This window comes from Myodes glareolus, chromosome 7 (genome assembly GCF_982192425.1).
Source record: "Myodes glareolus chromosome 7, mMyoGla1.1, whole genome shotgun sequence".
Lineage (NCBI taxonomy): Eukaryota > Metazoa > Chordata > Mammalia > Rodentia > Cricetidae > Myodes > Myodes glareolus.
The window spans coordinates 64,616,691-64,904,205 of record NC_142032.1 but is presented as its reverse complement, the minus strand read 5'-3'; the positions used below and the strand labels follow the sequence as shown (position 1 = coordinate 64,904,205).

General features: G+C 47.7%; 2 protein-coding genes across 2 annotated transcripts; one reads left to right on the top strand and one right to left on the bottom strand.

The window, feature by feature from the left end:
• Nucleotides 1-77,101: 77,101 nt before the first annotated feature.
• On the top strand, nucleotides 77,102-266,345 carry Inpp5a (inositol polyphosphate-5-phosphatase A). The gene is made up of 16 exons (XM_087908310.1): nucleotides 77,102-77,448; nucleotides 128,891-128,932; nucleotides 159,746-159,846; nucleotides 164,025-164,112; nucleotides 193,951-194,014; nucleotides 200,150-200,253; nucleotides 207,851-207,903; nucleotides 210,341-210,460; nucleotides 224,827-224,911; nucleotides 243,005-243,100; nucleotides 243,193-243,267; nucleotides 250,508-250,581; nucleotides 261,524-261,635; nucleotides 264,024-264,092; nucleotides 264,871-264,958; nucleotides 265,042-266,345. Exons 1-15 carry the CDS (start codon nucleotides 77,374-77,376, stop codon nucleotides 264,949-264,951), a joined length of 1,239 nt encoding a protein of 412 aa, XP_087764436.1. The 5' UTR covers nucleotides 77,102-77,373; the 3' UTR covers nucleotides 264,952-264,958; nucleotides 265,042-266,345.
• A 1,623-nt stretch (nucleotides 266,346-267,968) lies between these two features.
• On the bottom strand, nucleotides 267,969-269,516 carry Nkx6-2 (NK6 homeobox 2). The gene is made up of 3 exons (XM_048455289.3): nucleotides 268,860-269,516; nucleotides 268,607-268,779; nucleotides 267,969-268,417 (listed from the first exon to the last, which is right to left on the bottom strand). The coding sequence occupies exons 1-3, from the start codon at nucleotides 269,263-269,265 to the stop codon at nucleotides 268,163-268,165; spliced, it is 834 nt and encodes a 277-aa protein (XP_048311246.3). The 5' UTR covers nucleotides 269,266-269,516; the 3' UTR covers nucleotides 267,969-268,162.
• Between the last annotated feature and the right edge of the window lie 17,999 nt (nucleotides 269,517-287,515).

Here is a 287,515-nt window from a genome sequence, read left to right as displayed (position 1 = left end):
GTGGTGGCTCACACCTGTAATCCCAGCACTCGGGAGGCAGAAGCAGGCCGATCTCTGTGAGTTCAAGCCATTCTGGTCTATATAAAGAGTTCCTTGATAGCCAAGGGTTTTACACACACACACACACACACACACACACACACACACACACACACACACACAGAGAGAGAGAGAGAGAGAGAGAGAGAGAGAGAGAGAGAGAGAGACCCTGTCTCAAAAGTCAAAACAACAACAACAAAATCTAAATATGATAAAAAATAAAGTAAAGTTTGTCTTTTGTCAATTGACTTCTTTTTTTGTTTGTTTGTTTTTCGAGTCAGGGTCTCACTATGTAGCCTTGGTTTTCCTGGAACTCACAGAGACCCGCCTGACTCTGCCTACTAAGTGCTAAGATTAAAAGTGTGCACCACTGCTGCCTGCTGTTAATCAACTTATCAAATATCTCTGACTTTACTTATTTATAATCAGATGACCATAGAGCTCATTCAGTCTATTAATATGATAAGTTAGATTTGATACTATTAGTTCATCATTGTCTCTAAGGAACAAGCCCATTCCTCTGATGTATTGCCAATTTAACGTGGTGATTGAACTGAATTTGCTAAGGATCTGAATTCTTATATCTGTATTCATAATTGAGATTGTATTGTCATTTGGAATGAAACTTTTGTCAATTTTTACTATCGAGGCTATATTAGACTCAAATAATTCTTTGCAGAGTTTAACACCAATTGTCTTTGACATTTAGCACTGGTTGATACGGTCTGTGGAAGGAATTGCTGGGCACACTGTTGCGATCACTCCACAGCCCTTGTCTACTCCCACTTCAGGTCTCTCCTCGAGATGCTTTCAGAAAAGAGCCCTGTTCCTAGAGGATCGGCTCCTTGTCTTTTTCAGGCCGGTTCTTACTACATAGTCCATCTGGGACTCGAACTTCAGTCTTCCTGGATCAGTCTCCTGAACGCCGGGGTCACAGCCGTGTGCCACCCCTCAGGACATGCTTTCCCTTGAGATGTGCAGGTATTATAGTGTTGTACATGACTCTACTTGTATTTAAGGGCTGCTTTTTTACAGTTAATTATTTTTGGTAACCTATGGGTTAAGTCATTTCTGTGCTTTATTTATTTCAAGACCCATTATAAATATTTTAAATTTCAAGATGTGCCTGTCCTCTCTCTGGTATCTTTTCTCTGGTGTCATTTCTCAGCTGCCGACATTGGGGACAGGAATAGATTTCTCCATCCCCCATCCGTACAGATGTGCCTTCCTCTAATCCCTCCTGTCACACTCTGCGTTCTTACCTGACTTGTAGACAGCTCCCCTGCTTTAAAAAAATTCTTACTTTATGAGACATCTTATTTATCCTTTTGTGTCCCGAGCCCATTTTTCTTGCTTTTTGAGTGAAAGTACAAAGCAGGCATTTAAAAAATATTTCTCTGCTAGAAAATCTCTCTAAATGCTTTTCAGCATCTTTTTTTGTTGTTACATCCTCTATCTTGCACGACAGAGAATCTTTTCGCTGGTTCCAAGTCAGTTTGTTTTGGGCATATACATGTGTATGGGTTGCATACACTTGTATATATACACAAGTGCATATGTGTGAACAAATGTGAATATATATGTGTATAGAATGAGTGTGAGAATACATAGTGTACCTGTGTGTGCTGGTATATGCAAATGTGTCCCCCCAAATGTTCATGTGGCTTTATGGGAAGGTGTTGTGTGCATACATGTGTGTCTCCTGATTGTTTTACCCTGGAGGCCGGAGGCCTGAACTACTCAAAATGGGTAGTGCTTCTTGATCTTTTGTAGACTTTGCTTTCACACCTAACCTGAGCAGGCTCAGCCATTTCAACATCTGTCAACCTTTCTCATGGAGATACTGCTGGCCTTTGCCCCCTTTTAAAAACTGGGAAAGGGAAGTCTCCCTTCCAAGAGCAGAGGTGAACCAGGCTCTGAGAGGAGCCCCAAGCTTGCTAACATGCACCATCCTTCACAGATCAAGCACCTGGGTTCAAAGCATCCCATTTCCCATGCTACACCTCCTCCAGCTAGACTGTGTTCTGGGAATCCAGGTTTCAGAATGGGCATAGACCAGGTAGAGAGCTCAAGTCTATGAGTCCAAGCCGGGACACCACTGCCCCAATCCTGGCTGCCTGCTGTCCCTATGATCTGGCCCGTGGAGGATGCTCTTTAGATTTCAGTGAGTTCCTGCTGGTGATCAATAAGCTATTTACCACCACCGACAGAGAAGCTGTGTGTCTGACAGCCTGTGGCATTTTGCTGGGTAAGAATTAATCAGCGGCAACCTTTGCGACTGTCAACTGCTCTGTTCACGAAACGTTCCCAAATCTTGGGCTTAGCCCGGCGCTAGTCAGAGTGGCTGTTTAGGTTCTTAGCTGGAAAGGCCTTGGGCTGGGGCTGCCATCACCTCTTCTTGTCACCCCAAAATAAGGCCTGCCCCACACTACAAGCACAGAGTCACAGCATCAGAGCTCACAGGGCAAGTGGGTTGTCAGCAGCCTGGTGAGGGGCTGGCAATGCTCTGAGCCCCCCACTACCCTGTATTCACTCCCTTGGGGAATGAGTACCTCTGTTCCCATCCAGTTGCACCCGTGTCTGAGGCACTGAGGAATGAGGATGCGGGTACACTGGAAGGTGGTACAGGGCCCTCCTTGATGTCCCTCAGGTTGATGGTCAGCCCACACCGGTGCTTCTGTTCTTGTCATCTTTCTCCACTTGACCTCTTGAGTTGCGTCTAGTATCCTTCTCCTCATATCTCTAATGGTGGGTCTGCCTCTAGTCACCCCTAAAACCCTCCTCCTGAGGACAAAGCCCCAAGACTGTACTCAACCTTTTGAAGAATCAGCTCTGACATCGGGCTACCCTAGGCATCCCTTACTGTCATCTCTTACCTCTGACCTTCAGCCCACCTGGAGTCCATTCTGTCTCTGCCTAGAGAACCAGCCCTCTTGGCTTCAGAATGCCCTCCTTCAGTGGGTCTGGCCCCCACATGATTTACTTGCTCCCCCTAGTGGCTGAGGGCTCCAGGAGGTAGAACAAACGTCACACACAAGTCCTGACATACTGTGCCAGAAGCTTCAGGAAGCTTCGGGAAGCTGCAAGGTACTTATTGGGCCCCTACATTTTGGGTCCATCTTGCTCCCATTGACCTGTGCCCACAGAGGTGACCTGGAGTGAATGCACAAGAGACCTCTTCTATCCAGTTTTCAGGAGTTTCTCTTCATTCCTGCCTGGTTCTGCTTAGGTGGGACTAGCTGCCCACTGAAGTCTCTCTCTCTCTCTCTCTCTCTCTGTGTCTCTCTCTCTCTGTCTCTCTGTCTCTCTCTCTCTCTGTGTGTGTGTGTATACGAAGGAGAGCAAGCAAGAGTGACTAGTGAGAGAGACAGTGAGAGAGACAGAGAAAAAGAGACACAGAGAGAGAGACAGAGGGGAGGTGGAGGGGATGGAGGGAGGGGGAGAGAGCCTAGGTGCTTGAGCAGGTGGAGGCTGGAGGACACTGACAACTTGGTCTGTTATTACAGGCACTGTCAACTGTTTTCCCACACAGGATCTCTCGTTGGACTGTAGCTAATGGGGAAGGCTTTTTACTCACGAAGTCCACCCTCCACTGACACGCTTTCTCCAGCAATGCTATTCCCCCTACCACCCGTCCACCCCACAAACAGCACCACAAACTGGAGACCAGGCATCCACATGCCATAGACTGTGGGGGACATCCCGTTCAAAGCACACCACATGGGTTCTGCAATTGAACTTAGGCCTTCAGGCTCACCTCAGCCCCTGAAGGTCGTCTTTTATAGATTAACTTCACACTGAAGGAAGGAACAGAAACAGACAAAACTTCCCTTCCTCAGCACCTCCTACTTTTATGGCATGGTCAAGAGTCACACCTGGAAGGGTGCGGCCCAGAAGTTCAGTCACAACAAAGACCAGACACGCAAGTCCTTTTCACCAGTGCGGAAGCCGCAGTCTTCCCACAGGTTGGCTTGGTGTTACTAAAGAACATTCTTTCCCTATCTCTCCGCCTCTTTGATCCAGCGATCCTGTCAGATAGTCGTAAATTGACTATTGCACAGTTCCAGGGTGATTTCCCCTGCCCTGTCCTCACGGCGAGTCTCTTGAGGCACCGCGAGAAAGACCGTGAAGCCTTGAAGTTAGGATCACCCACTTGACAGAGGCCACCAGCCAGAGGTCACCCAAAGACAGCTGGGATTTCTGTGGGTTACAGGACAGGCCGGTCCAGCCCTCCACACCCAGAGCACTCTGGAGGAGTGGAATGGCAAGGATCTGGGCTGTGAAGGCGCCAAGGGTCCAAGGCCACATCGAGGGCACACCCTTCTCTAAGGGAAAGGCATCCTGGGAGGAGGTCACCGAAGATCAGCCTGATTATTGCTGCCCAAACCACTGGGACCTGTAGCACTGGAGCCCAGCACACACCAAAGCCCTGGGCTATATTTAGGCCTAATTTGTGCAGTTCTTGGTGTGCCGCCCTCTGCCAAAGTGGCAACTGGGGCTGGACATGCTTTGCTTCTCGCTTCCTCAGCAAGCAGCTGGTGGGCCCTTCTTGACAGCTCACTTGGTTTCCGGGCCCAACAATGAGGATAAGGCTGTGTCATATCCCCAGACCACAGCCATGGAGCTGGGGATACAAGTATTCTGCACACTGAAGCTGGGCAGCGAAGGGTAGGACAAGATAAGGGAACAGAGAGCCCTGTCTCCCACAACACCCCTCAGGACACTAGGGAGCCAAAGGCAAAGCAGGAGAGGCTTCTGTCCTCCAGGCCAGGTTGTGGGTGCACAGAGACACAGGGGTAACCACCAACTGCCCACCCACTGCCCACCCGCTGCCCACCCTGCAGGTGCAGCCTGCCTGCCCTCATGGCATAGGAGGAAGTGAGGAAACCACTTCACTAGCTATTTGTAGGTTCTTATTCTGGGCTTTCCCCTCCAGGATCTTGAGCTCTGACCAGGGCATGTCAGAGAGACAGGGGCATACCTCCAAGGTCCCAATGCTTCCCCTGCCCACATTCCTAGGCTTCTCCACTTGATACCTTGCCATGGTTATGTAGCCTTGCAGGAGCAGGGAAAGGCATGGAGAGGTGCCCCCCCCCCACATAGTACCTTCTGCCCTCCAGGCCCTTGAGCATCAAAGCTGCTCCCTAAACCTTATAGTTTGGCAAAAACTTCTCAGGGAGAAGCCAGAGGCCAGACAAAGTCTTAAAACCTCAGGAGATGAACACAGCTGTCCTCTTCTCCTGACATACCTCAACTACAGCCAGTCTTCCACTAAATTCAGTTGTTAGGGTTTGAATAGAGAATGTCCCCTTCATCCTTATGTCTTAAATACTCAGTCCAAGCCAGTGGTTCTGTTTTGGAACACAATGGGAACTCTAGGAAGTGGGGCATCACTGAAGGAGATTGTGTCTCTGAGGGCTATGTATTGGCCAGCCCATTCCCACTCCCAGTGTTTTGATGACCTTCCAAGCTAACACGGGATGAACCCTCCAATATGTGAGCCAACACCACACATTGTTTATGTCAGCTATTCTGGGCACAGCAATGAGGAAGGCTAACACACCCACTGAACCCCTGTAGAAGGACCTAGCATCACACAGGCTAATGCCAGGGCAGACTCAACTTCATAGGGAGATCTGAGGGAAGCAGTGGGGCCTGAGACGTTCAGAAGCTGACCAGACAGAGCCTACTAAGCTGGAAGTACCAGGCTATCTGCCCCCGTGAGTCCCACTGGCTCAGAGCCCTGCAGGCTTGGCCCTGAGCATTCAGACAGGGCAACCCCAAGTGGGTTGTGCTGTGCTATCTGAGCCAAACCCTGCCTTTGCTTCTTTCTCTGTCACAAAATCCCCAGAGAGGCTCCCTGAACCTCAGGTCAACATCCTGGGAAGCTGTATATCAGTGTGTATATCAGGACACAGTTGTATATCGGTGGCCCTAGTCTATGTGGTAGACACAGCCCAGGGGCATTAGGACAACGTTGACTAAGTCACAGCTCTGGAGGCCAGAAGGCTCAGCTCAAGGTGTCACAAGACCCTGGTCTTTCTGTGGTACGGGAGAATTGTCTGTATTCTGTCAATCACATTTTAAATAAATGCTGATTGGCCAGGCAGGAAGTATAGGTGGGCCAACCAGACAGGAAGTAGAGGCGAAGCAATGAGAACAGGAGAATTCTAGGAAGGAGGAAGCCCATTCCTGCAGTTCTGCCCAGATCACCAAAGAAGCAAGATGTGAACTGCCCCGCTGAGAAAGGTACCGAGCCTGTGGCTAACATAGATAAGAATAATGGGTTAATATAAGCTACAAGAGCTAATAAGTAGCTTGAGCTAATGGGCCAATCAATTTTATAATGCAATGCAGACTTTCTGTGTGATTTTTCTTTGGGGATTTGCCAGCTGTGGGGTACCAGGCAGGACAGAAACCCCAACAAGCAGGCCCTTCATGTTACATTTCTGAAGGCTCCAGGGAAGATTTCCTGGACTCTCAAAGAACACAAATGGCCAAGCCAAGGTGGCAACATGTGGTGGACTCATGAGACCCTGGTCAGGATAGCAACTCAATAGCAAGCTGAGAGGGCAATGAAGCCCCATCTGCATGACGGAGAGCTTTTGGTGTGGACACTAATGAAGATGAGAACTCAGCCCACACCCACACGAGGAAGAACAGCTTGGCCTCTTTGAGATGGAAGATAAGCTCCCAGGGACAATGTGTTGAGTAGAAACCAGCTGTGCCAAGTGGCATAGAGTTGAAACTGGCCTCACCGTGGCACCCACCTTTGCCTCCTCATCCCACAGACTGGTGGCCCCTGGCATCCAGCTGGAAAATAGCCCCCGAGCCTTCAGTCACTGGATCTCTTTCTTGGCCTACACGGGTGGTGTTGTCATTTGCCATAAGACAAAAGGACACACACACACACACACACACACACACACACACACACACCATGTTTGCTCCTGAGTGGTACCAGAGTCCCTTCATCTCCAGGCCTGTGTCCAGATGGTACACTGTCCCTAGCTATCAGTGTCCAAGGAAGGGCAGTCTGCTTGAAGAAACAAAAGGATCTGAACCAGGCACTTCCTCCCAGATCCGCAATAGCACTTCCCAGGAGTCTTGGTTCCCATCATAGTCTCTGAATTTACAGGCACACTATCCATGGGAACAAAGAAGCCCTTTTTCTTCATCTATGCCACAGACAACGTTCTACTGGGGTGAGTCTGTAACTCCGTTCACAGAAAAGGGCTTAACGTTTTCCACATCTGTTCTGGACGTTCTACTGGACGCATTTAGAATTCCATAAACAAAGGGAAAATGGCCGTGTGTCCCCAGAGCAGGGTTGTTTCGAAATGCCTCATTTCGCTCACAGTGGGGTAGTGGACACCCGTGAGCCGGCTTCTCTGGATCCCAGGTAAGGAAGGAGCCAGGCATCTACGGTAAACGGTGGAGGAGAGAGGAACCCTTCGTCCCTACAAACAGGTGTCTGCTAACTTGCACCGAAGACTGGCAGAAGCGGAAAGATGAACACCTTATAGGAAACACAAATGACGGTGGCAGAAGCATCTGTGGGCCCTAAAGTCACTCTGCGGAGCATGTAGCCCCAGACCCAAAGCTTATCTGTGGGAACACACACTTTACACAGGGGATTAACACATGGCTGTGCAGAAATCCTGTCTTACTTTAGGAAACTGGTAGTTATCAATGAGGCCCTAGTTGACACCTGCGTTTTAGGCTCTGCCCTTTGTCCACAGCCGCAGACTGCAGTCCTGGTCTGGGGCTACCTAAGAGCAATCTGTCATCCTGTCACGTTAACCAGGTCATAGCCAAGAGACCAAATGACTGACATCAATCAGGGCATTGGAGTGGTTCCTTTGCCCCCACACTGAGGAGGGGTGCTGCTGCTCCCTCAAGTGGAGTCCCAGATCCAAGGGCATACTAAGTCAATTGGAAGGTCAGTGTCCCATAGCTGATCTGCATACACTAGAAAAGTGTTGTTGTCCCAAAGTCACAATTGAGAGCTAGATTATTACAAACAGACCTCTGTGGTCCTCCATTAGTCCAAATAGGGACACATGCCTCCCCATAGACCTCCAATCAGGAGAGAGAAAGTGGCAGATGCAGACTGGAGAGCAGAGAGAATCCAGGGCCGAATGCAACCTGGAAACCATTATGGAGGATGGTACTGGGCTACTGGGCATCTTAACATGGAACACACGCCAAGCATCAGGGAGTGCCCGTGGAAAACTCTTGTCAGATATGTGGTGTTCTGTGGCTGTTTCCTCAGACTAGACGTGAACACTGTCATTGTCCTAACTACTTTCCTATTGCTGTGGTAAGCCGCCCTGACCAAGACAACTTACAGAAGAGTTTACTGGGCTTCCAGTGAGTTAGAATCCTTGGGCATCACCGTGGAGAGCATGGTGGCAGGCAAGCACTGGGGCAGTATCCGAGAGCTTACATCTTGATCTGAAAGCAGGAAGCAGAGAGAGGGCACACTGAAAATGGCCTGAGTCTTTTGAAACCTCAAAGCCCACCCAGTGATACTTATCTTCCAACAAGATCACACCTCCTAACCCTTCCCAAACAGTTTCATCAATTGAGGACCAGGCATTCAAACATATGAGCCGATGAGGCATTCTCATTCAAACCACCACAGTCATCTTGAATCATAAGAGCTGTGGTCCCTCACACTGGATCCTTACATGGTTGAACCCATTAACATTTCTTATGGAAGGAGGATCTGGTGGATTTGGGTGACTTATATTGGCATGTCAGTTAGGTTGATGGGGTACTAAGGCAGTCAAAGGGAACGAGTGAGAAAAGGAGGAAGCTGGCAAAGCAAGATTTGTGCTGAACCAGAGCTTCTAGAGAAAATGTTGACAGAGGTCCAGATGTTGTGCTTGTGGACCCTGGAAGACTTTAAAGTAGGGGTTGTCAACCTTCCTGATGCTGTGACCCATTAATACAGTTCTTCATGTTGTGGTGAGTCCCCCATCCCAACCATAAAATTATCTTCATTATTATATTAGAACTGTAATTTTGCTACAGTTGTGAATCCTCATGTAAATATCTGTGTTTCCCGAATGTGTTTGGCAACTCCTGTGCAAAGGTCACTTGACTCCCAAAGGGGCTGTGACCCACAGGTTGAGAACTGCTGCTTTAAAGCCGGATGACAATACACTGAAGAAGTAGAAGAGATGCCTGTGATACCCAAGGTACTTGCTACTATGAAGGAAAATCCCCTGGGATAAAAACTGCACTGGCCACTCCCCTAACCAGGTGGCCAAGATGACCAAGGGTGAGGATCATACAAGGCAATAGTTGTGGATTTTTGGTCCTCTACTGTATGAGTTAGTTTTCTCTTGCTGTGATAAAATATCGTGATGAAAAGCATCTTATAAAAGAAGGGGTTTATTTCGACATATGGTTCCAGAGGGAGAATTCATAATGGCAGGAAAGGCATCACATCACATTGTGGCAAGAGCAGGAATCATATATCAGCCATACACAGAATGCAGCAAGGGAGAACAGGAAGCAGGCCGAGGTTATAAAACCTTAAAGCCCAGCTTGTGACTTGTTTCCTCCAGCAAGGCTAAACTTCCTAACTCTCCAAACAGCACCACCAACTGGGGACCAAGTGTTCAAACACATAAGCCTATAGGGGCATTTATTTTTTCATTTAAACCACCACCCCTACCAATACCATACCTGAGTGTACCTTAATTCATAGCAACTCTAGAAACTCCAGCACAGTGGGCAGCAGTAGGCAGGCCTATAGAAGAGTGCAGGAAAGAAAGAGAAACCTTGTCATAGGGATAGGCAGTCACCTCCTACACCTCCTGAGGGCATTCTGTGTATCTTCCTCCCTTGCCAATATAGCAGTGAGAGTGGATGGGCTGCTGGGACTCTCCCTACAATTATGGTTAGAATTTCACTGAGAATGTGAACTGTGAAGAGGTCACGTTCGGTTGGGTGAAATGGGAGATATAGGGTTGCCCAATCTCTGTAGGGTAGTAAGTACCAAACAGTGTAGTCAGCCTGGCAGACAAGACAAAATTACAGAAATCTGCTGTGAGACAATAGTCTTATACTCTGTCACTTGTATTGTTTTAATAAAATGCTGATTAGCCAGTAGTCAGGCAGAAAGTAGAGGCGGAGTTATGAGAACAGGAGAATTCTGGGAAGAGGAAAAGAGTCAGTCTGCAGTTAACACAGAGGAAGCCAAACACAGAGGAAACCAGACACAGAGGAAGCAAGACGAGAATGCCTCACTGATAAAAGGTACCAAGCCACGTGGCTAACATAGACAAAAATAATGGGCTAATTTAAAATGTAAGAATTAGTTAATAAGAAGGCTAAGCTAATAGGTCAACCAATTTATAATTAATGTAGACCCCTGTGTGTTTCTTTGGGACTGAACGGTTGCGGGACCTGGTGGGACAGAAATCTCTGTCCACAGAAACCTCCAAGGAATTAGAAAAGATATCGGTTAATTGCCCAGGCTAAAGTCCTTTCTACAACTGGATGTGGGTCGTAAAAATAAAAAATGAAATAAAACCACCCACAAAATGAGACATGAGACAGGAAGAATGACTCAATTCTTGAGAGATAATTAAGAATATCCCTCCATCCATGACACTGTGTCCAATATTGTTCTTTTGAGGAAACAAAGCTAGTATTAAGGGGACTGTACTGGCCTGCCCTTGGGGCCCTGACAGGATATGTTTTCAGCTGCAGTCACTAAGAGCACTTCCTGTGTACATTCACTATGTTCCCTTTTAAAAGGTGGCCTTGCCTACTCCCCATCTCTCTCTCTTTTTCTCTTCTCCCTCTCTTGTTCACAGGGACCAGTCTCTGCCTCCCTCTCTGCCCTCCTCTCTGCCCTCTTCTCTGCCCCTTCTCTTTCCTCTTCTAATAAACATGCTACGTGAGCTTTATTGCATGATGTGACTTCTCTTTGTGACTTTTTTTTTTAACTCACAACCAATAACTGACATGTAGTGGGATCTTTCTCTACTGGGCTGTGCCTTCCCAGTGCTTTCATTAGTATTGCCTTAGCTGCCAAGACCCAGGATCGATCCCATTGACCTGACCCAGGCAACAGTTCACCTTAGAGTCTTGCTCCAAGTTGACCCTCACAGTCCCCCTATTTGTCATAGGATGGTGGTTTAGGACCTTGCTGTGTCATCCTGCACATCTTCTATTCAAAGCCTTCATTACACAGCTTACATAATACTAACTTCTGAGTGTCTTACAGAGTCAGAACACCCTGGAATAAGGGCAAACAAGTATGAAAGAATGAGAATGGAAATCAGGGCAGACAAATGCAAGGGTTGAGTTCTAACTGTGAAACTTGGGAGTGTTTTATGATTGGGTAAGACAAGTAAGCTACCACAGAAGGTTAGTAAATAGTAAATGTGAGTATAAAAGAGCTGAGAGAGTGTGTGTGTGGGTTTATGTGGTGCATGTGGGGGTGGTCTGTGTGTGTGTGGGGGGATCTGTGTGTGTGGGGTCTGTGTGGGTCCCTGGGGGGAGTCTGTGTATATATGTGTGTGATCTGTGGGGGGTCCCTGTGTGTGTGTGTGTGTGTGTGTGTGTGTGTCTGTGTTTCTGTGTGTGTCTGTGTGTGTATGTGTCTGTGTGTGGTCTCTCTCTCTGTGTGTGGTCTCTGTGTGTGGGTCTGTGTGTGTGTTTGGGGGGGTCTTGGAATGCTGCCTGCATTTCACACCTTACCTTGCTCAAGTTGTCTGCTATTTGTATAATTTGATCAAAAGAGAGCTCCTTGTGGGACTGGGACAGAACATCTTAAGGGGATTTTGAACAAATTAAGACCCCTGTAGGACAGCCTAACAAGCTATATGGTTCAGTGCCTCCATCATCACGAGAAACTTGGAAGGTTATGGGGGCTGTGGAAGAAGGAGCCTAAACAGTTGGTTCTAATAGGGTTTTGGTCTCCATCATGGGAAGAGGCAGGAGCTCAGCATACAGAATCAGAACAACAGTGGCTAACAATGATATGTAAAACAGTTGTATACATTATTTCACCTTAGCAACAGTAAAACAGAACTTATTTAATCAAGGTTTGGGTTAAAGTCCTCTGCCCAAGCCTTTGTCTAGGGTGGCACAGCATCAAAATCTGCAAAAGTGGTTTATCTATTACAGCTGCATGGTTTTCTGCTCGCAATCCCTGTCATTAATGCCACGTGGCTGTTCTGGGATCAAGCTCCTGAGTCTCCTCTGGTACCTATTGCCAGACTAGGCCAGACACTGAAAAGGACACTGTACATCTTTGCAGGTGTCTGGTGCAATAGAGGAAGAAATAAAGGTACCACGGAAGAATGGGTGACTTCGCTGCGGTGGCTTAAATATGAATGCCCCACATAGGCTCATACATCTGAATGCTTAGTCATCAGAGAGTGGCACTGTTTAAGAAGGATTAGGAGGTGTGGTCTTATTGGAAGAAGTATGTCATTATGGGTGAACTTTGAGGTTTCAGAAGGCCATACCAGGCCCAGACTCAGTCTCTCTCTCTCTCTCTCTCTCTCTCTCTCTCTCTTGCATACAAATCATGACTTAACTCTCAGCTACCTCTCCAGCACCTGCCCACTTACCACCATGGTCCTGCCATGATAATACTGGACTAAGCCTCTGAAGCTATAAAAAAGCCCCAGTTAAATGTTTTCTTTCATAAGAATTGCCTTGGTCATGGTGTCTCTTTACAGCAAGAGATTAGTGACTATGATGTTCAGCAACACAAGTGAATACAGACATCATGAGACCAAGAAAGCGGAGAGGGGAAGAATCCGGTGTACTGAGGTAAGAGCAATAAGGATGAAAAATGGTCTATGATAATCTTTACTGACAATTAAGCTGTCTGCAGAAGCCAGGCTTTATGGATTGCCATATGGAAAATAAGTAAAAGCTTACTGCTTTTATTTTATTAAATGGATGTAATGTTCTCTCTTACTTACTGGCAGATGATGGGTTAGCCACTGTGAGGATAACAGATGTGGAAGGGGGATATATAAAAGGGTTCACCAGGGATCAGTTTCACGTGACAGCTAATAGTTCATTGTTCCTCCCAGATGAATGGTGGGTGAATACTGTAATGGAGCAAGTGTATAAATATACCTGTTTTGTGTGTAATTAACAAATAGATGGCATAGGAATACCTATGCTTGTCAGCGAGGGATTCAAATACGCCCTCACCTGTGTGGACACTGCCACGGGCCTCTTGCAAGCATTTACATACAAGCAAACAACAGGTAAGGCTACCGTCAACGCCCTCACCCAACTCCGTGGTGTGTGTGAGCACACCAAAGAATGGACAGTCAAAAGGACTCATTTCACACACATAAATTTGCAGAACTGGGTGGAGGACTGCTGCATCAAATGTCATTTCCACCTACCTTACAACCTTATTATTTGGAAGAAAGGATGTATTGCTAAAATAGCAATTCAAGAGTTTGAATGAAAGAATCCTGTCTTCATTGCTGAAAAAAGACCTCAGAAGTTATTAAGTTTACTAGATGAAATTCCCAGTGTTGGAGATGGGCCTCCTTTCTATGAGCGCTTGGAAGAGGGGGGGCCCACACACAATACAGTTGCCACTGCTGTTGGTTGCATACCAGAACTGAGCATTTTAAGTCCCTACTGCCCAAAATATCACATATTTTGGTTGTTGGACTCGTAGAAATCGGGCTGACTTAGCTGGAATCTCTCTCCCTACTGGCTTGTATTGATAATGCCAGAGAATGCCATGTGCTGTGCTACTGGGAGACCATTGTCACAAGTGATTTTTCTTACTTATAGAGTCTGCATATTGTTATCCACACATCTGTCAAGATGTGCCCATTGGTGCAATAGTGGCCTGATTGATGGGAGTTCAACCAACTAAAATCTGGTGGTTCGAAATGCCCACTCCACAGAAGGAAATTACATGCTTGGTACTAAATCCTGGGGGAGGAGGTTGTGACTATGGAGGTCATAGGCTCTAATATGGAAGCTACTGATTTTATTTTATTAAATGGATGTGATGTACCCATCAGCTCACTCTTAAAAGGTTTCTTTAATTTATTAATTATTATTATTTAATTAATCTATTTCTATGTATATGGATGTTTTGCCTGCATGTATATCTTTGTATGCTTGGTACCTGTGGAGGGCAGAAAAAGGCACTGAATCCCCTGGATCTTGAATTACAGATGGTTGTGCACCACTGGGTGGGTACTGGGAATTGATGCCAGGTACTCCGGAAGAGCAGCCCGTGTTCTTGATTTATGAGTCATCTCTCCAGCCTCTAAATTACTTCCTTAACATCAATATTCACACCCCTAGATGATTGCTGTTGTTAATTGTAGCCAGGATATCCCCTCCTCCTTCTTTTTCTTCTTCCTCTTCTTCTTCTTGAGGATAGCGTTATGACCTAAAGGTTTTAGATAGGCACCACTTCAGGCTCTGCTGCCTGCTGCACTACACGGAAGTTTCTCTTAAGACAGCCTTCAGCTTTCCTTGGTAGATGTTTCATGGTTCTGGGATCTCCAGCATCCTGAGGGTCTATATTGTAACTTAGATTTCTCCCTTACAGCTTCAAGTAATGGCCTCTTAGGACCTGTTTTCAAGGACTTTGATCCTACCACACTCTGTCTTCCCTTGGATGCCATCTGAAACCATACAGCAGGTTTCCATGATCCCTTCAATCTTTAACCTCCATAATTGTAAAAGGATACCACGTGAAGGATGTTCTGCTGCCAACTTGAGATAGGACCCCAATGGAACCACAGTTTTATCAACTTCTCTGTGCTGACTCCGAGGAATATTTACCTAGGCATTGGCCTTCCAGACCAGGGAACCCCTTTCACAAAATAAAGATACAAGATAAAGCCTCCAATAAGTGGGGCTTTGCCCTTGGGATCTTTCCAACTGTCCCAGTGGAGCCCAGGAGTTTATCTTTAGTGGTGCTGTTCTCTTTATAATCATAGCTGCTCTCTTAGCACCAATCGGAATGCTCTCCTGTCTTGGAATTTTTCTCTGCCAACCAAATTAGTGTATTGCCTTTAAATTAAACTTTACTCAAGTTCTCACAATATAGGCAGAATGAAACCCGGTTCTTGGCCAAAATACCACATGGATGGCACTGTCACTGGTCCTTACGGAGCTCTTGTTCTCATTAAAAACTCACGAACTGAGGCTCGACAGTCTCTTTCCCTTAACATTCACGTCTTTCAAACCCTCACTAAAGTGGTTGAGCTCTACTTCACACACTAGGGCTCTACTTCACACACTAGGGCTCTACTTCACACACTAGGGCTCTACTTCACACACTAGGGCTCTACTTCACACACTAGGGCTCTACTTCACACACTAGGGCTTTTTCTAGCCCAAACTACCGAACTCTTCCTCATTCCAGCCATACAACAGTTCTAAAGGCCTAAGAGTCACATGGTCAGGTTTTTCACAGCTGTTCCACTTCTATTTTAAAAATAATTGATTTATTTTTATTTTATGTGCATTGGTGTTTTGCCTGCATACATATAAGGGTGTTGGATTCCCTGGAACTGGAGTGACAGACTGTTGTGAGCTGCCATGTGGGTGCTGAGAATTGAACCCGGGTCTCCTAGAAGAGCAGTCAGTGCTCTTAACCACTGAGCCGTCTCTCCAGCCCCAGCAGTTCCACTTCTTAATGCCAGCTTTCCATCTTAATTGCTTTTCCTGTGATAAAATTCCCTAACAAAAGCAACTTGAGGAAGAAAGAAGTTTGTAGGGTTCTTCTGCTTTGTTTTTTGTTCTCATTTTGTCTCACAGTTTGAGGGTATAGTCCACCATAATGGAAAGGTTCTAACTGTAGGAGCTCGAAGTAACTGATTGCATTGCATCCAGTCAGGAAGCAGGGAGTGGTAAACATGTGTGCTCAGCCCCCTTTCTCATACTTACTTATTTCTTTATTCATTGAAACACGCTCTCACTATGTAACTGTTGATGACCTGGGGCTCTTTCTGTAGAACAAGGTGGCCTCAAACTCATAGCAATCCACCTGCCTCTGCTTCCCAAGTGCTGGGATTAAAAGTGTGTGCCATCATGCTTGGTACTTTCTCTCTCTCTCTCTTTTATATAGTCTAAGATTTCAGCTCAGGAGACTGTCTTGAGAATGGACCTAGAAAATCCCTAGGGGCTCACGTATATCACCAGAAGGGACGACTGCCATCATCCTTGATTAGTGGGCCATTCTTTCCTTCTGGGTGGTAAGAATTTCATTAGGCAGGTGGGCTGGGATAGCAGTGACGTGCTACAGGTAAATGCACAGTGAGAGGAGCGTGTCGCTCAGTAGATGCATGTTAGGAGTGGCAGACAGTCATGTGAGTACACTCAAAGGTTTGGTCAATCCTTGACGGAGAGGGAATCCTGTGTTTGCTGGACCTTTGAGTTGTTACTGACGTTCAAAGCTTCTTATTGCTTGTTAGGGCCTGTGACAGCCTGGATGACCTTCAGAAACCCTTTCTAAGTAGAGGCTCATGGAAGAGTCTAGAAAGAACCTCCAACAGGAGTACTTTCTGACGCTCTCAGTCACCTGCTCTTCTGGACTCCAGAGTGTCCAAAGGGGACGCTGCACAGGGAGATGGGCCTCTGCACATCCTAGTCCTGCCACAGAAAAAGGCAACTGGAAGCCAGATTTCAGGACACCGCATACCTTGCTGCTGTAGCTCATCAGATGGCCTCTTTCTCAGGGTTTCCACGGGAGCCTCCCTTCCGCTGCCCTGTGTTCCAGGGGCCTCCTCCGGGATGATTTTTAATATCTTTGCCAAATTAAATGTGAGCCACCTAATTACAATGGGGACACCCTGCCCTTGGATGAGCAGACTCGAGGTATAGAACTGTTGCATCAGCATTGCATCCTCCCGGAACTTTGAAAGGCAGAGAACTAGAAGCTCTGTCTGCCTCTGCTGAGGACGGACTCATCAGCCCCAGTGACTACTGTGAGCTCTGTAAGGAGAGCTCAGTGCTGGCCCAAGTTCCTCATAGACAAGATAGTGTCAAGCCCACTAAGAAGGCAGCTGAAAGCCCTCCATGGCTGTGACCTCTCCTGTCACTTTGTGATCTCTGAAAGGTGAGCCAGGGAAGCAGGCTTGAAGCTTGAGGCTGGCATGCGGCTCATTGGTGGCTAAGGCCATGGCCAGCATGAGAAGGAGCTGAACAAACTATTTCTAGAACTGCATCTGGGCCAGACCCTCCTTAGAAGGATATACTGCAGAGTCTGTATGCCGTGAGAGGCCCAGGCAATAGTTGGAGGGGGCGGATTCCATACCCTAAGAAAACCTCTCAAAGCTGGCAAAAACACTAGGAGTCCCAGGGACCAACGGTCCTTGCCTTTGAAGACTCTGGGCACTCTGGAGTTCAAAAGAAGTGACTGAGAGTGTCAGAAAGTACTCCCATTAGAGGTTCTTTCTGGAATCTTCCATGAGTGAATATGGTACAGGCTGTTTCTGGTTGGAAACCTGGACCCCTCAGATTTGTTCCTGATGCCTCTGTCCTCCAACAGTTGAGGGTTATCAGAGGTCCTTGCTGTGGACTCGGTGTGGTTAGATATTGTGAGAGTTCCAAGGATGCCTCTGTCATTCATACCCTATGTCATGTCTGGGGACCACAAGTTTTGTGGAAAGAGGGGAGAGGAGAGATGAACACTCAGAGGCTATGGCTTCCTGGGGGCAAAATTGGGTGAGAACTCCAAAGGGGCTTTTTGGAGGTGAGGCTGACCCAGAATCTCAACAGCAAGGAAAGAGGAGGTGTGCTCCAGATCAGTAGTCGCTAGGCACCCCCATCAGAGCAGCCACCCCCAGCCTCGAAAGCATCCTGATCCTGGTGGGGTCTAAATACTTCCCTCAGCTGTTGGTATTTGTCTTGGAAAAGTCTTCCTTCGGTATTATCTTTTAAAAATAGCTCTGTTGAGATATAGTTCACATACCATGCAGCCCGCCCACCCGTGGTGTAGAGTCTGGGGGTTTGAAGAAATTCACTGACACCATCACCACCACTACAGTCATTTGTAGAACATTCATATCACCCCCAAGAACAACCCTGGGCAGCAGTGAATCTACTTTCTGTCTCATGTTCTCTGGTCTGGAAGTTTCACAGGGATGACACCATTGGCCTGTGTCAGTTCTTCCTCATGTGGAGTTTTCTTTGGACACGTAAACACTAATTATGTCTGCTTGATTTGTTTGAAGTGAGCCCTTGAGTTCTAATAACCATTAGGCATATTTGGGATAGGAATGGAACTCAATATTCAAAGCCCTGCATCCCATCTACAGTATACACACACACACACACACACACACACACACACACACACACCTTGAATGAAAGAAGTACTGCTCAGAGGTCAGTGGTATAGGGCACCCTAATACCGGGCTTCCCCAGCTTCAGGTGAGGGAGGAACCACCATGGGTAGAGATAAGCACTTCACCCATTTCTCTTGAGTTTCGTGAACTTGCCACACCCCCTGACAGTGGGGATAGCATGCTCCCTTAGAAGAGTCATTAGTATCACAGTTCTCCTCCCAAGCCACCAGCATCGCCGCTGACCCCCCTCTATCCCAAGCCCGCTTCTCTGGAGGGACAGTAAACTCTGGACGACTACCCCACAACTGGGGCATGTTGGCAGCCGCCAGTGGTGTGGGGCACACAGGCAGGAAGAAAAGATATATTTGAAGGAAGTTGAGTTGAGGGAGCGATGTGTAAACACCTGTGTGTATGTGTGTCTATGTGTGTGCTTACACATCACATATGTGTGTGGAGGCCAGAGGTGAGCGTTTGTTGCTTTCCTCAGTTCTCCACCTTAATTCTTGATGCAGGGTTCCTCACCACACATGAGCTCACAACTGAGTGGGCTAGTCGGGCCACTGGGCCCCAGGGCTCCACCTGTCTCTGGCCCACACCCAGGGCTGGGGTTACAGAAGTGTTGCTTGACCCAACTTTTTATGTAAGTGCTGGGAATCCAGATTCAGGTCCTCATCCTTGTGCAACGAGGTATTTATTGACTGAGCCATCTTCCAAGCCCAAGATGTTTAAGCATTATAAATGTCAAAGACGCAAAGCATTCTTCTGGGTTGCTATAGTAAAACACTCAACCAAAGGAACTTAAGAATGGAATTTGCTCACAGCCAAGGAAGTACACAGAAACCATGGAGAATGCAAGTGGCTAGTTGACTTACAGGTTCAAACTTAACCAGCTTTCTTATATAGCCTAGGGTCACTTGCCCAGAGAAGAATGTCATGCCTACCATGGGATGAGTTAAGCACAGGAGGATCTGACCTAGTTCACCATGAACACAAGCCAGCCCAGGGTGATTAGACTCAACATGGTCTGGATCAAGTTTCCATGTGGCAGACTGGGAGAAGAAATTGGGTCACAGTCAGCATGACTCCTTTTAGGCTCTGTGCTCTGAGAGAGTCTTCATGATAGAACCACAGGCTTTCATGTTAACGGCAGTAAGTCCCATCTGCCTTGACTCAGCTTCAAAGAACCAGTCCCTCTTTCTCTGTGAGATCAGTGAATGTGTCCCCAGGGGCCTCTGAGTCTGGAAATCAGAAGGTTGAGAACTGAAAGAACCACAAGACCAAGAGCCCAGCAGGAAGGCCAGGAGAGAACTTGACCTCAGGGTGAAGTATGTAATATTCTTGCCACCCGTCTTGCTGTGCTTCAGGAGTCAGGAAAGGTGTATGCTGCACGCTGCCTCTGCCTGCTGCCAGTGCCCACGACCCCATCACCCGGTACTCAAGTTTCCCACCATATTTGTCCGTGGGTTATCTGCCCATGAGGCATGAGGATCATAAGGCATCCCATACTCTGCACTGGGTCCAGGCAGCAGATACTAGTCTGGTCCTGCACTTTGACAGCTCTCTCAGGCAGTCCTCTCAATCAACTTCAATTAATCTCCCATCAACAGGGAGGGGATGTTCAGGGAATCTTTCAGAATGCAGATGGTGGGAGCCCAGTGGCTTCCACGTAGTTTTGGGTCCATTTAGATGATTCTGGAATCTCACGGAGCGGCAAGTTTGGGTGAGGTTATGACAGGCATGGGAGTGGGGGAATGTTGACAGGGGTTTCAGGTCCCAAAGAAATACACAGAAGTCTACATTAATCATAAACTGATTGGCCTATTAGCTCAGGCTTCTCATTAACTCTTATAGCTTATATTAGCCCGTAATTCTTGTCTGTATTAGCCACGTGGCTTGGTACCTTTTTCAATGAGTCAGTCACATCTTGCTTGCTCTGTGTCTGGCTTCCTCTGTGTCTGAGTGACGACTGCAGACTGACTGTTTCCTCGTCCCAGAATTCTCTTGTTCTTGTTGCCCCGCCTATGCCTCCTGCCTGGTCACCCCACCTATACTTCCTTTCTGGCTACTGGCTAATCAGTGTTTTATTAAACTACAATTGACAGGGTACAGATCATTGTCTCACAGCAGGGGAAGTCACCCATCCTACTAGAGCCAACCATGCCACTACAGTTGGTGCATTGAATGACGGAGGGACTCGCACATCATAGCGCACATCACAGCGTCCTCTCCCTCGCCATTCTTCTGCATCTTGAGGCTCAGGCTCAGGAATTGGCACCATTTGCCCTGTCTCAAGCATGGTGTGTGTGTGCAGTGAGGGATTCACACATCACAGTGCTCATGAATGTTTCCTTCCTCTTCATTCTTCTGTGTCCCAAGGCTCAGGCCTTGGGACCATTTGCTCTCCCTCAGTGCTGGTGTGTGTGTGTGTGTGTGTGTGTGTGTGTGTGTGTATTGCGTGCACACACACAAAGGGTCAATGCAGTCATAGAATGGGGATCAGTAAGACTTCCAGAGAGGTGGAAGATGAGAGCTCTCCTACTGTCAGGACGACCCCAGGGACTTTCTCTCCGGCATGAACCACATGTCTGTAGCTGTTCCACTGGTTATAAGAGAAACCTGTCAAGCACACTAAGAGTGGCCATGTTGAAAATGAAGCTTGACTCCTAGAAAAATTGTCATGGCCAGCACCTCCAGCCAGGGCTGCTCTTCCCCAGACTGGCTAAGGGCAGATGGCTCAGTGTCCTGCCCGGAAGGCCAGAAGACATGGGTAAGGACAGGCTACAGCCTCAGAGGAGAGCTGCGTGGCCCAGGCTACATCCAGGCACTCTGTCTTGGACACACTCAGTTTCTGGGGCCATGGACTTAAATCCTTGAAAGACCATATTAGAGACCAAACCAGCACCACAGAAGCTCCCAGTCAGGGTGTGTCCCTGGGCAGGTGTGCCCCCATCCTCAGGCAAGGTGTGTCCTGGGGGCTGGGCTGGCAAGCTTGTGACAGCCTTCTCATGGAAGGCCAAGATTTACTGGCAGTATGTCTGACCACCTGACGGGTGGCCCTGAGCTCACCCCATAGGCTCGTATATCTGTCTCAGATCCCTGCTGGTCTCGCTGAGCTGAGGGTCTGAGCACAGTCACTCACCTAAGCCCTACAGCAAGCTCTTAAGAGGTTGCACTTAAAAACAAACAAACAAACAAACAAAAACAGGCCGCACTTTGGCCAGGTCTGATGCACTGCGCCATTAATCCCAACATTTAGGAGACAGAGACAAGGGAATTTCTGGGAACTTGAGGCCAGCTTGCTCGATACAGCAAGTTCCAGGGTAGCTAGAGCTGTATAGTGAGACCCTGTCTCAGAAAAAAAATTAAAATAAAAGAGGAGGTGTACTTGGCTTAGGTCTGGCTGCCTCTCCTAAAAGCAGAACATTTCCTTTAAATGAATTGACTGCTGGCCCCAGCTGGAAGTGGTCATCTCATCTCTACAATTCATTTGGATGTGCTGGTTCTTTCCTGCAAAATGCTTCTCAGAATTTCTATAAAGAAGGATTTAAAAATAGCTGCTAGGAGCCACAGTGAGCTATGACCCAATTATTGATCAAGAGAGGGAAGCAGGTGCCCACTGGGCATGCTCGCCTCTGCCCAGGCCTTCCTTATGGCTAGCTCAGAGCCTGTGCCAGTCCGGGACCTCTCAGGAGAAGGCGTTAACATCTCAGCATGCATTCAGAAAAAAAAATGTGTTTTTCTGACTCCTGAATTTTCTGTACCTCAGGCTCTTTCAGCCTGCACTACTTCTCACCTGGCTCTTACTTCAGGGACCAGGAAGTTTATGGGTCTAAGAATGTCCATACAACCTGCTGGCCCCTCCTCACCGTACAACCACCCCCCAAGTGTTTCCAGAATTTTTGAGTTCCAGGACAATTGTTAGGGGCTTGTTCCTGGTTCCCTATTTCTAAGCAACCACATGACATCAGCATAGGTTCTAGCTACGGTCCTGGCTCTAAAAGAATCTCAGGCCTCCACAGCTCTCCTATGGTTCTACAGTTTAAGACTCTGGGCTTAGATCTGCAGGGATTAAGAAATGACTCTGAGCTTCACACCTCAATCCAGCTCCTGCAAGGGTCACTCAGCAAATAAGGAAGGCCATTGTACTGTGGAGAGATGCTGAGAACAGGATTGGTACACCTCTGCCCTCAGTGGGCTCAGGAACCAGGAGACAATTACACAAGCATGGAGATGCTTTAGAAACAGGGTTCAATACCAGTCAGGGAAAGGACATCCTAATCTGGAGACCAATCGTCAACTGGAATTTCTGGGAAGTAGCATTTGAGAAGTGGCATTTGAGTAGTGACCTTAACATGGCCTTCTTCTCCCTCTATCTTTAAACAGACAGGCCATCTTCTACCACTTCCTCCATTCTTAGGCAGGCGAGGCTTGGCCTCTAGTCCACACCCCAGGAATAGGTTTGTCCAGTGCCTCCCTCTGAGGTCAAATACTTTCATATTCAAGCCACCTTGAAGGAGGTGTGTCACTGGGGGAGGGCTTTAAGGTTTCAAAAAACCCACACCATTCATCCCCAGTTAGTTTTCTCCTGTGTCTCAAGATGTAAGCTCTCAGCTACTGCTTCAGCACCATGGCTGGCTGGCTGCTGCCATGCTTCCTACCATGATGGTCATGGACACTCACCCTCTGAAACTGTAAGCCCCCAATAAACTCTTTCTTCTGTAAGTTGCTTTGGTCATAATGTCTTATCACAGCAATAAAAAGTAGCTAAGACACACACCTGCTTCCTCAGTGTGTTGTTCTGGTGTATATTTAATTCTCATACACTCTGAATCTCTTTGAATGTAGGTCTTCTATGTTGTAGTAAGGAGGTTACTTGTTTGTCCTGGCCACCCAGAACAGAAATAATCACACAGAAACTGTACTAACTAAATCACTGCTTGGCCCATTAGCTCTGACTTCTTATTGGCTGACTCTTACATATTAGTTTCACCCATTTCTATTAATCTGTGTATCACCATGTGGCTGTTGCTTACCAGCTAAAGTTCTCTGGCTCTGGTGGGGCTACATGGCTTCTCTCTGACTCTACCTTCTTTCTCCCAGCATTCAGCATAGTTTTCCCCGCCTAGTTCTGTTCTCCTATAGCTCACTATAGGCCCAAAACAGTTCCTTTATTTATCAATGGTAATCACAGCATACAGAGGGAAGTCCCACATCAATGTGTAATACACGGGGTTGGTTTTTTTGTTTTTCTCGAGACAAGGTTTCTTTGTAGTTTTGGAGCCTGTCCTATAATTCACTCTGTAGACCAGGCTGGCCTCGAACTCACAGAGATCCGCCTGCCTCTGCCTCCTGAGTGCTGGGATTAAAGGTATGTGCCACTACCACCCAGTTTATGGGGTTGTTTTGTAATCAATTCCTAAGATCACTTTATCTTTACTTGTTTTTTAACAAGAGAAAAAAGGTGTAATCTGTAAATGCTATTTCTAGACACTGGTCTCTGGTTAGAAGGGCAGTTCAACACAGAACCCTGGAAGAGGGCTCTACCCAATGGACAGCCATCACCAGATAGTCTCTCCTTCCTTCTACTTCGTTATTTTCAGCTTTCTTTCTTTCTTTCTCTCTCTCTCTCTCTCTCTCTCCCTCCCTCCCTCCCTCTCTCTTCTCTCTCTTTCTCTCTCGCTCTTTCTTTCTTTCTTTCTTTCTCTCTTTCTTTCTATTTTGAGACAGGTTCTCACTATGTAGCCTTGGCTGGTTTGGAGCTTGTTATATAGACCAGGCTGTCCTTGAACTTACAGAGCTCTGTCTGCCTCTGCCTCCCAGTACTGAGATTAAAGGTGTGCCACCACACCTGGTTCATTTCTAGTTTTTCCACAATGAGGTGACATTACTTTTGAAGCATAAGTCAGTCTTGTTGTTCTAAAACTTGATAGTACACAGAAGGAAGTCCCTCTAAGCCAGGAAGGTGCGTGTGTCCCACCCATCTGGCTGCCTCTGGGAATGGTGTCTGGGATCTGTACGTAGAGCTGGGTTTACGCTGGGAATAAGTCCTTTACAGAGGGTAAGCCCAGAATCTCAGGGCAGGATGGCTCTGGGAGCCTACAGAGAGGTACCTGGACATGCTAGGTTGGGACCCTGAGGTCAAATGTCTAAGGGTGCCTTTCTACAGTAGGGTCTGGCTGTAGACACAACCTGATGACCCTGTATTTCTGATGGAAAAGCTCACAGTAATGCTAAAAACACTTCAAGGATTAAACAGAGATTCATAACTACAGGCATGTGCTCAGAGTGACTTAATCATTGCCTTCCAGGCCAGGCTAGAAAAGCAGGGTCACCTGGCCTGCACTAGAGGCCTTTGTTTTGTTTTGTTTTGTTTTGTTTTGTTTTGTGACAGGGTTTCTCTGTGTAGCTTTGGTGTCTGTCCTGGAACTAGCTCTTGTAGACCAGGCTGGCCTTGAACTCACAGAGATCCGCCTGCTTCTGCCTCCCGAGTGCTGGCATTAAAGGTGTGCGCCACCGCTGCCGACTTTTGTTTTGTTTGTTTTTATTTTGTTGCCAGGGACCTTTGATGAACTGGTTAGATCTACCATTGGCCAGGTAGGCAGGGACGGCCAGATAGGCAGGGACAGCTTGCATGGATCTCCCAGGAACCTCAAGTACACAAATAGCCCTTACTCTCTGGGGTTTCCTGGAACTTCCTGGAACACTAGTAGGTGCCAGCACACCCTGAGGGCAGAGGAAAGGAGGTCACTAACAGCTGCCAGGACACCTGAGAGTAAGGGAAAGGAGGTCACTAGAAGGTACCAGCACACAAGAGGGCAGAGGAAGGGGGGGCGCTCTGTAGCCTCAGTCACCCTGTGTTCCTGGTTACTTTGGGTTACCTCATTCTAGAGTCCCTGCTGTAGGGAGGGTCCTGTGTAAAATGCTGATCCTTAAGAACACCCCACGAAGCAGGGCGGTGGTGGTGCACGCCTTTAATCCCAGGATTTGGACCTGGGAGGCAGAGGCAGGCAGATCTCTGTGAGTTCGAGGCCAGCCTGGTCTACTAGAACTAGTTACAGGATGGGCTCCAAAGCTTCTCAGAAAACCGGTCTCAAAACCAAACCAAACCAAAACAAACCAAAACCAAACCAAAACAAAACAAAAAAAATAAGAATAACAACAACAACAAAAAACCCCACACACCCCAAGATGAATCTCTGAGGTGGCAGGAGGAAAGCAGGGACTCAGGATGCCAGCCGCTTGCCCTTTTCCCACACTCCTTTGAGACCCCAGTCAGAAGCAATGGTAATAGAACTCAAAGCGCCCATCAACAGTTCCATGAGTCCCCAGGGATCCTGGCAAAATGTTGACGTGGAACAGGAGCTCACTGACAGGGCCACTTCTAGAAGCCAAGATCAAGAGAACAACAGTGCAGAAGGCTGGCTGGCTGCTCTGAAAGTAGAGCATTGTCCCTATCTCACCAAGGAGGAGCCACACACGCAGCTTGGCATTCTGCACTGGAGACAGGTGCTTTCATGGCTCATTTCCATTCTCAGGGGTTCCTGGATGCAGACACCAGTGTGCTTGTCCCTCTTGGAGACTGCTATTGCTAGGCACCTTCAGCAGAGTCTAGGCTGGGCTGCCATGCCTGTAATCTTTGAGACTAGACAATGCCATTCTGCATGGAAACTCCTTCGGGTTCCACTGTGCCACCCTTGCACATCTTCTGGGGAACCTTTAAGAAGGGGCCTGGCATAACAGAGGGAAAATGGTTCATACAAACAGAAACTTACCACCTTGCTTACCACTCAGCTCCAGGTCTCTTCTGTAGTCCCAGAGGTACATCCTGGGCTTTGGTTCTTTCATGGTAAGTTGGCCCTCTGGGTGACTGGCCACAGCTTTCATTCCGCAGAGGCCTGACTGCCTATGGAACATAAACAGGACCCCAAGAAAGCCAGGGACGATAATCCCTGGAGGAGGGTGGGCGTGCAGACACCTGCTGATCAGAGGTTCCTGGCTTTCTCTCCTTGTCACCCAGGAAGGACCTCATTTCAGATCTTCACTCAAGGTTGGAAGGATATCTCAGGGACCTCCTCCATACCCAGGTGGGCCTTTCCGGGAACAAACATCTCTGTCAGCAGTGTGGGTGTCTGCGGAGGCCCGTGGCTAGGGTGAGGGATACACTGTCCAGAACAGCATGCCTTTTCCTTTAGAAGGGAGTGTGTTTTGGCTAGACCTGGGTCTGTGCTCCCTTCCAGACAGGCTGGGAGCAGCCGGCCCACCAGTTCACTCAGCTGTAACCTCAGTGGCCAGGATTCTAGGCTTCAGATCCAATTCTGTCTGCTAAAATCAGAGCTCTCCTTACACAAAATGGGCTCCTTGATCTGATTCCAGGATCATCATGAAATCAACCCTATCCAGAGCCTACTCTGAGGCCGGGGAAATTAATTTAGCTATTTCTTGAGCAAGCTCAATCTTCCCACACTGACGGCTCAGCTTTCAAATGCACTGGCTGCTTCCTGGAGCAAGGAAGGAATGCCAAGGTGTTGCCTGTGGCATGCTGGAGGACACGGGACCCAGACAGGATGGCAATGAGACCACCTACTCTCTGATTGATGGGTGCAGTGCTAGGTCCAGCAAGGACTCTGCTTCATCCAGAGGAGGGGTGCAGTGGACCCCAGAAGTAGCCTCCCTAGCCAGGGTCCCCTATTGGGGAATGTGTGTTTACAGAGGGGTCCCAGAGTTTGGACACAGGAAGGTCATAGTTTTCAGCTTTTGCCGCTTTCCTTTTCCCTTAACTCCCTCCTTTGGACATGAGCATTATCACATTAAGAAATAAGTATCCATCGTGGACCAAGTGCGTTGATGATAGACATGTGAAGTTGCTTTTCGTTTGTTTGTTTATTTGCTTGGTTGTTTTTTTTCTCTTTGACTCTTTTGATATTTTGCTCTTTTGGGGGGCCTGTCACCCAGTTCCCAAATAAATACACACGGAGACTTAATTCTTACTTATCAATGCCTGGCCTTAGTTTGGCTTGTTTCTAGCCAGCTTTTCTTAAATTATTCCACCTATCTTTTGCCTCTGGGCTTTCTCTCTATATATATCTGTATACCTTTCTTCTTACTCTATGGCTGGCTGTGTAGCCGGTGGCTGGCCCTTTGCATTCTCTCCTCCTTTTCTCATTCCTTGATCTTTCCTCCCAGATTTCTCCTATTTATTCTCTCTGCCTGACAGCCCCACCTATCCTTTCTCCTGCCTCACTATTGGCCATTCAGCTCTTTATTATACCAATCAGGTGTTTTAAACAAGCACAGTAACAGTTTCGCAGAATCAAACTAATGTGACACAAAAGATTGCCACACATCTTTGCACCATTAAACAAAATGTTCCACAACATAAAAAAATGTACCACATCTTAAAATAACATTCTACAACAGACATGGGATCAGGAGTAAGAGTGGACTGTCCTTGCTGGTCCCGCCTTCACTCAGTTTGTTTCAAATGTGGTCTCAGAGTAGTTTGGGGGAGATTTTCCACTTTTCTCTCAGGAAGCATTTGTTTAGTTTAAAAACTGGAATATTCTGTTGCTTGCAGACTGGGTATAACACATCTATGTGACCTGTGTGAGACAAATGACACTTCCTATAGGTTCTTAGCTGGAAGGGGCCCTGTTACAAAAGACAGATGAGTCAGAGACGGGTGTGTTTCACAGGCTCACAGACACACGAGGGAATGAACAGCTCTCAGAATGGGCCTTGCATTGCCGCTTGTGTAGCTCCTTCAGTAAAGAACCGGGAGCCTGGGAGAGTAGACAAGGCAAGAGACACACTCGGGGTCTCTAGAGCTGGTGTTGTGGGGCGAGACCATTGCCTAGCAGCAAATGAAAAACGGAGGCTCTCTCAGTCACGCTAGAGCTGGTTGGCATGGATTCCTCCAGGCCTCCCTGACGGCTTCAGGGAGCTCTGTATTAACCTTCACCTCCCAGGGATGGGGGTGGGGGTGGGCAATAGCGGGTCTCTTTGTTCTGTTAACCTGAGTCCTGCTTTCTGGTAAGCAGAGGGAGGCAAAGCCCTTACACCTGATGCTTCTTGACCTTTGCACTTGGTGGTGTTCGACGGTTGCCAGCTGGGTTCTCTTAGGAGGAGATAATGGCGATAGAACTCTCAGGACATCGCTCTCCTCTTGAACCAATATTTAAGGCATAATTTTCTGGGAAGTGATTTGCTTTATATACTTGAACGTCTCATTCATTTTGAAGGATTGGTTTGTGGTATTTGTAAGCTTTTAAAACTGCTGTCTAAATGTGAGTCAATCTCCCCCATTTTTGGCCTAACAGCCCTGGCTTCCCTCTCAGTGCTGTGGACAACACTTTCCAGTCAACTGTTCTGGGTCCTCTGGATTGGGCCTTATTTGATGGTTAATTTTTGCTCATGCCTTTATCCTCTTTTCTCCATTGAACATTGCCCGTAGCCGCCTCTTCCTCCTCTCACCGAGGTTGGATATTTAGTTAATTAATTTTCATTCTTTCCTTCTCTTAAGGCTACAAGTTCCAGTTACCACTACTTTAGTCTGTGCAATTATAACAGAATACCCCCAGTCTGGTAATTTATAAAGGAAAAAACAATATTCCTCAGTCTTGAGCCTGGAAAGTTCAGAAAATGGAGCTGATATCTGGCAAGGGCCTCTGGGTGTATACAGACGTGGTGGAGGGGCAAGATACACACAGAGAGAACAGACCTGGCCCCTCATTAATTATTCTTGAAAGTAGGACCCTCATTCTTGGTCACTGGGGTTTATTATTATTACTATTTTTTAAAGATTTATTTATTTTTCTTGTGTATGAGTGCTTTGCCTGCATGTATGTACTGCATGTACGCCTGTTGTCCAAGAAAGTCAGGAGATCATGTTGGGTTCCCTTGGAACTGGAGTTACAAGTCACAGATGGTTGTGAGCCACCATGTGTGTGCTGAAAATCAAAGCCAGGTTCTCTGCAAGAACAAATGCTCTTAACCACTGGACCATGGCTCCAGTTCCCTAGATCAATGTTCAGTTCACCTCTCAACACTTAAGATTGTAAAGGCAACTGAATTTCGGCTCGTTTGCTGCTTCCTTATTTGTTTGCTTATTGGTTGAGGCAAGGTCTCACAGAGCGCCCAGGATGGTGTCAAACCAATGGTAATCCCCCTGCTTTACCCTATTGAGCGCTAGGATTTCAAGCAAAAGCCCTAACAGCCACTTTACCGGTTTTAAGGATTTCAAATGTTTATTTTGCATCATTCCTTATTTTGTGTGCCATTTAGAGCTGTCTGTTTCATTTTTCCAAATAAATGATCATTTGTAAAGGTTATTTTCATTACAATTATCTGTAAAATCTTATTTTTACTTCAAACTAATTGCATTATGGCTGAAAACAGTTTGTAAGCTACTGAGTCACTGAAATAGACTGACTGTGTTGAAATAAACAGTCACTTTAGAATTACACTTATTTATTTACTGTGTGTGTTTGTGGGCACACACACGCTTGCCAACAATACACATGTGGTCAGAGGACAGCATGAGGGAGTTGGTTCTCTCCTTCTACCACGTAGATACCGGGGATCAAATTGGAGTTGCCAGGCTGCGTGCCTTCACCAGCTGAGCTATCTCACCAGCCCCTGTTTTTGTGTTTGAGAACAGGAAGGTGCTTCACAGAGCCACAGACACCAAAACTTAGAAGGAACATCCATTCTCCCTTGTTGGAACCACACATTCCTACCTAAAACCTTCCCGACTCACAGCAACTTGGATACATACCAACTCTGTGCCCCTTACAAGCCCAGTAGGGAGGCCCGGGTGCATCTGCGAGTCTTACCCAAGCTCTCAGTTTTTCCCACTTGTCAAATGGGTCACATCCTGCTGTGCATGGGGTCTCTGTTCTTTAGAGGTGGTGCTTGGCCTCACACCTGCACTTGATAAGCATAGTTGCTTAAGAGGCAACTTTGCAAGTGGCCCTTTCTGAGAGCCTCCCAGACGTACTAGGTGGGCATGGCTTCCCTTTCTCAGGCTAATGGTGGTTGGGTACATATGCTGATCCTTATTTGCTAGTGGGGTGAGGTGTTGTAGGCTGCAGGACTGCTTCATGTTTAGCTACAGGGTAACTTCCTTCTGAGCACGAGGAGGGCATCCACCCTTTCTTTCTGGCCTTTGGCCTCCACTAGACTAGTAATAAGGGTTGGGTTCTGATTATCTGACTTGGTGTCTGATCTATGGTTTTGTCTTCAGTCATGGTCAGCAGATGATCAGAGGAGGAAGGGACAGGGTATATTAAGTTCTAGGGTCAGACAGGTCTGGACTTCAAGGAAGGGGCAAATATTATCATCCTCAACTTCTGGGAGAGGGACGGGGCCACCGGTAGGCCCATTCCAGAGCTGTGTTGGGAGACTGTAAAGCTAGAGACATGTTCAGGATGGCTCTAAGGGGTTTGGGAGCATTCAATGCTATTCTCTGAAGATGGGCTGATGGGAGTGGTATGGCAAAGAGCCCTGGCCCTGAGTGGGGCAAAGCAGCAGATCTCTTAGTGCCTACCTTCCCATCTCAATCTGAACTACCCGCATTGTCTCAGCCCAGAGGCACCTACCCCATAGGCCAAAGTTCTAGTTTCACCACCCAGTGAGTCACCCACTTCCCTCTGTATGTCCATGAGCAAATGCGCCCACACACATCTGTCTACACATTGGTGACACTTCAGAATGAACCTCCAGAGAGCAAAGCACCTCCCACGTGGTATGTCACTTTTTCTTGGGAATCTATTTCTCTTCACTCCAGATAAAGGAGCAACAGAAGCCCAATCATAAGACACTACCACGGTCCATTTGGTGAAACAAGAACAACTTGCTTACAGATGTATGATCAAAAAGTCTCCTTTCCCCAGAATTTATTAACTGTTTATGTATCCTTGGGGATGGCCTGGGGAGTCGTCCCCTCTTTTCACAAGGGCCTATTACTGAATTCACTCTTGTGAGTGTCTTGTATGAGCAGACACAGTTGTTCTGATTGAAGATGAAAGTGATCATAGTCAACCTAGAGAAAACATCTATGCAATACTCTCTTCCTTCTACCGGCTCTTAAATTCTTCCTGTCTCCTCTTTCAGAGTGTTCCCTGAGCCTTGAAGCGGATGATACAAGTCTATGACTATTTCCTTCTATGTAGAACTGAGCATTGGGCTGTCATGACATGGTAATAATCATTTATCTTCAGTAGTTTCAATGACCGGGAGTCTTCTTAGAAACCACTGCTCACTGCAAAACTTCCCTGACCAAGGTTACAGCAACAATAATCTATGGGTATAAACCCCAATGTGTAGAAGACAAGTAGATAGGTATATCATATCATTTAACAAAACAACAGTAGTAGTTTCTTCATTAAGCCATATGATATCCCCAGCTATAGGTTCTGGTCCTCATTTTGCTGTGGGACAATGGTTTTACCCTGTAAAGATTTGTTTCTTATACTTGTTTAATAAACGTTGATTGGCCAGTAACCAGGCAGGAAGTATAGGTGGGGTGACCAGGCAGGAAGTAGAGGCAGGGCAACGAAAATTATGGGAAGAAGAAAGTTTCAGTCTGGAGTCGTGACCCAGTAGCCGAGGAAGCGAGATGTGACTGCCTCGCTGAAAATGATACTGAGCCACGTGGATAACACAAGCAAGAATTATGGGCTAATATAAGCTTTTAAGAGTTAATAAGAAACCTGAGCTACTAGGTCAACCAGTTTATAATTAATGTAGACCTCTGTGTGTTTCTTTGGGACTGAATGACTGCAGGACGAGGTGGGACAGAGACCTCTGTCAACAGAATGGCACTCGGTCAACATCATTTATAGGACCAAATATGAGTTTTCGCCTGTGGAGTTAGTCTCACACCCAGTCGGAAGGCATTTGGTTACATCCATAGTAGTCATGCCACTATTGCACCAGCAGACACATCTTGTCTAGTATCCTGAGAGCATAACTGAAGGTTAAGGGGAAGGTAGGGTGTCCATAACCAAGGACCACCACAGCAGCCTGCATTAGCACCCTCCAGCACTGTGCACAGCTGCAAGAAGAGAGGCTACTTCAAGATCAGCTACAACCTAATTTCTACACATCCTACAACCAAAGCATGTCGTGTCCTCACGTATACGGATTTACCATCCAGTTCTGACATATAACCAACATCAGTGGCAATAGCCTATATTATATTAAGAGTCTCAGGAACCTCCATGGCCAACAAGTCATACGAGGCAGGCCACCTCCATTGCTGGGATTCTCCACTCAGTAACCTTGTGGCTTCTGAAAGGATCTTTCCCCACTAATACTAAGTGCCTTCACTAAAACTCTGGAATAGCTATTTCAGCAACTCATGCTTCCTTTCAACTAACCCAGATCTTATGAAGCTGTAAGACAGATTAAGAGTCACTGGAATTGGTTGTACCACGCCCAGTTCTGCATATCAGTGTTTGTGAAGTTTGTGCCCCCATCCCTGTCAATTCCCCAAGAACACCCACATATAACACTGACTTGGCTGAGGCCCTTAATGGTAGCCTTCCATGTTGCTTGCTTACATGGGAACGTTTACAAGAAGCATGTGCCAGGGTCCACACAGACAAGGACTTATTTGCATCCATATTGACAGGCGGAAGTGTCATGTAGTCTACCGGCAAACCCAGCAGGACAGGTAGATTTATGTACTTGCCCTGTCATAGCATCCATCTGCCATGACAGATCTCACGTGTTTGGATAGCACTCAAAATATCACACTATTTCACAGGAATGCGACAGCCATAGCTGTTTCCAGCCATCATGGGTCCCTATGGCTGACCCAGCACTTGCCAGCTCTTCTTTCTCATGGAACAGTCCATAAAATCGAGTCTCTAATTAGAGTTCAGCTGTCAGGACAGCTTATCACAGGTCAACCCTTGCGACTTGCTGCCACCATACTGTTCTAATCCATCCCGCCGGCTACTCCTCTCCTTGGTCCAGCTGCAGAGGAGCTGCTCATTTGTTTTGCTGCAGCCACTTCTTTCTTCCTGGTCACCAGGACCAGGAAGTGCAGGGGAGAGCCCTTTCTAGTATTTGCTCTGCTTTAGTCTGTTGTAGAATTGTATTGATTACCTTGTCAGGTGTTCACAGTTCTTACTCAACCATGAAGCTTGCCCAAGTTACATAGCTGTGCCTGGGTCTTGCACCGTGTATGGACTCACTGTCTTCATTCCTTCAAGAGTGTTTGGACATCTTCCAGATGGCTTTCCCAATCTGTAAGATACCCAGACATCAGCATTATATCATCTAGTCAATGAAGAGGGTTGGTTTGTTTGCTGTGTTTAAGTAGAAGGTGGGCAAGGTAACAAAACAAAGTCTTGGGCTACCGTCCCATGACAAATAATGGGACTGTGACAGGAACCTTGGAGGACTCTGAAATGAACTGCCAAGTAAACAGGAATCGGTTCCGGAACTCAGCGGCTAACAGAATCAGTTCCGGAACTCAGCAGCTAACAGAACACTAAAGAAAGCATTACTAAGGTCCAGTGCAGAAGGGAAAGATCCCACTACATATCAATTGTTTCATTTTTTTTAAAAGAAGCAATATTGTGGAGGGAGACACTACTTTATTTAGCTTCCAAGAATCCAGCCATTCTCTATGACTCATTTGTGTTTCCGTTACCACCACACCCATCTGGAGAAAGGGCTTTAGCCTGGGAAAAATAATCTCCACCTTTTCTAATTCCTAGAAGGTTTCTCTCATTTTGTCGTATCTGCCAGACTGACCAAACTATTTGGTATTTACTACCCCACAGGGACTGGGCAACTCTTAAACCCCCATTTCACCCAAGTGAGCATGGCTTCTTCACAGTTCGCACCCCAGGTGGGACTCTAGCCATGGTTTGCAGGGTGAGTCCCAGCAGGCACCCATCCCAGTGTAATTTCTGGCAGAGGGAGAATGTGCACAGTATACTCTTGGGTTGCCCAAGGGTTGCCCTCCTCGCCAGGCGGTGGTGGCACACACCTTTAATCCCAGTGCTTGGGAGACAGAGGCAGGCGGCTCTCTGTGAGTTTAAGGCCAGCCTGGTCTACAGAGCTAGTTCCAGGGCAGCTAGGGTAGTTACACAGAGAAACCTTGTCTTGGAGGGGGGAAAAAAAAAGAGTTGCCCACCTCTGTGACACATGAAACAGACAAAGCTTGTCCCAGGTTGGCAATTATCTCCCCATGCTATCCAAACATGGTTCTGTTGTGTTCCTGTTTTGGTAGCAAAGGCTGTGTGACTCTTCCTGGGTGACGTATTTCTGTTCTACCCAGAAAGAAAGAGAAATCATGGACAGAAGAACCGATCCCGCCCAAATCGAGTTTGTGAACTAACGAGAGCTTATTGAAGTCACTTAGGAATGTGGTGACAAATGAACTGTCCCCTTCTCCCCAAAATTAACTGCCTGAATGTTTTTGAGAATGCTGGCCTTACGGGCCTAGTGAGCCCTCCCATTCTCCCCAAGGGAAAACCAATGTGCTCAGTCGTGTGAAGGTCTTATGCAAGTGACCACAGCTCCTTTCTATCCAAAATGGCAAGGATCATTTCCATGCAGGAGGAAAGAGCCACAGTGGAGCTGTAGGAAGGTGAGGTTAGAGCTGCTATGATGTGGGTCCAGTGATGCCTGGACCCAGGGCTGGGGCCTAAAGTTCCTGCTGGGCCTTCACTGCTTTGTGCTTTCAGCTAGTCAACGGAGCTTCAGTTTCCCCTGTGGAATGGAAACGCAGTGAGGTACCAACATTCAACCCTTGTGAAACTCTGCTGTGAGTTCTGGGGTGCCATCAAATAGTCAGTCTTGGCCACATAGGGGGTTCGCTTGAGGAGGTCAGTGGGTTTTGTTGTTGTTGTATTTGTTTGTTTTGTTTTGTTTTGTTTTGAGACAGGATTTCTCTGTGTAACATTTCTGGCTGTCCTGGAACTCACTTTGTAGATCAGGTTGGCCTCGAACTCATGGAGATCCACCAGTCTCTGCCTCCCAAGTGCTAGGATTAAAAGCATAGGCCACCACTGCCCGGTTGAGTCAGTGTTCTAATATCCAATCTGTCTCTCCATAGCAGGACCAGGAGTCAATATTACTTCAGAGTTATCCAAGGGAAGAACAGTCAAGACCCAAACAACACTGGCACACCTACCCAGGCCAGACATAACACCCTGGGACCCAGCTCCATCTCTGAGCAGAGGCAGTGTTGCACATAAGACAGCTGAGCTGGCCTCAGTAGGACACAGATACATTTCTGGGGCTTCATGCAGTCATGTGACAGTGCCCATGGCTTAGACCACATTATCATTGGGTTCTCAGCTGTCTACCACCCAGCCCAAAGACTGGGAACTAGTCAAGAGTAGGTACAGGAACTCACACCCACAACATAGCCAGCTCTACCCACATCTAGCCCAGATGCTGGCCAAGAGGAGGTTGACTCTGGAGTCCAGTCCTCAGCCCTGGCCAAAGCTTTGGTCTTCATCAGCTCAGTTCTGGGTCTGCTTCAGTCTATGGAAGCTAGGGGACTTCTTCCTAACAAGTGGGAAGACTGGTAATATCCCAGGTCAACAAGCATGTACGGCCAGGTCCTGTGACTGTCCCCCAAGGAGAAAGTAGACATCTCAACAGACAGTGTCACAGTCTGAATGGAGTGACAGGAAAAGTCATTCTCTTAGATGTGCATCCCGTAAGACACATTCTCAAAGTAGGAAAAGAATGCTTGTTTCTCTGAGCCATAAGATGAAGCACGCACAGACAGCTTGTAAGGAGCAGACCCTTTGCCAACTAGAATGCTCCTAGTGAAATGTAGGTGCATTGGTCAGACAAAAGGAAGTTTGGTGACTACTTCCTATAGGGGCCAAGGAACTAGGTTAACTAGTTGTGGCTCCTCCCAGAAGGAACATAGCTGGACCTTCGGGTGAGTGAGCCCCTGGGTGGGCACACACAGCTGTTTCTGGATATTTAGGGCAAGTGGAATCGTCTACCAGTAAATGACTCCATCTACATGGAGCTAATTCTTCTTGGACCCACTAAGAGTCTCATATCTCTACCTGTTCCACCTTTAAGCACAGCCAAGCCAAACATGCGCAGTGCAGGACAGAGTCTCTCACCCCTTCTCTGCAATCCCTGCCCTCAAACCAGCCACTCTCCTGCTCCAAATTCCAACTCTCAGAGACCCACACTCTTTTTTATTTTTTAAAATTTATTTTATTTATTATGTATACAGTATTCTGTCTGCATGTGTGCCTGTATGCCAGAAGAGGACATCAGCTCTCATTATAGATGGTTGCGAGCCACTGTATGGTTGCTGGGAGTTGAACTCAGGGCCTCTGGAGGAGCAACCTATGCTCTCAAATTCTGAGCCACCTCTCCAGATCCACATTCTAAAGAAGCCAAAGCAAACAAGTGAGCTCAAGAGTGAAGAAGTTCATGTTGTCGAGTGAGCTGCTTCAGAGGCAATACAACTGGGTTACTCCAGGAAGTACCAAAGAGATGGGTCAATCAAAGAAGGCCTCACTAAGGGACACTGGATGGCAAGAAGGCAGTCACACAGTCTAGGGTATGATCGTGGTGAAGGTCCTGAGGCCGGATCAAGCATCAGATTCTGGGTACAAAAAAAGTGGCCCGGGTGTCATTGAAGGAGGAGAGAGGGAGGCAAGAGGCCTGGCTGGATGGTAGGATCTGAAAGATAGCTTAGTCTGTACCAGAGACTTCAGCATAAGAGCGAGACCCCACGACCTCCAGAGCTGCCAGTGACAAGCCTCAGCCCTGCTGTGTCCATAGGTCCTGGCAACTGGAACTTGCTGCCTTTTGATTGTTCATCACTCACTCCCTGAAAAAGCTGGGAAAGGTTGGGGTGGAGCTTCCATTCAGGATAAAGCCACAGTCAGCAATGAAGAGCATTGTTTTAGGAAGGGGTCCCAGCTGTTGTTTTCTTCTTCTTCTTCCTTAAAAAAATTTTAATTTTATGTGGTGAGTGTTTTGCTCACATATATGCCTGTATTAGAATCCTTTAGAGTAACAGAACTTATAAAGTGAATCTCCATAAATATAGAAGGGGGTTTATTAGAACGACTCACAGGTTGCGGTCCAATTAGTCCAATAACGACTAGCTATGAATGGGCAGTCCAGGAATCTAGTAATTGCTCAGTCCATGACGTTAGATGGCTGTCTGAACTATCTTCAGTACACACTGGAGTCTCAAAGGAGTAGGATCTAATGCTAGTGAAGGAATGGACTTGCTAGTGAGAGTGGAAGCAAGCAGGCAAAGATGTACAAGAGCTTAATTCTTCCCTGTCTTTATATAGGCATCCAGCAGAAGGTATGGTCCAGATTAGAGGTGAGTTTTCCCAGTCCAAATGATCTGGATTAAAGATGTGTCTTCCCAACTCAAGATTCCACTAAAGGTGTATCTCTTCCTAGCTCAAATGATGTGTAGTAAAGGCATGCCTTCTCCCAGCTCAGAAGGTCTGGATTAAAGGCATGCCTTCCTACCTCAAAGATCCAGACCAGAAGTGGATCTTCCTACTTCACGTTAAACAAATATCCCTCACAAGTGTGCCCTCTCATGCTTGGGTTTTACTTAATTCCGGATGTAGTCAGGTTGACAACCAAGAATAGCCATCACAGTGTCTGTGCACCAACTGCACACCTTGTGCCTGAGAAGGCATCAGATCCCCTGGAACTGGGGTTATGGACAGTTGTGAGCCACCATCTGGGTGCTGGGAATTGAACCTGGGTCCTCCGAAAGAAGAACAAGTGCTCCTCACTGCTGAGTCACAGCTCCAGCCCCCCCAGCTGGTTTCTTGCTAAGCCTGGGAGCAGAGGTGGCCAAGAAGAGAACTTCTGACCCAGAAGAGGGTTCTAGATGTGCTAAGAACCCAGTGCTAGAGACTCCTTAGCAGGCGATTGGGGCATGGAAAATGTCTCTGATGCTCCTAGGATGAATGAGACTAAGGCTGGGCTTTCCCACTCAGGGACTGTCCGTTCTCAGGGAGGCCTCCTCCTTGGCAAGGCACTACCACACCCTACCCTCTGCTCTCATCAGGCCAGGTGCCCTAACACCTGCTCCTGGACCTTGCACCCGGCCATTCAGGCACACCCTCTCCTGCGGACTGTGACTGTAGCAATTCTGTCTCTCTGTCCCTGCCCCCATCCCTGCTTCCTGCCCAGCTCTTCTTTCACCCAGAGCTCCACCTTAGGTCTTCCGTATCCTTGACAGTGCCCTTCCCTCTGACTTGAACAGTTCAGTGCCAGCTCTTTGGTTTCTCCCTGCCACCAATGCCAGGGTCCCCAACCCTAGTGCCAGCTCAGAGCCAGGACACCATTGTTCTACTGCTGGTCTCCAGCCTGGCTTGGAGGAACGGTTTGCAGCTGCAGTGGTAACAGACTGGTGACATCTTCACTTCTGCACCTGAAGCTAGGCCATCCCCATGATGTCCAGCACAGGACCCCGCCCCCAAGCCCAACAGCGGCTCAGTATCTGTTGTCCTGAGAAAACTTCAGGTCTGGCCACAAAAACCAGAAAGCTATCATACTGTAGGACCCTGTACTTGCTGGTTTTATATCAACTGGACACAAACCAGAGTCAACGGAAAGGAAGGAACCTCAACTGAGAAGATCCCTCCATAAGATTAGGCTGTAGGGTATTTTCTTAATTAGTGATGGATGGGGGAGGGCCCAGCCCATTGTGGGTAGTTCTGTCCCTGGATTAGTGGTCTGGGGTTCTATAAGAGAGCATACTGAGCAAGCCATGGGGAGAAAGCCAGTAAGTAGCACCCCTCCATGGCCTCTGTATCAGCTTTTGCCTCCAGGTTCTAGTCCTGTTTGAGTTCCTGCCTTAACTTTCTTCAGTGATGGACTACAATGTAGAAATGTAAGCCAAATAAACCCTTTCCTCTCCAACTTGCTTTTGGGCACTGTGGTGGTTTGAAAGAAAAGTGTCCCTAAAGGGAGTAGCATTATTAGGAGTAGATGTGGTCTTGTCGGAGGAAGTATGTCACTGTGGAGGTGGACTTTGGCATCTCATATATGGTCCAGCCACGCTCAGTGTCTCAGTCCATTTCTTATTGTCTGCAAGATGTAGAACTCTCAGCTCCTTCTCCACCATCAGGTCTGTCTGCATGCCTCCATGAGCTGCCATGATAATAATGGACCAAACCTCTGAAACTGTAAGCCACCTCAATTAATGTTTTCCTGTACAAGAGTTGCCATGGTAATGGTGTCTCTTCACAGCAATAGAAAGCATAGCTAAGACAGTCATGGTGTTTCATCACAGCGATCGAAACCCTAACGAAGACAGATCCCTTCATGACCCTTCTCCCAAGGAGGAAGCTGCTGGCTCCATTTGCCCTGTTTGCTCTATACTCTGTAAGAGAAATCACTTGTGAGTCTAAGAAATTCTCGAGAGCAACCAGGGGCTTCCAGCTTAGAGAAGTCAAAGGAACCTGCCTGTAGCTGATCAGTTGCCTTCAAGAGTTCACGCAGGTCTTGCAGGAAGCAGGAACTTAGTCAGCTAGACTTAGTCCTCAAAAGAAAGAGATGATCATGCTCACGGTGCCCCATCCAGGCCCAGTGCCAGTAGACCCTCACGAGCCTTCCCACATCCCAAGTCATCAGATTGGCCCCTGTTTCAGCCCTTTCCACTTTCAGACTCAACTGGTCCCACCTCCAAAACTATTGGTGATAGTCCCAGCAAGCTTTCACTATAGTCCTTGACATACTGTGAGCAAAGACAAAGATACTGCAAACCAGCAAAACTAAAACAGAACGAAACACCTTTCACCCAAACCTAAAAAGCAAACCAATAAACTATAGGCCATGGCATCTCATATACACAGAAAATGTTTAGCTAAGTATCGGTAAATTGGCCTCAGGCTTACAGAAGAATGATGCCGCCTCACAAGCAAGTCCAATTTATCTTAGGAACACAAGGTTGGGTCCTTGTTTAAAAATCAATATGGGGGCTGGAGAGATGGCTCAGCCAGTAAAGAGCTTGCATTGCAAGGATGAGACCCGAGTTTGATTTCCTAGAATCCATGTTTAAAAGGATGTGTGTGGTGGCATATGCTTGTAATCTTTGGACCGGGGCAGCGCAGATGGGCAGATTCTTGGGTCTCACTGGCCAGCCAGCCTAATCACTAGCCAAATCAGTGAATTCCAGGCCAATGAGGGATTCTACCTTAAAAAAAGAGAAGATGTTAACACCTGAGGAACTATGGATGAAATTGCCTTTTGGCTTTTACACATGCTCACATGCACTCCCCCCACATCCCCCCACCACATGTACCTGCAGACACATTTGTACCTGCACACACATGAAACATGTGCACACACACCTACATGTGCACCCGTATATCACACCTCACCAATGTAATCTACGATATCAACAAACTAGAAATAGTTTGGTCATCTTGACAAAATGTAACATCCATGCATAAAATCCTCTGCAAAAGAAACCTTCTTCACAGGATAGAAGGCCTGGGCAGAGCTTCCTAGCTCACACCCCTCTCAGCCACCAGTCCAGATGCTTCCTCTAACTTTGGGAAGGAGGCAGGAAAAGCCACTCTTCCCACTCCCACTCACTACAGCAGCTTCACTACAGGAGTCCTAGTGCTACAAGGTAAGGAAGATGAGCTGCCATAAGAGAGGAAGCTGAGGCCAGGCGGTAGTAGCCCTCGCCTTTCATCCCAGCACTTGGGAGGCAGAGGCAGGTGAGTCTCTGAGTTTGAGGTCAGCCTGGTCTACAGAGTGAGTTCCAGGACAGCCAGGACCACACAGAGAAACCCTGTATCGAAAAACAAAGCAAAACAAACAAAAAGCAAGCAAGAGAGAGAGATGAAGTGCAAAATAAGAGAGGAAGACCTGGCCAGGCGGTAGTGGCACAGCCTTTCGTCCTAGCACTAGGGAGGCAGAAGCAGTGAGATCTCTGAGTTTGAGGCCAACCTGATCTACAGAGTGAATTCCAGGACAGGACATCCCAGGCTACACAGAAAAACTATGTCTCAAAAACAAAAAACACACACAAAATAAGAGAAAGACTAGACCAAACAGACTTGCTGGTGAGGGAGATAATCATCTGGAAAGTCACAGTCTGAAGGAGATCCCAAGGTAGGCTGGGGTGAGGCTCAGCAGGACAGGATATACCTAGCGAGCTTGAGGGATACAGTTCTAGCCCTAGCAGTGCAAATCCAGAGATCAAATGAGTGATTTCTCAAAAACTTCACGCATTTGTACTGTGTATTCCGATCCTATTCATCCATCATTATCTCCCTCCAACTCCCCCTGGTACCTCCCATCCTGTCTCTGTTCCAACTTCATTTCCCAGTCAAAATTCTAACATGAATGAGGGGGGGGGATTCCCCTGCCCAAGGTCCCACCTCTGGCAGAACAGTGGGTGGTTGCTGAGGGAGACAGAGTCAACTCTCCTTTAGAGATGAGGCTGCTAATTTGCCCACACTTCAGTGGATGGCCCCACACCCACGAACATATGGGCAGCACTAGCTGGACTCAGGGTTATCAATAACACCAAAAAAGTGTGTTTTATAAGGCTACAGCATACATGAAAGTTAATTGCATCTATGCACTCGTCCCTCTCGGCCTTCAAGCTTTGCATAGTAGACTCAACCAACTGCAGATGGAATTTAGTTTCAAATTTGTGTCTGCACCAAACATATACAGACCTCACTACAAACTCCACAGGTAGGACCTGTGGGATGCCTCAGGGAATAAAAGAACCTTGCTGTGTAAGCTAGATGTCCTGAGTTTGACCTGTGGAACTCACAGTGGAAGGAGAGAACAGGCTTGCCTGGTCTCCAAATGCATGCTGTGGTACACATGCCTGCTCTTCACTCACACACACACACACACACACACGCACACCGTGACATAAGTCCCCTCCCCTTTTTGTTTGTTTTTGTTTTGAGACAAGGTCTCACTATGTAGCCATGGCGGTTGACACTCTCTATATAGACCAGGCTGGCCTCAAAAGTCACAGAGAACCACTGCCTCTGTTTTTTGATGCTGTGATCAAAGCTGTGTGCTACTACACCTACCCTACCTAGTAAAATTTTCTAAAAAGAATGCTGTGTGTAAATAAGAATTTCATCAACTCCTCCTGGGCGTTTATTGAGATGGGCTCTTCTCTTCTTTGTAAACTGCTTGGGGTTCAACTGTCTCACTCTGGAGCTTCTGACATCCCAGGCCATGGTTTTCTCTTCTGGAATTCGATTGACTAATAGTCCATCTTTGCACTCCAAGAGTTCCTAGTGTCCTCATTTGGATCAGCTTTTGATCTTCTGACCAAGGTTATTCTACCTCATAAAACACATTAGGCAATATCTAGTCTTTTTCTTATCAGGAAAGTTTAAATTGCTCGATAATTGCTATGACTCTTTGAAAGGTCTTCCCAAAAGGCCCCAATTCAGAGATAATTTCTGGACATCTCCAAACATCTACAGCTATTCCTCTGTTTAGTTTTTCCACATGGTCCTTGAAGCTTTTTTCAAAAAAAATTAAATGTGTGTGTGTGTGTGTGTGTGTGTGAGAGAGAGAGAGAGAGAGAGAGAGACAGACAGACAGACAGACAGACAGACAGACAGAGGGACAGAGAAAAACAGGCAGAAACAGAGACAGCGAGAGGCAGAGAAAGACAGCGAGAGACAGAGAGAAACAATGAGAGATAAAGAGTCTTAGAACAGAACCCAGGGCCTAGTGAACTTGCACACCTAGGGGAAGGGCTCTACCAATGAGCTAGAGCTACCTGCCCCGCCCTCTCTTCTCTGTCTTTTATATGTGGCAGTTCTCACTAACTTACCCAAGCTGGCTTTAACTCACTTTGTAGCCTAAGCAAACCTTGAACTTCTTATTTTTTGGCCATGTAACCGTTTTGATGATTTCTACTTTTACAAAATGATTTGTGATTTCACATTTTAGCTGCCTATGTGTTGTGATTATAATTTTCTTTCATAAAGACCAGTGGTTGAGAGCTGGAGAGATGGCTCAGTGGTCAATGCTAAATCCTCTTCTAGAGGGCTTGGGTTCTACTCCCAGTGCCCACACGGAGGCTCACAAACTGTCACTCCAGTTCCAGGGGCTCTAACTCTCTTTTCTAACCTCTTCAGGAGCACACACATACATGATGCACACACATGCATGAGGGCAAAACACTTAATACACATAAAAAATTATAAAACAAAAACAAAAGAACTGTAGGTGGGTGATGGTGGCACATGTCTTCGATCCCAGGATTTGGGAAGCAGAGGCAGGTAGATCTCTGAGTTCAAGTGGTCTACAAAGTGAGTTCTAGGACAGCCAGGGCTACACACAGAAAGACTCTGTCTCAAACAAAGCAAAACAAAATCTTTAAAATAAAGACCAGCAGTTAGATGTATGCCCAATTTTGGCTATCTTACCACTTTCACTTTTAAAGTGATCAGTTCTTTCCTTGTGATGTTTGGTACTGTGTTTTTTAGCTACTGCATTTGAATCCTTCACAAATTCCAGTTGCTTCTAGCAACTGTTCTTCATACATCCCAGAATACTAGCCAGTATCATTATAATTTTCATTATGTCCCAAACACCTATGGTTCTTAATTTTTTTATTTCTTTATATGTATTCATTCAGTCTCTCTCTCTCTCTCTCTCTCTCTCTCTCTCTCTCTCTCTCTCTCTCTATCTCTGTATGTGGGGAGGGCGGGGGCAGTTACAGGCAATGTGCGATGTAGGCGCTGGGAATCAAACTCCTTCGGAAGAGCAGAAAGTTCTCTGAACCACTAAGCCATCTCTCCAGCTGCCCACTGTGGCTTCTGAGGATTTATTTTCAATTTTTGGTGGTTGGGAAATATCTGTGTGAGCCATGGGATCAGCCCAGAATAGCACTGAGGAGAGGATTCAGCTGCCACTGGCCTCCCTGTCCCTGATGTGAGTGGCACTATCCCAGGTTGTCCCTGGAAAGGGTTGCATGTGTTGGTAGCCCTGGGACCAGCCAAGTATTTAAAGATGATTGGCATACTGCCATTCACTCCTAGCAAATTTCACTGCAGACAAAAAGGGTCTCCACAAATCACATATTTTTGGAGAGCGTTGTAGAGGTCTCATAAAGCCTAGAATCTGGACATTTTACAATAAACTTTTACTACATGTTTACAAAATAAAGTCTTACTTATTTTCTTTATTCTTGATATGACATGTAGCATTTGGTTAAACAATTTGGTCAACTTTGTTACTTGAAAATTTTATCTCTTCATCTATCAAAAGCTGCCAGAACTAATTTATTTTCCACAGTGAGTTGTTGATTTTTGTCTCAATTGCAGAACTGCTGTATTTATTTCTCTCACAATCTACTCCCTAAGTTTCTTCCCGTGTCACCTTGCCTGACCCCCATCTGTGTTCCCTGTACAGAATTTAGCATAGATTTGTAGATTGTCTTCAGGGACACCTGTGAAGAATTGTTCTTCTAATAGCCTGCAGAGAGGAGGCATTTTCTGTCTCTTATGAAGGATGCTTTATGAGCCGTGTGGTGATGAGGGTTGTGGGACACGTGACCTGTGTGATGTGTGTGCACATGTATACCTCAGTGTAGTATATTTGTATATGTAAATGACCTGTGTCTGTACTTACGTGTGCTATATGTGCATGTATATGGAAAGTTTGAATACATGTGTGCTGTGTGTGTGCTTTGTGTACATATGCGTGTACCCATGTGCAACTGCACACCCATGTGTGGTGTGCATATATGCAATATATGTATGTGTGTGTATACCTGTGAGAAGTGGGGAATTGCTCTCAGCCCCAACTGTTCAGATCTGAGTATGACACGTCAGATGGCTTCTGCCTCTGGAGTCAATTTGGAACCCACTTTGGGGTGGGTGTGTGTCTCAGAACCGGGGCTCGACGCTGCCCTCAGGAAGCCTCTTCCTGGGCACCTGGCTATGTCCAGCACAGCTCCTCTGTCCTCTGAATGTCTTTGTTGTAGCCATCACTCAAGTGAGACCAGGTCAGCTTGTGTGCCCATCTCCTGGTGGCCGCTTGCTCCTGGACTCCAATGCCCTCCTGGGAGTGCCTAGATCCAGTGGCACATTGTACTGCTTCTCACCTGCTGCATCTGATGAAATGTGAATGTTGAGGGGCTCATCCCAGGTACCCCCAAAACAGCCTCCAGCCCCCAGACTGCCAGGAGCAGAGGGGACTCCAGTCACATTTGCCATAGATACCTGTCAATCTCCTTGTTGGCCCAAATTCCTGTCAGTTTTCAACAAAAGACGGCAAACCCTAGTTTTGACAGGTGTGGCCTGATTTGTATTATTTTGTCTTCGGGGGGCACCTGAGTGGGAAGTTTCATGGGGAAGCAAGCCTGCAGCAGGGACGGCTAGCCAGGTGTTTCAAATGGAAATCGTTCACTAAGTGATTTTGAAGTTAATGAAAAACATCATAACGTCTTCATTCTCTGAAGTGGCTTTTTATAAATCTTCCTATTTTCCTTGCTTCATTAAAGCCAGACTTAGGAGACAGCAAACAAGTGCAGGATTAACAGGGTGGGACTGGCTTGGGGAACGATTTTCTCCCCTAAATCTAAAAGCACCCTGACACCGAGGCACAGAACCAAAGGGCTGACTGATGCCGAGTGACTCCAGTGTGGACCCCAGCAAGCTGGTGGTTTGTAATCAACGTCCTCTTCCAAGGACTTAAGCACAGTGAAGACCTAGTCAGAAACACTTCATAGGAAAGGCAGGAAGGCAGGAAGTGGCTGGGGGTGCCAGTGTCCCCTGCAGAGCTGGGCAGGTCAACTGTCTCCACCTTCGCCCGTGTCAGTCTCCAGCTCTGCCAGGGAGGCAGAGAGCCAGGGCTTCTAAGAACGTGTAAGGACTGGGACTTGGAAGGCTTCAGGGAGGCCTGCCTGTCACCATTCCAACTCCCGGACAGTTGCATCTCTACTCATTGCAAAGCCTTCCCATTATGTAGAAGGGTCCCCAGTTCCCACTCCCGTTGGGGTGGCATTCCTACTCAACCCTGAGTCTGACCCTAAGGGGTTGAGTATAAACACAGAAACTGTGTTTGTGGACACACATGTAAACATGTGTAGTAGATAGCGCATTTACAGATATATGTCAAATATAAATACACGCATGAACCCCCAGCTTTCTTCTGATTCTTCTGCCTACCCTTCCCCATCCCAGAGACCCTTTCCAGGATTGGACGACTTGAGGTTTTTGTGCAGCCAAGGTTCAGGGATCTTGGCTGGGGCAGGAACAAGCACCGCTCCACACTCACCCTGTGACCCGCTTCGGAAGCTGTTTTTCTGGGCAGCTGTAACTAACTGAGCTGTTGGGGTGAGGCCAACTCAGTGACATGCTGCCTGGTACCTTTGGGTGCTCAGCAATAGGGCAAGATGCAGAAACCAGAAGGCCAGGGTTGCAGCGGCAGAGGGGGTGGGGCAGGAAGTGGGGGAAGGATGTGTGCTATTCTCTAAGTGGAGTGGGCTTCAGGGTGCCCCAGATGCCTAGTGGGGACGTGCCCACCCCCTTTGAGCCTCAGGCAAGATGGCTCCCTGGGAGGTGAAGGTCAGGCCACATTCCTTGCTGAAGCTGGAATTCTGACATCAGATTTTCCATGCTCGCCTGTGGGGGAGGAGCAGGCTTGGAGCCAGAAGTGCAGGAGTGGCAGATGGGGGGAGGGCAGGGCAGCTGAGGCTGTCTCAGGCATCGTAGGCCCAATGTCCAAGGAAGGGAAGGCTTTATGGCCCACCCGCCACCTCCAGGGTCCTCGCTGCCCAGTTCTTTTCTCTGAAGCATCCCTGGCAACAGCAACTTTCCCATCCCAGCCGGACCTTGCTGAGTCACAAGGGGGCTGGATTAGAGAACGCTAAAAATAGCTGGCGGCTAGCTGGGCCAGCGCTAGAAGTTATAATTAGGAGTGGATAGAGCCATCCTCCCGGGCAGCTCTCACTATTCAGAGCTGCTGGAGAACCAGGGGTTCGGCCAGGGGCCGTGGGGCTCCCATATCCTGCCTTGGTTGCTCAGGATGGTAGCTCAAGTCCAATTTATACCCTGGTTCCTTGGCCTGACCTCCATCCAGAAGCCCCGTGGTAACCATGGCGATGGGGCTGCTCTTGACTCTAATCTCTGGTCAGGAAAAACCTTCAGACCTTTGGCTCTAATCCCAGGAATTCACCAATGTCTGTGGGGTCTTTTTCTGGACACAAGGGACCACTCAGTTCTAGGGTTCATTCATTTGGCAGGAGGTAGCAGCGCAAAGCAGAATACGGGATCCTTGATTAAAAATGATTAAGAAGCTGAAGGCGAGCTCGGAACCTGAGGGCAGTGTTCATGCCCAGGTCACAGGCCAGGAAGCCAACCTATATCCTTCTCCTGAGGTCATTTGGCCTTCAGGGTTCAAGGGTCATCTGATACAGTCAGGGAATACCTGGATCTATAACTCATTTCCATGGGACAACAGCCACAAGCAAAACCGCTACACCTCAATTATTGCACACATTAACTTCAGAGAAAGGACTCTCCCACAACCCTACCCCAGGCTCTTACCCTAGTGTAAGGCCCCCAGAAGCCTTACACTGGACAGGGTCTTGAACCGTCAACCAATCCTTAAGTTAGTTATTTAGGACCTGTCCCCAGACCGACCCACTCGGGGCCACTTCCCTATCTCAAACAGTGGCATTTTTGTAACCAAGAACTAGGGAACCAGACAAGGCCAGCCTCAGCTGAACCTCCACAGCCCCCAGCACCCTACAATTCAGACCCCTGCAGGCAAACCTTGCACCCAGCACAGGCACAGCGTAGGGAGAGCCACTCAGCCTGAAAACAGCTTTTGGGCTATTAAAAAAGATTTTGTTCTCTGTAGACAATAAAAAGCGCTATAAAAAAAAGTAAGAAATACGCTGTACCAGAGCCCCCTAAAGCCTGTGGAGGCCCTGTCTGCATGTATAGGAGGGATATGGCAGGAAATGTCGGCGTCTCCAATTCAGCAGGAACGTTTCCTGTGCCATTCTGTTTGAATAAACCTATAGTTGGGTCAATGTGCTTGGCTCATATCTGTCAGTAGACATTTTTGTAGGTCTGCATCTTTGTTGCTGTTTTTTTTTTTTTTTCTCAGTGTTGGGGCTTAAATCCAGGGCCTTGCCCTTGGTAGGCAAACACTCGTCCACTGAGTTCCAACGGCAGCTTGTCTCCATCTCTAGCCACTTTCTAATTTTTCTCAGATAAATTTCCTAAGAAGACACGGGTCAGAGAACAATCTCTGTTAATTTGATTTGATTTTTTTCCCCTCTCGACAGGGTTTCTATGTGTAGCCTTGGCTGTCCTGGAACTCGATCTGTAGAATAGGCTGTTCTAGAACTCAGGAATCCACTCCTCTGTCTCTGGGCACTGGGATCAGAGCTGTATGGCCACTTTCCAGGGCCATCTGTTAAGACTCTGAAATTGTTGGGGACCTGAAGTCTGCTGGTATTTTACTTATCCTCACTGGTAGGTGATAGACAGAGGAACTACTGATGTTGACCAATGACCAACTCCCTTCTGCCTGCCTCCACCTCTATTTAAACCTCCGCTGTAAAACGAAAAGTGTTTTATTGTCGTCTTGTTTGTCCTTTCCCCAGGGTTGTGGGATACACCTGGGAGATCAGTGCAGGCCATGGACACAGTGCAATGGCCAGCTGCCTGGAGGGCAGGAGGTCCTTCTCAGTCTGGATAACCATCTCACCTCTGGCCTCTGCACTCTGTGGTTCAGACATAGCCTCCAGAACTATCCACTAGAGAAGATCTTTATGAAGGGCGTTATCACCAAGCATCCTCCGCCTGCTTAGGGTAGAGGTCAGGCAGGCAGGACCTGGGAAATGGTCCTCCCCTGCGGGCTAGTTTCAGATCTTCTGGTAAAGATCTGTCACAAGACAGTGAGAAAAAAATCCTGGAGCACAGAGCTGGGCCCATGAGGACATCCTGGGAGATGTCTGCAGATCGAAGAACTCCAAGACCATGAAATCACAGGTGATCCCTATCACAGCAGAACATATATTCTGAGCCCTGATCACTCAGACTCTTATTCCCTTTGGCACAAGCGCTGTAGTTTACATCAACACTGCTCGGCTTGGCCTCAGCACCCTGGTTCCTCAGGAAGTCCCAAGGGAAGCAGGAACTCCTCCCCAGCTTGAGATATGTCCCCAGAATTCCACTGGGTGGGTAAGTGAACCGGGGGATTGCAGCGACTTAGCAAATACTAACAAGGATATCCCCTAAGAAGGCCGTCCAGGAAATTTCTGCTGACGATAAACACCATCCAGAGAGACTCCAGCTTGAGGGGTACAGAAGATAAGGTTATCTGTGATCACCTCTGGGAAGTGCAGCCCTATACACACGGCCACTAAGACAATGCTGAGAGTCTGGTAGCTGAAGTTGGGAGTCTCCGGATATCTCTGTGTTTAAGGGGGCACCTGAAAAGTTTCTGCACCCTGATAAGCCCCTCCACCGACACAATAATCCAAATCAGATCAAATCAAACTGAATTAGAAAAAGCCCAGGTTTAATAGATACCAATGCTCCTGGAGGGCTTTCCAGCCCCCCAGAGAGGAGATGGGAAAGAAAGACCTGAACCAGGCATTTGTTCTCGGGGGTGGGGGGCAGTTTAAATACCTATGGAAGTGGTCTTGTGTATCTCTGGGTAGGGATCATCATTTGGTGAGCTTTCTCGGGAGTGGAGTCTGGAGTGAGGCAACTCCCAGGGGAGGGGGTTTGGGGTGGAACTTCCACTGAATGATCCAGACTCTTTGGATATGGATGCCAGGGGCTGGAGTGAAGCCTTCACCCAAACATCCCAGACTCCTTGGGTATAGAGGCACGGGTTTAAGTCTGGCTACTTCCTGTGGGCATGGGACGATGTGGGGAAGGAGAGTTGGGAGTTGGTGGGCTCATGCTCAGTGGGAATTGTGGCTGGAGAGGCATCTGGTTAACTGCCATCTTGGAAACCCCAGGCATCTGTTCCTTGAGGGAGATAAGAAGGCAGGTTACTAGGAGAAAAAATTTATTATTATCGGCCCTATGAATGGGGCTAGACATGGGAAGGGTGGTTAACTGCCAGAGAGAATGGGACAGAGAAGTGCCCTGGTACAGGAGAGGCAAAGGTGAATGGGTGAGATAAGAGCAGATATGCTCTTTAAAACCAGATTTCAGTTGTTGGGTAGGTGTCCATTAGAGCCAGGAGAGGTGATACCAATGGTGAAGTCCCAGGAGCTGGTACAGGTGCTGGCGTTATCTGGAGAGCCCTCTATGAGTTGGTCTTGGCCCAAACAGCAGGAGTGACCTGTAAAATATGCTTGAAAATAAGTGGGGTCAAAATAGGCTCTGGAGACTGTTAGTCTTCATCAGACCAGATTTCTGGATACAACAGCAGAACTTCTCCCAGGAACCTGCAGGTATCTGTAAAACAGCTGGAACAGATTTACATCTTGGTGTTATAGCAAAAGGTTATGGCTTTAGGTTATATGGCATGGACATTTTAGAAGACAAAGGAAATTGAAAACTCTGAACCACTGAAGCTGCATCTGAAACCTGTTAGTCCTGGACTACGAAGCCTGTGAAAAAGGCACACCTGGCTATAATTTTTTTTTTTTTAAGCAGGAAGCTTAACAAATGAAGTAATGGGTTAGCAGTACCTTAAGTCATCAAATGCCATCAGACAGATCTGAGAGGGATAAGGAAATGAGCAGAAGTGAGAGAACTTTTTCCAGTTCCCAGGCAACCCCAAGGCTCTCCATGGTCTTTGGCGAACACCATTCTTAGAAGCAGTACTTACTTTTAGCTAAGGCCTGGAGACCTGACAGATTTTCCTGTGGGGGTAGGGCTCAGTCTACTTGTCTTGGCAGGCTGGGACGATTGATCCCCCCAGTGTAGTGCTGTCCATTTCAGGCAGGGTCCAGGGAGCTGCTGAGGTGAAAGACAGCATTTTGTTGTGTGGGTGGCTTTGCCATACCCAAAGGCAAGCCTCCAGGAGTAAGGTCTTCTGCAACTATGCATCTTCTTGGAGGAGATACAGGATGCTGAGGAGCTGGCATGTCTCTCTGTGATAAGAAGCTCTTTTGTTAAATGCCATACTCTCAGATCTGTAAAGGCACTAGAGAATCAGGGTACCATTATCTGTCTGTATATCTAAATAAGTTAAATTTGGACATACAGTTTACCCAATCAGTTACAGCTTACCAATGTCAGTAGAAGCAAGAAGATTAGAAGGAATATTTTAGTAAGTCAAAGTATATATGGAGGCAGAATGTATCCTTAGTAGGGCCAGAGCATGTGGGTACCCTTACTGAAGATGGTGCTGAGGTTTTTGTTTTGACCTCAACCAAAAATGGCAGCTATTCACTTGTTTGTATTTTTTCCAGAGCTGTTGTAATCTGGAGTTACAAGTTTTACAGATTTTAAAACAAGCACACACACACACACACACACACACACACACACACACACACAAACAAGCATACCGTAGCTATATTATTTACACACACACACATATACAGACAAACAAAATTTTTTTTTTTTTTGGAAACTATGTCAGCTGACCAACTTAAAAATCCTGGAGTAGGCTGCAGAGGCCAGGTTAGCACACAGGTGGTCCCACTGAGGGCCAGATCAGTAGATGCTGTAAAGGAGAACAGAAACTAAGGACAAAACACCTATGCAGCTCAGAGTGGGAGGGCAGAAGGAACAAATCAGTTGCAGTGAGAATCTCAGAGTGACCAGATCACTTGCCAGGAGTACAGACAAACAGCAAACAGTGAGAGAAGTGGGGGTAGAGGGTGGGGGTGAGGTGGGGGGTGTGTGTGGAACCCAGTATCCAGAAACCATGGGCATATGGGGATTTTGTTTATTTATTTCCATGCCAGCAAAAAGTTTTTAGGAGTCAAGGGTGTATGGTATCGGATAGCCTCAATGTAAAAGATTTTGTGAAAGGCAGCCCAAGGGTGTTTGGGGATGTGGCTTTGAATTGTACGTACCCATTTCATAAGCCTATGTTGGGACCCGAGGCCTAGTGCAATATGCCCACTGTGGTAGACTTGGGGTCAAAAAACCAGAGGGGTGTGAGAAATTCCCTTGAACAGAATGTCTCCTGAAAAGGGGATCCACAGGACAAGGCAGGCCCTTGTCCCAGTAACAGGTCGGCTGCATCTTTCACAGGGCAGCCTGAAAACTGCAGGAGGCCCCAGGCTTCTAAGGCAATGACTTGAAAAGACAACTTACCCTGATGAAGCCGATCTTAGCCTGGTAGAGAGTGGGTGCAAGTGAGGGTGTTCTCTCACCACGTGGCCCTGGGCCTGTGAGAAAAACAGCCCCTTGGTGGAACCTCCAGGTGAAAAGTCTCTGCACCCCAATAAGCCCCTCCATTGATGCAATAATCCAAATCAGACCAAATCAAACCAAATTATAGATACCAATGCTTCTAGATGGCTTTCCAGGCCCCCCCCCCCAAGAGAGGAGACGGGAAAGGAAGACCAGAAAACTAACTTTGTTCTCTGGGGGGCAGTTTAAATACCCCGTGGGAGTGGTCTTGAGCATCCCTGGGGAGAGGTCATCCTTTGGCGGGCTTTCTCGGGGGGGGGCAGAATCTGGAGTGAGGCAACTCCCAGGGGAGGGGGTTTGGGGTGGAATTTCCACCGAACCTTCCAGACTCTTTGGATAGATGGACGCTAGGGGCTGGGGTGTGGCTTCCATCCAAGCAGCACCTTTTCTTTGCTATCTTCCGAATACCCCCAGCCAGGGCCTGGCTCCCAGCCTGGCTTTCAGAGGAATGAGTCAGACACAGGGTCATATGGTTTCTCAGCTGATACCCATTAGAACGTTCTAGATGTCCTTCTTGAATTCTGTCACATATGAAAAAGAAAAAGCCAAATCTACTCTTGTCCGTGGCCTCATGAACAGTGATTGTGGGCCAAAGGGATCAGCAAGCTGTCCCCCCTGCTCTCTCTACAATGTCTTTGTGTTACTGTCCCCCTGCTATCTGCCTTGGGGATGTTGGGTTCTATAGCATCTTCATGTTATTGTCACACCATGCAGCTGTACACACGGGCACTGACTGTGACCCTTTCCTGTTAAGTGGAGTCACCTGGTAGAGAAGAAGCCCTGCTGGGTGCCAACCTAGAGGGAGGACCTCTGCCATCTACATGGTGGTGACTGACAGTCTAACCCCCCCCCCCATGACAGGGTGAGCTTGCAAGCACACCTTTTGCCAGAATCTCAGCTGCTCACAAATCCTTCATCCCTGAGATCAAGTCCACCGAGGGCCCAGCTGCCACTCTGGACTTCATCGCTGAAAGCGGTGAGTTTGTTTACTGAGGGGAACCTGAGGCAGTCATGGGACACAAAGCCACTGAGCAGTGACTGTTAAGTGTCTCTCACCGGGGCAAGTTGGATTTAACTGGGACCGAGGACACCTGTAACAGAACCTGACACATTCAGGTCTCTAGGGTACTATGCATGGAGGCAGAGAGCTGGCTGAGGGAGCTCTGGAGAAGCAAGAGGCATGTTGATTACACAGGTCAAACTTTGGAAATGAGCGACTACAGGGAAAGGAAGAAATGCTGTGCACCCAACCTAGAGTATGTTGCCCCTCCATTTTCCTACCCCCACAGCAGGTGCTGGCAGAAGACATCTGGTGGATTCACATCTGCATGGATCCCTGGAAACCACGAGGTGGGACACCTCAGAAACAAACTCCTTCTCTGGCCACATCATAGTTCTATGATGTAATGTCCACTGGGTTCCCACCAAGTTTTACTGTGAACTCTGTTAATCTGTGCCTAGTCTATGTGTCCAGCAGCATTGGAGCCAAGTTAGGAACCATGCGAATAAAGAGGTAGGGGCGCAGAGAATGATGAAGTTTGACTCCTGTAGTAAGAGGCCACTCGTTGGTTCCTGGCTGCTCTGCAGCTCAGCCCTGAAATAATCACACAGAAACTATATTATTTAAATCACTGCTTGGCCAATTAGCTCTAGCTTCTTATTGGCTAACTCTTATATCTTAATTTAACCCATCTCCATTAATCTGTGCATCACCATGAGGTGGTGGACTACCAGGAAAGTTTCAGTGCGTCTGTGTCTGGTGGTGGCTCCGTGGCTTCTTTTTCACTCCATCTCCTTTCTCCCAGCATTCAGTTTAGTTTTCCCTGCCTAGCTAAGTTTTGCCCTGCTGTAGGTCCAAAGAAGTTTCTTTACTCACCAATCGTATTCACAGTATACAGAGGGGAAATCCCACATCAGACTCCCAGACCATTTAAGTGGACATTTGGGGCAGCTGCAGGCTTGAAGGGTGGGTTGGGTAGGTCCCCTGTGTGCCTGAGTACTGTAAAGCCAACCTGGCCAGAGCCTAGATGAGCTTGCAACATAGTCCTACTCCCAACTGTGGTGCGAGATCTCTAGAAACAGGCAGCCAGGCAACAGCTCCACCCAGGCCTGGGATCCAGCCAGTGCTAACCGAAAGGGGCACGCATACACAGCATGGGGTCTCTTGGCCTAGGGCTTATAGCAGTCTCTGATTTCCAGCTCACCCTTCAGGGCAGTGTCCAGTGTGTGTGTGTGTGTGTGTGTGTGTGTGTGTGTGTGTGTCAAGGGGAGACCTGGTGGCTGGTGGCTTGAGCAGGGGGCCCTGTGGTGGGAGACAGTCTGCCGGAAAGAGGGCAATTTCATAGTCTTAAAGTCTGCCTCTTCGATCTAAGTTACTGGGCTCCAAGTAGGCCCCAGATAGAAGGCAAAGAAATGCTGGGAAGGCACCCATGAGTCTCCTGGCGAGACTCTGTCCTAGGCTAGAGGTAGTGAAGGAAAGCCGGCAGGAAGGAGTCACGCAGGAGCAGCTGGGCCAGCTCTGAGCCCCAGCATGCAGCAGAGCCAGGGAGAGCAAGCCCCTGCCAGACACGCTCACCATGGCCTTTGCTGCCTCCCTGCCCGATGAATTACGGAAACTTGGCACTGGTGTTGGCCAGGATCCTTGTTCTAAAGCTGGGCCTTGCCCTGTGCCAGGTGGAGTTGGTTGAGGACTGGAGACCCAGCTCTGGCCAAGCGCTGATCCAGCTGTGGGGCCTGCTGGCAAAGCTCTTTGTCCCATCGCTCCAGGAAATGGAAATGTGCCTGCAGCTTTTCATTTTACAGCTGCTTTTACTTTATAAGTCTCTGCTTAAAATAGCTCTGAGTGGGGCCTCTGGTTTACCTTTCCCGAGGTTAAAAGCAGTCAGCTCTGTGGCTCTGCACTGTCAGGAGCCTGAGGGAGAAGGCGGGGAGGGGGAAAGGTTGGCCGGAAAGTGTTTCTTCTTTTTATATAACTCTTGCCTGTGACGCTTATATTTTGAAAGTTAAGTAAATACTGTATTCATTCTTGAAACTTATTTTCTTCTGTGCAGACTAGAAGGGTTGTACATGAGTTGACTGTGACAAAAAGATGCGCTGACACCCCCTCACAAAATGCTACAGGGGCTGGATCTAGAAATTGGATGAGGGCCTTCCATTCAAGCCTCTGTCCTATATTAATCTCAAGGGAGAGTGTGACTGGGGTACATCATCTTACAGATGGGGAAACTGAGGGTGGCAGATTCGGTGCTTGAGCCGAAGTCACATGACTATCGAGGGTAAATGCTGAGGAACAATTTCTGAAGGTCCTATCCATGCCAGCCTGGCCGAGATAGTCCGTTGTGAAGATGGTAGAGGCCCTTGCTTACTTAGAGGCTATTGTCAACCTTTCAGGTAGCCCCGGAGGAGAATGACCGGAGAACAGACTGGCAGAGTCTCACACATACCAGTTGGACTTACATGTCCTAAAGTCATAGGACATCATAAAGCCCTGAAGTCTCATCCTTGGGATGAGTCTCCTAAGCTGGTCACATCCTGGGAGCTCTGGCTTCCTGTTCACAGAATTCAGTGGACAAGACAGAACCTAGGGGTAGGATGAGCTCATTAGTTCCATGATGCTCCCCTGATCCTCCCCTTTCCCTCCTGCCCCTGTCCCCCTGCCCTGCCCTGAGCTGCACCCTAAAATACGCAGTCCTAGGAGAGGAAGCCTCAGCCCCACAGGTGCAAGGCAGGGGTAGGCTGATTTCTACCGTTGGGTACTACCCCATAACAAGTGGCTGGTGGGTGCCAAGGCACTTCAGCAGACATCTGGAAAGTTGGCACTCAGAGCCTGAATCAGATCATGCTCTGTCCGGGACTCCGTGACCATGAGAGCTGCAGAACTTCATCTATACAAATTTGCCCTCCACACAGGGCTCAGAAGACTTGTACCTTCTAGTCCTTGGATGGCTTGCTGCAGTGCCCAGGCACATAGAGGGGGCTCTTAAGTTCTTAGCCAAGATTTCCCTTGACAGCTGAAAGGAGGAAGTGAGGCAGGCCCTTAGCTATCTGGTCAGTTGTACAACACTGCTTAGGGATGGGATGACAGAGTTTGTGACGGGAGTCAGGCCTAGACAGGCGGCCTGGAGACAGCTCCAGACTGGAGACAGGACATAGAGGAGCTTGGTGTAGTTGGGGTGGGGATCGGATGACAGGAACAGCCGGCCATAAGGGAGAGTTCTAGATCGAGAAGCTGTGGAGAAATGCGTGCGTGCCCCTTTTAGTTAGCACTGGCTGGATCCCAGACCTGGGTGGAGTTGCTGCTTGGCTGCCTGATCTCAGAGATCTAGCCACTGAAGCTGGGGGAGGGACTGTGTCATTGTCCCCTGACAAGGGAAGGTCGCTAGGACCCAGTCACATATGCTATCTGCATAGTCCACCACTCAGGCCTGCAGCTGCCCCAAGTTCATCCTGCTCCTGAGTTCTCTTTCCCTGTCCTGCAGCTCCCAGGTCATAGTCCTGACCACACCAAGGATCTTCCAAATCATGCCCAGAGCCATGTCTCCCTGAGCTCGCTTGCGTGGCCAGCTGTGCTAGGTGCTACGGATGCTATGGAACCTACAGTGCCTGCTTGCTGTATTTGTACTATCTTGTTGTCTCATTCTGTTTCTCCCCCTCTCCACCACGATCTCTCCACCCATCATCACCCCTCCTTTGACCCCAGTACTGTAACTATACCTTTGCTAGTTCAGATGACTGCAGCAACTGGGCAGCCTGGGCCCCACGGAGCCTGGATCTACTAGAAAGGAGACCACATGCAGTCTTAGGCACCATTTTCCCAAACCCAGCCTGTGTAGCTTGCTGCTGGCCACACAGAGCAGGTTTATAGTTCCTGGTGGTACGATCTCGCGGTCACACAGCCAGTAGGGTTGTTATCAAGGTCCCCTGAGGAACAGGATAGGAGCATAGTCGGTGAATTCCAGAGAACAGTAGAGTAGTGCAAACCTGTGTCACAGTGCTGAGAACCCAGGACCTGGGAGGAGAAGTCTGCTCTTGGTCAGGGATACTCATGAGCTGAAGCCCAACCAGGGTTAGGCAGGGGCTGTCTGGGGGTGGGTCTTCCGGAGAAGTTCTGTGTCCCAAGCGTGAACCACTGCCCTCAGCACAAGGCCTGAACCTCACACCCCTATGCTAATATATTGGCCACACCTGGCTCTGTTTGTCTTCCTCATAGAAGGGTCTATAGAGAAATGTGTGGGAGCCAGTTCTCGGAGCTTCTGTTAGCTGTCATATGAAGGGCTAACATGGTTCTTTCTTGAGAGAAAGGCTTTCAAGGCTGGGCACAGGCTTACCAAGAGAATTCCTCCCTTCAGATGACCGCCCCGAACGGAGGGGAGTGCCCACTCGATCACCACCCCAAAACAGACAAAGGGGCCCAGGTGACTCAGGCCTGATTCACTGCTTATCTTGTGTAGGTATGAGACAGTGAGCTGCAGGTGGGAGGGTGTCTCCTCCCTGCCCTCTCTTGGCAGGCCACTCCTCAAGTTAGGGAGGGGAGGGGCTGTTCCCACAATGCTGGACTCCCATCTCTGTTCCATCTGCCCTGCCCTGCATCCTCTACTGACAGCCCTGGTGGCTGAACAAAGGTTCACTTTTACTAACTTCTAGAAGGATTCAACACAGAGGAGAGCCATGGAGAAAGGAGCTGTGTACTTCTTCCCTGTCCTAACTGGGCTGGGCTGCCCTGATCACAAACCCTTGGGTAGGTATCTGCCCTAGACATGCAGTTATTTAAGGCTCTAGTGGGGGTGGCCTCCCTTTTGATTCCTGCAGAAATTGACTCATACACCCAGTCTTCACTTGCGCCCAGGTTGAGCAACTGCCTCCACTCGGGTGACAGTCCCTTTAGTAAATACCCTGTCCTTTCAGCTGGCTAACAATACTCACTGTTACCCATGGCTTGTCTGTGACTCATATTCTGTTCTTATGAAGGTTCTTTTCTGGTCTTACGAGTATTTCACTTCAGACTTAATCAGCAGCAATATCTTTTGCTTCTGTCTTCAGTTGACAACTGCTAAAGTCAGACTCACTGTCTGTCTTTCACAGAAGAAGCTTCAAGGTCCTATCATCATCCTGATGTAGGGTCTGTCCCTAGACTTCAGCTTGCATGAATGCAAGCCCCTTCTACTGAGAGTGCTGCCCTGTGGGCTGACGCTACATGGATTTGGAGAAGATGCATGCCAGTGCCTGGACCGACAACAAATCTCAGTCGATGCCAATTTTCAGGTGATACTATCCACTCTGAGGTTTCTGGGCTGGGCCCAACCGGAAAGATCCAGGAGGCCATGTGGGGCAAGCCAGCTATGGAGAGGAGGCCCACAGCTTTCCACCACTCTATACCTAAGACTGTGTGCATTAGTTACTTTTTTCCCCTGCTTTATTTTATCTTGTTTTATTTTTATTTTTCATGACAGGGTTTCTCTGTGTAGTCCTGGCTGTCCTGGAACTCACTCTGTATACCAGGTTGGCCTGGAACTCCCAGAGATCCATCTGCCTCTGCCTCCCGAGTGCTGGGATTAGTTCTTTTTCGTGTTGCTGTGGCAAAATCCCTGCCAAAATAAATTTAAAGAAGGAAGGGTTTGTTTTGGCTTGCAGTCCGAGGGCATAGTCCACCATGGTGGGAATGGCGTGGCTTCAGGAGCTTGAGGGGATGGGTCACACTGCTCCTGCAGTCAGGAAGCAGAGGGCCATGCACACTAGTGCTCAGCTTACTCTCTCCAGACCCCAGACCAGAAGGTTGTGCCGCCTATAGTCAGGGCTGGATTTCCCACCTTGATTAGCTAAACCCAGAAACTCCTTCAAAGACACTCCCAGACGTTTGTTTCCATGGTGATGCTACATCCTGTCAAGGTGAAATCAGTTTGAAGCATTACACTCCAGTCTTCTCTCTGATGGTTGTGTTTTCTGGGCCACTCCAGATCTTGCTGTTCTCTCCCACCCCCACCCCCAGTGTAGGCTCTTCACCTTTTTTCAGACAGTGTCCCCCTAGTTGTGGGAAGAAGATTGCAGGCTATCCTTTCCATAGCGAGGTGGTTTCCTGAACCATGTGCAGCCTGGAGTACACCTAGCTTACCTAGGGTGAAGCCAACAAAGGGAGGGAGAAGCTGCCCAGGAGAGCCCATCAGATAAACACCTTGAGTCTGGAAGGGCTTAAGGAGCTTGAGTGTGCTGAGAAAGGAGGGACTAGACCTCCCAGAGGCAATCCCCCCTCCCCCGCCATGTGTGTATTTGTAATGTCCAAGGAAACCCTTCTTCCTGCCCAGGAGGATTTGGGCTCCAAAGCTTTGGAGACCTGGAAACTTGAACCATTTTTTTGTGCTCCATAGCTCAGGTAAGGAACTGGCCCTGGAGAGGTCTGCTGGAGGAACCTAGCTAGCACCATGGTTTTTTTTTTTTATTTTTTTATTTTTTTATTTTATTTTATTTTTTTTGAAGCCCTGTGTGTATTTAGAAGCACAGCAAGCTGTGCATTCCTGCAGGTTCAGGATCTGAGCTCCGATCAGGCTCTGGGCTGCCCGCATTCAGTGATGCCTCTTCTGATCGGCCCACCTTTGCCCTGAACCATTTGCATGTGGCTCTTTTCAGCCTTCCTTGCCAAGGTGCTGCCAGCCCAAGGTATTCAAAAGGAAAGGGGTTTGAGATCCCTGTTATAAGGGGCTTGTTATAAGGTCAGGTGCGGAGGCTTGAATGTCTCGGGCAGATGGAGAATCTCACGGCCTGGGAGACCTCAGAGCAGCTCCCCTTTTGTGAAGGGGAAATGTCCAGTAAGAGGTCAGCAGAATGGCTCTTTATTTTCTCCTGAAATTTCATGGTCTCGGGTCTATGTTGTTTTCTGGGCTTTGGTTAGAAAAGGTGTCATTTTGAAGGGGCCTTGGATTCCCCACGACTCTTCTAGTTTGGACAGCTACTCTGGCTCCCGCTACTTGATTCTATTACTCATTTGAGTGTTGAAAGGTGAAGGCGGCAGCTGCCTGTGGGCAGCTGTGCCACCTGTAGTTCTGCTCTGGGGCAGGAGGAAACGGGATGATGGAGGGGAGGCACAGGAAGAGAGAGAGCACAGCCAGGACGTAGAGACAGGAAGTCTGTTGCGCTTTTCTCTGCAAGACCAGTACCACTGGGCCAACCAGGTGCGGCATTTATTTATTTATTTATTTATTTATTTATTTATTTATTTATTTATTGTTGTCATTTGGTTTTCTGACACAGGGTTTTTCTTTTCTTTTTTAAAGTATTTTTAAAAAATATTTATTTATTTATTTATTATGTATACAGTATTCTGTCTGTGTGCATGTCTACAGGCTAGAAGAGGGCACCAGACCTCATTACAGATGGTTGTGAGCCACCATGTGATTGCCAGGAATTGAACTCAGGATCTTTGGAAGAGCAGGCAATGCTCCTAATCACTGAGCCATCTCTCCAGCCCCCTGAGACAGGGTTTTTCTGTGTAGAACTAGCTGTCCTGGAACTTGCTTTGTAGAACGGGCTGGCCTTGAACTCAGATATTTGCCTGCCTCTGCCTCCCAAACTCTGCAATTAAAGGTATGTGCCATCATGTCCCTTAAGATTTTTATTTTTTTAAGAAATATTTCATCTTAAAAATTATGATCATGTGTGTTCCAAAGCAAATAGTTTTCTTGACTCATATTTCAAAAAATAAACAATTTTAATTAAATTTATTTGTGGTTTGAAAAAAAATCTCTCATGTATTTTCCATTCTCAGGCCTACTGTAATTTAGATTTAAATAGCATTACAGTTTGCATTTCAAACTTGTGATAGATTGTCTACCTGAACCATTCAAGAGGATGTCTAATAGATCATAAAGGAGGGAAAATCAGAAGTGACAGTTTTCAAACGTTAAATATTCTTCTGCTTATAAACTTCAGCCAGTTTGAACACATGGTAGAAGATAATATCAGGGTCAGCGAAAAACACAAAATGCCCAGGACTAAATAAGAGATATATGATATTAAAAAGAATAGTTATGGACAAAGATGACACCAGTAGACTTGCTAACACGGACAGAGGAAAGCTCATGGGGCCCCACCCCACACTGTGACCAATAGGCAGTTAAGGAAAGCTGACCATAGGAGAAATAGTTTTCCCTAGGGAGGAGCATACCAGTTGGTTATTCAATACCAGATGGTCAGCTCTGAAAACACTTACATGTAAGTAACATTATACAGACAGAGCAGGTTGTATTTATGTATTTAGAAATAGTCTATCTATCTATTTACACATGCATGTGTATGTAAGAATGTAAAAAGAGAGGTCATAAATTTAAAAGAGAGCAAAGAAAGGTGTAGTGAGGGTCTGGAGGGAAGAAAGGAAAGGAGAAATAGTGTAATTGTATTATAATCTCAAAAATAAAAGAGAGAGAGGGGAAAAAAGAATAGATATGGTGGCTCACGCCTTTAATCCCAGGTAGAGGCAGGCTGATCTCGGTGAGTTCGAGGTCAACCTGGTCTACGTGAGAGTTCCAGGACAGCCAGCGCTACACAGAGAGAGACCGTATGTCAAATAAAATAAGATAAACAGGCCATGTGGTGCTCCATTAATGTGCATAACTTTTCTGTTTTATATATCAATTGGAAGAAAATACAGGCTCAAAAGCTGTCCTGAAAGAGCTATAGAACTCTTACATAGCAGAGAGCATGTTCTATATCAGATTTCATTTTATAATTTAAAGATGAAAGAAAAGTTTTATACAAAGGAAAGAAATATTTTTGTATCATAGACTACTTCTGGGGTTTTGTTGTTGTTCTTTTTCAGATTTAATTATTTTATTTTATGTGTATGAATGTCTTGCCTGCATGTATGTCTGCTAATCATATGTGCACGTGGTGCCCTCAGAAGAAGAAGAGGGCTTTGGTTTCCCTGGGACTGAAGTTACACACGGTTCTGAGTCATCATGTGGGTACTGAGAACTGAACCCATGTCCTTGGCAAAAGCAGCAAGAGCTCTTTACTGAGCCGTTTCTCCAGCCCCCGTTGTTTCTGAGCACTTCTCTGTGTAGACCATGCTGGCCTCAACCTTTCCAAACTCCTTCTACCTTTGCTTTCTGAGGGCTGTGAGGACAGGTACCCACTAGAATACTCTTGATTTCTGCTTAACTAACAAGATTGAAAAAACACAAACACAAATAATAATTAAATATGTCATTTTTAAAGACTGTAGCTATTAGACTTGAATTAATGGTGACTTAAAATAGTCACTGTAAGTCAGGGAGGGAGTGTCTATCTTAATTGTATCTTTTACAAGATGTTCTCATTTTTAGGAACAAACCTGTTCTCATAAGTTAAGGTAGCACTGTCTGGAAGTCAATAAGTGTAGTGGTTGAAACGGAGATTTGGAAATGTTCCCATTGTGAATTCCTAGGACCACACCACACTGGGGTTGTGCTCAACCGTGAGCAGGCAGGCACAAATTCAAAGGATTCAGAAATAGAAGTGATCAACTACTTTTTCTTTTGGGTTTTCTTTTTTTCTCTTTTCTTTCCTTTTGTTTGTTTATTTGCTTGTTTGTTTTTCCAAGACAGGGTTTCTCTGTGTAGCCCTAGTTGTCCTGGAACTTGCTTTGTTGACCAAGCTGTCTTTAGACTCAGAGATCCACCTGCAAGTGCTGGGATTATATGGTATGCTGATAGCACAGAACAAGTATTTCTGGTCACATCTGTTACACGTGGGTGTTGTGGAGTTCTCCCTACCACCCCGAGTCCTGACATAGCCCTTCTGCGTTGACACAGAACTCTGGGTGTGTATGACTGAGGAGGCCGCACTTCCCCTTTCTCCCGCTTACGGCTCAGATTCCTAGAAGAGGGCCCAGGGAGGCAGCAGAGCGACCAGTCTTTCTTTCATGCCACTTTGTTACCAGAACTATTTTCCAAGAAAGAGTGACCCATCCCAAAGCCAGGTGGAAACTTCGAGCCTGCACTCCTGGCTCCTCTCTGGACCGTCACTGGATACAGACAGCCAAGAGCACTTATTTATTCTCCTGAAGGATAGAAGACATACGATGGCAGACAGTATTACCAAATTCCACTGACGCAAAGAAAATCATCTGACAGGAAAATGTCATGGTAGAGGTTTATTCATTTATTCATTTTTTTCTTTTCTCTTTTTTTCTTTTCTCCTCTCTCTCTCTCTCTCTCTCTCTCTCTCTCTCTCTCTCTCTCTTTCTCTCTCTCTCTTTTTCTGAGACAGGTTTTCTCTGTGTAACAGCCCTGGCCTGGCTGTCCTGGAACTATCTTTGAAGACCAGACTGGCCTCAAATTCACAGATATTTGCCAGCTTCTGTCTCCTGAGTGCTGGGACTAAAAGTATGTGCCACCACTGACTGGCCTAAATCTAAGTTGGTTTGTTTTTTGTTTGTTATTTTAAATGTGTAGCCCAGAATGGCCTTGAACTCATGGTCCTCTAGCCTCTGCCTCCTTCAGGAAATTCTACCCAGCATGGGCCACCATCAGGACACCACAAGAAAGTTACTTTTAATACAGAAAGGTGTATAATGTGTATATATGGTGAGACTTATGTTTGAATGGACCATGACTCAAATAATAAAACAATGTTAAGTGAATATCACCTTCTCTCTAGAACATTTCAGCTCAGTGGGTTCTCTGTCTATTGGTTCAAGTCTAGGGCTCAAGCCAGGGACCACACTTAGCACTCCCGATACACTAGCAAACGAAACTGGCACCACCCAGGCATACTATTTAGAGGATATGAGAAACAAAGTTTCCACTACACTATAGCAAAGGCCTGCTCTTGCTCAGTTTGTTTGTTTGGTTTTGCAATAAAGTCTCACTACGTAGCCTTGGACTACACAGTGTGACCTGGAACTCACTCCGAAGGCCTTGAATTCGCAGAGATCCATCTGCTCCTGCCTCCTATGTGCTGGAATTAAAGTCATGTGTTACCACACCCATATTTTCAGCTTTTTAAAACTTGTTATTTTTAGTTCTTTCCTTTTATAACGACTTGAGTATATTTTTGAAGTCTTCTGTAGACTCAACAATGGACAATGGAAACAGATCTTTACAGAAATGGTTTATTGAAACACAAAGTGCAGAGTGGAAATTATGGTTGGTCAGAGAATCTTTGTGGATGGATTGTTAATGCTGGCCTTGTCAATTACTATATTAAAATGTGGGTATCTTCAAAACCATTCTTACTTTAACACTAGAAGCAGAAGGATAAGGAGAGAGAGAGGGCAAGGGAGAGGAAGAAGGAGAGGGAAAGGGAGAAGGAGGAGAAGGAGAAGAGGAAAAAGAAGGAGGAGGAGGAGCGGGAGGAGGAGGAGGAGGAGAAGCTGCAGCAGCAGCAGCAGCAGCAGCAGCAGCAGCAGCAGCAGCAGCAGCAGCAGCAGCTTTGGCATCTTTATAGAGCGTTTCCAGCACAAAGGCAAATACTCTCTATATTTTTTCTGACTTCCATTTAGTTACCTTTTGGGTGGGGAATGTTAGTTGTTTAGGGACCTATGTGTTCTTTTGGCCACAAAGACTTAACCCCTCACTGAAGATCCATCCTTCCACAGAGGTCCTGTTTCTGCCAGGTCTGCTACAATGAGCCTTGATGATCCTGAGAGTGTCTGTCTGTCTGTCTGTCTGTCTGTCTGACTCACAGTGCAGAATGATGCTTTCTGCCTGCTGATTTATGTAGATAATTTGGCCCTACCCATAAAGACAAAGCAGAGGAACTGATTTTCTTACCCAGAAGAGCAGTGACTGAACTCACGCCATCCTACTGAGAGTACCCTGAGATGGTCAGGAAGGATCAAAATTGCTGTGTATCTCCTCAGCCACTATCTTGAAGCACGGAGAGAAAGTTCTAGATCTGGGCGGCTGGGGAGGCCCAATTTTCAAGGTGTGCCTGAACAGGTTGCCTTCCTCCTTTTGGGAGCGCTAAATCAGCATCAGTGATTTTTATGGAGCTGGTTAAATGCAAAGAAGAAGGGCTGGGAATGGAGCTAGCTGGTAGAACACTTGGGTTAGGGTAGGGACAGACAGACATCAATCCAGCAGAAGGGGGCCCCTGAGGGCAGAAGGGAAACTTTGCAGAACTGAGTGTCTGGTTATTGCTGAAGGCTCTGCCTGTGCTGCAAGCTCTCGGGTGACTAATGATTTGTGAAAATCCTGTAAGTGTATAGTGAGCTTACTACCCTCCTCCGCCAAGGGCTTCCTTCCAGGGAAGAGTCTGTCTCCTGTGTCAATGCTGGAGGCCAGGTTTTTTGTTTGTTTGTTTGTTTTTTGAGACAGGGTTTCTCTGTGTAGTCCTGGCTGTCCTGGAACTCACTCTGTAGACCAGGCTGGCCTTGAACTCAGAGATCTACCTGTCTCTGCCTCCTGAGTGTTGGAATTAAAGGCATGTGCCACTACCACCTGTACCAGACTTTTCCTTTTGGGCCACCAACCATCTCCCAAATCACGACACAGAGACTTATTATTAGTTATGATAATAATAACTAGCTTAGGCTCATTTCTTGATAGCTCTTTCTTATAATGTAACCTGTTTCTCTTCATCTATGTTTTGCCTCAGGGCCTTTTCTCTTTTCTTTCTGTATGTCTTATGTTCCTGTTGTCTCCCTAGCTGACTGCAGCTGCCTGGATTCTGGCCCTTGGTGTGTCCCTTTCTTTTTCTCTAGTTCTCTTCTTATTCTCTTTGGTTCCTAGATTTCTCCTCCTACTTATTCTTTCTGCCCCCCCATCCCTGCCTGTCCTTTCTCTGCCTAGCTATTAGTCATTCAGCTCTTTATTAGATCAATCAGGTGCCTTAGGCAAGTAAGGTGAAACAAATGTAATGGATCTTTACATCATTAACAAAGGCAACGGAAACAAATGATAACACACCTTTACATGTTAAAATAATAGTCTGTAGCATAAACAAATGAAATACATTTTTTACCCAGTTAAAATAATATTTCACAACAATCACCTATGCAAGGGCCAGGTCTTTTTAAGAGCCCCTTCTGGTCGTGTACACTTCATTGCCTGCCTGCATCCTCCTCCCAGTTGACACCAGATGGGAGCTGCTGAGGACCAGGTATTCTTCAAGCCCCTCTTACCCAGACACCCCAGATTTGGGGTAAAAATGAGCATCTGTTGCTTGCCATTCTGTTTCCCAAGGCCTCACTCTTTGAGTGTTTTTCTAAAGAATGAAATGAGATCAGGGTCTGCTGCAATGAAAGGGTCACAGCACCTTTTCTGAAGTTCTCAGGACCAGATACCATTGAGAATTCAGGTTTACACCCCCAAGGGCAGTAGTCCACACAGCTCATACATTGGCCATTATAGTGTACAAAGGGCATCTGCATACCTGGGTGTTTCCTTGCCTCAGAAAGGACAGTCTGTCTCTACCTTAGTACACACAGACTCTGTTTTTCTTTACTTCCACTTAGACCAGCAAATGAATTTACAACTTCCTATGTATAAAGGATGATGGTTTATATTAATGCTTATAAAGATTGTCAGTATACGTACACATCATCATGAATTCACGTCCTAAAAGTTTCATAGTGTCAGCTTGGTGTGCCCCTGTGGCACAGTATGCAGGACAGTCCAGCTTTAGTCTGCTCCACACAGGGAGCCAACTGATCCCAGTGGCATTTGCTGAAGAGATTTTTCTTCCCCATGGCATGGCTACCTTTGGCTTCCCATCCTTATTCCCTCAAAAGCATTTTGATTGCATTTTTATGACAAATCTTGAAACCAGGCAGTGTGGGTATCCAAACCAGGCAGTGTGAGCACCCAAACCAGGCAGTGTGAGCACCCAAACAAGGCACTGTGAGCACCCAAACCAGGCAGTGTGGGTATCCAAACCAGGCAGTGTGGGTATCCAAACCAGGTAGTGTGGGTATCCAAACTTTGTTCTTTTTTCAGACTCTCCTGGCTGCTCTATGCCTGTGCCTGTGTGTTTCAGTGTCCACTTCTATAATGGAGAGAAAAGGGGGAAGGGAGAGGAAGAAAGGGATAAGGAATATGTGAAGGAGGAGGAAGAGGAAACGAAGGAAACAGAAATTGGGATAACATTAAATCTGTATGTAGATCAATAGGGAAGAATTCATGTTTTGTCACCATCGATTCTTCCATCTATAAGCATGATCCATTTCTTTGCTCAATGTTAGATCAAAGAGGCTGCTTTGTAGAGGGAAATTAGTCACCTCTTACATCCTATTTATTACCTTCTTTAAGCTGGTAAATTCCTAGTGTATGCACTACATGCGTATGGCCACTGAGGCCAGATTTCTGATACCTTGGAATTGGAGTTACAGAAAATTGTGAAATACCATGTGGATGCTGAGAACCCAGCTTAGATTCTCTCTGTAAGAGCAGTAAGCATCCTTTATTAGTGAGCCACTTCTCCAGGTCCTAAAAGGATCCTAAAAGCCAAAAGTGCTTCACACTTATTACAACTTTTATTTTCTGTTTTTCTTTTCTTTTTTTTTCCTTTTTTTTAAATTCCTTCCCACCCACATTTGATTCAGAGATATATAGTTCAGTATGACCTGGGATTCTTGACCCCCAAGTACTGGCATTATAGACCTGAGCCACCACACCTAGCTTATCACACCATTTTTTCTAACTCTGTGGTAGTGGAGACAAGCTTACAACAAAAGGGGGTAACCAGTTAAGTGAATTACCATGTGAGTATTAGGTGGCCTTTATTTATACAGCCATCAGAAACATTTAGAAAGAGTTTTTTAGCTTATCAGAAAGCACTTATGGTACAATATTGGGCTTAAGTAAGGAACCAAAAACTGTGTGCAAGACGTGATCGGAGTGCATCCTGTAGGACTAAGCAAGACCAAAAAATACTGTCAAAATAATGTTACAAGCGGGTGCTCAATTTGTCACACTCTGTGCAGTGTTGTAGTTTTCTAATGTTCTTTGATCAATGTTTGACTATTTCGTGTATGTCCAGATGTGTGTGTGTCCATGTTCATATGTGTATACGTGTGTGTATGCACATATATGTGTAAGCACAGGTGTGTGGCAAAGATTAGCCTCAGGTGCCAATCTTCAGGAGTTGTTCACCTTTTAAAAATGTTTTTATTTTATATGTATATATGTAGAATGGTGTTTTGTATGCACCTATGTCTTTGCATCACACGTGTTCCTGGTGCCCACAAAGTCTAGAAGATGGTGTTGGATGTCTAGAGACCAGAGTGGCAGAGGGTTGTGAGTCACCATGTGAATGCTGAGAATCAAACCAGGGTCCTTTGGAAGAGAAGCACTGGCTTAGCCATACCTTAGTTTTTGTTTTGTTTTTTGTTCTTTTGAGACAGGGTTTCTTATTAGAAATTGGGACTGGCCAATTAGGCTGGGCTACATGGTCATTGAGCCCCAGGAATCCATCTGTTTCAATCTCCCCAGCAATAGAATTGTAAACATGCACCCCCATGCCTGGCTTTTATGTGGGAGCTGGGGATCAAACATGATCAAACTCATGCTTTCAGGGCATGTGTATTCCCAATTGAGTCATCTCCCCAGCCCCCACCATATGATTCTTAGATGGAAAAGTTCAGACAGCCACAATACACTCACCATCTGACATACGGTACACATGTTCCTTGCCTACACCCATTGGGAATCTCAGCTCTTTGAAGATCAGAACTGTAGTCTTCACCATTTCAAAAATGCATAGCAACGCCGGGCGGTGGTGGCGCACGCCTTTAATCCCAGCACTCGGGAGGCGGAGGCGGGCGGATCTTTGTGAGTTCGAGGCCAGCCTGGTCTACAAAGCTGGCACCAAAGCTACAGAGAAACCCTGTCTCGAAAAAAAAAACCAAAAAAAAAAAAAAATGCATAGCAACATGTGACTTTTTCCAGGGAAACTGTTTATATTCACATGATGCAGAGAAAGTCAGAGAGACCTAAGAAACAAATAATTCCATCCAAGTCCAGCTTGGTGAATCAGTGAGTTTATTGGAGTAACCTATAGAAACATTAATTGACTTGGGGAGTTGCATTGTTGCAAAGACCACCCCATCATGTGTGATGATCCACAAAAGCGATATGATTGTGTGAACAATTTGCTACAATTGTGTTGACTGCTAACACAATCTCAGGGGGAGGCCTCAAAAAATTGTAATGTTATGAACCCATGAGTCTTTTAAACTTCTTGTGAGTTTCAAAGGCTTCATGAGCCTGGTAAATCCTCACCCAGTCCTGAGAGAATGTTACCATCAGGAGGAAACAGCTATACAACAATACCTAATAAATATTTGCCAAATGAGTAGTGTGGAGATAGCATTCAGGTTAAGGCTACACGGTGCTGCTCAGAGCCACTGATCTGGAGTCCTGCCTGAGCCCTGCCCTATCCCTGTGCTCCTTAATCTGGAAGTCTCATTTTATTATTTTAATTATGTGTATTGGTATGTGGATGTATGCACATGAATGTAAGTGCCACAGAAATTATATTCCCCTGGAACTGGGCTTATAGACAGACAGTTGAAAACCACCTGGCATGGGTACTGGGAATCAAACTCAGGTCCTCAGGAAGACCGTGTGGTCTCTTAACCACTGAGCCATCTCTCCAGCCCTCATTTGCTCATGTGCAGAACAGAAACAGCTCTTGGAGACTGTGCTGAGGAGCAGCAGCATGCATGGTGACCCACTCTCATACAACTGGAGTCCTTGTTACCAGGCACATCAGCGAGGAGAGGACCCATGAGACCTAGGGACAACCTCCTTTCCTGCAGGACTTTCAGGTGACAACACGTGTTCCATCAGAAAATTCCAGACTCAAACTGGGCATGGTGGGTCCACACCTGTAATTTTAGAACTTTGAAGCAGGTGGATCACCTTGTGTTCAAGGCCAGCTTTGGCCACAAAATGAGTCCTTGTCTCAAAGCAAGCAAGCAAACAAACAACATGTCGAACTAGAAAATTAAAAGTGGGTGAAGGGTCCATGTTGTCAAGTCTGACAATCTGAGTTTGATGCTCAGGATCCACAGACTGGAAGGAAAGCACTGACTCTCACAGGTCACACAGGTTGTATACACACACTCACTAGATACATCTTTACATATATAAATAAAAAACATATACTAGCTTAAGGGACTCTGAAGCACCCTTCCCCTACTAAAAGAGACCAAGACCTTGAATCCTTTTCACTGTGGATCCAGTTAGGCTCTCTGTCTACAAAAAATTATCCAGTAAGTCACTTAGCCTCAGTGTTTTGATATACAGTGGTATTGGAGGGTATTCAATTTGTATTTGTTTTAATTAAAAAAATTAACCTTGGCTCAGGGGGCTGAGTTAGCAACTAGTTGTCAGAGAGTAATCATAGAACGCCAGAGGGCATCTGGGAGAGATAGAGAGACACAGAAAGTAGCAGGGAGAGATTTGGAGCAGTGTGGATTTGTTTTTGTTTTGGCCAAGTGGAAGGATGCACTCTCTTTGGGAGACACCAGCTAGGAGAGAAGGTTAGCTAGTTGCAACCCAGCCTCTCTGAGCTAGCAGGTTTTCACTCCAGCCTTTGAATCTCGAGTCTTATTTGTAAATAAAGCGATAGAGGTTTAGGTAACGCTACCTTTAGCAACAGTGACAGAGCCAGTGCCTATAGAAACAGAATCTTGCCACACTGCCACCTGAGTAGCCAGGTTAGAGTCAGAGTAGCAGGCTGGTAACTGTGGAATTGCAGTTGCTGCTGAAATAGCAGTAGATTAAGGTGCAGTCACTGTGCTGAAGTTACAACCACACGGTGGTGGGAATATTGAAGTCTTGCTATTGAAAGAGTGAAATGTACTTAATCATGAGAGGTGCCGTAAATACATATACTAAGGGTGCCTTCTGAATGGGACTGAGAATACTCACAAGGAATGTGGGTTGTAAACCTTCAACTTTTGGCTAGTTCTGAATCTGTAAATAGACTTGTATTTTCTTAGTCTCAGCAACAATGTGGCTAGTGTGCTGCTCTTTCTAGGAAGGTCACAACATACAGTGTAGCAAATGGCTTGGGCCTAATTTCCTTCCTGGGGGCCCTAAATCCTCTGGCCAAAGAGGGGTGGATGTCACCACAGCAGGTGGGGATTCACCCAATCTCTGCCACCACTTCCATCTTCTGCCCTTCACTGTCCAGGTGGGCTCAGTCTCTCCTGAATGGCAGAGCAGGGTTTTGCAGCCTTTCTCATTTTGCCTTAGTCCTGGTTACATGGAGACTCTGGACTGCATCCAAGAGACAAGGAAAGCCCAGGGAAAGGAGCCTCTTTCCTGCTTTAGAGATGTGACTTTGAACCTGCGTGATGTGAGCACCGTGTCTTTCTGAAGATTGGATGATTCTGGGTGCAGCTTTGTGGTGGGTCTGCCATCTCACTGATTCATACAATAAATATTTGTTGAGAACTTTTTATATAGCCAGCTCCATAACACTGTGACAGTGTAAAGGGAGGTCACCTGGAGGAAGGGGCGGGCAGTTTGGGGCCTGAGGGAAGCGGAGACCAGCCAGGCTAAGGAGCTATGTGGTTGCCATGGTTCTGAGGGCAGAGGTCAGGTGTCACTGAGGGGATGTTTGAGATATGAACTGGAGAAGGAAAGGGGCATATGGGTTTGTGACAACCCTCCCCGAGTCACATTTGGTTGTGAAGACTAAAGGCAGGGTCTGACCCAAGAGGTCAGCCAGGAGGAAGAATGCCCCCCAGAAAGTACACAGCCAGGACCCCAGGACCTGGGTGGGGCCCAGAGAGGACCTAGTGAAGTGGATGAGGGGAGAGGATGGGAGGGTATGATTCCTAGTGTAGATGCTGGCAGGTGTGTCATGGATGTTAGAACAAGCATTCAGGAGTGAATAGAGGCTTCAGCCATGTTGGAAACTGGCCACTGCATCGGGAGGCCAGTAGGATCCTTGATAGCATGTGGACACGAGGAACAGACCTGAGCTCTGGAAGATATGGTTCCTTGGCATGCTAAGCAGAGACTCCAGGACACTTTTAAGGCAATGCTGCAATAAGGGCAGAAAGACGCAGGAACAAAGCAAGGTACAGGATAAAGGAGGCTTTTGTACAAGCAGAGTCACAGGCCTGCTGTGAGCTGATGACACAACCCAGGAGGGGTGTCCTGGGTGTGAGATTGGTGCCTCATCTCCCGGAAGGGCAGAGCAGTCCGAGTAGTTACCAGATATGAACAGTTTGCTGCTGTAGCAGCATGATTGGACTGCAAATTATTTCCACAGAGAAGAGTAAGAACTGCTAGGTGGCTGGTGGTCCAGAGGAAGGGGATAGGGTGGCTGGTGGTCCAGAGGAAGGGGACAGGGTGGCTGGTGGTCCAGAGGGAGAGGACAGGGTGGCTGGTGGTGCAGAAGGAGAGGACAGGGTGGCTGATGCTGCAGAGGGAGGGGACAGGGTGGCTGGTGGTGCAGAGGGAGGGGACAGGGTGACTGGTGGTGCAGAGGGAGGGGACAGGGTGGCTGGTGGTCCAGAGGGAGGGGACAGGGTGACTGGTGGTGCAGAGGGAGGGGACAGGGTGGCTGGTGGTCCAGAGGGAGGGGATAGGGTGGCTGGTGGTCCAGAGGGAGGGGAAAGAGTGGCTGGTGGTGCAGAGGGAGGGAACAGGGTGGTTGGTGGTCCAGAGAGAGGGGACAGGGTGGTTGGTGGTCCAGAGGGAGGGGACAGGATTTTTGTTGACAGTCTTTACTAATGAGAACTAAGTGTGGGACGCCAGGGGTCTGACGCTCGATGGATGTGCCCCCGAGAATGAGGAGGGTGCCTTGGATGGAGGAGTACATGTTTGACAGTTGTTTATCTAGCTGACTTTTCTCTACTTTGAGGGTAGACTCAGAGCAAGTGTGTAGGACACATAATCAGTCTTGGGGATCAGCCCAAAAGTGTAAGGAGCAGGGAGAGCAGGGAGAGGCGAGGGAGGGGGTGCATGAGAATGATGGCACCCTGGAGAAGCAGAGGAAGCTGGGGGCTGAGGCATGTGCATGTGTGTCTGTGTGGGTAGCTTGTGGGCATGCTAAAGGATGTGCTTTGAAGGTGTATGTGTGTGTGTGTGTGTGTGTGTGTGTGTGTGTGAGAGAGAGAGAGAGAGAGAGAGAGACAGAGAGAGACAGAGAGAGAGAGACAGAGTGTGGAGGGGCAGGAGCTTGGACTTGGAGGCAGTGTGGTTACTGACGCTATGAGAGCTGAGGCTATGGTAGGGTAGGGGTGTTGAAGTGGGATTGGGATTACTCACTAGCGTACTGGAGGAGTCCAGAACGGTCTCAGGATAAGAAAACACAAGAGAGGGCTAAGACTGTGGGTGAGCCATGCTTGGAAGGATAAAGAAAGGACAGACTCTGATGTTAGGAAAGGAGGTTAGCACACTATCCACCTTGGCCAGGGAGTGATGGTCTATGAGGGAGAAGATGGCCTGAGGGGAGGCAAGAAAGCGATGCCACCATGTCCAGAACAGGTTATAGGGAACAGCGTGCCCTATATTTGGGTTCTATTAAGAGTCTGTTTGCCAGGTGTAGTGGTACATTCTTCTTCAGCTCTTGGGAGGTGGAGACAAGATGATTAGGAGTTCAGGGTCAGCCCAGCTGTGTGAGACCTTGTGCCCCCCTATAAAGACAACCAAACCATACCAAACCAAACAAACAAAAAACATGCTTGCCACATGTTTGCTTTGTTAAAAAAAAATAAAAATAAAGACTGTATTATCCAGCTTGCCTGGGATGGCAAAGTGACACAGACTGAGCGAATCTGACGGCAGAAGTTTGTGTCCTACAGCTCCAGAGGCTGGAATTTCAAGTTCCAGCTCAGGGTGCTCCTGGTGTTAGGCAATGGTCCTATTGCTGCGTTCACACGACTTTTGTGTGCAGCTGGAGGGGCTATAGAGGACTGGGGCTCTCTGATCCTACTTCTTATAAGGACACTGATCCCGTTAGATCAGAATGCCGCCCTTCAGGCCCCAAGTAACTTTAGAGGTTTCAGGATAGGCCTTATTTCTCAATAACACATGCGAAATTAGGGCGTAAGTCTATTGATCCCAGGTGGGGCGCATAATTAAGTTCACAGCAGACATCTCCTACTGAATGGTGTGGACAGCGGCTGACAGGTGGATGTTGGTGGAATGAAAAGGGTGGTGAGGCAGACTATGTAGGGAGGGGGGAAAGGGGCAAACCGCACTGCAGCTTGAGTCTGACACTCCTGCAGACTGTACTGCAGGCGTAGCAGTCCATTAAGTGACTGCGCCAAGTGTAGACAAAACAACCCGGAACACAAGGGCGAGGATGGCCACTGACTAGTCTTTGAATCTATAATGGCACTTCTATGTCATTGGCCATGCAGATTTGTCTGGCCCCATCATACGCCTGCCATCATGACATCCCCAAACCCATGAGGACAGAGGAGAGAATAAACCTTATTTAGGGAAAATGTCAATTCATTCTTGGAATTTCTCTCCCCACTTTAACTCTTCAATAATCTCTTCTAAAGTTTGCCCATAAGACACGATATTCAAGTCATGGTCATAGGTTTTTCTTGAGAAGCCTGTCCAGTTCACTCCTTGAGCGTATACCTTCCCTCTTTGATAGTTGGTCTTAATTCTCTCCTTTGCCTCATCTCTGAAGTCTTTCTTGGATGCTGCCAAGAGTTGGAAAACACTAGGCTGAGATCATGCGGATACTGGGCACTGTGCTGCAAGTACCAGATACTCATTTCAAAGCCTTGCTGTGGGAAGCTCATTAACACTGCTAAATGCTAGTTATGCACTAGATGGTGTTTATATCTATTGGGTTAAGTAAATGTACTGCAAAATTAATTTTGTTTGTTACCTGTTACTTTGAAAAGTACATCTATAGCCAGCAAGATGGCTCAGTGGATAAGAGCACTTGCCACCAAACCCGATGATCCGAGTTCAAATCCCAGAACCAATGATGTAAAGAGAGAACCGATAACTGGACCGTGTCCTCTGATCTCGGTAGCACATGTGCCTGAACTAGTATACACCATACATACAAATTAAATAAAAATTTAAAGAATGAACCCACCAAGAGAACTCTCATTGCAAAAGGGTTCTGGTGTATCTGTAGTACTGTTTCCTTTAAGGAGGATGCCTTCCCTAAGGCTAAGATGCAGCAGCCCCACAGGACAGGGCTTTGTGGTGGTCTAGACTAGCTAGGACAACCCAGCTAACTATTTCGCTAGCAGCTCTGTCCCACTTCCAGGATCAACTAACTGACTCTGCCTCAGAGAAATTTCTTGATTCCATCTACATCTAGGATTAACTCTGCTCTTCCAACCAGCACTCCTTCCATTCATCCCAGCTTTCTATGGTGGTTAAAATTCCCAACTGACTACATTCCCAACTGGGTATGGCATGTGGATCGCAGTTGGCAAGCACCTACTTTGAACAAACATTTTCTCTTTCTTTCTTTCTTTCTTTCTTTCTTTCTTTCTTTCTTTCTTTCTTTCTTTCTTTTCTTCTTCCTTCCTTCTTTCCTCTCTTCCTCACTCTCGTTTTTCTTTCTTCCTCCCTCTCTCCCTCCCTTCTTCCTTCGCTTTTGTTCTTCTTTTTTGGCATAGTCTCAAGCTATAGCCCAGGCTGGCCTCAAACTCAACAAACCTGCCACAGCCTCTGAGCGCTGCGATTGCAGGAGCACACCAATACACTTGTTTGTTAAAAGGATTTTTAATTTTTCTATTTTTGGATGCCAACAACTTTCTGTCTTGTAAGCAAAGTCCCTCCTACATAAAGAATTGGGCGGACGTGTTAGGAAATTGCAAAATCCCATATACTTGGTCTGCGGTCCCACTCTTTGCAGACCCAGAGCCCGGGCTGGAGGAGGCTCCTCCCCAATTCTCCGTGATCTCGGTCTCTTCCACGATTCGCCAACGTCCGATTCCCCGTACTCGCAAGGGCCAGGACCTCGGCTGAAGTCGTGTTCCCCTTCTGGGCCAGGACCGAGGGTCCCGGAGCTCCAGGTTCCCAACAAGAGTGAGCGGGCTGCAGGAACCTGAGCTCGCGGCTCCTTTAAGAGGTGCCTTGGTAGCGGGGTCGTGACGTCATGGGAGAGGAGGGTGGAATGTGCGCGTAACCGCGGCAGGGCGGGGCAAAGCCAAGGGAGGGCCCAGGGTTCTGACTGACAGAAATACCCCCTAGGCCTCGCCTCGCCTCTTTCTGGTGTTGGTTCCGCCCCTCCCTAGACCCAGCTCCTGTAAGCAGACCCCGCCCCTGCTCAGGCCCCGCCCCTCAGTATAGTTCAGGCCCGAGGCTCCGCCCTTACAGCGAACCCTGAGCGGGGGAGCGGAGGCCCCGAGGCAGTAGGCTGCCCGCAGGCCCCTCCCCACCCCTAGGCCCCGCCCCCGGCGCGACCAGCAGCCCCGCCTCCTAGGGTCCCACCCTCCGTGGGGCGGGACTTGCCCCAGCCGGAGTCGGCGGCGGAGGCTGCGGGAACTTTCCCGGCGGGTCTAATGGCTGCGCGCGGGCCGCTGTGAGGCGCGGCGGCGAGCGGGCGCGGGGCCGCGGAGCAGCGAAGAGCCAGCGACCGCGAGGCTGGAGCCCCGGCCAGGCCCGGTCCGACCCGCGGAGCCCGCGATGCGCCCCGGTGCTGTCCCCCGGCGCAGCTGACGCCCCGCGGCCCCGCGAGACCCCAGCCCGCCCGGTCCCGCAGGAAGCGGCCGCCGCCACCCAGTCCAGCGCCCGCTCCGCCGGGGCACCATGGCGGGGAAGGCGGCCGCCCCCGGCACCGCGGTCCTGCTGGTCACGGCCAACGTGGGCTCGCTCTTCGACGACGTAAGTGCCGCGCCGTCGGCTAGGGAGGGGCGGCTGCGGGCCAGGAGTCTCCCAGCCCTGGACCCTGACATCCCCATTTCCAGCTGGAGACCCTAAATTCCTGCCTCTACAGCGCCTTCTACAGCCGCGGACCCCGGGCCAGTTGTCTTTTGGACGTGTGACTCTGATGCTCCTTACCCACAGCAGTGGACACGGACCAGAAATCCCCCCAGGCCCCAGACCCTGACCCCATAGTAGGACCCTAGGCCAGGAAACTTGCAGCAACCCATCCTGGACCTTGACACCGCTTTTTTGGTCCCCGAGGCCAAACTTGAAGACCCGACTTTTGAACCCCTGTCTTAACCCAGACTAAAGGAACCCAGCTTAAGTCTGGATCTTTGAGTCCTGATGCTGGTACCTTGCTGTGATCCGGACAGAGCAAATCCCTATCCCGCTTCTGCTCCTGAACTCCAGAGCCACAGTTCAGATCTGGAATTTTGACCCAGAATCCTGGTACTTGGATGCCCTGGCCTCTAAACCTCACCACATTCTGACCGCAGGTCTCTTGATTCAATCCCGATCCCCCAGTCTCTGACTCAGATTTTTCAAAGTCTGAATTCTGACTCCAAAAACCCAGCTTTCAAATTTTGGTCCCTTGTCCTCCCAACCCACACCACACTGACCCTGAATTCTGAGTCCCTACCCTAAAACCTCAGATCCTACATCTACCCTTGGCCTCTGAGCATGAATCCTGGCCTCTAATTCTGCTCCCTGGCCCTATCCCTGAGCTTTCTTCATGAAGTCACAATAGACCTCACCCCCAAATCCTTAGCTCCATTGTCTGAGTCCTGCCTGGTCCCTATATTCCATTCCTTGGCCCTGTTTTCTGGTGGTGGTGGGGTCCTGAGGTGTGAAACACCCTTATTTTAGCATGTAACATGTAATCACACTAGTTCTCAAATGAAGCAGCTCTATTCAAGCCCTGGAGGATTTTATAATCCTTGTTTACTAAATGAAAAGGTGTTGAAAAGCTCTTCAAGGCCAAAAATGATGCCAAAGCCCTTTATCTTCCAGGGCTGCCCCTCCAGTCCTCAGTCCCACCCTGAAACCCTGGGTTCTCTCCTCTGGGAGGCAGAGGGGAGCTGAGGCCTGGGACACCAGGAGCTCCCGGGAGCAGGCTGGGGCTGACCTAGTTCAGCATTGCAGCCACGGTGCCACCCCGCTGTTGGTACTTAAACTGCCAACCCAAATAAAGCAGAATGTGGCTCCAAGTGACATGCTTGTTTAAGAAGAAAGGGTAATGTCACAGATGGAACTATGAAGCCACGTACTCCCCTTTCTCCCTCTCCTCTCCTTGCCTAGGTGAACAGTTGGGCCAATGCCAGGGCTTAGATACAGGCCTGATGTAGATTTCAGGGGAGGGTCCTGTTTCCTTCCTGGCAGCAAGCATGGGAGAAGAGTTTCATTGAGCTGAGTTCTCAGACAGCGGAGGCTTGATTTTTTATTAGTAAAAAGCAAGCGTTATTGCTGTATTTTGTGATTTAACTTATAAACATGCGAGTGTTCTAGTCCCCTGCTGGAGAGACACTGTCTACCCTCTCAAGGTGTGGACAGCTTGCTGTAGTTTCATGTGTGATCGTTTTCTACAAGGGCCTGTATGGGTGTGTGCCCGTATATTTAGCATTCTATTCTAGGCCTTCCAGTAACATGTCACTGTAGCGTGGTTTTGTTCAGATGATTCAGATCCGTTAGCTGTGGCTTCAAAGCCTCAGAAATGTCAGGAAAATTAGGCATGGCGGGGCACTTTCATCTCCAAGGGAAAAGAATTTTGCTGTGAAAACATTCTTTCTAGTAATTTTTGATTCTGAGTTCTAGAGTTTTTGTTGTGTTCCAATCATACACATACTCACTTCTTTCTGATGACATTAAAGAGGGTGACTTACTTCAGCTTCCTTTTGGAACAGGAACTCATCAGGTAGCCCTGGCTGGCCTGGAACTCATTGTGTACACCAGGTAGATAGAGATCCACTCGCGTCTCCTGGGATTAAAGATGATACACCACCATGCCCAGCTTACCTCACTTTTGTTTAGCAACACGTTCTCTGAAGTTTTATATTTTTCTTATGGCTCTCTGGAGTTTAGCACTGCATCTGTATCTAGAAGAAGTATTTGTCTTGGTGAATTGTACTTAAGTTAATTCCAAACCAGTCCCCAGGGGCAGTCATACCCTCAGTAGAATGACCACGAAGGGCATACTCGTATTCTGGGGCCTGCTTCCTTGGAGGGGGTTTGGGTGCTATGGGGAAGAAGCCTGGGAGAGAAAGTGGCAAATTCTCAAGTGAGGTATATTTTAATTTGTTGGTTATACTAGACTCAGAAAACGTGCTTGTGTTTGACTGTGCTCCTTGGTGAGCATGTGCCCCTGATGACAGACGGACCACTCCATCTGTGTTCGGGACTGTAAAGGAGTTTTTCACTGTGGGAAACAAGCTCAGTTCTGCCCAGCACAGCACAGTGCCTTAGCCGCTGCCTAAGGGAGTCGGTTCCCAGGAGGAAAGTGTCCGATTTGAAACAGTCACGCGGGCTATGAAGGCATTTTTTCCTTTTATGCACAAGCAGTAGGTAGTTTGTTTGTGCATTTGTAGTTTTGACAGTCTTCTCTCTGATGCCCCCCACCTCTTCCTAATCCAGAGGAGACCCCTCTTAAAATAACATGTAATTTTTTTTTTGACATTGGGCTTGAACCCCAGACTTTCCTTCTTAGCTATAGGCCCCAGCCCATGTATGTAAATTTTAATCACAGCTTTGTCGTCAGCACCCTGGGATCTCCAGAACATCTTGTTCAGCCTGCTCTTGTCTCACCAGCAATCCTGGCTGGCATCCTTGCCTGGCAGGGTGGCCCACTGCAGTTACTGAGCTGTGCTGCTGAGAGCCTTCAGGTTACTTCTAGCCCTTTGACCTTATAGTGTTGTCCAAATGCATCACTGTAGGCAGACTTTTGTGTCGTGTTTTAAAAAAAAACTGTGGAAGCCAATGTGTGTGTGTGTATGTGTGTGTTGTACTATCAGTAGTCATTATGTTAGATGTCAAAACTGAAAATGTTAAGCACAGAACACTCAGCAGACACTCCGTTTGCTGGCAGAGGAATTGGTCACTTTAACCCAGTGCCAGGGCAGGAAAGCTCCATGGTCTCTTTAGTGGGAGTGAGAGAGTTAAAGTCATTGCACGGTGTTAGGAGAAAAAGCAACCTTGGCTCAGTCACTCTTTGGGAGAGAGTCTTTGGCCCATTTCCTGAGGACCCCTGTCCCAGCTGGTGACCCTTCAGAAGTAGTTTTCCAGGTAGCCGGGGGGGGGTGGGGCACCTGCGACCTGCGACTTTCTGTCTTACCAGTAGTGACTGCCACATTGCCTTTGACTGACTCCTAGTTTGACTTGGTGTCCCTGGGAGAGGAGTGGGTGATGTGGGCCATGCCTGTTACTGCTCTGCTGATCTGGTCGGTGTTTTGACCAGTGTGCTTTTAGCTCTAGGCTCCTCACTCATTGACTGGCAGTGGACGGAGAAGGTAAATGCTGGAGAACTTGCTCCAGAGTTCTTCTCACCTTACATGGTTAGGCTGTGCTGGTCCTTGGTCCTGCTATGTGTTCAGAGTCAGATGTCATCTGGAGCTGGCTTCCTGCTTTGCTTAGTATACTCCCAAGTGGCCCTTTCTAGGCAGTCATGGTCTTGGAGAACTGGCAGTGAGTTCGTGGGGACCGAGGGTCCCTAGTCAGCAGGTGTTCTTGAGCCATGGGATAGGGAGAGGCCGGTCAGAACTGCTGTGGGTGGATAGACTCAGGCAGATAGCCTGGCCCACTTGCCTTTCCCCCCTGCCTCTTCGGATTTATCTCCACTGCCAGGTTTTCCCCACCAGTGTGGAAGGGGCTGTAGTTCAGATTTCCTGAGGTCGGTTCTGTCCTAGCAGCCTTCACGAGGACAGTCTCCACCTTACTCTTTCCAGATTCTGTCCCACACTTCACTCTGGGACTCTTGGCGCCAGGACTAGCATTATTTCTTTGCACTCAGGAAAATTCAAGTCACCTCAAAGGGAAGCTCCATGCATTGGCTGTCACCGTCCATTGCTTCTGCCCACCAATTGTGTGTTTGCCTCCTCTGTGGATTTGTCTATTCTGGAGGTTCCTGGTTCCTGGAAGTGGACCTGTGGAGCATGTGGCTTTTGTGTCTGGCTTTTTTTCTTTTTTTAACGTAGCAAGGAGTCATCAGAATCTCTCCTGTCATAGCATACATCAGTGTGCTTCATTCCTATCTGTGGATGGACAGTTGTCCCTGTGTGCTTGTGTTTGTCCAGTGATCAGTTAGTGAGCATTGGACTGTTTTTGCATCTTGTTTGTGAAAACTGTTGCGAACTCTGGTGTATGTGTTCTTGTGCATGGGTGTTTTCCGCTCTCAGGGCCTTGCAGAGGACTTGCTGAGTCCTGAAGAAACTATCACACATATACACACACTCACATATATTACATTACTGTTCTAGATGTGTGTTTTGCCTGAATGTATGTCTGTGTAGCAAGTGTGTGCTTTTTGCCCACAGAGGTCAGAAGAGGGCTTTGGATTACCTGGGAGTGGAGTTACAAACGGTTCTGAGCTATGTGGGTGCTAGGAATAAAACTAGGGTCCTATTTAAAAGCAACATGTGCTCTTAACTGCTGATCCAACTCTCCAGCCCCCGACCGCAATCATTTCACATCCTCCACCTTGTGGTTCTTGGTTTCTCCACATTCTTCACAGTACCTAACCTACCGCTCTTTGTCTTTATGTGCATTGGTGTTTTGCCATGGGTGTCAGGTCCCCTGGAACTGGAGTTATAGACAGTTGTAAGCTGCCATGTGGGTGCTGGGAATTGAACCCGAGTCCTCTGAAAGAGCAGTCAGTGCTCTTAACCGCTGAACCATTTCTCCAGCCTCTGCTTTTTTCTCCCCTAAGACTTGACTTCTTGGAAATTCTGTAGTTGCTTCTCCTTTCCCACTTCTCAAGATGGTATACCCAGATCAAGCCACACCTTCTCTGACCATGCTCACTTCCTGGTCCTCACCTAGATTCCATTTCTCTTTGTGATGCCCAAAGCTGCAGGAGAGAGGCTGAAGCTGAGACTGAGGCTAAGATGGGCTGTGCAGCACAGAGGGCCCAGCCACTGCAGTCAGCCTCCACAGAAGACCAGCACTCTCTTTTTAAGAAGTTATTTTTAGCTGGGTGATGGTAGTCCAAGCCTTTAATCTCAGCACTGGGGAAGCAGAGGCAGGTGGATCTCTGTGAATTTGAAGACAGCCTGGTCTTCTACAGAGCTGTCAGATTTACACAGAGAAGCCCTGTCCAAAACAACAACAACAACAACAACAAAAACAAAAACCTAAACCAAAATAACAACAAAAACCCACCCCACACAACAACATCAAAACACATTATTCTTAAGTGTGTGTGTGTGTGTGTGTGTGTGTGTATGTATGTATACATATGAGTACATGAATATGGTGCCTATGGAGGTCATAAGAGGGCATTTATCCCCTGTGTGCTAGGAATCGAACTTGGGTCCTTTGTAAGAGCAGGATATACTCTTAACCAGTGAACCATTCCTTCTAGCACTTTCTTGAAGTGGGACTGGCTCACTTGTCTCTTTATTCATTGTCAGAGCATGTGGCTGGCCTTACCTGCTGGAAAAGGCTATTTTCAATATTTAGAATTTTGAGATATTCCTGGTGGTTATCTGTTTCTATGCTGTGACTGCCTCTCCCCCCAACTCTCCCAATGTGAAGGGACTGGGACTATGTGTCTCTCCATTTAGTCTCAGGATAAGTAGGTAGTAGCTAAGAAGTCCCAGTATTCCTCCATTTGACACTGCTGTTTGTGCCCAGAGATTTCAGCAGGCAGACTGAATTATTGTCAGTTTCCTGAATATGTAAGACAGGAGGATCACTGGGCAGTGGTGGTGCACATCTGCAATCCCAAAATTCAGGAGGCAGAGGCAGGTGGATCTCTGAGTTCAAGGACAGCCTGGACTACAGAATGAGTTCCAAGATAGCAAGTGCTACACAGAAGATCCTTGTCTCCACCCTGACTTCTCCCCCCAAAAGTAAGACAGGCGGCTTGCCTCTCCCAGAGTGATAGGATCAAGGGAGACCATATTGCAACATTTATGTTACTGTTGCTGGTGCTTCTGACCACTGTATGAAACCATTTCTGATTTGTAAACACAGGTGACTTTCCGCAGACATCATTTCCTGGCTGCTTTCAATGTTTAGGGTTTTGAGATACAATGTTTAGAATTTAGAGATCCACCTGGTGGTCGTCTGCTTCCATGCTATGCTTGTCACCAACCCCAGATCTGTCCCAGTGTAAAGGAGCTGGAACCATGTGTCTCTCTGTTATTGACTAGCCTTTGAGGGTGCAGTGTCCCTTTGTTGGACTGCCATCCTCCCTGTGGCCTACTTTAATTGCTCCAGAGGTGTTGAGGGGCCTGGGTGCATGTGGACGGTTTGAAATAGTAAATATTTTCCATATTTGAAGTAAGCACTTTGAGTAGAGCTGTTGGATGGCCCAGTGACATTTGTGGTTCACATGGTCCACATAGACACTTGAGCAATCTTATCATGCTTTCCCAGTAGCAGGGAGGGGCTCTCTGCTTGGTTTTGGAATCTGATGGGCGTTTTCATGGTCTGATTGGGAAGTCGCAGAAACTCAGCCCAGATCTGCCTCTGTGAAGGGTCTTGGGAGTTCCTGTCTCCGGCAGAGAGACTACAGCTGAGAGTTTTTGACTCATGACGAGGAGCCAGTTTCCCTAAGTTACAGCTGGGAGAGTGTGGGCTCTCTCTGGAAATGGCCTGAGCTCTGAGGTGTTCACCTTCTATCCTGTGCTATTCAGTGACAGCTCACACTGGGTGTCTTGCCCTGATGTGAACTCACTGAATGATGAGTGTGACTGAGACAGAGAAGGCAGACTTGTGCCCCTCCCAGTCCAGTGACTGAGCCCTTTTCATTTGTGAGGATACTTGGGAATCTCCCACACTGACAGACTCTCCAAAGGCCTGGGGAGGTGCCTACGCTGGCTAGGCTCTTGGTGCTATTAGGTAGTCAGGTAAGGCCTTGGCCAGCTAGGTCTGCCTTGCAAGCATTACCTTTGGAGTTGCAGGGAGGAGGGAATTTGGAAGGTTTGGCCTCTCCTCTTTCCTGGACAGTAGATTAGGTTTTGGCCTTCAGGCATAGTGAAACCTAGAAAGATCCAGAACTAATTCTCTGGGAAGGCAGTTCTGAACTGTTTCACCCAGCCTGGGTAGTGAGCCCTTCAGTTGACTAAGGACCCTGGTGCATTCCTCCTGACAAGATACAGTGTGAGAAAACTTTCTGGGCTTTCCTTAATGATGAATGATAGTGGAGCGTCCACAATGTAAGACTGATGAGAGGCCATTGTCTATGTTGATGCTAGGATAATTTTGATCCAAACATGGAAACCCTACTCTGATTTAATAATACTCTAGTATTGGCAGATTGGGAGTGGCATGCACCAGCTTAATGCAGCATCCCTGTGGGCTCTGTGGGAGGCTGGCTCCTCACTGTTGGTCCTTAGCCATAGTTTCTCACAACTGCTCTGTTTTGTGAGCATGTCTTTGGACTTTCTCTCCGAGACACTTGAGTCACTGTTGTACTTCTGCTTGGCATTAGTGATGACAATACCCTGGTACCTGTGTGGCTCCTCCAACATTTAAACTGTGAAGGGGTGTTTTGAGAGGTGTATGCCACTAGAGGAGTGATTGCTGGATGCCCTATGCCATAGAGAGGAGCTGTATTAGCAGATCCTTTGTAGGATGTTTGGATAGTTATCTTGTATAGGTCAACCCTTATGATGCAAAGGGTCTTAGGCCCTGGCAGGGGCTCTGGGTGGGCAGGGCTTAATGTTTGATATAAGAGGATTCCTGACTGGAGATATGCCCTGGGTGTGATATCAGGACACCAGTGCTTTGCAAGTCTAGAACACACTGCATCTGAATTTGTTTTCCCTTTTGTAAATGGAATGCCTTCAAATCATTTCCAGGAGTATCTCCATGGACTAGTTACTGCAGAGTTCTGACATACTGATTGATCATTGTGACCATGAGCCATTTGTCTTCTTGATTAGATCTCTGATGAGGGTATGGTGCTTTTCCTTGGAGTTTGCTGAGGCTCTGGGTTATTCTCCCTGCCCTTTGTCCTGGGATATGCGTGTAGAACAGAGCTAGCTGCCTTTTCACATTGGAACTGTTGGACCAGCTCCTGCCTTCTGATCTGGCCCTACTCTACCTCTAAACTGGCTACACTTCAGAACACACTCTTCATGATGACTCTGACCCTTACCATCCTCATTCAGCCTCACATGGCTGGGCATTTCAGCTGGTGTGCTTGCCCATTCAGATTGGTCCCAGGCCTTTCTCTCCTCTTGGAGGCTCAGATAGACCACATTCCGAGTCAGCATGGGCCTGCTATCTTTCTTTAAAATTATATTTATTTCCATGTGTGTGTGTTTGTGTATGTGTGTGTAGGTGCTCACGGAGGAGAGAAGAGGGCACTGAATCCCTGGAGCTAGAGCTGCAGGTGGTTGTGAGTGCTGGGAACCCAATGGGTTTTCTAGGAGAGCAGTGCATTCTGAACTGCTGAGCCATCTCTTCAGTGCCCCATGCCCTCTCTTGTCAGACATGTGAGCTTGGATCATCTGCTCCTGCCTGTTGATGCTTCAGCAAGCCAGAATCACCTGGAAATCTGGTTAAGTATGCTAAAGCAGAGAGGAGGGTACCTGTCTTTGCCAGTGCTGCTGGGCAAGCACAAGGCTCTTGAGGCCTTGCCACTGCCCTCCTAGCTTGATGTGTGGAACTTGCTATGAGTCCCTAGGGACAGCAGCCTCATCTTCACTCTATCTCTGTGTGCTGAGCTGCTGCCACATGGCTGGCCAACCATTCACTGAGCCTGAACGCATGTGGCTAACGGTTATAGCCTCTTGTATGACCTGACACTGGTCCCTGAGGAACTTCATCCCCTGCAGCTTTGCTCTCTGACTGGCTTGACCTGCTGGAACACTTGGGACTCCCCAGAAGTCTTGCTTCTGCACTGGTGTGGTCTCCCTGCTCTTGTTCCCTCTTCTCCCTCACAGTGCTTGTTGCTCAAGTAGAACACATTTCTACATCTGTGGCCTCTGAACCACTGTTTTTTCCTAGGGACGCCTCCAGATCCCTGCAGGGGCTGGTGGCTCTCACTGATCCTTCCAGGACCAGCTTATGTCCTGGCCTTGGGTAATATGTTTAGAGCTCTTCTTGCCTGCCCCTCTCTTCTCCAGCCTGAAGTGATTCCAGGCTTTGCTTTGTCATGTTATTTTTTTCCCTGTTGATAGCTTTCAACATATGATTTACATCCAGCTGCCTGGCCTCTGACAGTAACACTGTGCATGGTTTGGGGTTCTCCATGAGTGGATAGAGGACAGGAATGGAGCCTGGTGGGTTTCCTTGAAGTTGCTGATACCCATGTCAGGATGAAGGTGGAGACTGGGTGGGAAGTGTCTAAGTCAGCTGAACCAAAGGCAATGTGTTGTCCTGCCACAGTGACGTTAGCATTGGCTCTGCTTGCACCTCATGTGCCATAGGGATAAGTATGGTCAGACACACTTTTGTGGTTAGTGGAAAAGTCTAAAAGTTCTTGAACTGTAACTCCTCCCCCTTTTCCTTTAAACACTTTTATTGAGGAATAATAAATGTGCATATCATTTGATTTACCTAGAAGGCTGTACAGGTCAATGACTTTTGGAAAATGCCTGCATTTATGCAGCTGTTGCCATGAAGCGGTTTTGCAACACTTCCCGCCTGGCCCTCCACAGTGCTCGGCCCCAGCTCCTGGCCCCAGCTCCTGGCCCTAGCTCCTGGCCCCACCCACTTCAGCTCTGCTGTTCTGTTAGATTCTGTCTTTCATGAAATTTTCACATCATGGAATCATACGATGTTCAGTCTGATGTCTGGTTTCTCTCACTGAGCACAGTGTGATGATTTTGAGGTTCCTCAGTTTTGTGTGTCAACAGTTGACCTGGCTTATGGCTGAGTTGTATTGCACTGTATGGTCACATGGTTCATTCATTCCCAGTAGGGAGGTCTTTGGGGTACAGTGAGTTACTAAACGTTGGTTCTATGAACGTAAGTCCTTGCCTTCCTGGGGTTTCCAGTTCTGTGTGAGTGTGGGTGCTCGCTTTCCTGGGACTGATTGAACAGTCAGTGTGTGTGTATTTCTGGGTGTGCACCATTTCATACCCTTCCATTAGTGTATAAGGTTCAGTCTTTTGCCGTCAAGCATCTGGTGGTGCCTTCCTGATGATGAGTGTGCACAAGGTGCCCTATGTCTTTCTCACCTCTTCTTTTCGATAGTAGGCATCCTACAAGTCCGTTCCTTTGGTATATTGATAATGGCTTTTGGCAGTGACTGTGGTGGGCAGCTCCATGGCTGCTGTCCTTCTGCTCACCTCTCTAGGAGGGGTTCAGGGTTCTGGGACCCCCCCAACTGGAGGCCCCATGTACTTGGACAGACAGGCAGGTGTGATAATGCTCCTCCCTTGAGTACAGTTCATTCAGGTGAAGCAAGAGTAGGTGTTCTCCCATGAAAACTCAGTGGGAGATCCTCTCCTGTTGCCTACAGGTGCAGGGAACATGCCGCTGTCGAGGGGGAAAGGAGTCCTGCAGTTCAACCCATGCCTGTCAGTTTCTGGGGGTGAGGTGGGCTTTCCAGGACCCTCACTGGCTACTGACCTAGTTAGTACTCTTGCCCTTTCCCAGTTACCTTCTCCCTGGGGTCTGGATTTGTGTTTGTACATCTGTGTGTAAGTCTGAGAGGCACTTTGTGACTATAGCTCTGTGGTCCTGTCACCCAGACTTTTTGTAGGATGGTGGTCCTGTGGTAGATAGGTTATGGCTTGCTGGGAGGGGGCATTGCCACCAGGTGGGTGCTTCTTTGGGCTTGGCAGTGGCATTCCTTGAGGTTACGTGGGAAACGTCTGTCTGTGATGGGATGGTCTGGCATTCTTGGTAGTAGGTAGCTATCTTGGCTTAGGCCTGTCAACATGGGCAGCCACTGTAGGATAGTAGGGGGTGTTAACTGCAGCTGGGAGGCATCTGGCTGCCTTGGGGTAGGAGAATAAGAGGAAGGTTAAATTTGGTCTCATTTCTCTATTTAGGAGGATCCATGACCTTGTTTAAGGCTGTGGGTTGATGGGCTGTCAGGTTTGCTGGCCCATTGTACCTTTTCTTGTTTCTGAGGGTGGGCCCCTTGGTATTGCAGGGCCATTTTGCTGAGCCTGGTTGTTGCCTCTGTGGGAGTTTGCTATTGGGATGGTTTGGGTGTGTGGTCCTGGGTCCATTTGGACTTGTGACTTCATTATACGAGGCTCTATCTGGGGTCCTGAGTACTCTTCAGCCCTGAGCAGCTTCCCTCGTCTACCTTTTGGTGATTGCTGACTGCATGATGAGTAGGGACATCTTTGGGCTGCTGGCTCTGATCACCAGGGTGACACACATGTAGGTGTTGAGAGCCAGCAGCTCCTCCTGTGGATTCTGAGAGCCTTCTCTTGGAAGAAAATGTTGCTACACTCATTGGTCGGCGAGCCCCTGGGGTGTTTGGGAGTTGTATACTGGTTGCGGGCTACAGAGCTTTGTTGGGGGTGGGGCTACAATGGACACTTGTTTTGTCCAGCTCAATGTCAGGTGTTCCTAGCATCTTGGAGCTGAGACCCAGCCTTGCTGGTCATGATCTAGGGTTGTTTGGAGTCACTCTCCTAGGGCTTGTTCTGTTGGGATGGCATCTGTCCGAGGAGCAGGCAGATTTCTGAGGACATGTTTTGCTGCTTTTCTCCTTCATCACAGTTGGGGTTTTTCAGATCTGTCATAACTTCCTGTTTTGTTATAACGACCTGGGGGCCCTCACTGTTGCAGTCAGATGGTGTACTCTGCACTGTCCAGGTGGGAGGAAAGGGCCAGGTCATGTGTGGGAGACAGGAGTGAGCCTTGGCAACTGACCAGGAAAGTAAACAAAACAGTGCCCTGTGACAGACATGAAGCTGTCTGGGACCCTTCACTGGGTCAGATGGGGTCTCACTTCTGCCAACCTGCCTTACTTGGTGCAGAAGCTTTGGGGTTTCCCCCACCCCAGACCAGTTTGCTGTTACCTTTACAGAGCTCCAATTTCCCTTGACTCTGCTGTATCTTAAAGGAAAGGCAGGACCTGTGGAGGGCATATTGGGAAGTGAGGAGAGGCCCCTGGCAGGATGGCCTTGGTCCACTGAATGCTTTCCAAGGTACTTTACATGTCAGGCCTGTCAACCTCATGACTCTGGGGGTTCTGCCTCCCCCTGCAAGGACACCAGTGACCCATCTTCCCCACAGCCTGGGACCCTACTCCTCCAGCCTTAGAGCATAATTCGGACTAAGAATCTCTTCCCGGAGTCAGTCTCGAATGACTTAGAGCCCAGAGATGCTCTGGTGTGGAGAGCACATGGCCCCTGGTGCAGGTGGCAGGAGCTGAGTCCTGAAGGCTTTGCTTTGGAGGTTCAGAGCCAGCTGGAGAGGCAAGGAAGGGGTGGCTGTTGGGGCACTGTGACACAGGAGCAAAGTCAGGAAATGGGGAGCTCTGTGTCTGATACGGCAGACAGTAGTAGGAACAAGCACCATGGGCTAAGAGGAGCTGCCTGCTCCTGGATCTCAGGCCTTTGCTTTTCAGTGAACATGGTCCTTGGTCTGGGTTTGTGTTAGTGGGAAAGTGTGGTGAGTTGTGGGGTGCCGTGTCTGCTCCATTGCTGCTGTTGTTCCTGAGAGTAGGCATTTGAATCTGGTTGAGCCCCTGAGCTGATTGTAAATTGTGTCATTATATACAGATAAGCAGAGGCTCCCATGGAAGAGGTTGCACTGGAGGTGGAGTTAGGGAAGTATAGGAGCTCCAAGTGACCTGGGAGTTCTGTGCTATGGGGGTGTCTCTGTGATCGAATGACAGGATGCTGGACAATAGGGATATGGTGGTATACCTAGGGGCTGTGAATAACAGTCTCAAAGACACTAATGTATGATTTTTCTTCCATTTTATTTTATTTTTTTGAATAAAATTCTACTTGGGGAGAGGTCCCATATACCCTAGTGTTAAAAGGAATCTAACAGCTATGTTTTGATGACCGCAATGACCGTATTCTCCTGCAGTGGTGTGTAGGATAGATGCAGCACTGCCCTCCCTGTTCACATTTTGGAGGGCAAAATGGCATGAGCTGTGTGGCGTACATAGGTATGCAGTGGAAGAACTTCATAGTCTTTCAGTGGTGTTTGCATTAGGGTCTGTCTTAACTGATGAGAAGGTGTAGTCGCTTCTTCATCTGTGCCCATTGTGCCCAGCCTTGACTGAGTTGAGTTGATTCAATGTCCTTCCCAGATTTGCGTAGTGTTGCCTCCTCCAGGATGTTCTTCTGAACCCTGGTCCTTGTCATTCACCTTGGCCGGCCAAGTGCTGTGGGTCTTTAGCTCCCTCAGCTTTCAACTTGCATCTTGTGGCCCTTGCCTTGGAGCTGCATTACCAGACTGGAGAAGTCTTGGAAAGGTTTCGTCATTCCACGGCTGCTTGCAGTTTGTGAAGCAATGGGTTCTGCTTTTGTGCACATGGTGTGGGTGTGGCCTAAACCAGCTGCTTCCTTAGTACCAAGGTTTTCCTTATCTCAGCCCCACTGACTGAGCACATGGGTAATTGAGGTCCTGCCTCTTGAGTATTTGGTGTGTGTGTGTGTGTGTATGTGTAATATGTGCATATCTGTAGAACATTTCTTCTTTTCATTCGGAAGAGTCTGTACTGGTGTCTTTTATTATTATCTATAATTTATAAAGTTCAGATAACATAAAAATACTGTTCTAAAATATACAGCTCAGTGTTTCCATGTGTTCACCAGCTTGTGTGACCACTAACACTCTAATTTCAGGGTACTTTAGCACCCTGAAAAGAAACCTAAAGCTGATTTGTAGTCACCCCCATTTCTATTCCCCCTGAAACCCTGGCAATCATGAATTTACTTTTTTCTCAGGGTCACTGGTTCTAGATGTTTCCTTTGAATGGGATTCAGCGGTCTGTGTCCTGTCCAATGCTTTGACTCAGCACAATATTTTCTGGGATGACCCATGGTGTGTCATTGGCAATACTTTATTTGCTTTTATGATCCAGTGCTATTTCTTTGTGTAGATACATATTGCATTTTGTGTGGTATTGATGGACAGTTGTCTGTTATAGGTAGGTCTGCTGTGAACGTCCATGTTCAAGCTTTTGTTTGAACATAGGTTTCTGTTTTCTTGGGTGTAAACCCAGCTGTGGAGGTGCTAGCCAAGTGAGCTTAGCTTTTGAGGAACTGCTGGGTGCTTTCCACAACCAGGCTGTTTCATGTTCCACTAGCAGTGAGTGACGGTTCCAGTGTTTCCACATCCCCAAACAGCATTTGTTATTGCTCGTCTTTGATGATAACTGTCCTGGTAGGGATAAAGTGACATCTCTGTGGTTTGATGTGCATTTCCCTACGTTGAGTTTCTTCATGAGCTTGTTGGGTATTTATATGTCTACTTTGAAGATTCAAATCCACAGCACATTTAACTTTTTGAAAAAAAATTGTTGAGTTATTAGAATTATATATATATATATTTTGGGTGCTAGACCCTTTCCAACTGTGTGATTCACGATTTGTTTTCCCATTTGGTTTATTGTATTCATTTCTTGAGTGTTATTTGAGGCATTAGTGGTATTAATTTTGATGGACTATGCCTTGCTTTTTGTTTGGTTGCTTGAATCTAGTTTGAGGTTACAAGGACATCTGTTTTAAGACCTGTAGTCAAGCAAGGTAGGGGGTCTTGTTTCTTTTGTATTTGACTATCTAGTCATTCAGTAGCATTTATTGGAAAGATTCTTATTCCCTACTGAACCATCTTACTACATGTGTTGAAAATTTAATTGACTGTGAATGTACAAACTTTTTCTGGACTCATTTATATTTGATTGGTTGACATGTGCATCCTTTTGCTGGCATCAGACTCTTGATTACTGTAGCTTTGTAGTAAGCTTTGGAGTCAGAAGCGTGAGTTCCTTAATTTTTTTGTTTTGTTGTCCTAAGTCTTGTCTTGGCCATTTCCTTCCATTTCTATATGAATTTCAGGCTTAGCTTGTCAGTTTCCACAAAAAGCCAACCTGAACTTGGACAGAAGTTATCACGAGTCTGTCGATTCTTCAGGGGAGTGTTACCATTGCAGTGGTGTGCTTCCAGTCAGTCTGAGTTCATCTTAATTTCTCATTTTATTGCTTTTTAAAGTTAACATAACAAAATAATCTCTCTCTCTCTCTTCCTTTCTCCATTGCCTCTTCCTTATCCACTCTCCCACCATCTTTCCCATCTCTTTAATTAATTTCACTGATGTTTTAAGAATACAGGTCTTGAAGTTAGGTTAAATTTATCTTAATCATTGTGTTTGTGTATGATCTATTGAGAGTTTTCCTTCTGAGTTCTGAGTCAGCTATACTGTTTGTATATTGCTAGGAATTATTACTGCACCTGGCTGGTTGACTCACCGCTCCCTGATTGTCACTGGTAACTCTTTTCCTTTCATTTCTGTGAGGCTGGATCTTCTTGTCCTTCATTCCTGACTTTAGTAATCGAGTCTTTTCCTCACTAGTCTAATTCAGTTTTGCCAGTTTTGCTGATCTTTTGGCTTCCTAGGTCTTCTGGTTGGTGTTGTATGCATTCAGAGTTAAACCACATGGAAGCCTTTCTTGAGTCTTCCTATTTCACCTCTCTGCCTTCCTTTCTCGTAGTTGGTAGATACTAGGTTGATGCCTTGGAAACAGCTGAGCTAACTGTCTGCTGTGCAGGCCGGTGGGGTCCATTCTCTTCTGAGTATCCTGGGTCATGACTCTAAGTTTGAGGCTTTTCTCCTGTTTGCATAAGCCTTGGGGGAATCTCATCGATGGCACTTTTGTTGACTTAATGTGTTGATGGAATAAGTGTGTACCAGATGAGGGTCAGCTTCAACAGAAAGATGAATGCCCTGGGTGTCTTCCGAGGCAGCTGTCTGCAGCACTGTACCAGCAGCTCCAGGTATGTGAGAGAACATTGCACTCCTGCTCCCGCGGCCCATGTACCTGCAGAGTTGCCATGTTTTAGTGAGTTCTCCTCTGGCCTAACAAGGTTTCTATTGTGTAGACGTCATGACCAAAAGCAACTCAGGGAAGAAAGGATTCTTTCATTTAACAGCTCATGGTTCATCATGAAAGAAAAGCCAAATCAAGAACTCAAGGAGGAGGAGCTGAAGCAGAGACCATGGAAGGATGCGGCTTACTGGTGTGCTCCCATGGCTTGCTCAGCTTTCTTTCCAGTCTCATCTGCCCACAGTAGGCTGAGTCCTTCCACATTGATCATTAATCAAGAAAATGGTTCACAAATTGATGGAGGCATTTTATTTTTCATTTGAGGTTCTCTCTTCCCAGATGACCTTAGCTTGTGTTCAATTGACAAACTAACCTGCACCCTCTCACCATTGACCACCGCAGCTCACTAGGAAGAAAGCAACATGTCAGGATGACTTTTGCAGAAATGCCCTCTGAACACTTTCCACTCAGTAGCCCTTGGCTGTGAGCACCCAGGGGTTATGATTTGTGTGTACTTCCTGTGGGCTTGGAGAAGTCAATGGTCAGGTCAACCTGCCTTACTTGGGTTGTGACTCATCTGCTTGTCTTATTCCTGAAGATAACCTTGCTGGAGGTCCTGGGCCTTAGGTAACATTGACACTTACTGGCCTGGGACTGCTTATCAAAAGACTTTGGAACCAGAGGCAGCTGTTGACCTGGCTTCCTTCTCCACTTATGTATGTTTGCTCCTTTCTTCACTGACATCTGCCCTTTGCAGGATCAGGAATTGCTTCTTGCAGTGAGATTCATCTTCTCGTGCACGATTAATTGCTTTCTTTGAGAGTTAAAGTGCAATATCCTGCAGGAAACTGATCCAGTGTTCTTTCCTGTTACTGCTTCGTATTGATGTAGGCCGGCTAGTGTCTCCTCTGAGACTGCAATTACTAAGTTGCTAAGAGGCCCTGAAGGTCAAGACCTAAGCTCCTGAGGTATGGAGTACCTTTTGAGGTGATGTGAGATAGCCTTCTCACTGAGCCTTAAGATGTGACACCTGTCACAGGGGCCTTGCTTTTTGTTGGCTGCAACCTTGGTCAGTGTGGCTTGAGCCCCTCTAAGATTATAGGCTGATCTCACATCTGTCACCCAGAAGAATGTGTAGAAAATGCATCTGGCTCTGGTGTGTATTGTGTCTTCTTTCAGGTTGTGGGCATGGTTATTGATGTCATGTGGTCTTCTTGCTCTCTGCAGATGTGAGTCTTCTTGTCCAGGTTGACCCCCATTTGCTGGCTCTATCTTATGTGTGAACTGCAGGTGCTGTTCCATTTCCTAGTGACAACAACTGGGCTTCTTCAGGCCCTGGGGTATATTTGAAAGGATTACATAGTACAGAATCCCTGAGCTACCTGTCAGCCCAAGGGTGGCTTAAACAGAAGAGGAGGTTTAGAAGCAAGTCATTGGATAGTTTCTAGGATGAGCTGGAGACCTAGTTTGTTGCACCAAACCCCAGGCCTCTCGTGAGGGAGTGTCAGTGCTTGTCTTTTACTGTTCGTTAGGGCTGAAAGCTCCTGTTCTTTCCTGTGTCCACTGCTCTTTCTGAGATGTGCTAGGTACTTGTGCATGCCACTGTGTCCAGAGATTGGCTGTGGGTAGGTTGGAGTCTAGAACCTCTGGTCTATGGTGAACTCGCTCATGTTGTGGACAGTACCCTGGCAACTCTTCCAAGGAAGATGGCGCATGCCCTGCAGCCAGGAGCACAGTGCTGGTAGCAGGAGGCAATGGCTTCCCCTTCCAGGGCCCACTCCTAGTTTCTGTTTCTCTGCTTGTCCCAGGTGGTGCTACCATGTATGTGTGACCCCTGCCAACACTCTGGCTCCAACCCTGTCTCTGTGTTCAGACAGCCGCTGGGCCTCTTTTTGAGTTCATCACCAGCAGGGATTGACCTGTACCCCAAGGAAGCTTCTGCTGTTGTGTGGGAATCCTGAGCTCATTCTAGAACTGGCCAGGGAGAATGGCTGACCTGGTGGGTGCAGTGCCCATACCCACTTTTACAGGGAGGACGAGGGGCCAAGAGAAAAGTTGCTACCTTCATGGCTTACCATGGTATCTCAACCTTTTTTCTTTTATACTGTGTCTGAAGGCATCCCTGGGCAGGCATCCTGATGTGATATGCTATGAGGATAGACACCTCTTAAAGATTTTACAGTTTAGGTGAGCTCCACAGTGATTCTAAAAGAAGCTCTTCCTAGTGTTTTGAAGTTGAGAGCTTTGTTGGACCAGATGTGAAATGCGATGTCAGGAAGGTGAGCATGCAAAAGTCATATGCTTGTGGATATGGTCAGCTTTCACATCCGTGCTAAACTTTTCTCACATCAATGGTAAGCTCTTAAACCCATGGTCAGTTCTCACATCCATGTTCCACTCTCCACTTTATGATCAGCTCTCAGATTTGTGGTCAGCCCTTAGATCTATGGCTACCTTTTATGTCTGTGGTCTGGTCTCAGGTCCATGGTCAGCCCTTAAATTTATAGTCAGTTCTCAGGTTTGTGGTCAGCTCTTAGATCTGTCAACTCTCAGGTCTGTGACCAACTTGTAGGTCTATGGTTAGCTCTCAGGTTCATGATCAGCTTGCATGTCCACGATCAGCTCTTTGGTTCATGGCAGCTTGCAAATCTGGGATTAGCTTTCAGGTGTATGGTCTGATTGTCAGGTATGTGGCAGCCAGGTATGCAGAACTCCAGGATGTGGTGCACCTGGGAATGCAAAGCTCAGGGCCATCTGTTCCTCAGAACACAAAGCTACCAGGCCAGATGACTGACAAAATGAAATGTTGCTCCTGCTCCTCACATCTGTTCTGAAGTTGGGGCAGAAACACACTGCAGGCAGAGCAGGATGTGGGGTGCTCCTTTGATGTGTGGCTTCCACCAGGATACTGTATCTGGGCAGTTAGTGGGGTTCCTGGTGAGATGTTGGGCCTGGCTCTCTGCATGTCCAGCGTGTATGCATCTATGAGTGCAGAGACTACTTTGGGGTATTGTGGTGACTGGTTCAGCTCCCTGCCGAGAGGTCCTATGGATGTGCCATGGTACCAGCTGAGGACTAGATAGAACTGATTCTCAGGTTTGCCCTGATCAGTGGCCACGTGCTTCTGCAGCTCCAAGTCCCTGACTAAAGTGCCTGCAGGGTTGGGTGTCCATAGAGGAAGAACTGAGACCATCTGAGATGGCAGGATGGAGCCCAGGGAAGGCTCAGGGTAACATTTCCTCCTCTCTCTGTGCTAGTGTCTCTATAACCCTTACCCCATCTTTTAGCCTGTCTATTACCCTATTTGAGTATACTCGAGTCCTGAGGGTAAGGCGGTGTCCAGGCTTGCTCTGCTCTGGGTAGACCATGGCACGGGAGCAAGACTTTTCTCTCCAAATTCTTCCCCTACTTCTCTGATTGCGCCTTCCTTTGTTGATCCTGCTGTCTGCTGCCCTTGCGCATTTTCTGGTCCTCAGCAGCTACACTCATTCTAAAGGCTTGACAGTGTGTATATGTGTTTTTTTTTTTTCTCCTTTCTCACCTTTCCAAAAATTTGCTATGAGCCTCCCTGAGAAGCAGCATGCATCTGGGTGGCAGGGACCCCAGCACTGAGCCCTCAACCCTGCAGCCCCAGGCTCTGCTTCCCTTTCCTCCTAACCAGTCACATAGCGGTCTCAGGTCATTGCCTGCCTCAGCCACCTTCCACTTGTTCTTTACTTTCCAGCCTGCACTGTGTTCCTTTGTGACTTTAGATTCTGCTCATGACCCTTTCAAGACCCTTTCTCACATCCCTCAGGATGTCCTACCCTTCTTCCTTCCTGAGAGTCTCAATGGTTCACATTGGACTTTGGTTCAGCCACTGCTCTCGTGTAGCTGGGGACACCATGTGGTCTGTGTGAATTTATCCCTGTCATGTAGTTCCAGGTCCCCGGTACAGGTCCCAGCCTGTACAGACCCAGACTTTCTTCCAGCTTCCATCTGGGTATGGTGGGACCCAGCACTCACCATTGCAGCCTGGGTGTGAGAGAGATCTTAGGTGCATCAGCCATGGACCATCTGAGGGCCAGAGCCTTTGAGGTCCCTTGGGTGGGAACATGTGCCTTTGCCTGTCATTTTCTTGGCCAGTTCATACCATTCCTAACTTTAGCTTCATCTCTTCTTTCATTTTTTACATCACTGAGCTTTAGTCCCATGCACCCAGCCTCTTCTACTCTCCTTGTAGCCCTTACCACTGTGGCTGGGTCATGGCATCTGTCTTTCTGCTGATCTGTCTGCTCGTAACATCTGCTTACTGTGGTCACACCTGGCTGTGCTCTGTCCATCTGCATGCTAATACTGACAACTCTTAGCCCAGGGGGAGGACCTGAGGGCACTAGTCTTACATGCAGTAGAGAAAGTTTGGATGTTGACCTGTGATTTGCTGCATCTTGCTCTTTGTCCTAGAAGAAACCTGAGTAAATCACAGAGGGAGGCTGTGGCTTTTCCTCAAGCCTAGGCATGACAGACAGGGTGTCACCCAGTTCCATGGGTCTAACTTGGTTTTCCCTGTGTGTGACAAAAGGAGGAGGGTGAAGAGGTCGGGAGTTGGGATAGATGATTGACTTCTCTCTACCTGGTCCTTCCCCTTTTCCTCCTCCTCCTTTTCCTTATTCTTATCTTACTGTCTTCTTCCTGTTCCTTCTCATCCTGCCCTTCAGCATCCTTGTCTTCCTTCTTACTCTTGCCCTCCCCTTCTTCCTCTTTCCTCTCCTTCCTTTTCTCCTCTTCAAATTACTCCCGCCCCCAGCTCCTTTTGCTCTGCTGCCTTTTCCTTCTAGGCCTATGACCTTGATACTTGACTGTAGGCTGTGATTCCTCTAGGTTCCTTTCAGGAGGCGTGGGTGCATGTGAACTCTGACCTTTTCCTTTTGATAGGCTGTGTTGATCTGTTTCTTCTATTCAAATCCTTTCTTAGACCTGGGCTCTGTGGTGAAAGTGGATTGGCAGTGATGGTAATAGTGTGATCTGGGATCTGGCCAGACTGGACTGCTGCCTTGTTTAGAATGAGAACAGTGAGACTGGCCTAACCAGCAGCTCCATGGGTGCCTCCTGAGTACTCGCACTCTCTGTCTTCCCCAGAGCTTGGGTTTTGGTGTTGTTGCTGGTCTGGGGCAGTCTGTGAGGGGAGCCTTGTGGGGCAAGGGATTCTACCTTCTTCCCTAATGATTGGGTGTTTCATCTGCGCCTGCTTAACCCGAAAGTAGACCCCAGCACATTCCCTTTGGGGAATTTTGTTTGGCGTGGAGGTGAGTGGATAGGAACATGTGCAGGGTAGAAAAAGTAACAAAGTATCCTTGTATTTGCAAAGGTCATAATTGCTGCTGCTAAACGGCTAAGTGATTTTAAAGTCAAAAGGAGCTCTTTTCTCAGGAGAGCTGTGGCGGGTGAGGTGTGAACTGGTGTTCTCTAGGAAAACTGAAGCCAGAGAGGAAAGGAAAGAGGGGAAGCGGCCTTGTGGTCGGACCCCTTGCTTTCACTGTGTCTGCTGGCCAGATGTTCCTTGAGGGACTCCTTAGTAACAATACTCATCTCTTTTATCTCTTTTTCCCGGGTTTGCTGGCCACACCTTACCCACTTGTCAGCCATGTGTTTTCTCTCTCCTGAACATTTCTGTGTCCACTCTACACTGATGGTTTCCCATTGGTAGTTAAGGTCGGCCTTGGTTTGTCACTGGGTCAGGAGGCTGGGTGGAAACTAGGTTTGTGAACTCTCAAAGATACTTCTGCTTTGTCAGAACAGGGCTGGACCAGGCGACCCCTTGCCAGTAAGGAGGCCAGTGCAGCTGTCTGGGTGCTGACAAGCTGCTTCCTGGCAATACTACCCTTGTCCCCTCCTCACTGCTCTAGGACTTCCATTTGTTGCCCTCCGATCTGCATGTTTGGGGAATGAGGTGAGAGGCTCCTATGCTGGGCTGGTGGCTGTCATTAGTGAGAGTCCACGGCTGGTTGTCCGGCAGCCGCTGGGAAAGATGGTGATTTGTATAGGCTCATTTACTGATCTAGTGTCCTGAAGAGGTGATGCTTACGTCTCCTCTGGGTAAAGTATTATGCATCTTGATAGTTTTGAGTTTCCTCTGCCGTGTGCTGTGGTCTGCACATGTGGACATGTGGCTTGAGGCTTGCATGATGGCCAGTGTCATTCTCAGAGCTTTCTTGACATATCTCCCACCCTGCTGCATGTGGCCTGGTTCTGAGCTCACCACTGTCAGTCATGAGTCTCAGCTGAGAAACAGCTCATGGAATCCAATACTGGTTCCAAGTTTCCTTGTGGTTTGGAAGTGTACATCCAGAGTAATGTTAAGTGGCCAAACACTTGACTAAACCCAAACGGAGAGCCAAGGATAGGAGAGAAAGGAGACCTCAGTGTGACTCTTGTGTACACCAGGCTCTGTCAGAGGCTGCTGCTCCCAGGCCGGTCTGGAGCTCTAGAAGTGGTGTGTTACACCACTTTGTATGTCAAGGTCGCTGTTAGTGTTCAGGGAGTGTGTGCTGTGGTTCAAAGCCCAGCCTGACTGTGGAAGGCACCCTTGGCTCTGCGTGGTGCTTAGGACACACAGGACCTCTTGCTGGCCACCTAGCTATGTCTTATAGGAGAACACTCATACTGGGAAGACACAGTTCTAGCATCCTTCACGACTGTGCCAGACCCAGGGTGTGAAAAGCCACTGCACATTACATCGGTTGGAGTTGGACATATCTGACTTTAAGATCTGAAAACAAAAATGCTCAAGATAGAGATCATAGACAAGGTGAAGTCCCTCTCCTGCCTCTGACCAAGCCTTGGCATGGCTCTCAGAGATACATTCTCTGATGCAGATAGCGTAGAGGTGATCTAGAGTTTGTAAGTTACCCTGAACACAATCTACCCAGAAAACTCAGGACTCATGTGTTTAGTCTGGGGTACAATCTAGCCAACATGGCAGGTGATTGGACAACAGCCTCCTAAGGGGTACTCTGATGCCCACTGTGTGTCCTGTTGGCTCTGGCTGGGAGTTGGGGTATTCAGGGTAATGGGGCTATAAGTAGCTTGTCAATGGGTTTGAGAGACTTACAAGCTTGAAGGGTTTCAAGTTCCCAGCCCAGGGTGGGGGGATTGTTTTCTGTTTGTGTTTCATCATGTATCTGGCCTATGCAAAATGGTGTTAATATTGTTTGTTACTGGTCTTGTATGCTTGTTTCAGCTTCTCTTTGTAGCTTTTTCTAAGACCTAAGAGAAAATGCAAAGAAGCTTTGACTGAGCAGAATGCTGCAACTTTTGGTCTCTGGGTTGCATGTGTTGCCCTTCTGTTTGCAGGCAGCCTCAGAGTGTTTCTTCCACTCTGCTTCTGGTTGAACCTTGGGTCTTGGTTCACTCTAGAATGGAGACTAAGGTGTGGGGATGGAACTCATTGTATGCCCAGGATGGCCTTGACCTCTCTTTCTTTTTGCCTCAGCGTCCTCAGTGCTGGGATTACAGGTATTTGCCCCACACTTGGCTGAAAGTGCCTTTCGGAAGACATTCTCAGCAGAGTTTATTTCTTTTGTGCTTCTTGTCACATGCTGAAATTTTATTGAAATGTGTATGTGTCCTGTGAGCTTCCAGTGGGCAATTTTCCTTGTATTCATATATGCCTCTCACTGGGGGTGAGGTGGAATGAATGAGGGTCTTAGGGACAATATTTCCAGTCCTTCCTGAAGGGCATCAGGTGGTAAGGAGACTGGCCGGTCATAACTGGTTACCTGGCAGCCTTGCATCTCGATGGTGGCCGAGGCTGTGAAGCACCTCTGCACATGCTGTCTAGGGTGGCTTCATAGTGGCTCAGGTGTCAAGTACCTTGGCAAACAGGTGGTGCTGACTCTGCAGTGTGCAAAGCATTCCTGGCACATGCACCTGCTAAGATTCTGTTTCCTGGAATATCAATAGCACATTAGGCAGTTTTAATGTTAATTTTCAGACCCAAACAGTAGTGACTAAAGTCATAGCAGAGTTAACGCTCCCAGGCTTATTGTCCCATGTTGGGGGTTTTGTGCACCATATGAAGGCACGTGCTATTTCTCAGTGGCCTGGAACCTGTACGTTCCTGAAGAATGGTCCCCAAAACAGGCCTGTGCATGTTGGTGACATGTGCTTAGTGTTTCAGTGGGTTGGTCCTTTCTCCTGATATAAATCGTATCTGGAAAGAGCTGGCTGGCTTTTGCCATCATTTGGTGCCATGGACATTAGCCAGTTCCCATGAGCCAAGTGGGTTGGAGGGGAAGACAGGCTTGGTGCTGGTAGAGCCCACCTAGCAGCATTCTCAGTCTGGTTAGAAACCATCAGATTAGTAATCAAACCCATCTAGCCACGTTCACAGTCACTTGGAAACCAGCGAAGAGGAGAAAACCCAGTGGTACCCACCTCCCCCAGCTGCTGAGGCTGTGGAGAATGTTTACTCCCAGGCTCTTCCTGCAGAAATCTGTTTATTTGAAGTTCTGTGTGTGATGTTTATGTTAGTGAGGGCGAGTCAAGCATGGACTTGGACAGAGGGCTCAGGGATGCTTTGGGTGAGCTCCCTGACAGGCCTTTCTGCTAGTGTCACCCTTCCTGTGCTGGCTGTGATTCCAGTGGCCACAGGGCCCATGGAGTGTCCAGAAGGGCTGCCCATGCTGGCCTTTTCTTTCTAGTGTAATTGTCTGCCTCTTATTTTCTGCCAAAGTATCTGATGTCATTGACAATGTGGATCGTGTGCACTTTAGAGCCTGTGACTCCTGTCCATGCCTGGGCCACAAGTAGTGTTTGAGGAAGTGGTTTCACTACACATTTCTCTGCCCACAGATGCCACCAGCCCGCAACAACTTTTTGCACTACTGCTGTGGTAGCCTGGTAGGCCAGATTTGTCCTTCTCTGCTTAGTGTATGTGCTTGAACTTTGAAGGCCAAGTCCCAGGCTCCAGAATTGAACTGACATAGATGTGGCTCCCAGAAGCCATGGTTGGGTGGGCGTTTCCAGGCTCCCATAGAAGTCAAGAGAACACCTTGGGATTGGAACCCCTTGTCTGCTTCTCCCCAGATCACAGCATGTCTGTCTGGTGGGATATGGTTTTGTTTGTAGGGAGAAGGGATTTAGAAGAAGCCCCATGAAGTTCTGGGTAGCACCATATGCTACTTTTCCTTCTAGGTGGGCAGATGCAAATTCTAGAGGATTCTTCATTTGGTCCTGGGATGGGGGTGAAGTATCCCTGGTCCTAGATGTTGAAAGAGGGAGGAAAGGTCACAATGACCCCAAGGCTGTATCATTGTGGAGGTTTCATGGCTGGAGGTCATCTATCAACTACATCCCTCGCTCCTTGAATCTATAGGGCACAAGATACACCATCACTTTTCCCTCGGCTAATTAGAGGAAGTTGGGAATCTCCTGAGTGCTCATAAACATGGGTGGTGTTCACCAGCACACACAGTTGGACATTTGTGTTCCCAAATTGGCACCTTGTCCTCTCTCACTGAAACCAAAAGATGCCTCTGGGTACCCTGCCTAGGCGTGGGAGGCCCTAGGCTTTGTCCTGAGACTTGATATGGGACAAGAAGTTGATTGTGGATTGGCTGCCAGTTCTACCACACCCTTACCTTGGAACTCTGGTTTCAGAATGACTTAATAGACCTCTGCTTTGCTCCATAGGTGTTACTTGGTTCCTCCTGCTTCCTCTAAACTGATCTTTTGACTTGCACCCACACCTAGAGGAATCTCTGTCCAGAGCATGTTAGAATCTTAGAGGGAAGATGTCGTGTTTGCTTCTCAGAAACTTTAGCTGGAGTGGACCTTAGAGACATAGCTGACTTTGGAAGGACTTTTGGCAGGGATCCAATGGAAAAGAGAACAGGGGAGGTAGAAAGTACAGGGACACTCCCTGGCAGGGCCACGACACTCAGAGCAAAGCTCAGAAGGAAAGCCAGAGGCACAGGGCCTTACTTTGACATGTCTGTTGTCTTCTGTGTTTCCTGTCAAGCGTTCTTGCAGGGTTCTGGTTGACTCTAGAGGCTGTGTTGCTGAGGTGGGATGGGCCTGAGTGTCATGAATTCCTTTGTTTGTGATTTTTGCTTATCACATAGCTATGACTTGTCTGTCACTGAGCTGAACAAGATGTGGCCACGATAGACACATGGCTCCTGTTCTGTGAGATTTAGTTGTAGCAGGGTTAGAGTGAGCCAGAAGACGGGTCTGATCCTTCCAGGGAAGATGGGAATTGGAATCTTTGGGAAGTGTCTTTTGCTCTGAGAAAAACAGGGCAGGAGATGCCTGGAGGAAAGGGCCTGCCATGGGTAAGAATGGGTAGTTAGAATCATGATATGATACAGGCATCCCTCAGCTGGGCCGACAGATGCACAGCCTTCTCTCTATCTTCTGTGGGGACAACTGGTCATGGCTATCGGTACTCCTTAAGTGTGACATTTACCAGTAAGTGAGCTTGGTAAATTTTTAATTAAATATTTATCTATCTATCTATTTATTTATTCATTTATTACAGTACTGGGCCTCCAACCCAAGGCTTTTGCATGATGGGCAAGTGCTTTCCTACTGAGCCATACTTTGGTTCTTGCTCTTACTCGTTGGCTCTCAGAATATTATGGCTGGCTTGGAGGAGAATGGGGAGTCAGAAGGAACCAGATTCAAGGAGCAGGTGGAAGTGTGAACACTGTCTTTAGTTTCTCAGATTGCAGCATGTTTGAGGAGAGTGGTCATTTACATTCAATGATAGCCCTGTTTAGGAGGCATCCTCTTGCAGTCAGCCATTCAAGCTGACTTGAGTAGGAGTCAGAGCCTACGAGTGAGCTCAGCAGACTCAGGATGCCTGGGTTAACTTGCTTCATTTTTGTGATATTTTTCTGTGGGGCACAAGGGAGTAGCAGTGGTTAATATTGGTGGCTTTCTTAGGTTTGTTTTGTTTTTGAAACAGGGTTTTTCTGTGTAGCCTTGACTGTCCTAGAATTACCTCTATAGACCAGGTTGGCCTCGAACTCACAGAGATCCACCTTCCTCTGCCTCCCGAGTGCTGGGATTAAAGGCATCTACCACCACTGCCTGACCTTTCTTAATATTTTCAAACCATCTGCCCTAAATGTTTTTCTTGTAGAGCCATATTGAAAAGGATTTCAATGGTGTGTACACACTGTTGGACTGAAGCTTGACATAGTATATCTGTCTGCATTCTCTGCGGACTGTGAAATACCTTTCCAGGGCAGTCACTGTCACCTCCCTGGCTTCTTTCTGGAGACTGCCAGCTTTTATCTAAAGGTCAGAGGGTCCCCTTTTGGGTTACTGAGAAAGTCATACTGTTTTTTAGGGAGAAGTTGGGGCCGTATTGTGCGAGACAGGTTGGCGTTGAGTGGTTCCAGACAGCTTTTGGGAACAGATTGTGACTCAGGCTTGAGAGGACAGATATGACTGTGAGGGTGGACAGTTGTCCCTGGAGGGGCCATCGTAGAAATGGGGAGGGAAGCAGGAGGGTGACAGTGACTCATCTGGGCCCATGGTTGTGGAGTGTGTGAGATGGCAAGTTTTAGGAGAGCTGAGGAGAGGGCAGGAGTGGTGGCTTAGCTGTGAAGTCAAGTCCCACAGCAGGGGCTCCTAATAGCTCTGGATCATACAAGACAGATGAGGGACCCAGCATTGCAGACCTCTGCTTGGGTTGTTGCTGGCTGCTTCCCCATTGTGTCCCCACCTGGACTCCCTGCATATGTAAGAGAGTGCTCTGCTGGCACCTCTTCCTTTTAGAAGGACAGCTGGCCCTGTGCTCTAAGGACCTCTTTGACCTTAATTAGCTTCCTCTTGGCCCTGTCCCCTCATGTAGTCACACCTGGGGCTAAAGCCTCAGCATAAATTTTAGAGGGTGTGATTCAGTCCGTAGCAAGGGACTTGTATAAAGAGGTGTGGTTTTAGGTAGAAGCTGCTAAAAGGGGAGAATTGCCACTGTCTGAGTCTAAGATGGTAGGGACATATGGAGCAGACTGGCCTGGATTTCCCAGTCTCTTAAACACCCAGCGGTGCTCCTGGGCAGGAGGTAGGGCTCCTGGGTGGTACAGGGATGGCACAGTCTTGCAGTGGAGTATTGGTTGCAGGTGGATATCTGGGCACAGAGGAGGATAGATGGTTCCTTTTCCTGGTATCTATCTGGCTTTGGTTCATAGTTTTTCTATGGGCTCCCATAGTGTGGCTTTATTTTGTGGATGGCAGAGGCCTGGTTTTTTTCTGGAGAAGGCCTAACTTCTCCCAGTAGCAGGCACCTGCCCCTGGGCTGTACTGAGCTATACATACAGGAGGGTAGGTATCTTTCAGGGGCTCCAGAAGACATGGGTGAGTGCTGGTTTCCTTAAGGAGGAGGTGGGGCTTGCATCCATACTGGGTTATACAGGCTGCAGTCCTGGTACTGAGTGCCCAGCGGCCTTGGAAATGTGGATGTCTGTGCAGCATTCCTCAGGACAGGGCGGGAAACTGTCTTCACTTCAAAACAGGATGTTTGTGAATAGTACAAATTGGTGAGTAAAGGATGTTGGAAGTGTTTCTGGACTTCCAGAGGAGCCCAACTGGAGAGGCTTTATTCCTTTCTTAGTGAGTTCTGAGTTCTCCTGATGCCTGGCAGGTTCCAGGGTAGTTTCTAGATTGCATATGTGTCATCAAAGAATGTTTTCATTCTGGACTCATGTGGGATGATTGATGGTAAGACCTTACAGGTACCTTCTTGGGGATGTGTGTAGGCATGTGTGCATGCCCACCTACACATGTGCTCACACGTATAGAAGCAAGATAGGCAATGGTGGGAGGTCAGTGGGCTGGAGGCCTTTGCTGGCCAGACAGCAGGAGCACTCGTTCCTGTGCCCTGTGCACAGATGGTGTGGCACTGTCAGATTGTATAGGTTTTGGTCTGGCAGCTCTGCTTGGCCCTGGGACTGGGATAGCTTCAGTTCTGTGAAGGAGGGTTCTGCTATGGGCTGTTCAGAGACCTGTGACGTTGAGTGTGTCTCTTGGCGATCCTGAGAGACACTGCCGGTGGCTCTTCCAGCAGTCTGGTAACATTCATTGCTCAATGGTGCAGCAGGCTTGATGTTGAACTCTTTAAATGGGCTATATCTCTAGGGGGAAAAATCAAATAATTAAATTTTGTCACTATCCATCGTGTAGAAGCCCCTTGGCAGAACTGCATTGGCAGCGTTGGCAGCCATGTTGTCTGGTTCAGGTGTCTTTCGTATTGCCTTGCAGAACATGCTGGGCTCTTCTCTCCTCTTGACTTGGAAAGAGCTGTATGAGACTGACGGTATTTCTTCCTTCCATGTTTATGGTATTCAGCAGTGAAGCCATCTGTGCCATTTTTTGTGGCAAAGTTTTTTTCTTCGACACTATTCGAGATTTTTTTAAGATGAGTTTTCTGTTTTATTGCATGTTAAGTTTTATGTGTTAAAAATTAAATTGTGTGCACGTGCATGTGTGTGTGTGTGAGAGAGAGAGTGTGTGCAGGTATGTGCACCTGAATGTAGTACTTGTGAGGCCAGAAGAATGTGTCAAATCCCCTGCAGCAGTTATGAGTGTGTGCTGGGATCTGAACTCATGTCCTCTAGAAGAGAGGTGTATGCTCAAAAATGCTGAGCCATCCTATCTCCCCATCCCCTAAATTTTATATTTTAAGGAAAAAAAACCCCAAATGATTAGCAAACTTTATTAGAAAAATAAACTTTAATTAAAAATTCACATTTTAAAGGAATAATTTGTCCATTTGTTAAGAATTTGTAAGTTGTCTTTCTGTCATGTCTGTTGTGCTGGCCCCTGAGCTGGTCATTGTGTCCTTCTCTATGTTGTCTTCTCTAGGGAACCGGCTTCTCTGCCCAGGAACCAGCCTTTGGCATTGTTTACTGCTTTCTTGTCTTTTTCTTTTATGGTTATGGAATGAGGGCCTCTGTCTGTCTGGGTTCTCGGCCTGAGGCTGCTTGCCACATGAAGGATCTGAAGGAAGCCCATGTTGCCTTTTGTGTTTGGCTGATAGAGGTACCATTTGAATTGTTTCTAGTATGAAGACTTTGATTATTTTCAATTAAAAAATACATTTATTTGCTGGGCATAGTGGGACTGGGTTACATTCATTTGAATTGTTAGCCAAGAGGGTCCCATGGAAATCCTTAAACAACCCAAGCTTATGCTAAGACAAAGGGTTCTCTCCAAAAACTGACAGTGGGGCTCCATTGCTGAGGACAATGTCTACACAGCTCATTGAACATGGAGAAGTCGAGTTGATGCCTACATGGAGCTTTCATCCCTATATTCTATTCAAGTCTCTTTGATGTGGGAAGGTATTTTACAGGCTACTGAAAGAGAAACATGGACAACAACCTAGCTACAAAACCTTTGACCTACAGTCTATCCTGCGTACAAAATATGCTAGGGCAACAGTGGGAGTAGCAAACCAATGTGTGATTTAACTTAAACCCACTCCATGAGAAGGAACCCATATTGACACTGCTTGGGTGACCAAGAACCATAGACTAGAAAGCACAGAGGCCTAGGATAAAACCAAACATGACTGGTCTTAAAAAAAAATTTGCAAAATGATTTGTAATGATATTCTGCTATACTCATATATCAGTGCTTCCTCCAGTCTTCTCAGAGAGGCTTCCTCTGGCAGTAGATGGGAATAGATGCAGAGACCAATGATCAGACATTATGCAGAGTGAGAGTCTACATTGGAGCTCTCCATTAAGCGATCCCTTCCCTCAGAGATTAGGGAATCTTTCAGAAGAAGCAGAAAGATTGTAAGAGTGGGGATGGATGACACAGGAGAACAAGGCCTCTGAATCAACTAAGTAAGACATATATGAGTTCACAGAGACTGAAGGAGCAAGCACAGGGCCTCTGAGTCTGCTGCTTACATATGATAGCTATTAGCTTAGAGTTTTTACAGAACTCCTGACTGTGAGAACGAGTGGGTCTCTGACTCTAGTGCTTGCCCTTGGGACTCTTTTCCTCCTGTTGGGTTGCTGTGCCCAACTCCAATATGAAAGTTTTGTTTCATCTTATATTTAACTTTGTCTCATTTGGTTGTTATCTCTTAGAAGCCTGTTTTTTTTTCTAATGAGAGACAGAAAGATGGTGAATTTGGAGGAGAGGAGAGGTGGAGAGAAACTGGGAGGAGTAGAGGGAAGGTAAACTATAATCAGGATGCGTGAGAAAAGAGTCTATTTTCAATAGGAAAAAAGTTACTCTACTATACAAAAGCGAAACAAAACAAAATGAAACGAACTCATATTTATTTGCTAGGCATAGTGGCACATTCCTTTAATCCCAGTACCCGGGAGGCAAAGATAGGCAGATCTCTGAGAGTTTGCAGCCAGCTTGGTCTACATGAGTTCCAGGCCTGCCAGGGACTATATGTTTTTACATAATGTAGCATGCTTTCTGATAATGTGTATGAAATGAACTAGAAACAGGTAAATTCTGTGCTTAGATTTGGATCCCATCTCAAGATAGCTCATAATGTGTATGCAACTACCCTTCATTACAATTCAGAATCAGAAACACCCTGGGCCAAGCATTTTGGATAAGAAGTATTTAGTCCCACAGCTGGGTTTTAGCCCTAGGAACAAGCTTCAGCTCTTGCTGATTCTCCACAGACATTGTTTCCCAGCTCATGAGGTGGAAACACCGTTAGCTGAGGTGCCTAGTGGTCAGTGTGACTGTGGGCTGAGGCAGTCACACTGCTATGCCAGGTCTTTTCTTTGGGTCACAGAGGAGCAGGCCCATCTGCAGAGCTTAGAATGATGACTGGAATTTTCCAGACACTTTTTAGGGTAGAGGCCAACCCCATGTGGGCAGGCATATGCAGAGGCCAGTATTCTTTTAGAAGAGTCAGGGTCCTTGTCCTTTCCTAGTCTCTATTTCTGACTACAGCAGGCCTACCTATCCCCAGCAGAACAAAACAGTTGCCCTCCATAAAGGTCAGACTCTCACCTAGCTTCCCATCTGGCAAATAGGGCTGCAAGAGTTCCTGGCAGGGCTGTCTCTGCAGGCACATGGTATGGGAATGGCCCCATTGGGTTGGAGGCTGCCATGGATGTGGGAGGGTGAAGGAAGGCCTGTGCATTTCTGCTAGGTAGTTTTCTGATGTGTAGACAGAGGTTTGTCACAGAGCTTCAATGAGAACCCAGGACATTGATATCACCATTACCACAGTTGAGACTTTTCTTCTTGTCCTCTTGGTGACTTTCCAAAATTTTTGAAATCAGTGTAGTTCATGTTAGAAAACAGTCTATTTGATGTTGGACCTAGAAGTGTCTCCTCATGGTGTGGCAGAGAATGTGGAGAATTTGCTGGACACTCCTCCCCTAGTTCGCCCTGTACATTTTCCAAGTTCTGGTTTTCAAATGTAAATGACAAGCTGGCAACTTGATTTTCTGGCTAATTTCTTACCATCTTTTGACTGTGGACTGTCATGACTTAACTGGCCCTGCCTCTTGTAGGTTCCCTTTCCCATCCTCACTCCATGCTTGTTTACAGGAAGAGGACCATGAGCATATTGTTCACCACAAGGCCACATAGTGTGCTATGGCTGGTTTGCTATGATTTGTTTTCAATATTTTTAAAGAGATGAACATATTTAGAAAATAAAGAGGACACAAATGCCGCCCCCTCTGCGCCTGCTGCACTGTGTGGAGCTGGCAGGAGCTGGAGACAGAGGTGGCATGTGTGACGGAAGTCTGAAGGGCCTTGGGCCTGTGACTGGGGGTATGTTACTGTCAGAGGAGCAGCTGAAATTTCAGTGTTGCTATGTCAACCTGCTGTACTACTTTCTTTTCTTTTCCCTTTTTTCCTTTTCTTCCTTTCTTTCTTTCTCTTCTTTTTCCTCCTCTTTCCCCTCCCCCACTCCTCCTTTTTCTGTCATCTTGGCACAGCTAGGGTCAACTGGGAAAAGAGAACCTCGATTGTGGAAATGCCTCCATTGGATTGACCTGTAAGCAAAGTTTGTGGGAACTTTTTTTGATTAATGATTGATGTCAGAGGGCCCAGTCCACGATGGGCAGTACCACACCTGGGCAGGTGTGCCTGGGTGTATAAGAAAGCAGGCTGATCAAGCCATGGAGAGCAAACCAGTAAGTGGTAGGTATTCTTCCATGGCCTCTGCATCAGTCTCTGCCTCCAGGTTCCTGCCTTGAGTTTCTGCCCTGACTTCCCTTCTTGATGGACTGTAAGCTATAAGAGGAAATAAACTCTTTCCTCCATAGTTTTTAGTCCTGGTGTCTGTGACCCCAGTAGAAAGCAAACTAGGATGTCTGCCTGTGTTCCAGTCTTTTACCCTGTCTTCTGTGTGTCTGCTGCCTGGACTCTAGCTAGACAGGGATGGTAAGAAGTGGGACCAAGCCTTTGGTCTCAGCCCAGCCAGTGGCCTGTACTATGCCTAAAAGATGGATGGCTTCATTCATTTTTTTAAATTTTATTTGTGTGTGTGTGTGTGTGTGTGTGTGTGTGTATGTATGTATGTGTGTGTATATGTATGTGTGTGTTTGTGTGTGTGTTGCCTTCAGAGGCCAGAAAAGGGTGCCAGATACCCTAGAGCTAGAGTTGCAGGCAGTTGTGAACTGCCTACTATGGGCACTGGGGATGGAACTTGGATTCTTTCAGAGAGCAGGAAACACCTTTTACTGATGAGCCATCTTGCAGCTCTGGTTTATTCAGTTTTTGTATGCTATTATTTCATAGTTTGACTTTATTTCATAGGATTTGACCTTCTCTAATGAAAAATAATCATTTAAAATTCTGGTCCAGGGCACTTTTTTTTTTTTTCCCCTGGGATGAAGTCTTTATTTGGTTTAAAATTTACCCACCGTTTCTTCCCGGTGGATTAAGGTTCTCAGCCTGTGTGTCCTCTGGGGAAGCTCAGCACACTTCGCAGACAGTCAGGTTGCTTTAGTCTCTAATTTAGTGAAGGAGGAGAGATTTCCTAATTGTCTTTCAGAGGAAGGCATCTGCTCCTTGCTGTCTTTCCAGCTCTGCTGTCAGGCCTCCATGCAAAGAAACGTTGTCATAGAGGAAGCTGGATCCAGGAGGGCTCCGGGGCCTAGCACTCTCTGGTGGCTCCTTTTCTTGGCTTCTCCCCAATCAGCAGAAGCTTCTCCCCCATCCATGGGGACACAGCTTGCACTTGTCATTGGTGTGGGGAGGCCCAATCAGCACTTCCTTTTATAAACTATTTTTAGCTTCAGTGTTTTCGTGACTGCGTAGACCAAGATTGCGTTCCTCACGAGAGGAAATGGTTTTCCGCAGGGATAAGGGTGTCATGGGGCAGGATTTCCTGAAGAATCCAACAGCTCCACCCTGGGTCCCTGTGCTGCTGTGGAGTGCACTCTGGTTCTTGGGAAGCCTCTGTGTGTGACTTCCACAGCGTTTGGGAGCCCATGACAGTAGTTTATGGCTTGTGTGCAGAAGATCTGAAGAAGTTTTGCGGAGAAATGAATTCATGTTGAAGATGACTGTTCTCATTTGTTGACTGGGCTGTGGGATGTGGTCTTACCACAGCTGGCCATATGACTGCCCAGTGTGCTGGGTGGAAGAGTTTCTGTAGTTTGTATCCAGGTCTGTCGTAAGCATGGGTTCCAGCCCTTGGAAACTGCCCCTTTTCTGTGTGAGAGGTAGTGTTCTTCTGTAGAGGCAGAGGGGAGTATCTGAAAGATGCCACTGCATGTATTGAGCAGCCACAAGGGTGGCTGTCTGTTCCTTCCTGGGTGCGGTGATCCTTGAGGTGAAGGTATCCTGAAGTGTGGAATGTACCAGATGGTGGGATCTGAGTGTGAGACTATGGCCCCAGGCCTGAGAGGCCTAGGAGAAAGTGAGACCCCTGCAGGTGTGTTGATATCATCTGTTTTGAATGCCGTGTCCAGCCACCCTCTCTGAGAGTCCTCCTTCCCTTAAAGGTTTTTTTGCCAGCCCTGACCCTTGCTGGGGCTCCACAGTGAAACTGGGGCCCTCTTCTCAGGCCTCTTAGAGTCCCACTACCTCATATTCCTCAAAGCTGGGTAAAGTCACACTGCTCTGGGCTGTGTCTGCTTCCTTAAAAGTTATTGCATTGGTGGAACTATGCACTTGGTCAGTCAGGTGTGAGCTGTATCGCTGCCCCCTGGGTCTTGGCAGGAAGGGTGAGTGTGAGTGGCCTGTTCTCTCCACACTCACTGTGCTGACCCACAGCCTTGGGAGTAGCTAGTGCAGCCTGGCTCAGGGGACTTAGAGGGGACCTCTGAAGGTTGGATACCTGGAGCTCTTACACCAGGGAGTCACAGAGCAGGACTCAGGTGCTGCTATGAATGAGCTCGCAGATGTAGATAGCAGCACCACCTCATGAGTGCTCAGACGACTCAGACTGTTCTAGAGTGTGTGTGCCTGTTTTTGTTATTTAGTGTTTCCAAGAAAGGAAAGGGTCTAAAAAGTTGTGAGCTCACAAGGTAGCTGCCAGGATGGCAGGATCAGAGCGTGCGAGTATTGATTGATGTTCTGTGCCACGGAAGGGGAAGGGGTCCATTCACGGGAAGGGGCCCATTCATTCTCATGGTCTGACACCAGGCTACTGAAGGCAGCGCTGTCACCTTCATCTCAGATGGGATCCAAGCACTCTGACTAGTACCTTGTGGGAGAACTTTGCTGTAGATCTTAGCCTGCTTGCTAGATAGTTCTCATGACTTTTCTTTGCCCTCCATCCTTGTGTGTAGATGGCACCTTGACTGCCTGTAGGGGTGCAGAATACTGAGTACCTTCCTGCAGAAACAGGGCTCTGTGGGGTTGGTCATGCTCACATCCTCGGTGAGGAGGTTTCCAGCAGGCAGTATGTGGAGCATGGGTGATGCTTGCGGGTAGGAAGCATTCCTGGGCCTAGAGACAAGTGAATGAATATAGAGGCTCCTGGGAAAAAGCTGAGGTTCTATTGAGCATAGCGGCCATCCAGTGATACCTACCAGGGAGCAAGGTGGGAGATACTCTGTGTCCTGGCGACACTGGCGAGAAGGCCATCTGCACATGTCACCTCTCAGGATGCAGAGGGGACTCTGTTTGCAAGTTAACTACAAGTGGACATGCAGCCTATAGTGAGATACCAACACCCGGCACTGCTGTGGTCCTTGTCCCCATGCAGCCATCACCATGTTGTTTATGTAGTCTTTTCAGTTGCCTGTGTCCTCAACCGCTGTGTGTGTTCTTCCTCCCAGAGAATACTCTGGGTCATTTGGGGTATGTGGAGTAATATATTCTTCAGGCATTATTCTCTCCCTCCCTCCCTTTCTTAAGTAGGGTCTTATACAGGTCAGGCTGGACTTGAACTTGCTGTGTAGCTGAGGATGACCTTGAACTCTGTCTATACCTCCTGAGTGCTGGGATTGTAGACATGAGTCACTATGCTTGATTTTATGTGGTGCTAGAATTGAACCCAGGGCTTTCTGCATGCTAGGCAGGCATTCTACCAACTGAACTGCATCCCAGCCCTCATTGTCTCTCTGATATTTTGTCTTGGATATGTATCTTATAGGATGTATTGTTGTTTGGACCATTCTGGAAATGGTCTGGTATCCAGCTAGGCATTTTTGGCAAGAATACCAGTTGGGTGAACATAGGCTTGTATTGACTCAATGGAGTGGGCCTGGCAGCATTGTCTCATGGAGATGGGGTGACACCCTTCCACCATGTAAGGTCACTCTGAGATCGTTTGTAATACCTGATAGATATTTGCCTGTTTTTCTACCTTTCTTTGCTTAGCATTTGAAAGCTGTTCAGTTACAAGGAAGATCCACTGGGATGCACACTGTAAGCGTTTTCACTCCGCTGATGGTTGGTTCGTCATACAGCACTATGGGAGTGAAACGTACCCTTCTTAAAAGTTGTGTGGACTTTGAGTCATGGTTTATCTTTGCACATGCACAGTGGTTCCTGCCAGGCAGCAGGGTGGGGCCCTTGTGTCCTGCCATACATGCTACCTCCCAGGTGCACCACCTGGTTGTCTGGCGAGTAGGAGATGCGTTGAGTGTGTTCTTGCCCTGACATGGAAGAGTTGGGGCTTGATGGGGTTCATTCTTGAAGGACAGCAGGAATTGTCCTGTAGACTTGTGTTATTTTTCCTCCCTCTTGCAGGAATAGCTTTTAAAAGTCTTTTTTTAAAATTTTATTTTATTTTTGGTCATGTAAAATTTCACATTTAAAAGTTTGTGTGTTACTCTACAAAAAGATTTTCTTCACCAAAGTGTTTTTTGCTGTTTTGTTGTTGTTTTTGTCTTTTTTTTTGTATGTATGTATGATGGCTGCAGATTTTGTGATGGTTTTAGAAACTGCTGTCTTCATCATTTCTTTATTGTCTTTATTATAGGTTGCTTTAGTTTCACCACTGGATGTCTGGGTTTCCATGCATGTTGTCCCTTGTCTGCTTGCAGGTGCCATACCCCTTCCCAATTGCTGGTTCTAGTATTGCTTCTTTGGTCTTGTTATCTGACTTCATTTTGTTGTTCTGTAAGTAACAGAACTCTGAACCTCATTTTGATCCTAGTGTTTTGCTGAGGATGGGCTGGCTTTAAGATACAGACAAACATATATGGCGTGCAATATTTATAACATATATTTCACAATGTTTAAAGTTGTTACTATAAAGCACAGTGTAATAATCAGACTCAAAGCTAGAATATAGAACTCCATCTTACCTGAAGGAGTGTAGATAGGGAGATAGATCCTAGTGTTCCTGAGTGAAAACACAGAAGAACCATAAGTTAAGGAAATGTCAGGGGTTGTTTGTTTGAGGACGTGGACAGCAAGTATTTGGCAAGAGGGAAAGAAGGCAGATGAACAGTCTGATAGTAGTTGCCCTTTAATAGCATGCAGGGTAACATTAGGTAAAGTTTTAAATTAAATCCTGACCATAGACATTATGCCAAAACAAACCTGGTTGGGACAAATACTTAAAATATTCCTTGTGTTCTGCTATACACAGTTACATATTTATAGCAGTTTTCTGTGCTATATGACAAGTACTAATTCATTGTCTTGTGTTTCTATGGATGGGAGTCAGGCTTCACTCAACTGGGTCCTCCGCCTGTGTTTCTTGAGACAGTCAGCCTGTAGGTGGGGTTGCTCTCACCAGTGTGGGCCTGCACTTCTGTTCCTGGGTGGGTTTGTTGCTGATCCCCTTTCCCCTGGCTGTGGGGTTTCTGGAAGGCACCTACTGCGGTGCTTGCTTTCCAGTGTCTCACCTTCAGACTCAAATATGACCATTTGATGAAACCAAGTCTGCCTGGGATTTCTCCCATCCATCAACTTAAGACCCATCCAGGGGTGCTTACTTACATCTGTAGAGGCCCTTTGTGGGGGTTTCTTCCCTGTTCACAGGACCTGTCGTGGCTGTAGGTGAGCGTTATCCCGGAGAGAACACCATTGTGAGAGCTGGAGCCCTGCTGCTGTCCTGCCCACACAGGAAGTGTCTGTAGTCTCTGCACACAGCCTCATCACAGATGGTTTGGCCTTTACTGTTACTTTTGAAAGTGTATTTATGTATATGGATATTTTGCCTATATAACCTATCTGCACTACATGCATGCAGTGTCCACAGAGGCCAGAAGAGGGCATTAGATCTTAGACTGGAATTAAGAGATGGCTTAGAGCCACCATGTGGATACTGGGAATTGAATCCAGGGACCCTGGAAGAAGCAGTCAGTTTTCTTAAGCACTGAGCCATCTCTCCGGATATGTTGGCTATTATTGAAAAAATACTTTGTACTCTTTTTTTAAATTAAATTTTTCCATGTATTTTGATCATGTTTCCCCTTTCCCAGTTTCTCTAAGATCCTCCCTATTTCCCTACCCACTCAACTTCGTGTTTGTGTTCTCTCTCTCCACAAAACAAAACAAAAAACAAACAAACACCAATAAAAAAAATGTCAAAATGAAACAAACCCAATAAAACCATAGAGTTAGTTTCTGTTGGCCACTCTACCCCCATTTCTGGGCATGGGACGCTCAGCTTTTACAGTTCCCTCCTTTAGTCCTTCTCTTCTGCTTGCTGGCTGAGTCTTGTCTGAGAAGCCTTTCTCTTTCTTCCGCATTTGAAGGGTGATTTTCTGCACACATAATTCTAGATGTCTTATTTTTTTTGTAAAAAATATTTCACTGCTTAAAGTGGTTTACTGTTTTATTTGCATGGTGTGCTGAGAAGTTGACAGTAATTCTTTTCACTGTTCCTCCGTAGTTAAGATGTGTTTTTTTCCTTGCCTCCTTCAAGACTTTCCCCTATTATTACTGTCCTGAAGTTTGAATGAGACATGTTCATGTTTGGATGTCTTCATATTTATTCCATATGGTGTTTGCTGAGTTTATCACATCTGTAGTTTGTTCTGCTTGTCATTAATCTTAGAAGTTTCTCAGTCATTGCTATTTTATATTTCTGCTATCCTTTCTTCCTGATTCTTTTGGTATATTATGTACTCATGGCCTTTGAAATCACCCGTTTCCAGATAGCCTGTTCTCTTTTTCTCCCTCTCTCAACCAGAGGTCAGCCTTAGGTGTTATTCATCAGGAACTATTTACCTTTTATTTTTACCTAAAAAAATATTAAAATTTTATGTGTATTGGTGTTTGTCTGCATGTATGTCTGCACCGTGTCCAGGGAGACCAGAAGAGGGTGTCAGATTTTCGAGAATGGAGTTGCAGTTGTGAGCCACCATGTGGGGGCTGGAAGCCGAGCCTGATCCTCTGGAAGGGCAGCCAGTACTCTTTACTGCTGAGCCATCTCTCCAGCCCCCCACCCCCAACCACCTTTTTTATTTGCTAGAGAATCTCTCACTGTCTTGGATTCCAGGATTAAGCTAGGCTGTCTGACTAGTGAGCCCAAGGGATCTGCTGTCTAAATGTCCCCAGCACTAGGATTCCAAGTTCGTCACATTAAGCTGATACATTGGTTCTGGGTCTTGAACTTGGGTCCTCCAGTTTGCATGGGAAGCATTTTACCAAATACGCTTACCCTCCGCCCCCCCCTCCTGCCATCCCTGCTCTGTTTATTTTAAGATCTTTTTTTCTCTGTGTGTTTCAGTCTGGGACGTTCCTGTTGACATTTCTCTGTGCTTACTGGTGGTTCCCCCTGTGGCAGAGTCCAGGGCCTGGCATAGGCCTTCATTTTTTCCACTGCAGTGTGTGCGTTTCTGTTCCATCATTTCGTCGCACGGTCAGTCTGTTCTCACTCTCCCTTTAGAGTCCTTAGTGTACATGTTTCCACTTTTTTAGACATACGTTGTAGCCGAATTTGGTTTGGAGTGTGTTTTATGTCTTTGGGCTCTTCTTGCCTTTCACATACCTTGTGAGTTTTGCTGGAGTGCAGACATGGTGTGCAAGGTGGAGGAAGTTGAGGTGGATTGGTGTCTGGGGCTGGCTGTTTCTGATGTTTGTTGGAGTCTCGGCAAAGGGTTCAGATCTCTCCAATACCTTTGTCTCCTTTTTTTCAGATGAAGCTTTGGTCTCTCCGAGTCTTCAGAGAGGCTGTTTCAGTAGCGCTCCTTCCCATCACGTCTCACTCTGTTGGAGCCACGGTGGTGCTGCTGTTGTATGGGGGAGTGGTCTGTAGTCTGTGGTTCACTCCCAGCCCTGGTGGCCCTGTGCCTAGACTGTCCTCTGCATCTTGCCTGCTCTTCCCTGGTGAGGTGGAAGGCTTTGTGAGGGAGGAGCCCTTGCAGGTGGGCTAGGTGTCTGTTAGAACCCTGACCCCCAGGACAGGCTTTGGCTCTAGGAGTACTCAGGGTACATTTTACCACATTGCTTTCATCTCCCTCTCAGGGCCTGCAAGGATCTTTCCCATCTCTTTACTGAAAACCAGGAAGGAGGTAAAGCATGTGGAATGCCCAGTCCATCTTTAAATATGAAGTGTTTCCCACAGGCTTGTGTGCTAACCCTATTTCTAGCTTGTGGTACTATTTGGGGGAGGTTCTGGAAACTTCTGGTGATAGGATCTAGCTAGAGGAAGTCGGTCACTGGGGCAGGTCTTTGGGGGTATCCTGGCCCTGGCCCCTTTCTGCCTCCTTCTCTCTGAACTTCAGGCTCTTGCAGCCATGATGTTCTGCCCAAGTCCATGGAACCAAGCAACTGTAAGCTGAATGCTGTGCGACCACGAGCCAAAACAAACAACTCTCTTTAAGTTGCTTGTCAGATATTTGGTCACAGCAATGGAAAAGTAACCAACACACCCAAAACATGGTGGCGTGGACTTCCCCTTTCTGCACCCAGCCTCCAGTGGCTTGTACAGATTCCTATCGGTACCCTTCTGCCACCATGCTTCCCTGGGCTGTTCAGGCTAGCTGCTCTTGGCTGTGACTCCTGTGTGTACTTCTCTTCAGTCTCTGGGCTAACTCCCCAGCCTCTGAGGCTTTTCCTGGGCTGTTGGTACTCACTTGATTGACTCCCTCCCCTGGGGACAGGAACAAGGAAGGGCAAGGGCCTTGAACTCTATCTGTGTAGAGCTTGGTTGGAATGAACTATGGAGATAATTGCTTGATCTTCTTTGATAGTTTGGTCAGTTTTTTCCCCCAGTAGGAAACTGCAGGTGGTCTTGATTTTTCTACTGAATGTGGCATGTGAAGCTATAATTACTGCTGGGTGTGCTGGACATGTGTTATAACTATAATGTGATTGATTTGTTGTTCTTGTTTGTGTGTGCTTTGCTTGTCATGTTTATATGTCAATATCCTATTAGTGTATCATAGGATACTCAGAGCTTCCTCTCTCTGTAACCTAGAACCCTCCTTTCTAAGAACATAGCCTCCAGTCCCCTAGTTAGATTTAAACAATAAATATTGCATAAAATACTCAGCCCTACTAGCACATGTCCACAGGTCTGGCCCCTGCAGATGTAGAACATTTCTGTCCTTACAGGAAGACAAAGCCTGGGCTGACTTGCAGTGGGAGAAACCCCAGACCCTGGGCATATGCTGCAGTGCCTGGTCCAGGTGGCTTTGAGTTGATGTGTACTCCTGTCCTTACGGACATGTATCTCATACGTGTGCTGTATATGGGTTTGCACATAGTCTCAGTCTCTCTCTCTCTCTCTCTCTCTCTCTCTCTCTCTCTCTCTCTCTCTCTGTGTGTGTGTGTGTGTGTGCGTGCGTGCATGCGCGTGTCTGAGCTGATGATCTTTTTCTCACTTATTCATAGCAGCTTTTTTTATAGCCAGAAAATTGGCCCAGCAGCTTTCACAGAAGCTGCAAATATTTTCCCTCTCCGTCTCTTGTCTTTTATTGCTCCTTTCAGCCACTAGTAGTTATTCACAGTGTTGGCTAAAGCATTCTGAATGCTTCAGTTGTTTTCTTTCTGAGACCTTGAAAAGAGTTAAAAATATGAAAGCAGTGCATGGTAATTATAAGAATAAAAGAAAGAAAAAGAAGTAACCACTGCCGAAAGGACAACTGTTCCAAAATTTGTGTTTTCTCCTTTCCTATTTAGAATGGGGTGGAAAGGATCCTGGGGGTGGGGTGGGGAGAGACTTGCTGCCTGAGCCTTGCTGCCGGGACTTATCTGAAGGCAAGGTATATTTTGTCCACCTTCCCTCCCTTACTTCCTCCTTCCCTTTCTCTGGCTATGTAGCCCAGGCTGACCTCAAACTTGTAACTCTCTTGCCTACACCTCCCAACTACTGGGATTATGTTGGCTTCTTTAAGATGGAGACTTCCATGTCAATAGGTGCTATCATAAACCATTATTTTATGTTCTCCATGGTTTAAGAGGTAGAAACGTGTGCAATTCCTCTGGGCCCTGCCTTTTTCCTCCTGCTCCCCCAAGCCTCCCTGTCCAGGTGTGATGAGAGAGGACTCAGCAGGGCTTCAGGGTGCCTGCCCCATCCCACAGGAGCTGGGATTTTCTTGTCTGTGCTATGGCAACCCCTATATTTGGTGGGAGGAGATTAGAGGCAAATGTGAGGGCGTTGAATGGTGCTTTCTGCTGTGACCTTCAGGAGGCTGTGTTTCCCATACATCTGTAAGAAAATGGGAAAAATAGTAGGGTTGTGGGGCTATCTTTTTATACAGAGTTTTTCATTTTTTAAAAAAATTATTTGTGTGTGTAATATGCACATGCTGTAGTACAGACGTGGGGGCGAGAGGACAGCTCTGTGGAGTTGCTTCTCTGTCTGCCTTTACATGGTTTACAGGGATTGAACTCAGTGACCTGAGAACTCAGAGAACCAACTTGCTGTTCCTTTATGCAGGGTTTAATTTTATTTTATTTTGTATTTTGCTTTGGTGAGACAGGGTTTCACTCCTGGCTGGCTTGGAACTTGCTACATAGACCAGCTGGCCTTGAATTTCAGAAATCTATCTGTCTCTGCCTCCCTTAGCACTAGGATCAAAGGAGTATGCTACCATGCCCAGCTCCTTTAAGGTACTTTAAGGATTTAAGACTGTATTCAGGTCTGTAACTGTGGAATTGTGCTATGTCTCATTATTCCTGTGTTTATTTCCATCTTGTCCTACTTTTGCTGTGTGTGTAAGGTTGCTGTAGACAAACTTTGCTGTTCTAGTCCAGGATTTCCTCCTCTCTCTCCTTTTCACCCCTCTCTGAGATAGGGACTTGCTGTGTAGCAGTAGCTGTCCACTGGCTTTCAATCCTTTTGCCGCAGCCTCCTGAGTTCCGAGATTACAAATATACTTTATTTTGGACCCAGAATTCTCTTCACCTTTATTGGGTTGAATTTGTGGAGCCTCTTGTTATCGCTGGCCCTGAAACCTCCTCCCCCTAGTTTTTATAAAATGAGAATAAATTGTAATCAGGACTAAAAACAGCTCAGCCAACCTGGCCCTACCTGCACAACACAGGGGAGATCGTTTGGATGACATTGCTGCTATTTGTGTTCCCCTACCGACTTTATTGTAGTCAGTGTGCACTGAGCCAGCTACCACTTTCTCCGCTGAGTGGCTTTGGTACTCTCGTTAACTTCCAGGGCAGTGTCAGTCAGGGGTTGTTCTTAGGCTCTCTGGTCTGTCCAGTTAATCTGCGGTCTTCTTTGGTGCCAGTTCATGCCAACCTGTATTCTGTACGAGTAAAGAAAGTTGACACTAAGTAGTGAGAACTCCAACTTCTCGCTGCTGCTTCTCCTCCTCCCTTCTCTCTCTTCCTCTTTCTTTTCCCTCTCTTTCTTCCTTCCCCTTCCCTCCTCTTCCTTCCTTTTCCCATGCCTCTTCCTTACTTCTCTTCCTTCTTCACCCCCTTCACCTTCTCCTTCTCCATCTCCTTTCTCAGACCCCTAGAACCAGGATTATAGGTGTTTGGTACCATGCCTGACACAATTTGTTCTTATTTTTTTTAAGATTATTTTGGATATTTGAGGTTCCTTCAGAGTTCCATGTGAATGGTAGAATGGAGTTTTCTGTTTTTGTGTTGAACATTATAGGGCTTCTGCTGCATTAGCCGTGGACCCCTTTGGACCTCCTTGGCTCCTCCATGGTCTCCCAGCTTACACAGTTATTACCAGCCTGTGCAGCTGCTGCTGCGTATTTGGGTTCTTTGGGTGGTATTTTGCATTGTGAAGTAGACAGTATTTTGCTTCCTTGTTTACTTCCTGTTTGTTCCTTATGATGTATCCTAGGTGAAATGTTTTTTTAAGCTTGACTTTTGGATTGTTTATTATGGGTATAAGAAATAAGTGTCTCTCTCTCTCTCTCTCTGTGTGTGTGTGTGTTGATTCTTTATCTTGCTGTTTTGCTAAATGTATTGGTTCTAAGAGTTTTCTGTTTGTGTATAATTTTTGAATTTTGTGTATTCAAGATCATGTTGTCTTTGAGGTGAGATCATTTCTCTTTCCCCTTTCAGTTTGACACCTTTCTTTTTACTTGCTTGACTTTTCTCACTGGGGCACAAATTGTTGGGTTGTACAGAAGGGTGTGGGCATCTTTGCTCATTCCTGGCTTCAGCAGAACAACTCTTTTTGTGGTTGGTATTCTTTGCTGTGGATCTTTTGGGTGTTGCATGGTGAAATTATGGATGGTTCCTTGGTATCTTATTTTTGCTTTTTTTAATTAAAACTTTCTTAGATTTTATTTATTTTTATGTGTATAAGTATTTTTTCTCACATACATCCCTGTGCAGCACATGTATGCAGTGCCTGCAGAGGATAAAAGAGGGTGTCAGATGTCCTGGGATCGGAGTTAGAGTTTTTAACTGCCATGTGGGTGCTGGGAATTGAACCTTGGTCCTCTGGAAAAGCAGTCAGTGCTTTTTTACCCCCTGCTTTTGTTTTTTCGAGATAGAGTTTTTCTGTAGTTTTGGAGCCTGTCCTGTAACTAGCTCTGGTAGACCAGGCTGGCCTCGAATTTACAGAGATCTGCCTGCCTCTGCCTCCCAAGTGCTGGGATTAAAGACGTGCGCCACCACCACCCGGTGCAGTCAGTGCTCTTAACTGCTGAGCCATCTCTCCAGTCTCTTTGCTTTTTGTATTCAGAAAGAACTGCCCCTCTACTAAAAAAATAAGTTAAATTATTGTTATTGTAGTATTAGAAATTGAACCCAGGACTTCAACACTACTGAGCCATACCCAGCACCAGCATGAGCTTGTGCTATTGACTGTGTGTGTATGTGTGTCTGTCTGTCATTCTGGAAAAAACACTTGCCCACTGATCTGGTATTGTCTGTTGCTTGACGTCACCAGTGAGAAGTACGTGGTTCCTTCTGCCAGCTTTCTCTCCCTAGGTCTTCTGGGGACAGTGTCGTCAGGCTGCCTTGGCATTTTCACATGTTTTCTATTAGGGATGTGTGATAAACATGCTAAAAGGCCAGTCTCAACTCTTACATGTTCCCCATTAAAATGAAACCACTTCATGCAGGTCTTTTTTCCTTCCTTAGAAAAAGCGTTACAGAAAACTGCCAATCACCTACAGATTCCTCCCCTGAGAAATCTCCATCCTTGTGATGGCTGACATCACAGGTGGGCAGCAGTTTACCTGACAGTGTCCCCTGTCCCCAGCACAAAGGGTTAGATTCTGCTTTTCCGGAATCACACAGAAGAGCACAGAGCTAAGGCAGAGGAATTGCTGAATTTGAGAGAAACCTCCATAGTTCTTCTAACAGCCAGCCGGAAATGGTGTTTTGAACCGCATTTTCATCTTGGGCCATGTTTGTGAATGCCATGTGCTGGGTGGTGACCACTTGAAGCCAGCCTCCTCCTCTCAGTTTTCTCATATGCTTGCTGTCACTAGTGCTTGCACTAGCTCACGCCCGTGCCCCTCTGTGACTAGCCTCAGTCACACTGTGCTTGCACTAGCTCACACCCTGTGCCCCTCTGTGACTAGTCTCAGTCACGTGGTGCTTTACCACAGCTTGGGGGCTCTTTATGCTGATGGGCTCGGTGGTCTGCTGCCATCTTTCTGCTCCAGTATTTTAGGAATATTATGTAGCTTGCTCGCTTGAAATGGAAAAATACAGGCTCAGGATTGATTGACTGTTGGTCAGGGAGCCTCGGGATGGCATGCGAGGGGAGGAGATGGCTTGTGGTCATGCATGGTAGCAGTGTTGAGCTTCTAAGATTCTGAGGACAAAATGTAGAGGCCCTGATGTTAGAGAAGCAGGGTGTGCACTGTGCATATGGACCGAGGGTCAGGAGCTCAGGCCTGGTGGCTCTGACGATCTGGAGGTTGTTGTCTTTTACTGCGGGATGAGAGGCACAGTGCTCTGGAGAGCTGACAGACTGTATTCAGGAAGGTTACCATGTTGTAGCAGAATAGGATGAGAGGGAAGAGCAGGAAGGCGGTGCTTTGGTGGGGCTGGACAGTGTAGCTGGCATGGTGCTCGGCCTGCTTCCATGGTCAAAGCAAAGGACATGTGGATGGGCTGCACGTGGGAAGATCCATGACGAACTGAGAAATGGGACACCACTCCAGTCATGGTCATCTGAGGGGAAAGGTTGTGTGAGTGTGAAGGTTTGAGAGAAGTGACTGTATGGTGGTATATGATGGAACAAATATTTGAGTAGGCGAGACAGCATGTGGGCACAGGTGAGCATGGAGTTTGTGAGAGTGGGCATGGGCGTGGGTGAGTGTGAGCCTGTGAGAGTGTGCATGTGTGAGAGTGAGTGTGGGCACAGATGGGTGAGTGTGGAGCCTGGAGAGTGAGCATGTGTGAGAGTGAGTGTGGACATAGATGGGTGAGTGTGAGCCTGTGAGAGTGTGCATGTGTGAAAGTGAGTGTGGGCACAGACGGGTGAGTGTGGAGCCTGGAGAGTGAGCATGTGTGAGAGTGAGTGTGGGTATGGGTAAGTGTAGGCACAGGTTAGTGTAGAGCCTGAGAGTGAGCATGTATGTGCTTGCGTATGAATACAAAAGAGTGTGGGCACAAATGAATGTAGAGCTAGTAAGAGCACGCATGCGTGAGAGCGTACATGCGTGACACTGTGTATGGAGCCTGTGAGAGTGTGTGAAGGAGTACAGAAAGCAGTGAGAGTCTGTGGGGTTGGCAGTGAGAAGGCAGTTCAAGAGGACCCAGAGGAGGTTGGTTACGGGTGAGGGAGCCTGCCCAGAGGAACCTGGCGGGCACTTCCTGTGACTTGTGGTGCTGACCTTGTCCTTTTCAAGTTAACCCTCCCTGCTCTCTGTGGAGTATTTTCAGTCCTTCGAATTCTTCACAACTGTGGGTGACATCCTACAGAGAGTACACTAAGGAGTTACCTTGGTCTAAAGCACTTTCTTGGTATTTATTGTTTGGTTTGTAGTTCTTGTGGATCTACAGTGAAAGTTGAGGAAAAGATTAATGCTCTAAACAATGCCATGATCCAAACACTGGATTGGAGGTTCTTGCAGTTCCAAAGCCCTTCCCGAGCTGCCAACACATGCTCTCACAGCCGTGTCCATGTAGCCTTGAGCACACTCCTGCCAGGGCCACTTTGGAGGGGCTTGCCAGGCTCTATACAGGATAAAACTGGATCTCTGGCAATATCACTCTGGTTCTGATCCATTTCCAAATGAGGCAGGTGCCGCACTGACACAGCAGCTGAAGTGGCCATGGGGTCCATGTCTTGCATGGTTGGACTTCCTTGTGTGAGCCAGAACCAGGGAGCATTTGGGCCTGTGGGTGTGTCACGGTGGCAGATCCAAGTTGTGCCGGGTTCTGCTTGCCTCCCCTCTCCTCCCTTCTTTCTGGGTGGTTGTGTGCTCATGTGAGGAGATGAGCAAAGGTGGAGACTGAGTGGGTGTTGGGATCTCTGGCTTCTGTGGATAGTAAGGCACTAAGATGCAGACACAAGGGGAAGGTGCAGGCTGTGGAGGTGCTCAGCTGCTTCTCATGGAGACTGAAAAGTACGTTTTCTTCTATACAGGAGGGGCAGGGGTCTCAGGCTTAAAGTTGTACCACGTTAGTGCCCAGCCATGCCTAATCCATATCTAGTCAGCTGAGTAGTCATGAGACACAGGTGCACACGTGTCACCATGCCAGAGCTCTGGCATTCAGGCTTGTACTAGGACTGGTATCATCACCCCATGTTCCTGGGCAGGTGTCCCTCAGTGCCATTGTTATGTGCCACGCTCATGTGTGTAAGTGACAGGAGAGCTCAGTGCTATATGCTTCAGGCTGGGGAGAGTACCTTCCAGCCAGCTTCTCGTTTACTTCTTCTAAAGAGACAGTGCAGAGATGACAGCATGCCCAGGTGCTATTGAAATACGAACTGAGTCTGGAACCTGGGCTTCCCTTGACCGTTCCTGCTGGCCTGGCCTGAAGTGTGGCTTTTCCTCTTGTCCCTACTTAAGATCCCATTCTCTGGTTCTGAAACCTAATGACACTTGTGGCCATTTGTGTGAGAGGTGGAAGTATTGGGCAGATGGGACTATGTGGGTTGTGGCTCTTACCACAAACAGCTTGGAGAGGATTGTATTGGGTTGCCAGTGTCCCCCGCTGAGAGACTGGCAGTAAGCGTAGTGGAATTCCATGTTTAGCAGGGCAAGGCACACGTTTTGCTCTGCACTACGAAGCCCCTTTGCAGAGCTTATCTGGGTGGGGGCTCTTGAACCAGGTAGCAGAGCCTGAGAGATCATACTTGGGCCTTGCCTATGATCAAACTGGAGATTTGGTTAGAGGACTTTACATTTTGTTTATGATGTAAGTCCTGCTTCTAATACTGAAGGGCACTTGGGGTGTTGACAGGAAGCTCCCTGGATGAGAATCAGGAGAAAATGTGGGAGGTGGGACCCCTAGCTGTGCCATGTGCTAGAATAGGTGTCTACTTAGGAAAGAAACAGTAGGGTTACTGTCCTGGAAACTGGCTGCCTTAAAGACGGTGCAATGATGAGCTCTTGCCCTGAGAGGTTCTGGAGGCTCCACTGTCCGTGCCTTCTCCCCTGCCCGTAATCCTCACCATCCACAGACTCACTGAGACTCTGCTCAGAGGCCTGGCCAGGGCTGTACCGTTCGTGACTCAGTCTCTCCTACTTAGGCCCAGAAGAGCAGTGGGGCCTGAGGTCCAGAGCTGCTGAGATCTTCCTCTATGTGCAAATGCCCCATTTCCTACCCTCATTCTGCCTTTTGGCTGCTCTCAACATATGTTTCCATGTGGAAAGCATTTTTTTTCCACTTATCTGGAGACTGTGCTGAGGACTTGCTGCTTAAATGGTGGTGCAGATTTGACTTCCAAGGACCAGCCTTCCTGCTCCCTCCAGCATCGGAGAGGGTTTGCTGTTCTAGCATCCTAACCATTGTATAATTTACCTTGATCAGTTGATTATTTATCTTGGATTGTTTTTTTAAGACTGACTCTGTCTATGGAGCCCCTGCAGGCCTAGAACTCAGTTCGTAGACGAGGCTACCATCAGACTTGCAGTGATGCCCCTGCCTCTGCTTTCTAATTCTAGGATTAGAGTGTACCCTACCATCCCAGGATCCTCTGTGGTTTTGGATTGGCATTTCTCCAGAGGCAAATGGTGTGAGCGTCTCTGCCTGTGCTTGGCTATTTTGTTCATGTCCTTGCCCAGCTCTGACTTGTCTTTGTCGTGCCCTGTCCCTGCCTTCTGTGGAGATAAGGCAGGGAGGCAGTGTCTCCTGTGTGTGTGGACCCCATCTGGAAGTCCTGCTAAGGCATCTGTTTGAGAGTTGGTGGATGTCTGGTTTCCTCTCTGCACCTTGTGTGGTCTCTGTTGTTCTTTTTCCTTGCCAGCTTTTCCCCATCATTAATTTTCCTACAGTTCTCTCTCCATGATTTTCAGGACACTCAGTGGGCAATGTGCTAGGAGTGGTTTAGGGCCTAGCCGTGGATAGGCAGCCTGGGCTCTGCTTCTCTGAGCCTTGCTTGTGGGTTCGAGTTATGCCTATCTGGAAGCAACTTCAGTTTCAGTGGTAGAGGAAGACCTTGTTAAAAACCTAACCAACCAACTGACAGACAGACAAGCATACACCAGTGTGTTTATAGCTTTTTCAATTTTACGTCTGCGTTATTGAATGGTGTGACACTCCTGAGGCAGCATTAGTCTGCTCATGGGACTCTGACTCTTTCTCCATGCCAGCTTTCGACGAGGGCCTACCCAGGGCATCTCATGCTTGCTCACACCAGGCTCTGTCTGAGTCTCACACTTGGTTGGGCTACACTGCCCTGGACCTGACTGACACAGAGTATAAGGGAGCAAGGTCAACGTTTGGGGGCCTTTAAGTGTGACCACAGCTCCTTCTTGCTTCTCTGAGCAGGGCTTGTCATGGCTGACACTTGACTCTTCTGGTCCTGCTTCTAGTTTGGGAGCACATGTACATACATGGTGTGGGGTTTCCATCTGTGCCCTGTTTCTTGAAAGTTCCAAGCATTGGGACTGATTCTCCAAATCCCTCCCTACACCACCCTCCCCTGCCTCGGCTCATAGAAGAGCCTCGTGGCGTCTGATGGCGTATGCTCATGAAGCACTGCAGAGTGGCTCTGGCTCAGGCAGGGTTGCTGCTGCCCTCTTGCTGGAAGCAGATATATGGTGTGTTCCTGTCTCCTTTCCTACAGCCCAGCTGGGGACAGAACAAGCATGTGGGTCAGCGGGACATAGGTGCTGCGCGCCTGCCTCTGGCTAGGTGACGATTGTTCAGTTTTGTATCCCAGGGGCAGTCCATATATCCCATCTTGTGTATGGTGGCCTCCTTCTTAAGATTACAGACCTCATGTGAGAGAGGTCCCCCATACCCAGCCCCTGTTCCTCACTGTGAGGCCCACCCTCAGGTTTCCTCACTGGAGCCTGTACTCCCTGTTTGGTGTAGTGGCTGTGATCTAATTTACTTTTTCCTCTTCATTTACAGCCAGAAAACCTGCAGAAGAACTGGCTTCGGGAATTTTACCAGGTAAGAGCCTGTGAGTAAGCACTTTGCGAGTAGCCTCTTGGGTAGTGAGTATCTCTTCTCATTGTGGCATTTTTATGTGAAAGTTACATCTTGGCTGTGTGATGAGCAGAAAAGGCTGTCATTAGGTCAGACCTAGGAAGCACTTACCATCTCCTAATGATTTGCTCTTTGGCTCCCTCCTGGAAGGGAGGGAAACAGAGAACAGAGGACCTGGTTGGGGGTTTTTGAGGTTGGGCATCTGTACCATGATGAATAGTGCTTTTCAGGAGGGTTCCCCTAGCTGTAGCATGAAGCATGGACAGAGCCATACAGGTGGCATGACCGACCACACAGGGCCTGCTACAGGTCTTGGTGGAAAGCCATTGAGGGTGTCACTCTGAATAGATAGACAGGCAGCAGTCTCTGCATGCATACTAGTAGGATGCAGCAAGCGGCCTCCTGGTTCTACAGTTGGCTCTGGGTGAATGACAGATCTCTGAGCAGATGATAAGTGGATCTGGAGTATGAGAAGGGCTGAACAGCCAAGAAGGGTAAGCCATGGTAGATGACTAAGTGGCTACAGCCCAGAGGACAGCAAGGCATGCTGCCTGCATATGCACACAAAAGTTCCCACGAGGTTTTCACAGGGTTAGGCCAGGACTGTGTTTAATTCTCTCAGCTTTGCTTATTTGTTGGGTGGAGGCAAACAAGGGTGGGCCCCAAACCATGCAGGAGGCAAAGAAGCAGGGGAATTATAGATGATATCCCAGGGCCCATGGTGTACACTTGCCTATAGCTCTGTAGCTTGCTGGAGCTGTAGGCTGTGTGGGGACAGGGTTGGGGAATCACAGTTCTTGCTGGTCATCCTGGGTACGGTGATGTGCGTTTTCTGGGACTGAGTCTTTTGAACCCACACAACATTTGGCAACTCTCCTGTCCTGCTGGCCACCATATATGTCTGATAGGCATTTGGAAGTGGGGTCATTCACTCAGAATCTGGCATATGTGAGCCTCCCATTTCCAGGTTTTACTTTTGGTTCTGGTTAGTGATGTAAGGCAGATTTTTGGTGTGTGTTTAAGGCCAAGGAAGGAAAGGCCCTGAGTTGGGGTTAGGATAGATAAGGACTTGATAGTCAGGGGAGGGCCTAAGATAGTAAGGATCAGGGCCTTTCCATTTAAAGATCTGAGGAGTAAGGAAATGGGCTTTGCCATAGGAGGGCCTGATTTAGTGAGGGGCTGATCAGGACCTGTCATGGGAGGGTCTGAGGTAGTGAGGGGCAGGTAGGGTCCTGCATAGAAGGTAACAAAGACAGGGCAGAGACCTGTCATGGAAGGTTCTGAGGTGGTAAGGGAGTGTGGAGGCCTCTGTCAGAAGAAGACCTCAGTGAATAAGCAAAGGAGAACCTTGTCAGAGGATGATTGTAGGTCGTGAGGGACCAGTTGGGGTTAGGGTCTGAGAGCCATGAACCTTGTCTCTGCAATGCCAGGTCTGGGTCCTGTGGAGATAGTGCGGTATTGCCTTGAGATTGTTTTATGAGCGCATATGATTGTGTGGATACCCACAAGATGGTTGACATGTGTTCCTCCTGTTCTCATAGTCTCTGTATCTTGTGGTACATGTTCTTAGGTTAAACCAGGGAGCTGATGGACGTTGCTATGGGTGGATGGCCACAGTACAGATGGCATCACTCTCTTGGTTATAACCAGTTTTAAGAGTGATTGGTGCGGGGAGAGCCATATCTAGGATTACCCCGAGCAGAGTTACCAGCATGCCATGGTGTCAGCATATATGAGTTGATAGAGGGATATGGTTTGGGGTGCGGGGAGAGGCATAGGGAACAGCATGGATACAGAGCTCTCCTGGAATTCTGGTCCCAGATGTGATGGGACACTGCTTAGCTGGTGTTACATGTGGTGCGGAAAGATTCTGCCTGAGTTTGTCTCCCCTGTAGGGGGGTCCTGGTCTCACTATCTAGGAATAGGGATTGGCTTTTGGAAAATAGCTGTCTATACCTTCCCCAGGTATTTAGTTGAGTGGAAGATGCAGCCTTCACTAGGGCCCCAGCTGGTTCACCTGGCCCTCTGAGTCTCTGTTCCTGGTTTCTTGGTGACCGATGAAGGCATGAAGTGGTGAAGTGATAGACTCCTGCAAGGTGAGGCCAGGACTTTCCTGGGAGAGCAGAAGTCCTCCTTAGCAGCACAAGAACAAGTGGGAGCTAGGTATGGGTGCCTGAGGATAACACTGGTTGGTGCTCTTCCAGGATACCATCATATGAAGCCAGAACTGTGAATCTGGGGCTAGGCCTGAGTACAGAGATGGTGCATATGAGCTTGGTTCTGGGAGTACTCACCAGAGGAAGCTAGCCACAGGAGCTATGTGACTAGAGCGAGGTCTGGCTTGCACTGTGTCTATCTGATGTATTTCCTCTGGCTTCCTGCCTTCGAAGGCAGGCTCTCACTGTAATCTGAGGGGTCTTGCTGGTGTTATATGCTTGCCCTCACTCTCCATTGGCTGTTCGGCCATGCTCTTATGTTCTGGGAACCCTGGTCCCTCACCCTCGTTGGAAGGAGCATGAATGGGCTTGCAGCTTGTGCTCTGAATGTATGGTGAGGACAAAGGGTTCGTATTGTGAAAACTGAGGAGAATGAGAAATAAAGCCTCTCCTACATATTTAAGCTTGTCATTGCAATTACAGTGCCAAATGTACGTACCACAGTAAATTTCAGAGCCATTGCCTCCGCCCACTCACTCATTAGTTTATTTGTTCATTCATCAGTCATTCATGTGAACTTCATTCATCTGAGAGGCACCAGCACAAACAGGGCACCCATTGCTCTCTTGAGCATCCATGCATCTTGGTGGGGGATGAGGAGTCTTTTTCTTGGTATAGTCATGGATTGAAACATGAGGGATTGGGAGGAACCCTTGCTGGCCTTGTGTTGATTTTGTTTCTTCCAGCCTTACAGGTGAGGTAGGTAGAAAATTAACTTCAATTTTACTGCTAAGGCTCAACCTTAGTGTTGAGCTCTCAGGAATAGGGGATTCTTGCCTTGTGCGTTGGTGTGCCCAAGCAGTTGCCTGCCAGACACATAGTGTGTGTGTGTGTGTGTGTGTGTGTGTGTGTGTGTGTGTGAGTGTGAGAGAGAGAGAGAGAGAGAGAGAGAGAGAGAGAGAGAGAGAAAGAGTGTTGAGGGGAGGGTGGTTGTTAGTCAAATATTCTGAAGAAATTGAATGAAGATAAAAAGGTTAAAAAATATTTCCTTTGCTTTCTCTCCTACATTCTACATTCAATTTGATATGTACACACACACACCTTACTATGTATGTGTCTGTCTATGTGGGGCTGCAGGGGAATACATTATATCTTCCATAAGTGGTTCACAGACCCTTTTCTGTACATTAATATTCAGAACTGTCTCAGTAGCTTAGAGATATTTCCTTATATAATATATTTTCAGTTTTTGAAATCATTTTTCTATTAACAGAACTCTTAGGTTGTTTGAATTTGGTAGCAGTATAAGGATAATTTAAAAACAAAACAGGATATAATGGTTTTTTTTTACAAATATAAAGCAAGAGGGTTGACTTAGTTTCTTTTTTGTTGCTCTAATAAAATACCACAACCAAGGCAATTTATAAAAGAAAGCATTTAATTTGGTGCTTACAATTTCAAAGGGTTTAGAGTCCATGATGGTGGAACAAAGGCACTGAGATAGGAATAGCTGAGAGTTCACATCTTGATCCACAGGTAGGATGCAGACACACCACATGTGCGCATACATGCACACACTGGGAATGGTGCAAGTCTTTTGAACCCTCAAAGCTCACTCCCAGTGACACACTTCCTCCAACAAGACTACAATTCTTCCCAAATAGTTCACCCACTTGGGCCTAAGTATTCAAAGATACGCACCTATAAGGGTGGTGGGGAGCATTCTCATTCAAGCCACCACCCAGGTATTAAAGATTTTAAGATGAGAGCTATTTTGTATTTATTAATAAGAACCAGAAATATGTAAAATGATTCAGAGAAGCCAGTACACAGAGGTCCTCCCCTCAGCAGTTCTGAAGTGAACTAGATTAATCTATGTGGAAGAAACAAGTATCTACCGCAGGGCAGTCATCACAAGCATCCCTCCTGCATCCCTCCGCTCCTGCATCCCTCACAGCAGGCCTTTCTATGATTGTGGGGCGTGTGCATTGCTGTGTCTTCAAATATACAGACTTCTAAAACAGTCACAGATACCAAAGGTGAGATAGCAAAAGATGAGCTCAACAGATGCTGAGAGCCATCTTAAAGGTCTTCCTGGCTTTTCCTCACAGGAGTTTAGAGAACGATGTGATGGGTCATAGCTGTGTCCAACAAACACAAAAAAACAGTTGCCAGTTTATCCTCCTCCCTTAAGAAAACCAGAACTGGGCAAGATGTATGCAGTCGTGTTTCAAGCACTAGACAGCACACACCCTTGGACAGTGGTCCCTGTGGGAGGGAGAGGATGAGAAAAGCACTCTGCTCACTTAGCTTGTAGTAGAGAGAATTTCCATGGCAGCAGCTAACAGCCTCTTAAAGAGAGTTTAACAACCAGTCACAAATTACTCAGCAGGTGAAGACGCAGGAAAGCGTGGTCTGCAATGAGGAAAAGCAGCCATTAGTGTGGTCTGGGGCTGCCATTTGTATCAACTCTAAAGATCCTGCCTTAGCTTTCCTCATTGTTGCCCACTTCCTCGTTTCACTAATTTTTGCTCTTTCTTTTCCTTACTCTGGGTTCATTCTGTTGTTTTATATCTGGCTTCTGAAGATGGAAGACAAAATGAAAAAATCATAATGCAGCATGAAATATTACACTCAAGATCCTATGGGAAGTAAAAGATATTATGGGGAACAGAACTGAACCTTTGTGCCAACAGATCTGAAATTTTATGTGAAGTGAGCAAATTCTTGGAAAAGCACAGTCTCAGTGTTTACTTTAGAGACAGTAAGTGGATGTGGCCCTATAGTAAATGATCTTGGTCCTGTACTCATTAGATTAAAATTTTGCTCATATATTTCCCCCAAACCCTCCAGGTCCAGATGGCTTCACTGGTGAGTTCTGTCCAACATTTCAGCAAGAAGCAATAGCAGTTTTACAGGAACTTTCCAAGAAAACTGAGTCACAGTTTGCTTCCTAACTCAGCCTGTGACATGAACACTAATTATCCTGGCACCCAAAGTAGACAGACATTACATGACAAGAAAAACACATATCAGTATCCACGCTGGGAACAAGTACAGCGATCCTTAAAGGTTCAGTGATCAGAGTGATGTATTGCTAGGACGTGTTCTAAACTGCCATGCTCCGTATTATCCAGAGAAGCTTCTCTCTGCACAGTCAGCAGCTAATCAGGGGGCTAGGACTGGTGTCTAGTGAATGCTCAGCCCTAAGTGAGATTCATAGCAGTTCTCACCGCCCCATGATCAGGGACATCACAGAAGAGGGGCAGGAAGAACTAAGAGCTGGAAAATGGGGAGAAACGTGCCACCCTGTCTTAAGGACATGACATGGCCATTTTGCACCCATGAACTCCCTGCAACTGTGATTAACTGCACACGACCACTCAGCACTCCAACAGTCCAACTAATTGGACTAAGCGGATTATTAACCTAAAAAAGGAGAGGACATAAAACAGGAAGAGGGATGTTTTGGGGATGCCTGGAGGGAGTGGAAGGGAGAATTGGGGGAGCATATGATCAAGGTGCATTAATTACATGTATGAAATTGTCATTTATTAAGTAGAAGGTATTCTATTTTAAAAGATTGAACAAATCAAAGCTATAAACATGAAAATACACATGCATCACGATGATAATTTTTCCTTGGTTTCTATGGGGAATGGGTTCTGATGCATCCCATGGATATGGACCTTTCTATAAAATGGCTCAATATTTCATAGAATTTGTGTACATCTTCCCACATGGTTTAATATCTAACACAATGCAGATACTATATAAGTAGTTAATTATTTATATTGTTTAGAGAAGAGCAACAAGACAAATGTCTATATATGTTCAGCACAGAGGCAGTTTTCCTCCAGGTATTTTCAATTTGTGGCTGATTGAATCCATGCAGGTAGAACCAGAGATGTTGTTAATATATAATGACTTAGGAATTCAAGGTCAGTTTAACATTCAAGTATCAATGACTATAATTTACTATGTTTGAAGAAAAAAAACCTCATATTTCTCTCAGAAATGTAGACATTCCTTTGAAAAAATCCTGTAATGTGTTTGATTAAAAATCTAAAGCTACTGAGAAAACAGCCAAGTGTGGTGGTGGACACCTTTAATCAGGAGGTAGAGGCTGGTGGATCTCAATGGGTTTGAGGCTAGCCCAATCTGCATAGCTAGTTCAGGCCAGCCAAAGGCTACATAGTGAAGCCTTCTATCAAATTAAATGAACAAATAAATAGAATAATATAGAAAACAACTTCCTCAGAACTGTGGGGAGCATGTTCACTCTCCTCAGTTCACTTGTACGTAATGGTGACAAGCATAAAGACTTTTTTTTTTTTTGAGACCAGTTTCTCTGTGCAGCCCTGGCTGTCCCAGAACTCACTCTGTAGACCAGGCTGGCCTTGAACTTACAGACATGAGCCTCTGCCTCCTAAGTGCTGGAATTAAAGGTGTGTGCCACCTCTGCCCAGCTTGCATAATGACTTCTTATCTGAAGACTGGAGTAGGGTAGTGTTGTCTCTCTTCTTATTGTGGTGTTGAAGGACCATGTCACTGCTGTGCAGCAAGAAATGAAACAGAGAAGAAACAAAACCCTCTGCTGGCAGAAGGCATTGCTGACCGCCTAGAAAGTCATGACGATGACAATTCACAAAGACTTTGATTGCTGATAACTGGATATATTTAGTTTTCAACATATAAGGCCAGTGTGAAAACATGAAAACATGTTTTTATTAGCTAAAGACAACTATAAACTTAGCATTAAGAAAAGCATTAGCAGTAAAATGAAATAACTGGGTTAAATCTAATGTAATGTCAATATATATATGTATATATATATATATACATATATATATACCAAAAAGCTAAGAGACAACAACATATGAGCAAAGAATAATTAATATGAAGGATTTGAGAGATGCCACATTCATGGATTAGAAGATGTGACATGGATTATGTCAGAGTGTTAATTTTCCATCATCTGATATACTACTCATCTACTGTATTTGTGATAAAAATCTCAGTGTAAGGTATACGGTACATGCCTGCAATCCCAGTACTTGGGCAGCTGAGTCAGGAGGATCATGAATTTGAGAACAGCCTGGGCTGCATAATGAGACCCTGTCTAAAAAAATTCTCAGCAGAAGTTTTTGCTGCAAGTATAAAATATGATTCTAAAAATATATGGACAAGGAAAGAAGCTAGAAGAGCCAAATAGTTTGAAGCAAAACATGATCTGAGGACACAAGTTCTGGTTTCAGGAAGTGTCATAAAGCTGCAGTGGTTAGGACATGCACTGGCAGTTGTGTGGAGACACAGATGGGTGTGGCAGCAGAGATAGAGAAGCGATCCATACATATGGCCAAGTGACCAGCAGCAGTACAGAGTTCAGGTTCTTAGTGAGGGGGTGGCCTGGCCAGGATGCCTGGGACAGCTGCTGAGCCAGGTTCAAATGAACCTGTGAAGTCCAACCTTTGTACTCTGACTCAGTGTGAGTCATAGAGCTGATGCCAGTCCACACTTTCTACTACGTACAGAACTGACTCATCGTATCTTAGAGCAAATGCAAAACTTAAGCCCCTGAAACTTCTAAAGGAAAGTTTTTTAAGATCTTTGTCATCTTGGATTAGGCAAAGATTTCTTATGTCTAGCACTAAAAGCATAACTCAAGAAAGAAAATCCAGTAAATTAGGCTTCATCATAACTGGGAACAGTTCCTCATGAAAACAGTGGTGAAGGATGGAAAGAAATCATGGGTGAAAAGGTGGAGTTTAAGATGAAATAGTCTCAAAAGCTCATGTATTGGGGTGTGGTTGCCAGCTGATGGGAAGCCATTCAATTCCAAAGGCTAATATCTGGATCTATTGGGATTAATTCTTTGATTCATAGTACAATTTTATTATTAGGAAATAGGACCCGCTGCTGTCTGCTTACCTAGCTGTCACAAGGGCATGTTTATGCTGAGACTTGATGCAAATATGTACAGTTGCTTTATTTGTAATCCCCTGGCTTTTGATAGAAGCCGGGCTCAGAACATGCCACATGACTCCATCGTGTGGCTTGGAGGAGTGACAGGATTGTGGAGCAGAAATGCCACCTTGCTGGGATGCCTGAGTTCTTTGAGGAGTTGATGGAGGTGTCTGGGTTCCAAATAGATGTTTAGAGTGATATCAGCTGCATATTTCTGTTTCTGATCAAGTCAGGCTCCTTTGCTCTCAGATTGTCTCTTTGACTGAGGTTTGGTAAGTGCCTTGGCAAGAGCCATGAGCCATGGCTTAATACATATGAGGCAGATTTGGTCGAGGACTGAGGAGGCATGCTGTATATAGACTGTTGGGTTCTAGTGCTTTAACTTGAAGTGCCTGTTGGTATGGTTTTGCACATATACACCTAGTGTCTCTGGATCCACGTGTGGACATCCTGCCTCCTAACCAGGGGGCAGCCTGAGGTTCTGCCAATCTGAGTGGCTTTTTCCAGAATGTCTTTTGCTGGAGTTTTAATCTATCTTCCTTCTTTTACTTCTCAAGACTGAGGCATTACATGTCACTTTATAGGTACTATTTTATTCTTCTATAATGGCATATGGCATGTGGCATATGATTGGCCCATTGGTGACATCTGGGCTCCCTTTGACCAGAGCTACCTAGGCATTTGTATTTCATTCTCCATGAACACATGGGCCCATTTCAGTACTGTGTGCCAAAGGCCATAAGAATATAGCCACGTGAGGGTGCTCTATCCTTAGGAAAAGCCACAGGTGGAGGTATGGCTGGTCACTCTTGCTCCCTGACTCTGGGAGGCACATTGTGGCAGCACCCACCCAAGAGAGCAGCATATAGACAGGCACAGCTGAAAGGAAGTATCTGAGTCTGCCAGGCTCCCGAGCAGCTCCTGTTCTGAGGGAGCTTTTGTTGGTCTGAGTTTAGATCCTTTATATGGTCACAGTTGCTGGAGGATTCAGGCATTCAGTCTTCATTGTGATTCTGTCCCTTAAAATCAAACCCCACATTGTGAGGGTGCTAGTGGTGGGACCTAGAGGATGATGAGGGTTAAATGAGGTTTTGAGAATGGGCCTGAAATGGGATTAATGCTCTTGTCAACAAGAGACAGTAGGGATTGTCTGCTTCTCACACACGAAGACATGGCAAAGGTAGAGACAGCAGGGATTGTCTGCTTCTCACACATGAAGACATGGCACAAAGGTAGTGTTTTGAGCTGAGGCAGGACTACCTCACCAACCCCAAATGAACTGGCATCTGGACCTTGTGCTTCTGTCCTCAGAAGTGTGAGTGTGTTTAGGTTGCCCCTTCTGCAGCATTTTGTCCAACTGACTATGCTATGGTAGAGGGTGAGGGTACTGCCTATGTTGCTAGAAGGCTTTTGGGGGAACTGAGGCTGGGAGCTGACGTTGGTTTTGTACTTGTCCTGAGAGAGTCAACCTTGGGTGCTTTGGGAGGGAAACTGGGGTCAGCATAATTGAAGTGTTGTGTGTCATGCATCCAAAGGATGCTGCTGTTCTCTGTTGGCTGATTTAATGGCCCTTTATGCCTATGTTCACTCTATCCTTCTCTGTCAGAAAGACGCTGGTCCTTTTCTTTGCATAATTGTGGAAGGGATGGATGGCTGAATGAAGGAATAAATGACGGAGGCTGGAAGAGAAGCATCTTCCAGCATGAACAGTAGTGAAAACAGTTTGTAGCTGGGACAAGGAACAGCCTGGAATGTAGGGAGATGGGGCAGAAGCTTGCAGAAGAGGCCTCGGGGCCCATGGAGAACTTGGCTCTTCCTGTGGGGACAGGCCCAGTACCTGATGGTTCACGTGGAAATACTGGGGTCAGATCTGCTACAACTGTGGGTTGGGATGGAAAACTTGTTCAAGGGAGCTGTCAGCATGGGAAGTACCCTGCTAGCATGGCCCTCTTGGGCAAGCATGACCCTTCTAGGCATGGAGAGGAGTTGAAGGTGATGGACAGGTCTGTCTGATTTGAAGATATTATTGCTGGAGATTTATTTCAGTGCCATTGTTGACAAGTAGGGCACACAGCTCTGATTGACAATCCTTTTTTTTAATTTGAGATGGGGTCTTGCTTTGTTGCATAGGTTGATCTTGAACTTGTGAACTCAAGCGGTTTTCCCACCTCAGCTTCCTGAGAAGCAGGACTACAGGTACCACCATCTTGCTTCACTCTGACCACTGATAATAAATACACCCTTTGTGAAGGAATTCCAAGTGTGGATGAATACTTTTCTAGCAGTTTATTTCTAGCAGAAAATCCTGAAAGCAGATCTGCCAACCATGTCTTCTGTGAAGGAAGTGATCCTGCATGCCAAGGTTGTGTTTCTGTCCTAAATTATCTGCTGGCACAGTGTAGGGCACAGGTCCTTTCATGCCTACCAGGAAGAGGCTTCAGGGCATCTCTGCAAAGCCCAGTGCAGGCCCAGGAGTCTGGCAGGAAGTGTTCCATTCTCACCATAGCCGTCCTTGCTATGGGACTCCAAGCAAGCTTTGTAACCTCTCTGCACCTCCTGTCCTGAGGTAATGGTACCCACGCCATTAGGGTAAGGATTAGTGAAGATATTGCAAAGAAGGTGCCTGTGAATCTTCCTGGCTCAGGTGCTGTGAGGACATAGAGGACATAGACAAGGTGCTTCCTGCACCACCTGTCACCTGTCCTTCTCAGTCACTCGTTTGTTCCGGGGACTCTGGATGATGTGGGATGAACGTAGGTGTGTGCTGTATGAAGCAGGCCGCCCTGGGCTTCTGGTAGTTGAAGGGCTCACAGAAGAAAGGGTCTGGGTGTGACTTAGCAGAGCTAGCAAGGTCCCTCTGGACTCTGAAAGAGTCAGTGTTATTGAAAGACAGGCCAGGCACACATTGGAAAGACAACAGCCTCACTCAGGATTTGCAGTTCTGAAGAAAGACACATAAGCCCTCAACTGGCAAGGAGACCAGGGCCTGTCTTCTGCCCCACTAGAAATACCATATGGAAATTTAACAGACTTTCAAATTTTCTAGGACCACAATTAGCAAAATGGAAAGAAAAAATAGAATGGATTGTTTTTGTTGCTATTGTTTTTGAGGCAGGGTCTTACTATGTAGTTGACCTGGAACTGGCTATATAGACCAGACCAGGCTGTCTTGAACTCACAGAGATCTGTCTGACTGTGCCTCCTGAGTGCATGAATTTATTTAATATTATGTTGGGTTTAACCCGGTAATTCTAAGCTGTTATTGCTTTGTCTTGTGATCAGCATAGTTAGTAATAAAACTTTATGTATTTTGGAAATTGAGTGTGTTTTATGCTTAAGGTACATTTGTGTAGGACAACCAGTCACCAGGAAAGGTGGCTGACTGCTGAGTGTCTCAATGTATCCTTAGCTTCCTTTTTCTACTTTTTTTTACTTGAGAGTTGTATTGATGAGCCTGTTGCCATAGCAGCATGAGGCATATCAGGACTGGGTGTGGTCAGTATTTGTCCTATTAGGATTTCTATTGCTGTGATGAAAAACCATGACCAAAGCAAGTTGGGGAGGAAAGAGTTTCTTTGGCTTACACTTCTACACTGTAGTCCATCCCTGAAGGAAGTCAGAGCTGATGCACAGGCCATGGAAGGGTGCTGCGTACTGGCTTGCTCCTCATAGCTTGTTCAGCCTGCTTTCTTATAGAATCTAGGACTACCAGCCCAGAAATGGCACCACCCATAATGGGCTGGGCACTTCCCCATCCATCACGAATTAAAAAAATGCCCCATGGGCTTCCCTAGAGCCCATTCTAATGGTGTCTCCATCCTCTGAAATGGCTTTAGCTTGTGTCAGGTTGACATAAAACTAGCCAGCACAGTATTTTTTGGAAGGAGTATGTGGGTTTACATCAAGGGCATCTCGTTTGCTCATGTCCTCTCTTCGGGCACACTCTTTAGCAGATCTCCATATGTGCAGGGTCACCCAAGTGATCTGGATCAGAGGTCCAGCAGCTCAACCCCAGGCTATCACAGGTGGTCTGCCATTGAGTGATTGACTACTCAGTTATATAACTACAAACGTGTGAAGATACTTGTCTGGGAGAAATTATTGGACACCAACAGTGTTCCTTTGTATACATTGGAAAGATTGGTGTGGTGGCAGGTCTCATAGTCTCTTATGTCTCTGTCCTTCCTTTTGTTTCCCATTTCCTAAGTCAGTAATGGTGTCCTAGGCTGCAACACACAGGATGCCCCTTGTCTGCAGTAATCTGGGTGTTCAAGGGCTGCAGCGTGCGAGGTCTCTCTGGGCTGTACTACTCTGGGTGCTCCTGTGCTCTGTCAAGCCTGGTGTCCCTGGGTTTTGATGCTGTGCTCAGCTCTTCCTTCCAGCTTCCTCAGAAGTTTGGTGATTGAGTCACTCTTCATACCCAATTTTATAGATGAGAAACTTGAGGCTTAAAGAGGCTATGAGGTGTTCCTGCAGCTATAAAACTGATCTGTTGTCAGGATAAGAGCCCTGTCACTGCTTCCCAAAGCCATGCTTGCCAGCAGCAAGAACTGGAAGAAGAGGCAAGCAAGACTTGGAGAGAGGAGGTGCAGGACTGAGGCTTGGTGGTCCTGCGGAGGGCTGGTGGGTGTTCTCAGAGTTGGGTCAGAGTATGGGAAGTAGGTGCTGAAGAAGATCCATGTGACTTCCTACAGTTGGATGGAGCAGAAGGAGATGGGAGACTCATAGCACCATTAGCCTTTCTCTGCAGCATAGGATGTTGTGCCAGAGGAAAATGGGTAGAGTGGGACATTTAAAGAAAAAGAAAGTTGTCTGAGCCATGAAGACTGTGCTGGACAGTTTTATGCCAACTTGACACAGGTTAGAAGTCATCTGACAGATGGGAACCTCAACTGAGAAAATCTTGTTGTAAGAAATTTCTTAATTAGTGATTGATGGGGGAGGGCCCAGACCATTGTGGGTGGTGCCTTCTCTAGACTGTTGGTCCTGGGTGGTCCTGGATTCTATAACAAAGAGGACTGAGCAAGCTATGGGGAGCAAGCTAGTAAGCAGCTCCTCTCCATAACCTTTGCATCAGCTCCTGCTTCCAGGTTCCTGCCCTGTTTGAGTTCTTATCCTGACTTCTTTCAGTGAAGTGTCAGTGCTGTAGAAATGTAAGCCAGATAAGCCCTTTCCTCCCAACTTGCTTTTTGGTCATGGTGTTTCATCGCAGCGACAGAAAGCCCAAGACAAGACCCAGGGCAGAGTGTCTTATGAGTTTCTGACAACCTAGCCAAGAACTCTCTGTGCAGCCCTTAGAAAGCTCTCCCGTGCCAGCTGTCCTGGTGACTCAGATGAGCCTGGAAGAGTACAGTTTGGTTCTGTGGACCCAGGCCTAAAAAGTGTTGATGGGGTCAAGGTAGGAGAAGCTGAGACTACTGATATGGAGACCAGACTGTAGTTAGGGCTCAAGGAGCTGACAGGGGCCTTGGGGACCTTAGGGGCTCTGGACTTCACATATGGGAGCCCCCTCTCTATTGTGTGTCTTTAACACCAGTGAGTTAGAAGTTTCCAGAGTGAAGAGGGACTTTATAAGATTCTGTGTGGTAGGCAGCTTCTTGAGAGAGGTGTTCAGTAGTCCCACAGCTTCTCTGGCTGATCTTACAAGGCCATGACTTCCTGCTAGAATCCAGGAAAATACATGAAAGTCTTGCTGTGCTGTTTGGTTTTTGGTTTGATTTTGCCCTTATCTTGGTTGGGGGCACATACTTCTTATATGAAATGGATCAGTACATATAGCTTAGAATTCCTTAAGCAGAGGGTCCAAGGACAGGACCTAGATCCCCAGCTGACTCATCTGCCACTCTTCACAGGCTACAGGCAACTCTCAGGTCCCCAGATGAACTGCTAGTAGTTTCTGCCCATAAGGGAAGAACACAGCAAGAGCCCCTGGCTTTATCAAGTAGTCTTAGGCTGTGTTCTAAGGCCAACCATGTTACCTGTCCATGAGGTCAGGAAAATTCAGTGTCCTATGCAGAGCAGTGAGATACCTCCATCCCAGCTGACCCTCTGTGCTAGGCATGGACTTGAGAGAGGCCATTTGATGGGGCCAAGGAGCTACACCTAGTGGATCCCAAACTAGAAATCCGTAGACCCAAGTGTGGGGTACCTGTTACTCAGCCCACATGGATGTAGGAGAGCCCACACCTGAGCCTAAGGGCAGTGGGTGTTTAGAGCCTGGCATTTGTAGCAGGGCTGGTGAGCTCTTTTGTCCCTCTGTGCTTATTCTGGTGGTGAGCCTCCTGTGGTACGGCCTGCAGGATGTAATTCCTTTTTAGGTCACCAACACTCCTCTTTGGAGGAAACCTACCTAACAAGGCCTGGTTGTTGCTATTTTTAACTCTGCTCTTGGCAGTGTACAGGGTTGATGACCACAGGCTCACAGTGCAAGCTTCCTGGGAGCTGAGTACGGCCCTGTGTTTGGGCATCTGCACAACGTCACAGAGAAGGGACTTATTGTTGAAAGGCTGTGCATCAACCTCCTTCGGTTTATTTAATTCCCTGTGCTTTTTCTAGCCAAAATATCTAGTTCACTCTTTTCAAAATATTTTTAATATGTTTAATATTAAATATTATTTAATATATTTTGAGCTTTTCTTGAAGAATATTGTTCAAGGAAATGACAATAGAACCCCTGTACGAACTGTGTTATCTCTAAGTCAGAAGCAGTTTCTTGTTTCCTTGAGAAGACCTGTTAGTTTCATTGTTAGGCAAGGGCAGTGTTGAATGGAGCTCCATATAGTACACAGCCACACCCTATGGAGGACTGGAGTTTGTTTTGCAGTGTGCTTCTTGCCAGTGGTGTCATGATGTGACATTCTATACCAGCTGACTTTGCATTTTTTTAACTAATAATATTTATTCTATGTGTTTTCACATCATGTATCTCGATCCCATTGATTTCCCATCCCTTTGCATCTGCCCTCCACCCCTGCACCCACCCCCAGAATAAAACAAAATTCAAAAGAAAAAAATGAAGAAAATAAAATGAGAAAAAAAAATTTAAAAGGAAGGGGGAGGAATTAGAATCTCATAATGGAAACTGTAGTGTGACCTAACAAGTCACACTGTATACTCCTTGGTCAATACATCTCTACTTGCAAGTGTTCATTACAAAGAATCATTGGTCTGGTTCAAGGACTGTGGTCTCTTCCACACGTTCAGTACTGGGCACCCACTAGGACTCTTCTTGAACATCCTGCTGACACCCTGTGTTGTGAATATCCTGCAACTTTGGGTCTGTGGGTCACCTATGCTCCAGCAGATCATAGATGGGGTGGATGTTGGGGCAGACCAAGTCATAACCCACCTCCCCTAACAGGTTTGAATCTGTTGATTGCCCTGTTAGGAGACAGGGCCTGCTCTCCCATGTGCCCCAGGCATTAGTGGGCATGAGGGAGGGCTTCTTAGCCCTGCCCATGTTGCCATAAGGCAGATGAGAAATAGGGCCACTCTCCCATGATCATATCTTTAGACCTGGTTCACTCACACTGCACTAACAGGGTTGACTCTTTTGGGCCACTCTGTTGAGCTTAAGGACCTACTCTCCCAAGTGTTGCAGCTGGTAGGAGTCAGGAACAACTCTTCCACTCTTATGACCATAGGACCAGCTCTCCCACCTGCCCCAGGTGTTGAGAGGCATGGGGGGCTTCTTTCTTTTGCCCATGCTACCTCAAGACAGATGATAAATGGGGGCATCTCTCCCATGCTTACAACTTTGGGGCTGGCTAACCTATCCCTTTACTAACAGAGTTGGCTCTATTGTGCTGCCCTAGTGAGGTGTAGGGCCTGTTCTCTTGAGTGTTGTAACCAGCTGACTTTATACTGTATCCTGCAGACATCCTGCTGTGAGGCAGCCTGTGAAGTCCACTGGCTTCACCAAGAAAACTGATCTTACTGCTCTCAAGCCAGCTACATTGCTTGCCCAGGTTCTTCAAGGGCACAGAGTTTCTTCCAGTGGCCAGTTAAGGGCAGCCCAGGATCCAGTTGATTGTCTTATAGCTTGTGAGGACTTTGCATGAGGTCTCTACCCTCCCTAGTCCTGAGTGGGGCAGGTCTGTGCTCATCATGTTGACATCTCTCTAGCTCTTGATGCAGTTTTTGGCATGAATGCTGAGGTGAAAGCAATACCACTTGTCTTCCTGTGCTCTGAGTACTTGGTGTAGTTGTACATTTTTTTGTTGGGACCGCCAGCATGCAAATAATGGCATGGAGACTTATTAATTATGAAAGTTTGGCCTTTAGCTTAAGCTTGTCCCCAACTAGCACATTTAACTAATTTAACCAGCTACTCTTAATCTACATTCTGTCATGTGGCTCAGTTCTGTACCGAATATCTAACTTCTTCAGTCTCATTGGCATCTAGCTGATGACTCCACCTTTCTTTCTCTCCATATTCTTTTTCTCTGCCCAAAGTCCTGCCTTTACCTCCTGCCCAGCTATTGACCGTTCAGCTCTTTATTACACCAATCACAATACATCTTCACATAGTGTACACATATCCCACAACATTTCCTCCTTTTTGTCTAAATAGAAAGGAAAAGGTTTAACTCTAACACAGTAAAATTATATATAACGAGAACAATTATCAGGTATTGTCTAAAAAAGAAGGAAAGGTTTTAACTCTAATATAGTAAAACTTTATTCAATAAGGACAATTATAAGGTAAGAATTAAATTTACAATGTCCAGTCCATATGTATTTGGCAAATATGGAGAAATTATCTATCCTATCTTAGTGAGTTCAAAGTTTTATTCCTAAAGCATTTTCTATCATAACTTGTATTACCATTCTAAAAATATCTTTTTAAACCTTAAAACATCTTAGATAAACAACTTAAGCTTTTATGTCTCTCAATCTTTATAAACTTTATACCTCTCTTATGAGTTTCTTTTTTGAATTTGGTAACAAGGAAAAGTGTAACTATAACTATTTAGTCTTCAATTCTATCAAAGATCTGAGAAGGATAAAATATTACCTGAGTAAATAGGAAGTACAAGCAACTTTCAAAACTGTAGACATGACAGAAACAGCTGAATGCCTAGACATTCACCAAAGATTTTTCTGCATCCATTTTTGATCTACAGGTCTAGATTATTTGACAGACTTTTCTGCGAAGCTGAAATTTTGAAGAACTTCTTTACCTTGTCTTAGCAAAGTATGGTAGTCACTTCTTTTTGTGTCTTGCTTGTCCAATTTAAATAACATACTGCAGCATTTAAGGCAAGGGCAGTTTCTTGACCAGTGGTTAATTTGTTACAATGAAGGCAAACTCTATATAGAGGTACTTTGATGCCTTTCATCATTTTTTTGAAGAAAATTGGTGCTACCAGGAGCAAATGTATCTCACTATCATGAAAAACTTTGTTATTAAAATACCTTAAATGCCATATTTTGTAGGTCTTTGAAGTATTTGAAGACTATCTGCTTATCTAAAATATATCTCTTGTTTGACCTTGAAAACCTATCTAACCTGGTCACAAGTTTGATTTTTAGATGACTAACTGCTAACTTATATTTATAACTTATCCTAAATAATAGTTTCAAGGACTTAAATAACTCTTAAGGACTAGAAATTTACATTACATTGTTAAATGAGCTGCAGTGGCACAATACCTTAAACAAGAGTAGAAACATACATACAGTATAACAAAAATAAAAATAACCTTAAACTTATATCAGTGTACAAAATCCATACCAATTTAAAATATTTAAGACTAGTAGTTGCTTTATTAGTTTAAAAGTAGATTGAATAATCTACCCTTTTATCCTATTATTTCTATATTCCTTTTTCTTTTCAGAATGAGATCCCTGAATCTAATCTTCTTTGCTTAGTTTTCTCCCATACTATGACCAATAACAACTTGTAGCCAAACTCCATAAATAATGATAAACACCCATCATTCATTAAACAGCCCCAAACTCCACCTCTTGGGAATGTGGATGTTATGTTCTCTAGACTGCTTCCTGTTGTCTGGGGGTGATAGTATCTTTATGGGACCCTGAGAAAATTGGGATATTGGTCAAGTCCTGGGAAAACTAGCTGTATTATTTTTTGTTTAGTCTCTGTGTGATGGTAAAGTATAGATCTTATCTGAAGTCTTGACTGGAGTAGTCTGTGAGGTTGGACTATCTCAGCTAGCAACTTTGAAGTTGCTCTAGATGCAGAATTTTGAGGAAACTGCAACAGAGGCATTCTGAGAGGCTGGATCACCTGGGCTACTTGTTTTTATTGGTGTCTGGTTCTTTTTTCTGAAAATACAAACTTTTGATTGTAACATATCTGCATTAACATGAGTATGGGATGTGTGGTGTGCACAAGTCAACTAAAGATGATTTTTTTTTGTTCTGTGTTTGAGTAGGTAAAAGGCATCTGTCAACTTTATAAATCCGTTTGGATTACAGATCCAAACTGTAATATCTTAAGTCATGAAGACTCTGTAACCAACAAGATTTATCACATCTCACCCAGTCTTAGAGTGTTTCCATATTGAGGGATCAGCATATATGTCACCTGTCCTGTAGTCTTTCTTGACTTTTTCCTCAGTCTATAGCCAAGATCCCCAGAAGGTCACCCCTGATCAAATCTGATCTTTATTAATTTTGACAGAATCCATAGCTTTTTGTTTCCTGTGAAAACAAAAGTACAACCTCTTCCCCAAGGCAACACATTTCCTGACTTCCATTCTGAGTCCAAGAATATCTTGGAATCTCTAACGTATATGGACTGGTTTAATTTATCAGTCCCTTTCATAATCCAATATCTCTCAGCAGCTGCCATTCTCTTCATTAGCATTTAAACAATTCAGAATTAACAAAGCAATTATAAACGGCCCAAACTCCCTGTGTTACAATATTTTTCATTCTTATGTGGCTTAATTTTTATATTACTTTACTTTTTCTTTAAAGACTATTATTTTTAAACTATCTTTTATGACTGTCTATGCCTATTTTCTTTTTTCTTCAGTACCTAAGCACCTTTGTAAGTATACCATTTTAGAGGTGTGTGTGTGTGTGTGTGTGTGTGTGTGTGTGTGTGTGTAGACCTGGCTTTTTGCACGTCTAAAGCCATACCCTTGCAGCGTTTTCTGACCACGGGAGATAAATCTTAAACTGCTAGGCTACTGCCATGGAGTGGTGCTGGCAACTGCCTCTACCCCCGTCATGAGACTAGCCTCATGTGTCATACCAGTGGGTACTGGCCCTGGAGCTGCATTTACTCTCCCCAGCGCTGGGAATTTGTTTTGTCTGCCTGAAACAGGAGTTTGTACTCAGTGTCAACTGCTCAAGTGCTCAGCTGCACAGCAGGGCCTCTTAAAAGAGCCCTACCTCTGTACACTGAGCCTACTGGAGAGATTGCTTTCTCAGGCGCTATGTGAATATTCGAGCCCCAGGTTGGGTGCCAAATATGGTTGTACTTTTTCATCAGGCTCACCAGCCTGCAACCTGGTACCTATGTTTTCGATCAGTTTCTACAGCAAATTGTCTAAGGAGGGCAATTACATTACAGATCCTCAACTGATGCCTGGGTCTCTGAAACAGGTGGAAAAGCAAGAATCACAGTTCTGTGTAGTTCCTGGACAGAGTTTGCTCTTCCTCTGCTGACCCTACCCATTGCTAAATGGACAGATACAGCTGGCTGATTTGCTTACTGGAGCCTACAGAAGTGCTCAGGAGCTTTTAAACTAGACATTCATTATTGCTATTATTAAGAATCAAATTATCTGAACCCATAATGAAGTAAGTGACAGTAAAACTGAAGTTAGTGATTGCTTTGGGCTCACCTCTTCTTAATGACTTTCTTGTGCTGTCTTTGCCTGTGGCCCTAGTTGACCTGACTGTGCTGTGAGTCTGGAATTGCTGCATTGCAATGAATTGCTGATGTTTCCATCCCCAGGGTGTTGGTGTGTATTAGTGGGTTAGGGGAATTGGCCACAGGGAAAGGGGTAGGTGCTGTGTGCAACCCTTTTCCAACCTGCAGTTGCCTACATAGTGAGTTGAGAAAGAATTCTCATTTGACCACTGAGAAGACGTATGTTTGTTCCTTAGGGCAGTGATTCCTGGGATGTTTTAGAAAGAAGATTGTGAGCCTGCTTTGTCTCATGACATTGTAGCTAAATTGCTTAGCTGTCTCAGATCCCCTGGCACTGGCCCTCTCCCTGTCTTCCCACAGAGAGTGGCAGTATCCTATTCTTGTGCCCTTGGGACTTTCTGCTTTCTCAGCATAGTGTTTACATGTGCCTTACAAATTACTACATGGCTTCATTCCCTTATAAAAGATATAGCTCTTTTTTAATGTTATCTAAAAATGTCCAACAGCATGTCACTAAAAATTAGCATCTTCTCATATGCTCCTTTGAATTCCTTGTTGTGTATAGTGGTGGGGAGAGTTTTGAATGTGCTTTCATTGGAGCGTGCAGTCTGGCCCCTGTGCTAGCCTTTTAGGCAGCTGGGGATGCAGGATGCAGGTTCCATGCTGAGTGTTACAACAGGGCAGTTGTAAGGAACCTGCCTTCTCATCAGCAAGCTAGAAGAGGACAGAGATCCTGAAGGAGATCCGAATTTTCCACCAACCAGACATGCTCACTGTGACACTTGGCAGTGTTTTTAATTCCATTCCAGTGCTCCAGCAGGGACTGTGTGATCACTGGCTCAGTGCTCCAGCAGGGACTGTGTGGTCACTGGCTCAGTGCTCCAGCAGGGACTGTGTGGTCACTGGCCAAGGAGATGTAAGCTTTGATCTCTCTGGCTTTGTTTTTACTCAGTTAGACTACGCGTGTATTCAGCACATTTGCCTGGTCAGTATCAAGCCTGTGGATGTAGACGGTAGTGGCATGAACTCCAGGCCACCAGCCCCACACCCCATCTGAGCTTGTTTGTTTGTCTGTTTCTTTGTTCATCTATATGTCTGTCTGTCTGTCTGTCTATCAATCGATCATCTATCTGTCTGTCTCTGTCTAATGTGCAGGGGGTTTTTTTTTGGCCTACATGCATGTATGTGTGCCTCATGTATGTCTGATGCCCTTTATAAGAATGTGTTGGATCCCTTGGAACTGGTGATATGGATGGTTGTGAGCCACCATGTAGGTACTTGAAACCAAACTCAGGTCTCTAGAAAAGCAGGCAGTGCTCTTAACTACTGAGCCATCTCTCCAGCCCAGCAGTTTTGTGATTTTCTTACCAGCTCCTCTGCTTCCATTATCTTCAAGCAAAACTGGACTGTGGGACAAGTTATCCACAAATGTTCTTAGGATTATCTGCAAAGGACCAGGAAGGAGTCTCCTGCTCTTTTGTCACTCATCTGAAGGACAGCAGCAAGTTCTAGTGAACATCAGCCATGAACCGGATACCCAGGGTATTACTGCTCCTCATGTCATTGTTAGACTTGATTGTTCTCCTGGTAGAAACTAAAGTTTTGTGACTTTATTGGGATATTCTTCACATGTGGCTCACTTCATATGATTGGGATATTTAGTGAGGGGTTCTGATAGAAGTCTGTTCATGAAACCCTCAGCATGACCAAGATGTGATTGTGCATTGCATGTGGAGGCCTGGGGCCTTTGTCATCCCTTCTCTTCCTCTGCTACCACCAGGAAGCTAGCATGCTTTATGATGAGCCAGCATTTCTAGTTTCATTCATTCATTCTTTCATTTGTATAACAGGCCCTAATAAGTTATGTTATTTTCCTTGTGGCTCTTGTTCCTGTGGTCAGAGGACAGCTTCTGTAACTTCCATCCTTTAAGATGCATTAAGACTTGATTTTTGGGCAACAGAGACTTCTTTTAGAGAACACACACACCCTGACAAGAGCTCACATCCTGCAGGCACTGAGCGTGTGGTTCTGTTTTGTCATAGGTTTTGGCTTATGATTATCCTGTGTCCTGATTATGTTTATATTCATGAGACTATGGTGAATGTGTACATGTGTACACATATGTACCATGACTGTGAGTCTGCATGTGCATATGTGTTTTCACTGTCATTTTGGCCCAGTGTGCATTGTGTCATTGCCCCTTCTCCCAGGTTGTTTTCTTTCTTCCTCTCTGATTGCTTTGAAGTGTTCATCTTCTGATGCCTTTTGTGTCGTCAGTACTGCCCCCCGTCCCCATGCTCCATTATACTCACAGTGAAGTGGGTTTTTCTCTGTTTGACTGCTTCAAGCCTGTACCTTCCTAATGTGGGGCCCTGGCTGGCAGCACACCTGAGGCGTCCCTAGCCTCCCTGCACTTTGCACCTTTCACTTGCTGTCCAGGCTAGGCACTATGTCTCCTCCAGGGTTATCTGGTAGCTTGCTACAGGCCTTGTGAGGCTGGTGACTCAGTGGGTTTGGTTCTGGGAAGGATTTTGAACTGTTCCCTTTTACACAGCCATATCATGTAGAGTAGGTTACACAGCCTTGCCACTGTGAGCGCTGATACTGCTGGCCTGGCTCTTCCCTCCATTCTTCTTGTTCTGTGCACACTTTGCTTTTTGTTCTTTGTTTCCCATTCCTGCTCTGTTTTGGGTTTTGCATTTTGTTCTCCTTTCTGTTTTAGATGTTTGCCTTTTTTTTTAACTAACATTTTGGGTGGTTACTCTGGTTTTATGATACACGGTCATGTGTAATTAACAGCAGGGACTCATTCTGAGAAGTTTGTCATGAGATACTTTTGCCAGGCAAGCATCCAGCGAGTACTCCAGCCATTCAGTGTGACCCCTGGATGTAGTCAGGAGATACAATGATTAAAGATGGAGGAGGCTGTTGCTGCACAATAGGCAGACTAATTTAGGGAAGCTTTTTTTTAGTAAGGAGGAGCAGAACCCTCTGTCTGTGAAGATACAACACACTGAATTTTTATACCAGGGACAGCCATCTTATGGCCAGCTGTTCTATAATGCTTGTGCAGTACTGGCTGTATAGGATTGGCTGTGTCCTGGCATCACCACAGATACAAACACCGTGACATGATGAGGTGGTAGGATTTCCAGTTCCATTATGATCTTGGAGACCACTGTCATACACATGACTTGCCATTGACAGAGACATTGTTTTGAGTTCATGACGGGAGAGGTAGGAATGCTCCTCTGTCTGATCTATTGCATCTGAGTGCTGTGTGGAAGTGCTGAGGTTGTCTAGAGTGATATGTGGCTTAGAATCTCATCTGTGCATGCTGAAGAACCTAACAGGCACTGTCATTGCTTCAAACCTGAGATCTGTACCCCTACTAGCCAAATTTGATTTCAGAAACGAGGCCCAGCCCATGGTTGGTCTTGTGTTTTCCCTCAGCTTTTATACAGGCATGGATGGCTAGCCGAGCCCAAACAGACAGTCCCTACCCCGATGGCCTAGAGATACTACATTTTCTCCTGAGAACCTGCCTTGATAGTACTCCCAGCCTGCATTTTATGCTGTTTAGATGTCTCTGAAAATATATCTGTGGTTCCCTTCCTTGGACATTGCTTTTACAGAGTCCAGCCCTAGCCTAGGTCTTTGCCGTTATTGTTTGTAGGTTGTCTGCCCCAGAGACCTGTGGATCTTGGAGTTGATGCTTCCGAGTTTCTGTTTCAGGTGCTCTAGGAGACTGTTCCTGGGCAAGTTCAAGTCTTGGTTTCCTCGATGGTGGGGGTCCATGCTGCTCTGCCCTGCTCTGGCTTTCCTGTCCCAGCTTTGCATCATTCCTCCCTTGCCCCTGTTCCGTCCTCCCGCTTTCTTCCTGCCCAGCACTTCTCATGAACATGCTGATGTTGCTGGTTGTGGCATTTATCTTTTACTTGCTCTTTTCTGGTGCTCTTTGTGACTTGTTCCTTATACTGTTAACTTTGTTCCTTCCTTGAGGTTACTGTGGTCATCTCTCAGTCTGTTTGGCTCTTAGTTTCTGATTGAAGTGGCTCTGGCTCTATTACAGGCAGAGTGGATGTAGCTTACTCTGCTGCGTGGTTGTTCTGCAGAGGCTTCTCTGTAGACAGGACTTTTCAGCCTTTAAGTGGTTAATAGGGTTTTCCACTGGGAACCCAGGAACTCCCAGAACCTCTCATTGCTGCTGCCGCTGGTGGCAGCGATGGTAGTTTCTGAGATTCCTGGTGTGCTGGCGCCCTCTCCTGTCAGTTGTTGAGTCTAGGAACCCTGGCCAGTTGTCACTTAGTTCCTGATTGTTACTTCTTGAACTTTATGGTTCTTGTCTTGTCTAATGCTTTCTTTCTTTTTATTTTTTATTTTTTGGGGGAAGAATCCTCCCTTCATGCTTTACTGCCCAGTTACCTGGGATGACTTCTTATTTTTTTCTTTGTATTTACCTACTTAAGCTGTAGACCCATGAGATTTCCTTTGAGCCCACACACTGGAATCTGCCCCGTAGTCCTTGGGACATATCCCGTTTCCTGATCTAACTTTTTGCTGATCTAGAAGCCCTGATCCAGGGTGGGGTGGTAGCTGCTATATTTGTTTTCAGTCACACTGAGGCTGAGGTGTAGGTTATTCTGCTTATGTGTAAATACATGTATCATTTGTATGTGGTGTTGTACATGTGTAACATGTGTTCAATATATGTAAATTGTATATATAGACATATATGTATTTATATATGTCTGTCTGTCTATCTATCTATCTATCTGAAATTTGGAGGGACAAATTTTGGTGATTAAATTTAACCATCCTAGAAGCTACATATCTAAAGCAGTAAGAAGCCATGCTTCTGGTTGCCTGGGCTTTTCGTCCACTCTAAGGACTCTAGAGACCTTTTGGAAACCTCTGCCCCAGTGTTGTTCAGGGCAGAGCTGTAGTTAAGATTTTCTGAATTTTCATCTTCTATGAAGTAGTATTTATTTTGCCTTTGTTCCTGATGGATGTGGCCTGTGTTCTTGTCAGCATATGAATCTGTTCCCTGCATGACATCGGGGGACTGGAGTATCTCCACTGAGTCTGTGTTTTATTTCCTGTCTTTACATGGACATAGGATTTTTTTAGTCTTTGGCTTTCATAGGTTTGGTGGTGTTTGTTTTTTCTGGCTTAGCTTGCCAGGAATCCATCGACTTTCTAGAGTTTGTGAATCTCAGAGAGCTAGGAAGACTTTTAGCTGTGGTTGTGTAAAGTGACTTTTTTCTGCTCTGCTCCCCTCCTCTTCCTTCGTATTCCAGTCACAGTCCTCTGCCGCATAAGGGCTCAGTCATCCGTGTTTCTCCCGAGAGGGACTCATATACCACATGGTAGATAGGTTGTCATGCAGCTAAAAATTTCTTCTAACCCAAGAAAAGTGCAGCTGAAGAAGCAAGAGAAGAGGGCATACAGAAGAGGGAGGAGGACCCTAAGGACATGCATCATGGAAGCTTAGCAGAAGTGGACTTCAGCTTACTTCATAGAGCCTGAAAATACCAGAGCCCCTGGAGGGGCCTTTCTTTTATTTCTCCTCCTCCTCCACCTCCTCCTCCTCTTATTACTATTATTACTATTATTATTATTATTATTATTATTATTATTATTATTATTATTAGCTTTTCGAGACAGGGTTTCTCTGTATAACAACCCTGACAGTCCAGGAAATTGCTGTGTAGATAAAGCTGGCTTTGAGCTCACAGAGATCCACTCGTCTCTGTCTCCTGAGTGCTGGAATTAAAGGTGTGCACCACCACCACCTGACCTGGAAGGTCCTTCTTAACATGGAAAGTTCTGGGTATGATACTGGCCTGCTGATGAATCTGTTATGAAAGTAAGCATACTGCAAAACCTCTTGAAATATAGTCCATGAGAGAATGAACACACCAACAGCAAAGCATTTTAATGTACATCTGTGAGGAGATGGGCACACACACAAAGCCCATGGACATAAATCTATGAGAACAGGCACCTCAGCAAAGCTCTGGCTCTCAGTCTATGAGGAGAACAGGCACACCAACAAAACACCTGGATGTAAGTCCGTGAGGAGAACGGACACACCGGAAGAGCATCTGAATGACCTCTGAATGATACTCCTGTTTGAGTCCTTGTTAGACAGGTCCTAGGTGTGTGTTCTCATGAGGGAAGCATGTGCTGTTAGCAGAGTGGCCCAAGCTGGGGCCAATGTGTGGAACCTACAAGGAATATCTGTCTACCTAGCACATGCCCCTGGCGCTGCTGCTATGACCATATGGGGCCATCCTGGACTGGCCCTCTGAGGTGACCACTCTTCATCTATACCCCAGTCACACAGACTGTTGGGATCTCAGGAGACAACAGCGCCCATTGCTTCCCTGGCCATGGTGGATGTGTTATAATGTAATTGTCATTGTGGACTCCATATTCCCAAGTACAACAAGTTAGGACCCGAGTCAAATGTCCAGACATGAATGAAACAAAGGAGCCCTGCCAGGTGGTGGTGACCCATGATTTTTTCTCATGCCAGCTCATGGCTCTTTCCACCACCTGTGGGATAAGCCTCATCTTTAATCACTAGAAGCAGCTTATGCAGGGCAGGAACTGACCCCAAGGCACTCAGTGATAGTCATGGGTGATCTCCAGTTTACCAGATCAGTGTGGAGACAAATCTCAGAGATGAGGAGTAGAATCCCGGGCAAGATGAAGTCATCAATGTGCATGGCCTTAGGCAAAGCTCGTGGGGGCTATCCTTGGGCACGGCCTTAGGCAAAGCTCGTGGGGGCTATCCTTGGGCACGGCCTTAAGCCAAGCTTGTGGGGGCTATCCTTGGGCACGGCCTTAGGCCAAGCTCGTGGGGGTTATCCTTGGGCATGGCCTTAGGCCAAGCTCGTGGGGGCTATCCTTGGGCACGGCCTTAGGCCAAGCTCATGGGGGCTATCCTTGGGCACGGCCTTAGGCCAAGCTCGTGGGGGCTATCCTTGGGCATGGCCTTAGGCAAAGCTCGTGGGGGTTATCCTTGGGCATGACCTTAGGCAAAGCTCGTGGGGGCTATCCTTGGGCACATGTCACCACTCATCAGGCTCATGTTCTTGAAGTTGCAAAGCACCCTGGTTTTCAGGAAAAGTCAAAGTCTATGTCACACACACCAGAGCTGGCAGAGGCAGAGCTTGGGAACTCACAATAAGATTAGAAAGGATGTTTCCTGCCCAGCCTGGGCTGGGTCAGAATTTGTCAGTGCTGGCCCACACTTGATAGTTCCTATGCAGATCTTCTCAGCACTTCCTCTTTCCATTAAAAGTCTTGGCTGATATTATACAAGAAACATTGCAGTCATACTTTATTTTTTAAAATTTTATTGCAACAGAAAAAGCTAAAGTACCCTTTGACCCCTGCCAGTCAGCCAGCTATCCTTCGAGAGTTGTTCTTGTGATTTGTATGAGGCTTCAGCTTCCATGTCACATGACCCGAAGCCAGCTATTCAGGGCCCTGAGACTTTCAGGGTTGTTTAGGGTTTTATTTGATGAACTCTTAATCCCCTTTCTGAAGCAGTCATAGTAGGGTTGAGGTCCTTCCTGGGTGAATCAGGTGGGCTCTTTGCAATGCCTGCACTTTCAGATATACACAGTGCCCTTATGCCCTAAGTGTCTGTGGTACACGGGCTGTGCTCTCTCTGGCCCTGGTGCTGGCTGTAGCTTTGGCTGATGCTCAGGTGGACTCATTACTGCTATGGTCCTGTGGCTGTGCTGACATCTGCTGTGTATGGTTAGCATCTTGTGCTTGCTGGCATTCAGTTTGTAGCTGCCTGCCAGACACAGCTCATTATCTATCCATCTATCTATCTATCCATCTATCTATCTATCTATCTATCTATCTACCTACCTACCTACCTACCTACCTACCTACCTATCTACAGTGTTTTTCTGTGTAACAGCTCTGACTGTCCTGGAACTCATTTTGTAGATAAGGCTATCCTCGAACTCAGACATCTGTCTGCCTTTTCATTCTGAGTGCTGAGATTAAAGGCCAGAAGCTGCCCTTTTTAACCAGTGACCTTCAGTGGAGCAGACTAGCCTGCTGGGTAGGTGTGACCCTTCAGAGTACCCACCCATCTACTGTGTTCCTCCTTCTCTTGGACCTTTCCCCCTGAGTCTGATCTTGCTGTGTCCACTGTTCTGTCATGTGGAAGATAGCACTAGCCCTCTTTCAGGTGATACCTAAAGTTATCTTGTGGCCACAGCATGGCCTGATCTACCTTCTTCCATTGTTCATTGTCCTCTCTGTCATGGTGAACTTATCTTTTCTTCTGGAGTGTTTGGCAGAGTCTAAACTCTTTCCAAGTAGTGCTCATGGTGTCTGGGGAGAGATTTCTATGCCTGGTGCCATGCCATGCCTGACTTAATTAGGCTGGGTTTTTTCTTGATAGCCTGTAGCTCCTTCCCTCGCAGCCCATGGGTGTGTGGGAGTCTTCATGTAGCTGTTCATCTTAGATCCTTCTCTCTTGGTAGCATGGGTAGATCCTCTTTTGTGGGATCATAGTTGAGCCTTGAGTTCCAGTCATCCAAATACTGACCTTTGTGTTACTAAGGTTACTAAGGCTGTTTTCTTAGACAACAATAAAAACTCATTTAGAGGGGAGAATGTTACTTGGAAGTTAGATGAAGACATGAGGTGAGGTGTTGTGTAACTCTGTTCATCGAGTGAAAGTTGTGACTTTTGGGAGACGTTCCTCCTGATTGGGCCTGGGGCTGTCAAAAGGAAGAGCAGAGAAGCTAGCAGGTGCCTGCTTACAAGGGACCTAGGGTGTTCAGGCTTTGAACAGGAGGCTGTTAAAGTGGTTTCCATCAGCTTTCATGAGCTGAGTTGAAGACTGCTAGCACTGGTGTTAATTCATCTTTAATAGAAAGCAGGGGCATCACCATGGATACCAGCATCCATGCCTGAGTGTCATGTTACTCCTCCACCTTCACTTTAGTTTAATAGAGCTAAGTAGTAACATCCTGAGGAGTTCTAGGAAGCTGGACTCAGCTGAGGTCATGAGTCTATGAAAATCATCATATGAGCTCATCCTTCACCCCCATTTCTTGTGCTACACTGTGTGTGAGGAATGCAGTGATAAAACCACAGGGTGACAGAGAGTTTCAGGTGGGGCACTGTGCCTCTGAACCGCAGTCCTCACCTCTTTGAGGAAAGTGTGCATTGTCGGTAGGCCACAACGGGGACAGGTGGCTTCTAGGAGCTGCAGGGATGGGAGAGATCAGCTTGTGGCTCTTATCTTTGAGAGGAAAGGCTTTTGTCCACTGGTAGCCACTGCCCATGTGACATGGTCTTCATCATGTGCTGATGTTGGTCCTGGGCCCTGGGGGAGTTCCCCATTGTAATGACTAAGTCGCTGAGATCCAGTCACTCCCTTCTGGTGCTGTCCTGGAGCACCTGCCCCGAGGCTGCACAGCAGCTGCTGGACTTGCTGCCTCACAGCTTCTACAACTGCAAGGCTTCTTATGATGCTCATATTGAAACATTGTGGAACGGAACCTGGAGTGCAGAGAAATACAGAGGCTGCAGGGCCATGGGTGGGGTGCTCATTACACCCAAATTGCATCTAAATCTTTGGCTCTAGCCACACTGGCTTCCAGCCCTGCTTGTGGGTTTTCCTGCTACCACCTTGGCCCTGTGGTGACAATAACCCCAACTTAGTGATTCCTTCTCTGAATCCTGTCTTCTAGCCCTTCCTTTCCACTGTGCTAGTTCCTCAATGGCTGCTGGGGCTCAGCCTCCCTTTAGTGATCCTCCCCTCCCCGCTGCTGCCCTTCCTGTGCTCCAGAAGGGCAGAACCAAGTGCCTCAGCACCTTCCTATCCAGGAGATGCTTGAGCTTCCTGTTTGTAGTGCCCATTACTGGTGAATGCAGGCCTATACTGCTGTCTGGACACACCGTACTGTACCACTGTTTGGCTAAAATGTTTAGGACTCAATGTATGTGTGGTGGGGAGGTCAGTTAAATCAGAATTCTTGCTGGTAACTTCAACAATGTGCTAAGAACCTTAATAGGGGGGCACGGGTAGGGTTTGTGAGCTATAAACAAGTTCAGGCCATGCCACTCAATGCCCATGAGATCATGGATGTTTTTCTGTCATACACCAGACTTCTCCTCCCCTACTGTGAATTAGACAATAGGGCAACACCTTGTAGGGCTAAAGAGAACACAAGATGTGCATATCTGGTGCTTTAGACATGAGACATGTACTGGAGTGAGCCTGGAAGCCAGCCTTGGTGATTCCTGATAAGAATGAGACTGTGCATAGTAACTCCATACATTCATGCCTACATGCCAGCACACGGGCAGTGCTCTCACACTAACTTAAGTTGACACTCACATCCTCATGCATGGTGCATGCACATGAGAACATGCTGTCACACACATGGTTGCCGGGGACTCAAGAGGTATGCATTAGCAGTGTTGATGTAATGAGGTTGTGACTTGTGTTGAGGGGTTTCTAGATAGAGATTCTCTTGTCCACAAGTATTACTTTGTTGTAATTAGAGAAAGATGCCTCTAGGTTACTGAAAAGGGTTCTCAGAAATTCTGAATCTTTGCTAAGGAAAGAGGCTAGAAATAAACTGTTGGAAGCATAAAGGTGGGAACTCATAGAATCTGTTAAGAACTTGTGGGCGCAAATGTATGGCCTGTGCCCTGCTGTCTGGGGATGTTCTGGCTGTGGAGATAGCGTGTGAGATGTGCCATGTTGCTTTGCTGTGGTTTTGTGTTCTAACTCTGTGCTTTCTCCCTAGGTCATGCACACACACAAGCCTCATTTCATGGCCTTGCACTGCCAAGAATTCGGAGGAAAAAACTACGAAGCCTCCATGTCTCACGTGGACAAGTTTGTCAAGTAAGTTTTAGCTGGAGCCTGTGAACTGGGGGTAGGTCTTTGGATGGGATGTGGTCTTGAATGCCACCCTTTGAAACTCATCTGTGGGTCGTGTTGAGGCAGGTACAGTTTTCCTCAGAGGTGTGGCTCAGAGTCTGGCAGCTGCTTGCCTCCAAAGAGTAAGCACCTGTGCTGCTAGGCTAGAGGGATAGATCTTGGGGACCCATTAGAGCACCTAGGGTGGATGGATGCTAGTCAGCCTGATGCAGTGGATGATGGATGATGGACAAGGACTGAGTTTACAGCAGCTTCTCTGCTTTGAATGCCTGGGAGATAGCATTATGTCATCCAGGCAGGAGACACTGTATGTGTGGAGCCAGTACAAATGTGTTCTGTGGCTCTTTAGAGGACAGAAGAGTCTGGGCTCAACCCAGGAAGAAGGGCAGTGGGGTCTCTTGAGGTAGCTCTGTGAATGGACACAGAGGGGAACAGGAGTAAGCAGGCACCCAACCCTGAGTTCAGGTCTGGAATTGGAACCTTTCTTCCTCTTTTGTGACTTTTGGACCCAGCTCAGAACCATTGTACCCATTCTGCCTTTTTTGGTCTTCTAGAGGCATCCTAACAATGATCAGAGAGGTGACTAGGGATGAAGAGGGACAGTCAGAATTTAGGGAATCCTGGATGTAGTTTTCAGTGGGGGAAATGAAGTTCTGGAAGTGCTGCAGAACCACATCAGGTTTGCTTTGGGTCATGTGTTGTTCCTGCTGTGTGGCTTTGAAAGAAGTCATCTAGGCCACAGCTTTGACTGTGGGGAATGTTAGAGAAGAAATGTCTATGTGGTGTTCCTGGGACCTGCCCTCCGGTGGAATAGCTTGGCATGGACACAGCTGGGTCCTGAATTTGTGGCTTTGCCTCAGTTTTCTGGCATGTACTGAAGGCGCTACCCACCCTGTGGGTCTCTAGTGTTTCCTTCATACCTGGCCCTGCTGCTGCCTCAGAGAGAGAGAGAGAGAGAGAGAGAGAGAGAGAGAGAGAGAGAGAGAGAGAGAGAGAGAGAGAGAGAGAGACTGTGCATATGTGCGTTTGTCTGTCTGTGTCTCTCTGTGTATATATGTCTGTATCTGTGTAAGCTGGAGAGGTGCACATGCCACAGAGCTCATGTGGAGGTCAGAGGATAACTTTTTGGAGTCAATTTTCCCCACTTTTATGTGAATTCTAGGGATCAAATTCAGGCTTCCAGAATTGTACAACAAATGCCGTTACCCACTGAGCCATCTTTCTGGCCCTTGTTTTCGCTTTTTCTTGCCCCATTACTCTTGTTTGCACCTGGCCTACACTTGACGAGAAAAGAGAAGTGCTCCTTCAGAGCTCAAATGCCCCTACTGGTGACAGCCAGGAACCGCAAGGTCTCTGTGTGTGGAAAGATCCTCAGCCAACCTGTTCACTGCAGTGTCTCCCCGGCAATGTGTGCTGCAGTCCCCACCACTCAAACTCTGGGAGCCTGATCAGGTGTCAGAAACCCCGCTCATTTCTCCCAAACAATCTATAACTTCAAGGCAGTTTTAATGAAAGTTTTAAAAACCATTTCCCCAACACGCTATAAGCAGATACTGGTCTCATGGAGAAGCATAGTGTGGAGCACAGCTGAAGCCGTCCAGAGGGAATCCGCGCTCGGCTGGCCAGAGCTCCAGCTCCGGTTGCAGCAATGAAACAACAAGTATAGGCAGAGACATGCTGGGTGGAATGTCTGGCCAGACTGCACCACCCCTGCTCCTGGTGCATGGCCTGCAGGCTGAGAAGTACTGCATCCTGCGTCCGGAAGATCCTGCGTCACAACGTCCCACATGGCTACCCTGCCTCAGAATGAATTCAGTTGTTGTAAAGTAGCGCTTGGAAGTGGGGATGCATCAGAGTAGCCTTGTGGCTTTGAAGTAAGGAGGGTTTCTTTTAGAATATGAAGCTTTGAAAATAGGATTTGCATGTTTGTCATGAAGAGCCATATTGTTATAGGTATTCTGAACAAAAGAAGAGCTAAGTCACCTTATGAAAAACATCTGCAGCACATGTCACTGACTGAAATCAGTGTTTCTGCCAAGTACCGCACGCTGATAAAGAAAAGAAAAGCTTGTGCCTGAGCAGCCGAGCATCTGAAGGGAGAGGTGCAGTGGGCGTTGAGCCCTGGGCACTTGCAGGCCAGTGACCTTCGAGAGGGAGGTCCCACCACTACTGTCCCTTCAGTGTGCTGTGTGTGGCAGCGGTGCGTGCCTTGTTGCTCTGGCTTTAAAGAGCAGCCGTCCTTGGAGAAGCTGGAGGCTGCCAGGTACCTTCCTGTGCATTTCCTGCACAGTCCCCTTTGCTCTTGACTGGCCTTAGCTTTTACCTGGACCATCTTCCGTAGCTAGAGAGCTTTCTGTACTGTTTATTCCAGTACAGGTCAGCTGCTGCTGATTCTCTCAGCCTTTGTTTGTTTGAACAAGGCCATTGTTCTCATTTTTAAAAGCTGCGTTTATTGGGAATGAATGGGAGCTTGTCAGTTCCCTCACTACTTCAAGGACGCCATGTCATTGTCTTCTGTGTTTCATTGTTCCTGACCAGAGCCCAGCCCTTGTGTCCATCTTCATCTTCTTGTGTATAATGTGCTTTCCCGGCGGCTCGCTTTCGTCTACATGCAGCTGCTTTGTCGCAGCTCATTTTGCTGTGCTCTGGTTTAATATTGTTTATTTTGACCTGTGTGTCTGTAGATTTGACCAAGTTTGGAGAACATTAGTCCTCTGTATCTGCAGGTGCTGCTTTTTGCACCCCCTTCCCTTTCCCTTAGACTTAGTGTTGCCCAGAGAGGCTCCGCCATCCCACATGGAGTGGGAGCCCCTACTGCACTGCTTTCAGGGTGTTCACTCTCAGTCCGTCCTGTGAATCCCCATTCTCCTTTGTCAGCCCCAGAAGCTCCTTTCTTCTGCACATTCCTATTTGCCTTTAGGTCTCTGATCTTATTTATAGTCACCATTTTAGATTCTTTCAGCTAATGCCGTTACTTTTGTTTTTCTGGGTCTAGATCTGTTGGTAGCTTATTTTGAAAAAAAATTTTGACACCAGCTTGTTGTTCTTTCCCATGTCAGGTAAATTTTAATCACATATCTGTGTGTATATGTGGGGGGGTGGCGCACAAGTTTCCCAATGGCGTGTGTGTGGATGTCAGACAAGAACTTGCAGGCATCTGTATTCTCCTTCCATCTTGTGTGTCTTGGGGGTTGAACTCAAGACATCATTCCACATCCCACCAGGCCACTTTGATGTGATTCCAGATGTGCCTGGTGTTCAGGGTTGGTGCCCAGTCATTTCTATCCTGATTCCTTGTGACCTGAATCCCAGTGCTCAGGGTTCGTGCCTGGTCATCTCTAGCTCCATTTTTTTTTTCACGCCCCCAAGCACTTTGAGGTCTGTGACTGCCAGCAGCAGTACCCCGAGGGTCCTCTGGAGTCTGTCAGAGCTCATCTGCTGTCCCTCCCTTTCCTAGACTTCCGGTTTCCTCTGGGGTCCTTCCCTAACGTGTACTTTTGGATCATACGCTGTGCCTGCTTCTCACTGCAGCAGAGGAGGAATGGCCCTTTATCTCATGTTCTAGGCTGGATGTGTGATGCTTCCTCTCTAGCCAGCCTAGAAGCAGCGATAAAATCTACTGTTTGGGAGGAGCAGTGGGAGTCTGCTGCATTGACTGGTGAACTCAAGCTGCTGTTTACTTTAAGGAAATGCTAGTCACTGTCCCTGTCCTCACTGAGGGGCTGCCTGGGCTCTTGGATAGCTGTAGGTGATGGCTCCTTACCTCTGTAGATCCCATTTCTGTCAGGTTCAGGTGTGAGCAGCAGATGGGGTGTGGCCTAAATGAGTCCCAGGTGTTTCCATCAGTGTCTTCATTCTGGGGAGGCCTTGAAGTGTAGGCATCTCCTAGGCCTGAGTGGAGACCGAGCCTGCCGTGTTGGCTGCTCTCTGTGTGCTGAGGACACACTGAACTTTGGTTTCACCTTGACTAGCATGGATCCTCCTCTCTCTCCTCCGTTCCCCACCACTTTGCCCCATTGGGGGCTGTGTGGGACTCTGGGTATATGGAAAATTTTTCCAAGCACGGCCGTGTGACTGGGAGCACACCTGTGGGAAGGCATGGCATTTGGGACTTTGCTTACTGTGTTTGCTCTTTCCCCCAGGGAACTACTATCAAGTGACGCAATGAAAGAATACAACAGGGCTCGCGTCTACCTGGATGAAAACTACAAGTCACAGGAGCACTTCACGGTGAGTCCTCTTTAAGCTGTGGCTTGAGTGCCAGGCCAAGGGAACCTGAGTCTTGGCTGTTCCTGAAGAGTGCTGAGTTGGATTGCATGACTGTCACAAGGCAGTGTGACTGTCCTATGAAAAACTTGAAAAACTTCTCACATTCTGTTGACTGTCGGGTGGTCTGAGTCCCTGAAGCCTGGCAGTACTGCTGGCTGAGGCTTAAGATTGCATCTTGAATTGCTAGTGCAGACAAAGCATGGGCAGGAACTTTGGATGTGGGTCGCCAATGGGTAGGCTGACCTTGGGATGTACTTCTCTTAGAAGGAGTAGTCTAGGGTCTCAAAGGTGGCTTAGATGACAGATTGGACTGGAACCTAGGTTGCTCTGGTGAACCCTCTTTATCAGTGCCTCTGATCTGGGCTTCACTATCATTCTGTAAGCCACGAGCAGGTCTCTAAAGTAGAACCTGCTTCAGACAGGTGTACCTGAGCACCAGTTCAATGAGAACTGTCCCTCTTCTCCAAGGGCTCTTAGTCTGGGACCCAGTGCGAGATGGCTGCTTTAGGAGGTAGGAGCAGCGGGAGGGCCCAGGGACTCTTCGGAGATGTTTGAAAGCTTTAATAACCATTGGTTTGGAGGACAGTGTCCCAAACTCTGGGGTGCCCAGACCTTCAGGGGTTGAGTTAACGTCCAATCTCTCTTCCCCAATGCTTTTCACTCCATCCCCTATCACACTGGCACATTCGTAGGTGCTGCTCCTCTTCCCCACGAGGGCAGATCTGCCAGTGGCCCTTGTCTCTCAGCCCATCTTCTGCCTTGGGCTGGCCTGAGGGATGCTCACCTTCTGTTGGAGCTATATGGAGAGACGTAACAAGGGTGTGTGTCTTGGTGGTCATGGTGTGTGACTCTGGGGTCACCCTTGGGCCAGAGAACCCGTCAAGGTTTCAGTCTCTGGGCTTTAGGCATCTAGTGCCATGTTTGTTTTCTCTCGCCTCTCAAAGATGTTTTCTCCATGTCCACCTTCTGTCCACCTTTGAGGGAGGCCTTGCCTCTAGCTCTGTCCTGCTCAGAGTACAGTCCTCCTGCTTCTCCCTCTTCCCTTTGCCCATTCTGCTACTGGCTGCTTCTCCCCAGCTCTGTACTCCCTCCTTTCTTGTAAACAGGCCTCTCCCCTTAGACTTCTGGAAGTCCTCTGCCAGGACCCAGCTTCTTGTCTTTTCAAGTCAGGCCTACATAGATCAAATGATAAGATCTATTGGTGAGGATGGACAAGAGAGTGAACACAACAGAAGAAGAGCAGATAAACTGAAGAAAGCAATGGAAACTGCTAGAAATGAAATGGAGAAAGCAGTACATAAAGCGTCCCTCAGAGATGATGTCACATGGCCTGATATCATGTCCGTGGGGCCTTCCTGAGGGCAGAGGAAACAGATGCTTGGAGAACTAATGACTGAGGGTTTCCAAAGTTCCACAAAACTTACAAGCTCATAGATCTGACTGTGGCAATGGGATTTCCAGCCGAATCTTCAGACAGAATCTCAGTAAGGTACATCACTGTCAGACTGTGGGGTACCAGTGCTGCAAGAGGCTCATCACTATCTCTCCTCCATCTTTCTTCTATCAAGGCCTTACTCCATTGCAAGTGTCTTCTGTAGGAAGGGCCTTTTCTTCATAACCCCCTTTAAATATATAGACAACAATGATGTAAAAATACAGGGAAAGAGAGGATCAATCTCACATGCACAAACAAGACTGGTCTGGCACTGCATGAGCCTTCACAACTGGACTGACAAGGGAAGAAGGCCACTGCTTTGAGGATAGAGCATCGTTTGCTCTCTGTCGCTTGTCAAGTGGTGACTATGCATTGGCATTCCTATCCTGGTACCCAGTTTCTCTATCAGCCACAGTGTGGTAGACAGTGCCTCCACGTCAGATTGGGTGGTAATGATCAGGGACTCTCCATGTCTGTAGGTAGCACAGAGTAGAGGCCACATACTCATTTATCCCAGATTGTAATTACATTGGCTCCACTTCTCACACCTCACTGCAATCCCTTGGTGTGTCATGGTCTTTAGTGGGAGCTTTAGGATGTCCTGGTAGGAAGGACCTACTCCCCTGAGTTCCTGAACATAGTTGGCAGCATCCGACTGCTAGGTAGTCATCCTCTTGCCCAGCCTGATACCTGTAGCTTCAGACAGAAAAATTTAATCTTTGTAAGATTGATGGTATCAGCTGAGTGTTTTTAGCTGAGTCTGGTTCAAATAATAGGCCATTAATTGAAAAAGGAAATTGAGATGAATTTATCTTATACATAAATGCTGTCATGGGCATTAATAGGGATCAGAAAATAGTGGCCTCTTTCCAGCAGGCTGCTGAACTGAATGCATTGTACCTGCTCTATGAGCTGCTGTGGGGGTGGGAGCTCCTGCTGATGGGGTGACCTATTGGGGTAAGATCTGCCGCTTCTGTTGCTGGGGACGCCCTGGGGACTTAGAATAGGAGACTTGCAAATGGCCCTTGCTGCCAGGAGGTGGCACCAGTGCAGCACCTGCAGTCACAGTACTCCCTGCAGGGATTGTTCCTAAGAGGATTTTTATGCTTAAACGGGTACATTAAATTTTGTGTGCTTACTGTGACTAGCATATGTGTCTGTTTCTGTGGGATGGGTGTCTGCTGTCTATGCTCTATGTATAGAGACCCTGAAAATGGTCCCTCTGTCTGGGCTTTGTCATGGCCAGGTCCTTGCTAATGAGAAATTTGTGTGTCAGAAGTCTGGGTTGTCAGAGGTTTTGCCAGAATGGCATGTTGAGTTGTTACCACTAGAAGGTCTAGGTCTCCATCCTGTTTCTTGTGTTTGAATGTTTCCACTTGAACAGAGGGGGTTGGCCTTGGGCTAACACCGTGGGTTACTTGTGAATCACACGAGAGAGGCAGGAGTGAACATATTATGTCTGGGAACACTAAGAGTGCCTTACTTTACTTCCTGGAGAAGCCAACCTTGGTTGACGTAGTGGTGTTGCTTATTTTTTTACTCTTTTACTCTCTTGGCACTTTTTGGGGGGTGGGGGTCTACCACCCAGCTCCCAAATAAATCACACGTGGAGGCTTATTATTACTTATAAATGCCCAGCCTTAGTTTGGTTTGTTTCTAACCAGATTTTGTTAACTTAAAGTGTTCTGTGTACCTTTTGACCCTGGGCTTTTCCTTTTCTTACTTCTGTATATCTTACTTTCACTCTGACTCCATGGCTGACTGTGTGACTGGGTGGCTGGCCCCTAGCATCCTCTCTCCTTGTTCTCTTGCTCCTCCTTCCCAGATTCTTCCTTCTCTTTATTCTCCCTGCCTACCAGCCCTGTCTATCCTTGCTCCTGCCTTGCTATTGGCCTTCTTGTTCTTTATTAGACCATCAGGTGTTTTAGACAGGCAAAGTAACACAGTTTCACAGAGTTAAACAAATTCAACATAAAAGAATGAAGTACATCTTTGCATCATTGCATAAACAAATATGACACATTTTAAAATAATATTCTACAGAAGCTTAGCTTGGTTTTGTTTACTGTTTCCTCATTGATTGACTGTAAAGGTACCCAGTCACATGCTTAGAGTCATTGAATGAACTGGTCTCATGGCAGAGCACTGGAGGGCTGGTAGTGTGGAGTAAATGTAAATACCCACAACCCCTCTGGATGGAATGGGAGAAGGCAGAAGAGTGGCAGTCACGAGCAGAAGAGAGAAGTGGAGGTTGTTGGTTGGTGTGTTTAATATCAGGGACTAAAGAGCATCCCTGACTCAGTTACAAGGAGCATGGATACGAAGAGATGAACTCAGGGAGGCATTAGGGAAATAGGGAATGGAGAGACAGAAGCCGAAGTGTAGTTGAGAAAGAGTTCCCCAAGATGGGTTTTCAGGGAGGCAGAGGCCACATCTCTCTTCACACTGCCCTTCCAGGCCAGACCCGAGAAGAATGAGGTCCAACATCCAGGTAGGAGGGCCATGAGGTGTGTGTAGTGTGTGGAAGCTGGCATTGGTGAGACTGCAGGAGAGGTGGCTCTGAGGCCTGTGCCATCCAGAGAATGGTAGATACATTTCATATTTGGTCATGTATTAGTGTCTTGGGCGTGCTTTGTATTAACCCCAAAGAACAAGGTGCCACCCGTTTAAACATCCGTGAGGTAAGTGAGACATACAGTTCTTCTGTTGAAGGGTTGCATGTGGCTCTGCAGTTGCCTGTAGCAGGAATAAAGGAGCAAAAGATGTGCTCCCCAAGTGGGAGAATTCTGCTGGGCTCCAGGCCACTGCACTGTTTTGTCCTTCCTGCTCTGGGGCCCAGGAGTCCCCTTTAGCTATTCCTGATCAACTCCGTTTTTACGTTTTTCCTAGGCACCACCTGTGATAGGAGTGGGAGGTGCAGTTACATGGAACTCATACTCCTGCAGACCAAAGCATTGCTGTTGGGCCCTAGAATGTCAGATGCCAATGGCATGCTCCTGAAGGACATCTGCAGAGAGAAGCACTGAAAGAAGAATCTTGTCATTCAGGCATCCTTCTGTGGGCTGGGGCCATCATTGCCACTCTCCTGGCCCTTCTGTCATTTTAGCTACCTGTGACTCTTACTGTTACCTGGCCTCACCCTGACTTGCCTGTCCACTTCTTCTCAGACACTTGTATTCTGTCTTCTTCCTGAGGGACTTCTTGCTTCTAGAATGAGTGTTCTTCTGCTGGTGGGCACACCTTAGCCAGGGCCATGCCTCACTGCCAGAGACTGTCTCAGGACAGGGGCTTTGCCTTTGGAGGAGGGGCTCTACCACCTGGTGTAGAGATGCAGCATAGCCCCTGTGCACCATTTATGTTGGTAGAAGAGTTATGGAAATCTGTGTTAAACGTTTGGCATGTAACAAGAAGCTATAACTTCATAAGAAAAGTGATTTGAACAAAATGGAGAATAAACCTGACCTTTACAAAGTTGGACTTCACAGTAGAATTGGGTTTTTTCTTGTATGTGCCAGGTAGGAGCCCTGGGTTGCTTATTCACACGATGGCTCTCATGGGCCTGCCAGGTGAGATGGGCCCAAGAAGGAGGGTCTTTGAGGAAGGCCCCCAGCTGGAAACTGAGCTCTGTGCTATGTGGATGGAGTTTAGAAGCGTGGCCTTGGTCTGGTGTGGATGATAGAACTGCCTCCCTGAGTTTACACCTCTTGTCTCCAGCATTGGTGATGAACTTTGAAGGCCACTCCGCAGAGCACTCAGCATCACAGTGTGACGCAGTTGAGTTCTGCAGTAAGCCAGCCATGCAGATTGGACACTGAGGAAGTACCTGGGTGAAGTTTTCTAGGTCTGTGCTATGTCTATTGATCAGGCGCTCTAGCAGCATGGAAATCGTGTGTCTGATTTAGCCAGCCACTCAGAGGAGCATAGAAAACACATCGCTTACCTCCCGACAAGCTGGCACATCAATAAGAGTACGGGAGGTAACGACTTCCTTGTACTCTAGCTTCAAAATGGCAAAGTGAGGAAGAGATTGGAAATTTATTTTCGTATAATTCCACTGCTGTCTTGTTTTGCTGCTGAAGGAAAGCATTGCGGCATGGGGTGTTCATCAATGCTTGGCTGGTGCTCACCTGGCCTGGGAAGCCAGAGGATGTGCTCACTATGGTGGGCTTCAGACATGGCCTGGGGATAGCCACGTCTATCACCTCCCATCCCAGGTGACCTGATAGCTAAAGTTCTGGTAGAGGATCCAAAGTTCAGGTCCAGGGCTATGGTCCTTGCCTGGCTTCAGAGCCCCGAGTGGCCTCTTGAAGCTGCAGCTGATTCAGCAGCATTCCTTTTGGGAGCTGGAAAAGTCCTTTGGTTTTGCTTCCCAGGAGAGGGCACTGGCTGGAACCTTGAGAGCTGGTGTGACTTGGCCAAAGCTTTTGTTTCTGGAGTAAAGATGTCACAGGGCCACGGTACAGAAGGGAATACCCCCTTTCCCTGTGGGCTTTCTTGCCCGGCTAGGGCAAGTTTGAAGGCACCATTCCTTACTAATGACTTACTATATGGATGACACAGCTCCTGAGAGGTCTGAGAAGGCTTGGCTAGCTGTCATAGGTCCCCAGGAATGGCTCTGTGCCATTGGGGCAGTTAATGAGAGATGACATCTGTTGGTTTCTAGGTCCCATGCCCCGCCTGTTCCTGGAATTGCTCAGGCTAGAGAAGGAGGCTATATAGCTGGCCGTAGGACATTCCTGGAGGCTGCACATGCTTCTTGAGGTGTAGAAAATCTTGCATGCTGTGCTGCTGGTGTCGGGCACAGGTGTGGTGGCCAGGATGGGTAGCACCAGTGGTGTTTGGGGTGCTTAAGGGGATTCTGGCTTCATTTATTCCCCTAGGATTCTTATCCATGAGCAGTCTATGTAGGCTGTGAAGTGATGGTGGTTGAATGAGGTCCCGGGCAGGCCAGAGACTGAAGATCCCAGTGACCTGTCTAATTCAGAGACAGTAACAGGCCTAGGGTGGCTCCAGTAGGCAAAGCCAACCTCAGGTTTGGGGACAGCACTGTCAGTGCAGAAGCCCTGCTGTCTGCCCACTCGGGTCTCTTACCTGGCAGAAGGCCTTGGGCCTGCCAGTCAGGATTGCCTAGGTAGCTGGATGCCAGTCATGATGGCCTAGATATCTGGATGCTGCTCACACGTGGGCAGGTAGTTCTTTTTACATTACTTATCCTCATACAAGGTCAGGGTCTCATTCTTTTTTCTCCTTTGTGTAGCTTCCAGCACTGGTGGGAATAGGTGTTTCCCGGAGGTCCGAGAAATGAACTAGAGCACTTGGACAGAAGATACATGAATCTGCTTTTGCCTGGTGTCTTAGGTTTTCCTGGGCTTATTTGCAGAATGTGGGGTTGGGTGGAATAATGATGGTTAAATCAAGGTTAGGTAGGACAGGAGATGCTGAAGGTTGACAAGGGGCTGTCACAGCATGATGTACATATTTCCCTTCACTCCCCGAGTGAGCTCAGAGGGCCCCTGCCCTGCATGGCCTGACTACCCCAGTAGAGGGCCTGGTGCTGGTGTTCAGGGTGTGACTGAGGTGTGGAGGGTGCCCCTTCCTGGAAGACCCCTTCCCACTACTGTATGAGAGGTCTCTCCCTGCTTTGAGGTGTTAGGGGGAATTTGTGGGAAATTAATGGAGTTTGCTGATGTTCTTTGATCTGAGGAAGAGGAAAGGAAGGCAAATGCATTTATGATGAGGGACTAATCTTTGCCAGCAGTGGCCCCCTATGCACTGGGCCCTGCCCTCCTCCTCCTCACCTGAGCCTGATGAAGTGAGAGGAGCAAGATTGGTTTTCTGAGGGCACCGAGCGCTCCATGCTCAGTTAAATCATGGCTGTCTGCACCCCTGGCGGGTGATGACCTGCCCTCCTGCCTCGGCACCACGGCCCTTCGGGATGCGATGATGTGCGGCCCCACAGCCAGGCTGCACTGAAGGTGAAACTGTCGTATCGATCTTTTTAGCACTAAAATATGAGCCACTTTACGCCGCTCCCCGCTGCTGTGATGTGAAAAATAATAACTTGGATCCAAATTAAAAATATTGATCCCTGGAAGGTGTTGAAAGTAAATAAACACCTTCCGAAGTTTTCGGGTCAGCCGAGGAATGGTATTCAGCAATAAATGTGTCGGCACGTCAGAGTCAGGGTTCTTGATCTGTTTTTCCTCTGAATTGATTTTTCATTATTTACTTCCTAAAAGTGTTGGAATTTGGTCCTCCACCGTTAAATCCCAGTGTTTGGGCAAATGATTTCTTTGGGGCTTATGAGGTGCTCCTGACCCACTCCCTCATTGATTGATTGATTTTTGACTCAATGAGCTTGCAGTCTACGCTTTATTTAGGACTTCTATCATAATTTTTTATACATTTAGGCTTGACTTTTTTATTTCCCTGTAACAGATGAGCTGACATTGGGCTATCAAACTGGGGGAAACAATTGCCACGAGGTTAATTTTGTTGCGGGCTCCATGCATCCTGAAGAGATGTGAGACTTTTCCTGGCTATAACCCAGGCCCTGAAGGGAGTCTACATAGACCAGGACATATGTTTAGAACAGGCTGTGTCTCATGTCTCCAGGAGGGGTGGTGCCTGATGGGACCCCAGGATTTGCAAGTGGTTGACTCTGATTCCCTTGAACTCAAGGACAAACTGAGACATGCCTCTTATGAAGTTTCCTTTTCAGAAGGCAGCTGAGACACACCGCTAGACATGCCTCCACCTGGCCTGCCAGGAAGACCAGAGAGGCAGATTCTTGGCACCACACAGGGGAAGGCAGATTCTAGGCACCACACAGGGGAACAGTAGGAGCCTTGTGTTAGTCCATCTTCGCTGGGTTTTTCTGGGTGGCAATCATGACCATGTCACTCATCCTGCTGTATTTAGGAGTGAGGGATCCTACTCACTAACACTCAAAAGTTGGTGCTGAGTTTTTCGAAGCGAGAACTGCCTGCAGAGAAGAAGAGGTAACCTTGGTCTTAAGCAGCTTCAGTAAAGGTCCAGTACTTTCTGCTCTGCCAGAAACTTCTCATGCTTCTTGGTCTTGGTGCTGGGCAGCCTTAGCTTCATGTCTGTGGGCATTGGGCAAATCCTGATGCACCCTTACAGGCATTAGGCAGACTAAGATGTGCCCCTTGGATATTGGGAATACCTATATGTGCTCACTGGGCACCAAACAGACCCAGATGTGCTCATGGGAGTGTCTACCAGATCCAGATATGCCACTGTGGGATCTGGTAGACCCCGATGTGCCCAGGTAAGCATGGGGCAGACCCAGACATGCCCCTATGGGCATCAGGTAGATGCAGATGTGCCCCTATTGGTGTCCATTAGATCCAGACAAGACCCTGTGGATACCAGACAGACCCCAAGGTTTCTCTTGTTGAGGACCTTCAGATATACCTCTGTAGGTGCTGAGAACACCAGATGTGCCCCTGTAGGTGTCAAAAAGACCTAGGTATATTCCTCTGTATGTCAGGAGATCCAGATTGCCTTTTGAATGTTGGAAAGGACAAAATGTGCCCCTGTGGGCACTGGAAGACTCAGCTGTGTGCCTGTTCATAGGGTTCTCTGTTAACCATGAGAAGTAGTTGCCTTTGTTTCCCATGTTCTATCTATTTTCTGATGGAGGAGCTTGAGGCAAAGAGCTTAGTACCAGAGCTTTCCTCTGCTTATCCACAAATGGATGAGAGAGCTCATGTGACTCATGGCTAGCCCACTTCTCCATTGTCACTCATATTTGGAGCTAAGGTAGCCAGGAACAAGAGGTTGGGCTTTCTACTGATGGATTTTCAACAGGGAGGGAACACCACAGCATTCTGAGAAAGCTCAGTGCTGGGAGGTGGATGAGGCCATCAGCTCAGGGCTGGGTATCCTTGATTGAGTCTATGGTCTCTCACAAGGATGGAGAAGCCCTGACCAGTCATGTAGCCATCGCTGCCTGCTTGCCATGAATGACTGGTCTTTTTTATTTTTTCTGAGACAGGGTTTGGAGCTTGTCTTGGAACTAGCTCTTGTAGACCAGGCTAGCCTCAAACTCACAGAGATCAGCCTGCCTCTGCCTCCTGATTGCTGGGATTAAAGGCGTGTGCCACCACCACCACCCAGTAAGTAAGAATACTTACTCCATCTTGGTTTAGGAAGCATTGATTGAAGAGGAGGTGACAATGGCTGGCTGGTGTGCAGGATGTTGGTATGCGCTCCCAACACCTCTCTTCAACATCATTCTGGCATTACCTCTCTCAGGTACTGTGGAGATGCTACCAGTCCACCAATACCAGGTTTGGAATAGGAAAATATCAGAACCCAAGTCATTTTTACACATATGGTTGGCTCACCGGGGATGATATGGTGACTGCCAGGCAGCACTTACCTCCTGAATTCCAGATTCCCATGACTAGGTGGGAATGGTGCATCTTCTTATGGGGCTGCCCCTTGCTGAACAGTGGGGTGTCCAGCTCAACTTCTGGCCGTGGTCAGATGAGTCTCAGAGGGAGTCACAGGCACACATGCCCTATGCCACAGGGAGCCTCACCAGGAAACCACAAAAAGGAGTTCTGGGACACTGATAGCCATCTCTTTGTAGGGCAGAGAGGACAGGGACGTTGGTTTTCTTCTCAGGAACCAAAGTCCTTTAGGCTTAGCCAAGAGCTTGGACCGGCTTCCCTAATCCTGAGGGTGTTATACTTATTGGCCTTGGAAAACTAGGATGTGCTCCTGTGTGTTGGACCTGCTGCCGGCCTGAGATGTGGACACAAGGATGGCTACTCTGACCCCTGCCCTCAGGACCTGTGTTCTGGGCTGATGAATACAGAGGGTGAGGTTGAGACATTGGCTAAAGCTTTGAGAATACATTTGGGTGAGGAGGTGCTGAAGCAGCATCTTATCAAGAGGGACAGGGAATATCAGTATAGAGGTTGTTCACTCAGCTCGCCTAGCTAGCGAACTCTGCACAAAGAGTTTTCTGTGTCAGGCAATTCAGTTAGGGTTGTGTGGACCACAGAAGAGAGGCCAAAGCCTCCACTGAGCTTGAAGCCCTAACACTTGGCTGTAGCCAGCTACCTCTATTGGTCCTCCTGACCAGTCACTCCAGCGGAGCTGTCTGGGTTCCTATGGTGTCATTTTGTGTGTTTTGCTGGGTACAGTAGCTGACATCCCAGGTTAACGTTGGTGTGCAGGCATGGGTGACCCCACATTAAAAGATGCCAGGCAGGTAGTGTTCACACTCTGGCAGTCACCAAGGAGCCCTTAGTGGCAAACACTACCTGAGCTTGATCCTCACAGCTGCTGAACATTAGGCTGTCCTTAGCAGCGTGGATCCAAGAGAAGTTTAGTATCTTGCCAGAGCAAGCACAGTGGAAGCCTATGCTTTCGGTTGAGCTACAGAGCTGACTACATATAATATGTAGCATGTTACACACTACATGTGACATGACATGTTATACATGATACATCTAATTCTCTAACTTGAAGGAAGAGACAGACACTTAAACCAACACACATGAGGACATAAAGGAAGCACTTGGCATGATGGTATAGATAGAGCATGCATTGAGAACCTGGCATCCAGGAAGCAGATGTTGCATTGAGCAGCTCAGGAAGGGGCACCCATTACTGGCACATAGGATATCTGAACATGATTGGCAGGGAGAGAGGAAGCCAGAGTTATGCCATGCTTGGAACATCAAAGAAAGAATTAGGGTGTGATGAGGTGGTCAGTGGGGATTGTTGCAGGATTTGGGGGAGTAGGGGGCAGTCACCTGGGGACAGATTGGTTGTTTCTAACTTAAATGTCTCTCTGATCTAGCCTTAAATTCATAGTAAAGTAAATTCACAAAGTGAACTAAAAATAGTGGTCCAGCCTGGTTTGTTTTCATTTCCTTGACTTCAGTCTTTTGCCTTTCAAAAAAAGAGATGCAAGTTCAGACCTGGGTGGGTAGAGACCAGTAGGGAACTCCTGTATCCTAGAGGATGTGAAGCTGTGTTTTAGTCCCTTTTCCCACATGCCCTCTGCTCCTCCATCCAACTCAACACTGTGTCCCTAGGGGCACACCTTCACCTTTTGTGCTGTGGTTTGAGGATTCAACCCAGAGACAAACAAGACCGCTTGAAGTTAGGATCAACCTCGTAAATTGACTGCATTGGCATGAGAACAAGGTTCCTTCAAGTGAGCCACCAGGGTGCAGTACCAATGACCAGAACTGTTTTTTGTTTTTTTAAGATTTATTTATTTATTTTGTTTTACAGTATTCTGTTTGCTTATATGCCTGTAGGCCAGAAGAGGGCACCAGATTTCATTACAGATGGTTGTGAGCCACAATGTGGTTGCTAGGAATTGAGCTCAGGACCTCTGGAAGAATAATCAGTGCTCTTAACCTCTGAGCCATCTCTCCAGCCCTCAGAACTGGATTTGTTAACATGAAATATTTTGTTTAGATCTCTGACATTTTGTCCCATGTCCAGTGACTTGCAAGCTATCAGTTTATAAATGATTCTGCTAGAAGCTGAAATTTAAGTAATATTACCTTTTACAATAGCACTGAAATCTAGTGCTACGGACAGCACTAGGTCAGTGCCATGTAAGACCCATATCCTGAGACCCATAGCATGCTGCTCGCTCCAGTCAGCGAGAACTGAGCATATGGAGCTGTACCGAGCTCAGCAGTATTGGTGTAGCTCTTTTACCCAGGTTGGCATGATGCTTCAGTGCCGTTTTAATCAAAGTTGGAACAGAGTTTTTTTTTTTTAATAGAAATCAAAAATCTGGATTTACATTTTATTTGGAAGTGTAAAGAATCAACAGTGCCCACCGCGGCATTGAAACTGGACAGAGCTGGAGGGCTCATCTTGCCTGGTCATGACTTGCTACAAATTTACAGTGGGCAAGACAATAGAGTGTTAGTATAAAACCAGCAAAACAGGACAAGGACTAGAAAGGGCCTGGAAGTCATCTGGGTTAGGTTGGCCTCAAGCCTCTGAGGGCTGGGATTTTAAGGGTATACTACCTTTGAGTTTTGACAAAGGTATCCAGGCTGTTCAGCCATGAGGGAGGAGTGACCCTTACTCATGACCACTTTCCTTGCGTAAATCCCAGCTTTCACCAGAAATTGTGGAAATTAACTTCCATGTGGTACAAACCCGAGGGAGAAGTGATAGCAGAACTTGGCAGGCATGATGTGTTAAGAAGGCAGTCATCATCAAATGAGACATTAGTGGTTTTGCAAGAGTACAGGCAGTTCACAGCCAATGAGACACATTTGCAATCTTACCCGATCAAGAATTTTCACTTGAAGGTCTTCATGTCAACAACTGTTACCAATCAATAAAAGTAGGGCAGAGGACCTGGTTTTTAACATGGGGGGAGATCTGAGCAGACTTATCGGTAAGAAGCAGAAATGGCAGGTGAGAGTGGCAGGTGCTCACCTGCTGGCCACAAGGCAATGTCCTTGTCTTTTAGTGTCCCTTCAAACCAACAGTCCAATTTCCAGTACTAAGCACTGTCCCTGCTGTGTGCTGACAGTGTCCTGTTTACAAGTGAGGAAACCCCCTCCTGTCTGGACTCAGGACTGCTCCAATTTTAGGTGGACCCACCTGTCATCGAAGGTGTAATGCATAAAGCTTCAGGCCTCACACATGAGCCTGTGCCTGGTACTAGGAAGTTTGCTCCAGGAGTGCATGGGGCGCGGCTGGGAGGTGAGGACCAGGAAGAAGCCTCATTCAAGGGCAGCAAGGAGCCATGTGCTACCACCCGTCTGCCCCAGATAATTGTGATACCTGATCCCATGGTCCTGCCTGTCCCCAAGATGTCCTCTACTTCCAAAACTGTGGACATTGTGTCTGCAGTAAAGGCCAGTTCTGTGGTCATTGTCCCCAAAGCCTTCAGAGGCCTGTGTTTGCAATCATGGCTTCTAATCTGTCCTGGTTTTCCCTCCTGCTCGCATAGGTCACTTGCTGGTGGTGCTTATGCCAGTCAGCTATGAGTCTGGGGCCCTGGTTTCTGTCAGCAGCAAAACAGTGTGGAGTTGGGAGCCTGTGGCTGCTGGCTGCATGTGTGGGGAGGGGTGTTGGAGGCTTGACACTTGCGGTCTACAGATCCAGGCCAGCCTGACTACTTCCCACCTAGAGGCTTAGTACTATGTGTCTATCTTTGTGCTGTGCTCGCTGGTGAGAAATCTCTAACAGGGCTTTGGTGAAGCTGAGCCAGGTGCCTGGTGGCGGCAGATCTATCAGGCTGCCGACAGGCATGATCGAGGGCCATGTCACATGAGCCTAGGAAACAAATACACTGCAGGAAATGTATTGGTGAACAAACTGAAAGATTGTAAAGCTCTTAAGGACTTTGATGCTTGTTAGCATTTTTTGACAGAAAATCACTGAAGCAGTGGACATAAAAAAATAGTGTTGGTGCTCACAGTGTAGCCGCTCATTCTATTTATTTGGCCTCAAGTGACATTTCTCTTTGGAGTCCCCTGTGAGCCCTGCCCTGCTTGCCTAGACTCTGTTTTTCCTGGGAGTTCCAGCAAGCCCTGGCCTCTGCCTTATCCATGCCTGGTCTCCTTGAGGTTGTCTTTATGCTGCGGACAGAGACCAAGCCACCTCATGTAGCAGTGTATACCCTTTGCCCTGACAAGCTTGACTTCAGATGCAGGAGCATTCTGGGTCCTTGTCCTCCAGTTTGCAGGGCTTATTGCACTCCGTGGGGTACTCTAGGGTCTGTTCTCCTCTGACCCAAAGGTTTTTGTGTAGATGCTAGCTGGGTCTCCTGCAGTGGGCTCAGGTCAAGGTCTCTGCATGTGTGCCAGCTATATGTGGCTTCAGTGGCTAGATCTCTGCACTCTCACCAAGTCCTCAACCACTTCATTGTCTACAGCTCAGTGCCCAGAAAAAAGTTTGAACGGTCTGCAGAAAAGGACGATGGGAACTTCAGCATCTGACCTGGCCCCTGTCTGCGTAGCTTGCGTCTCTAAAGCCAGGCCTAGCGGAGGGAGATGTTCTTGTCTGTGGGCCAGGTGACCACTTTTGAGATGCAGCAGTGGGGGAGCTGATTGACCAGTGTGTACTCTTACCATTTTTGCAGAGTTGTACCCTGCTGAGCCTTTAGCCATGAGATGATGGCCAGGGTCAGTTTTGCTTAGCAGTCTCTGGTTTCTGGTTAACCTCCAGTGCCAAGGTGTGTACACATTTGGGTGTGGGTCAGTATGATATCTGTAGGGTGTGGTGGTCAAGAGTGGGCTCTCACCTTGCCTCCACTAGGTGCTTAGGGTTGTGGCCTTTGGTCTTTCTACTTAGTCCTCATCTGTTTTGGATTCATGTCCTTTAGAGTGGCTGCTCACTGTTTTACAGTTTTAAACAGAATCCTGCTTACATGAGGAGGTTAACCCAGGAGGACATAGCTCATGACTTCTGTGTCTGGGTTCTTATTCTGTAGCTGATGCTGTCTGCGGTGGAGTTCACTGTCGGGAGGAGCTGCATTGTCAGAGGTTGTCCTCCTTTTCCAGAACTGTGGTAAATGGTGGCTGGGCTGGTGCCCCAGCTTGCCAGCCAAGAGTAAGCTATAGCCTATCCAGCATGGGCCCCCATTTTTAAACCTCAAATGACCAGGCCCCACCTCTGCAGATGCCCCTCATCTTTACAAAGGCTGAAGATTAGTACCAGGCTGCCATCACCAAAAAGCATCATCCCAAATGTCTCGGAGTCACCCCAGTGCACCACAAAGCCATTGGGGCATGGGGAGCCGCTCCTGAGTCATGAAAGTGCCCTTCCCAAAACAAAGCCAGCTGCCCACATTCTTGTCTCCTGTATTTTCTCAGAAGGTCTTAGGTTTTTTTAAAATTTATTTTATTTTTATTATAATATTTGTTCATTTGTCTGTCATGTGCAGGTGACTGAGTGTGGAAGTTAGGACAACTCTCAGGAGCTGGTTCTCTCCTGCCACCATGTGGACTGCCACCATAGGGATCAAATTCAGGTCATCAGTCTTGGCACACACATTTCTACCCACTGAGCCATCTTGTTAGCCCAGTTTCTCATTTTATACAAGGCAATGTGGTGGTAAAATTTGAAGGAATTTTCTGTGTAACGTTTTCCCTTGGTTAAGAGTTAAGGATGCCCTAACTGTGTCATTTCTGTGTGACATTTTCCTAAAACAGACTATCTCGGGGTCTGTCTCCACAGCATGAGAACTTCTCACTTGAAGGTAACTTCCTCTCTAGTTGTTCATCTGTAAACTCTAGAAAGTACTTACACTCAGCAGAAAAGGTGACCCGTCTAAACATATGCTACACTTCTACACATCTTAAAACTGATTTTTACCAGTGGTTGGGGGGGGGCACACAAGCATGTGGAACCAGGGTTTTGTATGTGGGGATGAGAAAATGATGTGACCCTTCAGCTCTGCAGGGGCATGTGAAAGCTAAGTGTACACATTCCTTCTTGCAGAATGTTTGAGGTTTAGATAGTTTAAGTGTGCATCCTTCCCTGGCGGGGGCGCCCCTCCCATCCAACTCCTATAGCAGATTAGGGCCTGCAATTATCTGAGTAGGTCTGAAAGACTGGCCATTCAGTGCGCAAATACCTCTCAAACGGAAATTGTTATACTTTGCTCTTCATCTTGAAATGAATGTTTGGCTGTCAGTTTTACTGCTGATGTAATGAATAGAGCCCAGTGATGGCCACTGTTCCTGAGGCAGCCCCAGCCCTTGGGCAGAGAAGTGCTGGTGTGAACACTATGGGCATCCTGCTCCCACTGTGCACTTGGCTCCCAGGAATCAGAGCAGAGCGGTGATTTGCCCCTTCATTTTCTTTGTATTACTGTCCCCACTGTCTACCCAAAAAAGATGACTGGCTCTTGGCTCCCGGACTGGAGCTGGGCAGCAGGATTGGACAGGCAGTTCTGGTCCATGGCTGGCGAGTTTTATGTATCTTTTTATGAGCCCAGCAATGCAATGATAACACGGAGCTTGTCTCATAAATGCTGCTGTACAGCTTGGGACAGCAAGCGCTTTCATATGACCCAGATTATCTAAGCCACAGTCCCTTTGGGTTGGAGCAAGTCTCTTTAATAAATGTTGGCTGTCCTTCCAACCGTCATAATTATTTAAAGGGTTTTCAAAAGAGAGGGGACAAATCAAATCAGGCCATTGCTGCCGCATCCCATTGTGGAGGTAAGTGTATTTGTAAAACGTGGGTCTTGTTAGAGTCCCCTCCCAGTTTTCATCTATTATCACAATAATTGAGTTTGTAGCTGGAATTAAATTCATCAAATTGTGTTATCCTCTTTAGAAATTGGATAGGCACCCTGGCAGGGCGAGGCAGAAGTTAATCCGCTTTGCTAAAGCCTCCAGTGGCACCACACAGCAGGGTGAGGAGGCTCAAGCGTCTCCCTGTCACCTCAGACACGGTGTGATTTCTCCTCGATCCCCAGTGCAAATAATGACATTTGAATCGAGCATTAACAGGCTTAATTACTTTAAAATTGTCATTTTAATTTACACTGATATAGTATTGATCATACAAGCAGAGATTAAGCTGTTCAGCGGAGCGGATGATGGGGAATTAAACATTAAAGGGTCCTCGAGGGGCTGTGCACACTGCCTGGCGTGTGCCGGAAGAGGGATGATAGTTCTTAGTAATGAACTGGCGGCATGCGAGGACATGAATCTTGGGCTTCTGGAAAAGGGGAAATAATGGGGTTTGGGACGCATTTGCAGGTTATTCATTCGCTGCCATGCGCCAGTTCTCCAGTGATTCATCCACCTCGCCGGCGTTTATTTATCCAGCAGATTCCGGAGCTCTGACCTTTTGCTAAGTACACTGTGCATAAGTTAGAGTGGAGATTTTTCAGGTGCAACTTTTTATCAGTGTTTGTTATTTTTTCTTGTTTCCAATTGGCATCCAACAGAATGACTCCAGCTTATAGATGTTCTCATGTCTACAGGCCCTTGCAGGTGGTCCAGTGGTCAGAGCAAGGTATCTGAGGGAAGGTGGGGGAAGGTGTCCCTGCACTACTGTTGACATTTTAAGGGTAGTCCCTGACTTTAGTCTCACATCCCTGTGTATGGACGGATGTCATGAGATGTCACATTTGTGTTGTTGCGTGGTAGCCATTTGTCCCTCTTCCCTGTTTTTAAGCTTTCTGGCGCGGACCTGTTGCTGTAACTATTTAGATGCTAGGTAGAGAGTGTGAGAAGGAAGAAGGCGTTTCTGTCACAGAAGCAGGTGTATCTGACTGATTCTTTTTGGCTAAAATGAGAACCCATCAAATCTTTTAACCTCAGAAAGGTCTGCTTTTCTTAGGTTACATCATAAAAACTTAAGTGATTGATTTTTATGCTTACCAGGGAGTGATGAAATTCTTGGTCACTATCCATAATGGCTTTATTTTAAACTGTGGGCTGGAGATTTAATTAAAGTATAATCAGGGAACTGAAAGAGTGCCGATGCTTCTCATGGTGGACATGAGTGTGCATGGGGCATTAGAAGGACCTTTTGTTTTTTGTGTTTTGTTTTTCCTATACAGGGTTTCTCTGTGTAGCCTTGGCTGTCTTGGAACTCACTCTGTAGACCAGGCTGGCCTTGAACTCACAGAGATCCGCTTGCCTCAGCCTCACGAGTACTGGGATTAAAAGTATGTGCCACCACTGCCCAAAGGGCTCATTATTGCAAATTCTTTACTGGATGCTGGCAGGGCTCATCAGTGTGAGCATACACAGGTGCTAGGTCTCATTGTTGAACATGTATGGGGGTGCTAGAAGGCCTCCTTATTGCTAGTGTGCACGGGGGTGCTAGAAGGCCTTCTATTCCTGGAGACCTCTCTTCTTGAGAAGTTAAGGGCTTGTTGCAGAGCTTGTGGTTGCAGCCATTAATGATGGTACTTTACATGTTTTGATTTCCATAGCCTTTCATGAGCACCTCTGTGATCCCATATGATTCCTGGCAGCCACTGGACACTGAGTACAGCCCACCTACTGAGTGTTGTTTTCAACCCCTGGTCATTGTCACCGAGGGCAAAACTGGGATGCTGAACATAGAGTAATGTGTGGCACTGGCTAGTAGATTTCAGGCAAGTGGCCCACTGATGGTGCCCGTGTAGTAGGCCCAACTTGAACTGGAACAGAGGGGAAATACATGTTCTCCTCTGTGTAGCTTTGGGAATATTAGCAGTAATAGGGAGGGGAAGGAAGCTTCAAGTCCTACTTTATAAGCCAGAAGTAACAAGGCTCAGATACCCTGGGGAATTGGCAGCTATGTGTGAATGGGTTAGCCTTTTCTCAAATTCTCTTCTCCTTCTGTTGATGGGATATGACCAGTGTCCCATTGTAGAATACTGTATGCCGCTAATAAGAACAGACTGGTAAGACTTCATAGGCATGGAGCCATTTAGAGCTCCCTCTTCTCCTGCTCCATGCAGGAGGCAAGGGTGGTTCAGATAATGTGGATGTGATTAGGATCCCAGAGCTTAATTTCTAGAAGAGCTGATTCTACCAAGTTCTCTCCCCCACTACTTTGTCTTCTTTGTGTTTGCACACTAACTTTGTTTTAGATTGTGGAGACCCTGTTAGTCTTGGGGCAACTGTGTGCTTCATTTCTGGCCTGGCAGAAACTCAGTCCGTTCTACTTGGGCAGCTTCCTTTCTATTTGAGGCTCATCCACGTTCTGGCCTTTATGTGGTGATTCCATCTTGATACCTCTAGCTTACTTCTCCCTCACCTAAGGTGCCTTTTCCTCTGGCTCTGTGTCTACTGGCTACTGCAGCCTGTAGTCTCTCCGGTTCTGTGACCCTGCGTGTCCCTTGCCACTCCCCAGCCCTTCTTCTCTCCACTTCTTCCACTGCTCACAGCTCTTCTCCAGAAAGTCTTTGTCTCTGGCTCCACCAAAACATAGATGCCCAACCTTTTGAAATAAATTTTCCACTGCAGCCTGAGTCCTCTGTGTCACTAGACTCCCACATGTCACCTGCCACCTTTCCCCTCCCCCAGGCTTGACTTCACTCACCCATGAAACTGACCAGTAAGAAAGGACACAAATGACCTCCAGTCCTGAGGTAAAGTGGCAGTCAAAGAGGTATTTGCCCCTGACTCAGCTGCACCAGTGCCATCCTCAGTGGCCTTCCAGGAAGCCCCACAGTGGCACATCGCTGGGGTTGCTGGCGTGCCCGTCTCCCTTGACCTGTACTCGGCTGCTTCTATTCTGCCATTCTGGCACCATTTCTTTCTCTAAATGAGAATGACAGACACGTGTGAGGTCAGGACAGCGGTGCTGAGTCTGGGAAAGTGCAAACATCAGGTCCGCTTGATGGGTGTCACTTTTCCTTGGTCTTTGTCAGTAAGGTCTAATTTATAACAAGGCCATTAGTGAGAGATAGCTTGTTTTGGACATCTTTCCCGTAAGAGTTCTTCGTGATTTGCCTCAGAAAAGAGGTGAAGGTCTCCTTGCAGATGGTTAAAGCCCCAAGCCCTGCTGCTTTCAGTACCAGGTCAGGGACAGTGTATGCTGGAACCCCTTTTCTTCTGAGGTAGCCTTGGTTCTTTCTTCCTGGTTGAGGCAGAGATCATGTTTTGGACTGAGGGAGGCATGTTCAGGTGGGGAATTGGAAGCATTGAGATTGCTGGGGAGCTGGGGAGCCTTATAGGCTAGCAGCCTCCTGTGCTGGGCCTTTGTATTCTGGCATCACACTCTTGTGTGTTGAGGGAATAGGTTTGAAAGAGGTGACACCCCTGACAGGAACATTGGGCCCTATTGGCTCCTGACATCAGTCCATAGTGCTTGGTGACCACTGGGATCTGAAGAATCTGGTGGTAGGAAAGACACAAGCCGAAGTTCTCAGTAGCTTGATGGCAGTCCCCAGCCCAACAGAGGCAGGCACAGGATTACACCGGGAGTCCTCTCTCTAGACCTGTGTTGTATGATCAGAAACAGGGTAGGGTGGAGTGATTCCAGCAGTGAAACTGTCAGCTAGGAGGTGACATGTCACACATTTAGGGGACTGCACTAGAGCCGGAGGACAGGCCCCTGCACACTGAGACCTGTCAGCAGCCTTCTCTGGGTGCAGAAATCAGGAGGAGAGCCTTGCATCCTGATTTTGTTCACCCAACAGGCTCCTGACCTTTTCTGCTTCTGTGGTCATTATCACTCTCCTAAGTGGGGAGAGGTGGGCTCACGGGCTGCTGGCAACTGAAGAATTTAAAAGCAGAACAAGTTTTACTCATGCTTTACATTTACTGAAAGCTGCAGGGATGAAAATGTACTCAGTGGGGTACAAATAGAACAGAAGGAAATACCATCTGGAGCGTGCCACATTCTGGGTGCGCACTTTGTGGAGCACACATGGCCCAGAGTTGGCTGGTGTGGGGAGAGCCTGGGAAATAAGCAGAGAGATAGAATGAAGGATAGGGATAATATTTTTTTAATTTACTTATTTTTGTTTTATGTGTGTGTGCTTTGACTGCATGTGTGTATATGTACCACATGTGTACCTGGTGCCCAAAGAACCAGAAGAAGGTGTTGGATCTCCTGGAACTGGAGACGGTTGTGAGCTGACATGTGGATGTTGGGAAACAAGCTTCAGTCCTCTGCAAGAATAGTGGGTGCTCTTAGCCGCCAGGACATCTCTTTAGCCCCAGAAATTGTTTCAGGAGGGGTGATAAGTCACAAACTTCTAGAGTTATGGAAGTCTTTATATAGAACTGGGAATTCCAGTGAGTTCCTGTCAGAATTGAAAAAGAAAACCATACCAGATAGAATAAAATGCAATTGAAAGCAGAGAAGAAGAAAGAATTAAACATTAACTGGCAGCTCATATTCCAGCACAACTCACAGAAGCAGGGGATGTGGCAGAGGGAGCCTTGCATACAGAATTCTGTTTCGTAGGATCATCTAAGAGTGAAGGAGATGCTGGAATGGTAGCTGTATTGGCTAGTTTATGTCAACTTGACACTAGCTCGAGTCATTTGGGAAGAGCTAATCTCAATGGAGAAAATGTTCTTGCCAGAATAACCTGTGGACAAACTTGTGATACATTTTATTAATTGGTGATTGATATGTGGAGGCCCAACCCTATGCCACCCTTGGGCTGGTGGACTTGAGTGCTATATATAAGACAGCAGGCTGAGCAAGCCATGAGGAACAAGCAGAGTAAGCAGCACTCCTTCATGGCCTCTGCATCAACCCCTGCCCTGCATGAGTTTTTGTCCTGACTTCCTTCAGTGATGGACTGTGACGTGGAAACATATAAATGAAATAAACCCTTTCCTGCCCACGTTGCTTATGGTCATGGTGTTTCATCAAAGCAATAGAACCCCTAACGAAGACCATGGTGCGGACCTGCAACTAGGTCAGTCTGGACCTGCATAGCAAGATTCTTCCCCTCCCCAGATCAAAGGGAGGGGGCAGTCAAAGTAAGAAATCCATACTTATTCACATGAAATCAGAAAAGACTCATGACCAGCGGACCCACAGGAAAGATAAATGTTGAAGGATGCTCTTTAGACAGCGCCCAAGTGAAGAAGGAAGGGAGGGAGGAAGAGGGATGAGATGGGAAATAGGGTCTCCATAAGTAGATGTCAGGTGTGTAAGATAGATCGTCTATGAGAGAGAGGTCCATCACAAAGGACAGGAGCAAGTGGCATTCTCACTCAAGGCCTTGCAGCCTGAAAGGAGTGACAGTTACGGAATGTCAGACCCGGAGTGTGGCCATCAGGACCTAGAACTCTCCCTCATAACACCCTTGGAAGAGCTGCACCACAGCAGCGGTTCCTTGAGCATGGAACTAAGTTAAATGATTGGAACAGAAGTAGACGGCAGTTTCCCAATATAATTGAAGTACAAAAATCAATTAAAACCTTCCTGCAGTGTTTTCTGTGTCCCGCACTTTGCTAATGGCGGGAGGTATTTTGTAAACAACCCTTGCTCGGTGCTGGCCTCTCTTAAAGTGCATTGTGCTTTAATTATCCTATATCCATAATGCACATAACTGGGATTGTAATTGAAAAGCTAATGATTTTTAGAAGCCAGAAGAGAGTCAGGGCTGTTGCAGGGATGTAAACTCATCACGTAATTTAATTGCTATGAAAGTCTATTGATTGACTTCTGAAACCATTCAGATATGGAAAAGTATAACTTAATAAATTTAATAATTAAACCTAGATGTTATTTTAAGTTGATTTTTATATTATTATCAAAATTCAGTTTGCAAGCTCTATGTTATCAAGAAGCATCTAGGTTGCATAGGCTCTAAGTCTGAGAAGGAAGGTACCTCAGGGGTGCCAGTGAAGGTCTAGATGCCTGTATGGGAAGCCCCATCCTTACATAGCTTTGTCTTCATAGCTTTAACTATGCAGAAAGCCTCAGGGTTGGTATTCTTTCTTATCATGGCAGAGACATGTAATAGACACAGCATGCTGTATGAATTTTGCAAGGCTGCATTCTCCTATCCACACACCTTCTGCCACAGTGAAACAGATAGTAGAACTTGCTTTTCCCATCTGTGTTCATCAGCCACCCAGAAAATAGATGGACTTGGGCAAAGCAGGTGACTGTATGCCTCCAAGGAGGCACATGCTGGCCTGTGCACATGACATCCCAGTTCTGCTGGAGTACCTTGTTCATCTACATCATGCTTACTTGATGTCTTCATTCAAGCTAGAAATGGCCCATCCTGAAGACCATTGTCCATGTAATGTGGGAGAATTGTCTGTAATCTGTCAATTATATTTTAAATAAATGCTGAATGGCCAGGTAGGAAGTATAGGCAGGAAAACCAGTCAGGAAGTAGAGGTGATGCAACGAGAACAGGAGAATTCTGGGAAGCAGGAAGCTCCCTCCACCATTCCTGCCCAGATCACCAAAGAAGCAACATGTGAGTTGACAGCTGAAAAAGATACCAACCCATATAACTAACATAGATCAGAATAATGGGTTAATATAAATCATAATAGCTAATAAGAAGCCTGAGCTAATGGGCCAATCAGTTTATAACCTATTGTAGACTGTGTGCGATTTTCTTTGGGGCTTGCCAGCTGTGGGGTATACTGGGCAGGACAGATACCCCAACAAGCAGGCCCCCTCATGTTACAAGTGAGCAGCACTCCTCCATGGCTTCTGCATCAGCTCCTGCCTCCAGGTTCCTGCCTTGCTTGAGTTCTTGTCCTGACTTCCTTTGATGATGAACAGTGATGTGGAAACAAAAGCCAAATAAACCTTTTCCTCCCCAATTTGCTCTTATCACACTGTTTTATAACAGCAATAGTGACCCTAAGACAACCACCTTGACCATTTTTCCCATTTTCAGGCCTGTTGATTGTGGCTACCAGGCTCTGTAGATTGTTCTCAGGCTCCATTCATTCTTAAATAGCCTAGCACCACCTGCCTGGAGGTGGCACTGCCTCCCCCCTGTGGTCTTGGTCCTCCTTCATCAATTATCAGTCAAGAAAATGCCCCCAGTTGTGCCTACAGGCCAGTCTGATCAAGACTTTAGTTAAGGTTCCCTCTTCCTAGTTGACTCCAGTTGTGTCAAGTTGACAATAAAAACATACAGTCCATGTGCCCCATGTAAGAACCCAGTCTTACCCCTTCCCTTTCCATACCTTCAGAGTATGTACCTCTCCCACAGCCTGTCTTCAAGACTGTCTTGTTCTGATTTGGCTGCTCCGCACTATGGTAATGTGAAATGTTAACAGGCCTACTAATCTGGTGGAATTTATTGTAGTCCAACACGAGATATTAAGTGGCTGTTGTGTGTAGTGTTTACCCTCACTGTCAGGATGACTTGTGCTTTGCCCTGGCAGACAGGGCCCTGCCCTTCCCAGGCTGCCTAATTGGAGATGCAACAACCAGGAGCTGTGACAGAGTTCAGCACCCCATGTACAACATGCCAGCTCCCATGGTGCACGCTTTATAAAATGCTCCTTAATTCAGGGACAGAATATCATTAACTTTGTAAGTGGATGAATACAGTGGACAACCAATTTAATTAACTTCTAATGTCGGCTGTTGGATGGGAGATGGAATGAAATTATGTGTGCATCTCTCGGGCCACCAGCCAGCCTGGATGGGGCTTGGTGGCTAGGGTCAGGAGGTGGGGAGGGAGCAGCTTTGTGCCATCTCTCCTGTCCAGCCCTGGGAGCTGAAATGCGTCAGCTCTCAGTTTGTACTGGTTACAAAGGAGGACACCCTGTGACAGCAGCATGCTAAATGCAGCCTTTCCCACGTGCCCCCCACCACCAGTAATGCTAGGGAGACAGGCGGTAATGCTGCCTCATCCAATTAGATTGGCTGCCTGTGAGTTTATTATAAAGGGAAGGATCAATAAAGCTCTGCATTGATTGAAACAAAAGCTTTGTTTCATTTATTATTGTTTATAATCTAATGAATGTTAAAATAACTTTGCTTTGATTTATTACTCAATCTGTTAAATTGTTTTAAAGCCAGTCCTTTCAGGGCTTACCTTTGGGGTATGATCAGAAGAGTATTTTCTGTGAGTACACAGCTTCTGTTTAGGTAATTTTTGAGACTTGAACAGATAGTTAAGTCAGAGCTGCTCAGCCAACTGAACCCTAAGGGCACTGTGCTGATGGAATTCCTCCAGGAGCTAATCTGTTCTGGAGGACTCTTGTCACATTCCTGCCCTCAGTGAGCTTCCTCTGTAAGGTGGCAAGTCTCAGGCAGCTGGAGTAGGCACATTTTGCAGGAATAATGGGGTACTAGGTTGGCCTATGCTGCTTGGAGAAGATAGTGTTTCCATGGAGACTTGGAATAGCAGGGGGTTCCTGTGAGAATCACCTGGAAGAGGAGAAAGAAGGCATGTTGTAACTCCAGAAGTAGAAATCTTGGCCAGGCCATGCTTCATGGCCAGCAGTGTTGGAGCCCTGTGAATGGCAGGTGTGCTGACTTGTGTGAGAGCATAAGGCAGAAGGTGTGCACTTGTAGACGGCTGGTGGACTACTGCTTAAAGAAGACTGAGGGGGCAATAGCAGTGGCAGAAGCAGTGCCCATTTAGAGCTGATGGCCTAGTGTTGGCAGAGGAGAGAATGGGATTTAGAGATAGACAGTGGGTCTATGGTCTGTCAGATTTTCCCATGAAGTGGAGTTGGTGTGCAGAGGAGACATGTGGTGATGGGAAGATGCTGGGAGAGTTGGGGAAGGCCATCTTTCCCAGGGAAGCAAGAGGAGAGGAGAAATAGCATACATCCTGAATTTGGAGATTCAACTTCGAGAGATCTAAGGAGGATTGTGAAACCAACAGAGGACCTTCTAGAAAGGACCAGTGCAATGCATGTGACCTTATCAACTGAAGGTGGGGTGGAGGCCACCCTTGAAGGAGGAGGGGAAAGACAGAAAGGCTTTGTTGGGTGCTCTATCCGGATCCATTGTGTTGTCACTGGGGGTGGGGGTGGGGTAGGGAGGAGACTCCAGAGAAGAGAGTGTGGTACCCAGGAATAAAAGTGCAAACCTATCATTCCATCACTCAGGAGGCTGATGCAGAAGGCAAGCCTGAACCATCTGAAAAGATCCTGTCTTCAAGAAGAAGAAAGGGAGGGAAGGAGGGCAGGGCAGGTATCCTGTGTAGCTGAGAGACATGCCTGTCTGATTTGCAAACTGAACACCACTGAAGAGTGATATTGTGGTGGTGAAAGCAGAAACAAGATTGGAAACAAATGTTTTAGCACAGTGTTAGCAAGCAGAATTCCACAGGATATGAAAATATGATAAGACCAAGTTGGGTTTATGCCCAGAATGTAAGACAGGGACTTTAATGCCACCATGTGAAAGTGGTAATGCCTTAGCCTCTGATGTCTTGAAGTTTGTTTTCAAGAGAGTAGCGCTGTCAGAAATTGATTGTAAGAGAGTGTATGCGCTTGAAGACAGGTAGCACAGAGGAGCGAGGCCACCTCCTTCCCTTGAGTTGGGGCATCTGTCAGGCAAAGGGGAGGTGTATGTGAGGAGGAGAGGAGGTATGAGTGGTTCAACTACTCATGGTTTATTATTCTGTCAGTTCGAATTGGAACAGTTAAAATCTCTGGTTGCAGGCCTGAAGATTCGTTATTATTATGTTTTACAAAGCTTTTTTTCCCTGCTTGTTGATTGATTTCATTTTAAAAAGAAAAAAAGCCCTGGAATTGCAAATGCTTTATCCATAGAAACAGATGGATATAGTCTTTTGTAAGGTATTGCTTGTCCCATTCTGTATTGCCTTTACTAGACACCCCTAGTCCTCCTACTATAGCTTCCTTGCCCTGTGCTCATCTGTCCCAGCAGTGGTTACAGTGCTGGCGCCTGGAAGGCCTCCCCACGAGTGTGCTGGGAACTTCCATTGTTGAGTCCACAGTGCTGTGGGAGCTGCCCACCATTTTCATAGGGCATCTGACCACAGATAAAGTGGCTGTTGCCCACCTTAGGGCCACATGTAGGATATGCTTGTGTGACTCCCTCATGCATAGGATCCGAGAGATAAATGGCACTGTGTGTGCATCTCTATTGATGAGTCGATTTGGCTTAAATTCAGGACTCAGGCATTTCCTGGAAGAGTGAGCCCCTTCCAGGAGCCTAGGTTAATGGTGTGCTCTTTGCTGCCAACATCCCAATGGAAATGATAGATTACCCAGGCCAACTTGTTTGTCACATTTGTTTGAGAATACACAGTGATAGAGGTGCTACTTACTAATTGCTTTATGTCTCTTCTCTGTGGGCTTCTGCTCTAGACCAGGAGACTCCCAGGTTTGTGTGTAGCTAGAGCAGGAGTACACCAAAGAACATCACATCTTGACTCTGCATCAGTCTTGTCACTAGTATCTGGTCTCTGTTGTTCTGACTCTCGTAATGTGCAAGCTGGGCCTACCACTGTTACAGTCAACCAATGGAGCTATGCAGGTGGCCGCACTCCTGAGACTGGAGTGTGTCTGGATGGCTGTACTGCCCCTGAGATATGCCTGACAACTCTTCATTTCTAGCCAGTGTGGCTGCTAAGGCCTGGCCAGTCAGTCCTCCTGGCCAGACTAGCTCCCCTCTACATACTCCCTGTCACGGACCCACTTAGCTGGGGGCCTGAACCCAGAGTGCATTACACTAGGTCAACCTCAGCATCCCAACACTGAGCTTCTCAGGAGCTCTGCGTGTTGCCTTGGTCTTCAAGGGTGTCAGGGCTTTCGCCCCACACTCATAGCTATGGCAGAAACACAATGAAGGCTGGAGGCTGCTCGTTAGCAGAAAACCAATAAGCACTAGTGACAGGTTTATACATATGTAAAATGTATTTTAATTGTTTTTAGCAGGAGGGGCAAGGAATCAATACTCCAAGATGTGAAAGGTGTCCTATCAACATGCTCTATGCTCTGGGGTCTTCTGGCGGCAGGCCATAGTACACTGTCACACAGATCCTGTGCCCTGTGGTGAACGGCGGGCGTCCTGGCTGTATTGATACAGTGGCAAGAATGATGGAAAGTTGGATTGAGCTTTGACTTTGGGTATTAATTAGCTCTAATCATGGAGTTTCTGGCTAGAACTGTAGTTTTGATGTATATATTACAGTTTATTTCTGTTTGTTTATCATAAACCTTATACTATCTTGTCTGCCTTCTCGTGTAAGAGGCGATGCTTAGTGTCCAAAGTAGTCTTCAGTATACTCTCTAGTTCCTCTTCTCCTGAGACAGATAGAGAGGCATCCTACTCAGAGCTGTGTGTCATGGGGCCCTGGAGCAAGTATTAGGTTCATGCTGGGTCCAGCCCTGCAATTTTCTCTTCTGGCCCATAGAGGAGGCTCAGTCCCTGCATCTTAATGACGCATAGTCTCTCTCATTGATGCAGCCTTAAGAAGGCAAACTGAAAGCTGGCTGCTTCCAAGTTCTGCTGTGAAGGTGCCTCACTCCACATGTATGACCAGAGGAAAATGTGACTGTGGGTCTGGCTGGACTATCCACAGAGCAGAGCGCCTTCCTGCCTCACTGCAAATGGGGACAGAGGACACGAGCCAGCAGAGCCCTGGAATCTTCCAGAGGCAAGGGTCGATGTGATACACAGAGTGTGAATGGGTGCCTGGCAGGATGTGGGTGGATGGGAGGAGGAGTGAAAGAAAAACTGCAGGATTCCAGGGGACACTGGTTTCTGGGGCTGAAAACGTGGAGGTGAGCTGTGTGGGAAACCAGAGGGCTGGGGCATGGTCAGGAGATATCTTGGGATTGATAAGGACATAAGATGACATAAAGAAGAAAAGGGTTGGATAAAGCCCTTCCCCATCCCTCTGTGGAGTAGCCAATATGGTCTAGGGAAGCGTAGAATTCCACATAAGCATATACCAGATGGGACCCAGCGTCATGAGAATGTCATGTGTACAAACACATAGACCAGGCACCTTGACTACAAGACTGGAGTGGATTTTAATTTGTGTTTTGTGGCATATGATAGCCAGGGGAGATTAAAATCAAGCACTATTGCAAAAGAATTTGAGTTTTACCTTTGAAAGACCAAAAGAAGTCATTTGTGCTGCCAGCAGACATGGCCTCAGCCTTCTGCTGTGCTGTCCTTGGAGTTTGATGGCAAGTAAAGACCAGGCGATTCCTATGTGGATTCTGAGGAGGAAATACCAAACCCATCTTGTGTGGACATTGAGCTGAGGGACAAAATCTTAGACTTTGTGGGATTCTGGCCAGGGGGATATAGCCTATTCCTGTGTGGATGCTGAGTTGGTGGTCAGAGCAGCTTTACATGGACATTGAGCTGGGGACCAGACCCTTATGTAAACACTGAGTTAGGCGACCAGACCTGTTCCCATGGAGACCCTGAGCTGGGGGACCACACTTTACTGTGTGGTCACTCTAGTGGGGAGTCCCAGACTATTCCTGTGTGGACATTTGAGGTGGGAACTGATTAACTTCTATACTTTGGTCCTTAATTGTTGAAGTCATTTGCTTTCCAACTCCATTTTTCATAATAGTAAATCTCATCTGTGTCTGTCGTATGGTCATGGAGTAGATGGTGGTGGGTGTGTTATCAGATGCATGAACCCTGGAGAGATGAGCCTAAATCTCCCGAGGATTCCACTCCTGAAAACATGTGTGGCCTGGACTGTGCAGCTTGGGACAGCAACACGACAACTGTTTGCTTGTTGGCTGACAAGTGCTGCTCAGAGCTTACTAGTTCACCACTGTACCCTGCTGGCGGGTGGGAGATAGTGGGTGGGAGGTGCTGGCCATCCCCTGGCCTCCTCTGCCTCAGCTGCTGGTTCTGAATGGCAGTGTGTCTCCTCTGCTCTCCTTGCAAAAGCTGCTTTTGTGGTCCAGAACCTCACATAATAGAGAACCAGTACTGCCCTGACCCTGTCTTTCTCTTTGCTCCTACAGGCACTAGGAAGCTTTTATTTTCTTCACGAATCCTTAAAAAACATCTACCAGTTTGACTTTAAAGGTAAGACTTCATGCCGGCTTCTACGATCTGTTTCTGCAGCCCATCTCTTGGCCTGTCCTCTCCAGGTCTCCCTGGGTTTGTTGTCATAAGATGGCCTGCATGATCTGGGTTTGGTGTCACTTACTCTTCTTAAAAACCTGTCACCCTGGCTTCCCTCTGCCTGTCCTGAGTCACATGCCAAAGCCTCTGCCCCTCTTCCGCTAATCTTAGTGAACTCTTGGTCCTTTTCCCTTTCCCTTTCTTGGTTTTTCGAGATAGGGTTTCTCTCTTTAATAGTCTTGACTGTTCTGGAACTCATTTGTAGACCAGGCTGGCCTCAAACTCACAGAGATTCACCTGCCTCTGCCTCCTGAGTGCTGGGATTAAATGTGTTCACTACCACACCCTGCTAATTCTTGATTTTTTATAGAAACTCAAAGGAGATAGTAGTCTCCTACCCATGGTCCTTTGGAATGCAATAATATGAAATGGAATAGAAGGGTTGCATATATCAGAAATAGAGTAGATATATTTGTGACTGTGAAAAATGGTGACTGTCATTTAGTGACTGGTGCTGGCCCTGCACTGTTTTTGTGAGTGTCACTGCTGATATGACCGTTTCTACAGTTCCCTTATCTGGACTCTTTGGGGGCACCTGCTCCCCTAAAGGGATTTCATCAGGGTCCCAACTGCCTATTCCATTCTATCATTTCTGTTGTATATGAACCTTCTTGAAATTCAGTGCCAGTCTGGGGCCAGATCATGTCACTTGGAAAAGTCACTAAGTTCATGACAATTGTAAAAGTAACTGTTATAATGTTCTTTTCACACATTTAAGTGTTAGGTTCCCAGCTGGTGATTCTATTTTGGGTTGGTAGCTATGGAATCTTAGACAGTGGGGCCTCTCTAGAGGGTACTGGATCACTGCAGTCCGGCATTGAGATATAGCCTACTTTTGCTTCTTGATCTCCAAATGTGAACAAGTTCTTGTCATTAGAGCCTCAAGCCACCTCTGCCAACACCCCTGCTAAGACTTTCTGCCGTGATGGCGTGTACTCTCAAACCCTGAGCCAAAATAATCCTCTTTTAGGTTACTTTTTGTAAGGTATGTGTAACCAGTGACGTAACCACCTTCATCAGCTGGTTCAGGTTCACTGTTGATGTTCACCCAGAGAGAGTCTCCCTAGGAGATGGAGGAGCTGTCTTTTCTGAATTGCTCTAGCGGCCCATCCAGCCTTATGATGAGCAGGATTCTGGCCAACAGAGTGCTTGTCACTGCTTCTGCAACTTCAGTATACATTTGTGGTTTTCAACAAGCATGTGGCCAGGATGAGGTGGCCAGGGCTGCTTTTCCAGAACTCCATGAGCATCAGGTATCAGAGCATGTCTCCAGCAGTGACATTCAAATATGGGCGTTTTTCTGCAATGCTAGAGTAAGACACAGAATAGCCTCTTAAACATGAACATCTGAGTGATGGTGATGCACAGGCTAATCCCAGTACTCGGGAGGCAGAGGTAGGCAGACTTCTGAGATTGAGGTCAACCTGATCAACAGAGTGAGTTCCTAGACAGCTGAGAAAGCCTGTCTTGATTCCCCCCGACACACACACACACACACACACACAAAGAACATCAAACTCAAGAGGTTCTGAATCCATAGATCAGTTTTCATAAGAAACCATTTGCATACATATTTTACTACTAAATGAAGTTAGTCATATTGTGCCTTGCAAATGCACAGTTCATCCTATAAAACCTCTCATTGCCACTGAAGCAGTGCCATTGTAGGCATGTACTTAGCATGCTTCTTTCTGGGATGAGAGTCAATTCCGCAAACATCTAGTGGTCTCATCTGGTGGCTGCTGGCACTGATAGAGCCACTGGGTCATCTCAGGCTGGGATGGGCACACAGTACACACTCTCCTGGTTGACGGGAGTCACAGCAAGAAATCTTGATAGATTTAAGAATTAGTAACCTGACTTGAAAAAGTAAGAACCTAATTGGGAATTTAAGGAGTCTCTAAAAGTACAGCAGAGAAAGATAGAGGGGACTTGTAATTTCTGGTCTAGTATATATTGTTTGGAAGATGTGGTTCCTATTCTCACAGAAGAAAGCAGAACAGCTATTTTGTATCCAACAGGAAATAAGGTCATAGGGCAAACTCACCCCCCCACACACAGAGAGAGACAGACAGGTAGTTACAGGGGCATGGTTGCCAGGAGCAGGCATACCTCTGGGTGTGTACATGCAACAGGATTTGACTGGGTCCAGGAGGCTGGTGTGATTGCGCTTGAGGAGGAAGGCTTTCAGGATCCATGTACTTGAGTTTTTCTTCTAGGAGTCCCACAGAGATTTCACAGGCAATATCAGGTACTGCATTCTGCTTCACAGGGCCTGCTGTCGAGGAAACCAAGTCTCCAGATGACTAGACTCTCATCAGAACCCATCTGGCCAAGAAATTGAGATAGTCAACCCAGCTTCTAGTCTACTTCTTGTGAGAAGCAGGGCTGCCAATCAGTGGGAGGATCACAGCCTGGGGCAGACGTAGTGGAAGACAGGTGCTGCTCTTAGTCTGAGATGTCTCCCTGGAAATCCTCAGGCAGCAAGGCAAGCACAAGGATGGGAAAAAGGAAGATTAAGTGTCTGACACATAGTGGCCAAGGATGTGGCCCCAGTCCAGCACATCTGTCTGCTTCTTTAACCCAGTGGCTCATGTTCTGTCCTCAGCAACACGCTAAAGACTTTAAAATCAGGTTAAGGAGATGAACCAATTCTCTGGCACAGACTCAAATATGACAGAGATCTAGAGCTATTGTGCTGGGAATTTAAAGTGAGTGTGGTTAAGGTGCCCAGGACTGAGGTGCAGGAAAGTAGAAAATGAAACTCACAATAAACAGAATAAAGAAATAGATTAGAGACAAAATTAGTGGAATTGAATATAGGAAATCAGAGAAAATTGGTTCTTAGAAAAGATCTATCAAATCAATACATTGTTAGCCCCATGAACCAAGAACAAAAAAGAAGGAAGATACAAAGTCTTGATAACAGAAATGAGTAAGGGACCACCACTGATACCAGGGGAACAACAATTTTGTAACAGGTCTGTGTCTATAAGTTTAATAATATGGCGGAGCAAGTGCAGGAACAGCATAGACTGAACACTTGTGCAAGGGCTTTGTAGTTGAAAATACCTGCACCTGTGAGTAAACCTTCTGAAAAACAGCGCCAGGCTCGGCGGGTTCACTGGGGAAGCTCCTAAGGAAACCACGGCATTCTCTATGACGTTCCCAGGTACAAGCCAAGGAGCACCTCATGGCTTGTCCTGCATGCTAGCACTGCTTGAATCCCCAAACCAGACGGAGACACTGGAAAGAGGGAGATCGACAGACTGCTTCATGAAAACAAAATGCAAGAGTTCTCAGGAAGATGTTAGCAATGTGTAAGAAAGATTCTGCACTGTGAACAGTTGGAGTTTACTCTAGTCATCCAATTGACATCGTATTCTAAAATCAGCCAATAAAATTGTTCACACCATCTGATAAAGACAGAAAACCTCATGGCTGGGTCAGTAGATGCAGAAAAAGTGTATGGCAGAACCCAGCAAATGCTCTCAGCAAACTAGGAATAGAGATGACCAGCCTCTACAGGACAAGAAAATCAACTGCAACACCCCCTGGAAAAATGAATGGAGTGTCATTACAGAGGGATCTAGCTAGCCACTGAGAGACGTGAGCAGGTGGAAGTTGCTGGTCTGATGGCTATACACTGCAGGATCCCAACTGTGACTGTCTGGAGATGGAGAAACTCTAGAGATGTAGAGAATGTGGCCAGGTGGAGTGAAGTGATATGTCTGGGCACAGAAGACATTTTGGACAGAAAAGTTGGTGTCATATAATACATGACAGTTGTGTGCTTTTGTCAAAACCCATAGCACTGCAGCATGAAAAGCAAAGTCTGAGGTACACTGGACTTCATTGGGTAGCACACAGTATGCAGACGTGTGGAATAGGTATATGTGCAGTCTCTACTGCCTCTGAAAATGACATTTTTAGGATGTGCCCTTCCACCCCATCTCTTCCTTATCCCCAGGGAACAAGATGTTCACTGGATTCCTTCTAAGCACAGTGGCTTCCTGCAGGCCCTGCCATTCCTTCACCTATGTTTACATGTAGACCTGCTTGCTCTCAGCCATGGAGCACAGCCCCTTCTGTACCCATGAGGTGTTCCTCCTTGGTGTATGTCTTCAGCTGAGACATGGGCTGCTAGAAGAGGTGTTGCAGTGCAGCCGGAATTGCTGAGGAGCCCAGAGTGAGCCAAGCTTTCAAGTGGTGTATTCTCTCACTGGTGTGTGACATTTCCTGACTATGTAGCTGACTGTTCTTACTGTCTAGCTGATCCACAAGAATACCCACGTGACTTTTTGACAGCAATGTGTGTATGTATTCTTTCCCCTTGCCTAACTGCTTCCCTGTCTGAGTGGGTCCCTGCCGTTACCCTTTCATCTCAAGAACACAGGACCACCAAGGGACGGATATGATGACAAGAGCATTTTAGCTTCGTGGGTCTGATGGAGGGGCATTACACAGTCCACTGACAAGCCTATTGGGAAAGTTACCTGCCTGGATACCCCAGGAGTATCTGTTTGAACCTTCAGCCTCTCTGGTAGAAGCTTCTATTCCCGGGGCTTCCAAGTGCCCTTCCACCAGACACTCGGCCACCCTAGCATGACTGGGTACTACTACATGTACCAAAATATCCTCCTGTGGGGTTGATGGGTGTCTGCAGCAAATGTTCCTGTGACCAAGTGTACTTCTGCCCCAGCACAGGGCTCACGGGGACCTTTCTGACCCTGTCTACCCACCCTGGGTGCTGGCTCCATGGTCTGCTGAGGCTTTGTTCTCTCTGAGTGAGGAAGACACAGAGATACAGTTGCCCTTCTGCAGTGAAGGTGATGGTGTTGGCTTCAAAGCTAAGCACACTCATGTTCTCTAGTATCCACTTGAATCTGAGAAATATAATCAGAAGCACATGGTGCGTTTAGCTCATAGATGACCCAGTCCCCGGACAGGCTTCCATGGGCTTTCAGTCCCTGTTGCATTCATTATGAGCCATCAGTACAACCAAAACCAGATCATAGACCTGAATGCGGACCCCTAACTCTAGCTGTTTCCTTAGAATCAAAACTTTGTTTTTACATGGGTTCAGCCTCTATCCCTTTATGTTCCTGGAGCTGCATACCTCAGCCAGCTCCTGTTGTCTACTTTCATCCCTAGTATGGAAAATATTCCAGAAGGGGAAAGTCCTGCTCCTCCTAGAATGTGAAGACATCCCTAAAATCCTGGCAGCCGCTGGTGCAAGGCTAGTCTACAAGAACCTGCTTGACAACTTAAGAACTTCTTTCTATTCTTAGCTCAGGGATCTTGGGGTGCTGGGACTGGTAACCAGGGTACAAGACTATCTGGACTACATTCTGGCCTTGGGAACCAAATGTTACCTGACCCTTCTGGCACCTTCCCGAGACCAGCAGTTCTCTTGCCCTGCCTGCAAGGGCTGTGAGAAATACATTCTCATGCTTATCATGTACCACTGAATGTGGGACACTTGTCCATGGAAAGGACCTCTCTCAGGCCTGCCTGTGGAAGGACTCAAACCAGGGCCAGTCACAGTGCTGTCAATCCAGGAGGGATAGGATGACAGTTAGCAAGGCAAGTCTGAAGAGTACCTGCCCTGTGTCTCTGTCTACATCTCATGTAAAAAATTGTTCCCTGGAATATGAGTAATGTCATTCGTGTGTGAAGAGGAAATCGATGTTATTAAATAAATTCATGTGAAGGTCTGAGTGAATGGTAATTCCACAGCCCTCTTAAATATATTCACGGCTTTCAAAGAGGGTGCCAATTAGCCCCTGTAAATCTGCAGGCTGGGAGCTCTTAGGGGATAATGAAGTAGAGTGTCAGGTTCCAGGTCATGGAACAAGAATTTATGAGCCACAGGCGCGTCTAGGGCAGCTGTTGGCCCCTTGCCTGCTTGGAGGCATCCCTCTGACCCAGGGGCTGCTGTGGTAGGGCATGGCATCCCCCTCCCCCGTACATGTGACTGGTCAGTAGGGTATAGTGACGGAATCCTTAATTCATGTATCCTTCTATCATTTCCAGCTAAGAAGTATAAAAAAGTCACTGGCAAAGAGATCTATTCGGACACTTTGGAGAGCACGCCCATGCTGGAGAAGGAGAAGTTCCCACAGGACTATTTTCCTGAGGTATGTGAGGGCTGGTGTCTCCTCATCAGCACACTGATTATGAGAATGAGTGAGTTAGAAGTGATGTAGGTCAGACTGTCGTCCACTGTCAGCAGTCACAGCACCGTTACACTGTGGGACTGTTTTCCTTGGAGTTTGGGGGTGATCTGGGCTGCCCTGGATAAGGGCACAGAGAACCTAAGAGCTCAGGTTTTGTTACTAAACTTAGAGCATCACTTGTGGGCATGGGAAACACTCTCCAAAGATAAGGAAAATGTCTTCATTCTCCCTTAGACTGATACTGCGACTGGGAGTCTCTGTGTTCTGTATTGTATATGCCATGCTGTGCAGGAATTACGCACATGGTACACCTTCACCTTCCCAGGAGTTGCTGGAGTGAGAGCTAAGACCCAGAGGAAACTCTGGGTTGCCTCAGTCAGTGAAGACATAGAAGCTAACACAGAATTGGTGGGTTAACGATACATGCTAGCAGTTGCACCTGCTTGATAGAGTTTAGAAATTAAAAAGCCAAAAGCTGCTTTCTGCCTCTCTACCCAGATAAGAGTAGCTTCCTTCAGGCTTCATCTTGACACCCTGCCCTGAATCGCCTGTTAAGACATGGTAGATGTTGGATGCCCTGACTGGAAGGTGTTTAGGTGCTGAAGTAGGAAGAACTGAGACTTGGCCCCTGATGATACTGGCTGTTCATACATGTCCCACCTTTGTCATGATGTTGGAGGCACTCTGACTAGTCCCAAGGACTGCTCTGTGGTTCTCTCTTATGAGATGGTTGCACTGTGTAGTAGTACACTTGCTCAGAGCTGGTTTTCAGCAAGGCCACACACAAATTTATTAACTTGCGTTGTAATTGTGCCTTGCCTGAAAGGATCATGACCGCCTCTTGTCAGCTTGTGGCTTGACTTCCTCATCCATTGTCCCCAGGCCAGAGATGTTCCCGGTCTCTTGTCCTCTGCTGGCTCAGGTCTACCCTGGCTCAGTTTCTTGGCCCTTCTGCTTCAGGCATCCTGAGAGTGGAGGAGGGCGGCAGGGAAGCTTGCAACTTTCTATGTCTGTGTATAATGACACCTGAATCTGAATGTTACTGATAAACACGGAAGGACCCCATGGATGTTGTTCCCATGAAAAAGCCATAAGCCAAAAACGCCAGCTTTAGAGTCTAGTTACTGCTGATTTGGGGTTTCTTTACCCCAGAGGTCTCTGGGATCTCATTTACTATGCCATCTCTCATTCAAAATGGCCAGGGCTTGAGGAGCTCACATAGAAATGATGGGTGCTGGGGCTCTGGTTGAAGGTGTTCCCTTGTGGGCGGGTGGCGTCCACTGAAAGGTAGTGCTGAGCATAGGCACAAGCTGTGGTGTCTGTTCCAGTTCCCCGGGGAGGCAGTGCTTGAGATCATCCCCTCCCCACACCGAGCATCTCTTTCCCCCGCTTTAAATACTTCTTTAAACTGTCTCACATACTGAGAACTGTGGCAAATAGACAGACATGTGGGCCCCATCCAACTAGAGTGAAGTTGTGACCATACACACTCCCTGTGTCTTGTGTGTGACTGTTACTGAGGCCCTCACCCTGTACTCCCCAGAAGGCTCTCTTGAGGACAGTGTCTGCCCTCTCTCTAAAAGCCCCAAGTGTGCCTAGTTTCTGATGAGCCTGCACTGTGCTCTGTGTTTTAATTCTTGGGGATGCAGCTGCACTGTGCATCTTCCGTACCTCTGCACATAACAACAGATATGTGGTGTCCTCCACAAGAACCAGGATGTAGCCACCATCCCCCCACAGCCATGTGTGGCCTCCCTGCTGCCTTTTTCTCACATCACTCCTTGAATTCCAGAGCTGGAATCCCATCACAGCTTCATCTACTGCACTAGGGGCTCAAGATGTGTGTCACAGCGAAGTGTATCCTGAGTGGACAGGAGTAGGGAAAAGGCTGGGGCTGTGGACATCAAATGAAAGGCTCTTGCAGAGATGTGCCTCTGGTCCTCAGCAGCCTCAACCCTTGCTTGTAGAATTCTTCCAAGGGCCTCCGTGTTCCTACCTGCAGCTTCAGGACTTCTCTGACTAAGGGTTCCCTTACTTCCCTGAACCTGGTGGCCTCAGGAATCAAAGTCTGTGAAATCTGGGGGTCTTGGCTATGCCCTACCACCCTTATAGGGAGGATACCCTTTGCTCTTAAGGCCAATTCTCTGTCCCTTCATGGCACTGACAAAGTGGAACCTGCATCAGGACAGAGTATGAGAGGCAGACTCCTTCCAATAGGAAACTGACCACTGCCTGGGTCTGTACTTAGCAGACCGCTGGTCAGGGCCTATTCATGTTGTCTGCAGGCAGAGAAAAAGATGCATCCCTGTTGTTTTGTTGAGTCAGGGTCTCATCGTGTAGTCCTGTCTGACTTCGCAGAGAACTGACTGCCTCATGAGTGCTGGGATTTTTTAAGGCATGCAGCATCATCCCTAGGATATCTTTGAAGGATGAACTCTCATCTTGGGAAGGACCCCTGTCTTCACTTAGAACAAGTTGCTGTCCACGATTGTCAGCTGGTTCCCAGACCCCCGTGCTGGCTGGCTCCTGGGCCTGCAGGGAACGTGCGTGCTCAGCTGGGGAGTGAACACTTATGTCTGGGCTGTGCAGTGTGCTTTCACGTGTCCCTTCACCACAGTAATGAGCAGAAACTAAACCTCATTTGAAAGCCACAAACTCCAACACCTTCTGTCAGTTCCGTGGTGCTTCTTAACACACAGAAGTGCACAGAAGCGCACAGAGCACGTTGTGTTCCACAGGGTGGGGCCCGAGGCTCCGGCGCAGAAATCACCTGCAGGTGCTCTATTTAGACCCTCGGTATCCCCTCCTGGGCTTGCCCCTTCAGGCCTTCTGCCAGGCCGTCATTGCACCCAGCACATTTAGGGGAGAGAATTAGTTGAAGACTGATCTCTCTTTCTTTTATTGCCATCACTTAAGGATAATCTAAATGTAATTACTGTGATGGAGGCATAATGCAATTCCAAATAATGACGGCCCTCTGCTTCTAAAACTAACAAAACTTTCTCTGCTGATTTATGGGTGCTTCTGGCTCAGTATGAATTTCAAATGACGCCTCTGGGAGCAACACTCCAGATAACGCGAGGCCATTTTTAAAAAGCAGATTTGTGTAGTCGATCGGACCGAGTCATTTTTTTCCTCTTGGCCGTGGTGAGAAATTGGTTGTTACCATAGATCACAGGCCCTGCTGCATGTGCCCATGAAAGATGAATTAATTCCACTAATGCTCCAAGCAGGCCGTCCTCAGTGGGGCCGCTTGGTGATAACCTCCTGCAGCCCCTCTGTTCTCCGCTGCGATTTATGCTCTCTCAGTAGATGAAGCTGCCTGGATTCGCAATCCATCTGCCGGCTCAAGGAACCCCATTAACAGGGAACTGAGCAGAGGCTGCACGAGGTGAGCGCTGTGTCCTCCACCTAGGCCTATGTGGGTTCCATTTTTGTGACCATGTTCCCTCTAAGAGAGGAGAAGCCATCACCCCAGAGATATGAGAACCTTGCCATCCCTATCGGCTCAGAGAAGTTCATAAATGAAGGTTTCAGGTTAGCAGTGAGAGGAAAGTCCCAGAACATGGTCTCCTGGAAGTGACCCATCGAAGTTGAGTCCCACCTACCCTCTGCACAGTGCTCCCATCTGCAGTGGCCAGGGGACGACTTCGTAGCTGGGAACTTCTAGACTTTCCAAGGCCTTTACTATGGCCTGGGTTCCTGCCTCTATGCCTGTCTGTGTGGGCCTTCCCCACCCTCCATACCAAATACAGTCATAAGTAGGTGTGTGTTTGTGTTTACATGTGCATGGGTTAGTTCCTTTGCATGTATTTGTGTGTACTGTACATAGAAGGTCTCAGGGAGGCCCTACTAAGGAGTCTCCTTGTCAAAGAGGCAGCCCATGGTCGCTGATGGGGGTGGGGCGTGCTCCTGTGGGCTAGTCCCATGTAGCAACTACCCAAGTGCTCATCCTTGACCAAAAAAGGGAGACGAGTTGTCAGAAAGATAAAACCTTGGTCCAGAAGCAAGGAAGTGGATCCAGTTCTGTTCCCTTCTTCTGGTTGCTGGCAGTGTGAGGAAGTTTGGGGCTCATTTCTTTCTGGCTGAAGGGAGAACTTTGCAGACCTCCTTTCAGGTCACTGAAAGAGGACTGTCTTTCAGGTCATGAAGGAGGACTGTCTTTGGAAGCTCAGTAGAGCCCACTAGGCCTTGGGAGGACAGAGATACTTCTCCACTCAGACCCAGAACATGGACAAAACCAAGGCCAAACACTGTGGGAGTGTCAGAGTGCCTTGGGTGGTAGCTCCGTCTTTCTATTCTGTCACAGTGTTGACAGTGAAGTCTGAGTGATCGTAGTTGTAGTGGTGAGTGGGCCTCAGAGGCAAGATGTTCTGTATTTTACTAAACTGTCGGGTTTTACAAATATTAACTGTATATTTTGTAAGATTCACCTATAACTCATGGAAAGTCTCACATCTAGCTAAAATCCTAATTGCAGTTATTACCAGTATCTGTTACAGAAAAAGTACACTTTTTGTTGTATATTCAATTAGTAATTTGATGTTGAAGTCAGTGCTTTATTATGGAAATTTAGTTTCTACAACAATATGCATGTGTATATTTGAAATACACAACTGTACATGTGTACCTTAATTTACACAAGTTTGAAAACTAAGGAGAAAATAATTTTTGGTTCTAAAATTCATAAATGCCTTTCATTTGCTGTAGCAGTGAAGCTGTTGCCCACTATATAATTGTAGGCAAAGTGCAGATATTCAGTTTGAGGTCAGAGCTTGGAAATGTGACTGTAGGTGGGAGCTTGGAAGTGTGACTGTAGGTGGGAGCTTGGAAGTGTGACTGTAGGTGGGAGCTTGGAAGTGTGACTGTAGGTGGGAGCTTGGAAGTGTGACTGTAGGTGGGAGCTTGGAAGTGTGACTGTAGGTGGGAGCTTGGAAGTGTGACTGTAGGTGGGATCTTGGAAGTGTGACTGTGGGTGGGAGCTTGGAAGTGTGACTGTAGGTGGGATCTTGGAAGTGTGACTGTAGGTGGGAGCTTGGAAGTGTGACTGTAGGTGGGATCTTGGAAGTGTGACTGTAGGTGGGATCTTGGAAGTGTGACTGCAGGTGAACTGGACTTGCTGCTTCTCTTGGGGAACCTTTAGGAAGGGATGGGTGGCCCCAGGATGGCTGATCCTCACAGTGGAGCACACTGCTCTGTGTTATGTCCAGCTCTATATGTTGTGGGCCTGTGCATACTGGACCTTAAGAAAAGTGTAGGCCTGGTCTTGGATGAAGAGGAGCCCATGCTGTGCTGCAAGCATGAACTCCCAAGGTGCTGAGAACATGGTGAGTGTAGGACCACACAGAGTGATGCCTGAGCTTGGGAGAGGTCTCTTTGTACCATAAGGACATCCAGTGTAGATTCTATGTTAGTTATGATGCTGACTGTATTAATCAGGGTTCTTTAGAGGAACATAACTTATAAAATGAATCTTTATCTATCTTATCTATCTATCCATCCATCTGTCCGTCCGTCCGTCCATCCATCCGTCTATCTATCTATCTGTCTGTCTGTCTGTCCGTCCGTCCGTCCGTCCGTCCATCCATCCATCCATCTATCTATCTATCTATCTATCTATCTAGAAAGGGGATTTAATAGAATGATTTGTAGGATGTGGTCCAAGTGTCATGGAGTTAAACTGAGCTATTTCTGTTTTGTAGAGAAGTAAGAGACTGAAGACAAAACTGCCCTATCCTACATCTCTGGATCCTCATTTTGTTTTCTTTTATTCTTATTTTATGTGTATGAATATTTTGTCTGCCTGTATGTATGTGCACCATGAATGTGCCTGGTGCCCAAGGAGGTCAGAAGAGAATGCTGAACCCCTGGGAACTGGAGTTTGACATGGTTGTGAACCACCATGTGTATGCTTGGAACCAAACTTGGGTGGGTCTTCTATAAGAATAACAAGTACTCCTAACCAGTGAGCCATCTCTCCAGCCCTCTTTGCATCCCTCTTAAGGCAGATAATGTTTTAGAAATTAATTAATTCCCTTGTGGTCACTTATACCCCTGCCCTCCTGGGCACCATGGAGGAGATATTCCCTGCCAGCCTCAAAGTACCCGAGCCTCTCAAGACTCATCTGTTCTCTTCTGTCCCCAAGACAGAATACCAGGCCCTGCAGAGGATAGCTTCCCTGTGGGCCACTCTCCTTAGGGAGATGAGACACTTGTTCCTGCCTCCCTTTTGACCTGGGGATGCAGGAGGACCTCCTCTCTGCCCACAGGAATTTTGCTCCCAACACTGAGAGGCCGTGAGGTGGCTTTCTTCTGTAGAGGTGTGTAAATTAAAAGTAAAGTAAAATTTAAAGTTCAGTCCTTTCATTCATATACATTGAGTGCTGGTAAAGCCATTGGCCCACAGGCAGGTCTGATTTCAGCAGACTGCTTCATGTGCCTTGTGTGCACGTGAGCAGTGTTGGTAGCAGTGCTGCAGCAACATTAGGACTGGAAGCTCGGGAGGCCCAACAGTATGTGCGGTGTGTCTGTGACTATAGTCAAGAGCAAATCCAGGTTCTTCCCTACTCTTTTTCCCTCCCCTTCCCATGACTTTCTCTGCTTTTTCTATTTTTTCATTATTTCAGAACCACACAGGAGCTTCCCAAACTCTGAATTGAAGATGGATGTTATAAAGTAATCCTGCAGTAGCTCAGAATTGAGTATAATAAAGGGTTCTTTATTCAGGGATAGACTCACAGATCACTGTCCTCTGCATGGCGGGGAACAGGGAATGAATCCAGCAGTGGAGCACATGCAAGCTTTAAGGCTGCACTTATAGTATAAGAGACCACACCCAAGTGGGTTGGTATCTTAAAGACTATTGGCTGAAGGAGTTCCCACAGCACTGAATAGTGTTTGTTTGTTTGTTTATTTGGAGGGAGAAAGCACGGGGCAAAAGTGACCACCCCCTTTCTCTAGTCCAGCCTTCCGTTAGTAGCTCTAGCTTGAGCACTAGGTAGTTTGACAGCCACAGAAAGTTCTTTCCCACAGTTTTGGATCCCAGTAAGCGCAGAATCCAGAAGCTAGAACATCTGGTGAGGGCTGCATCCTCTTCCAAGGAGGACCTGGCCCCCTGCCCTCCACAAGCCCAAATGCATGTTCCCTTATGGCAAAAAGCAGACAAGGGATGAAAAGGTCCCCTTCATCAAACCCCTTTGCAAGAAGGCCCAGCCCTGGTGACAGGATCACCTTTCAGAGGCTCCTGCCTCTCAGCCCCATCAAATTGGAAGTCAGCTGACAAGATCAGGATTTAGGGGCCATTCAGACCACAGCTCCTGCTCTACCTAGTAGCTGCCCCACATGTGGATGAATACTGCATACTTTATAACTGCTGTGAGTGACCCTTAGAGCTAGTAGATCGTGAGTTTGAGGTCAGCTTAGACTGTGTAGCAAGGTATTGTCCCCAAAACAAACAAGCAAGCAAAGGATGGGGCGCTTCTTAGCTGTGCCGTGAGCACAGATGAACCCTGGGGCTTCCTATTTCTCTGTTGCTGATGGTGTAACCTTTACATTTCAGTGCAAATGGTCGAGAAAAGGCTTCATCAGGACGCGGTGGTGCATTGCTGACTGGTATGTTCCATGGCATCTGATTACTGTCTCCACTCCATCATTTTTCTTCTTTTTTTAACATACCAATCCCAGTTCCCACTCTCCCTTCCTCCTGCTCCCCTGCTCATCCATCCATTCCTCAGAGAGGGTAAGGCTTTCCATGAGGAGTCAACAAAATCTGGCACATCACTTTGAGGCAGGACCAAGTCCTTTCCACTGGGTCTAGGCTGAGCAAGGTATCTCTTCATAGAGAATGGGCTCCAAAGAGCCAGTTCAAGCATTAGGGATAAATCCTGGTCCCACTGCCAGTGGCCCCACAGACTGCCCCAGTCACACAACTGTCACCCACATTCAGAAGGCATAGTTTGGTCCTATGCAGCTTCCCCTGCTATCAGTTCAGAGTCAGTGAGCTCCCACTAGCTCAGGTCAGCTGTTTCTATGGGTATTCCCATCATGGTCTTCACCCCTTTGCTCATATTATCGCTCCTGCCTCGCTTCAACTGGACTCTGGGAGCTCAGCCCAGGGTTTAGCTGTGGATCTCTGCATCTGCTTTCATCAGTTACTAGATGAAAGTTCTATGATGACAATTAGGGTCGTCATCAATCTGATTGATTACAAGGCAAGGCCAGTTCAGGCACCCTCTCACTATTGCCTAGGATCTTAGCTGGGATCATCCTTGTGGATTCCTGGGAATTTCCCTAGTGTCAGGTTCCTTGCCAGTCCCATAATGACTCCCTCAATCAAGATATCTCTTTCCTTGCTCACCCTCTCTATCCTTCCCCCATCTTGGCCATCCTGTTCCCCCATGTTCTCCTCTTCTCTCCCCTACCCTCCCATCCCCCCCCCAGAAGCTCCCAGTTTTCTCAGGAGAGCTTGTCTATTTCCCCTTCTCAGGGGATCCATGTATGTCTCTCTTAGGGTTCTCCTTGTTCCCTAGCTTCTCTGGGGTCATGGACTATAGGCTGGTTATTCTTTGCTTTATGTCTAATATCCACTTACAAGTGAGTAGATACCGTGTTTGGGTTTTGAGTCTGGGTTACCTCACTCAGAATGTTTTTTTTTTTTCTACTTCCATCCATTTCAAGACGTTGTTGTTTTTCACCACTGAGTAGTGCTCCTCTATGTCATAGTTTTGAGAGTGATTTTCACCCTTCTTTTGTATGTGTTACAATCATGTTGTCAAAAACTCTACTCACTTCGAGCAGGGCCTGCCTGCTGTTCAAACTGCCTGATAACTCCTCTTTTGGTTGGCGGGTGATGCCACGCAGCACAGAGTTGTTTCCTGTTCCCTGTAAGGTGGAGGTTCAGGTGTTCAGTACAAATGAAGGCCAGAAGACCCCTCGTCCATCCTCAAGTGTGACCTGTGTGTGCCCGAGCCCACTGCACAGTTGAACTGGTGGGAAGGCCTCCCATTAGGTCCCAGGCCACAAAGTTAAGCTCTGTAAAGACAGCCTAAGGTTATTGAGCACAGACAAAAGAGGCCCTAGCTCACTCATTTGTTTGTCCCAGTGTATTCTTCCTTTGGATGAGCATTCTCAATAGTAATGTCCACCTGAGAACCACAGATGCGCACCTCAGTTCTCAGCTCCTGAAGCAGTTGACTAACCCCTGGTTTCTGTAGTTGAGTTGGTCCCTAGAGCTGGTCAGGACAATGTCCAGAATGGACATGGGGTTCCTAAGATAGCGCTAATGACTCAATCCAGAAGGTGGCTGGCCACCCGTGCTGCCCTCTGTCCTCATTCTCAGGGACCAACTTCTCCCTATATGGTATGAGAGGGCCATTTAGGCATGGAGCTAGTAGCCGAGTTATTGGGTACTCCTTCACCTTGCTGCTGAAGAGAAATGGTGAGGTCCAGTTCCAGTGCCCTGTAGAAGATGCAGCATGGTAATATGTACCTTTGGGGTGGTGTGAAACTATTACCTAGTAAGGCAGATGGTCCATGGTAACTGGAGATGCCTGGGGACTTCACCAGTCATGGAAAAGACTGATGCAGACTTCACTCTGGCCTCGTCAAGTCCATATGCATGAGGAGCCTCAGGCTGCATGCTCAGAGACAGTGGAAAGACAGTTTTCCTGCCTGTTTTCATGCCCCCGTCTTACAGGGTCCCCAACAGTGGTTCATCCCTGTTGGTTCATCTGCTCTTGGGAGCACTCAGAGAGAAGCATCCTCCTCCTTGAAGCTGGGCCTACAGCTTACAGGAATTTCTATAATACTATCTTTTTATTTAAAGGAAAATCGTTTACTTTTACTCTAGTTTACTTGGCCAAAGTGATGATTTATTGGAGATCTAACTGAAGGCCTCCTGCCTTCTTTCTGGCCATGGGGAAGCAATGCTGTAGTTCACTCTGGAGTGACTAAGGATGGTGCCCAGGGCTTTGATCTGAGGAAGAGGGTGGGATACAGAGAGACATAGATCTGCTCAGGGTCATAAGGTCCCTTTCTTTGTTTATTACAGTGCCTTCGACTTGGTGAACATCCATCTTTTTCATGATGCATCCAACTTAGTGGCCTGGGAGACAAGTCCCTCGGTGTACTCGGGTGTCAGGCACAAGGCTCTGGGCTATGTGCTCGACAGGTAGGTGCTGTCCCCTAGCCACTTCTGAGCATGGCTGAGGCTACTCTGAGGCCACTTTGTGGTGGTTTCTGTTTTCCTGTTTGAAAGTGGCCCTCTGGAATACCAGCCCATAAAGAATGTAAATTCTCCAGCTCCATCCACTGGCTGAGCAGCCGCTGAGCAAATGACTACACATTACTTTCCTTCTGTGTTCTACAGGAAAATGAAGAGAGCTGGGCCTTGAAGAGGAGGGGAAATGCAAATGACAGCGTGGCATCTCAGAATTGCCACAGCTGTCTAGTTGAGGATTTGAGAATGGGTACTTCTGGTGTTCTGCCTGGTTAACTCAAGGAAGCTCTGCTGCCCAGCCATGGTGTTGCCCTCTTCCTGCTTTTGTCTTTTTCCTCTTCAGCAGGCCTGGTTGTGCTTCCTGGACACAGGGTGATCCCTGAGGAAGGGATGTGACCTTAGTCACCTTCTGCTGGGACTCCCACATGCCCTGACTACAACCTCCTCTGTCTGTGATATCCTGTGTGATCCTGGATGGGTCAGGAGTAATGGGCTATCATCCAGAGAAGATGGTGGCCTGTTGGGGGAGGCTGCCAGCGGGGTTACATGGCTTCTCTCTGACTTTGCCTACTTTCTCCCAGCATTCAGTTTAGTTTTCCCACCTAGCTCTATTCTGCCCTATCACAGGCCAAAGTAGTTTTTTTATTGATTAACTGATAAAACTAACACATATACAGAAGGACGTCCCACACCAGTGACCCTGACTGATAGAATGAATCTGGACCTGGGTACCAGTATCCATCTGACTTACAGATAGGCATTCTCTGAAGCCCAGTCTGGGGAACACATCTGATTCTAGACTTTTTCTTATGGTCCTCAAATTGATCCTCTTGCCTTGTGATAGGGAAGGATCAACTTTGTTTTACTCCAGCCACTTCCTGCAAACCAGGGCAGATGGTCTTGGTTCTTCCTGAGCCTCACACTGTTTCCTGGAGGCCTGGCTCTGTCCTCACCCCAGAGCAAGGGTGACACATTAAGCTCAGAGGAGAGAAAATGGAGTATATGGGGTTTTATCTGGCTTGACATTACTCTCCTTTCCTCATCCCATCCTGACCTCCACTCAGATCTTAACCTCCCTCTAGCCTGCGTCTGGTCTCCTTATGCTTTTCCATCCCCCACACCTGTACAGAGCACTTCCTGTCTGGTCTCCTGAAGTAGCCATCTATGAGTACAGGCATTTTGCTGAGCAGAGAATTTTGCAATCCCCAAATCACCACCTGTCCCTGGGACAGTCATATTGATGGTTGCTGCGTCCCTGAAAAAGAACACACTGGTTGTGATGTGCCAAGTCCTGACCCAGGCAGGAAGAAAAGATGGCAGGATGCAGGACATTTACTGAAGCTACACAGGCTTCTTAGAAGATGTGTGCACCTGAAGGAAAAATAGTCCCCCAGAGCTCTCAAGGAGCCACCTCTAGTCACATGAATATAGCATGTTGTTCCCACACCATGAAATTCTTGAGGGCAGAACTAGCAGACTCCCATGATGGGAGATCCTAGGGAGTGTGCAAATTTCTGCCCTAGCATGACCAGCGGCCTAGGGAACTGTGTTGAGGGTCCCTGGCATCAGATGAGGTCCCAAAGAATAGCTGCCAGGGAGGTCCTTATGTTAGCCTTGAGCACAAGACCTATGTCCTCCTTGTGCCTTGTGAGAATTTGTATGTGTGCGTGTGCGTGTATGTGTGTACACGTGCATGCAGTGTCTGAGTGAGTGTGGGAATGTTTGTGCATGTGAATACACACATATGTTTGTGGGGCTTGTACTGGGCAAATTTGTACATGTATGTCTGTGCCATAATCAGTGTGCCCCTAATGTAAGGGGCAAAGCTGGGTCCTCTGGACCATGGTGTCACTGTAGGGTGGGACTGGAGCCACTGAGTGCCCTCCCATCTCTCTCTCTTCAGAGGTACATTAGGAGCTTATTCCATTATTTCCTCCTCTATTATCTTTATTATATTATTATTATGTGCATCTGAAGTGGTGCTCTATACAAGGGGTCAGGAGATAGTGTCTCACCCTGTGCCATCATTAGACAAGCACAAGGCTAGTGACCTCTGGAGACCATGTCATCATGTGAGAGAGGTCAGCCTATGGTCCTACTGGTTCCTTTTCTTCGTTGACCTCTCTAGTATAAGGGAGGCCCTGGTGCTACTGGTATCATCCGGTCCCTGCAAAAAAACACAGATGTGGAAAACAGGCCTGATATTTTTCCTATTGTTGTCCCAGTCTGAGGGCTTGTCTTTAAAATCTGTATGCAGCCACACCCTTTCATCTGGGACTGATGCCCGAGCAGGTACTGTACCAAGCTTGGAGCCTGAGCTTAGCACCCACTGTGGGATACAGCTCAGGCAATTGGAGATAGGTTTAGGTGATTGACCTCAACAAAGCGTCCAATTTCTGTGCTTTTCTGTCTTCCCCACATAATCTATGAACCCAGAGGCCTTCATCCTTTGGTGTCCTCAACTCATTCTTCCTGACCCCTGCACTTCACCAGCCCTACTTCCAAGTACCTCTGGTGTGTGCCCTGCCCAGCCATGCTTGTGTGGAGGTACCATGATAATATTGCCCACTAGCTCTTGCAGTGGAAAAGTAACTGATGCTGCCCCCATCAAGACTAGACCCTGAGTACAGTACTGAACTGATAGTGTCTCACCTCAGTGTCATGTTTACATTTCAAGGTGATCACTATAGTCTTAGGTAGGTTCCCCTGGAACCTCACTCCTGGCAGGTTCCTCTGTGGTGCTGGTGCGTTCCTTCACGGGGCCGTCTTCCTGGGCTACTGAATCCGCAGCCAGCAGCAAGAGCCTTGTCTGAGTGGTTCTTACTGCTGTTTGCTCCATGACCCTTTTTCTAGGACCTCCCAGGGAGCTGGGAGCTGAGAGAGCCCAAATGTCCATCAGTCCTGGTGACCATGGTCAGCTTGTCACTGTGGTAAGGCATTAGAATGTGTCATTGCCCTACACCACCATGCCTCCAGAAAAGCAGCCTTGGGGTCTGGGGGCCACTTTTCTGCATCTTTGCATTCCAATGAATGGCTTCTGTGGCGAGCTCAGCCAGCCGCAGATCCGGACCTCCGCAGTGTAGGGCTGGGCCGCTGGGCACAAAGGGGCACTCTGCAGGAGTGGTGAATAATGGCCCGCCCTTTCATCGGGAGGCTAACCTTTTGGCAGCCACCAGCAGACTGCATTCTACTGTGCTGATTGGGGAGGACAATGCTGTACTGGCCTTTGAATGGACACCGCCACCAACAGCGCTGTATTCACAGCAGCACTGGGAACCGTGTGAGCATTGTCTGCAGGCCCCACTGAGCTGCAGGAGACAGTGAGGAGGCTGGGATGGAGAGGCTGGCTTCTTTGGTTTAATCTCCCTGTCCAGCCTGTAGGTCCCATCAGACTCAAGGATAGACAGTCTTGTATCCCTGTCCACAAAAGGGGAAGAAAGATGGTGTTAAAACCAAGAGTCACCAATATGTCATAACTTGCCTCCAAATCTAAGATTATACTAAAATAAGTTATAAGGAAACAAGTCCAAGAGCCAGTGTTGACTCAACTCTCTAGGAGCTTCAGCTGTGAGCGGCATGCCTATCTGCACTAGAACCATTGCATGCAAAGACACATGTGTCCCTGAGACACCTGGGAGCCAGTAAGGGACTGACTTCTCACTTCGGCACACGCAACTAGAATTGCCTTGCTTTGCTTTCTTTCTTTCTTTCTTTCTTTCTTTCTTTCTTTCTTTCTTTCTTTCTTTTTTTGCAGGTTTGTTTTAGAGTTTTGTTTTCCTTCCTTCCTTTCTCTTCTTTTTTGATTTTTGAGACACAAACTTACTCTGTAGCCAAGACTGGCCTGAAACTCACAGCAATTCTCCTGCATTAGTTGCCTGAGTACTCGTATTGCTCTCATGAGCCACCTTGCCTGGCCAGCCAAGACTTCTTGTGTCAGATAATGTGTCTATTTTTGTGTGACTTGTGGGTTTTTAGCCATAAATAGTTATGAAAAAATTAAAATGTTTTAGATTTATTTATTATTTTATGTGTATGAGTGCTTTGCCTGCATGTGTGTTTGGTACTCATGGAGGACAAACGAGAACATTGTATTTTTTGGGACTGAGCTGCCATATAAATTCTGAGATTTAAACTTGGGTCCTCTGTAAGAGGAAGTATTCCTAACCACTGAGCCTACTCTTTAGCCCCAAGTTGTGTGTGTGTGTGTGTGTGTGTGTGTGTGTGTGTGTGTATACGTGTGTGTTGGTGGTGCTGGGGGGGGATATATATATATATATGTATTTATGGGATGTTGTTTTGTTCTGAGACAGCATCTTACAGTATAGTCCTAGCTGCCTGAAACTTGCTTTGTAGACCAGGCTGGCCTTGAATATACAGAAATCTGCCTGCCTCTGCCATCTGAGTATTTGGATTAAAGGTGTATACTTCCACACCCAGTTATGAAAACATTTTAAAGAAAATTCATAGGTGGTGGAGAGTGTCAGGTTCTGAGAAGTTCAGGCAGGTTCAGAGGCCCAGGATTTTGAAGGCATCTGTGTTAGGGCCTAGGGATACCGGGATGTCAAAGACCTCTACCCTCTTGTGGCTCCAGGAGGTGCCTGCCCTGGTCACACTGCTGTGATACTCAGTGTGATATTCTTCTTGACACGGGGTTAGCATTTGGGGGCATCTAGGGTGACTAAACCAGGACCCCGAGGCAGCAACTGTGAGCATGCCCTAAAACCTTCCTGAGTGCTTAGCCCATGAAATGAGATTTTTTTTTCTGCCAAGTGACAGGAGCCTTCAGTGTTCCCTTTGAAATGTGGCCTGGCTAGTTCAACAGAGACATTTTTACATTACAACTGTGAAACCCTGGCATAAAGCACCCCTCTGTCCCCCCATTATTTTCTCACAAACACAGTCCATTGTCACAGTGCTGAAGTTAATTTGATCAACATTGGGACATTTAACTTTTATGTCCAGTGAAAAGAGTTGTTTCATGCTCATTTTGGGCATTCAAAGGAAATGATTGCCAGAAAAATAATGTTCCTTGGGACAATCCGGAGCAATTAGTTTCCCAGGGAGAGGCTATGTGACGCCGGCTGCCACACAGCCCCTCTTTGTCGCTTTATGGATGGTCATCCGTCAGCTGTCAGGCTGCTCAAAGACCCTCCAATCTAAATGTTTCTCTTTAGGCCGTTCCCAGAACTCGCCTTGCTGTTCAGTGAGCAGAAGAAAAGCACTGCGTCTCTAGGCAAAGGCGAGCTCCCTGCTAAGGATCTAGGTCATTCTGGAATGCTCTGCTGCTGTCACAGAGCTGTTTCTTGCACCTCATTTGCTGCCCACTGCCCTGGAGAAGGAGTGTAGGTGTTTCTGTGGACTGTTCCTATAGCCTAAGTTTTGGAGGCCTCAGGGTACCCACTGTCTGGAGCTCACCCTGCACAGCACAGAATTCCCGCAGCAAGTTGAAGGGCCTGGAGCCCAGACTTGCTGTATGTGTCACCAGCCTGAAACCCCAAGGCCCAAGCAGTGTGTTCTTCATTTTACTAAGCATGGATCCAGGTGTCTGAAAGCATGTAGAAGGCTGTGACGAGAAAACCACACACCTCCTCTCAGTGACTGACATGTGCATTTTGCCTTTCTTCTCTTTTCTGAAGAAATGAAACAAAGTAAGGTACCGTTGGTACCCTGTGTCTATGTCCTGAGCCTCTGTGACTGCACAGTGCCACCTGAATTCAGTGTCTGGGTTTCTTTGCATGCTACGTGCTATTGTCTCACAAGTTGTGCATTTCTTTATTTTTCATGCCTCAGGTTTAGATCGTCACACATGTGTTGTGTGTGTGTGTGTGTGTGTGTGTGTGTGTGTGTGTGTGCTGCATATGTAAATATTAGCAGCACTGCTCAGAGAATGGCTTCCTCACATTCAGCCTCCATCTACAGCATGTTTCTGCTCTGGGGGCTTCTCATCACCTTCCCCTTGGTGGAGCCTCACCACTCTTTTGTTGAGACCCCCTTGGAGGGTCTCAATATTTTACTGAATGGTGCCTTACCCACTGCTGACCAGTCTTGGGGAGGCAGCATGATTTTTATTTACCTGGAGCTGGTGAAGCTAAGCATTGCTTTGAGTGCTCGTGGGCACCTGAGTCTTACGGGCTGCTCCGTTTCTGGAAACCTCAACTTTCCTAGTGGTTTTTCCTGCTAGATGCCTAATATAAAGCATTCACAAGAGGCTAAGGTTCCTGCATGTGGCCTGTGGAGCTTTTGTAGCCAGTGGAGCTGTCTAATGAGAGGAGGGAAAGTAGTCCGTTCACTATCTAGACCCTGTGCTTAGGAAACATGAGAATGATGACCGACGGAAAGAGAGGACCAGCCCTGTAGCCAGAAGGTGCGAATTAGAGGCTTGGAGCCCTCATCCTAGGGGTGCACAGTGGGCACAGAGTTTCCCCAGCACAGTGGGACATGTATCACCAAGGAGCCTGGCTTTTGCAAGGTTGGGACAGACCCATGTGGCTATAGCCCAGAATGCCCCCTGCCGCCGAGAGATGGAACCCATCCTGTCCAGAGGAAAAACCCAACCTCTCAAAATTCCACCAATAATTTTATTCTTTACTGGAGTACTGGGAAAATAGGTGGAGTCCAAGTTACAAGGAGCCTTGGCCAGTAGCTTACAGAGTCTAGGTATGTCCCATGTCTTCCCCGCCTGTCTTGTTGTCCTTTTGTCCAGTGCCCTAGGGCTGAATACTGTCCCAGATAGTGCTGGATGCTTCAGCAAAAGGCTTCAGACAAGGGACTTGACTGAAATTCATTTCTTGCAATTCTGTAGGCTGAAGTTCAAGCTAAGGGCAGCAAGCCAGGCTCTAAAAATGGCTTATGGACACTGTGCCCTTACATGGTAGAGAACCAACAACTCTGGGGGTTCTTCCTTTCCTGTCAGGTTCCCTCTGACCTTGTTAACCTTCATGACTTCCTTATAGGCCCCTTCTTCAGTGCAGTGGCCCTGGGTCATTCCCTAGAAGGAACGTACCAAGCTTGGACCAAAAGCCTGCTAAGGTAGAGGCTACCATTCAGGTGGGGAGTAGCAGTTCCCATAGGTCAGGAAGGTAGCTCACTTGCCAGAACCATTTGGCCCAGGTTGTCAGTGTTCTGCTGGAGGAAGCAGACCTATATGGTGCTGGGGGCAGGGGCCTCAGAGTGCCCTGGGCTTGATGGCAGCTGCTGGAGGAATGAAATGGGCTGTCAAGGTGGGAAGATGTCTGTGTGGCGAGGGCACTATGCTTGGAGTCAGTGGATAGTCAGGAATGAGGAGTGTGGTGTGCTAGGACTAGGCCTGAGGTTCTGCAAGCCACCTCAAGCTGTGTTGGGTGTTCTGTGGTCCTACTACTGCTGGGTTTTTGCCTCTTTGCCTCTGAAGTGTTACTCTCATATCTCAGTCCGACCCTCTGTACTGAGGATCTCCAGGATTTCAGACTTCATGGGGATAAATCTTGTCTCTATCAGCACCTTCCAGGGGGTTGGTTGAGGACTGAGGGCCTGGGAGGTTTCAGACTGGTTGTGCATTTATTTTGTTGGCTAAATTTGCTTTTCTGACTGGATAACTTATGAGGAAAAGAAACTTAGGAAATTAAATCACCCTCAAGTATTTTGGGTAATTTAGTCACTGTTTATTATCAGTATTTTAGCTCCGTAAGATTATTTGATCAACAAACATGGTTTCTTCCATAGCTGAGAACACAACCAACCTTTGTTGATCTCTAAGTTTATATAGAATCTGCAGTTAAAAGTAGAGTGCCAAAAGATTTAGCGTCCCAACCATTGGTTGAAGAGTAAAAAGGGGAGAAAGCCAAGCACTTCAGGGAATGGCATGAATGAGTCATGGCTCAATCCACCTTCCAGACCTTTGCAGCTCATTGGTATGCAAAAAGAAGCAAGCGCGTGCAGGCTGTCATCTCTCACGCCCTGTGGAATGTTGCCTCGGTGCCCTCTACAGCCTCAGTGGCCGTAGGGACCGTCAGCAGGTCCAGGGCATCTCAGGCTCCTGTGACACGGAAGTGACTGCAGCTGAAAGGGTGACTTCACGGTGACTTCCTCCTGAAGTCCAGAACCCATTGCATTGTGGTAGGTAATGTCCTTAGATCAGGAACAAGGCCCTGGCCAGATAGAAAAAAGCCACCCTTCCCCCAGTGGGGCTGTCACATCCTGGAATCACCTGTCAAACAAGAGACACCATTTCCAGGCCTAAAAAATTGATTTTTATGGCTCTTCTTGTAATTCTCTTTCTGAATAAGGCACATGATATTGATGTGGGCCTCCTTTTTAATCATAATAGCCACTGACAAGGTAATTAATTTTAAAACAACTCTTTTTTTTCTGGTCCAAATGGCACTATGTAGAAATTAAAAGTGAGTGCCGTGAGGGCCGCCGGCCTGGCACTCAGGCGATTGCCTCGGCCGTGACAGCCCCTTTATCTTGCTGCTTCTGTGCGACCTTCAGAGATGGGCATTGTTATTAATTGGCTTGGGCTATTATATCAAAAAGAGCAGGGCAGGAAAGCATGATAAAGTTTAGGTTTTTAATGATAGTCTTACAGGAATCAAGACATGCCAGTGAAATTGCCTTCCTGGGTCATCACAGGCCCAGCATGGGGTGCAGCCAGGACCCATCAGCACCTCTCCTGTGAGGAATGGCCCAAAAGCAGCATTCCCTCACTAAGCACACAGCATCTAAAGTTAGTGCACTCAGCTTAAATCTGAACTAGGCTTTTTAAATAATTTGCTTTAACATGGATTCTGCCATTTGATTAGCCAAGTCGTTGTGCGCTGTTGCTGTTGGCAGTTTCTGAGACCTTTATGTTGCTCTCCAGGCCTTTGTTTGCATATCATCAAAACTTAGTGCAGTCCATTGTGTTTGATGCTCACACTAGTTGATAAGACAGAAGAGGAACCGGCTTCCACTGTCCCACACACAAGCCTGCAGGTCCATGTGCCCACGTAGACACACAATAGTGTCCTGTGAATTCACTTCCTCCTGTGATGCCCTCACACTGAGCTCAACTTTGACTTGTTCCACATTATTTGGTCTGTGGGTGCCATTAGCCTCCCAAGATTCCTCAGCATAACCTCCTGGCAGCTTTGAACACCAGCTGAGTTGTTTTTGACCACAGAAAAAGCCAAAGTGCCCCTTCCCAGCTCAGAACTTGAGAGGGAACCCTTGAAGTGAAGGTGTAGTCAAATGTATTTGGCTCAAGAAATCAGTACCAATGAATGCAAGTTAATTCTCTTCTCTGCTTTGCCGATGAGTCCTTCAAAGCCATCCCTCTCTATGTAGAGATGAATTCTAGGTGTGAAGTTGGATATATGTATCTGCAACCTGTGCACGTAGAATACTGGTGATGTGTCTGTGATATGTACTTAGCATATGCCTTTGAGAAACATAGCTTCTGAAGTATGTATGTCATTCATGTGTGTGTAGGCATTCATGAAAATGAAAAGTTCAGATCATCTGTAATGTTCATTCCCATTAAGAGAAGTGTAAGTAGTCAGGCAGTGATAGTGTACACCTTTAATCCCAGCACTCAAGAGGCAGAGGCAGGTGGGTCTCTGAGTTTAAGACTAGCCTGCTCTACAGAGTAAGTTTCAGGACAGCCAGGACTACAACACAGAGAAACCCTGTCTCAAAAAACAAAAACAAACACCTTCCTAAACCTGGATGGAGCAGGGAAGGCCTTGGACTTCCCACAGGGCAGGGTACCCTGCCCACTCTTAGGACTGGAGGGAGAGGGGGGAGGGTGAATGGGGGAGCTGGAGGGAAATGGGACGGGGGAAGGAAGTGGAAGTTTTGAATGGTATTATTTATAAAGCAATAAAAAAATCAAAAACAAAAAGGAGAAAAGAGGGGTGGAAAAGTGTAAGTAAAGGAAGAATCGTGTGTCTGCAATTCTTGCAGTCTGGGACTGAGACAGGTGTTCTAGGCCAAGCCGGTCTTTGTAACAAAACTCTCCAAACCAGAAAACAAACAACAGGAAAAACACTAGTAAACTTGGTTAACCTGGGAGTCTTTATTGTTATGGCTACTGGTTTTCCTAAGGTACACGAGTGTTCCGTGATGAGCATGTGGAGGACATGGAGTAAGTTCTCTCATTCCACATTTATGTAGGTCCCAAGTATTAAACTCGGGTCTCCATGCTTGTACAGCAAGCACCCTCAACTGCTGGGGTATCTCACCAGCTCTGTTCTTTTGCTTTCTCATGGTAGATATTTTGGCTTACAGGATAAAATAGTAAATGTTCAGACATAGAAAGTGTTTCTGTCCAGAATGTGATATCACTCATTCTTTCAGCCATCCCTGCAGCTACTCAAGCTGGAGTTTTGCTTTGGTTTGTTTTTCTTCTAAAATACAGAGTCAGGAAGAAGAGGGGCGGACAAGAAGGAAGAGAAGAGACGGGAGGAGGTGTGTGTGACACAGTGCCATAGACATGGCGCTCTCTTGGGAAGAGAGACCCAGGCCCATCTTCAGAGAGCCCATCACTATGTCCAGACCATGCGAGTCTCACAGCTGTACTGACCCCAAGCCACCTGCCTCAAGTGCCTGCTCCCCATCCAACCCCCAAGAGGAGGGCAGGCTGGTCACAGACAGGGAAGGTAGTCTAGGACTCCAAAACCAAAAGTGAGATGTTGGAAACAGGTTACAAGACAGGCCACAGCCTTTTGAGAGTAGGTGAGAACGAGGCAAGCAGGGCAAGGGGGAGGGCAGCAGGCCTCTGGGTTCTGACATACTGCTTACTCTCTGCTTCCTCTAGACTCCTGGCAGAACTGGAGACCTATTACTCAGCACCCTTGTGTCCCTGCCAGAAGCATTGGTGTCCTCACCCGAAGTCAGCATTGTGACTTGAATCAGTGGTTTTGTTGGTAGTGGTTTGTGCTTATTAAAATATTTTTATTTATTTCATACATCTATCCTCCACAGTCCCTTCCTCCAACCCCACCACATCCCCTCCCACCTTCATCTTCATGTCCTTTACAAAATATAACTCACTAAGTCCAGTTAGTGCTGCCTCCATGCTTGTGGGCATGGGGTCATCCCCTGGAACATGGGCACCCTGTCAGGGGTCACACTTCTAAGAAAATTGACTCTCCCTTCCCCACTAACTATTAGCTACCGGCAGCTCTTTAGTGAGTATAGTGAGGGCCATCTCCATCTTCACTCAACTGTTAGATGGCTTAATCTCGTGCTGGTAATCCCCTCTGATGTGGGTTCGCAAGTGTGCGTATGGATGTGTCGTGTCCAGACACAGCGTTGTATAGCACTGTTCCCTATCCTCCAGATTTTATTCTTCCCAACTTCCCTTCAACACTGTTCCCAAGCTTTGATGGGCAGGGGGTGGTGTTGGTGTTAATAAAGACAGTCCATTCAGGGCTGAGCAGTCAGCGGTCACTTATCTTCAGGTCTTTGACTAGTCCTGAGTCTCTGTATTAATCACTGGCTGCTGCAGATAGAAGCTTCTCTAACCAAGGTTGAGCACAGAACAGTCTATGGGTATAAACATATCTAATTGGAAGGCGGGTTGATAACATATGCATTGAGCAAAACAACAGTAGAAGGTTCCCTCTAGAGCTTAGGACCTCCCCAGCCATGAACTTGTGACCAGGTTTACAGTGGCAGACATGAATTTCCCCTGTAGAGAACCCCAAATGCCATCAGAAAATGTTTGGCTTGGGGCTGGTTAGAAGGGGAAAGTTGGTTATTCCCATAATGGTCATGCCACTCGTATACCACTGGGCATATCTTGCTGGTGTAATAGTAATTTTTTTATTGTAATAATGCAGGGTTCAGCTTTGAATAAACCCATACTATCTTTTCTCCCCAGCCACCTGCATATCACCTTTGAGGCACTGTGAAATAGGGTGGATTTTCCTGGTCATTTGCAGATTGATTTCTCTATGTTCTACAATAGTGCTTCTCAACATTCCTAGCTGCAACCCTTTAATACATTTCCTCGTGTAGTGGTGACCCAAACAATATACTTATTTTTGTTGCTACTTCATAGCTGTAATTTTGCTACTGTTGTAAGCCATAAAGTAAATGTTTGTGTTTTCTGATGGTCTTCAGTGACCCCCATGAAAGGGTCACTGTCCCACAATCAAAGTGCAACAGTAGGACAATAGGGCCTTACCAAGTAGTCATGTAGTTATGGTGAGCAACCAAGAGCATAGATAATAGTCTATATTTTTGGGGAGACCTCTGGAATCTCCCTGATCAGTAAGTTATAGAGTGCTATCCTATGCTTGGCACTGAGATTTTCATTTAATAGTCTGTGTTTTCTGGGAGCAGAGGTGTCTACCCATTAGAGTGCCGCTATTTAAACTTCTTTTTAAATTATTATAGTATTTTTAAATTAGCTTATAAAGTAGCAAGTTTCACCCACACCTGCTCCTCCGTCACTGCTCCTATCCTCCATTAAACCTTTAACTCCTAGTATTCTCTCCTTTGTCTGTCAGGTGTGTTGGCTGTCCCTTCTCCCCTTTAGGATTTTCCCCCTTGTTCTTCTCATGGGCCTTTTCTGGCTTTCTAATTTCTATAGATACTCTTATCTTAAACTCACAAATCTTAAAATTCATGTGAAAGACAACATGTGGCATTTATCTTCCTGGGCCCGTGTTATCTCAGGATGTTTTCCAGATCTTGTAGGTTTTGTTTGGTTTTGGTGTGTACTCATTGTACAAGGTTCTAGGTTTCATAATGTCTTTTTTTTTTTTTAAGAACAATGTGGCGCCAGGCGGTGGTGGTGCACGCCTTTAATCCCAACACTTGGGAGGCAGAGGCAGGAGGATCTCTGTGAGTTTGAAGTCAGCCTGGTCTACAAGAGCTAGTTCCAGGACAGGCTCCAAAGCTACAGAGAAACCCAGTCTCAGAAAAACAAAACAAAGAACAATGTGGCATAACGTAGGGATAGTTTCTTTGCTATACTCTGGTCCAGAGATTGTAGCTGCACTGCTGGAGTTGGGGCTCCAAAGAACGTTCCCCTTGAAGTTTCATAAAGGCGAAGTACAGACTGGTCCTTTCCCATTGGGGCTTCAATATGGAGGACCTGGACCTCGATCCCTTCAGTGAAATAACACTGAAGCCTGTGGGCCTGGCTCTTGATGGGCAATATCTTGTAAAACCCACACTGGTTGTCTGGGTTAGTTTTCCTTTTCTTTTAAAAAGATCACCAAGGAAGTAGTGTCTTCCAGATACAAGACTAATGCACATCTGAACTCACAGAGACTGTGGCAGCACACACAGAGCATGCTCAGGTTCACAAATGGGATTCCAGTGCTGAGGAGGGGAAGTGGGCACCAAGTCCCACCCCTAACGCAGAAACTATCTCCAATTGATATCCACTTGCAAAAGAAAAGCTATTTCGCTCCAATGGAGTCTCACTGGGTATATTAACTATTTGGGCAGGGCCCATGCCCAGCAGTAGATGACCAACAGAAAACGAAACCAGTGATAGTTCTGTAGACTTTGTCTCTTACTGCTTTGTTTGGGCTTTTTTTTTTTTTTTTTTTTGTACTGTTCTTTTGCTCATGTACTATGGTTTCCAGTTTTGTCTAAAGGTTTTGTACGTGTATTTTCTTTGTTTTAAATTGTTTGTTTGTTTTTTAAAGAGACAGGAAAGCTCTTGGAGTTGGGTGGGTGGGGAGTGGGGAGGATCTAGAAGGAGTTGGGGGAGGGGAACCATGATCAGAGTATACTGTGTGTGTGTTGGGGGGGGGGTTTCAGTTAGTAAGAAAAACCAGTTCCTAGAGGTGATTCGGGTACATTCCGGCTGAGAGACAAACAGGGTCTGTCGGGATGGGTTCAGTTCCCCTTACTACTCCAAGCAGTGCTGGCACCCACTGGGTTAGCAGGGAGAAGAGCAGAAGGGCCAAAGCTGAGCACAGCCTGTGGCCCAACCAGACTCAAACCTCCCTGCTGTGAAAGGGCAGCACTCCTCAGCCACCTTCCCTCAGAGAAGCACTCGGGTATGATAGATAAGCTGCTGGCTGGCTACACTGCTGTTAAGATATGTACTTTCTCTGTAAATTAACATTTAAATTAAATACAATTACAATTACAGGGAAGATAGGAGTGTGTGTGTATAATTTGGCCAGAGGATACAGAAAATTTGTTGAATGCTGTTCGTTGCAGTGTGCTTGATGGTAGCCTTTGCACTAGATTTTGGAGTACAGGAAGCAATCGCCATAGTGTCTTTATAGCAGGAAGCATTTGGGGAGCATGGAGGAGTAGCTGGTCCAGGCCCAGTGGGGCTGGTCAGCATTGCAGCTTCAGGTCACCACTGTCTCCTTTTCTCTTCCCAGAATCATCGACCAGCGATTTGAGAAAGTTTCCTACTTTGTCTTTGGTGACTTCAACTTCCGCCTGGATTCCAAATCTGTTGTAGAGGTAGGTAGCATGGGTTTCCTCCTCAGCCTGGGCATTGAGTTTCCTTGCGGTGGAGAAATGGTAGAGAAATGCTGTCTGTCTAGGCAACTTCTATGTCATAGATTATGATTTCTTATTTTTTTTTTTAAGTTAAAAATTTTGCCCGGTGGGGAGGGAGGGGTCTGTATAGTTATTTAGCCAGTCAGCCAGTACTGGCCTTAAGAATAGGCATTCCAGTGGGTCAGTGGTGGTGCACGCCTTTAATCCCAGCACTCAGGAGGCCGAGGCCGGCAGATATCTATGAGTTCAAGGCTAACCTGGTCTACAACTTTAGTTCCATTCCAGGACAGCCAGGGCTAAACAGTGAAACCCTTTCTCACAAAACAAAACAAAACAAAACAAAAAAACAAAGGCATCCCTGTGTCCTGCTGGCTCAGTGTCCCTTATAGACAACAGCCTGGGGGAAACTACTGTGTGTTGCTGCTCTGGTACCTGCAGAGATGGGTACCCTTGAGCTCTGGGCTGTTTCACACTGGAATTTCCACTGCTTAATCTTATCAAACACCAGGAAACTGGTTGATCTACTTGATCTAATCCACTGAAACTCTCTTGGTTCAGGGAACTTGAGAGCTGACTACGCTGGGGACTCTAGGCTGGGGGCCAGGGTCCTGGGGTCCCTAGAGTGACTGCAGCTGGCACACTTTGACACAAGACAAGTGATCCAACCACTGAGGTTGGAAGGAACCTATGTGGCTAGGGTGTGCTGCCAAGGAAAGCAAGTACTGTGGCGTTGGATTCAGGGCCAGATTTCTCTGTAGTGAGAGCCATACCTGCCATCAGGTAAGTGCTCAGGCATCCAAAGTCCTGGCATAGATAACTGGGTGCCTGCTTCTTTCAGCTCTTTCGTGGTTCTTATGTGATTAGGATGTACCACCTTCTCTGGTGGCGGAAAACTGGAGATGCCAAAAAGTAAGACACTTCCCCTCTCGCCTTCCATACCCACCCTGCCTGGGCTCTTTAAAGCACGTGGCAGCACTCTGAAATCCACGTGCAGGGTCCCAGTGAGGACAGCATGAAGTCACGCAGCACCTCAGATTACTATCTTCTCATTAGTTCCAAATCTTGTCACACATTAATCTTCCATCCTCAGTAGAAAATTATTTTTTAAAGACAGAGTTGAGCAAGTGTCTCCATTTGGTTGATAGAAATGAGTGATGTGCCGTTAAAATCATGTGTGTTTAATTAAGCTGATGGTACCTCATCAGGGCAGACCCGTGGGGTACAATTTGAACTTTGTAGTACATGGGGTCTCTCTAGATGCCCAGTGGGTGCAGGGGCCTTCCCTGGCTGGGTGTTCAGTGGGCAGTGGGAAGGGGATCCTGGGTGTTCAGTGACTCCTGGTAGCAATACATCATTTTTTCCTTTATTCTTCTCTTATACATTACATCCCGACTGCAGTTTCCCCTCCCTTCCCCTGCATCTCCCCTCTCCCCTGACCCACTCCTCCTCCATTTTTCATCAAAGAAAGAGCAGGCCTCCCAGGGATATCAACCAAACACAGTATAACAAGTTACAATAAAACCAGGCACAAACCCTGATTTCAAGGCTGGATGAGGCAACCCAGTAGGAAGAAAAGGGTCCCAAGAGAAGGCAAAAGAGTCAGAGATACCCCCAACTCCCACTGTTAGAAGTCCCACAAGAACAACTATCTGAACAACCAGGTAGAGGACCTAGCTTAGGCCTGTACAGGATCTGTGATTGTCACTTAGTTTCCTTGAAGTAGCAGTGCATCGTAACCGAGCCGTGAAGGAAGAAGGAGTACCTAAGAGTGTGGGCAGTTTCTAAAACAGTCAGATTAAAGACTGCTCAGACCTCACTTTCTTGTTCCCAAGCTTCTGAGCTGAGTTGCCAGCTTGCTGCTGGAGGCCAGCAATTCTGCTGCACACGGTGATTTCCCTGCCTCCCCAGAGGCTTCCACTTGGAGCAGAGAAGCCACTGTGAGAGGAAGGGACTCTTAGAAGGCCAGTGCTGGTCAGCCTAAAGCTGCCCGTGGTTGGTGAAAGGTCAGAGAGCTTCTTCACAGTAGACTTTTCCTTCTGGATAAACACAGGCCATTAGAGAAAGCAACCCATCTGAACAGACTCAGAATGGCTGATGGGCACTCTCTGAATCTGTCCTTCAGGATGTGTTTCTGTGGGAGGACACTTTGGCTATGTGGTGAGTGGACACGAGGCTGTTCCATACAGTAGGGCTGTATGCAAAGTCAGCAAGGAGCTCACCAGGGCCATTAGCTTCACTGCCTGCCCTTTGCCTCCTTATGGTGCCTGGACAGAGTTGGGCAGCTTCAGTTATCATAGAAATGAAGCATTCTGCATTTGTGTGTTCCCTAAGGAAGCTAGCAAGTGCCCTGGGGGTCATCAGCTTGCCCTGTACCACATAGCTTTCTAGTAGCTTCTAGCCAGAGCTGTATTGGCTGCTTTGCTAAGCTGGAAGCAGGGATACTGGGGGGGCCAAGTGATGGTGGGACTGGAACACCCTGTCTTGCAGCTACCTCTCCTTTGCTGTGGGTCAGACCATGATGCGGGTACTGGAGAGTAGAACTGTGGGGAATTAGAGAAGGCACCAGGAGGTCTCACCTAGCTGCATAGTCTCCTTTTCTCAAAGTATGGATGGTTTTGTATCTCGTGGCTGCTGTCTACCTCTGTGAGTCGTCAGGAAACCGGTCAAAATGAGTGTCACCTCCTGGTCTGTTAGAGAACCTTTATGGTAATCTGCTAAGTGTTAGATGTATCTGGAGCCCTGACCTCATTACACTGGCCTTGTGGATGGTGAGTTTACGTCGCCTGATGGCCGATGGATGCATCTGCAAAGCCACCCAGGTCTCCTATAGTCCTCGCTGTTTGGAGAAAGGTTTCCCAAGAGGATGGGTGGCTTTTGGGAGAGGACTCTAAGTTTCTTAAGTAAAGTTCCTGTGTCTCTGGAACTCTCACTGCTTGCCAGCCTGCTGCTAGCCCCTTTTACCTACTCTGTCCACATTCATGCCCGAGCAGGTGGTGTTGACTGACTCTGCCTGTACCACCCCTTCTAGAATGGAGTACCAGGCAGCTAAGCAGCTAGAGTTCAAGGTTCATTTTTCCCAGGTTTTACAGAGCCAAGTGGTTGGGCTCCCCAGTGGCAGGTCTGGATGAAGTTTTAGCACTAATTCAAGGACATTTGTATTTGAGAAAATGTCCCCATGGTCTTCCTATCATGCTGCTGTACAGATTCCCACAGAAAGGACAGGCAGTGTCTCCAGTCATGGGGAGAGGACCCAAAAGTATAAAGAAGGAACCCTTTCAGCCATAAGTGAGGCACCCGCAGTGTCTGGTCTTTTAAACACCACTGTCTTTGTGCCACCTACCTCCAGGTATTAAATGACACAGTACCAGGGCTATCTGCACTGTACTCACTGTGGGCTCTGGTCTTACCCGAGGAGGGACTGCTGCAGCCACTTGTCATCTGCTGTGGGTGCTTTTCCCTTGCACAGTTGGCTTGTGTGTCCCCGCATGAGGGCTCCTGGCACTGGTGTGCTGTGGTCATATAAGTTCTGCTGGGCTCCTATAAACAGCACCCTCCACAGTTTTCTTCTCAAAGCCATTGGGATGGGACAGCATGAGCTACATGGCTATAACACCCCCAAGGAAGCCTCCTCCTCAGGGAGGCCCTCACAACAAGGCATTGAGGTCATTGGCACCGGGCACGTGCTGGCCTGGTATGCTGCCTGACGGCTGTGGCTCTTCCCTCCATCACTAACTCTGGTGTACATCCCTTCCCACTTTAGAAGCCTGGAGCTCCTTGTCTCTGCTGTCATTCTGGCACTTGCAGAGGAGTGGGAGGAGAATCAGTAGTTTTTAAACTGGATTATTTGCTCAATAAATAAATGAATATCTCTTAGATCTGTGCATTAATTCTTGGAGGGCTTTTGAGGCTCTCTAAGACCTGTGGATAGCTGCTGTTCATTCAGCCAGTAAAGCTTACCTTTACCTTCTGTATATACTTTATCATATAAGTAAAGCAAATGGTTAAAAAAAAAGTGAAAAACAATTTATTAGTGTAGATTTTAAAAGCCCATTTAGTGAAGCAAAGGTTGTAGCTCTGTGATTAAAGACCCCATATCCTTATGATTTTACTGTTACCAACCCAGTATGAATATTCCATGGCACATGGTCCCACTATCCCCCTTGAGAAGCCTGTCCCACTGCATCTCCCAGACTCACACTGTTCTGTCTACTGTCATGCTCTATCATGTGTAATCTTCTGCCAAGAAAGAAGGCAAAGCACCCCCCACACACACACCTAGGACTGCCTGAGGACCCATAGGAACCATGCGGCCCAGCCAACCCATGCTGACTGGAGCATTGCCTATGATGACTTCTGGGGGCTTCTGACTGGGACACCAAGTCAGCCGCTTAGAGTGCCAAGCCTTTCCTATCTTCACTTCTCCTCTCTGTGCTTGTCCTTCCTGGAAGGACCTCAGATACCTCAATGTGCACACCTGCAGACCAGCCGGGGCCCAATTACTCTTAGGGACTTCTGTACCCTCATTTCTGACAGGTCACCTCCAAGTGACTTTCATATTTCTGAAAGGCAGAGTAAAGAATGAGAAGAGTTAAGAAATCAGAAGAGTCACAGACAGATGTACCTATGAGTATGAGGTATGCTGCTCCGGATACAGGATGCCCTCCCTGCAGGAAAGTGTCTTCTGGAAAAGCAGACCTGGGGCCGAGGGAAGGCTGGTGCCTGAGGTACCCGACACATACAGCTAGTTTATCTATAGGTGGCTCACCTCCTAAAATGAAAGTGGAGATTGATTTTCAGTGCCTGGCCCAGCCTAGACTTTTGCTTTGTTTTCTTAGGCCACTGGATCCCCATTCAGAACAGAGCCCCCCTCAATTGTCCTGCCATCCTGGACAGGCAAAGAGATTCCAGTCTTCCAGGGAATAGGGCTCATTTGATAGCCCTGCCCTTTGGGGTCTCATGCCATCACACTGGCTGGCAAGATTCATCAGAGGTTAATTAAATCCATCTCCAAAACAATGAAAGGCCAATGAGCTAAGCCCAATCTCAGTAAATTAAATGTATAAAATGCAGCCATTGTTCATCCTGCAGGGAGGGCGGGCTCAGGCTCTGGGGTGCATCCAGGAAGGGACCAACTTCTAGGCTCTTGGAGCTCTTGGAGCACAGTAGAGACCTGCTTGTCACTTGCAGTGAGGGAGGAGTGTGGGGATGGGATGGGTGGCCTGTGAAAGAGGCTCTGTGTGCAGAGCTGTGAGGCACTGCCCCCAGGAAGAGCAGCCTCTTATGTTTCAGATGCAAATGAATGCAAACATGCTTGCAGAGCAGAACTGAAAAGATGATACTCTGATCAAATTTGGCACCGCTTAAGCCATAATTAAAACATACACAAATTAAACACGATTATCCTGCCGTGTAACAGGACCACGCGCCATTACTCTAATTAATAATGCAGCCTCCAGCAGTCCTCTTGCTGGGATTGCTTGGAGGGTATGTTTTATGCCTTGCACAGTGGCAACTGGCAGCTGGGGTGTTCAGCTGGCCTCGGTGACGCAGAGTGACAGCGGTGCCAGCCGTGCCTGTCTCTGCATGGTCTGGGCTCACCACACCTGCTGCCCATCACCTCCCTATCAGTGGTGGTGATAGATGCATGTTGGAAGCTGGTCGTCTTTCACAGTCTGTTGCCAGTGCTGACAGCTACATGCTTAGGTGCCAGCTGTACCTGTTGTAGAGCAGGGCCCAGTGAAGGCACCACTGTCTCAACACAAGCCTTCCAGAGGGTCCCACTCCTGGGACACGGTACAGAGTGGGACTGAGGTGATCTCAGTGGTGGCTTGCCAGCTGTGACGAGCACTTCAGAGGATCCCCAGTGTCACACCCACAATGTGATGAAGACCATTGCAACAGTAAGCCAGCGCAGGCTGCCTGGTGTCCAGACACTACTGATATCCAGGGGCTCCTGAAAGTTAGTCAGTGAGGTAATATTGCACCTGGTCATTACTTTTGGTGACTCCACAGGACCCCCTCTGAGAGCCCCTTGCCCTAGCCAGTAGGCTATTTTTGCGTGGGGTCCAGCTGAAGTACTAGCTATCTGTGGTCATTGGGTTCTTCTTGACAAATCCTCTGCTGAGCCCCTGTGTGCACTGCCTACAAGTACTGTGGGCATGTTCCAGACCATAGTAAGAGGAGCTTGGACCTAGGTGCTAGCCAGTACATCCCCAGGGGCTCAATGAACAGGAGCAGCTGGGGTAGCTGTGTCCACCCTGCTGTGTGTGCACAGCTGTGTGATTTGAACAGGGGTAGCTGGGGTAGCTGTGTCCACCCTACTCTGTGTGTACAACTGTGTGAATTGAACAGAAGTAACTGGGGTAGCTGTGTCCACCCTGCTCTGTGTGTACAACTGTGTGAATTGAACAGGGGTAGCTGGGGTAGCCATGTCTACCCTGCTGTGTATACAGCTGTGTGACTTGAACAGGGGTAGCCGTGTCCACCCTGCTGTGTATACAGCTGTGTGAATTGAACAGGGGTAGCTGGGGTAGCCGTGTCCACCCTGCTGTGTATACAGCTGTGTGACTTGAACAGGGGTAGCTGTGCCCACCCTGCTGTGTATACAGCTGTGTGAATTGAACAGGGGTAGCTGGGGTAGCCGTGTCCACCCTGCTGTGTATACAGCTGTGTGACTTGAACAGGGGTAGCTGTGCCCACCCTGCTGTGTTTGTGCAGCTGTGTGAATTGGCCAAAACTAAGTCCTGTTTCTCAGCGTTTCAGTGATTGGCCATGGCCTTACCTGGTGAGCCTTAGCAGCCCTTTGTGATATGGAGCTTTCTCTGTCTTATGGAGAGTAAACAGTGGGCATTAAGACCTGGCCTTCATGTGAAGTGGGCACTGCTGTGTCAGAGTCCAGTAGAGTTCCTATGAGCTCTTCAGGGCCTGCTTTCCCTGGTTAGCAGCCCTCAGAATTCTATCTAAAGTCAAGAGTGCAGGCAGATCTGCACCGTGGCTCTCACCAGTTCCTGTAACATTCTGCACACTCAAGTTCGTCCCCTGCAGTGAGTCATAGTAGCAGCCCTTCTTTCTCTCGAGCTAGGCCTCCCACAGGGCCAAGTGGACATTTCATTCCACCTTTGCCTGCAGGAGATTGGGCACTTAGGTGGCAGGAAGCCTGGGACATGGGGCCTCAAATAGGGTGTACACAAAGTACCACCCAACTTGAGAGCCCAAGAAGTTATGGTGGTAACAGAATTACTAACTAAAATCATTGGATATATTTTTAATAACTCTGAAGGAGACCTAGTTGGACCATTTCTGAATAGGGGTGACAGTATCAGCCATATCACAGTAAATTATAACAACAATTTGGGATTTGTATTCAGAGTATTTACTTCTGCAAAGATCAATTTGCATGCCTTGATTAGCCAGTGTTTCTATTCCAAGACCCTATTAGAGGAGCTAGATCTTTGGACTGAGACTGCTCAAGGACTTGTCTGGCTGCATACTTATGGTCTGTCCTGGCTCTAAGAGCCTGTGGGCACTCTGCTCTGCTTTCTGTCCATCTTTCCCAGCTTCATGGTCCTAGGGACATCCTGAAAGGGATCCTGCTGCAGGCATACCTCCAACCAAGGCAGAGAGCTTGACCCACAGGACCAGCACAGTCTTGTGAGACCCTTCTGGACCATGGGCGTGGGTGCCTGCTACATGTGAGCCTCAGCTTTTGCCCGTACTCCTGTACTATCTTGGTGAGGCGAACAAGTCACTCAGGCTCGTTAGTGCCATGTCCACCTTTGTCCAGCTGCTGCAAGCAAGCCATCTCAGGAGAGGAGATGACAGGGTCTTTATGATACTCGGTTTCGTGTGCATGGTTGACAGTGTCCAGCAGGGAGAAGGACAGAAGATGGGCCTCTGTGACTGCTGATAGACAGTTCCCCAAACAGCATCCATCGCTGATGCTCTTGTGTGTTGTGAACTTTGCACAGCAGGCCTTTATGCCCCGCCCTGTGACCTACAGGGATATCAGGCTATCCGGTGTTTCCTCTACCATCATTGGTAACATCTTCTGATATCCAAAATAGTGAGGCTCTTCAACTGGACTTAATTTGTTTGGAAAGTCAGAGGAGCTGAACTGGGGTGATGGATGGGGCCTGCCTGAAGGAAGCTCCAGTGGCCAGACCTGCTTTGCTCTCAAGTCTCCTGTGTCACATGAAACCCCATTCCAGAAAGCTTAAGAAATCATGTCAAATCACTGAGGGTAGGCGGGTCAGACACCACAGTCCTGCCCCTGCAGCCAGTCTACTTCCTGTTTTAGGTGAGGCTATCCTGCTATGTCTCCCCACCCAGTGAAGCCCACTTGAACTAATTGAGGAGCTCTGGGACACTCAGCTTTTGGATCAGTAAGGATGTTTTATGTGCTGTGCCTTGTGGGGCACCTGAGAGACCACAGATGTGATGTGGTGGGCCTGAGCTGCCACAACCACAGGTTGTAATGCTGGTGTGTATATATGTATGTATATATATACATACATACATACATACACACACACACACAGTTTCTACAGCCTGGCCACAGACAACTTCCCTATGGAACAAGTCACCTACTGACTCCCACCTCGACTTCAAGGGAAATGAGGGTGTGCAGGTGCTGGATGTGGCTATATTCATGCCCAATGTATGAAAGGTTGGCGGGGTGAGTTCAGTACTGTTTGTATGTGCTATTTAGTCACGAGTTTTTATAAGACACAGTTAGACCTGGTGTGATAGTATCCTTGCCAGCTCCATGATGGTGCTGTAAGATTGGCAGTGGCTTCTCCACAGGGTCTCTGGATCTAGGACCCTGTTCTCTGCCACAAAGGGCATAGACCAGCAGTCAAGATTAGCATCTCTTATGTGTGTGCTGACTTCTGATTGGGATGCAGTTCATGTCAGGGAATTTGTTTGGCTACTGTTTTCTTATATTGAATACAAGTCTTAAAACCACCTGTTTCCATTTTTGGAGCTTTCACTTGAGTGACTTGCCAATCAACCTTATTGTCTACTCCATGATATGACTTGAAATAATGTCCATGGATACCAGTTATCAAGGAATGGCTAGACATTGCTTATTTGTGTTTTAAAATTCAAGTGGCTATCGCAGGACAATGACAGACTGTGAGGCCTGTCACATTTTAACTTTTAAATCTCTGGTGCCTGTTTCTCAGTGACCTACATCCAGACCTACAACTTCATCCACTATTTTATGGCTGAGGCAAGTATGTTTTGGATCCGAGATGCCCAATGTCTAAGCACTCTGTGTCAGCGGCAGCAGCCAAGGAGAGCTTTTCATTAGCATTGCCAAGGAAATATTCCTAGGAAAAACATTCTGTTAAGTTAGCAACATATTATGTAGTAGAACCCAAATTTATATTAATGTTCAGTATTCTAAGAGAACTATTTTTAACCTATATAATGGTAATTTTCTGGGTCAGTTCTTCATTTTGGAAACATCAAAATGTGAGCTTAGTGATAAGAACTGTTCTTTGATACGTTTCAAGGGACATCTATGTGGAACTGTCAGTGTGTCTAGGAGCACTTGCTATGAGTCCTTCCCTCCTTCAGTAGAGTGTTGGATTGGCTGGGAACTGTCTATAGCCAGTCCCTTTCTGTCCTACCTGTCCGTCATCTCTGCCCTGTGATGGCTTGTGGAGCTTTACCTCTGTACATTTTCTTGACCAAATTTAGCTAAAAGCCTTGGGTGGGAAGAAGAAAGACTGAAGCGGGTGGATGTCTTGTGCACTGTCCATGGTCACCATTCCAGTGAGAAGCCTGTCCTAGGCTCACATGCTCTTGTCAAGGTGCCAACTATACATAGAACTCCTTGGCATAAGCAGTTTCTTGCCACACACCAGCTGATATCTGTCTGGCTCTTAGACCAGTGCAGGTTCATCACATGGCCTTCAGTTATCTAAGTCAGAATGGGGTTTACTTGTTCAGGAGACTTCAAAGACCATCGTACCCAGAAGTGTCCCATAGTGAAAGCAGAACCTTCATTGTTAGTGACCTGTGCCCTGCTGACTGTGTCTCCTAACCCAGTGGCCCCCTGCACAGAGACTGTGGTCAAAGAGATTCACAGTCACCTGCAGATCAGGCAGAGGCTAGGAAGGCATGTGAGCCCTGCACATGTCCACCTGCGTGTGTCTCACAGCTGTGAGTGGCAGTGTTCGTGAGTGGCATTAATAGATTCACCTGCAGTTAAGATGGGATATGGCCACCGTATTTGTAACTGAATATGAATGCTGAAGGGGTCTTGTGAGTGACAGCATATGTGGACAGAGTCAGGAGAGCCTCACTTGGCATGAGCACTTCTGTGTCCCTGCGCCTTCTAGCCCCACTCTGTGCCAGCACCATGCAAAGGGAGCAGTTTGCCCAAGGGCTCAAACCTCCTTCAAAGCTCCCGCTCCATTCACAGCACAGTGGAAGGCAGCACAGCCATTCTGGCTTCACTCCCAGCCTTGCCCCTCTTGGTCTGAGATGCTGCTCCTCTCTAGCTAAATGTGCTTCAGTTGTTGCCTCAAACCAGAGTTTCTACATAAAGTTTTCCTGTCTTGAGTCACCACTGTTGTTGGAAATCTTAGAGATTGTAGCTCAGATGTCACTAAACTGTAGTACTATGAAGCAAAATTCATCTTGGAAAGAGCGAACAGACTGTGGGACACACAGCTCAGATGGATGTGAGGGCCCAGTATAGCCCATCACTAAAATGTGTGATGTTGTTCTGGCCCTGACGGAATCCAATTGCATGCTACTGGGATAGACCTCCCTCCTCCCTGCTGTAGACATTGTTTTAAGGCTCATTTCTTTTTAAAACATCGGCTTTCCGACATTCCTAGGAACATCTGTGTGTGGCTGAAATTTGGCCGGCCACAGCCATCCCTCACCCCTTTGTCCCCAGGCCTTTGTTCCTGATTTCACGCTATCAGAGGGTCTGCATGTTTTCTTGCATAAAGTTGTCAGAAGAATAAAGGCTCAGGAACAGGGTCATGTTTAGAGGATGGGCATGAAAAATTGGTAAAATGTATCTTTAAGCCCACCCACCAGCTGTTGCCCACAGCAAGTAAAAGCAGGCCCGTGTGAGGAACAAGCACCCTGCACTCTACCTGGAGTGGGTCCATGCTAAGCTCCACTCCTTCCTCCCAGCAACCCCACTTCTTCCTTCCGCCATCATGCCACAGGCACATGCCAAACCTGTGAGTGCCAGGCAGTTCATGTGCCTGAGCCAAGCACCATTTTCAAGAACAAGACGTTCTCTCCTAACTGCTTTCTGTGTGCAGACAGACTTCTGCTGGTTACAACACAGAACTAGTCATGCCACCATCTGATACCTTTACCCTTGGAGAAGCCTCTGGAACTTGGTATGACCACCCTGGAATGAGGATTGCCAGATGCTAGCCTGAGGCTGCCAATAGATGGATGTCCCCACCACTGTGGGAACCAGAACGGCCTGGTTTTTAGTGGCACAGACTGTGTCTAGGTAGGGGAAAAAGCAGATGTGCCAAATAAGGTTTTACTACAGGAAGCTGTAGGTCTTGGTTGCGTGGTGCCCAGCTGGCTAGATGGGGTTCCACAGAGGTGGAGTTGCTGCCTGTGCTCCATCCAGGCTGTCTCAACACAAATTGCTAGTGAGGCGATATCCTAAAGCATGGACAGGCTGGGGATGCTCCATCAGAAGAGTTCCCACTGAAGTCTTGTAGCTTAAAAGATCAGGGGATGTCACAGCTTCTAGGAGTAGGCTTGCTTTGTCATTTCCAGTTATAAGGAGGTTTTACCCCTGAGGAGTGTTGCTTGTTCTTTGTGTGACCCTCAAGTATAAGTGTTTCTGTTGCCTGGTTAAGTCTCAGTGCTGTCTCTCCACCCTTGGCTTGACAGAGCAACCAACGTCTCCAGCGAGGGAGCCCTAGAATCTTTGGTTCTGCTAACTCATGAAGTATGCATTGAAGTACCTGGTCTCCTGGATTCTGCAAATGGAGTTGCAGACATGGTTCTCTTCAGGTTCCACTTGGAGTAGGAGGGATGCCTAATCATCCTGCTGGTGGTTCAACTCCTATCCTGCCCTAGAATTGCTGCCTGTGATGTCTTTTAGGGGGTGTCACTGCTTTGTGATTAACTCTTGACCCACCCCTCACCCCACAAACCTTCTTGAAGAAAAGCAAAAAAAAAAAAAAAAAAAAAAAAATAGTGAGGCCAGGAGGCTCCGGGTTTCTTAACAGCCTGGGGACATCTGGCCTCTGGTTTTCATCTGCTGACTAAAGTCAGGATTAAACCTTGCCCCCACTGCTTTGTGCAGCTACTGGTGAGTGACAGGCTACCTTAGACAATGGAGGCGCCAACCCCTCCCAGAGCACAGTCCTGGGCTGGACAATGGAGTGTCTTGTGGCTTTGCAAGGTCCAGAGCTGTCCACCAATCTGCCCATGTCTCCCCTGGGGCAAATTCTGAGATGCTGTGCTCTAGCCAGAGGCCAGAGAAGCAGGCCCAGTGAAGAGTTCATGCTAGCTGTGTTCCCCCTCCCAGATATTCAGGAGTTCTTGGAGAGCTGCAGATGCTGATGCTGGCCAGCATGTGGCTTGTTGACTTAAGCCCTGGCTGAGGACTGGGGCCTCCATCCCCTCAAAGAGTTCCTCACTACCCTGGCAGAATCACTCCTGGGATACCTCCTCCCTTTGCAGAGATGCCAGGGGAACCCTGGATGTCATGAAGGGATAGGCACCCACCTGGAGCATTCATCCATCTAGCTACCAGCAGATATCCTGATCTAAATAAGAGACAAGCATAATATAGCTGTCGTGGAGTATGGTGGATCATGCCTTTAATCCCAGCACTTGGGAGGCAGAGGCAGGTGGACCTCTGTGAGTTTGGGCCAGCCAGGGCTGTGTAGAGAGACCTGTCTCAAAGCAAGCAAACAAACAAAAACTTTTAATGGTCAGCATGCACTGAGCCTATACAGGTTTATTCAGGTCTCAGAACTAAGAGGGAGAATTAGACTTAAGTTCCCATCCGTAACCAAAAAGCTATCTCCAATAGACTACCACTTGCAAAGGAAAAATTAATTCTCTCCAATGGAGTCTCACCGAGTATATAAACCACATTTAAAGGTATGCCCCATGCCCAGCAGTAGATAGCCAACACAAAATGAACTCGATGGTATTTTTGTAGATTTTTTTTTCTCTTATTGGTTTATTTGATCTTACTGGTCTTTTGTTTGGATACTATGTTTTCCAATTTTATGTTTTCATGGATTTTGTTTTTGAGTGTTTGTGTTTCTCATTCCTTTATCATTGTTTTTTATTCTGATTTGTTTGTTTTTTAAATTTTCCTGTTTGTTTTCTAAAGAAGAGGGTAGGGAGGTAAAAAGGATCTGAGAGAAAATGGGGGAGGGGAATATAGTGTATTCAATTTTTCAATTAAAAAATTGCTCTGTTGAGGAGTGACTTTAACACAAATGCATTTACTATGCTTTCTGGGTGAACAAAATAGGCAATTTGGAAACACATTTGAATTGTCTCTGCCTCTGAGGAGTGAAAAGACCCCTGGTTCCGTCTTCTGTGTATCCCCTGTTTCTATTCTGGCCTCATGAGCCGTAAGGGGGCTCCCACATCTGGGCTCTATCTACGGTTCTACTCATCACTTCTCAGTTTAGCCCTGGTCCGTCTACTTTCCGTGCTATCTTTCTGCCATGGCCACCACCCTTCTCACATTTCCGTACCCCTTGCCTCGGTTCCACTGGCTTAACCTAAAGACAGGGTTCTCTTGTGGCCCTCATTGCTTCATGTAGCTGCTACCACCTCCATGCTTCCCAAAGGCTCCTGCAGCCCCTCCCTTTGTACTCAGACTCCTACCCCACCCTGGCCTGCCTTTTTTCAGGCTGTAGTTTCTTCCCATCTGCTTTGCTCTAACCACCTTCTTATTTCTCCAAGAGCCTCATTAGTTACCTGCCTGATACCCAGCCAGTGTCAAGGGTGCTGAGACCACTTGGCTTCCTGAAAAGCCCCACAGTGTGGCAAGGAGGCCCATGTAGCATGTCCTGGTGGTCAGTGGACACAGGGCTGCAGTGGGCACTTCAGCCCTGGCACCAGAGACCAATAGAGAATGGTGGTGAAAGCTTGACCTAGGAGTCCCTGTCTGCTTAGCCCAGGGCTATATGATCCTTCAGAAACCCATCTGCCATGGCAAGGTACAGAGGGAAACCTGCCCAGTGAAGGCCATTTTGGACTCTCAGTTGCTGACAAGCATGCACCAATGTGCTTTTTAAAAAAGTCACTGGCTTTGGGCTGGTGTACTGGGTACCACAAAGAGGCTGCAGTGTGGCTTGATTTGTTTTGCAGCTTAGTAGCTGGGGAACTGCTGGAGGACAGCCCAGCCAGTTACTCACACTGAGCTTAGAGCTGCCCTGCTTGGATTCCATTGCTGATAGGAAGTGTATGTATTTTTACAATGTGCCTCAACCACCATTATCAAGAATAGCTCCAAAACTTGCAAGCATGCTTGAAACTTTTCCCAGGTCACCAAAGCAGATTCCAAAGTGTCCAGAGGCCATTTGAAGGTGGCCCTGGGACTGAGAAACTATCTCCTCATGCTGTACCCTCCCCTGCCCCTATAAGGAGATAGTGTGGTTAAGGACCTTTGGATGAGCTGCAATCTGGTTATTCTGAGGTTTGAGGCCGGTTGAGGCAGACTGTCACTATCTAGTCCCAGGTAGACCTGTGTGTCAAAAAGCACAGATCAGGACCAATGAGACAGCTCAGTGAGTGACCAAGGCTGATGACCTGAGTTCCATCCCAGGAACATAAATGGTAGAAGAAGAGAACTGACTCCCACAGATTGTTTTCTTGTCTCCACATGCATGTGGTGACGCACACATATCCACTCACATGTGCACACACACAAGTAAATGTCATTTTAAAGATTTTTTGCAGGGGGAGGCAAAGGCAGGCAGAGCTTTGTGAGTTCAAGGTCAGGCCTGGTCTATATAGCCAGAGCAACATAATAGAAAGACCCTGTCCCGAAGATGGATGGATGGATGGATGGATGGATGGATGGATGGATGGATGGATAGGTAGGTAGATAGATAGATAGATAGATAGATAGATTTTTTTCTTAAAAGGAAAGAACAGTAGATTTTTCTTTTTTTTTGGATAGATAGATAGATAGATTTTTTTCTTAAAAGGAAAGAACAGTAGATTTTTCTTTTTTTTTGAAAAAGTTGAAAGTAGAATTTTTTTTAAATTATCTTTTGAGATTTACTTACTTTACGAATATTTGCTCTATCTGCATGTACACCTGCATGCCAGATCCCCTTATAGATGGCCGTGAGCCACCATGTGGTTGTTGGGAATTGAACTCAAGACCTCTGGAAGAGCTGCCAATGCTCTTAACCACTGAACCATCTCTCCAGCCCCTAGATTTTGCTTTTCTAAACACTCTTTTGCATTACATCTGAAAGACTTGGTCTGCTGTTAGAATCAACAGTTATTTGTCCTTAATAGAGTTTTGATCCCTGTGAGGAGTTTGTGACAGCTGATTGGAGGAAACAAGCAGATTTAGTTCCTGGGATGAGCTGGCCAATGCCTACACTCACACGAGGGCATCTGATTACTAGGTAGCTTTGTGCAAATCTAATGAGCTGTAAAAATTGTGTGGTTTGATAGCACACAAAACAGCTGTCTGCTGCTGTCACCAGTGTCCTGGGCTTGGGGACGCCAGGCTAAGCATCATGCTTTGGTAACTGTCTAAGGAAGAAGAAGCCAGGAAAAACATGTGAACATATCCTTGGCACATGGTGAGCCCCAGCATCTTCTCGGAGACAAAACAGCCATTTAAGGGCTAAACCAACTCTTCCAGTGCCCTGTGGTGCAGCCTTTGGTGGTAAAAAATGGATCTTAGATGGTTTTTAAAAATAGCATTTGGAGTATTTCTTCTCCTTTCAAAAGAGTAAAATCCCTTCCTTAGGTTGAGCCGGAAAGGCTGGGCCTGGCAGCTTTCTGCATGAGTGGTCACGACTTCCCGGGTTTGAAAGGCCAAGAGAAGGCCGCTTTGCCTGCTCAGTCCTGATGGAGCCTTTACAACCTGTGAATGGAGAGGTTCCATGAGAAGGGATGTGGGAGAAGGGGGCGGGGTGGCTGGCTCCTGCACAGCTCTGGGGGACCTTCAGATGTCGATCCTTTGGGAGCTGCCAGTTTGTCGAGATAAAGCAGGGTTTTTAACAGTTGAGGGCAGATGCCTTCAAGGAGACACGACCACGCATTTCCTGAACCGTCTTGCAGTGGCCACAATGGCCCTCTGCCTGTGTGCCCCCACCCAGAGCCTTTCCCCCATTCATAGAAAGGAGCTTAAGCCACTTAAGCGCATTAGCATCAGGATGGGCCAAGACCTCCATGGGATGCAGGGGGCTGGGTGGCCTTGATGCCCCTGGTTGTTTGGGTACTTGTCCTAATCCTCCACAGTTCCAAGGCAGCCAGACTGATTTGTGACACCGAGTCCAAAAGCCACTTTGGGGGCTTGGCTGGGTTAGCTGATCTGTGCCCTGAATGTCAATGGCCTGGCCTGAAGTGTGCTTGGGGAGTGGCAAGCCTGGGCTGGAATGCTGCACATAGGGCTGGCTGACTGTACTCATCCCTTGTCTTCATGCACCTTATAGGATGGGTGCTGTGTTGGCACAGCTGCCTGGGAGCACCTGAGGTTTGTGCCCAGCGGGTATCTGACACCTCAGTGGGTCCCAGGCAGGAATGAGGGTGCAGAGCCCTGAACCTAAGCAGTTCCTCTGGGCCCTCACAGCAAAGACCCCCAAGGGATCCAGCAGTATAGAGACCTTAAAAGGTCAGATACTTCCAGTAAACTGATCTCCTTATAAGTAAAACTCATTCTCTTTGTTTAAAAAAATAAAAACTAAAAATGTTTCATTTACATATGCCCCATTGAGGACTATCACTAGCCCCAAGTAGCTCCTCCTGTAACCCCAGCCCAGGTGACCAGGCTCTTGCTTTCTGTTTGACTTGACTGTTTATACACATTTTTGTGTAACTGATCGATTGGCTGATAAAGTAGCCACCCCCTTTATCTTCGCCATCAAGGCAAGAGGCAGTTACTGAGAACCTTCATTTGTCTAAGAGGTCTTTTGCATTTGGCTCTAGGCATCTTGTGTTGCATTGTCACTTGTGTCTGTGAATGTCTTGTTTTCATTCTCCTTGTCAGCTCCAGGCCCCTGTAGTGTATGTATTGGGGCACAGCAAAGGGGGAAGGGCAATTGCTTCTAGTGGCTCCTGTGCCTGGCAGGCGGGGCAGTCCCCAACTTTGTCCTGCCTTTGGGGAGTGACCTTTTTGACCCCTTCCTGCATATATTTAGGCTAATTCAAGCAGGCATGAATTTAATTATCAACCAATGCTCTAGCTGGTTGTTTTTGGTTCAGGAGCACCAAAAACCGCACAGCCAAGCATGCAACAAGGTTAGTAGTTGCTCCACAGGCAACCTTCCTTTGGTGGAAAAGGCTGTCTGAGCATTTGCTGACTTCATCAGGTTACTTGCTGCTCTTTTATCCTGTTACACCCGCCATCAGTTCTCCTGACTCCTGGCCAGAGCCAAGGACTTACCTTTTGCGATTCTGACCTTTTGACCGTCTACCTCTGGACCTCCTGGACTTAGTGCCCTATGTCATGGCCCATACTGCAGCTTGATAGCCTTAGCGTGCCCCATAGGGCTTGGGGAGGCTCAGGATAGACAGCACCAACAAGGAGTCAGCCCTTTGAAGGGCTCATCTTGCTGCCTTGCATGGACACTGCTAACAAAACCTTGCTTCTTGGAGAAGCATAAGCGTCTTGCATCTGTGTTGCACTCTCAGCCACACTCAGAACCTTGTACAGCCCGGTTGGAGGGCTTTCTGAGGAATAGCCCATAAGGACTGTGAAATCCTTGTGTCAGGAACACTGATCTCCTTCCCTTCCCATTGGACATTGGGAAATCATTGATTATGGGCTTTGGGTGAAACCAGCTGGGGCAATGGGTGGACAGACTGGGACTGAGCACCCTTGTCTTCTTGCAGACTCTCTGTACAAAGGCCACGATGCAGACAGTCCGGGCTGCTGATACCAATGAGGTTGTAAAGTTGATATTTCGGGAGTCAGACAATGACCGGAAGGTAAGTGGCTCATTACTAAGGGCAGCCACCAGCCACCCCCAGCCTGAGGACTGGGAATTGTGCAGGGCACTGAAGCATCTTTGACCCGGCAGGTTGTGCTCCAGTTGGAAAAGAAGCTCTTCGACTACTTCAACCAGGATGTCTTCCGGGACAACAACGGCACTGCGGTGAGTTCTATTTTAAGGCATATACGTGGTCATCCTAGATCCTTCCCATGAGACACTTCTGGCCCTGGAGTACCACAAGCACATCTACATGTGTCCAGGCCACCCAGAGTTCAACTTGAGTTCCAGGCTGACTTGGAGGAGGTGACTTATAGGGCTGGGCAGCCTAGGCTAGGCTGCCAGGATTATCATCCTGTCAATGGGCAGCGCAGTATTCCTATGACTGTGAGCACTGGAATCTCCTGAGTGAGAGAAGTAAGACCCTGCCTGCTACTGTGGATACTAGAGAGTCAGTCCATGGCCTCAGGTATGCAGCACGGGCTTGGGACCTAATTTTGAGTAGGGAGAGGCTGCACACATGTGTGATGGAAGTGAGCAAGTTCCTCATGCCCTTATGGGCTTGTGTATTCAAGGCCTACATGTACATGTGTGTGCTCGTGTGTGTGTGTGTGTGTGTGTGTATACATGTGTGTATGTGTACCTGAGTACATAAGCATATGTCCACATGCATTATGTTGGTTGATGTTTATGTGTGTGTACATGCACATAACTGCCTTTGTGTCATTTGTGTGTACAGGTATACATGTATAACTGTAGTGTATATAAGCACATGCATGTAAATTGAAATTTATGTCATGAATGTGCCATTCAAACCATCAAGAATAGGGCTACTGGGAAGGCATCTCTAGTCGTGGGGATCTGTGCTGATCTAAGCCACAAGCAGACTGGCACTTAGAGTGGCCTGAATGAACTGTTGTATGTATGTATGTATGTATGTATGTATGTATGTATTGGGGGCCGGCAGGTGCATGCCATGGTTAAATACACTCTGCTGACCGTTAAATACAGTGGTCACAGTATAGTTTAGGATTGGCCACAAAGGTAGAGTTTGTACCATAGAGATTGTCATGACATAAATTAGCTCTCACCCCCAGCTGAGCTCCACATTTACCAGAACACAGTGAACTGCGTGCCCAGCCCTCCATGCTGTAACCTCTCTTAGGAAGTCACACTAGCCCCTTGCTACTCATCCGGCCCAGGGTCCACCAACTCCTCCTACTATTCATGCCCAGCAGATGCTCCTCGAGAAGCCTAGTCCATCTCCACTGCTGTGGCAGGCCTGACCCACCGGCCTTGGGGTTGATTACTAACCTCATTCCTGCCACATGCCATGTTGACCTTGCAAGTATCCCTAACTCTACTCCTGCTTGTCCGTAGGAGGGCTTCATATAGATTCTCCCCAGAGTGTCCTTTAGCGGCCTCTGATGGATTCCTTTCCCTCTCCTTTGTCTACATCAGTGCTCCCTTTCTGCATGCTCAGTCACACAAAGACTGTGGTCACTGGTGGTTCCTGCTAGAGGGGCTTCCCTGGGGCGATGGTTGTGTTATTCTGCCAGCCATGCGCAGGTACAGGCCACTTTCCGGTTCACTTCAAAAGAACAGATCAAATTGGGTGTGATGGCACAGGCCTTTAATCCCAGCACTCAGGAGGCAGAGTCGAACTTGATGAGTTCAAGGCCAGGCAAAGCTACATAGTGAGCTGCTGTCTCTGAAAAGAACAAGAAAAGAAAAGAGTAGAGCAAGAACCCCTATGAGCCTGGGCACCTAGGTGGTATACACTGGCCCCTCCTACATGATTTCCAAGCTTAGGGAAGGCCAGGGGAAGGAGTTTGGGGGCCCCACCAGAGCTTGCTCTTTTGAGCCAGAGAAGTAAAGTCAGTTGGTACATTGCACAAGGCAAGAAACAAGTGAGGTCCCCTTAAGTTGAGGATGCAAGGGCCACCAAGGACACAGGATGCTTTGGAAGAAGCAGAGAGACAGATAGGAGACTCCAGCAGCTAAGGAGAGAACAGTTTGACCTTGGGCAGCACTGGGAAAGAGAATGGAAAAATGGGTCCTAGAAATATCCAGGGGTGTGCCACTGGGGTCTCAGGGCTCTATAAGGCTGTCTTGGCATCAAGATGAGAATTATCTGTGCCACTGGAATGACCAGCCTTGTTCTTCTCCAGAAGATAGTCCGCATTCAGCACACACTGTTCTGGCCTTTCTTTAAGGTGAAGTTTGAGTGGTTATTCTTGTAGTTCTATTACCACAAGACTATAAACAGGAGAGGCAGGAATTCAAGGTCATCCTCAGCTGCATAGAGTCTGAAGCCAGCCTGGGCTCCATGAGACCATACCTCAAAGAAACAAAAGAAGGGCTGGGGAGATTGTTCAGGTTAAAGTGCTTACCGTGAAGTAAGTTCAGATCTCCAGTGTCCTTGTTTTGTTTTGTTTTTTAAAACCAGGCTTGGCAGTGTGAATCTGTTATCTCAGCGTTGAAAAGGCAGAAAGGGGAGGCTCTTTGGGACTTCCTGGCCAGCAAGTCTAATTGAATCAGTGTGCTCCAGGTTCAGTGACAATTCCTGTCCCAAAATAACTTAAAGAATAACTGAAGAAGACACTTCACACTGAGCCATGGCCTCCATGTATATTCACACAGATGTATACAAGCACTCCAGCGCACACATACATAAACACACACAAAAATATTTTTTAAAGAAGAGGAAAAGAATACAGAGAAAGAAAAATTGCACTAGACATGTGCAGATAGATGTATAGACATGATACAAGTCTGACATCACAGACCTGGGAGGCGAGACAGAAGATCGCAGTGTGAGGCCACTGAAGGCTGCATAGTAAGAAAGGCCCTGCTGCTTTGTTTGTTTAATTGATTTTTTCAATTTTGCTTTTATTTGTTTGTTTTTTTGTTTATTCATTAGTCTTCTCTCATACAATACATCCTGACCGCAGCCTCCCCTTCCTCCACTTTTCCCAGTCATTACACCATCTCCCCTCTCCACCAGATCCAGTGCTCCTCATTTCCCTTAGAAAGAGCAGACCTCCCAGGGACATCAGCTTAACACGGCATAACAAGATGCAATAAGACAAGGCATAAACCCACATATCAAGGCTGGACAAGACAGCCCAGTAGGAGAAGTGTTTGAAGGCGTTGTTGTTATTGTCGTTGTTATTTTAAAAAAAAAAAAAAAAGTTTGAACACCCAGGAAATGTTTTGAACTTGACTCTCTTATAAAAGAATTCAGCTTTGAAGTAGGGAGCATTTCCACGGAGTGAGTTCTTGGCACTCATGCCTATCTGCCAGAATCTCACCCAAGAAGTCATCAGGTTTGCCAGGTTCCTGGAGCTCAAGTGGTGCCCGCTTCCAAAGGCTGCTATTCCGAATCTGAGACGTACTCTCAGAAATGTCCCGAGCATACTGCTAATGCCCAGCCTCTGCCCAGATTACACATATTCAGAGGAATTGGCCACCATCACTCAAGCCAGACTCTGAGTTCCTTCAGCCTAATGAGCAGTGGAGATAATCTCATCCTCATGGCCTGGTTGAACACGCTGTGCCACAAGCACTACAAACAAACTACCGTCTGCAGGATGGATGTGCCCGAGCCGGACTCAGCCCCCAAAATCCATCGCATCCTTCATCAACCACCGGTCTTGTACTCGTCTGACAGAAATTTAATTCAAGCTGGCTCCTGAAAATAATTATTGTATTTTAAGAGTAGTAATCATTGGCCGGGACATGATTGAATGTGTCCATGCGTATTGACTTTTTCTATGATTTATAGCTTTGTTTAGTCGATAGTCCCATCGAAATTGTATAATTAATTATAAGTGTGGCTGTCAGGGCTACAGGATGGAGTGCCCTGGTGAGGATTTGGAGAAATTAAATTTTCCTTGGCTGTCCCAGGGCAGGGCTTGGGAATTTTCTAGGTGCTTGGCCTGTTGGATAGAGATGTTTTCTGTGTGTTTAGCAACCGCCCGGGCTCCGGGTGCATTGATTTTCCAAGCCCTTTTTTTCTTTATCAGCGCGGTGTCCACGCAGCAACAGTGGAATTTGTGCAGCTGGGACGGCTCCTGACAGATGCATGAGGCCAGCAGCTGCTTTATCATTGTCCACACACATCGGGGCTGCTTTTCACTTTGTAATCAAGAAGAACGTTTAAGATACATGTGAAATTGGTTATCATGTTTGTGAAAAATCTCAAAGAGATACAAATTATCAATTCGCCAGCAGTGTGGTACAATTTCCAATCAGAAACTCCTCACAGTTGATGTCCTGTGTGGGTGGTGGCGGCAGCTTTAAACACAGTCATCCTGTTGATGTGGCAGTCCTGGTGCTTCGAGCATTCTACAAGCCAGTCACACAGGATCAGGGTATCACTGGCCTGTCAGAGCCAGCTGGTTGAGCAGGGACCCAGTGGCTCCCATCCGTAACTACCCTCTGTACAGCAGAAGCTGAGTGAATGTGTGGTCAGAGAGCATGCACATTCGAGCTCCAGAGCATCTATCAACAGGCAGTTCCAGCCTGCAGGAGGATGCAGGGCAGGGTCCATGTGTGTCTCCTCCAGCATGAGGCTGGGGACGGACTAGGGTGTGTGGGAGTAATGGGGATATGGGCAGAAGGACATAAGAAGCAATGACAGAAGACTTCGGGGTTCTTCATCTGCTGTTTCTGAGCTCCCTTACCATCTAAGCAGTTTTTAAAGTTCAAACTCCAAATTCACTATTTTTTCCTTTAAACATTACAAAATTGAGGAAAGGTTCTTTTAGAATAGAGGCCATGGTATGATAGTTTTCTCAGTACCTTGGTGGTAGGTACCTCAGGTCTAATACCCCAGATAGGATAGATAGACCCTGTGTGATCATTGCTAAGGAGGCCAAATCTCTACCACTCTGACCCCCTAACACACACACACACACACACACACACACACACACACACACACTCCTCCAGCCCAGGCTTTTTTCACACTGTTCTTTTCACAAACTTGTATATGGTTGTGTTTATTGGAGCATATGCCTGTGTGTACACACAAACTCCTGTGGACCTTGGCAATCAGAGGCAGTGACTGCTCACTCCTGAGCAACACTTAACCGTGCACAAAGACAGCACTTTATTATCCAAGGTTAAATAAGTCTCGTTGGCCTAAATTTCATCTCTGCAGGGTCCCTGTTTATGTTCCCAGCTTTTGTGTCCTCCTTCTGCGTCTAGAAGTCTGAACAGAGCCAGGTGGAAGGTAGGGCAGGCTAAGAGCCCACAAAGGAAGAAGACTCTGACCTGATGACTTCTGTGGCCCAGGCAGGTGTCATTCTAGTACCATGGGCCTCAGACCAACAGGTGGCCGCAGGTCAGTGAATGTCCAGCCCACAGCTTCCTAATGAGGACTCTAAAATTTGTCTATTTTCTGTGAGTGGATTAGAATCTTCTGGATGGTAGACCACATTCACAGCTAGAAATTTTCTCAAGCTTTGAACCAGTAAAGACAAGCTCACAGCCCCAATCAGCAGAGCACGGGAGAAGGGCTCTACTTTTGATCAAGGGTCTGAAGACAACGCCAGAGGCACAGAAGACCCACGAAAATGTCAGACAGCTGAGAATATAAAGAACTTCTAAGATCATAGTTGTTGAGAATAAATGGATGAACGTCCAGACTGAGTAGATGCTGCTGAAGACAGGATTTAAAAACTAGAGACTAGGTGGAGGAGTGACCCAGAAGCAGCACTAAAACTTGGTGTGGCAGAAGGTATGCAGCAGAGACAAGATGGGTGGACAGAGGGCCCCTTCCATCAGGAAGAGATCACCTGCCGATATTCACACCTGTCTATATCACAGATCCTCAGAAGCGGAGTATCCTGAGCTGAAAGAATGGAAAATCTAGACACCAAATGAAACAGAGCATTGACAAGAAGGAAGAAATTTTACAGTAACCTGAAGAAGTTGCCATATAAATCATGAAAAGGCATAAATCCAGAACCATGGCAACCAGAAGCAATGGAGTCATTTAATTGAAGAGTAGAATTCCAATCACCTCTCAGGAGCCTATTCAGGAGACCTCATGAGGTTGCATATCCTCCTTAAAAGTCCATAGTAAACATGGAAAAGAGAAGGGATTTAAGAGGGTGGGGTGCTGTGCTCCACCCAGTCTCCTGAAACTCCTCTGAGCAGGTACTTCTGTGCTTTGGGTCAATGCACCTGTTGCTTATTGTACTTTGTAGCTCTGAGCTGCCTCAGGCTTTCACCAAGACCTTTGGGGAACACTGGCTCCTGACTCACACTGGCAGCGCCTCCAAGCAAACTTGGTTCTTCCTGTTTTGTTCATATGATCAAGACCATAGTAGTGCCGAATGGAAGCCAATGTTGGAGCCAGGCCAGACAGGGTCTGAGGCCCTCTGGCTTGAGTCTGTGAATGTCCAGCATGCCACCACATGGCTGTGAGGTTATGATATTAAATAAGGAGGCTCTGTCTGGAGTGATAGCTTACCCTTTTTCCTCTCGCATAAACATAATCACCTCAGAGGGGGATTTCGACTGGCCTTGACTTGACCCTTACCCAGGACCAAGTCACTCTGGTTGATAGGAGTGGCACCCAGTCTGGTGCTGATCTGATGAAGGCAGCTCTGCGAGGGACAGGCAGGCAGAAGAGCCATGCCAGTGAGCAGGTAGCAGACTGGCACACAAGTAATTACAGTGTACACATGCTGGTAATTGCACATTCAAGAATGATGGATGAGGTGGGAGGAAGAAGTGGAGACACGGTGTAGTTCTGAGGGGAGCCCCAGCACGATGCCATGGCTACACACAGCTGTGGCGTAGGACATGATTAATGGATAGTGTCCCACAGGGTGTTCATGGTGACTGGACAGAGCCATGACTGGTGGGGACCTCTCCTTCCAGCAGGCGTAGGACTCTGATGGAAGCCTACTGAGGGAGCCAGGCTGCCTGCCACTTTCCCTGCATGCCAAAGTGAATATTTCCACCCTGCTGGCTTCTAGACTCTCACCAGTGTGCAGGCTCAGCCGCAGTTTCTGATGTGCTGAGTTGATTTTGCTCATTCTGAGGGTCACTTTCAGTTTGGACATTTTCCCCTCACTCTGGAAGGGATATCTAGGCCCCATTCAGGGGTGCATGTTTTCTGGGACGTATTTGTGTGTCTCATATGAGCAGGACCAGGCAGTCTGAGCACTGTTCTTGCTCTGCTCACAGCAGAAGCAGCTGGATGGTAGAGCCAGGCTGGCACCCCTGAGTCTCAGTAGTGATGGATCTTCTCTGAGTAGGGCAAGATCATGCTGGACGCTTGAGTCATTCCTGCTTTTAGGAATTTGCACACAACCCAGGTACACACAGAGCACCACCTTCCAGTGAGGAAATCAAGTGATTCTGTTTTCCTCTTTCTTTTCTTTAGCTCTTGGAATTTGACAAGGAGTTGTCTGTCTTTAAGGATAGACTGTATGAACTGGACATCTCATTCCCCCCCAGGTAAGGAGCCCTGTACCTGTTAAGAGCAGACAACTTTCCCAGCATCTCCTCAGGTGTGTCTGTGAGTCAGTGTCAGTGTGTGCATCCATGTGCGTGTGTGCACATGTGTCTGTCTGTATGTGTCCTCTGTACATATCACCATGGCATCTTGCATGTGTGTCTGTCTGCATGTATGTACCTGTGTTGTGTGCATCTGTTTGCATGCATACACCCATGTGTGTGAATTATACCTCCTCATGTCATTTCTATGGCCTGAAGAAAGGACCGGCTGTGAGTAATAAATGATTCTATATTTTTAAGACCCCTTTCCAATGTGAAAAAATAAAGTTGTAGATTTGCAGGCACAGGTTTGTGGGCAGCATGCTGAGGATCTCCGGAAACCTAGACTCACCATGTGTGGTTTGCCTGGCAGGGAGTTCTGAATCTACGTTTCTGAAGCAGATAAGTACTTGATGTTTCACTGTGGTGCTCCTGGAATCTTGATACCTGCAACAATGGCACTGGTTCCCTTGAGACATCCAGGGTCTCAGGGTGCTGTAGTGTAAAGCAAGGGGAAAGGCCTAACAGAACGTAGTGTGTGGTATGTGGTGGACCCAAGTAAGCTGCAGGCTTCCCCGCCATCTGCTGCAGCTGTGCCTTGCCTCTTGGGCTTTGCATCTGCCTGGAAACAGTCTACAGAAGGTGGCTCCTGAGGACAAGGGATTGCTGCAGGCACAGCCTCCAGCAGCCGTGGGTGTCCACCTCCCAGCCCTTTGGTTGTGTCAGATCCCAAGTCTTGTGACCTAAAGTGGTGAGGAAACTTTCCAACAGGCTGAGTGATGCCAGCGACTTGATCGTGCTGCTGCTGCTCTTTCACACCTGCCTGGCATGAAAGACTGGGGATCTTTTCCTCAGAATGAGGGTCCTGCATCCAATGTGTCTGACAGCCAGCTATTCCCCTCTCTGCCAGTGTCCTCCATCTCCATGCCGACTGGACATAATCAAACGTGCAGTGGGGAGACCCATCCTTGCACAGACTAGACTCCTATGGTTTCTTCCTTTTCAGTTGCCAGCCCATACCCCCCGACCAGGAGACTAAGGTGAGGGGACTGGATAGAGTTTTGGGGGTGGGAAAACAAGGCCACAGGCCCTAGTAATTCCCAGACATCTAGTTAGTGCCCAGGCCAAGATATTAGACACTTACATGTTGGTTCTTAGCAACATGGCTCAAGGAGGTAACCTCATGGGACTGACCAAAATACCTGGCCCTGCAGCCAGTGGTAACCAGCATAACCCTGGATCACATTCATGGGCAACCAAGTGACTCGTCAGGTACATCCTATCAAGCTTTGAGGGACCTGCTCTGACCCTCATGTGACTCTCAGACACTCTGAATATCCCCAGTGAATCATGGGTGTTGGTGGAAACATACATATGCCTGGCTAAGAGCGGAGAGGTCCAGGGTCTACAGTAGGATGGGGACATGCCTGCCCCTCAAGACTTCTGCACTACATTTAGCATCTGTCTTGAGATTTTTCTCTCAGTGTTGCAGTCTTGAAAGTTACCTAAACACCAGAGGTACAGCTTGGGACCTGGCCAGGCTGAAAATCCAGAGGGCCTTGTAGTATAAGCCCAAGCAGCTAACAGAGAGCCCTTGACCCACATGGCAACCAAGGGACCTGCTTTCCATACCTGGCAGGAGCAGGGTTGAAGCCATCTTGACATACTGGCATGTTCTAGTCGACTGAATGTTGTGTTATCAAGAAGGGGCCCTAAACGATGACCCCAGCATCTGGAGCCACAAGCCTCCCAGGAAAGTTCCCTATGCCAAGCCAAGGCTGGTGGGGAGTAGGCCTATTCCCTCCAGCCTGTTTGTCAGGATCAAATCCCCTGACAAACTCAGGGACATAGAGAGTGGGAAGCAAAGACATCAGTAGATTTTTAAGACAGAATCTTTGGCATAAACAGGAAAGAATGTAAGAGCCATCCCTGTGTTCAGAGATGGGGAGAGGTATGTACAGCACAGTGCCCAGGATTCCCACATTCCCACTCAGGGGAGATTGGTTATGCAGAGTACCCCTGAGATGACCGTGTTCTCTCTCTCTCTCTCTCTCTCTCTTGGTTTTTCAAGACAGGGTTTCTCTGTGGCTTTGGAGCCTGTCCTGGAACTAGCTCTTATAGACCAGGCTGGCCTCAAACTTACAGAGATCCACCTGTCGCTGCCTCCTAAGTTCTGGGATTAAAGGTGTGCGCCACCACCCCCCAGCAAGATGACTGTATTCTTATTCCAGAACTGAGTTAGTTATGTAGCTCACCATAGGGAATGTTCAGAGACAACTGAGGAAGGTACCCTTAAAATATGGTAGCATCCTGGATATTAGGGTAGAGCTAGGCAAATAATGTGAGCCCTCAAAAGCAGGGCTTCTTTGGTGAGGTGTCACATTCTGAGTTGTGAAGAGAATTCTCATGTCATACTAGCCTGAAAGGAGACGAGAGCCTCAAACCAATAGTCACCCAATGGAAGGCCAGTAATGAAATGGAATCATATGCCATCATCCCAATGGGCAGAGGCACTCTTAGGCATGGCAGGGTTATTGCCTCATCTTCGGGCTTTGAGACCCTGAGCTGGGTCCACCCAGGCACCCAGCCCAGGGAGACTTAGGGGCATCTACTCTGTGACCTGGTAGTGTGCTAGACTGATAGACAGCAGTGGTGAAGGTTAATGGAGGATTTGGAGCCCTCCCCCCCCCCCCCCCCGTTTGCTGTGAGAGCATCTGAATCCCATGTCAGATCGCAGAGGCTCCCACCAGCAAGCTTCATCTACCTCAGTGGTCACAGTTATCTTAGAAGCTTGCAGGCCTCATACTCCCATCTTGTGGCTCTTGTCTGTTTGAGTCATGAGACTGAGCTTTGCACTGTGGTCAGGGTCCTGCTCTGCCTCCCACCCCTGGAGTTGGGTACTGAGGCAAACTTCACCACCTGTCCATGTCAGTTACTACCTTGCAGGATCCAGACATAGAACATATAGACCCTCATGCCCCTGAAGCCTGAATAAGTGGCCCTCCCTAGCATCTGTGAACATCTTGCCTCTCTGGCTTTACCATCACACATCAGAGGGTGTGTGGACCCAGGCCAGCTGCCAGCCCAGCAGGCATACTCCTTGGAGACCACCTGAACATATGTATTGTATACCAAGCACATGGGAGGCACCAGTACCTGTTGACTAGTCTTATACATGTTTTTCTTTATTTAGAAATAGCATTCAAGTTTTCATGATGGGTAGGGAGAAAGAGGAGATGATCTAAACTGAACTGTTAGGTCCAGTGTGTGCTCTAGTCCACATTCTGAGAGGCCTTTGGACTCTCTTCCAGTCATAACATGTGTCTTCAGCATGGGCTTCAACAAAGGCTCCTGAGACCTGTCCCCAGAACTCAGGATGCACATAGTGTCCACCACCACCTCATGGGACGCTGGTGAGGCCCCTCGTGCCCAGAGAGCACTGATGTTCCTTCTCCATTTGGTTCTACTGCATTTTAAAACTGTGACAAGCTGGGAATGGTGGCCCGTGATTGTAATCTCAGTTACTTGGGAAGATCAGGAGGTGGAGCCAGCCTAGAGAATACATGGAAGACCCTGTCTCTAAACACCTAAGACGATCAAACAGTTCGCAGTCCCTGTGGTGTTGTCATGTGCGGTTTGGAGAGCCATTCCAGTGTGAACAGAAGAAAGAGACATGTAAGCTGGGAAGGAGCCGGTGACTGAAGTGGTGGTGTGTGAATGACAAAAGAAAAAAGGAAAGGGCCTGACTGCTCCTGGCTGTGGTGACAGACAGTTTAGTAGACAGAAGGGAGGCATCTGGGAGAGTCCAGAGAGGACACAACTGTGAGCCATGTGAGGAGATGGGAAGGGGAAGAGAGAGAGAGGAGCCAGGTGCAGCAGCCAGGAGGCTCAAAGGGAATGGGGCTGTGAAAATGGTCGGATTATATAGGAAAGGGCAGCACAGCCCCTGGGCTGGAGAAGTTAGGGTAGGGGGCAGGATGTGCCGGCTGGGAGAGCCCTGTAATAGATAGGGACTGAGGGATGCCAGAAGAACTTGGCAGCCAGGTCTGCTTTGATATATTAAGTAGACACCCCAGCCACTTGTCCCAGGTTTTAAACCTAACAGTATATACCAGATACATTTTTAGTCTATAATAAAATAGATAGTCTTGGCTTAGGTATGAGGGTGCACATCTTTAATCCCAGTACTTGTGAGGCAGAGGCAGTCTGATCTCTGAGATTGAGTCTAGCTAGATCTAGTTCCAGGTCAGCCAGGGCTTCACAGTGACATAGTGAGACCCTACCTAAAAATAAAATAAAATAAAAAAGCTAGCCTTAGGAATACTGTATGAGTAAAAATGTATCTATGTAGATAGTTTAGATATCCATGGGTGATGATGTGTGCATAGAAAGTGCTGTTCATATTTTGCTCATATATGTGTATGTGCACACACTGTATGGGTTTGAATATGTGATGTATAGGATGTGTGTATATTATGAACTATTTGTGTACATGAGTATAGCATAGTATAGTATATGCATATATAGTCTATCCATATGTGCATAGACCTTTCTGCTGGATAATGGGTATTCACACATGTGCAACAATGTGTATATGTATGCACATCAGTGCATATGTATACTTTTAGGGCCTGCATAGGTATGTATATATGTTAATGAGTGTGTTAATCATGGACATGTATATGTAGGTACATGTACAAGGTTTAGATGTGGAAGGAGTGAATTCATGAATGTGCATGTATATGAGTAAGCACATGTATCTGTGTGAGTACTGTTGTATTTGTGCATAGTTTCTAACACAGCAGCCTGTCACTGATGCATTGGGACTTCAACCTGTCCATCCAGAACTCACTCCACTTTCAGCAGAGAAGTGGACCACAGGATGCTGTCTAGGGAAAATGGGAGCTTTGCTGTAGCCCTGTCCCATAGTCAAGAGACTACACTATGGCCTCACCACTGTGTTATCTGTGGAGGCCTTCAAATGGACTGGGAGAAGCCTTCCTGGGAGACAACAGTGCCTGGAGTGTCTATTCTCCCTGTGAGTTCTTTCCCATCCTAGGCTTCTGCCTGCATCTTATCACCAGGTATGGTGGGCGAGCATATGGGAAGCTCATAATAACTCCACCACCACATACTCTGGGCCCATGCAGGAAGCCCTGGGTCCCCCTCAGAAGTGCACCCCTTTTGTTGAAGGACTAGTGCCACCACTTAGGCCTAGTGTCTGACTAATTGACATACAACTACCCTGAGGTGCCCCAGAGTCCCTGTGTTCCCATTATGAAGATGCCCAGAGTGAATCTTAAGTATCTGTTCTTGCTCTGCTAACACTAGAACCACTGTGGCTGAGTAAAACTGCTTACCTTTAAAAGCAGCTTTTGAGGCCTTTAACTCCCATCTCAGTTCTGTTTTTATATGCCCAGGAACCAGTGAGGCTCACTGGCCATTTTGAGATGTGGCCACCCTCATATAGAACAAGGTGCTCCTTAGTACCTAGATTGCATGTGTCAGGAGCCAGTCAGCTTCCATGCATCCTTGAGGGCCCAGGCCACACTGGGCAGCTAGGAAGTCTTCACATAACATGCCGTCCTGCCCACTACCCAGGGCTCTGCCTTATCCTGTGGCTTTCATTTTCACTTCCATTTTCCAAGCTCTTTCTATTTTGGCTGTATCTCGAGGAACACAACCTCTACCATGTGAGTTCTGGGGCCAAACTCAGGTTTCCAGTCTTGGTAACAAGGACATTTACATGCTGATCTTGTTGATCCCTAAATGTTTATTACTTTATTTTAAAATAATAATAATAAATTTATTGCATGTTAACTAAGTAGCAGTATAATGAAAAAATAGATTTTTCAAACAAAAGTAATGTTAAAAGAATGGCAACATCTCACATTTAAAAGTTTACTTAGAAGTTTGACTAGACAAGTGACAGGAATGTGGAAGAGGCTCACCCCCCGCCCCCCAGCTATGGGTACTTTGCTTTCTTTCTTTGATGACTTGTAGAAGTGGTGATTCCTTAGCCCCTTACCACAGTGTTGTATTGAGAACATATGAACATACTCTGGGCTCAGACTAGACCTGCCCCATGGCGTTTAGTGGTCACGTTATATTGGATACTGAGTGGGGCAGGTGATGGACATCACTCCAGAGCTCATGGTCCCTTCGTGAGAACAAATGTACCTCAGGGGAGGGCTGTCGGGCTCATTGGACACCTGAATTTTGTGGTTGGTCACAAACACCATCAGATCCAACCCCAGAGAGACAACTCTTTTTGTGTGTCCTTGCGAAGGCTCTGTGCTTGTCTGTCAGCCTGCCTCAGAAGTGGCACTGCCCAAACACTGGCAGCTGTCCAGTAGCACAACGGTATTTCTGGCCTGAGCTCCTATCTGCCTGGCCTGTGGCACCAAGGGCCTGGATACTCACTTTTCACAGCTTTTACTCCCAGGAACCATGTTTCCCAGGGTTGGGGTTTGGGAGGGTAAGTCTTTACTCTGCACAGGATCTGCCCTGCTGTGACTGCAGCACTGATGGTGATGATGTGGAGCACTGCCTGCGTCTTGCCCAGGCACCTCTGCTCTTCTTGTAGTCATCTTTGCCTCATCTGTGCAGGAGGAGCACCATGGAAGCCATTGTCATCTTGGTGCCGTGATGAGTGGTTTTACCTCCTGGATCTTGGAAGGATCCAGGGTTCCTTCACCCTGAGGCTCACACACCAAATTCCATGTAGCCCCAAAGCAGCAATAACCAAAATGCCAAGACCTGTGGAATGGACATTTGGAGTATAAACAAACACCTTCAGGCCCTGAGAACAAATCCACAATCAAAGCCTGCATGAGCCATCCCACGTGAATTGAACCCTTTGGGGTCCTGTATGCATCTCACTACCAGCCACACCTGCTGTGGCACTGAGCTCGGCATCCTCCACCTTCAGCAGGATCTGCTGATGCATTTCTGTCCTGTGTGCACTTTGCCTAATATACAAAGCTTAACTTAGAAAGGGCAGTTTAAGTGCTATGCAGACCAGAACCTTTACTCAGGGAACACTGAATGGGAAGAGCTTCACCCTCACCCTCGTCAGTGGACAAACTTGGCATAAGATCAGTATTTTTAAATGACACGTATGTTTATAACATGGATGTTTCACCTCCAGTAACTTCAGCATTGGAAGTAGCATTGGTCACGTTTGCCAAAAATCCAGAAATCAGACTTATATCCGTGACTTGGAACCCAGTCAAGAAGCAAAGAGGGACTGGTCTGTTGTTACTGGGTCCTGGTTGCACAAAGTCTGTGCATGCAACGCGGGGACAGTCAGTGAACCAGTGGACAGAAAAGCCATGCCTGCAAGCTGTGGTCACCTGAGATATAGTATGAGCAAGCTGTCCCTGACACCATAGCAAAGGGAACCAGGGTGGGCTCCAACCTCATACTTCCAGCCACCAGCACACTTGTGGGCACCTCGGCAGCTAGGATCTTCTACTTAGGCACTTCAGAATTGCTCAGAATCCTTGTGCTCTGTTCATTTTCTTTGACTCTAGCTCACGTGCTCCTCCTTTTTCAGACATTTTAATAGCAGCTAGTGTCTTTGCAACTTAGTATCTGTTCATTGCGTCTAGATGTAGATGTGTAGATGTGTCCCTAGTGAAATTCCTTCTGTGATACACACGCGCCAGGGCTAAGTTGCCCTTGATGCCAGTGCCTTTGATGTGCTGTGTAACCAACATCAAAAGCAGTGCAGGGACTGAGAACAGGTGACCTTTTGCCAGGTGAAAGCAGAGAGGCTCCCTGCCTGGCAAAATGGGGTTCAGACCTTCCACTCTCCCTATTCTGAGGACAGCCTCAATACTACCTAATGACCTTCTTATGCTTGTTTTCCTATGGTCCAAGAAGGGCCAAGAATTGAAGCAAAGGCATGAATTACACTGGTTTCCTCTCCCCACCATCCTAGGCCTGCACTGTAGGACTCTCAAACACAACAGGCTTTGTGCTTCCCACAGTGTGGTCATGGGGGCCATGGCAACACTATTCAAGCCTAGCCCGCCCAGGTCTTGAGCCTAGCCTTGTCATCGGAGCCAGGCAGGCTGCAAGCAAACAGCCAGCAAAGGGCCGCTGCCCACATCCTGACCAAGTTTAAGGGGTGAAGAGGAAGGGAGGCAGCGTGGAGGCAGCACAGGTGGGCAATTGTTAATTTTATCAGCACTGCAATTAATTATGACGATTATTCCCGGAGCTGTATGGAGCCGAGATAGGGTTGGTTTGCCCTGCCTCCCACCCCTTTTGGGTTTGCTTCCAGATAAGTCTGCATGCACAGCTCTGCTTGCATTAATCATCTCCATGCAGCCACATCCAGTCCTTGCACTCAGCTGAGCAGCCCCTAGCCCCTGAATAGAAGATGGAATGAATGACTCCATACCCAGTGTTGGTCTCTCCAGGCCTTCCTGGATCAGAACTTCCCGCTTTTGTATTTTGGATGTTGTAGAGCACCTCAGGCTATAAAGCTGAGGACACGCCCCCTCATCCCCCTCCAGCAGCAGAGTTTGCCTTGAGTCCTATAGGGTCCAAAGGAACATGGAACCCGCCCCAGAACTTGTTAAATGTAGACAGTATTGGGGGATACAGAAAGCATCAATACCTGTCTTTCCCACTGTTCTCTTCTATAACTCAGGGAGTCTGGTATGTCTAATCAGTGACCACCTGCAGATCCTATCCCTGGTGGCATAAGGGTTTTCCTTGTCTCCTGCTTGTTCTGGCTTTACAGGTCTGCAAGCTCTCAGGCTATTATTCCCTGTGCCTGGGGGACAGAACTCCCGTATCACCTGGCATGCCCAAACCCAGACCTCAGTGTTTCCACTGGACTGTGGTTCTGGGCCAGCCGTAGAACATCCGGCAAGGTCTCCAGGACAGCAGGGTCTCCAGGGATGGTGACCTGTGCTTAAGAACCGTGTCAGGGCTGATGTCAGACATGAGATGATGACTTCTAAGAGTGTGCTAAGTACACGGCACGGTAACGGGCACTTGTAATCCCAACACTTGGGAGGTAGAGGCAGGAGTTTAAGGTTATCCTTGACTACACAGTTTAAGGGAAGCCTGGGATACAGGAGACCCTGCCTCAAAAAACAAACAAACAAACAAACAAAAACTAAGAGGGCCAGTGAAATGACCAAGCAGGTAAGAGCACTGGCTGCCAAGCCTGATGACCTACATTCAATTCCCAGGACCTACACGATAGAAGGAAAGAACCAACTCCCACAAGTTGTCCTCTGGCCTAAACACACACACCATTGCATATGTCCCATATTAATAAATGTAGTTTTAGTTTTTATTTTAAACCGATAACATGCTCTGTTCAATCCTGTTTCCAAGTTGGCACCTCCCAGCGGTGCTTTTCAAGTTTGGCCTCACTGGGCTACTGTTGGGCATTTAGCTGGGCACTGGACCTCCCATCTGAAGACAGTATCAAGGCCAACTATAGCAGTAGGCACAAACAAAGGCACTCTGCCTGCTGAGGTCTCACTCCTGAAACCACATAGCCCCTCTAGAAGAGCCAGCTGGCCAGCACCTTGCTGGACCATGGGAATGACCAGTGAGTGAGTATTCTGTTTCCATGGAGACTCCATTGCAATGCATGTGCAAGTTGGAAAGGGGTCTTGAGTTAGGGTGCTCAGCACCTGGTCAAAGCAACCAGCTTCCTGTTCTAACACAGTCCCAAGAGGATTGAACCACACACCCCACTCTCAGCCCCACTCTGACTGGGCCCTTGCTTTTCTCCTTTTAGCCCTCACCACATCGTTATATTCACCATGAGGCTTTCTCCCTGTGAAAGAGACTGCCATGTCTGTTCACCATCATGGAAGCCAGAAAGGCCATGTGGTCCCATCTTGCAGTTTACATCTCTGCTCAGGGTGGCCATTTAATGTGTGTGCTCACGGTGAGATGTCCCCCTGACTCAGCCTGTGTCATGGGTGTGGACTGAGGAGCACTTGAACAAGGTCATTGTCACTGTGATGTACAGAAATGGGATTGGCCATTGGCCTTTTGCTCTTCCTGAAAATGAAAGTATGAGAAATTTTACATTCTTCAAAATGATAATGTTATGTGCAGGAATTACATAGACTTTGATTTTAGCCTAATCTGAGGTAAATTTAATCAGGTAAAGTGGTAATTCCTATAGAAGACAAGGGTCATAAGTCATGGTTTCTATGAAGGATACATGCTTTGTGCAGCATCTGCCAGTTTTAGATGGTTGAGGTCCAGAGATACTAGCTTCCCAGCTCCCTTAGGGTCATGGGAGTGGGGCCAGGCCTGCTGGTGGCATGAGCCCCTTCCCACAAGCACCACCTGATAAGTGGCCTGACAGCCACATGCTCTTCTTAGCTGAAGTCAACAGGGGTGCTTGAGCATAAGCCTGGTGCTCTGGAATTGACATGAGAAAGCACGTTGCACTCTGAAAGACTATCGTCTGAAAGCCATATAGAGTGTGGATATGCAAACACCTGGACCAGCCAAATTCTGGGAAAGGCTCTCCCCTTGCCAGTTCTACATGGAATTCATTCTGCAGCACAATCCAGCAGGTGTGCCCATGTTTTGCAACTGTGGTGAATTGGTAGGTCCCCTGGGTGGCAGGCACAGGAGGCAGGTGGCCTCTTTACAAGGCTCAGGCCATGAGTGTGAGGTCTCTGTGTGAGTAAGGGGTATATAGGAACCAGCCAGACTGACCCATGCAATCTATAGGTATATCCAGGGAGAACTAAGTTTGATGAGGACACTTGAGTTTCAAGTTTGGCATCATATTCTAGAAACCTCACTGTGTGCATTCTTTCCTGGATAGCAAACACCCTTCCCCCCATAACTCGGAGGATTTCTGGGACCAGAGTGTGGTTAATGCTTTGTTCCTTTGTCTCCACAGCTACCCGTACAGCGAGGACTCCAGCCAGGGAGAGCAGTATATGAACACAAGATGCCCTGCATGGTGTGATCGAATCCTCATGTCCCTGTCTGCCAAGGAGCTGGTCCTTAAGGTAGGAGGGAGCCCTGAGCTGGCCATGGAGAAGGACTGCACATGCACTCAGCTGATTGTCAGATGAGCAGAAGGCAGGTGCCTAGTCACCTCTCAGCTAGCACTCAGGCCACTGTCGGGGCCGCTGTCATCTTAGTGGAAGCACAAAGACCCTGCTCACAGTGGGGTCTAGCCATAGTTTATTGTATGGGGTTCTGTGTCCTTGTGGCAGTTTACAGGTTATGTAAAGCAAAACAAGTTGTCATTTGGCTCAGCAGGATTAAGATGAAGGGGTAATGTGCTCAAGTCATAGATAGGGAGGGTTTTCAGATTTCCTATTATTTTCACTCCCTATATTTTACGTAAATTGCATGTTTTGAAAAGTACCAATATCTGAATTAGCTCACAACCCCATCCATGTAAATCTAACAGTGAAAAGGGCAAACTCACGCAGGGACAGCAGTTGGAGGCTGAGTATATGCAGAGCCATAGTCAGACCGAGGTGTGGGCCCTTGGTGAGGAGGAAGTGAGAGAAGGACCTACAGTGAACTGGGGCATTTGTATTCTGCCGCTTCATCCCTACTGCTGGAGGCCTGTGCTGGGGAGGGAGGATTCATCCCTTTGCTGTGCTGCTGGGTTGTACTGTAGTCCCCATGAGCTGCCACTGGCTGTCCCTGTGCCAAACACCCACATACATATTTTTGGTACCCCCCCCCAGCTTGTGGAATAGGCCTGCCATCCTCTACCTGAAGATGCTGGTCTTTGTGTGTAGCCACTGTCACCCAGGTCCCAGACTTTTCACCACTCCTGTGTTCCAGAACACATGGGTGCAGCTGGTGTGCAGGCCTTGGCCATAGAGAGGAGTTTGCAGGGAGGTATGCCGGAACCAAGGGTGGTGACCAGAAGCCTCTTGGATCTGCAGCAGCCTTCGCACACAGCCCTACCTTCTAACCTCGTGGGTGGGGCCTGTGCCCCAATATGCCCTCTCTGTGGAAAGCCCACTCAGCAACCTGAGCCAGTGAGCACAAGAATTAGGCATGCAGTAGAGTCACCCAGTTTTTCATATCGGCAGTCTCAGCCTCTCCATGGGACTGGGGTGGACAGAAGAAACTGATGTCATCCACTGAGAATACATAAGATCATAAAAAGTGCACCTTGTGGTAAGGTCCCTAAGATACATGCACTTTGATTAGGATCGGAAGGCTGCCAGGAACCTGTGAGGTCATGCAGCGCCCTGCATGCACAGCTTCAGGAAGGCCGCAGTGGAGCTTGTTTACATGTGCTCACATCTCTGGGTCTCCAGACCCCAGATTCATAATTCAAAGCCACGTTTGGCAGAACCAGCTCTGCCCTTTATCTAAGCTGAGAGTAAAGCCTTGAGGAGAGTTTCTGCCTGCAGGGGCTGGAGTCCCTGAGGCTCACAGTACGGCACCTCCAGAGTGCCTCAGGCTACCTCCCCAGTACCATCCATCATGCCATGCGCTGGTGCCCTCATCATGTTCTGTTCTGCCTCCTGAGTCCTAAAACGCCAGGCGGCATGGTGCCTGGGAGCCTCGGTGACGAATGCTCAGTGAGGTGTGCCTGTGTCCTGTCTGATCCCCTCTGTAATTTGTTTATCTGTCCAAAGATTATACAGCTGAAAACCCACGATTTTATGCTGCCTTTGTAAATTACCATTGCAGCGTTTGATGGATGTTCCTCCACTTCCGAGGAGTCGGCCACATGCTCCTGAAAGATGGGCAAGTGCTCATGCATGCGGTGCTGAAGGTTATGTTTTCATACTTTCTGGCAGGCGATCGTGCTAGAGAGTAAATCTGACCTTAAGCTTCCTACTGCATTAAAGATAAGTCAGTTTTAACTTTATCGTTGTAGATGCTTCAGCTGCGGGTATAAAACTCCAGCCTGGTCAGAGTTGACTGACTGATTAGCATTGACAAAACCTCTGCCTTCCAACCCAAAGCCAAGGGTCTGCCAGGAAGTACAGGGAGCAGTCCATTAATATGCGTACGTGGCCTGCACTAGGTTAATAAAGCAGGCTTTCAGAAGCAAGTGTAAATAGGGAAAATGGGAAACAGATGAGCTACTCAGATAAGGACACACCCTTAGGAAGGAAGCTCCGAGTGGCACTGTTGCAGGGCTGTGGACTATGTGCTTGCCAGTGGACAGGTAGAGGAGACCTGGGGCATCCCAACCCCTAGGCTGACCAGCCACCCCTCTCCTCTAGAGGCAGGGTTCCTCTCAGCAGAAGAGCCAGCCACATAGCCAGCCAACCTAGCACCCCTCAAAGCCTTCTTGCAACAGCCCCTCCCCTCTTAGCCCAAGGATACCCAAAACCCCCTGCCTGTCCCCTCCTGGCAGGACTACAGATTGCCTCAGCCTTCTTACACCCTCTCTCTCTGTTTGCTTCCAGTCAGAGAGCGAGGAGAAAGTTGCCACATACGACCACATCGGGCCTAATGTCTGCATGGGAGACCACAAGGTGATGTGTGCAGTGTGCTGCTGAGGTCCATGGGCTGAACCCCTGTGGGTGGGTAGTGTGTGGGCATCATATCGTTTCCTTTAGTCTGACTTTAACAAGCAAGCAAAGTTGACCTGAGTTAATTTCATTTTAATAAAATACCAAAGGATGCGTGGATGAGTAAGCAGAAGACATGATCAGTCATAACAGAAGATAATCTCTCTGTGTGGGAAACATCATGTCAGCTGGTTATGGTTGAAGGCTGCTTCTTGAGTGTACTTTGGGACTGTGTTCCTCCCTATGCTAGGCTCTCTCCTGTCAGAGTGAAGTCACAGACCAGGTGTGTGTGCATTGACCATCTGCACAGATTTCCCATGCATGGCTGCCCTGAACCCAGAGTGGCCCACCACCCCAGAGGCATGAGGCCAGGTGACAAATCTCAGCCAAATTAGACAAGTTCACATCCTCCATATTCAAGGGCTCTGAGGGAGGGACACTGCATACCCTGGTCTCGGGTGCATACATCCCTCTGCATTTGGAACTTACTCCACAGTCCTTACACTGATTCCTATCTGGGACCCTACCCTCCTTATAAGCACAAAGAGTTTGTGTGGGTCCTTTCACGGCCCAGCTCTTAGCTCCCAGGTCCAGGCTGTCTCAATCCCTGTTTCATACACACGGACTGCCTTCATCTCCTCTGGACTGAGTTCTAGAAGCTCAGGAGACATGAGGGCCCAGAGTCTGGGAATGTTGGGCAGCAAGCTGTGCATGCTGACATCCCCCTTTTCTCCCACTGCAGCCGGTGTTCCTGGCCTTCCGAATCGCACCTGGGGCAGGTAAACCTCATGCCCATGTGCACAAGTGTTGTGTCGTGCAGTGACGTGGTGGTAAATATGGCTCCTCCTTGCTCTCTTTTCTGCAGCTTTCCTGGTGTGTTTGATCCTTTAACAAATTACTAATTCCACTCCAGGGAAGAGGTGCCAGCGCCATGAGAGGATCCTCGAGAGACCTCCCTGTAGCAGTGTATCGAACTCATCCTCCTAACAGCTGCATCGGAACCCGCCCAAGCATCACCTGCTAGACGGCCGGCCCCACACTTCGCTTCAGCCTCCGGACCTCCGGAAAGCCTCACATACCTCACTGTCGTGTCTGTCACGTGACATTGTAGACATATTGGGTTTAATCAAGCCACAGTCCTATTGCCAAAACTCTAACAGACAGCCGAGCGCCTGTATTTTAGACTTCACAGTTTTCCATTTTTAATGATTGTCTGTGGAGGAAGCTTCTCCATTTAGAGCCCCAGGTGTCCAGCGTCCCTCTCTGCCAGGAGGAGTGTGCCGGGCATTAGCCCAGGCAGCAAGGCTGCCATGTGTGCTCAAGCCCGAGGCCCCGAGGTCTGACTCTACTGCCATGTTACATGGCGTCTGAATCACACTGCAGCTGCTTTCCATTTTTATATATATAAATACATATAAATATATACTTTTTAAAAATAATTTATAAATCTTACCAAAACTTATGCTGAATATACTTTCCAGTATGAGTGCACGAGTGTCCTAAGCAGGCAGAACCGCAGTCTAGTTGAATGGCGAGTCCATCAGCAGTCAGCACAGGTTCCTGAGACAGGGCCTAGCGAGTGCCCAGGGAAGAGGGTTCCTGCGGCATGCCTGCACTAGCAGCTTGTCACTCTCCTGCCTTTTCTGTGTAATACTGAGAACTGAATGTGAAGTTTATAGCTAGCCTGGGTGTATCTTTTAAGAATTTTGTAAACCGTTTTGTCTGTCTTTTGTTACCGTTTTATGGTGCCAAGTATCCTACATTAAAACCATAATCTCGTGGGAGAATTAGAAGTAGCCTCGTCCACTTCCCACAGATCGCTTCTAGCATGGGCTGTGTGTAAACGTGGCAGAGAAGCGATGGGTGATGCTGGGCACAGCCTGTTGCCCTTACTCGCACCCAGCACTGAGTACCACGGAAGGCGCCCGCGGAGCCTGCTGAGGAAACACAGCGTGCTTTTATTGATTTACTTCTGAACACTACAGTTCCTGGATGGGGCGGAGGCGCGAGTTAATGTCGGTTTCCCTAGAAATCACCGAAAGCCGGCCTGTGTCCTTGATGCCAGGGTCGGGTCTGTGACTGCCATGGTCGCTGCTTGCCAATGTGCCATGTCCGCAGCGGTTGTCTGTGGGTTCCAGCTGTGGGTCCTTCCTCTGAAGGCCTCTGGAAGTGACTGCTCGGTTCCTAAGCAATAAAATTGATCATGGTGAAACAGTTCCTGCGCCTGTCTCTTGCTTCACTCTCCGTGGCTTTGAAATGCTAAGTGCCAGAGCGGTCGCCTTTGTGCCCTGTTTGCTCTGGCCGCTTCTCATCCTGGGAATTTCAGTGTCCCCTTCTGCCACAGGGCACCAAGCCCTCAGAAAAATCACCTCAGACTTTTTTACTGTAGTGTAAAAAGCCTGGTCCCTCACTATTTTAAATGGAATTATACAAATGCTTTTCTTTTGCTTTGAACAAAACCTTCAACTAAATTGCTCTGCTCTGAACTTTGGTCGAGAAGCAACACAGAAACAACACACTGCCCCATTTAAGGAAAACAAAAATCTTTGGGTTCCTTTTAAAGAAAGTCAGCCAGTGGATCGAAAGAAGCATTTGACTTTAGTTGATGGCACAAAAGGCAAAACAAAACACTAGCTTCTCGTGATTCTAATAAATATCTTTTAAATGCAGTGTAATAGAAATCTTGTCGTGAATAGCTCATGTTGAAATTACACAATTAACCATCAGTGCATTAAAAGGTGCAGCTGTGCAGGGCGGAGTGAACCAAAGCTGAAGGGGTGTTTACCCGGCTCCAGGGAATTGTAACCCTGAAAGGGTCTACCGTGGAGGGGAGCCAGGCTCTTCCCTGCCTGGGCACGAGCTGCTCAGGTAGGAGTGACCTTCGCTGAGGGCCCTCTGAGAAACCAGTGGCGGGTGTCAGGATGGCTAAAACAGGCTGAAGGCTTTTGAGCTGCATGGGCGGGGATTTTCACCATCTCTGCAGCCCTGCTTAAAGCCCTGCATTCTCCCAATGAGATTCTGTTAAGACTGATAGCCTGGGGCCCGGTGGAGCGTGCAGAGCCTCAGGCCTTATTACCCGCAGCTGGACTTTAGTAAGTACTTATATTCAAAATATTTAGAATTTTGGCTAAATGGAATAATCATTATGAAATACTTGTGATAGAACGCAGCCCACACTTGAGACAGTGCTGATTTGGCCCGAACCAGGACAAGGGCACCGAAAAACAGGGCACACTCATTGTCCCAGCTTGCACAAAAAGAAAAAAGAAAAAAAATTAAAAAGTAGCGCGAGGGCGCCCGCTGCTTGCAGTGCAGACAAGCCTTGCTGGACTTTGGGGCCCCCTTCAAGTGTGGTTGAATGTCTGTCCCAACTTCATCCATTTGAGTCAGCATTAAACATCTCCGGTAGGGGTGCAGTGGATGCCATACTTCTGGCCACAGGAATTAGAAACCATACCTGCTTTGGGGTCTCTTCCACCGAGTTCCCTGCTGGTCCGGCTCGTTCAAGCACTGAGCTGCCATGTTCTTCCCTTCTCGGGGCGATGAAAACTGCCTTTGCTTGGCCTGGGCTCCAGACGCTCAAGTCTCACCAGGTCCATTCTCCTGTAAGCGGCCATCGCACAGCTCTGGGACCATCACCATGCGCTCAGCCTCTGAACCCAAGGCGCACACGGGCCCCGGGTCGTCATCAAGCACTGCCGTGCCCCACTGCACCAGGCCCTGGCGCCCACAGGGGGAACAGGTGGGGTCCGGAGGGTCCTGCCGCCTGCCCGCCCGCTGGCATCAGCTCCGTAAGGAAGAAACACGATGTGCAGCCTTGGGAGCCACAACTCCGACGGGGACGTGTTAAATAATTTATTGATTATACAAAGTGACCGGCCCAAACCCCGCACTCCGCACCTCACGCCGAGGCCGCGCCAATGTCCGCTTTATAACTTATTCTGTAAAAATATATATACACACTGCGGCTGGGCGGCTGGCGTCGGGGCATGCCGCGCGCCCCGGTTCCCGGGTTCTCTGGCCTGGCCGCATCCTCACAAGGCGTCCCCCGCGCTGCCGCCGCACGGGCTAACCAGCGCCAAGTTCGAGGGTTTGTGCTTTTTGAGTAGCCGCGTGATCTTCTCGTCGTCGGAGTTGGGGTCCAGGGGCCGGTTGTACTCGTCATCCTCCTCCGCGTCTGAGCCACCCACCTTCAGCTTCTCGGCATCCGAGTCCTGCTTCTTTTTAGCCGACGCCATCTCTGCCGCGTGTCGCTTGCGCCACTTGGTCCGCCGATTCTGGAACCACACCTGGGGGGTTGGGGAGGGACCATGAGGCGGGCACCGAGGCTCGCCACACCAGACCAGCACTCCGGACCCGCCTGGCACCAGCGCTTTCCGCGGTCAGGCCGCAGCCGAACGGCCGCTCTCCCGCCGTTCGCAGGACGCGGGCTTCTGCCCCGCCACAACACTGCTGGACCCCGGCCCATTCGAGCTCACCTTCACCTGGCTCTCGGTCATTCCCAGAGAGTAGGCAAGCCGCGCGCGCTCTGGGCCTGCCAGGTACTTGGTCTGCTCGAAAGTCTTCTCCAGCGCGAAGATCTGCTGGCCCGAGAAAGTCGGCCGCGAGTGTTTCTTCTTGCCATCCTTGTCCAGGACCCCTCCGGCTTGGGCTGCGAAGAAGAGCCGGTGAGCGCCGTCCACGGCCCGCGCCCAGCCCCGCTCCTCACCGCAACCCGCGCGGGTCACTTACCCGAGCCGGTCAGGCGCGGGTCCCTCCATGGAGAGCCCTGCACCACCCCGGGCCAGAAGATGGGCGGGCGCCCAGGCAATTCCGCCAGCGGCTTGGGGTAGCCCCGTGCCACGGCGGCCGCGGGCCCAAAGTAGACACCTGCCGACGAGGCGAGCCCGTTGAGGCGGGGCAGACCTCCCAGGAGGCCGCCACCCGTTGCACCCACCGGCCGCCCCAGAATGTCGCTGATGCCGTGAGGAGTACCTAGAGGCAACTGCGCACCAAGGCTGCTTAGGGTGGGCGCCTTGAAGCCCGCCGGACCCTGCAGCGCGTAGGGGAACAGAGACGTCTTCATCTCAGCCATGTTGTGCAGCGCAGCCAGCGGCGCGCTGCTCAGCACGAACGCGCCCGGGCGGTTAGCGTCCATGGGCGCCGCCGCCGCCGACCCGGGCTCCCATCCGGGCCCCGCTGCCACAGCCCGCGCCCTCCGACTCCGGAAGTTTGAGCGCAGCGCCGACGAGCGCCGGCTGCACTGGGACGCGTGGAACGCGTTCAGACGAACGCCGACGGCCCCCTCGGGAAAGCAGGAGGACCGACGGCTGCAGCGCGAAATGGGCAGCGGACAGAAAGAAGGCAGGGATACTAAGATCGGCGGCAGCCGCGGTGCCTGCTCCGGGGCAGGTCGGAGCGGCGCCGCACGGGACGGATGCACTGATAACCGCGGGGCTTGGGCGCGGCGCGCGCGCTGATTGGCTGTAGGCACTGGCGACCAAGCCATTGGCCAACGTCCCGCCCGTCTGCGCGCGCCCCCGCCGGCCATGCACTCCATGAAGGGCCCATTAGCGCGGCAGGTGCCTCCGGGGCTGTAAATTTGCCCCCTGATTTATCTTCCCAGAGATGAAATAAATCCCGTTGGATGGGAGTTTAGTTAGGCAAAGGTTTTAATGAGAAAATCAGGAAAAAATACGAGAACATATTTTATCAACCGAAAGAATGTAGATTTCAAGATCCACTCCGCAAGCTCAGTACGCCTAGCTCAGGGAAAAGCCTGGGAGGGCTGGATGCCACAGGTCCACGGGGCTCCATCCTGGAACAGAGCACAAGCCCCGTACTGCAAGTTCCTTAGCCTCCCCAACTTGTGGTGGTGCCAGCTGAAGTGAACTTGTGGGTATCACTTTCCTGAATGCAAAGAGTGGAGTCTAGTGACCAAATGGTTATGTTTGGCTCTCTCAGATCTACCAAAATCCGCCAACTGACATTGGCTCCAGGCAATGTCCGGGCAAGGCCGGTGGCCCTGGTAATATGCACATGCCTGTTAGATTACATTGCCCAGCCCCGCGGTTCCCAACTCCTTATAGTTGGGTGAGGAATCAACCTTCCCTTCGAGGTTTTCTGATTATTAGGCATTCACCTGCGAGGTTACTTGAGCCAGACTTTGAGATTCAGAGCCAGGATTCGCCTGCCCGTGGGTTTCCAACTAGTTGATCAGGCAGCGAGGCCCAGGATGCAGGCAGCGACCTCGGAATTCAAGATCCAAGACGAAAAGATCACCACACTCAATGACTTAAGATGATGCGTGTGCGCTTGCAGTCTAGAAGGCAGAACAGGGACTATAGACTGGCCTGTGGGGTTCACTTGGCTCTAAATCGTTTTCTAGTACAGCGGCCTCTCACTCCATAGAATTGCTGGGGTGGATGAAATTGTAGCGGGCTAGAGCAGAGCCAGGTAGACTATGAGAAGAATGCACACTGACTCTTTCTTTCGTCCTCTTGGGTGGCGCTTCCGGTTAACCGTGTAATAACTACTAGTGATTGTGATACAACCTGTGGGATCAGAACCACAGATCCTGTCCTGGGATCTAGAGGCCCTGTGCCTTTGTGGGGCAGATTGTTAATAACGACTTCCCCTTTTTGTCCTGGTCTCCAGGGTTTCTTTGTCATGGAAGAAAATGATCCCAGTGGCTCCACGTAGGGGCCTAACGTCCATTCCCGCTGCTCCCCTTACAAATTCGTTTTCGTTTTCTCACAGTTAGTGTCAGGGTCTTGACGCCTCGGGTCTCCAACAGGTCAAGGCTTGAAAAGTCATTCTATGGTGGGAATTGGAAATAAGCTCTGTGTTGGCCCCCCGGGCTCCTGCACAACCTGGCAACTGAAAGACTTGGCTCGTGGCCCCTAGCGCCTAGAGATTTCAGCGTAGTGGATTCCTAGGCTGAATCTGCACTCTCAGGATCGGATTGAGCGCGGCTAGCGATCAGTGGGAGTTGAGTTGCCTCCAGCGCACAGGCGCAGAACACACCGCCCTCTGGACCCCTGGGCTGTTGATGGTTGGTATCCAGCCTTTAGACCGGCCATTTGCCTCACTTTTGCTCCACTTTGGTTACGATCTCGGTGCTCTCCGAGGATCTGAAGGACAGTCCGTGGTAGAGTGCGGACTTTGCTGGGCTCGCGGGAAACTACGAGGGAGTTCAGAGACTCCAGGTCTTGCGAAGAGGGAGCCAGAGCTGGGAGCAGCGTAGGGATGGGGCGGGAGAATGCAGGGCGGGACGAGTGGGAGGTGCTGAAACCTCCTACCCCACTTCAAGTATACACTGAACATAGAAGCGGGCTAGGAAGACAGCGGGTCCTCGAAAAAAGTATTCGGAAAGGCGCACCGCGAGACAGGGCTGGTGTGCGCTGACCTTTCGCATGCTCGCGGAGCCCCCGGTTGTGAGGCGGGAGGAGTGCCGCAGTTCCAGTCTGATTTTTTCACAGGCATGTCCTAGCCTCGTTAAACCTAGGAATCGAGAAATTCAGCGGCCCTGGATCTGTGTACACCTCCCGGCCCGCTCCACTGGGTCTGACACCCGCATTCTGTCTGGATACACATTGCGTTGCTCTCTCTGGGATCAGAGACTCGGGGTGCAGTGAGGCCAGTGTGCCCGATGAATGAAGCTGGAGCACTGGGGTACGGGATGAGGAGAGGAGTGCGTTGTGTTACTCTCTGTAGGCGCTGTCTTACCTAGCTCGTGGGGGCGCTTCCTACACCTGAAAGGACTGGGCACAAAATTCACTTTCACCCAGGGCGGCGGGTCAGAATAGAGGGACTAAACTCCCTCTTCGCCACAGAGTTCCCACTTCAGGAGCTCCTCCTGTACTCCCAGGCTCTGCCCTCTGGGTTGGGCCAAAGACGATGCCCCTCCCCTCCCAACTCCCGTTCCCGCTCATTCCAACCGGTCAGAAGGCGCTAGAGCCTTCAGCCTACCTAAGGAGATGCGAACCCTGGGGGCTCCTTCGGTGTGGCGATGGAGAGGTTCGCCATCTCCTGGTCTTGACGAAAATGTCTGATGAAGAAGACTGCTGGCTCTTCCTGAGCAAACTTAGCTCGGATTGGAAGACCGTTTGTTCGCCATTCGATACTTCACTTAGTCTACGTTTATTTGTTGTGCACCCGCGTGTGCCTAGTGACTCTGTCCTGGGTGAATTCCCTGAAGGCAGCTAATTATGGCTTCCAAGTCTTCTCCTGCTACGGGAAAGGTGAATGGAACTTAATTCCGGAGTAGTTCGGGCTTGGAGAATTGGTGGCCCACCTCGGGTGGAAGGGAGTCTCCCGGAAATCGCCTTGCCAGAGGGTTCTTGGAAGGGAACAGCTTGTCACAGTGACCTTGCAAACATGAGAGGCGGCCAGACACTGTGGACACTATGCCTTAAGGAAGCCAGACTCGCTGGTGAGACCCTCTCCTTGAAGCAATATACTACTGGCAGCTGCTTGTTGTCCGCCTTGGGCTCGCCCATTCTGGGCGGGAGTTTTGGCAGCCCTTCGGTAGTTTTGTCCTTTCCACAAGTGTGAACTTTTCCCAAAATGTCTGTGAGTGACTCAGCAAGCAGGGTTCTAGCCTCAGGGCTGGGGTACTTTCACGAGTGCAGGGAAGTGAGGATGGAGGGGGAGTGGGGGTGCAAAACGACTGCTGAGTCACTACAGCTGTTGAACTTCCTGACCACACTCACTCGGGACAAAAGGGAAGAGGTGGGGTACAAAGGTCCCGAAGGATTCCCTAAGCTAGAGCCCGCCCTTCACTATTCTGGGGACTTTTGAAGAGGCCCACCAGGATGCTTAAAGACAACGAAAGAGAAAACAGGCGCCCCTTTCTACCCCAGCAGCAGAGGACTTAGGGTGTTATAGACCCCAGGCCCAGCCAGGAGCTCTGAGAGAAGGGCATTGGCCCATGCGTGGGGGGGGGGGGGAGCGGTACAGGTCCTGAAGCAGATGCTTTTTCATCTCCCATCTGCTCAATTGCTGCCACCTACCTGACTCTTCTTCCAGTAGAGGTCAGCGTAGAACAGGCTGGGGCCCATCCTGCCCACTCCAGGTCCCTCGTGGATGAAGGGCCCCCGTGTTCTGTGTACTCAGGGACTAAAAAGAAAAAAAAAAGAAGATTAAATAAGCAAAACATATGCCAGAACAGTGGGTTCCAAAGTTTTCCAGAGGCTAGGTGGTAGTCCATTTTTTTAATCTCAGCAACCACGGGCAGAGGTAGGTGGATCTTGATGAGTTCAAGGCTAGCCAGGGCAGGGGGCTACAAAGAAAACACTGTCTCAAGACAAAAACACGACAGCATGTGGAGGTTTCATTTGAGACCTTGCTGCTGCCAACAGCTGGTGAGAGAGACGTGAGGAAGAGGATGGGGAGCAGGGCGGCAGTGCTCCCCAGCAAGAGGCCCAAGTATACAGCTGGGCCAGGGAGGGAAGCTCTGAGTCCTGACTCTGGGGCTTCTATTTATTTGAATAGCACGCGTGGCTCTGGGATTCAAGAACCAGAGGAAGCTGATGGTGAGCTAGAAAGAGGGCCCAAGGTAGGATGGAAGTCTGCCCTCTGCCTCTTGACCGAAAACCACCTGAGCAGCGGGAAGGGCTACTGGGGTCCAGGTGTCAGTGAAGGGTGAGCCTCCTGAGATTGATCACGAAAGTTGGGTTCCCTTGTTCTTTCCTCAGACCTTCGGGCTTTGCTGAGCCTGGCCATGTATCTTCTTCCCTGTGAGCCCCACCACGGACTCCACCCCACCTCCTCACTCCAGTTCTCTACATGCTGTTTACTTTTATATGTGCAGCAGCTTCCAGTGAAATGTAATGAACTGAAGATTGTGCCACCCAATTTCTCTCATGGTTCGGCGGAACTGACTCCCTCCTCCAGGGAAAATGCTGCCAGCAGCATCCAGGAGCCTGCCCTGCAGTACGTTCTTCCAGCCACATGAATGCAGGAGGTGCTGGTCTCTATCACAAACTTATCTTCCTATAGCTCTCTGGGTATTAAGGTCAATCCAGGCTGTCAGGAGCAGCATCTCCAGAAGGAGGGGTGAGGAGGGAACCTTGGACTGGGAAGTTCTTTCCCATGTTTTCACTGAGGTCCTGGGAGAAGAAACTGCCCTTACTCTCTGAGGGCGGTGAAGACCCTCTGAGAGCTGGTATAACTAGTGCAGGGTAGGAGAGTCTATGTCTTCCTGCTTTCCCAAAGATTCAGATTCCCAGATTGACAAATACCTGCTTGCCCGTGCATAGGGGTGACCTCAAAGAGGGGCACCTGTGCCAGGGAATTAGCTTTGCCCTGCCGGGTATTAGATAGGGAAGAGGCTGCAGTGACCCCAGGGCTACCTCATTAAGATGCCTAGGATGCTAGCGTGGTCCACAGCCTGATCAATGACCAAGGGGGCAGATGATCAGACAGTCACAGATAGAGGAAGGTCCTCACAAGGATAGGTGGGACCCTTTTCCATTATACTGCTTCTGTATGTCCTGTATGTCATTCAAGAACCAGGAAAGATCCTCTCTGTGTGCACAGAAGAGGCTAGAACTCCTCAGTTTACAAGGATTTTGTGACACTGTTCAGGCCTGATTTGCGGTCAGGGCAAGAGGGAGGATGCAGGTGGCTTCCAGGAGCCTGATCTCTGTCTGGCTGTCTTAGTTATGGTTTCTATTGCTGTTAAGACACACCATGACCATGGCAGCTCTTATAAAGGATAATATTTCATTGGGGTGGCCTGCAGTTTCAGACGTTGAGTCCATTATCATCATGGTGTGTCATGGTGGCGCACAGGCAAACATGGTGATAGAGAAGAAGCTGAGAATTCTACAATGATTCGCAGGCAGCAGAGGGAGTCTGTGTCCACACCGGGGGTAGCTTGAGCATAGGAGATCTCCTACCCTTACAGTGACACACTTCCTCCAACAAGGCACACCCACTCCAAAAAGGCCATACCTAATAGTGCTTATGGGGGCCAATTGCGTTCCAACTACCCCGCTGGCACAGAAATATCTAAAGGCCTCCTTTTGCTTTGCTAAGCCTCAGCCCTGCTAGGAGGCTTCCATTTCTGTAGTCTCCAAGAATGATGCTGGGTATACATCATTCACACTGTGTGGCTGACTTACATGCTCAGCACTAGGGACCCTAGTCCTCAGGTGCCTGTGGCTGCCACACGGTTCCCAGACAAAGGCTTCACTCCTCCTTATGGATGCCCTTCTCTGGGAGGATGAAAATCTTTGGTGCTTCCAACTTCACTGGGCTGTTGTGTTTGGGTTTTGGTCCCATCTAGTAGATTCTTTAGTCCTAAGCTAGCACTGAGACCACCAGGTACCAAGTTTCAAGGAGCTTGGATGAACCAATGGCTAATGACCCTGCCAAGGTGGCAGCTGTATGCTCAAGGATGTGGTGTTCGATGAGGTGATCTGTTCTAAACAAATCTGAGCCCTGACCTCATCTCCTGTCCGGCCCTCTTTCCTCTTCCTTTGGGTATCGGGTCCCTTCCACTGCTGTGATTTGTTGGAAAGTACCTGGCTCTCATTTGGAGACTGGTGCATCTTCCTCCTCCACAGCTGTCTGAGCCCAAGCAAGTTGAGCAGCAGAACTCCCCCACCCCTCTCCCGTGTGCTGGAAACCTGAGTGGGAGGCAAGGTGGGGGGCGGGGAGCAGAACTGCCTAATTCACAGGAGTCTGCCCTAGGAGCAAGCGGGCAAGAGGTGGAGAGGGCTAAGGCTTTCTAGGGGACAGTAACGTGCCACCCAAGGTGCAGTCCTCCCCGGGGGTCTAAGAATCTTGTCTCCTTCAGGGAAGGACAAAGAGAAGAGACTGTAAATCACAGTGCAGAGCTAATTCCCCAGGGCCTCTCAGGCACAGATGTGCAATTGCTTGTAATGAGCTCTCTCTTGGGGCCTCCAGGGGGTCTGACCACGTGCCACAGGAGCTAATTGAGTGCTGAGCCTGGTAAAAGATTTGTGTTAAGGCTACTGCTCTGGCTATCACTGTTGTGATACAGGGATGGGATTGGACCACACCGGCTGGGGGAAAAGGTAAAGTGTGTGTGTGTGTGTGTGTGTGTGTGTGTGTGTGTGTGTGTCCAGAAGCTCTTGGCATGCTTCAGACAGGAGCAGGGCCCTCTGTGAGTGGAGGTATTTTTCTGATGATGAGAGATTCAGTTGGTGTCCAAGTCTGTACCTTCCGAAGCAGGCGACCTCCAAGTATCTCGGGAAAGCTTTTCCTGATCAACCTTGCACAAAGCTCTGGCCCAGGGTTCCCTGCAGCCCCAGCTGTCCACATCTGGGATGGGGAGGACCAGCAACAATTGCCCCTGAGGTACGCGATCTGAGTGTTTTAGTTTGTAATCATTTTTTCCACAGCCCCCAGACTTTGATCTACTTCCCTATCTGATTAGAGGGGGGATGGGAACTGTGTTGGGTGCTTCCTTGGGTGCTTCGATGGACACTAAGCGAATTAGTAGGTTGGAGGCCCACTACCATGTACCTTAGAAATATACCACAAGGGGTAGTGTTTTGTTCCTGTGGATGCTGATGGGGGAGGTGCTGCTTGTTCTGAGGACTAGTGTGGCACCATAACATTAAAGGTGGAAATGACAAGAAAGCATAGTTAGTGAACAGAAACCCTGTGGTCATGAAGTGCCCCTGCCCTGCCCTGCCCTGCCCTGCCCTGCCCTGCCCTGCCCTGCCCTGCCCTGCCTTGCCCCTGTGTGTTCCCATCAGTTGTGGAGGAATGGGTAAAGATGGTGGACTCTCTGTCCTGAGACACTATGTGAACACTATGACAGTTACTAGAGCAGACTACATGTTGTCCTCAAGGAAGACACCCCAATTAATGCAAAATGGACACACTTGTTCATATTCAGTGACTACCATCACAGGAGATGGCCAAGTGTGAACAAGAAGTGCCCACAAATGTGCCAAGTGGGGGCAGCAGAATTGCAGGTCTGATGAACCAATTCTAAAAATGTGCTCAGTGTTTCCTTAATAGGTTTATGATAGTTCATTGTGAAATAGGCAGCATTTACTCTGGTAAGGCTTGGAAGCCCCTGAGGGCACCCCACACTCAGGCAGGTACCATGCAGGACTGGTGGAAAGACAGCCTAATGCTTCCTTTGCTGCTTAGCACAGGGTTTTCTTCCTGAGAGCACGTATCACTCCCATTAACAAAAAACAATGAGAATTCAGGTCTTCAGGAATGAGTGGAAGACAAGTGGTTCCTTCTCTCTGACGGATCAGTCTCTGAGTGTTCCTGGAAGCATTGCGTTTGTTTAAGCTCAAAGACTTATTTGAGTGAGGTTAAGTTCAGACAGACCCAATTGCTGTAGCCAAAGATGACTCTATGCACTCGTGAGCATGCGCTCTGTGTGTGTGTGTCTGTGCATCTCTGTGTTGACAAGAAGGAAATGCACACACGAAATGAAGGACACACAAAATATTTCTGATCTGTGCGTAAGCGCATAATCAGAAGGAGAATGAAGAATTACAGGCCCTGCAAGGGTGTCTGAGAGGGATGGGGATGCAGTGGCCAGATGCAGGCCTAAGAAGCTGTGCATGTGGTAAAGTTAAACTGGGGAACCTTTACACCTCTGACTCTAGACCCTGACAGGTCAGACTCATGGGGTCCCTGGAACATCCCCATACTCCTGGTCATCCTGCCTACCCCACAGAGCCGTGGTTTCACCCTACAGAGTCAGCTGTGCTCTTGGCAGTATTTTTGGTCGTTATTTTCTCAATTCACGGGGAAGAGGGTGAATAAAGTTGTTCCCTGACACCCGCATTTTCCCCTAATAGCTTTGGTCTTTAGCAGAGGACTTCACCCAGATTGTCCCCTGTAGGGAAGTGTGGTGAGCACTCATGGTGCCTGGGTCTGCTGTGAACTGGGATTTTGGTGTAAGTGAGCTTCACTTGGCGAGTTATACTCGTGAGCACTTACCCTGGGAGCACCATTGAACTTGTTCTTTGCGTCCCAAATTGGGTGTTCACCTGGGAGTTCTATAACGTGCTGCCCTGGGAGAGGTCTGAGGTACCATTCAAATGCCCCTCAGCTGCCAGCCAGCATTGTTTATGGGATGATGAATCAGAAGAGGCTCCTCTGGGCAATGTCCTGTAAATCTCAAATTGAGGAATCGTATGTACATTTGACCGCATAGCAGCAGCTATTCAAAGCCCTCCTCTAGACTCCAGAGAAAGGGAGCTGCCAGGAGGTGGGGAGGCATGGGAGATGGTACTGAGAGGAGCAGGAAGGCAGAAAGGATCCATCAAGACCTCCCTTCATGCCCTTTGGGAGCCAAATCCTAGGTTTGAGCCAACCAAGCTTGACCCCCTGACTTGAGCCCTGTTGAAACCTCTGTTTGCAAATCAAAACCAGGTCCAGAGGCCACTAACTCTGTAGATAATTTTATGGCAATCACAACAATCAGTGAGCAGAATCGAAAGACCGTGTGATGGGGATATTGGGATACTGGGTCCCTACCAGCAGCTGCCCTAGGAGAAGACTGTCTGAGGCAGGTTGTGGTTCACAAGGCCTAAGCCCCGATGACCACAAGCTGGCAGCAGCGGAAGACTCTGTCTCCACTTTTCAGGTAGGTGATGAGGCTTCAGTTCAGACACTACTGTGTGCAGTCAGGCACCGGGCAGAGATCCTGGAAGCCAGCAGTCTGAACCAGGGGACCCGGTGTTTAGCCGATCGATGTATGAATTGGTGGCTAGTAGCACCTGTTGTCACACTGCTCTTCTGGCCAGCTCTGTTCTCACTTCCCAGATGCCTTTGTGCTTATTATTCTCACCATCACTTGCCCAAGTCCAGGTTTCACATCACAGCTTCAGGATGGCCCATCCCACAGTAGTGAGTCCAGAAGCCGTTCCAAATGTGGCCTCCAGGTGGCAGTGAAAAGCCAGCCTGACAATGTGACTGATCAATGCTTCACACCTGAAATACACAGAACAGAAAGAAACAGCAACCCAGAGCAGCCAAACCCCATTGTCATCCTGATGCTCTGGTTCCTTAAGTTGGGAAATGTTGACTCCTTTTTAGGCAACCCGGTTCCGAGGCAGCGGTTTTCCTCCCGTAAGCTGCCCTGCATGCTAGAGGAAGATGGGTCTGTGAGGAGGCCTTGATGAGGGTCCAGACACCACGTAATCGTCCCCTGAAGTTCTCATTGGTGGGCTTATAGCGCACCTAAGCTCCATGAGTCTTGCAGGACTAAGCGTATCACCGGGGGCTCCTCTGCACAGTTCATTCAGGCCTAAGGGTCCATGGGACAGCACAGCAGGCTATTCCTATAGAGCCCGTGAGAGGGGGTAGGCAGCAGCAGATAATATCAGGGGCAACTGCCTGAGGGATTGAGAGGAGATTACTGAACCCTCTCACGGGTAATGGAGCCTTGTTCCAATGTAAGAGCTAAATCCTGATTCAGAATACACGAAGAGAGAAAGTGAATTAAATATACCTTGTTTCTGTCTACATTCTTCAATTTAACTTTGTGGCTCAAAGTTATAGGGGAACTGTTGGCTTCCAGAGTGAGAAAACCAAGGAACAGAGAAATCTGATAATTGCAATTGATTCCAATTTTTGTGACCAAAAGGTGAGATGTTTCCATACAGTCTTGGCCTACCCCTACCTTGAAGGGCTCGAGGGGGAGTTTCGGGGAGCTATGGCACTTTCACACAGAGATACAAGCACACATTGATGTGGCCCAAAGTCAGTCATGTTTCACATAGAGGGAAGCCTGCTATGTGCCTCCGGGTTAGCCTCAGGTCTCTGCCCACTGTCAAAGTTCAGTTTTACTTTATTTAAGCATTTCCCTGCTAAGAGACATGTGAACTCCCATCCCTTTGCTAGTTAGAGGCAAAAATGATACGGAAAGGGAAGGAGAAAGGAGAGAAGAGAGGATGTGAGGGGAGGTAGGAGAAGACAGGAGGGAAAGAAGGGAATCAGAGGTAGCTGTCTGGTGAATCATCTCTGTGAGGAAGGAGCTGATGGGGGACAAGAATATTATAAAGTCAGGAAGCCAAATTGTAGGCTTGTTTGATAATTATAAAACAGTAGTAATGGGACCAGCATCTCACAATGATCTAGTCAGTTTGACTCAGGAACACCAACGTGACTCAACAACAGAAATCTTTCAACGAATTTGCCACATTAATAAACTAAAAGGAAGAAAAGCCCATACAAGCGTTTAAAAATACTTCACAAAAGGCATTTGATGATGGAGTAGCCTACTTATGACTTTTATATTTGTTTCAAAAGTAGGAGCAGAAAGGAACCTCCTTAAATTGATAGAGCTTATTTTAACCCCCACCCCAAGGTAAGCCAAGTTTTATGAAACATATATTCCCAGAACTCAGGAAGTAGAGGCAGGAGGATTGTGAGTTGAAAGTCATCTGGGCTACATCAAGAGACCCTTTTTTAACCCTCTCTAACCTGTCCCCTGGAAGTCTCCAGGGAAACCACACTTTTAATAAGGGAATTTTAGGGCTTGGGCTGAGACTTAAATGCCTGCTGACACTGACCCTATCTAATGTGACCATGGGCATCCTGGGCATCCCAACAGGACAAGAAAAGAAAATAAAGTACATGGGACTGAAGGAGAGAGATATATTGTCATTACTTGTCAGTGATGTTAGGAAGTTTCTAGTTGGAACTGATACAACATTCCATCAAGTTTCTGAGTAAACAGGTTGGAGAAAGAAAACCATCAGCCTTTCTTTGTAATGGTAGTGCCACCAAGAGATGTAGTGGAAAACATTACTTATGATAATTGTAAGAGCCATTAAAGTCCCGGGAAACAGCGAAGAATGCCCCCAGGATCCACTCAGACATGTTCTGTATGTTCAGCAAATATGTCCTGTGTTGCTGGGAGGCACCTTGCTGTCCACTCTCAGTCCTTCTTCTGGGTGATACAGGCATGAGAGCCCATGGGGCAAGATATACTTGACTCCTTTAGAAGCCAAGAACCAGGCCTGGGGACAGTGGAGGAGGAGCCACAGTTGACCCCTGGAAACAAATTGGGGAGAGGGGGGCTGCTCTGGGGTCCCTGACGGCTTGAGTCTGGACTCTGTAGGTCTTGAGAAGCTGCTCAAGAACTCAGCATCTCTCCTGGCTGTCCGCCATGGGAGGTGGGGAGTTGAAGAGCGCGAAAACAATGGAGCAGAGACCTGGCCTCTCTGGCCTTGGGTCTTCTGCACAGCCCAGCCAGCTCACAACACCCTGTCCACCCCTCTGGGTAGAATCCTTGGCTAATTCCAAATACATATCCTGCCCTCAAATGACTTTGGATCCAGACAAACAGGAAGGCAAGCCCCTACTCTTGGACACAGCCTTCAAGGTTCTAGTTAGGGACGCAGTGAGGTAGAATACTGTCACTCTGTCATCCTTAGTGAGACACTCAGGAAGGGGAGGGAATTCTAAGGGCCTCAGATGCCAAACTTCCTCTCTATAGCTCTATCATCCTCGGCATGTGAATTCTGTCTCACTGCATGAAGCACTGCCAAGCACCAGGTCTCAGGTTTCACTTCAGACTGTAGAGAGGGACAGCCCTCTGCAGGAACTTGGTAAAGTGGCCATATTTGCTGTCAGGCAGAAGTGTGGCTACGCTCTCTCTGCTACTGAGGAATCTTCTGAGTCTCATTGCTTCCTACAACGCTACAAAGCTGGGTTGCAGCCCAGGGACCCTGAGGTGCCTCTGTTCTGTCTCTGCTGCAGCAAGTACAGTGTGTACCTGGCTTCCCTGGAACACTGGGTTTGGCAGAAGACGGGCATTCAAGTGCTAGGGTTGAGCTGCCTCTCTGCGTACTGTTCATCATTAAGGTTTAGGGTCTGGGATCTCGGAGCTCACCAGTGGGCAGGATGTTCAGGGATTTGGCTGCTCAGGAAAAGCCCTAAAGTTGTTGAAAATGCCCATATAATTCCATTTGCCCCGTGCAATTTAATCCTGGCTCAGACTTGACAGCAGCCCCTGCAGGCTGCGCTCTAGGCTCAGGCTGTAGAACTCAGGCAGGGTCGTCCCTGGTCTCTGCCTGGCTGCTCAAGGCAACTGTGTTTCCATTCCCTCATCTGTCTGGTTCAAAGCAGACAGTGGGGGATGGGACAGCAGGCAGAGGGCGATGTCTTCCTCCTAGTCAAGGCAACTCTATCTCTCACCTCTTGTCACAAAGATTAAAATCTATAATAAGGACATTTAAGAACTCCCTGTAATTTGCTCATCAGCTCTATCTCGGTCATTAGCTGATGGCACCAGGGTATTAATCTAGTCATTGCTCGGGTTTCTGTGAGTTGTGATGAAAATGTCCGATGATTAGACTACTCCAGCTACAGCATTGTAGTGATTGAATGGCAGGCAGGGATCAGCCCTTGATCACCCAGACCAAGAGGGAGCTGAGGAGTGAGGGTGGTGTCCATCTCAATGAGCAAATGAGTGGGCTGTCCTTTGGAAGCCCACTGCCCTGGGGTTCCTCAGATCCCATCTCTGGAAACTATAGGGCCCTGAGATTGTACAGGTGGAAGACAGCCAGGAAACCGGAGGATGCAATGAAGAGGCTGCTGACCTTGACCTTAGAGAAGGGTAGTCTCCAAGGTCACCGAGGAGGGTAGCCTTGGGTCTGCTTTTCTCAGCCCCCACTGGCCCAGCTCCCTGTGTCTGCCTTCAAGCTTGTAGCAGTCACCTGAACACACCCACCTGCCCTGCCCGTCCCAGGGACCAGGCAGCCTCTTTTACAAGGGGTGAAGACGTATTGAAATTGATTTCTCTGTTGGAAATGGGATAATTAAACCGGTTGTTTCTCTCTTCATCATTGTCATAATAAAACGAGAGGACAGTGGGGTTATGTGTGGCATGAAGTAATATTGTGCTGGCTTAATGTGAGGGAGCATTAATTGAATACAAATGGCCTTTCTGGGAGTTGCTGAGTTATATTTCAGAGATATGGGATAATGATGCCATTTAATCATTTTTACAAGATATAAAACTACTGGCTGCTCTAGGAAGATCATTAAGGCAAACAATTGTTCACAGCAATTGAAAATAGGATTTTAATTATTTAATACAGAAATTAAACTATTACAGACCAATGCTGGACAAGGCAACTTAATAGAAATTTATATACAAGTGTCTACGAACATTTTAGTTTTATTAACCTGCCTAATTTCTTAATCCAGACCAGCCAGAGGCTACCTTAGCTGTGGTTGCAACTTCACTGCTTGGATTGACTGGACAGGAGGAAGTTGGGCAGGGCAGAGAGGATAGGCAGGGCAGGGGCAGGCAGGCTTCTGGGAAGCAGCTGGTGGATGGGCAGTCTGGCCAATAGGGAAGTAGGGGATTTTACCTTGGAATTCCAGGGACAATTCAGGGAGCCCCAAAAGTTCCACCAATAGCTCTGTGTGTTACATGCAATGACCCTGGAGGAACCAGACCTGGGCGGAAGAGGTTATGGCTTCCTGTGTGGCCTATGGTGGCCTAAGGCTGGGCAGGCCACAGAGCAGGGGCCTGGGGCCACCATCTGAGTGCTATACTAAGCAGGGTGACCCCCAAGAATGATGTTCTGGAGAACATAACGAGAAATGGTTGGGAAGTGTTGGTACTGTATATGGGCCTCAGCTTTGGTGACTCCCTTCCAGAAACCAGGGGTGGCTCCTGAGTGGATAGGGGCAGAGTAGGGGCCTGATCTTCAAAGGCCTGGCTCTCATGCTGGGTTAAAACTTCCCAGAGGAAGGCACCCAGCTCTGCCCTTCAAAATTCCTTGGGCGGGAGTAATAGACAAGGAGTGTAATCAAGGGGCACCAGGCACAAGGCAGATGGCTGCTGGGATCAGACTTAAGTCAAGGACATGGGATGTGCCTATCTGTGCCTCTGCCCAGGACTGCTGTCCACTTGGCTGCAGTCTCCACTGTCCCACATGTCCTCTTGCCCCTCTCTTAGGTGGTCCACCAGGTAGCCTCAAGCTCTGTGCCTAGATAACTCAGGTACTGGGATCTAGTCCCTAGGAGGTAAGGGCTACAACATCAGTAGAAAGGTTTTGCCGGGGACCTCTGGCCTATTCCCAGCTTTGGCTGCCCCATGTTGGAAGGAAAGGATGTTTTAAATGGGATTTTGGCTAAAAACCACGAGATACAGTATACTCCTAAAGTGAAGACTCTGGGGGAGGTGAGACAAGACCGTGGAGGAACGTGGCCACCAAGCCTTGATGCAGCTTTGGTGTGGACTACAAGAGAGCCTTTACCCCCCATGCATGCTTTCCTTATTTTCCACATTTTCTTCTGTAAACAGTTAACAAATATTTATTTTAAAAATTGGAAAACTCCACCACCTAAGATAATAGAGGGACATTTAAGAAGCTAGTTGACAAGCTGTAGTGGAGAAGGCTGGGCTGGTGTGTACACTTACAGAGAATCCACAGAGATGGTGGACTGACGGTTATGTGGACAGCACCCTTTACTATTGTCAAGGGGCTGAATGGAGTCAGATCTTTGGCCCCCTACTCTTCCTAGCCCTACACAGGTAACTCCTGGTTCCTGCTTCTCCTGGGAATTTCCCAGAGGAGAAGGTGGGACTATTGAGTGACCCGCTTAAGGCTGAGGTAAAGACCATCCAGCCTGGCCCCTTTCTCACTGTGCTGGCTCAGGGGTGACAGCAGCCTGCAGATGGCCCCATCCCCACCTTTCCTACCTGTGCCAGGGTCACCTGACATCAGGGAAGTCCAAGCTGGATGTGGACAGTAGCCATCACCCTTGTGTCCGATGCCCCTGCCTCCCCTCCTGCCTATTACCTCCAGGAGGGGCATCTTAAAAGGCGGGGCTGGGAGCCTTCCTCAGAGGCCATCCACGGCTGGAATTACATCCTGTCTCCCATTATGACCAATAAATCCCAAGCAATCTTTTTTCTCCTCATAGTTTTTAGGGTTACATAAATTTCACCTGTGCAATTTTTTCATGCTTGAATATATTACAGAATGCCACTTCTGCCGCGGGAGCTAATTGATAATGTGATTTGTTATGTTGCTGGGACATAATTCAGAAAGTTATTTTAACGCCTTTGATACATGGAATAGCACTCACTGTTTAATATTTCTCACATGAGCAGACACGGTGTGAGGTGAAGAATGTGATACTGCAGATGAAATATTTTCAGAAGCTTTTATTCTTGTTGTTTGGGTGTGTGCCAACGTCTTTGTAGAGGAAGACTCATATTTCCAGTACAGCTCAGATTTGAATTTATCCCCTGGTCATTAGTTAGCGCTGCGTTTTTTTCTAATTCTGGAACAAGTATGCATATTTGTTTTTAAAAGGAAAAGAATCAAACAAAATAGAGGAGAATCACACATAACCCTTCCAATGCCATTGGAGATGTTCATTTGACATATTTGTGTGCCGGGTTAAGTTTAGATCTACTGAAGCCAGAAAACAATGTGCAGCCCCCACGCCCATCCCGCACTGTTGATGGTTGGTTTCAGGCACCTGACTTCAAGTGAGGTTGGGAATAAAGAGGGGAAAATTCCACAATTCAGCAGCTCGAGACAAGCTGCACACTGTTCTGTGTAGCTTGTGAATGTGGTCACTGTCATGAGGTATGATGTCATAGCGTCCCACCTAGGTGACTCTTGCTATATGCTACCTGCCTGCTAGGCTTGGGCCACCATCTCAGGTGTCAGATCCACTGTCCTGGAATCTCAGGACTTGTTCTCTCGGCTAATAGAACAAAGCACAAGTCTGTGGCACAGGAGAGCAGGAGAACATAAAAGGGAACCCATCTCCAGCAGAGACTGATTTTGGTATTCTCTGGCAACAGCTCTTGCGTTCTCCCACATTCCCCTCTGGTGTTTGGTCTGTCTGTGGTTTTCTTTTAATCCCAGCCTTCAGGATAAAAGGCTTCAGTCCCTCACCCCCCTTCCCCAGTGGTGACACTTTGCATAGCAAGCAGAGACAGGCACCAGTCCTAGGTGTTGGTGAGGTCATCATGCTTCTGTCCTATGTAGTAGCTGCTATATTGCCTCCTGTGCAGGTGGGTGTCACTGCCACAGTCAAGATGCAAATGGGGCTGTCACCAGGCTTCCTGCTGCTGTTCCCAGATCTGTCCCTGTGCTCTGGCAAGCCTGACTCACTGGTCTCTATACGTTGCTATTTGATAATGTTATCTAATGAAATCTTGTAACTTTTGACAGGGGCTTCTATTTCCCAGCAGGGACCCTCCAGGTCCATCTAGGTGACTATATCGATGACTTGTGTTTTGTTTCTGTTTTTAGTATAAGAATGAGTGCTACAGTCAGTTCTGAGGTATTCCCCAAGGCCCATATGCCAGAAACTTGGTTCCCAGGGTAGTGCTGTGGGAGACTGGTTCCGGTTAAGAAGGGGTTATTTAGGTCTTTGGGTTTGTAGGACCCCAGCCTCCGTTCCGTTTACCTCCTGGCTATAGAGCGGGCGGCTCTACTTACCACAGTCCCCACCATGCCGCACTGCCTCTTCATAGGCTCAGAGCAAGACTGGGAGCCAGAATCAGCCTACATCCTTTGTCACAGTGAGGGGACACTGTCCACACTGTGATATGACGTGGATGGTGTCTTCCGCTTACTGAAGGACTTTTGTGCTATTTCTGGTGTTTGGTCATCACGAGCAAGGCTGATCTGAACACTCTGGTATATGTATGCGGGTTGGGGAATGAAACACCTCTTCTCAGGGACAAAGAAGTATCCAAGACTACATTCAGGGCTGAGGAAGGGTTTTCAGGTTTTGTTTTGTATAGGCCTCTCCTGGCATGGTAGCAGTGTTGTGTGGCATTGACTGCATTGTGTTTTGACAGCTATTTTAGTAGATATTAATTTGTGCTTTGTTAAACACAATTTTCAATCACAAGTGTCCTGACCCAGGAAGTCTTGGCATTAGTCCCTCTGTGCACAGCCAGGAGCAAGGAGAGACGAGCACACACTAGCAAGGTACAGGGGCTCTGAACAGGTGTGGCGCTCTGGAGAGGCACCCGGCTGTCAAGAATGCCTCCTGCAGACCCTGTTGTTCCCTTAGGTGACATTTCCCCCAGGGAGATCCATCTGACACCAGTTCTTTAGAGACAGCTCTGGGCCTCACAAGGCTTAGGATGAGGAACAGTTAGCCCTGCACCCTTTGCTTTCACAGTTCTATTTCAGAACAAAAAAAGAGCCCCACTTCCGAGATGGTCTGTGTGTCCCCGCCCCCAAGAGCTGGTATCCAGAAGTCAGCACCTGTTGTGAGATTTGAAAAGGTGGTTGTTTGGGGCCCGGCTTCGAGAGTGACTGAGATTTAACAGGGTCGTGGTGTAGACCCTATGACTGGATCCTAGTGGATTTACAAAAAGAAGGACAGAGACCAGGGAAGGTGAACTCCCTGCCTCTCACTGTCACATGTGTGCAGCACCTTGGGACACAGAACTC

What these genes read in the sequence shown, in the direction of transcription:
- Inpp5a (XM_087908310.1), top strand. Translation starts at nt 77,374, where the DNA reads ATGGCGGGGAAGGCGGCCGCCCCCGGCACCGCGGTCCTGCTGGTCACG. An exon ending in TGGGCTCGCTCTTCGACGAC is followed by an intron (nt 77,449 to 128,890) that starts GTAAGTGCCGCG and finishes CTTCATTTACAG; the next exon opens with CCAGAAAACCTGCAGAAGAA. An exon ending in AGTCACAGGAGCACTTCACG is followed by an intron (nt 164,113 to 193,950) that starts GTGAGTCCTCTT and finishes TTGCTCCTACAG; the next exon opens with GCACTAGGAAGCTTTTATTT.
- Nkx6-2 (XM_048455289.3), bottom strand. Translation starts at nt 269,265, where the DNA reads ATGGACGCTAACCGCCCGGGCGCGTTCGTGCTGAGCAGCGCGCCGCTG. An exon ending in CCCGCGCCTGACCGGCTCGG is followed by an intron (nt 268,780 to 268,859) that starts GTAAGTGACCCG and finishes TCTTCTTCGCAG; the next exon opens with CCCAAGCCGGAGGGGTCCTG. An exon ending in TGACCGAGAGCCAGGTGAAG is followed by an intron (nt 268,418 to 268,606) that starts GTGAGCTCGAAT and finishes CCAACCCCCCAG; the next exon opens with GTGTGGTTCCAGAATCGGCG.